Source organism: Equus przewalskii, chromosome 5 (genome assembly GCF_037783145.1).
Source record: "Equus przewalskii isolate Varuska chromosome 5, EquPr2, whole genome shotgun sequence".
Lineage (NCBI taxonomy): Eukaryota > Metazoa > Chordata > Mammalia > Perissodactyla > Equidae > Equus > Equus przewalskii.
Window position 1 is genome coordinate 10,464,379 of NC_091835.1, and position 288,358 is coordinate 10,752,736.

At 40.1% G+C, this 288,358-nt stretch overlaps 1 protein-coding gene and 2 long non-coding RNA genes across 4 annotated transcripts; 2 read left to right on the top strand and 1 right to left on the bottom strand.

The window, feature by feature from the left end:
• Positions 1–47,972: 47,972 nt before the first annotated feature.
• LOC139083242 (uncharacterized) lies at positions 47,973–52,718 on the top strand. The gene is made up of 2 exons (XR_011539799.1): positions 47,973–48,526; positions 48,891–52,718. It is a non-coding gene; the product is annotated as an uncharacterized lncRNA (long non-coding RNA).
• A 37,184-nt stretch (positions 52,719–89,902) lies between these two features.
• Positions 89,903–229,999, bottom strand: EPHA4 (EPH receptor A4). 2 transcript variants are annotated; one of them, XM_070618395.1, is made up of 18 exons: positions 228,450–229,999; positions 225,381–225,448; positions 220,620–221,283; positions 165,463–165,618; positions 148,740–149,078; positions 124,148–124,272; positions 123,004–123,163; positions 121,461–121,572; positions 114,465–114,523; positions 112,932–113,045; positions 112,495–112,680; positions 108,535–108,596; positions 107,875–108,084; positions 105,474–105,623; positions 101,749–101,942; positions 98,259–98,414; positions 97,011–97,926; positions 89,903–92,403 (listed from the first exon to the last, which is right to left on the bottom strand). In XM_070618395.1, exons 1-17 carry the CDS (start codon positions 228,538–228,540, stop codon positions 97,812–97,814), a joined length of 2,961 nt encoding a protein of 986 aa, XP_070474496.1. In that variant the 5' UTR covers positions 228,541–229,999; the 3' UTR covers positions 89,903–92,403; positions 97,011–97,811. The 2 variants fall into 2 exon arrangements, with proteins under 2 accessions (XP_070474496.1, XP_070474497.1); XM_070618396.1 differs by having other exon boundaries at positions 98,230–98,414; positions 228,450–228,618.
• Positions 230,000–236,471: 6,472 nt separating this feature from the next.
• On the top strand, positions 236,472–248,016 carry LOC139083244 (uncharacterized). Its single transcript, XR_011539800.1, has 2 exons — positions 236,472–236,626; positions 244,698–248,016. It is a non-coding gene; the product is annotated as an uncharacterized lncRNA (long non-coding RNA).
• The last annotated feature ends 40,342 nt before the right edge of the window (positions 248,017–288,358 follow it).

Consider the following 288,358-nt stretch of genomic DNA (forward strand, 5'->3'; position numbering starts at 1 on the left):
ACACCACACCAGGACTAATTCTCTCTTTTATTGGACTTTATTAGACAATGTGTGTCAGTGCCTTCTCCAATGTCCCTGAGGAATCCCACAATGACCCAGGAAGGGTCACTTTCTTAACCCACACCCTGTAGCACATTATTCTTTGTCTCTCCCGGTTCATACAAAGTTCATGCATAAAAATATCTGCCCAAACAGAGGTCAGCCAATCAACAAGGTAGCATTTGAACACTTAAACTTAAATCCAACTTGTATTTAATAAGAAATATATTATGGGCCTTCCATCAGCAACTAACTTTGACAGGGCGATTTATGTTGAGATTTACGCTTTTGAACATTGACCAAGGCTTCTTCTGTCTAGCTAAACTAAGCCTGAATTTGCCAACCTATAGGCCAAAGGTATGTGGGAAAAAGACTTCAATGGATTATAAATTGAAGAAAGAATGACAGTCAATGCTTCTTACGCAGCAAGAGAGTTTGAGGAAGTTTTGGCTCTCCATAGATTGAAAAGTTCTCTCCACTTTCCTTATATTGTGAGATAAAGTTTAGATTTTGATCTGTTATTGCCATCTGGATCTATAATACCTCCTTGTGGTCCAAGAAGTTGATAACAGAAACAGATCATCCCAGCCACCAAGTCATTCAAATATTTGATATTTACCACCACCTAATATACACTAACTGTGGTTGTAGGTATCAGGGATATGACGTGGAACAAGGCGTTACTCTCTTGGAGACTCCAGTCTGTCTCCCTGGCCCACTGATATAATTTACAGGGCATTGGCCAATCTTAGCCAGAGGCAGAAGGAGGAAAGTTTCCATCCTATAATTTCTAGTGCCCCTTGTCCTTACTTTAGAGGAGATTTTTTTTCTTTAATTACATTTATAGACCACTCATAGTTCACAATCTCCAAAGCTTTTTTCCCCTGGAATATAACAATGGCCACTAGAAAACCATTATATTACTTTAAGTATTTAATGTAGTTCTATTCATGGAAGAGAATGAAATTGTGCAAGTGTCACTTGGCTATAATAAAATCTGAGATCTAAGAGAAGAGGTACAGAAATTATTGTGCTCAGCTCTACCAACATAGATTCTTTCTTTCTACTGCTTCCTTTTAGTCGTGGTTGACAGCTCTCAGGAAATTAAATACTTGCATGTTTTCCCAAGAAACAAGATAAGCAAATACAGAATAACACATCGAAGCCAGAAGAGACTGTGTGAATCATCAATTCAAAACTTTCAATTTACATAGGAGGATATGCTCTTTGCCTATGCTGCTTCCACTCTTAGGACAGCCTTCCTCCCCTCCTTCACCTAAATCCTTGTCATCGGGCAGCACTCTCCCCCAGCATCACCTCCTCCAACTCTGAGGCTAATCCCCGGGCCCTTTGCTCTGTCCCCATTGGTCCTATGTGTGTCTCCATCAAAGCACAAACAATATTGGGCAGAAATTGTTTGCTCACCTATCTCCTTTGCTTCACTACACTGAAGTTTTCAGTGCAGAAACTGCATCTCCTTGTTCACCTCTGGGTCTCAGGCTGCAGCAGGAACTGATGCCTGGTGGGCCCCTCCAGTGTTTGTGAGTTGGTGGTATCTGCTCAAGTTTATATGGTGAATTAACAGCAGATCTGGGACCAAGACACAGTTCTCCTACCTCATGGCCTTGGGCTCTTTCTACAACACCCCAGAAAGGAGTATATGGGAGGAGAAAGGCTCATAAATTGAAAAGGGAAGGCTTTGAGCAGTTTTCTGTAGCCCCAACTAAGGAAAATGAATGGGCACTTTTGCTCCAGAGCCTATGCCACCCGCGTGATCCCATGACTAGTCTTGAGCTGCTTAAGATGAGCAGCCTCAGCTCCAATGGAAGAAAGGGAATGGAAATGAGAATTTGTTGAGCACCTGCGAAATGCCATATACTATCCCATTTAAAGCCAAGTTTCTGTGGAATTCTGTGTGCTGATTTGTTTTGCTTTCATTTTCCCTGGTGAGATTCTTTTTAAATAGTCACAAAGGGGAGAAGAGAAAGTATACCAAAAGGGTTTGGGAAACCCAAGTTCTCCCGGTAAGCAATAGAAGTGATAATAGCCTGATAATCTACTAGAGGATTAGGTAAAAGATAATGGAGCTGGGAGAGATGGAGATGGGAAACCCATCAAAATGTCAAGGACAGCCAGGTCAATCATGAGATATAGCCCCTCGAACTTCACCTGGCTTACAGGGCCTTAAATAAATAACAGGAAGACTCAAAGTGATTGTGCTAGTTCAGACAGCCTGCGTCTTCTTGGTTTTCTTGGCCTTTCCTTCTTGTTTATCTCTTCATGATTTCAATATGGCTGCCCTAGCACCAGGTGTCTCAATTCGTTCAAGATAGAAAGTGTAAAGAGGAAGTGCCAGTCACTTTTGTGCCTTTTATCAAGAAATATAAATTCTAGGACTGTACCCCCCCCCCCATTAGATTCTTCTCATATTTCATTGGTCAGAACAATGTCAGTCTATCACCTCTGGCTGCTTGGGAAACAGAAAAGACGAATCTTTCACAGTGGAAGATCGAGAGGGAAAAGGACATTGGGAATAGCTGTTGGGTTAGCCAACAAGCAGTATCTGACACAGGCTCCTAGAAGTGAACGGAGGTTGGAGATACTTAAGAAGACTGGAAGTTTCTGAAGGAGAACATTTGTGATATCTTTTTTACTGTGTCCTCAACACTGAGCAAGAGTTTAGTAAATGACGCATCAGTGATTGAATAGATGAAAAGAGCCCGGAACTCGGGAAAGTACAATATAGATGCTGAGAGAAATTGGGCTTGCAGTAGGAACAAAAGCGGGTTGAGGGCTGTTGCTGCTAATGGGAGGGACTCAGAGTTGTCAGGAGAGTGAAAAGTTCCTGAATCAAATTCTATCGTGACACAATTTTGCTGTGCCACCCATTTCCCGTGCCATCAGAAACCATCTCTGGCCTACACCAAAAGCAACAAAAAAGAAGATAAATATTAACATCCAAAACGCATGTTCTGTTCTTGGATCCCCTTCTCAGTGAAATTTGAATTCTTATTAGATGAGCTGTTGAAACAGCCAGCAGTTTCTAGAAAGTCTGAAGACACTTTTGTACATCACTGTTCCTCTTCTTTCCTCTCTCCAGCCCACACATACCCAGTGATTACGAGTTGGCACTTCTTTTTAATCTTGGTTCTCTTTATTCTGACTACATAGAAATGTGTTTAATTGGGCCTTTGTCACTTAGGGAGAGTGAACAGATGGAGGAAGGAAAATTATTAGCTACATTTTCCCACCTCATTGATTGAGGCCATCACAGAGAAAATTTTAAAAACTTGAGATTCCTTATGATGCTGCAGAATATGCTACTGTAAGCCACCAGGCAGTTTGAGGAATTCCTAAAACAAGGCTATTTAATTATCTTTATAATAAGCATGAAGCACATTTCCAGCTTGAGAAACAAAGACAATGAATCTTTTGCTTTATTTCCCCCAAATTTAGTTGCTCAACCCCCACCTTCCCCTCCACCCCCGTAAGTCTAGCACCTCTATATAGGTCTCCACTCACTACTTGAATAACCAAGAATCAGAAGGTTACTTTCTCAGTCCAATGGAGAGTCCTATCTCTAATGCTTCCAGGAGAGGGGACGGGAAGGTCCCGTAGATCTTGAAGTCAGAGATTCTCAATGTTTTCTTTTTAAAGAAATTCATTTTATTTGTGCTTTGCACCTTGATGCTTTCTATTATATTCTATTTCATCCAAAAAATATGCTGATTATAACCCACTAAAAGGATTTTACTGTATCACCTATTGCCCTTGGGGGGCAGGGAGCACAATTTTCAGCTGTTGCTGTCACACGGTGTTGGTACTGAAAACAAATCCAAAGCCTCCTCACCATCTACCACTTTCCAGACGTACTCAGACCATAGTGCTGTGCCACCCTTTGGACTCCCACTGTTAGAGCTCTTTGAGCACATTATCTCTGAAACATGAACCCCAAGCTGGGGTGAGGGGGTGCGGGGATTGGTGGGCACTGAGATAAGAGCCTGCCTTCCTGAGTCATGCATTGTGCAAAATACTAGCAGGTCCCTCACAGTACCCCAGACTCTCGGGTTAGATCTAAATCGCATCCCAGACTTGCCCTTCTTTCAGAATCAGTTCCCCCTTAAGGGACCCATAGGAGCTCTTTCATGATGACTGTAAAGCCAGAATAATATTGTACCTCTGATGAGTTCCAATGTTCCTTATATTTACATAACTGAAAGGAGATTGTTCAAAAATCACAGAATGACAGTCTGCTCCATTTACAGTCTTCACCAATAGAAAAAATGAGGCAGGCATCTTTTATGTAGCAACTTCACCAGATAAAATAATAAGAGGAGTGATATGTCACCCAACCAGGCCCCCTGCTTCACTACAGAGAACTAAAAGGGGAACGACGAAGACGCTAGTCAATCAGATAATTACTGAGCTATCTTTACTAATTCACGTTGGTCAAGTCTCTTCATCCTTCTGTATCACTCTTTCTCCACATTTCAGACAGAGGTGATCATATCTCCCCCCCAGCTTTGTTTACTAGAAAACTGATGAGATATCAGATGTTACAGTGGTGTAAAAATCTTTAAAAATTATCCCAATACAAATTTAATATGATTATCAGTGTGACCTTATAGCTCTCTCTAAGAAAACTCTTCTGCTAAAAAATTGAAATGAGCCTGGAAGAGGTCTTGTTTCCATAACACACTTTGCTTAAAGTAGGAAACCACCTTGCTAGCTCTGAGAACTCTAAGGATTTTATCATTATAATTTTTTTCCAGAATCAAAACTGCCGTCCCTACTCACCCCGGAAGCCACTTCAATAAAGCCTCTTCCTAGTGGGCACTCAGAGGAAGTCATTCGCTTGATGTATATATTTAATTTCATGTATATTTTTGTGCCTCATCTGCAAATCCCACTTTCTATATTTATCTTGAGATCCTCAAAGGCCCTGCTGATTAAACCTATTTCTTCCAAGCAAAAGAACCCATAGACCCAAAGGGAGTCTTTTCAAGAACCGGGATAAAGAGTAAATAAAAATCAAAGTCAAGGTCAAGATTTAATATCATCTTATTGCCTTTAAACCTGAACTTTATAGTCCAGGCGAAAGACTGGACTGATTTTCTTTCCTCCTTGATGACTTCATTGCTGGATTCAATGTATAACCTCTTTGCTTTGAAAGAATGCACGCTTTAGAACAAATTTTCTCCAAATCATTTCTCAAGATTTCCTGTTATTTCATCTAAAGCTGCTTTCCATTAACAATTCCTCAGTACAAAGCATCTAGACACACAGACACCATAATTAGGGGGACTCAATTACCTATGTGAGGAGGCAGGTAATTGACAATCTAATTAGTCTCATTTCAATTACCATTTTTCTCTTCATTAGAGCAGTTAGTTAGAGAATGGTGAAGATTTGTAAAACATTCCAAGACCACAGCATTTTCAAACTAGATTTACTAAAGGTTAAGGCTGGACCTTTCCAAGACCAAAGGAGCATAAACAATAGGAAGGCAGGGTCCAGGACAGCTGCTGTGTGCAAGAACCAGAGCAGCATATTGGGAGCTCATCAAGCAAGAATATGATTCAAACCCCTGGGGTTGAAGCTGGCAAGTGAATCAAGCAGGAGTCATTCATTGTCCAAAGGAAGGGTTCTTTGAAACATGCATTATTTGGTGAATTAATAATCACTCTCAGGGCCGGCCCAAGGCTGAGAGGTTAAGTTCATGTGCTCCTCTTCGGGGCCTGGGGTTTCACCCGTTCAGATCCTGGGTGTGGACCTAGCACTGCTTGTCAGGCCATGCTGGGGTGGCATCCCACATAGCAGAGCCAGAAGGACCTACAACTAGAATATTCAACTATGTACTGGGGGGCTTTGGGGAGAAGAAGAAGAAAAAAAAAGGAGGAATGGCAGCAAATGTTAGCTCAGGTGCCCATCTTTAAAAAATTTAAAAAATAAATAAATAACCACTCTCATTTATGGAATGCTTGCTATGGGTCAAACACCACATAAGCACCCAACATACAATATTTTCTCCTTTCCACACAAACATCAGCTCTCTGAGGTTAATATTATCAGCCGCATTTTACAGATGAGGAAACCAAATGGCAGAGATTATGCAATTTTCTGCATCCAGGCAAATATTCTGACCCCAGATCCCACGCTCTGAAATTTTGTGCTCATTTCCGGACTCATGGAGAACTTGGCTTTGGATTTCCACAGACCTGGGGGCAAATCCTAATTGCTTCATCTTCCAACTGCTATCTCCCCCAAAATATTAAGTTCCCTTTCATCCTTCTGAATAAAACCAATTTTCCTTTTTTGTGTGTGGGGGGAAGATTGGCCCTGAGCTAACCTCTGTGCCAATCTTCCACAGCATGGCTTGGCAAGCAGTACTAGGTCCACACTGGGGATCCAAACCTGCGGAGCCCTGGCTGCCAAAGCAGAGCATGTGAACTTAACCACTACGCCCCCAGGTCAGCCCCAAAGTTGCCTTTTTATTGCTAATAAATATAAGCAAGTGGGTATATAAATATAGATATGTGTATCTATAAAAATATCCACATGTATGTATAGAAGCTTAAAAGTACCTACAGGACAAAAAATAAAACTTCCTATGGACTTTGGGTTATAATGACACATCAGTGTAGGTTCATTGATTGTAACAAGTGTATCATTGGTGCTGGATGTTTGATAGTAGAGAAAGTTGTTCTTATATGGGGACAGAGACTATATGGGAATTCTCTGTACTTTCCATTCGATTTTGCTGAGAACCTAAAACTGCTCTAAAAAATAAAGTCTATTTAAAAAAAACAAAAACTTCAAAGCCAATGGTGATATGGAGCCTCTTCGTGGAAATTCCAAGATTAATCCAAACCTGTCCCATCTCTTCTCTGAGCTCTACTCCTCAATTAGGTACATCTTGCCCTCAATCATCTAGTGCCCTAAGTGTCCCCTGCCTCTCACGTCCTCAGCCTCTCTGTGCTTTGCAGCTCTTTTTCCCATCCCCATCAAGACTTTCCAGAATCTTCCATGACAACTTAAAACTTAAAGAAAAGTTGACACTTTCAAAGGTAATAGGTTTTTTATTCAATGTATATATCTGTCAAAAACATATTGGTTTACTTCCAGGAAATATTAATGGGTTAATCCAGAGGTCATGAGAACCCTTGATCGTAGATTATGAGAAGACAGTCTTAAAAACAGAGAAACTTTGGGTCCAGCCCTGTGGCTGAGTGGTTAAAGTTCTGCGGGTTTCACTTTGGCAGCCTAGGTTCACAGGTTTGGATCCTGGGTATGGACCTACCCCACTCATCAGCCATGCATTGGATGCATCCCACGTGCAAAATAGAGGAAGATTGGCATGGATTTGGCTCAAGGCTAGGGTTCCTCAAGCAAAAAAAGAGGAATATTGACAAAAATCAACCAACAACAAAAAAAGTAGGGAAACCAAGTCATCAAGTTTCTGGGCTAGTGCTGTGCAAAATATAACATGAGCCACAAATGCAAGCCATGTATATAAATTTAAAATTTCTAATAGCCACATTAAAAAAGTAAGAAGAAAAAGGTAAAATTAAATTTTAAAACACATCTTATTTAACCAGTATATCCAAAATATCATCATTTTGATGTGTGATCAATATAAACATCATTATTGAGATATTTTACATTCTTTTTCTTTGGATCAAGTCTTTGAAATTCAGTGTGTATTTTACAACTTCAGCATGTCTCGATTTGAACCAGCCACATTTCAAGCACTCTGTACCAGCTGAGGCTGGCGCCTATATCTTGGACAGCACATGTCTAGACTTCTCATGATATCTTATTCATTCTCCAGTCAGCCAGAGCCACTGGGAGTTTCCCTATCTACCCCAAGGACAGGGAGAGCTCCTCCAACACAGGGTGCAATTCCAGCTTGAGTGCAGGTAAGGAAGGCTTGAAAACAAGGCTGGCCATCTGTACCAAGCTCGGTTGCCTTTACAACGCTTTTACATGCTGTATTCCACTTGGTCCTCACAGCCACCCCACATTTTAGAATTCCCATTTGACAATTTAAACTTCCACTGACTGTTGATAGGTTCAAATACCATGTTCCAGCTATGTGATTTTTGGATAAATTACTTAACCTCTCTGAGACTCAATTTCATGCCTATATAATAAAGATAGTAATCCTTGTCATGGAAGGTGATTGAGAAGGTGAGAGAGAATATATATACAGTACCACAGAACAAATGTTCTAAAAGGGTAGTAAATATCCAAACTGTGCAGACTCCAAGTCACATATTCTTTGCCCTAGATCATGGTGTCTGAAGGAGCAGATAGGTCTGGAAGATTTCACAAAAAAGGCAGAAGCCCAGCACCTGGCAGAGCGATTTCGCATCCAGATGACGGTGTCTTTGATGCTGTAGCCATTGTTTTCTAAACAGCCTCAGTTCTCAACCTTTCTCCCTCCTTCCTGATGGAACTTTTTAGATTTTCTGGCTTGGATGGCTTGAACTGTAAAATATAGTCATGTTGAGGAACTCTCGTTTCGATGTTAAACTTGATGGCTCTGGATGGCTCGACTTTGTAAGTGTTCAATTCTCTTCCATTGGATGGACCGCTGGACACCTGGACTTTGTCCAAAAACCTAGAGCCCTGAATTTCTTGACCTTGCATCTGCCTAATGTCACTCAGCTGTCTCTAGGAATCAGAACTCTCCAGGGCACTGATCAGCTCAGAACAAGGAGTTACCAGGGTAACACTGTTCGGGTAGCAAAAAATGTTCTGTGGACTTGAAATACTGGCCCTATTGCTATTACCTCATGCAGGGACTGCTTAGTTTAACTACACATGAACTTGTTCTAGTTGTAATAAAAACTCTGGCCCCAGGTTTGAATCCCTCAAATTTCACCAGAAATAAAAATTTCTCCCTGGGTATTTATTTGTGCACGTAGTTCAGCACACTTCCATTCCGGAATCTTTGACAGTCTTTTCATTACTCCCACAGCAGAAATAGAGGCTAGGATAAAGTGAATTTTGAAATGTTTTATTTATAATTCTAAAATGCCATCCTGTTTATCATGACAGACTCATCATGGGTGGCAGCGGAATGAGAGTTGCTAGGGGGAGCTGGGGTAAGAATAGACTTTCAACACTGGGGGAGCTCTTAGAAGAGACAGGAGTATGGACAAAGTCAAGGTTTACAATAGACAAGATGAGGGTTAAGAAATCCATAGTACATACAGAAGGCAGAAATCCAGGTACTCAAGATGAAGGTTAAATAATATTGACTGTTCAGCTTCTCAAATGAACTTCCATCAGTTTTCTCTCTGTCTTATGCTACTGTTGCTTTTCAGATGCTCTAAATTCTTCTCAATAGACTCTACCTGTAAGGGGTATAACCATTCTTTACCAGGTTGCTCTTTGAATAACAGCGTATATCAGAAGTTATTCACTTGACTGAACAACCATGAGGACCATTATTTCTATTAATGTATTTTTGTGGCCCTGAAGATTCTGGATAATAATCCCAGAGTTCAGATAACGGGAGATCTCTGACCACCTTCTTAATTGAGAGAATCAAGATAAAGCTTGATAAAATTTACAGCTGCTTGCCGTCTCCATGCAGAGGCTAGAAGTCGGCTAGGATCAAGCTGTAACCTTGGCTGTAGAAGATCCCCAGACTTTCAAAGGATCAGCATCAATCTTCAACTACTGACCACGGCACAAGCTTGGACCATCTACTGATGAACTAGCATAGTTCCCTTCTGGAGTTACAGTCCTGGAACTCTTCCCTAGTGGGCATGAGATTTTCAATGTGCTTTTTTAGAATATGCTGTATATTATTTTAAAAATGTGATTGAGCTGGAGACTTTCTTCCCTTTAGAAATACTTCAAAAGGGGAAGAACAAAAAGAACAAATCCATCCCCACCAACAAAAAGACAATGTTCAGTTAACCTTGTTCCTTCAAATGCCCACGGCTTCTTTGGTTCACCAACTGTCATAAATTTGCTCCCTCCGAGCACAAAAGCCTTCTTTGAGGTTCAGAGGTTGAGTTTTATCTACCCCGAGGGATACAGGGTTGCTCTTCTCTGCTTTGGAGGCTCCGGAGTACTGTTGTTGGCCTCTTTTGAGACAGGCTTGGTTTTCTAATGAATGAGTTGTGAAATCAGTTCCGAGGCTCCCCAGGAGACAGATGAGGCTCCCTTGTCTCCCCCAACGTCGACAGCATGTGTCTATTGCATATCAAAGCAAAACCAACACCTAAGCGAATCAATCCATCAGTAGAACTTCTGTAAAACATTAACTCCCCAAAGCAAGGGAAGGAACAGGATGGTGGTGCGACTCACACTTCAGGTAAAGAAAAATAATGCTCAGTTTGCATCCTGTTAAGATTATTTTCAGATGGTGAATTCTTTCTATTGTTTGCTATAACTAGACCATTGGCTAAGATCAATTTTTGGTTAAGTTAAGGACTCAACATTTCAAAGGTATTCTCAGAATGGAGTATGATGGGAAAAATCAAATAAAAATATGTCATTTCCTATGTAGAATTCTGCACCATCAGGTGTCCTATTGCAAGGGGATTCATGTTCTCCAGTAATTTTTTTTTCTAAATTTAATTATAACAAGTCTATAGGACTATAGAGCTACTGACAGGGAACATCATATTGAGAATATAAACAGAAGAACACTTATGATGTTTCTTGAAGTTCAAGTTCATTTTGCAAGATTGGTTATTAAAAGTCATGGAAACTGGAAAAAAAATGGCAAACCATCAAGAAAAGAAAAGGGCCACTCACTTGCAGTTCCCGGTGGGGACTGGAAGAAATTTGAAAATTGAAACTTTGGGATGCTTTAATCTGGGTTGCAATCTTCTATTCCAAGCTATAGTTAATAGACTAGAACCACTGAGCTCAATACTAAAATTGTGTTTAACATTTCCCAGTCAAGTGCATTTTGGCCATAGTCATAGCTGCCAGCTCTGAAATAGACTAGATTGTTCTGTTCTGATCGCTGAAACAGCAGGAACCGAACATGAGTGATCAATACAGTTATTTTGGTCATTTCATCAACCATGTGATTCCTCAATTGTCCAGCTATTGCCAATTATCGAGCTGAAAGAAGACTGAAATCCCAATAGAATGGTTGCTTCCAAACCGTCGTGTAGCGCAAGTTCAATTTCTCTGTAGCTGCTTCTGTAAAATGGGAGGCATACGGCACTATGTTCCATTTCTGGGAGCACACTGAGGGTGCCTGCTCATCAAGCTTTCTAACAAAATTTTTCAGAGCTTGCCCAGGGCTTTATCCAGTTTGGCTTTCATTATATAGAAAAACTTCCATCAGTAGGGCAAAGATGATTAAATATCTTGTGCTTTTCCTTATGTGGAGTAAGCAGCATCCGTGTTATTATTTTTTTTATTTTCCATGTTTCACATCTCTCACTTCCAGTTTGCTTTGTAAACGTGGGGTCTGGCTAGCTTTTCTGCTAGATTTTACGTGCTAGGGAACCAAAATTACTTCTCACTTATCTCCTGTTGATCAGAGAGCCTGACACTGCACCTTGAACTCAAAGGGGAGTCCTATTTCTTTTGGATGATCGGAAGGATTTTCAACCTGGAATGATTTTCCCCAGAGAATTCCAACGAATTTAAAAAGTAAGAATGATGGTGTTTGGCTAACTGACTGACTGATTATCTGGGACGAATCGCTCTCCCCAAATGAAATGACATCAGAGACCTCTCATTTCCCATTTCCCATCAGAATACTGAGTAAGACGTCAAGGTACTCCAAACCACCGTGGCCTATGACATTTGTATTTATTAAAATATTGTGGGTACTCTTCCTCAGTTATTGGCTCTGTAAACTAGACGCTACTTTGGGAGGCCTTTTAATCAGGGATAGGAATTATTCTTAAAAGACTGTTTGGCTCCATCTCATTTTAAACCATGTAAAAATATTCAAGGGACTACAGTGGTAACAGATCTCCATGATTATATTATGCACAATCAATTGTATAAACTTCAAGGATACCAATGAAGAGAATACCAAACAAAGTCCCATAAACATTTATACAGCTGCCTGTGTTGATGAGGAATTCACCAGTTCCATTTTCTTATAAACTTTCATCTATGATTCTGCCCTGCAGTATCTAATACAAGCAGTTATAAACATTTTGGAATCTTGACATTATAATACATACAACATTTACCTAATCAAGCTATAAAATTAGCATATTAAAGGTTCTGATAATTCCTGCAGTTAAGAAAACTCTTTTCCTTGGGAACACTCAGTCCCCAAGTGTATTCAACTTAGACACCTTTCGTTTATTTTTATTGCATATTTTAGAAGTAGCAGTCATGAAGTATCATTCTAGAAATATTTTGTGTGTTGCCTATTCTATACCAAGCCCTGTGCTCTGTGCTGGTGTGGTGTGATTGCATATAAGATAGACAAGGTGACTACACTCGTGGGTCTTACATTCCAGCAGGGAGAAAGAGGCAATAAAAACACAAGAAGTCACTTTAAGATCAGTGCTACACAGAGCGAAATGAGAAGGAGTGAAGGGAGAGTAGGGGAGTAAGGACAATTGTCTCCCTTAGGAAAATCCTCTCTCAGGAAGCCACCTGCCATGGAACTGACTTTGGGATAGGCTGCCTTACAACCTACCTAAAAAAATGTTCCAGATACGTTTTTTAAAATAAAGTATAACCCTGGCTGCAAAGCCCTGTGAGTCAATGCAGGATAGAGAACGTTCCATATGAAGGGCATGCCAGGAGCCACACTGTTAGGAACTCTGTGTTGTGCATTAAATAGGGGGGTGTTCGAAGTTGACTTTCTTGAAGTTACCCTTACCCCAAGGCCTTATTTGAAATGGCTCTCCTCTGCCTTCCACCTACCCAAATGCTTTAAAACTTAGATGAGTTCCAACTCCCTTATGATTTTAAATTTTCCATAGCATTTATAATGCGTATTGCATCACTTAAGGATCAGATAGTCTTACACTGTAGCTGTTCTGTGTGTTACCTTCGCTTTTAAAACCAGTTTATAAACCTTTCCATAGATGTCTCTGCTGCATCTACTGGCAGGGTCAGCAAAATATTCTATAAAGGACCAAATAGTAAACATTTGGGTTTAGTGGGCCACATATGGTCTCTGCTGTATATTTATCTTCTTTTTTTTTTTTAACAGTCCTTTAAAGATGTAAAAACATCATTCTTAGCTCACAGCCCACACAAAAACAGTGTGTGGACTGGATTTAGCCCATGGCCATAGTTTCTTGACCACTGCCTACATTATTCTATAACAATCTCTGTGGTAGTCAGTTTTCTAAGAATAAGGCTTACTTAGGCACAAGATTCAAGACTCATACACTGACACAAAGTTGCTGACACATACACATATTTATACACTCACATACCTGTCATAGAAGAATTCAGTGGGAAGAAACAGATGCCACAGGGGTTCTCAGCCATGGCTATACATTAGAGTCATCTGAGAAGCTGCTTAAACACATCCATGCTCAGGCCCCATGACAAACCAGTTGAATCAGAATGTCTGCATGGGAGCGCAGGCATCTGTTTTTTAAGCTTTCCTGGTGATTCTATTTTGCAGCTGGCTTAAGAACCAATGTTTTATTAGAGTAGCAGTTCTCGAACATTCGTGTGCATCAGAATCCTCCTGGGGCTTCTTAAAACTCATTGATGCCCCACCCTTAGAGTCTGGATTCGGTAGTCCTGGGGTGGGGATCATGGAGTTTGGTTTTCCTAATGATTTCTCAAATAATGCTGGTGCTGCTGTTCTGGGGACCACACTTTGAGAACCATTGTCACAGACAATGCAAAAGAGATCCAGATGAGAGCTTTCCTCTAGGTGGGACTTTTTGCTTTGTTTTCTTGGTTGCTCGTTTAGTTGGTATTTTTGTTTTTTCCTTGACTTAGAAGTTTCTAGGCCTCAAGTAAAAGAAAGTTGAGAGAGCAACTTGAAGGCAGGAACCATGCCAAGATATAGAATAAATTCTTAACAAACATTTGTTTAATTTAGGACAAGGCGAGGGCTAACAGGAAAGGGCAAGGTAAATGGCTTTATTCTTTCCACGGAGAAAGAAGAAATTCTAAGCAAATAGCAAAGACATTTGAAAGACTGCTTTGAACGTATCTTCTAATAACACAGAGAATGCACACGTTAAAGAAAACCTACAAAGCCAACAATAGCAGTCAAAAATTTAGTTTGTTATATACTCTGGGCTCAGTATTTTGTGGAGACCCACCAAAGGAGATAATATATCAACCTTCAAGAAAGTCGACACCATGACAACTGGCAAAAGTGCATTCTCTGTTGAAATGTCCAGGTATGAGAGTCTTGCACTTGTGGCCTTTACTTAATAAGTAGAGAATCCCAGAAATGCTGAGATTTCAGATACTCGTCTCATCATCCCCGGGGAGAGAACCTGATAAAATCTTGCTACTCAAAGTGTGGTCCCTGGACCAACTGCATTGCTATCACCTAGAAGCTGGTTAAGAATAAGGCTTCATTATGACTTCAATGGGCCATAGGTGCTTTCGGCTTCGTGGGCCCTTCCTCCATAAAGAAAATTGGAAAGTATATTTTTATGCTTATGCTTATATCAAGACAGATATATTAATATTATATAGTAAAGCTTTTTCCTTAACCTAAAAGTTCAATCTTTTTCTTCATATTTTAAGAGAAATTAAAACATTGTCTTGGGCCCCCAAGAATGTGTCTAACGGACACCAGCCCTGATGAGACACAACCCGGAGTTACTGATTCAGAATCCACATTTTAACAAAATCCCCAAGAGACTCAAAAGCACATTAAAGTTTAAAGACTGTGTGAAAGGTCACTATAGCTTAACAAACAAACAAATGGAATGTGATTTTGACTTTTCCATGCTTTCTGAATGCTGAAAATATGCTACCAAGTTCTCTGCACTGCACAGTCAGCTGTGTGACTCCAGAATCCACATTGACCTAGGGGCTGTGCTCTGCAAAATTACACAGAGCTCTGTAGACATCAGGGTGGACACGGAGGATGCAATGGGAATTATATCAAGTTTCCTGAAAATCACTGAGCAGCTACAAAGGTATAGGACTCTAGCAGTTACGCAATATTTCTGACTCCCTAGAATAGTTCACAGAGATGACTTGGAATCCTGACATTATTTTCTCGTGATACCTGTGATTATGGACATTATTGCGTGATAATCCTGATGACTATAGACTTGAGTGTGGGTTGAAACACCCATTCCTCACTAGCCAAGGAATAGTCTAGGACTATAAAATAGATCTAAACATTTTCACTCTGTTTTCTCCAATGACATTCATGAACACAGTGAAAAAACTGTACCTTTGTGTTGAAATACAGCTTCACATCTAAGACAAAAAATAGCAACTCAATAGTATGGAATTTATCACCAGTATTTGGGACGGCTATTCTCCAGTTTCTCTACCTCAGTGATTCTCAAACCCTTGCAGTGGTGAAATTATTTTAAATTGAAACATTAGAAAATAAACTGAAATTAACTCAAAATGGATCATAGAACTAAATGTAAAACACAAAACTATAAAACTTGTAGAAGGTAGAATAGGATGAATCTAAGAGACTCCAGATTGGATGGTGTTTGAGATTCAACAGCAAGAAGCTGTGCATGAAAGAAAAAGCTGATAAGTTGGCCTTCATTAAAATTTAAAACTTCTCTGTGAAAGACACTGTTAAAGGGGTGAAAAGACAAGTCACAGATAGGGAGAAAATATTTGAAAACACATGTCTGATAAACGATTGCTATCTGAAATATACAAAGAACTCTTAAAACTCAACGATAAGAAAACAGTGAGCAAAATATCTGAACAGACACCTCACTGAAGAAGATATACAGATGGCAAATAAGCATATGAAAAGAAGCTCTGCATCATATGTCAATAGGAAATTGCAAATTAGAACAACAATGACGTACCACTATATACCTATTAGAATGACTAAAATCTAAACCACTAACAACATCAAATGCTGAGGAGGATGGAGAACGGCAAGAATTCTCATTCTTTGCTGGTGGAAATGCGAAATGATACATCCACTTTGTAAGACAGTTTGGCAGTCCCTTACAAAGCTAAACATAGTCTTACTATACGATCTAGTAACAGCACTCCTAGGTATTTATCTAAGTGAGTTGAAAACATGTCCACACAAAAACTTGCACAGGAATGTTCATAACAGCTTTATTCATAATTACCAAAAATTGGAAGGAATCGAGATGTCCTTCAACAGGTAAGTGGATAAACTGTGGTATATCTGTACTGTGGAATGTTGTTCAGTGATAAAAAGAAATAAGATATCAAGCCACACAAAGGCATGGAGGAACCTTAAATGCATGTCGCTAAGTGAAAAATGCCAATCTGAAAAGTCTGTATACTGTACGATTCGAACTATTTGACCTTCTGGAAAAGGTTTTCCTGATCAGTGAAAAATCAATAGTTGCCAGGGGCTGAAGGGGAGGACAGGAGGGAGGAACAGGTGGAACACAAGGAATTTTTAGAGCAGTGCAACTATTCTATATGAAACTGTGAAGGAATATGCGTTTCCATCCACCATGATAAATAATATTATATATTTGTCAAAGTCCTCAGAACCGTATAATATGAAGAATGCAGCTTAATATAAACTATAGACCTTAGTTAATAATAGTGTATTGATATTGGTTCATGAGTTTGTGACGAATGTACCAGACTAATGCTAATAATAGAGGAAGATGTTAATAATTTAAGGATGTTAATAATAGGGGAAACTCTATGCAGGAAGAGAGAGAGCTAGCGAAACTCTCTGTATGTTCTGCTCAATTTTCTAAAAGTTCAAAAGAACTCTAAAAAATAAAGTCTACTCATTAAAAAAATAAAATAAAACAGCACTACTCTATGTGACGTGGGAACAGAAGGATCAGAATCTTGCCCCAGATTCCTCACAGAAGCCGTCCCTCCCTGCAGGCTGCTGAACTCATCAAATTTTTTTATAGCAAAACAAAGTGAAAATGATCTTATCTGAATCCCAGACTTCATTCTTGACAACCTCTGGACTGGTGTCACTTATACGACTATTGTGCAAGAATACCTGGAAGAACACAGCAAGAGTAATCATAACTACTACATACTGGGAGACACATCAACTCTTTTGCATTATTTTATTTAATCTTCACAATAATCTGTGCCATGGGTTGTAATATAATCTTCTTATAGAAAAAAAAAAAAAACTCAGAGGGAGAATGTGATTTCCTCAAAGTTACATAGTCAATTATTGTGAGAGTCAAGTTTCAAACTCTGACCTACTGCATACCAGTTCTTATGCTCTTTCCATTATGCAACCTTTTTACTCAATTCTGAGGGAATTTGCTTTAGTCATAACCTCTGGGTTTCTTGTGTCTGATGTTTTACATTGGTACAATGTACTTAAAACATTTTTCCAGAAATATGTTTACATATCTTCTTCAAAAATTAACATTCTCAGCATGACTGGCTTGTTTGTTAGTAATACGTCCAAATGCTAACTTGTCAACTTCCAAACATGCCCCGCCTCCAATTGAACATAGCCTACATCTTGTTATTTTAGAGCATGGGCAGCACAGTTGTCATGAGAGCAAGATATGGTCAGGATTAAAACAAGACAAAGTTCTCTGTTGAGGATCCAAAACAGTAGCATACTTTCAAAGAAAGAAGTGGATAAGGAAATCAGGCAGTCATATCCAGAAGATAAGCACAAAATCAGGAATCAGAAATCCACCCATAGCATGGGATGAACAATCCAGAAATAGAGATAGAGCGAGATGAAGACAGAACTCAAACCAGAAGGGAGATCCACTGAGCTCCTCTGAGTTGCTGAGCTGTGCTGCCCCATCCCTGGAGCTTTTATATGCTTCCTGAGAAGAGCCGATTTACAGGTTAAAATATAGGGAACTCCCTGGACCACAGTGAACACGTGGAGGGGGTTACTTCTTAGGATATTCTTGTCTTTTCCTAGTAACAAGAACAATGATAGGGCTGGCCCCGTGGCTCAATGGTTAAGTTCATGCACTCCACTTGGGCAGCCCAGGGTTTCACCCTTTCGGATCCTAGCACCACTCATCAGCCATGCTGGGGCAGCGTCCCACATAGCACAACTAGAAGGACCTACAACCAGAATCTACAACTATGTACTGGGGGGCTTTGGGGAGAAGAAGAAAAAGAAACGATTGGCAACAGATGTTAGCTCAGGGCCAATTTTAAAAAAAAAAAAAACAACCGCTAAAAAAAACAACAAAGATATTTTTAAGATTTAAGCACTATGCCAAATTACAATACACGTTCTCATCTAGAGGTCAAAGAAACCTAATGAAAAAGACAGCATTATGTCCATTTTACAGATGAGAAAAGCGTGGCTCCAAAAGCTTAAACACCTGCTTGATAGTAAGTACGAGCAGGGGCTCAGATGCAAGTCTTGTTGATTCCAAAAGTGTTGATCCCAGCCACTACAACATGCTGCCTTGCTACTAAATATTGGGTGGTGATAAGCTTCTACTCTCTTACATTTTTTAAAGATCTGTTTCATTCATTTCGACAATATTAATAGCCATAGTGAAAATGAGATATCCCCATTCGGGGGTGAAGCTTTAAGCTGGTGGAAAGCACGGTAGAGTTGCACCAGCTTAGTCAAGACTTTATACGATGCAAGAGAGACCCTGTTGGCCTAGCCAACCACTCTAGCAGCACCAGAACCTCATCATGTTCCCCCAGCACCAAGTACCTTTACTGGAACTTGTAAGTGTTTAATAGATGCTTGATAAAGAAATGATAAAGGTATACTATTAGCATTATAGTTAAGAGAATGGCCTCGAAGTCAAGCATACTTGTGTTTGAATTCTAGTCCCACCTACCACTTATTCAACATAAGACACAATCTCACTGAGCCTCAATTTCTTTGTCCCTAGCATGGGCCATCATAATCTCTACTTCACATTATTGGAATAATTAAAATGAGATTAGACACCGCGCATAAAGTACAATGCCTGCTATATAGAAGGTAATAAACAGTATCTCCCCCATCGTCTTCCTTTCTACATAACCTGTTGTTTGAAAGATTTTTTAAAAAAAAAGAACTTTCCCATTAAATAGACTAGAGATTACAGTAGCTTTAACATTGAAACGTATTCTCTTATGGCTGATATTAATTCAGTTATCTTATTTAGGCTATTAACTTTGGAATATAGTAGATGATTTTCTCAATGAACGTTAAATTATTTAGGTAGCAAACGTTATCTTCTTTGCAAATTGGAATCCCTGTCTCACAAATCTGATATCTGTTTATCCTTTGAATTCCGTCAATCCTCAGTTCTTCAGCTTGTGGATGTTTTCCGAAAGTTACAGCAAAATAGGGCTCCGATTTGTCAGTTACACTTCATAGATATGAGGGCGCACAGATAAAATCTATTAGGCCAGCAGGGCACCCATTAATGTTCCAGTGGCAGTAATTAAATCCGGATGGAAAAATATCTACAAATATTTCTCCAAAACTGAACCAGATGTTTTGGCAACTGGATGAACGCACAAACCTGGGAAACTCCACATGCCATGGGCAAAGTCTCTTCAAAAGGGGACCTTCTGAGAGCCGTGGGCCGCACACTGTCTCAGCCTGCCGACAAAATTAAATAACAGCAAAAAGTCTCCCCACGTGTGTAACTGCGATCCATCCTAGCACACCAAGAAACAATTGGAAGAATTGTCAATTTGTTAAAAGTATCTCTAATAATGAAGCAAAGTGACTAATACCTTTATATTTCCACACGTGAGGTCACAATCCATTCACAATGGCCCTACAACTTAGTCATGCCCCATATATCACCCTTCTAGGTAGCTTACACAGATACAATTTCCTAATTAATAGGCAGTAAAAATATTAATTATCGCCATATTCATTTCGTGTTCAATTAACAAATGAAAATTTAAAATTCATTTTCATGGCTGGCTAAAGGTGACCTGGGGGACCCCTAAATAACTAGCATCCTTTTATTTTTTTATTTCTATCTTTTAGATTGTTGCTTTTTTTTTGTCACATCTTGCTTTCCCAAAGGCACCCACTCTGGCCTATTCCTCCTCGCAGCACATCATTTAAATATCTTGACAAAATGTTTTCCAGCGAGGCAGAGCTCACTCTTGTCCTGGCATGAATATCTATCATGAAGCTGTCATGATATCCTGTCCTGAAATGAGATGAGAAAAGTTATCTGATCCCTGGAGACTGAAATGAATAACGGTGCTGCTGGTTTCCATCAGCAGGGCCAGCAGCGGAGGCTGAGAGGGGCCCAGCTCAGCTGGTCTTTAATTCAGTGCAGAGCATCTTGGACATCGAGAAGGCAGCAATAAGAAGCTCGCCGGCCACTGTGTACACACAGGAGCATGGAGCATAATGGAGTGACACCGGCTACCCTCTCCTTAGGTTGGTGAATTTCATTCTGTCAAATCAATTACTACCCTGCTACCTATGTTATTAGCGTTAATTTATCTCCCATGTTAAGGAGGTCAACGACACTGTTATTTTCTCTGCTACTGAGCTTTACTGCGTGTCTGCAGGATGATATTCCGAGTCACCTCATCAGAGGAAGGAATCACAGAGAGGACCTACCTGCACGATAAAAAACCTTTAAAAATAATGTCTCCTTCTGAGAGAGGAAATAAAGCAGTATAACGTAAATTGTGAAGACTATGGAGGAAACATTTTTCATCTATCAAAAGAGACAGCATAATGGTTGCACATTCCTTAAAACACAATATCACACAAAACCCTACATAAAGGTCTGGAGCTATACTTTCACACAGTTCTTATCAGTTCACGCTGAAATTCACTAAGGTAAGAGTTACAGATATTTTCTAATTAGCCTTCATAATTCTTCTGGCTTTATTTTTTCTTTCAAAGACTCCTTCGTAGACCTGAGCCTCCCACGGTGAAGAAACAAGGGCGGGAGACACATGATCTTAATTCTCTTGGTAGCAATAAGCCATACATTCCAAATCGAAGAATTTCCTCAAGTGGCGATCGGCTGAATGACCCGGCCTCCCCTCCATCCACCCCACACCCCCTACCCCCAGCTCACGGGCTGTATTGTGATTCATTGATCTTATAACAGTTACCTTTCTAAAATGAATGTCTATAAGAGTCCACAGAATTATAAACACAATTTAGAATGTTAGTATAAAATTATCATCTAACATAAATAGCGAGACAGTTTGGGGTGCTCTGTGGTTCTGCAATTTGGTGATTCTCATTGAAAACACTACTCTTGAAATTCTTTGGAAGATAATAAGTTCATCGTTATATAGTCAGAATTCTCTTTTCCTTGTAAAACCCTGACCCCTTAGCGTTGTATTAAATTCCACTCACAAAGAGAAAGAAAAATCTGCTATTTGTGTACTTTTGCCAACCAACAAATTCCCAAGTACTACTCCTCAAATGATTCCCAGCATAAACTTCAGTGAAATGTGAATAAAAATTGTAAATGAGCTCTCAGCCTTTTAATATTCTCTCACTTGAGGAACAACGTTGGGCTGGCCGAAGCAGGTGCTGAAATATTTTCCTGTAGCCTAATATCTTACCCCCATGCAGAGTAAATTTGGAACTTCACCCTTTACAGGCGCAAGCCATGGCTGAGGTCAGATTCAACTCTTCTTTTTTTTTTCCTTAAAGATTGGCACCTGAGCTAACAACTGTTGTCAATCTTCTTTTTTTTTTTTTCTGCTTTTTCTCCCCCAAACTCCCCCAGTACATAGTTGTATATTTTTTAGTTGCGGGTCCTTCTAGTTGTGGCATGTGGGAAACCGCCTCACCATGGCCTGATGAGCGGTGCCATGTCGGCGCCTAGGATCCGAACCGGTGAAACCCTGGGCCGCCAAAGTGGAGCGCGCCAACTTAACCACTCGGCCACGGGGCCGGCCCCAGATTCAACTCTTTAAGATATGTGTTCTTTTAGGAAAAAACACATTTTTTTCTTGCATCCTTTCAATCTCTCTTGCCTTGTATTAACCTGTCCCTCTTGTATTTTGGAGATTCCCTTCCCACAAAGAAACTGTAATTCAATGACCTCCTAATTTTAAAATATATAGAAGAAATCAGTAGAAAAGAACAAAGAGGAACCGAAATGCTGATGCTGGGAAGTCCGCTGGGTTTACTCATTAGCTAAGTGATTTGCTCTTTTTCACCACCTCTGCAGAATACATTTCAAACCTGCATATGCTTTATCAAAACTAGAAATAGACTAGTCATGTCGTGGACCTCTGAGGTTACTCTTAAATAATCAAAATTATAAGCGTTAGTTCTAGCAATCCCAGTAGCCGCACACAGACACACATGTATATGTAACTTTCCCCCTGGCCTTTTGACAGACAACTTCTTGAGTGATCTATTCCTTTGTTATCTCCTGTGTGGACAATGGTTTCCACTGTATAGGGAAATTAATAGAAGTTGTAACAGAAGAGGAAAAGGCTTGGCCAACATTTATTCAATATCTATCAGGTGCTTTAGACTCATGAACTCTTTTTTTTCTTTTTGAGGAAGATTAACCCTGAGCCAACATCTGCTGCCAATCCTCCTTTTTTTGCCAAAGAAGACTGGCCCTGAGCTAACATCTGTGCCTGTCTTCCACCACTTTATATGTGGTACACCTCCCACCACATGGCTTGACAAGTGGTGCATTGGTCCGCACCCAGGATCCGAACCGACAAATCCTGGGACCCCAAAGCAGAACACATGAACTTAACCACTCTGCTGCTGGGCCAGCCCCTAGACTCATGAACTCTTATTAGAACTAGAAGAGTATATGGGCTTATCCCCAGTGAACACATGAGGATCCTGGAACCTAGAGAAACTGGGTAATTGTGGGGATCGCACAGCTGTTAATGCAGACGGAAATGACTTCAGAGCTTGTGTTCTTCCTATTGCATCTCTCTGCTTCCCAATTTTGTGCACCTTGTGTTGACATGCCCCACCCTGGGAAACAACCAACATCTCCAGGCTAAACATTAGTCCAGACTAACCAAGTATTTCATCCATTCTGACATTGGTCATTAACCACGAGCACTCAAAGGAATCTGTTTGGGTTGTGAATCACTGTGTTTTGAAAACCACCCACATGTCCTTGGTAAAAATGAGAGATATAAAGATTAATTTAATCCTTACCATTAGTACCATGGTTTGTATGGTAGATTTTTTCCTATTGTGCTATCACATAAATATGCTATTGGTTGCAAGCACAGACAACCACTTGAGTTAATTTAAGCTCTTAGGGATTTGGAAGGGTAACTGCTAAACAAATTGAAAGGAGAAGGTAAAGAATCAAGATCAGAAAGCAGGAAGGAGGCAAGGGAGGCTAGAGATGAGAAATAATCTGGAAAAAGCATTGTCACCACTGTTGCTGCACAGCTCTGCCACCACCAATGAATGCAGACTCCGAGGTGCCCAGCGCTTCCACTGGGCTACAGCATCTCAGTGCAGGATCACACCTTGATATTCAGAGTCCTGGGTGAGGGCAGTGGACTGGCTGAGCTAGGGAGCCAGCCCTTCCTCCCTTCTGGCCTGCATGGGATGGGAAGAAATTGGATAAATTCTGTAGTAGAGTAGTGACCCACACTCTCACTGAGAGCCATGATGTATAAACTCACCAAAGCCAGGAAGATGGTTCTTTTGTTGAACAGCCAAAAAAACCCAGAAGACGAGTGTCTGCTAAAAGTAGCCTTGAACACCTCTTCTAATGGTTCTATTCACCATAAATAATATTCATAGATATTTGTTTATTTGATTGAGAACATAGGGAGATGAATAGTCCTTTCTTTACTCCTGAGTCTATAAGCTGATTGGGTTTTGTTTGTTTTAAATACTTATTTAAATATGTATCAATACTTATTTTCATAGATTTGTCTTTGATATTACAACTCATGACCAGTGTGACATAAGAAAGAATCTCTCAGAGTTCAGTTTATACTTCTTGTCATTAGGACAACTCAAAAATAAAGAAAAATATTGCTCTTGAAAAAATTAGTACCAAGGGAGTTGTGACCTGATGGAACTAATATCAAGAGTCCTGCTTTCCAATTCATGTCCTACAATCTGCTCTCTCTGGACTCTGCTACTGGAATCTCTGCTCCAAGCCTGTCTCCCTCATTTCTGAACTAGGGCTAATAATGCCCTGGCGGGATGTCTCTGAGGGTGAAATGGTATAGGTAAAACGTTACCTCTGACGGTAAAAATGGTGATCCATAGAGGCTGGCAGATCATAAGCACTCAAGTTTTATTCAATCTAAATGTTTATGTTCATGCAGGATTGCATCCAGTGGTTATAAGCTATTAATCATCACAGATTCCTCCCATAACTACTTTGAGCTCATAAGGGCAACTTTATATCCTCAGTGCTTCTAAACTGGCAGTTCAGAGGAGGGTTGCCTTTATTGGGTTCTAAAACTCAAACCACAGCCATAAATCACACTCATCTCAAACATGTTCTCCTCCAACCTTTATAGGATTGAGATGCTCTCTGAATGAACTCATTTTGCCTGGGGAGCTTCATCAATGGATAAACCACGATGGCCAAGGTTCCTGCTATGTTCGAAGTATTTCAATAAGCTAATGGTGTAGAAGACGGGCGCAGAGAAGTGTAAAGCTCAAGTCCTACCCTCCTGGGAGTTTGCAGTTTAGTTAAGGAGCAGGAAACAAAGGCAGACATGTATATGCCCAAATGAACAGTAAATTAGTTACTCATTTGAGTAACTTACCCAACAAGGCAGTTTGAGCTCAAGGATAGAGTGATCGTAAGAATCTAGCATAAGCAGGGAAGAGCGAGATCAGAGTTCCTGTAGAATGTTTGCTGCTGTGAAAGGTTAAAGGAAGAATATAATTTGAACAGGAGAGGAGAGGAGAAGTTTAGCCAAGTAGCAGAGATAATATAAAGCAGGACGGAAGAGGAGTGCTTTAGTGCGCGCTAGAGAAAACTTTTTCAATATCCAGAGCTTTCAGTGAACCAGAGAAATCCACGGATTTCCCCATTTCCCACCTCTACAGTGAATTTCCCATCTTCTTCACCAGGCCACTTGAACATTAGTATCAATGTGCCATCAGGTCCCATAACATTCCCAGGAACTTCTCTCATCTTGAGTTTACATACTGGTCATAACCATCAAATTATTTTTGAATCATATTACCACACATTATATAAATTTTCTTTCCCAGTTTCATGAAGGCATGTCTCAAACTGTTCATTTAAAAAAAATATATTTCCCCAAAAATGGTTCTAGAATCGCTGGAGACCTTCTATGCATAGTTCCTCCAAGGCTTTTCTAAATCTCTGAGCTTTCTCAGGCATAGAGAGCAGAAGGGAGTATTCCAAAGGGACACTGCCATTTACAATGTGAATGACAGCTCAGGGACTTTCATTTAGATGACAAGAGGGTTCTTAACAAAAAGCATTTTGTGAGCCTCTGTTTGAAGTGTTATTTTTATGATGCCAGCCATGGTAATTGTCCATCCCAGAAGTATTAGAAGTAGGTGGTTAATTTTCACGGTGATTCAGGCCATCATTGTTAGACTAGGTGTTTATTGTCCTGACCTCATCAGATGACTGCTGAGTATTTTTCTCAGTAGAATCATAAATGTCTTTCCTCCTCTTGGTACAGTTTATTTTCCTCGCTTGGAATGTCTACTTATCTTTGGTCTCGTGGTACTTAGAGTCTACCTTTATCCTAAGTCCTGGTTATAGTCACGTTGAATGGGCTTGAGATGCCTGCGCATATTCACTGAGAGTGTTAATCCCAAGTCTCTCAACATTTCAGTCTTTAGCTTCTGAATTCATTTTCACACTCTTTGCATCTTTCCTCCTTTAAAAAGTCAGTTTTGTGGAGTAATTTTGCCAATACCATCCCATGGGTTAATGAAATTACGCAACTTTTATTCTAATGGATTTCAACAAGACTTCCTGGGCTTTGCTGCCACAGCAAGGGAGCTCTTAAGACAGCACAGACTTCCTCTCATAGTCAAAAAGAAAACGTATATACTACAGTTGTCGAAATGCTCTTAGACAAGACTAGACGCCCCCATCAAGGTTTACTGAGTTAATACTGGGAGAGGAGGCTGTGAGACTCAGACAGATGGCACTGTTCACTAACACTCTCATTTCATGAACCTAAGGAACCTGGAGAAAAAGATGTGTATTCACAGTTCAATTTGCCCATGGCCATCATTATACGTGGAACAATAATGAGTGAAACAAGAGCAAAATAGATGTCAGAGAGAGAAGAAAACAAAGAACACAAGAAAATGAATTGCTTCCATGTTAAATACCTTCCACAGAGTTCTCTGACCTTTCCATGTTTATGCTGAGGAGCTATTCTCCTCCCAATGCAAAGACTGGCCATTGCAATGGAAAATGGGAGAACGGAGGAAAAACTAGCCTCCCTTATAGTATTTTTTATTCCTTTTTTCACTTAGTAAACATAAATTGAAGGCTTACTGTGGTTCAATCAAGCCACATGCTGGCCTCCCCAATTTGTAGAAGAAAAAGATGAAAGAAGAGAAAGAGGGATTGAGTTTAGGGGAGAGGAGCAATGAGGTAAAAATGTTTGCATATCAACGCTCAGTCCCTTCGAATTTTGTTAAAATGACACCAGAGTAGCCCAGACGTATTAGCTATCTATAGCTATATAACAAATTACCCCCAAATTTAGTAGTGTCAAACAGCAAACATTTATTTATCTCCTAGTTCCTGAATGTCAGAAATACGGTGTGGTTTAGCTAGGTACCTCTGGCTCAAATTTTCTCAAGGGGTTGCAGTCAAACTGTTGGCTGAGGATTCTGTCTTATCTAAGGCTTGACTTGGGGAGAATCTGTTACCAAGCTCACTCAATGTTTGTTGACAGTTCTCACTTCCTTGCTAGTTGATGGACTGAGGGCCTCTGTTTCTTCCTGGTTTTTTGGCCAGAGACCTACCCCAGTTCCTTGTCATATGGGCCTGTCCATAGGCCATGTCATAACATGGCAACTGGCTTCCTTCAGAGCAAGCAAGCAAGAGAGAGTGTTTAAGATGAAAGCCATAATCTTTTCGTAACCTAATGTAGGAAATGACAGCCCATCACTTTTCCATATTCTGTTTGTTAGAAGCAAGTTAGTAGGTCCAGCCTACACTCAAGGGGTTAGAATTACATAAGGACATGAATGCTGGAAAGTGAGGATCCTTGGGGACTGTCTTAGAGGCCATCTCCCATGCCTATCTATAGTTTTGAAGATGTTGAGACCATTTGCTTTACTCTTGTCTTGTCAGTTAAGAGACACAAAGGCTGGAAATAAAGTTCCTGGCATGGTCAGTCTAGCTGAGGTGTCCATATGTCCTGGTTTTCCCAAGATGGTCATGGTTTAAACCTGTTGTCCTGGTGTGATTATGAATAATGTCACCTATTCACTTATGAGTGCCCAAATTTGAATGATATATTACATCAGAGCTGTCCAATAAAGCTTCCTGTGCTCACGGAAATGTTCTCTATCTGTGTTATTAAATATGGTAGCTACTAGAATTGTGTAGCTATTGAATACTTGAAGTACAGCTAGTGCGACAGAGCAAATGAATTTTAAAATTTTATTTTATTTTAATTAATTTAAATTTAAATAGCCACACGTGGCTAGTGACTACTGTATTAGATAATATAATATTATAAGATCAAGGATAGCCCTCTTCAGGGGGCTAGGAAATCTAAGATTGGAGCGTGTCCAGTTGGATCCCATTTTGCTCAAGGTGGTGATCTAGAACTCATCACTTTAACTCTCTGGGCATCAAATGAGAGACTCTCATCTCTAAAGGGAAGTCAAACTTCTCAGTGCTTTTCCAGCACCTCCAACTTCACTTTCTCTCTTGCCATTTCAATGACTCTACTCAGAATGCTATCCTCGGCTGCTACCTCTCCTCGAGCATGCTCTTGCTAAGGTCAGGAATGACCTCTAATTTGACAGATTCCATAGATGTTTTTAAATCTCATCTTTTAAAATTTCTGATGGTTCCTGATTCTTGAACGAGTTTTCTCACGCTATCTATGATAGTAATATCTGTCAGTTTTTCTCCCACCTCATTGGCTGATGTTTCTCAGCTTCCTTTGTTATCTCTTCCTTTTCTTCCTGTGCTCTAAATGCAGCAATCTTGATGGATCACGTCAATTCCAACCCCAAGGTACATCTCAAATCAATTCAATTCTTTCCATCTCTACTGCATTCAGCATAATCCAAGCCACCATCATCTTATCCATCATTATAGTCTCATAATGGAATTGATGGCTTCTGCTCTTGCTTTTCTCCGTTCAGCAGACAACAATCTTTATAAAATGCAAGTACAATCACTTCATGCCACTTCTTGAAATGATTCAAAATGGCCTACAAACCCTCCATGATCTACCTCCAGGCTCCCTAGAGTTTTATCTCATACCATTCATTTATTATAACTTAATTGTCTTATTCATTTATTATAACTTAATTGTCTTATTCATTTAATGTATGAACTTCTCTAGATTGTAAACTATATTACTCAAGCATTTTGTCTGTTTTGTACAAAATAGTACATACTAGATGCTCAATAAATATTTGTCAATTGAAAGTTTTCTTCTGTAATGTGGTGCACCATTTGGCATCTGCCTCAGCAACTATTTGAATTTTCTCTGAGGACAGTTAATGTTGAATGCTCTTTGACGATTCATCTGTGTGCTCTAGTCAAGCCCTTTCTCATCTATTCTTAATTTTGGCAGTTCTCATGTTTGGAGAGTTGATGAAGCTTCTCTGGCATCCAGGAGGATAAAAAGGACAGAGCAAAGGAATTCAACCTGGGTAATAATCAGACTGTGCCCATAGTTTTGTCCCTTTAAAACCTTGCTCCCAGCTCCAAGAGAATCACCAAGTAGCTGATAAGAATAATGTGCTGAGTAGCCGTTGAATTCTTAACTCAGCCTTGAAATCCATCTGTCTCTGGTTTCATCTCTGGTCATCCCAATCCAGGCTGGACTCTGTCCTCGCATTTCTTGGCTTCCTGAACAGTTTGATTGATCCAGTGGGATGCAGACCTTGCTCCTTTATATTTCAGATGTGACTACTTTGAACCTAGTAAAGGATCTACAGCCTACTTTGGCACAGTCCTAGGATCTCCCCCATCTCTGCCTCTCTCTCCACCCCTCCTTGCCCTCCTCCCAATACACCCCTAGCGTGTTGCCTTTGCAGACAGCCTTGATTTGTCCTGGTATGGCAAAGCCCTGCCTTCTCCTGCCTCTCAAAAGGTGACTTCAGCAATCCCTGCAGAATTCCTCCTCACTTACATAAGGCTTTTGGTTTCCTTGGTTCATAGGAAAAAACCACTGTAACCCTTCTGTAAAAGCTGAGTAATGACCCATCAATATTAGGAGAATTGGGAAGGAGACCGTTATTTCTAGAAGTTGATGGCACTTTCCAAAGAGTCTTTGCCTTCTATGTTTTCGGCATCCTCTGATCACTTTTAACCACCTGCTATAGTTCATGTCACATGGACTCAGTGTTTCACCATCCAGAAAGCCTCTGAGATCCTTTTCCTCTTAATCTTTCTGTCTACAGAGGTTGACTCAAGGGCTCTAGAAAAGCCCACCGCTTTGTTGTTATAATTTCTCGTTTTTGCTATAAAGAGCAAGATCTTGTTTGGAGAACGTTTCCAGAACAAATACTTCCTTCTCTTTTTATATTCTACTACTGTAAAATCATATTTCTATAAAAACATATCCATATGCATATTCATTAAATATTCCATTAATACAAAAGCATCTAACCAGCATGCATTCTCTATTACCCAATACTATTAATATGCTTTGCAATTCCCTGCACTGCTGAGGTCTCTGCCCTTTAGCTAATGCCACTGTGTTAAGATGTCAAATGTTCCAGTGTATGACTTTGAACAACTCACTTAAGCTTCCTGAATCTCAGTTTCTACATCTATAAGATGGACATAAATAGTACCAGCTGCCTCAGTGAGTTACGTTAACAGGATATGGCATAACTATGCCAGCCTCTCTTATGTCTAAGGATGGAGACCTAATCGCCTTGCAACAGATCTTCTTTATTCAAGGAAAAGTCTCTTAAATGTCTGACTTGTAGTTATACAAATGCAGGGTGAATAGATTCCCATTGTCTGGGACAAAAGAATGTAACAAAATCTTGTATGACTCAGTCAAGACTGCCTTTCCTTGAGACCTCTGATATGAAAAGCTGGGCATTGTGGAGAAGCAGATCAATTTGCAGAAGAAGTCCAGGGTTTGGGGGAGAAGATAATCCAAGACCCACAATCCCTACTCACAGTGATATGATGTCAAAGAGACTTGTTGGGATGGACCAGGGTAGCACTCGAGTCAATGTCAGGGAGAAGGGAGGATGTCAGGCTGGCATAGTGGTGGGCTTTGGGGCACAATAGCTAAGCAATGACATATGAGCTAAAGAGCTCCAGACTGGTACCCAAAGTGGGTTGCCACTGTATCCTGAGAAAGGACACAGAGAGCAAGTGTTTCCCAGCAGCAGTAAGCTTTATGTTTGGATGTGCACGATCAGCCTTCAAAAGAAAACCCTGGGGCTCCAAGGAGCACTCATAGAGGTAGACTGATCCAATTCTCTTTCCCTCTTCCCCTCCTCTTCTTCTTCCTCCTCTTCCTCCTTCTCTGCCTCCTACTCTCTTCAGCACTATAAGAGGTACCAAATCACTTTCAACTAAATAGGCCACAGTGTTCTTGGACAATTTTGAGATGGTAGACTCTATAAAGAAGGTACTAGATTTCACATGAATAGTTCAGGTAGGGATAGAAGCAAATAATTTAAAAGTAAATCAAGGTGACTATATACCTTGAGCTAGTAGAGAAGGCAAGACTTTTTACAATAATGCAAGAGTTTTGTAAATAACAACACTCTGTATAAGGCATGAGAGGTTTTTCCAGCCTTTGCCTGTGACATTTTCCTGAGGCCCAGTATACTCCCAAATTGTCCCAGGTTGTCTGAAGGGCTCTCAGAGATCAACCAAAATCTAGAATAAAAATGAACCTTCCAAGAAGCACTTAGAAGTACTCCTTAACTCTGAAATAAGATGATGTTAGGGGATGTTTGAGATAACTTTAGACCAGGGAATACCATAAACCAATCAGCTCTGAGGGTGCAAGGCAAAAGCTCTATCAAGGTCTTTGTAATAATTTTCCTGTTCCCCTGGAAATAGTAGGGGAAAATCCGGATATCACTGACCCCTGGGTCTTGTACCTCACCTCTGATGAGAAAGGGCTGCCCATTCCTGTGTGTCCAGGAAGGAGATTAAACTTTGAGATTTGGGAGTTTCCATTCTTAGCCAAATTTTTGGCCTTCAGCTAGCTCTCCAGCTCCCTTCCCAAAACTGTACCATGGAGACACCATCCTTGATACAAGGTCCTCTGGCCACACTGCAGACATGGCCTGTTCCTAAGGCATTCATTATCCAGCCCAGCCCAGCACCATTTCTCTCCCACACAGCAACAGAACTTATGTCTCCTTTTCATTTTCTGTTTTCATTGCTCTCTTTTCCTTACAAAACAATATAACAATCCAACAACTCTTTGCTTCTATTTTCCACATCCATGATCCTGTGTCATACCTACTCCCAAATTCCAATTTCTAAAACCAATTTCCTGTACCCTGCAAGATGTTCTGAAATAGTCACCATGGTCTTCTCACTATGGCCTATAGTAGTGCCTGGCTCCTATCATCTACTCTATAAATATTTTCTGAATTAACTATTTTTCTTAACGAACCCAGCATACAAGATAATTGAATTTTATTCAACTATTTAAGAATATTCAGCCATACTATGATATTGCTCATCTTCTTCAGAATCATTTGCTGCCTTCATCCTTCTGTCTTTCCAGCTGTACCTCATATTTCTATTGTTGTTATCAAAAATGATGATTTCTATATATTATTTGCTTATTGATTTATTTGTATGCCACCTGGCTATTTGCTCTACCGGAGACTTAAGATGACTTATCAGAAAACCTAAAAAGCAGCAATATTATATAAATTTAAAATGTGAGAGCCAGCCCTGATAGCCTAGAGGCTAAAGTTTGGCATGCTCCACTTCGGTAGCCCAAGTTCAGTTCGTGAGCATGGAACCACACCCCTTGTCTGTCAGTAGCCATGCTGTGGTGACAGCTCACATAGAAGAACTAGAAGGACTTACAACCAGAATATATAACTATGTACTGGGGCTTTGGAGAGAGAAAATAAAAGAGAGGAAGATTGGCAACAGATGTTAGCTCAGGGTGAATCTTTCCCAATAACAAAAAATAAATAAATAAGTGAAAAAAGTCAGGAAAAGAAGGGTACAGATATAAAATGGGTTTTGAAATAAAGCAAATGCAAAGCTTGTGCGCCCATACAGCTTCTCTGGATGGATTACTAATTTGGCTCTTAAGTTCCTAGCTACCAGCCTCCAAAGGTAAACCCAATCATTCTGACAATTTGTAGTGTTTTAAGAGAAAAAACAAAGAAGCCACTCAGAAGAAACAATAATTTGAGATGTTATGATCAGACAGGAATGTCTGCCACAGGAGCCATTGAAGAGTTCAGTGTCACACCGTGAGCCACACCCCCACAGCACACTTACAGGGACCATGCAGAAGTTTGTAGGATTATTTAAACAGTGTTCCCCACTGAAAGCTCATGGCGTCTTTCCCAAGGACAATGGGGTGTAAACATCTTGACAGGCTCCCAGTATGAATGACACAGTGCAGACACACAGATCTCCGGTGATCTGACTTAATCCAGAAGTAAATATAATCTAGAAGAACAGATGTAGTGCATAACTTTCAAGAAATCTTCCCTGGAGATTGCTTCTCTCAGCTGAGTTTTGATTTAAAATTGGGTGCCAACTGCTACCAATCAAGAAACCAGCCATTTGTCACACACTGTGTACATCAGCTGGGATCCTTAGATCAACCCACCTGGTGGATATTAGTGCTCATATTATGTTGATGAGGGAGCCAAGACTCTGAAGTTTAAATAACTGGTTCAAGGCCATCGTAGTGAGAAAAGAAGGTGATGGGGATTTGAAACCCAAGGCTTGCTTCCAAACTCATACTCACTTTTTTAATTATGAAAATTCTCAAATATTCAGAAGAACATAGATATTATTGTAACAAATGGCCATATACCCACCCTCCAGATTTGACAGATGTTACCATTTTCCCCTGCTCTAGTCTGTACATCCGGTTGCCTCTTAGTGCCGCCTTGGTGTCTAAGAGATGGAAATAGACTAACAAAGATCGGAAGATGGCTTTTTTCCAACCACACCAGCAGAGAAATTTCCTGGCTGTCTTCTTTCATAAATGTCTAACTGCCCAAAATGGCTTGGGCTGCATTATTTAAAACACATTGTGCCTTTTTTTTCCCCTTGGCTTGCAGGCAGGAACAATTGAAGACTAAAACCTTAATGCTGCCCTGGAGAAGAAAAGGCTCAGCTGTTGGTTGATCTGCCAACTTCTCATGAGGGGAAGTGCCAGTTACCCACCTCCAAGCACAAAGAATCCCTCATAACTCAAAACACAACGTGTGATTGGCTGGTTTTTTTTCTCAACTTGGCTGAACATGAATAAGACATGTTGGGAGAATATCTATTTCAAGGGTGCCATTTTCTAGGGAAGTGAATCTGTTCATCTAAGTTCAATGGTGAAATTTTTAATGAAAGAAGTTAAAGTGGATTCAAGATCTCATAATCATGGGTGTGTGTTGATTTGAAATACATTTTTCATCTTCTTCCACATCCTATTTAGCGTAGACTCTGGGCAGCCACAAAAAGTAAAGGAATTGTTTTTAAACCAAAGATGGCCTAAATTTCAGGAATAAGAATTAAAAAGCTTTAGCTTGTCTACCCCTTAATTTACCCTTTAATTAATGCTACAATGAGGGCTTGAGGATCTGGGGAAGACCAGTGGCAGACACTGACAAAAATGTATATAGAGAGAGAAACTCTTCAAATAATTGGTATGAAACTGGACAAGGTAGCCTATTTATTTATTACATTTAAATAAAAAATAGTATAGCTTAACTCTCCTAACTTTCATTTGGACTATTATGTTTAAATCACCATAAATTAAAGAACTTGAGACGGATAAAATTAACGTTTGAGCTAGCAGTCCTGAGTTCCAAATTTCCCACTATTGGCATCTAGACACTAACAAGAAATATTAACAATAACCCCCAAAGAAGTCAATTTGCTCATCAATGTTGTATGTACCAACCTGTCTCAACAAATATTTGAAGTTCTTTTCTTTCTTAGCCAAATTTTAAAGAATTGCACCTAGTTCAATTTTTTTAAAGATTTTTTTAAATCTCTCCCACAGTTTGCTTGTATGACCTGGAACAATTTTCTTTTAGACCCTGTTTCCTTCCCGGGCAGCAATAAATGATTAGACTTTGCACCTAGGCATGATATACAGTGGCAGCCAGACATAGCATGCCTACGTCTAGTGAACCAGAGACATAATACTATTATATGGATCATTGGGACAAAAACATCCACAATTTTTGTGTGATTGTGTGTTTCCTGAAAATGTCAATTTGGAATCATAAATATTTGCAATTAGGAAGTCCTTAGTGATTTTAATGATTGATTTTCCTTCATTTTTTAGAATTGTACACTGAGGCCAGAAAGTTTAAGTGGTTTGGCCCAAATCACAAGACATGCCCATGGCAGTCAGCACTTTAAACAAGGCCTTTGGCACTTTTCATCAAACACACACACACACAAAAAAACCTCTTCTCATCCACAAAGCCTACACTGGGTATCTAAATTTCCCAGACAATATTTCTGTCTGTTTTCTCCTTCTCCTTCTTGTTCTTCTTCTTTTAGATGTTTTACTTTACCCTATGTATGGAGACTGATTCAGCTCTGGTTTAACTTAAATTATAATAACTTTTTGTAGCGGTTCAAAAAAATGAATCTTCTATTTGTTTTCATTATCCCTCCAGCTGTCCAGAAGCAGCCACTGCCCTCCTCTCTTCTCTCACCTAATAAAAAGATAGCCAAACCAGGCCAAAGATTTTTAAAACCTTCCTCTACAAAAAAAGTACACACACATAAACATAAACACTTCCACTGGGGCAACAAAACCAATCACTAGAAAACAATACAACCAAAGAGACAAAGAGAGTCTTCTGACCATCCAGTAAAAGTCCTATTTCATCAGCAGTTTCACACTCCTGAACTCTGGTTGATCCTGCTCCAATATCCTTCTGTTACCATTTCTTAGTTCCCCAGCTCCAACTGGACATTGGATATGGAGCATGAATCTGCCCATTAAGGACACTGTGCCTGTAACCAAATACTAAGACAATATTATCTCAGAATGTACACAGGGTATCACTTTCTTGCTCTCCTTAAGTATTCATAGCTAAATGATTTATAGACACACAAATGGATATAATGTCCCATAATGTATAACAGGACTAATATTTAATGTGTTTCTTTTTTACTTTGTTTGAATAAAATCCCCAAAAATACTTTTAGCGAATGATCATTAATTATGTGCATTGTCAAACGCTCTCGGGTTCTAATAAGCTGGCCTCAGGATTTACAGTCCCCAGCTCTCTGCTAGTGCCCATAAATTCCATGTGGGTGACGGTACTCGATAAAACGGCCCCATCACCGGAACAGAAGCCTCAAATGGTTCATTTTTGGATACATCATGGATTTTTTCCAATGTCTATAACACGAAAAGAAAATACCCTTTCCGGAATGTTATTCTAACAAACGTCCTAGATTATCTGAAGTTGTTTCTTTAATAGAACTCTACGACCCACAAGGGCTAAGTTTGTCCTTAAGCTTGTGGGTTTTACCAACTGCATTTTTTGGATAGATAGACTATCTGGGAGAAAGATGAAAACCACAGTGGCTTCTTGGGGAATATTTATCAGCGAATATATTTTCAAAAAAATAAAGATTTTAAAGGAAAAATGTTTAAATAGAGTTGTGACTTCATAGTCAATTTACTTAATCTTCAACGTCTTTGCAAATCCATTATGCACTTGGGATGTCAGAGAGGTCTACAAATTACCCAGTTGTTTGAGGTTTGCTGCTTTCTGAAGTGGCTTTGGTCATTTATTTTCATAGAAATGTTATTTCTTCAACTTACAAGGTATGTAATAGCAAGGTCTTTTGAGACAACTGGCTGAATAGAAAATGATTATCCATGTTACTAAAGAAAGATGACTTGTTCTTTATATGAAGTCTTTCAAGGAGCATTTAGCATTTTAAGTATATGAAAAGACCAAACTTCAACTTTTGAAGTCTATAAGAAATGTCTATGCAAAAAGAGAAATGCAGAGAAAATAAATGGAAACATGGGCTGCTGTGATCTGAGGTAAGAGGAAAAAGAATGCAGTATATTTTAGTCTTGAATTCCTTTTTGTCTGAAGATCTCCAAATACTTTAGATCAAGAAAGAGTGATGTAAGAAAGTGTTATTGTCTCATGATTTGAATGCCAAACTGAGGATTGAAAAAATAGTTGGACGTTCAGTTTAAGATAGAATTAATGATTGAGTGCAGCAAATTAGATACTAGGGTGAGTGATGAACCATATCAAGATATTTTTTTCCTTTCTGGAAAATCTGTCTGATAGAGTTTTAAATTATCCAACTAAGAACAAGAAACTTCATACACTATCCTGCCTTTTGTATGTTTGGAAACTGCATAACAGAAAGTAACCAGTGAACATTGCCTCTAGAGGTTTTATCCAAAAGATAGACTTCTAGTCAACCTCCAACCCAAACTAACACAAAAAGCAACAACACAACAAAAGAGGGATACACATGAAATGCAGCAAAAAAAAACAAGAAAAAAGAAAAAAGGGAAATACCACCTCTCAAAAAAGTTTAAAGGAAACGAATGGAACTAAGAGTAAGAGAAACAAATATATAAGACCCCTAGATCCAAACATAACAATTTTCAGTTGGGGAAACTGTACCTATGGGGCACAGAACACAGATTTCTTGATTGTTGGCCAAAGATTTCTCCATTATGCAAGGCTAAACCTTTGTAGCGCTACATTGTACTGCAAACCACAAATTATCTTCGCCCTTATGTCAAGACTGCCAGACTCTGGCTAGGACCCAGCCTTCCAGCTTCTCTTTCCTGGTTTTGCTCAGGTATTGTTTTATGTGGTGGTATCAACTTCATCCTAAAAGAAGAGACCGTTATCCCTAAAACTGTGGAAGCTCATCTAACCAGCAAGATAACAGTTTATGCATATTTGCTTGAAAGACATGGAAAACCTCCCCCTAGTGTAACAAAGAAGGGCTATTTCTTCCACTCCAGGAAAGCAGTTAGCTCTGGTTTCCAGGACAGACGAAGCTTTTTCTTACAGCAGGCAGGGCTGTGTTAACATCACCTTCCCTCATCTTCAGAGGTCATTTGTTATTATCTGCTACTCCCCCCCGCTTTTTTTTTTTCTTGCTAGAGATCAAAATAAGGAATTTCCTGATTCCTTGAAATCCCATCTATTGTTCAGCCTTCTCTGTGCGCATTCAGGACAGCTCTTGGATCTTTTATGGAACCAGGTTTTAGAGTCTGTTGCTGTTAATCTGTCTGCATCGTGGTCTTAACATCTTGCTTCGTTTTGGAGGGCTGATGTAAAGTTATTCAGTACAGTAAGTTTTAAGGCACTGCCACCATTGTTTTTCAAAAGGCATTTTGTTTCTGAGTTCTTTGATGGGAGAAGTTATTTATTTGGGTTTGAGGCTGTCCTTTTAGAATGGGAAGAGAGGTGACAGGGGTCAGATGTCCCCATTAAGGAAGGAATTGGAACTTTAAACAAGAGCATCAGAGTAGGATTTATTATTTTCTGAGTGATTCATCCTTCAGGAAGGAAATATTTGCCTCTGCTGAGCAGAGAGAAATTGTTTCACAATGTTCACAAGCGAACCTAAGGTAGAGAAACAAGATTAAAACTAGACGTCTCTGAATTTAGACATAGAAACTAGAGTTTTCTTTTGATTCACACATTAATGATCAAGAGGTGTGTTGGAGCATAGGATGGGTTGGAGAGGGCATAAATAACTTCCGTAGGAAAACAGAGGGTAACTAATTGTGAAGGTGAGAAAGATGCTTTAAAATCAGGGTTTTATATACCCACCCATGAAACAGAGAGCCCTTCTGGTGTAAATTGCTCAAATAGTGATATCTACCTGCAAAGCTTGAAAATATTAATTGTTTAGAAGGATAAGATCAGAATGGTAACTCAAGCCCTATCTTGTGCATCTCTAAAGTAGGGACTCACTAACAAAAGCATATCAATATTTTGGCAAGTCGTCACACCTGGCAATTTCATTAACACACCAGATTTTCATGCGGAAATATATCCAGATGTTTCAGAAGAATTTGTACTGGATCTGAAAGAACCTGGATCCTTTTGGCAAAGTGCTATTTTGTAGACTGACATCAGACCCTTTAGCTCCATCTACATGAAAGGATTTCGATTTTGTTTCTATCTGATTTAAGCTCATTGGAAAGGCAAAGTGGTTTTGCAATGTGTGTGCTCCATTCTGATGGGTCTGGAGACCGTTGCTCAGCTGGCTCCTACAGAACACCCATAAAAAGAAAAAGAAGTGGCCATCCCTAGAGTTTAGTGCAGAGTTAAAACTTTTACTACTTTATCAGAGACTGTGACCTCACAAAAATTGTCTATTCCCCATTGAACTAAACGAAAAGAAACTTAGATGGATCAGAAAGGCCCAAGGAAGTGATCTATCACATCTCCCTTCTCACCTTTGGAACAGGTTATATTTACAACAACTCTAGCCAATAAAATATTCAACACTTTTAGAACCCCCTAGAGAAGAAGAGTCTATCATCATTATCATCAGTCCATCTAGTTCTTACAAGTCCTCAGTGAAAATGAAATTGTGTTTATTGGGAGTTACTGTGTATTAACAATCCACCCTCCCTATCCTATGGTTTCTGGGGTATTCAGGGAAGCAATAGAGGTTGTTATCTTGCTCATTCTCCATCTTTCCTGACCTTCAGGGCTATCTGGTCCTTCAGCTCAAGAAGTATGGCTATAACATCTGTCACTGAGTTAGTCTAATCCCATTGCTAACTAAACTCCTCTGCTACTTTTGGTGGCTAAGGCTCTGGATTCAAATCAGCTCCCTCATTTACAAGCCACGCAACTTTGATCAAATCATGTCATCAATCATTCAGTTTCTTCATCTAGAAAATGGTGGTTATAATAGTACATACTCGAAGGATTGTTTCAGGAAGCAAATGAGATTATTTATGTTGAGTCCTTACCATGGTAAGTGCTCAAAAATTGTTAGCTATGATTATGTGTGTGTTTAAATCTAATATTACTAATTCTTTCTTCATGCCTCACTCTACCTCCCTGTTCAAGTACCTCTCCCTCAGACCTTTAACACTTGACTACAAAACGGAGATTTCTGATAAAACCAATTTCGGAACAAATGATGCAATCCCAGAGCTGTCATGGGACTCTTGACATGACCCTATACCCAACCGCTTGCGGTTAACTTTTTATATTCCATAGATCACCCTAGTTCTCAGAACAACTCTATGATATATAAAGAACAAACACGATTATTCCTATACTACCAATGAGGCAATTGAAGCTCATGAGAAGTCGACAGTTTATCCAAGGCCACATAACAGATGGGTTCTTTCACGCTGATTTCATGTCTCCAAGCCTTCCAAGAAGCCTCGTGTCATCTTTCATCATTTCACATCGCCTAAAAATCATATCCGAAAATCCTGGTCTTCACACTAACTTGGAGGCCTTGCAAGCCTCAGAGAAGGAGGTCACAGAGGGGCAAGACTGGAAGGGGCAGGTGGCTCTCCCATGTTTTGGAGAAGCTTTGGGGTCTCTCATATCTCCCTCCCTTTACCAAAAAAATAAAATATGCTCTCCTGGTTTAACCTCAGCATATGCCAAAAGTTCCCTATTTCTTGGACTTTCCTCATTTGGGAAATAGAGCCCAATAGTAGTACTTCCCAATTTTGAGTGTGCATAGGAATCACTTAGGGAAATTTGATTCAATGGGTCAAGGACTGGGGCCCAAATGTTTGAATATTTAACCTACACTCCAGTACCTGTTGATGTATGTACTCCCATTTCCCCACCGGAACAGAGGTTGCTCAAGCCCTAGGACATTGCAAATTCCCTATTCCTAGTTACTCTGGGTGGTAACTACACTTTCATTCTCTTCTGCTGATTTTGTACCCACTCGAGATATTATTTTTTCACGTTAAATTTGCTGATCATGTAATATGTGTAGGAATCAAACATCCATATTATGTAGATCACTTTCCCGCGGTATAGCAAGACTGACACTATCATAGAATAAAATTAGAGGAGTCTGACAGGATTTAAGCAGCTACCAGTTATTTCTTAAGGTGATCTTAAACCAGATGCATTATCTATAGGGTATATTGGATGGGTCTTAAATTATTGCTATTGGTAATGAGGAGTTTTATTATTCCTAAGATATATTGCTCTGAAAATATAGTACAGAAGAAAGTAACAGACTTTATTCCTCTACAGCATCATATAGTTAGAGGGAAAATTAATTCAGTTCATACCCAAAACCCTTAGTGTTTTGAACGTGTCCGGTTACAGCCCTGACCATTGTGCCCATCTTTATAGAGTTGATTCTCATGAGCTTTCCTTTGAAATTCTCCAAGTGATGTGTAGGCTTGGAAGTCTGTGCAATCTGACATCTAATCTAAAATGCAAGTCCCTACAAGTCTGTGTAGATACCTCTTGTCGGTGGGTGGGGTGTGTGTGCATGTGTGCGTATATACAAAAGAAAAAATAGCACTAAAATGTAATCACAAAAATATCTGTAAAACTTTTAGGAGACTATTTCCTATGAGAAATTTAGATGGAACATCTACATGATGACATATATATGTGTGACATACACATATGTATATACATATTCATACATATATATGTGTGTGTGTGTATATGTATGTGTGATATGCAGGTGAGTGTTTAACTAGCTCTTTGAGGGGAAAAGCACTGGTTTGTAATGTTTGCCAATTTCCATGATGTACATACTCCCACACTGGCTGATTTAAAGCTACCTACCAACATGAATGAACACACACCATTTGCTTTCCTAAGCTGGTAGGCTCCAACGCACCACTGCTATATACCTCTCTCAATTTCTCTTTGCCAAAGAGGAGGATTTAGCTAGCTGACCTTGAAGGTGTTTCAACATTAACATTATGCTTTCTGTATTTACATATACACACTGTAATTAATTGATACAGCTTGAGTAAGAAAGTAGGTGGTCCACAGTGCCTTTAATCCCACCGAAAGTAAAGTGTCTCAAAGCAGAGATTTAAAGGCCATCACACAGATTTAGGGCTTTGAAACCCACTGCTTCACCCAGGGTTTCTAATCCCATATGTTCGCAGAAGCGTATTTTCAACAGGCCTACATATCGCTACAATCATTTCTTCCCATATGATCTGCATATTTTTACGTGTATCTTTTCCTTCAAATGATTGCCTTTGTTTCAGATGTTAAAATAAAGAATTTTATCCCATGCCCCACCAAAAAGAAAAGGGGGACAAAAGTTAATTGTATCTGCACTGAAGTGTAACCATGGCCCTGTTAAAGAGGTGTAGTTGTAGGCTATTGATCTCAGTGCACAGGAAAAGCTTGTCATGTAAAGTCAAGAGGTTAATGTAATTACAAAAATGGGCAGCAGGATCAGCTGTAGCCCAGAAGTGGCGAATAACTAAAAGCTGCTTTAGAGACGCATAACGTTGTCAAAGCATAAATAATTCATCCTAGCATTCGAGAAGAAATTACTCCTCTGTTCCAGCATATTATTCAGCCATTAAAATCTTGCCTTCTAAAGACTTTTGATGTAGTCATATTTTCAGTTCTAAGTCATTCTGAGGCCTGGCACCTCCGTTAAGCCTTATGTTGCGTAGTTTTCAAAGTATGAGAGAGGATGTGGAATAGATCCACAATTTGTTTAATAACCACGGTACAGTTCAGATAAGAGGGAAGAAACGGGAAGGATTTCTGCTGCATCTAACAGCTAAATAGGGATGAAGACTAAGCAACACACGGTGGAATTCTTAATTCTCAAGCTGGGTCAAGTTCCATTCACTTCGGTGCATCACTGGCACAAAATTCTTGCTGATTCAACCCCTGAAATGTTTCTGTAGTGCCATAGTAGAAGAGGCACGAGAATTACAGGCATGAGAAAAAGTCCCACACCTTTCTTGTAAATATTCTCCTGTCATCTGCTCACCAGCTCTAATAAAAGTACTCTAACAATGTAGTTTGGAATTTAATCTACTTTTTTGTGGTTGTTACTGTTTTTCTATCAATCTGTGCATTTAGAAACACAATTTTGCACATCTATGACAAATTGATAGCTGCAGGCCCCTCGGAACCAATAGCCAACTGCTATCTCTACAGTGATTACAACCATTATTTATATTGTGTTCTGCTCAACATTTAAAATGTGGTACATAAAAGAACTAATATAAGAATAGATATAAACATGAAATCATGGAACCAAAAGTGACCTTAGAGGGACAAATGTAGTTTCACTCCCAAATCCATTCTCTACCCTTCTCTGTCCTGTCTTTGTCCCAGGATGTTGAGCTGGGATCCTTGACTCTCTGACTTCTGTTTGGGGATCAGCCAATAAGAGACCCCAGTAGATAATCAAAGAGCAGACAGGTGGGACTATTTCTTTCCTGGTCCCTCTGTCCTGGGGTTCAGTTCTGGAGGTGGCTGTGACCTCTACAGCTTCTTTTGAATGACCCTCCTTTCACATCTCTGCTCTCATTCAAGTTTTGGTAGCACTTTACCGTCCCTTGCTCCTGTAGACCCACGAGATTTTACCATCATTGCAAGCCTCTGGAGTGTTTCAGCATCATTGGTTGGCTTTCTATCAATAGTCCCTTTATCGAAAGTCTTTAAAAACCCCAGCTCAATGTGCTATACATTTTCTCCAAGGATCCTGACTGATACATAGAACTAGGCAAGGGGTAGGGAGACAACTCCTCCTTTGTATATTCTCTAGAAGAAATTCCTCTTCTTAATTCTTACAGCACCATAACAGTTGCTAAAACCATGATGAAAAAGCCTTAAAGAAAGTCATGTCAAAACAAGACTGTGAAACACTCAGTTAGATACCCAGAGAAGGGTGGCATATTTTTGTATTCTAGGTCATACCACCGACCAATTGATTGTCCTCTAAACATTCCTAGGGAGGCCCTGACATCAGATCAGCTTCCTCCCACCCATGCTAGAACTGGGCTATGCCTCTGCTTAAATGTCAAGAAGCCTAATCTCTCCGTTTCTGGGCAAACTCCACTAGTGAGAGGCAACTCACTGTATATTTCAACTCATTGTGTACATCGTCTACTGTACATTTCAATCATTATAAGGATTTTCAGCTTTTAAACTGAAAACTATGCTCCTCTGGGTTGTTCCTGGTTTTGATTCACAATGAAATAATGTCATCTTCGTTAAAGGAAGGAACATAAAGCATTTATTCAGAATGTTTGAGACATTCCCGTTCAGGGAGCTAGCCAGCAGGGCTGTGACAGGCTGCCTTGGGCAGGACATGCTGCAGCAGTGACAGTGGGCTTCACGTCCAGCTCTGACTAGCTACCCTCCACAGCACTGGCAAATATTTCTATTTAGCATCAGCACCTAGCAATCATCTTTGATTGCATTTTTGTCTCACCACCAAGCCAAACCCATTAATCTGTTGGATCATCTCCATCTCAAAAATATATACTGAATCTCTGTCTATTTCTATCATTGTTAATACCTGGCACAACCGACCATCATCTCTCACCGGGATTAATATTAATATAATAACCTCACTGCTTCCATTCTTGCTTCCCAATAATCTCCTTTGTACACAGAGCAGCTAGTGTGATGATGTTTCTAAAATATAGATGAGATTATATCATCCCTCTCCATTACACCCTCCAATGGTTCCCCTGATCTATAAGGCCCTTATGTAAACTTACAGTTTCCTGTCCTTGTTCCCTTCACTCATGATACACTAGCCCACTGGCCTTCTTTCTGAATCTCAAACATGGCTCCTTCCCCCTTGTAGTCTTGTTCTTCTGCCCAGAACAATCAGACCCCCATCTTTACTTGGCTGCCTATGTCCTACCATTCAAATCTGAACTCAAATACCACGCTCTCCGGAAGAGCTTTCTGACGACAGTCTTGTGCCCCGCCCTCAAGCTGTGCTCCATCACATCTTACCATGCTGTTTTCTTCTAGTGTTTATCTCTATCTGAAATGCATCATTTATTTATTTATTGGTACTGCTTGTCTTCAGATTTGGAGTGAGAGCTCCATGAGATCAAGAATCTTGTCTGTACTGTTCACTCCTTTCTCTCCAGTCCCCAGAATCACACAGGACATAGTAGGGGCTCAGAAAGCATTTGCTGAATTTGATTCACCTGTCAACTGCAATAGAGTAGAGGGGGGCAAAATGGCGTGGCCTTGTGTTTACTGTTTTTCACCAAATACTGTCAATTTGCTCTTCACCTTATGCTCAAAGTATTTTGTCTCTGTTCAGTAGTAGAAAATGCTGGAATGTGTGCAATATGAAATTGTTCTCATTTTCAATGGATGTCTCACAAGTGATTTTTAAAAACTTGATTCTTGTATATAATACTAACCTATTTGTCAAATAAAGAACACAGAATTTAAAAATACAGAAATGGGATGAAATGAAGGAGAGGTGACAAGGACAAAAAGAAAACCCGAAATCCAAGTTGTTTCCAGGATGGGCAAATCCTCTTCACCCCAGGCCACTGAAGAGGAGCTGGGAGAGTGCTGCCTCTCTCTAAAAATTTCAAAAACAAAAGGTTACGGGGCTGGCCTGGTGGTGTAGTGGTTAAGTTCAAGCGCTCTGCTTCAGTGCGCCAGGGTTTGCAGGTTCAGATCCCAGGCATGGACCTACACACCACTCATCAAGCCATGCTGTGGCAGCATCTCACATATAAAATAGAGGAAGATTGGCACAGATATTAGTTCAGGGCCAATCTTCCTCACCAAAAAAAAAAAAAGATTCTAGCATAAGATTAGGGATTTTCTGATCTTGCTCTCTAATCAGATAAACTTTATCTTAATAGCCAATGGGGAAAGTTTGAAAAAAAGATTTAAGGAAAGTAACCACTGCCCAGAGGTCAGCTATTTAAGAAAGTGAAGCAGAAACAGGTGTAGGAAAATGCCAGGCAGGTTTGTCTGACAGGATGACAAAAGCCTGGGTGTAACAAGAGATGAGGTGAATTAACCTTGAGAGGAACCAAATGGTGGGAGGGCTTAAAACCCCAGGCTAGGAGAGTGTGACCGGGTCTAGAGGCAGACAAGAGTATGATGACAAGAATATTCAGAACCACGACAATCTTAGCACCCACCTTCTGCAGCAAGAGAAGACGTGTGCTCGTATTAAGGGGCAGTGAGAAACCCACTGCATTTCATCAAGTCAGGCCACATCTGGAGAACTGGGTTTTGTCTCAAGTGCCACACTTTTCAAAGGACATTGACTTGAAAGCACCCACAGGAGGGTGACCAGAGGAGAGGCGAGTGAAGAGCATATCAGGCAAGGGAGAATTGAAGGGTCTGGTTATAAGTAACCAAGAAATGGTTATAAGTTAACAAATGTGCTCTAACTTTCTTTTCTATTTGGGTTGATCTCAGCTGACTTCAAGAGACTAAAGAAAATTTAAGACTCAAGAGTCTCCACATGATTGAGAAGTCAGAGAGGTGTATGGGGAAGTCCTCTTGCCTGGAAGCCAGATAACCTGGATTCACTTCCAAGTTTACCCCTGACTTGTGAGTATGTTACTTACATTCCAAGTCCTTAGTTAATTCATATGCTTAAAAAAAAATCTGATTAAAGTAGAAAATCTCTAAAATGTTCACCTAACTAGCTGGTGGCAGAGATAGAAGAAGTTGTCTATTTACTTACGTCTAGTGGTTACTTAAATTACCAGAGATATTGATTAATTTTCCTGATCCTCATTTGGACTTACCTAAATGGATGCAAAACAGAGCAGCAGAAATGGGAGGAGTTTGTCAATAGCGGAAGTTAGGAAAAATAATAAACACTTCACAGCGTATTGGAATCCAGTTACCCAAGAGATCATACCAGAGCCACAGTTAAAAAACTCACTGAAAGTTTGGTTTTGAGGGAGGGTAAGTGGGAAGCCAGACAGGAAGAGGACATTCTCAAACTGCGTTCGACAGAATCGTTGTGTTATGGACTGAATGTTGGTGTCCCCCGTAAAATTCATGTCTCAAAGCTGTAACCCCTAATGTGATGGTATTTTGAGGAGGGGCTACTGGGAAGTACTTAGATTTAAATGAAGCCATGAGGATGAAATTAGTGTCCTTATCAGAGGAAGAGAGACTAGAGCTTTCTTTCTCTCTCTCAGCCTTGTGAAGACATGGCGAGAAGTTGGTCATCTACCAGCCAGGAAGAGAGCCCTCACCAAGAACCCAAGCATGCTGGTACCCTAATCTCAGCCTTCCAGCCTCCAGAACTGTGAGAAATAAACTTCTGTTGTTTAAGCGCCCCAGTCTATGGTATTTTGTTAGAGGTGCCCAAGCTGACTAAGACATCCAGTGATTCTGGATGTTAAACGTTATTGTTGCTCAAAAAAAAAAAAAAAAAAAGGTTCCATGGTAAAATTAATTTAGGCTCAACAAAATAAAAAAGCTTTCTTTACTGCAGGATTTCTCAGCACCTTTAATATGTTCAAGGGTTTTGTGATGCAGTAAAGACATTGTACAAAACAGTGTCTTTATTTTTTTTTAAACCACAGAGTTGATCTTCCTTCCCACAACACCCACTGCCTCCACTTGCAAGAGTTTTAGAGGGAGGAGTGTTTATCAAACTCTACTTTACAAAAACCCTAGAGAGCTCTGCCTCTCAGTTGGATGGTCCCAATAGGGACAATCAGAGTGCTCAACTCACCCTGTGGGAATAGATTAAGAATCTCTAAATCAATCTTTAAACACTAATTAAGCACCTACTATTTGTCAATTGCTGTAATGGATACAGAGACTAAAACCTATCATCCCCCTTTCTAGAAGTTTCCAAGATACTAAGAAAATAAAACTTGTACACATAAAAGGATAAATAACCATGTAAGACTCCCTTACTGATGTGGGCCATGAGCTCTGCGGGAGCCTGGAAAGCTCATCATGACGTTGGCAGTCAGGGGAGGTTTCTGCAACCGCAGGGTTTGTTTTGTGCTGTTCCTGAAAAGATGAGCAGGATCAGATGGGTTTTTAGGAAGAGTCAGGCATTTTAGTGGAAAGAGTAGTGTGATCAAAGGGGCAGACAAACCCCAGGGAGATGGGGGGACATTGAAGAGATGAGTCTGGAGCTGAAAGTTCTGGAACAGTGGAGGACAACGCTGGAAAACCGGGGTGGCGAGGGCTGATTAAAAAGAGAGTCAAATACCAAATGCAAGACATTCGAGCCCTGCCATACAGGCACTAGTGAGCTACTCAAGTATGATGTGAGCAGAACACTCAAGTCACCTTCAGCTTCATAGAAACAAACTGGAGGGGCCAACTACTCACTGGCCTCCATTTCAAGGCGAAGAACTTTTATTTCTGGAGCAAGGCATTCACTTAGTTCCAGAAGGAATTCAGGGAGAGGGGTGAAGGGAGAGTTTCTGTTTTCTCTCTTCTTCTGGTAAATAAACAATCCTTCTGGTGGAAGAAAGGGTTCAGTGGAGTATTTTTAGCCTCCTGCCAGTGTACCGTGGTGATAGGAGACACAGATGTGTTCTAATAAAAGATTCTGATAGCCTGCTCAGCCAGCTCTGCACACTGTTTAAGTAAACGTTCTAAAAATAATACAATAAACCTATGTAACCAGGAGAGACAAGCAGTGGACTGCAAAGTGAATTTAAAGTGTTTCCTCATTCATTTTGGAGATTTCTTTGGATTTCAGCCGAGAAACAGCCACCATGGTGTCTACGGGGAGGAGCCTCAAAAGAAGTTTAGAGAGACCTTCTTCCTGAGTATTGTTCCATGGACTGGATGGCAACGCTCAAGCCTTCCGTTGACCATCAGAATCCGCCTCTTAGTGAAGAGCAGAGCAAGGTGGCCAGGAGCAGTGTTTCACGGACCCTCTTCATTCATGTCACTCATGTCCATGCTCTGTCTGATCCCTTGAAGAATTCAGGTGACTTGTGAGTGACTCGTGAGTGACTCAAAGTTGAGGAATGGGGGTGGAAATGGAGCAGAGGAAGAAAGGTGTAGGGCAACTGGTCCTGCGTCATCCCTTCTCATCCTCCCCCAACACGGTCGGCCTCACCTCATCTGATCATTGACTCTGTAGGACCTTGAAGCAAGTAACCAAGCTCCCAGGAGCTCTCTCTGCCACAAAGGCTTTCTCAGGTGAGTGGATGGGGGCAAGGGGCTGCCTAGGATACCAGAGCCCTACTCATAGGGCTGGATTCCTTCTACTAGTTCTACTGTATTTGCAAGAGTTGCCTTAGACATCTAATTTTTCTCTATGAATATCCCTAAATATTATACATTGCTTCCAGTCAAAATACCATGCATCCATATTGGAATGGCTTCTCCTTTTCAAATTACATTTAATTTATGAAGGTCTGGACTCCCTTTATACTTTAATTAACCTAAGACTTACAAGATCGTTCCACTGGCAAGTATGGTTAGAAATAAAAGAAACAACAACAAACAAAGAACCGGCATGGCTAGAAAGTAAAATCTCAGACATTCCGAAATTGTTTTGCAGGCTTCTCTGCTGCCGTACTAGAAGACCTCTGGTTTCCATTGAACGCTAGCTAAAAACCACTGCTGCCGTGGCTTCCAACTGTTTCTTCCTATTTTTGTGGCCAGCCTCCCCACCCACAGAGGACAGCCATCCCAGCAAGTCCGTGTGCCCAGTATCATGAATGAATGCAACTGGACGGAACGACAAGCAAAAATGAAGTCCACATAGAACAGGCCATGAACTGAATGTTCAATTGTCACTCCCCCTTTTTAAACAAAACTGCCTTCAACTCTCCTCTTTTGAAGGAAAAGCCTGAAAGTCAAGCACTTCGCTTTCTCTGGGTTGTGCTTACTCTAAATAATGCCGTCAATCTAGCCCTGCCTTGAAAGAGAGTGTGGGGCCACAACATCCAATTCCATCACCAGTCCAGCCCGCTCTATCACATCAGAGCCTGATGCTCTCCTGAAAACTCATTTGTGGAAAAATACAATCAAGCTGGTCTCCGAGGGGCTGCCCCCCAGGGAACTTTGGTGTCATTGCCTTGAGGAGAAAGAAATTTACCTCGAACTGCAAGAAACTGACATTCTCTGCATGGTATTATCTGCCTGATTGAATGCAGTGAAAAACAAATTCAGCCGGCCCAGCATCTGCCCACTGATGGTTACGCTGGAGAAAGGAGGCAGGCAAGATGATGTTGTATCGTTACGACACATGGCATTCATCTTCCTAAGATGATGAATCAAGAGACACACTATTCACTCTGTTAGAAACAAGGATCTACAAACCAGAGAAGAAAAGCAGCAGTTCATTATCATTTCAAAACCACAAACTGAGCAGAGGTTTGAGCCAGGAATACGGGAAGCAGAGATGCAGTGCAAGGACACATGCCCCCTCTGTAAGGGCATGACAGAGTGAAATAAATCAGCCCCATTGAAGACGCATAGCAGCCCCCATGGGCAGGGGAGTGAGGGAGTGCATTTACTCTCCTTGAAGTTTCTGAAGCATCTCTGAGGCTAGTCAACTGTGGAAGAACCAGATGAAAGATGATCAAGATTGGAGTGGCTGCTAGAAACTGTGATGAGCCCTCCTCTCCGTGAGTGCAAGGCGCCAGCTGTGTGCCAAGTAGGGCAGGGCCATAGATACTGAGCCCACAGTGCTCTCTGACCACGGCTGGGCTCTCATCTAGCTCAAAGGAGGCTTCGCAGGGCAGATGATTCGGGAACCGGCAGGAGTCTGCCACCATCTGGGAGAGCCGATGTGTTTGAGCACAGATAGAAAGTCACAGAAAGTAAATGAGGAGGAAAGAGGGGATTGGAGGCTAGCAAACCAGCTTCCAGCCATATGGGACAGTTGTGGACAGAGTAACTGTGTGATTTATTGTCCACACAGGGACACTTGCTATGAATAATGATACAACTGGAGTAAACTGTGACTGCTCTGGCAAACCAAGATAGAGAGTCAGGCTGGTTATAGGCAATGTCAGGAGAGAAAATGGGAGTGACTTCATCTTAGCTCTTCTTTCCTTGAGGGATGTCTGTGCCTATTTCCCCATCCAACTCTGAAGTCTGAGAAAGGGGTAGAAGATGCTGCTCCAGTTGGGCAGCATTACAGGTCAAGGTCAGCTCTACAAGGAGGAAGCCTCCTCCACAAGTGGCATGACACCAAAGGTACTCCTAAGTAGAGACAGAAAGATTGTTATTAGGTCAGATGGACCTGGGTTTGAGTCCAGACTCTGACAGTTACTTAACGCTTTAAGCCCCACCCAGTTTTCTCACATATAAAATAAGAAGTAGACACCTCTATGCGGGGTAATTGGGAGAATTCAATAAGAGAATGTATGCTTATAAATACTATTGAAGCTTACCAAGCACCAGGCATTCTTCTTATCCTATACGTGATTTACCTGTGTTTATGCCTCATTTCTTTCAAGGCAGAGTGCCTGGCATAGAGAAAGTTTCCAAAATGTCCTAATTATTAGCTCATATGATTTTGTCCCTCCTATTTTCTTGGCTCCTAATTCGCGCTAGTATGGGAAGCATGAAGAATACAATCATGAACCCGATGCATTTGTTGTCAGCCCTCTAGAGGCCTCGTGATCAAATTATTTCACAATTCGATATACAAATACAAACTCTGAGAAGTGATATGGAGGCAAACAATGCAGAAGAGTCTGAGGGGGAATCAGAGGGGATCTATTTTGAATGTGGTGTTTGGAGAAGACCTCACGGAGGAGGTAGTACCCATGTGCTATGTCCTGAATGACAAGAGGCAGACAGCGCTCTGAGAGTGGGCTAAGGCCCTTGCAGGAAAAGGGCAACTGTGGGCGCAAAGCTCCTGACCAGGCAAGCACTTGGTACATTTGAGGACCTTGGGGGAAGGTGGGAGAGGAGAAAGGCAGAGGGCAAAAGACTACCCCAAAGACAAGCTCCAGCCCTGAGTAGTGGCCACTCCATGGAAGTTCTTGATAATCGTTCATTCAATCCATATTTATTGTGTGCCTACTGTATGTGCTCCTCTAGGCACCAGACATCTGAATTTAATAGAAGAGTAATGAAAAGCCATTGAAGAGTTTCAAGCTTGGAAGAAGCATGACTGTTTACATTCACAAAGCATCATTTGACCTCTGAGGGGAAGATCAGCGGGGAAGAGGAGAAAGAATTGAAGGGAGCAATCAGGAAGCTCCCACTATAATTCAGAGCAGAGCGAAGGGCGACTTACACTGGGGCCATCTTGATGGAACTGGAGAGAAGTGGCTGGACTGAGAATATATTTGGAGATGGTGCTGATAGGGCTTAGTGATCCTGGGTGTGGAGAAGAAGAAGGGAGGTATCAAGAATAATTCTACTCTGAGACTTGAAGCCCTGGATAAAGAATGAACGAGGACCAGGTTTGAGAAGAAAATTACAAGTGCTGTTTGGATATGTAAATTTTCAGATATTTTTCAGATAATGAAGGGGATAGCTTAAGTGAGCAGATGTACGTATGAATCTGAAGCCCAGAGAAGGTATATATAATTGGGAGTAGTAGGAATATATGTGATATATTTAAGGACAAGGATACATGCAATCATATGGAATACGTGTAAAAAGAGCAAAGGGCAAGACATGTTAAAAACATGGCAAGACACGTTAATTTCCCCATTCCCTCACTGACTCTAAGAATTATTTAAAAAATAAAAATAATAATAATTTTGATCTTCGACAAAAAGAAGCCATCTCATTATTAGCCACTTGATTTTTTATTGCCTGCCTATGTAAGTCCTTTCCCCATATTTCTTTTAGGATAGGCATATTTTTGATTCACGAATGCTCTTTATATATTGACAATTTATACTTTTACTACTTATGCTGCAAATAGTTTCTAATTTACCGTTTATCTCTTAAAATTCTTTATAAGATTGAGTTTATTTCAATCCTCTTTTCAGTAGTATAATTTTTTGGGGAGGGGAGAGAAATTTAGATTTTTCCTTCATGATTTTGCCTTCGGTATAATGTTTAGAAGGTCCTTGAACACTACCAAAGTTTTAGAACAAAAATACAGAAACTCAGAAGTTTATTACAGGATTGTTTATAACAATAATTTTTTTTAAAAAACTAGAAGTACTCTAAGAATATATCAAAAATTGATTTGCTAAATATGTGATTTTTATATAATAGAATGCTTTTCAGCCATTAAATATAAAACGTGCCTACATTTCCTGACATTCAACCATCTTTCCTATATACTTAGTGAAAGAAAGAATGTAAAATATCATTGTGCTTCCAAAGTTTCTGGAAAACTTTTTGTATTAAAAACTATGTTTCTACTGCTTTTTCTATAATAAAGGGGTAATCAGTTTATTTATGTTTATCTTATCTCTCAATTAATTCTTGAACTTCTATATTCTTTTTGTATGTTACCTCCTCAAAAAATTAATTAGTTAATTAAATTTATACACATTAATGAGATCATTTATGATTTTAAAAATTTATACTACTACTAATGATGGCTATCATTTATATAGCTTGTAATATGTGCCAGAATTTGACACATGCATACAACAGTTTAAAAGGGTAGAGAATTGGCAAGAAATATTTCAAGGCGCACATAATGTAGTTATCAAAGCCTTTCACCTAATTGGCAAGTCAGAAATTTGGCTGTTGACTGCCTTTCATAAAACTCTTCCAACTCTTTCCCTGGAGGCTGTTAGCCTGGGAGCTTCCCTCCTTTTCATGGCCAGGGGCAAACATTTCAAATAATCCAGTATTGACCTTGACAGCCTCCCACCTGTCTTTTTGCTCCACTCCGCACACCTCTGGAAACCCAGGCCCAGCAAGCGACCCTAAGCCTCCGATTCCGTTACCCACATAGACTTCCTGTCCCCTCCCTCCATGCAGAGCTCTCTCCGACAAACTCCCTCCCTACCTGCAGTGGTCTCATTTCCTTAGTACAGCTGGTCTTATCTAGGAAGTATGGGGAAAGCACTCTGATTCAATTAATTTATTCTGAAGTATTAATATCTGGCAGTCTTTTGATCTCCCAGAACTTATTTGCATTGAAAATAAAATGAAGATGTAAAAGGGAGGGAACTCGGTGACAAAAATGATTCTCATTGGTGGAATGTTAAGCAGTATGGCCAATTCAGGTGAAAAAAAATCCAAGCAAGATTTCTTTGGACGGTTCTGCTCTGGCTAAGGGTCAAGCTGGAGGTGAGGGCAAGAAGATGAGTTGGGGGGGGGTCTCTTCCTTCATGATGCTTTTGATTTTCACAATATCTTCCTTGTCCCCACTTTGAAACCCTTGTCTTGTCTTGTCTTGTCTTGTTTTTCATAGATTTTTTTCCACCACTTTGGCAGCAGTGAGATATCCAGCAAAGAGGGGGCCCAGCAAGGGAAGTGGGCTCCTTGTGCCTGATAGCACTCCCCATGGGGAAGGTCAAGGAGACCTTCATTTCACTTCATTTCAGCCATCTGCAGTCTACATCCAACCTCACATTTCCTGTCTCCGAAGAGTCTCACCAGATCCTAAGTTGGCCAGGCCTCGAGAAAACTGAGAAACCACACTGTCTTGGTCCAAAGAAATGGAGACACAGGGCCTACATTTTTCTCTTCCATTAACATTCAAGTATTTTAATGAACACCAGATTTTACTATTGGTTCCTAGGGGAGGATATTTGAGTTTTCTGTGGCTCACTTTATTTTTTAATATTTAAAAATCTTTTCCCTCAATGAGGCATAACCATAATTGCATTTGTAAGAAGTGGGCTGTATGTATTTGGTTATAAATGTGGTGGCAAGAATTAACTTCGTGTTCCTTTTGTAAGGTGCTTTTCTCTTTCTTTTCTTTCTTTTTTAATTTATCAAGACCGGAAGGTTTTTAAGTCAACCCAGATCTGTAATGAGTGAATACCACTTCACGATAACTTATAAGAAGCCATCTAAGCAGGTTTATATAAAGGAAAACTCCTCTGCAATAGAAAGGGTATTCAGATTGCTCCATCTAACCACAAAGAAGAGCCAATCATCCCCAAAGTATAAAGTGGTTTAAAAACAGGGAATTGAGAACTAAATTTGAAGCTGACATCTTGACAGTCTCATGACCTAGTTTTGGGCACAAAGCTATACAAGAGTGACAAATGAGGAAAAAAGAAGGAGAGGCAAATGGAAGGAGCCAGAGGAAAAGAAGAAAAAGAGAGAGGATGATGGTGGAGTGATGAGAAGAAAAGGCATCAAAAAACAATTAAGAATGAAATACTATAACAGAATATAGCCGACTGACCAACTTAAAGCTGTTGTTTGGTAAGTGATCAATACACAGAATAATATCATACATTTCAATATTAATAATATTTACGAATATAAATTTACACTTTTCAATACAAAAGTAATTAATGATGTCTACCAAAACAGCAGTGGAGTGAAAACCAAGGGAGGAAAGAGAAGTTTTATGGGAATTTTTCCAACTTCTTAGATAGTTAACACCAGGTACCGTAAATATCTGAAGAGTTTTTCAACTTCTGTGTTCATGTATAGTTACACATCACGTGGGAGAAGATCGTTTCCCAGGACCCTGATCCAAAGTTGATGGTCAGTGGACCTTAAATCTGTGCCTTTCTTTTGACAAGTAGATGATTTCCACACTTCCTTTTCACTCTCAATGTCTCTGGGTTTAGGAGACAACATCAGGGCCCCAAAATAAGCGGAGGAAAGAGAAAGCAGACTTGGCATTGACTGGGATTAGTAGCCAGTCTGCAGTTCAGTTTTGCAATAACGCTGGATCCCCGCTATTTTTAAATAACGGTTTATCAGAAAAGAGCTAATTTCAGTTTCACTTACCGTTATAGGCAATTTTCCTGTGTGTTGGTGAGCTGAAATCTACATGTCATCAACCAATTGGATTGGATGAAATCCAAAGAATGAACTATTAGGTGGGTATTTTTAAAACATTTAGACGCTTGTTGATATGTATCTGGTATTGCACTTCAATTTAAGATACTCCTCTTGGCAGGAATATTGCTAGAAGGAACGTTCCAAGATGGTCAATCTAAGGTCAGGAGAGACCCCTTAGAGACATAGCTGTAGAGTCAACTAAAGGATTGATTGCAAAGAATCACATATATATTGTAGAATTAATCACATGCAGTTTTCTAGCAAACATTCATATGTATAGAAAATTGCTAATAATGCATGGATATATTTACAGTATGATCTTGCTGTTTACCGGTACACTTTCTTACCAAGAGGTTCCTAGGTTCACTCCAGGTTGTTGGGGAACATGGTAGGAGATGGTATTTTTAGAATGTCCAGATGATTCTATTATGGATGGTCTAGGACCACATGTTGAAGTAGTCCTCAGCTCTAATAATTGCAAAGTTCAAAAGTAAACTTAGAGAGTTTTCTGGCCTTCACTACCTATACAGTTCAACAACAGCATTCTTTTTTTTTGCTTAGGAAGTTTCCTAAGGTCAATCTTCCTCTTTTTGTATGTGAGCTGCCACCACAGCTTGGCCACTAACAGATGAGTGGTATAGATCAACGTCCAGGGACCGGGCCCAGACTGCTGAAGCAGAGCACCCCAAACTTAACCACTAGGCTATGAGGGCTGGCTGGCCCTCAACAACAGCATTTTTGCTTCACTTGAGTGGAATAAGATATGGGGCTTAAATATGGTGATCAAAAGCAGCTCCGACCCCTAAAGAATCCATATGCATTTATTTATTTGTTCGTTTATTTATTAAAGATTGGCACCTGAGCTAACATCTGTTGCCAATCTTCTTTTTCTTCTTCTTCTTCTTCTCCCCAAAGCCCCCCAGTGCATAGGTGTATATTATAGTTGTGAGTGCCTCTGGTTGTTCCATTTGCATTTGAGGATTGGATTCTGATGACAGTAGAATCAGTTGGCTCCATCCTCCCAAGAATCTGCTTGCTTCTAATTTACCCAGGTGCAAAGGAGTCCCCCCTGGGAAAAAACAAGACTGCAATCTGCTCTCATTAGAGATTCAAATATGCATCGCTGATTTCTTAAAATAACCCTCACTGAGGCCAGATTATAGGAAAGACAAGAGAAGCCCTAGGAATACCTCCCCATGAGGGTGGGAGTCCATCCATCAGCCAGATGCAGCACCAAGGCCTGAGGATGATAGGAAGAGAGAAAAGAAATGTTCCTGGTACAGTGTGCAGGTAGTCCTGGAGCCCAGCCTGGCACAGCCACCCTAGTCGCATGTGCATCACAGGATGGAGGGGAGTGCATGAGCAGCTACCCTCCTATAAACCACAGGGTTGGGTCTCCCAAACATCACATACAGTGGCAGCAGCAACGGGATGGCAGAAAGTAAGTCTTGCCTCAATGAGCCAAGTTCACAGTACCATCCAGGCTTGGGCTGCAGGGAACTGGCACTGGGTGATGCAGCCTGGTGGGGCCGCAGTGCCCAGGACTGATGTACGGACTCCATAAACAAACCTGAGAAACCTCAGAAATGCTAAGGAAATGCGAGACTTAAACACACTGTGTCTCGTGACATCAATCAGGTGAGGTTTTAGAGCCTAGGAATCTCGGGTTTTAAAGTCAATATAATGCATTCATAATCCCAAATAGAGAAGGGTGGGCAAACGTGTTCCATTTGTATTGTTTTTTCCTGTTGGCTATTACACAAATCCACTCAATAAAGGAAATCCTGAACACTTAACTCCTCCGAGTGAGTAGTTCGAATGCCCCAAATTCCTTTTGTTAATAGTCTCCAATTTATGCCTCAGAGATAGAGGGTTGTTTTTTAAAAAATATGCTAGGATTTAGGTGAAAAAAAAAATATGTTTATACATATATATATCTTCCAGGTTAAGCATTGCCTAACGCTTTCCCTCATTACTCAAATGTCGATTCTTTTGGTTATGATTTTCCCGTCACTTTAGGAAGACTAGGCATGGCAGGAAGCTTTGACGTTTACCAATTTTGTAAATACTCATGTGGATTTTATCATGGAGACCCAGCCCTGGCTTCTCCTCATTCGGGCTTTGATAAGCAGCATTTCAATGGATTTGTCCAATGCTTAACTTCAAATTCCATTTGTCATAATAAAAATGAAGCACTGGCTAAGTTAAATGTTCTGTCAGGGGCTCAATGCACTTTTTCTGTAAAGAGCCAGATAGTAAATATTTTTGGCTTTGTGTACCATACAGTCTCTGTCACAACTACCCAATTCTACCATTGTCCCATGAAATATCCGATGATAAAGTGTAAACAAGTGAGTGTGGATATGTCCCAATAAAACTTTATTTATAAAAACAGGCAGCCAGCCCATATGGTGCAGTTGGTTGACTCCTGCTCTAGGCCCTTATATTCTGCCACAGATATCTTGTTTGGCTTTGTTGTGTTGTGTTTGTAACAATGGTAGCTCTCTTTAGAGGTCACCCATGATTAGAGAAGAGACAATAGATTTCAGAAGAGGGGGGTACAGCCATCAGAACACTGAAATGCCTAGCTTTACACAAAAGCATCAGATTGCTAAACAAATAGCAAATGAAGTTATTTTAGTAAACAAATACTCGTCCATGTTCAAAAAAATATCACAAAGGGGAAAATATATACTTAAGTAAACTCTTAGTATGAAGAATTTCAGATAAAGATCTGGTACATTTGTAGCCCAATTATAAAGCCACATCCATACATACAGTGAAAAGGGTGATGTTGTACAAAAAAAGTAAAGGAATTATCTTAGTATGTGGATTGATGAATATTTGAAATGCAAGCTACGTGAAGTCACATGTCGCCATGTAAGCAACAAAGCTGTGTCTCTTGGTTGCTGATTAAGCCCATAAATTCTCAGGAATGATTGTCATGATCAGCTAAAGCCAAAGAGAGAAACAAAAAAGGAAAAAAATGGAGCCTGTTTTACTTTGCTCTGCTCTCCATCCATGGCCATCACCCTCAACGCTATAAGAGGAAGGGAAAGAAATTTGCCTATTAAAGAAGCCGATAGTTTTTCATTAGCAAATGTCATTTCCAAAGATAATATGGTGCTTGAAACTTTCAACTTTCCTCATGAAATATTTTTTATAGGCCCACATTTTAGTAAAGCCTCTTTTGCAAGCAATGAATATGCAAAGGGGGAAAATGTGGCTTTTCTGTGGTTTCTATGATAATATAAACATAAATTCCTCATGTAATTCTCCATTTTGCAGATCACAAAACTAGGTTTATTCAGACTTGAAAAATAGAATGATAAATTCCTAGCAGCTTATCTGGTAGGTATTCAGCAGTTTCTGTGACATCTTGGTGCAGCCAGAAAGAAATCTTTTCAGCACTGGTTTCTTTTGTGGACGCGGTACTGAAGTTTTAAAAAAAAAGTAGTTTGTGTTACATATTCTTTTCTGCCCATCTTCTTACTTCTTTTTTAAAATTTAATTTTTAATTAATGTACAGTAAAATTGACTTTTTTGATATACAGTTCTGTGAAGTTTAACACGTGTAGATTCACATAAATACTACAGAAATCAGGATCTGAACAGTTCCAGCGCACCTCAAAATTCTGTCATGCAATCCCTTTACGGTCACCCCTTCATCTACTTCTACCCCTTCGCAACCTCTGATCTGTTCTTTATCAATATAGTTCTGTCTTTTTGAGACTTTTCTATAAAAAGAATCATGCAGTAGGTAATCTTTCAGAACTGTTTCCTTTTACTCATCGTAACGCCTTTGAGATACAGCCAAGCTGTTCTATGTGTCAATAGCTCATCTTTTTTTATTGCTGACTAGTTTTCCATTACAATAACGTACCATGAGTTGTTTATTCACCTATGGAAAGACATTTGTTTTTTTTCCAATTTTGAGCAATGATGGATAGAACGGTTGTAAACATTCATGTACAAGTTTTTGTATGAGCATAAATTTTAACTTCACTTGGGCAAATACCTAAGTATGGGATGCCAAATCACATGGTAAGTGTACCTTTAACTTTATAAGAAACTGCAAAACTGTCTTCCAAAGTGACTGTACCATGTTGCATTCCCACAGCAATGAGGAGAGTTCCAGTTGCTCCACATCCTCACCAGAATCTGATATTTTCAGTATATATATATATATATATATATATATATATTTACTTATTTTTAGTTGTAATAATTGGTGTGTAGTAGTATCTAGTCACCTCCCTTTTTTTTTACAAAAAGTAATGATTTTCTCTTTCTGGGTTTCCATTTTTTATCAAACGAAAAACTGTATCTTCTAACTCCCTATTCTGTTCTAAGGGCTAAAGGATCCATACCCTAAGGCAGATTACACTCACTCCTTCAACACCTTTCTTTCTTTTTTCCTCATTCTTGGTGGTTCCAAGCTAATTGTAGATCGGATTCCTGTTTCAGAAGGAACACACTCACAGGGTTAGGTTGTGCTGGTGAGTAAGTTGTTAACAGAGAGTGAATCACCCACTTTGGAGCAACACCCCTATTTACCAGGGATCAGCCATGTGGATTCAGGTGTGCGTGGTGTTTTTTAAGGAGCAGAACTGGGTTGTCCCCATAAGGTAATGTACCTACAAATCATCGCCCATACCCAGGCTTGCCATCTGAAGGAGATTCCTAACAAATACGATATATTTCCGTATATGTTGACAATCTACACTATCTTGACAATATACACTTCCGTATATGTTCCATAAGTAGCTAAACACTAGAAGGCCAAACTGGCTTTTGTATATATCATTTTGGAGTTGAACCTTCTGTGGGCTAATTAACAATGGAAATGATGAGAGGCTATAATTGGCGATTTCATGGCAAGGAGTCATTCTTGAAAATGGCCAAGGCAGAGAGGGTGGAGAGGAGAAGAGTAACAAGAGGGATGGTGCTGAGGGACCATCCAGGAAATGACTAAACCTGGCTCTGCATCCAGTTCCGTGGTTATCCATTATGTAAAGTGGGTAGCCTTGGTATAGCCTACAAACGGACACAGAGTAATGGGGAATCGATGAGCTCTACAGAAGGGTGGAGGCGAGAATGGGAAAACTGATGTTGTGAGAACACGCATGGGGGTGTTGTAAAGAAAGTGTTTGTGTTTTATTCATTGGAGGTTTTCAAGATTGTAAATAATATACAATTAAAAAATAGTTTTAAAGAGGGATAACTTGACAGCCTACGATAATGTGGAGAGGATAAAACAGAAAGAAACAAACTAGTGGAGGGGCTTTTGAAATAATCTTGACCTAAAACTCTTAACGTAGACTCTGCTTTTTCTCTCACTTCCAGTCAGTCTCAAACTCTTCTCTCTTCTTTTCTTCTTCTCTGTTCTTTTTCTTCTGTGTTCTTCTCTGTTCATTCCTACCTCAACTAGCCCCTCGACGCTTCAATCTCAGGTTGCTAACAGTTCCATATTTATTACGTTTTTCTCTCCTGGACAATGTTTGGAACCATTATCTCATGTAGACAGTATAGATATGGATAACATTTTTCTTAATGATATTTTCAGTGTAAACTTTTTGTTTTATACTTAACTATTTTTTCCCAGGAAAAGAGAGATCCAAGTTCAGTGTGATGTCGTCAGTGAAGCCCCTCAGCCACTCCTGCCACTGGGGAAGCAGGCTGCTGGTGGCCCAATATATTCTAGAAGATCCCCCAAACCCTTGGAATAGACTAAAGACCTTTCTCAGGGCAACTTTTTCTTAAGGGATTTCAGGAGAGGGAGCTGCTAGAATCTAGAACATTCCCAGGGTCAGGACCCCAAGAACTGCATAAACAAAGGCCATGAAAATGACAGGACTCAAAATTTGACAATTTAGCACAGGGCTGGTACATAGTAGTTGCTTAATGTGTACTTACTAAGATGAATTGGGTCTCACCATCTTATCTGCTGTAACATTTTTTTGGGCTCCCTTTTCATTCTTGCTAGAAAAACAAGTAAAAATGAGCAGTTAAAAGGAAAAGGGTTTTGAAAGAGAAAAACACTAGCCAACAAGATTTAGAAATTTAAAATAGCTGTAAAACTCTCTGCTTGTGGAAACACAATTGTCATGGAGCCCGATGATGAGGCGCTGCAAGATATGTGTTCGAAACTCCCCGGGTGGCAAAGGTCGATGCACCATCAACATTTTCTTTTTAGAGTTACCTTTTTTAGAGTTCAGAGGGAAATTTTCCATCAGAAATTCTTCTGATTGGCTGCCATTGTCAATTTTTCATTCACTCCTAATTTCTATCTCTAAGTAGCTAGACACAATACAGAACAAAGAAGCATTTGGGGGCAAATTCTTGCATCACCTTATCTTCATTAGGCCCTGCTTAATTACATACACTTGGTCAACAATTTACTAAGTTTTAGTCAAACTACCAGGAAATCAGAAAATTGTTAATGCTACCTTCTAAGCATTATTTGGCAGTACTAACCTTCACCCATTCAATGATTCCATCAGTCCATAATTCAATCATCCTACATTTTCTGAATGAATCTGCCCATCTAACTGATTAAAAACCAAGAAACCCAAATCAATGTGTTAGCATCTGATAAGAAATGTGTTAGCTGGGGGAGGTACCGAGCGAGGGGGCAGGCAAAATAGGTGAAGGGAATGAAAGGGCACAAACTTCCAGTTATAAAATAAATAAGTCACGGAGAAGTAATGTACAGCATAGGGAAAATAGTCAATAATACTGTAATAACTTTGTATGGCAACTAGAACCATCGTGGTGATCATTTTGTAATGTATGTAAGTATCGAATCACAATGATGTATATACCTGAAACTACTAGGATATTGTATGTCAATTATACTTCAAGAAAAAAAAATGTGTTAGCATGTTTTTTAAAAGTTATCTGAACGCAAAACTAATCTCATCATCTTGGAGGTAGGATAGCAGGCTTCACTTTATTTTTTTTTTAATTAAATAATGTAAGATAAGTGAGAGAGATATTACAGTCAGGAATATATTATGTACATCCTCAGTTCATCTCTTTATCTAGAGCAGATATCACGTGCAGGCTTCCATACAAGATAACCTAACCAGTAGCATATTGAACTGACCAACCCGCTTTGGTAATGATATCTACTTTTCCTACGTACAAGGGAGCATGTTTTTAATCGACCACATGTTTTAAAAGCTTCTACAAGACCAGTTCTATCATTTTCACTGTTATGGCTACAAAATTTTTTTAAATGCTCCTTTTTGGATAATCACAGCATTTCTCATTATGTTTCCCTTATCAGACTCTTGAGTTTGAAATTTCAGAAGAGTTGCAAAGAATTATACCAACCGCATTCATTGCCCCTTTTTCCTTATCCCATATGTCTCATAAAATCATATATCTGCATATAACTTATCAAAAGTTTATCAAAAGTAACCCTAGGAAAAGCCAGGATAAGTATACCTTCCCAAATATTTATAGGCTTTGTGTCTGAGGCTTTGAGTGTAGACATTTACCATTTTCATTTGTGCCAAGTTTTAGTACATCTGGATAATCAGATTCTAAAAGGAGAATTAAAGAGACATGGGTTCTAAGTGAGTTGGCTAACTCACTTGATATGTGACCCTAGGCAGAGCTCTTCCTGAATCCCAGTTTCTATTTCTATAAATGTCGAGGCGAGAGGGAGATAACTCTACGAGGTAATCTTCAATCCTCCTTCCACCAGCAGTAGTCTGACTACTTTTTGTTATCACCAATCACCCTATAATATTTACACGTTTAGCAAACAAGTCAAGACACTTACAAGCACACTTTCGTGGCTATATTCTTTCACTTGTGCTCCAGCTCCTGGTATCTCTGCACAATTTCCAAGCCTAGCTTGTCAACCATGTGATGGCTCCCTAGATGAAATCCCATGCTTAGCTCTTGGAGTTTGTTAAATTCATCCTTTTACTTCCCCTCTGCCTCCATTTCATAACCCCGAAAATAGCCAGGTGGCCTACTCTAAATCACGAGGGTTAATTAGTCACTGTTTATTTGTAAGCTTCAGTCCTCTCTGCTTCTAACATCTGCTTCTTGTATGCAATGTTTAGCATCTATCACTGCTCCTTGTTACCTTTGATGAGGTTGGTTGGTCACTGGTGCAAGGTTTCAGCCAAACTTTAAGTCAATTTTCTCCATGTTGGCACATTGAACAAATATTTGCTGAATAATGATTGAATTTGGTTAGGGAGAAAATATAGTCTCATGTCAAGTCCAAGGTTTCTACTAAATTTCATGTAAATTTTATCTGTTTGTGTTATTAACTACCATTATGTTGACGTAATGATGGTAAAGAAAGATTTTACAGTATTGCATAGAGTTCTTTTACTATCAGTTGCAATGAATGACTGCTGAATATTTGGGCCCTAACTCTTACCTTAGCATCTCCAGAAAGCCTTTGTAAACCTGAGTGAAAACTGTAAAATTGACCCTCAAAAGATTTCTATCCTGGGAGAACACACATCCCATCCCTCACCATGGAGTTTCTGAGTGGTCTGTGAAGCATCTTGACTGCATACTGGATGGGGGGATGTCTTGTCTAGTTTCCCAAGAGTGGTTTAGCTAATAAGTCCTCCAAGAGGCTCATCGAAGGATAATCCTCAAAAAATTTCAGTCCTGCCCATCAAAAATATGACTCAAAGTGGCAATCCAGAATATTTCACTCTCCACTCCCAAGAAACATGGGGCTGTAGTCCTTCCAAAAGGAGGGAGCAGGAGAGAGAAGAAATACTGTGAATGTATATTTCTAACACTAAATTTTTTTTAATTGATGACTGAATATCTGCCTTCCATCCACTACTCACAGAATTATAAAACCATTTTACCAAAAGTCGAAAGACTTACTATTTGTTCTGTGTCTTGAGTTATTAGAAAGAAGCTTTAGCTCCAAAGAATCAGGTCTGAAATAGCAGTCAATATCCACGCTTTCTTTCAGATAGCCTCAGCCTCGGCCACAGCCCAGGAATTCAAGCGCAAGTGGAAGTGGGAACTCAGCTTGTCTCAACGTCAATAAACATGTCTTTATAATGAAAGACAAGACTTGTTTGCCAGACGTATAAGGAAAACATATCTGTTTTGTGTACTGCAGAAAACTGGTCCATGGACAGTGTCACTAAATGAAGGCAGAGACTTTCATGGCGGAAAGACAGACCTAATGAGAACCGAGGTTACTGGCCATGTGAGGGTTGCCTGATTTTACCAAATGCTCTCAGACACTGCCTTCAAAAGATTAACTGTTTTTTATCCACCAGTGATTGTCCCTTCTTAGCTGGTCCTTAAACCTATTTAAACTGCCAGTCTCATTTCTGGGGACTGATACCAAATCAAGACAGGCTGATTGATGCTGATTTGGAGTTTATACAAAGCAGGAAGAATGCATAAGTTTTCCATATGATTTTTTACTGAAAAACATCTGACCCTGGGTATGTTCATTTATAAGTAAAATCTTGAGGTTTATTTATTTATGTTTCTCAGTTCCTTAAAGAGAAAGAAAGAAAGAGGAGAGAAAGAAGTTGATTGCCTTTGCAGCATAAATTTCATCAAACCGCTCTAAAATGGAGCCAAATGAGTTGTTTCAAAAAACCAAAATGTCTATGACCCTAAACTATCTCGATAAGTTTAGTTGGCTGGTATAAGAGAAAAATAATTTCATTAGGAGAAGAAACTAGGAAATTGCATTAATTTAGTGACTTTAGTATGAAAATTACGGTGAAGAAAACAAATGTACATCAGCCAGATGCATTTTTCTGTTCATAGAATATGCCATATTCTGGTTTTCCTTTTGGCATTCTGGAGAGTCCACAGGAAGCACCGATCTTACTTGAAGCGAGAGCCGAAGCCGTGTAGCCACCTTCAGCTTATTCTTCTTGCTCTCTTCCTTTAGATAGTCTCCACTTCAAAATTCATCTATTCTGTATTTCATCCCTCTTATCAGAGGCATAAAAACACACACCAAATTCTTGAACTTAAGATAGCAATTATTGGTATGTACCATCTTAAGAAATAAGTTGTTCCGCTTGGCTGGTGCAGTAGTGTAATGGTTGGACTGGAGGTCTTGGATGCACAAAACTCCAATTTAAATTCTGGCTCAGGCACTATTCTGTGGTCAAACTCTGGGAAAATGTTTTCAGCTACAAAATGAGAATAATCATTTCCATCTCAGAAGGCCACGGGGAGGAGTAACCAGAGCTGGATTTGGTCATTTGTAAGCTGTTCCATGGCACCTGGCACGTGTGCTGGGTTCTGAGTTTGGCAATGATGGTAGTGTAATATATAGTTCTATGTAATTTAAGTTAGGAAGAAGTCAGAAATTCTACTTTAATCCTCTCTTTTCCATAATACTCGCCTATAGATCTCGTGCTTCTCCTCCAGCCATTGTTTTAGAAGCAAACAGAGAAGGTTTGTTCCCTTAGTCATTAAAAAAATAAAAACTGTCATTGGTGGTGCCCAGGAGAAGAACAAGAACTTGGTAAATATAGCAGTGATTGAAATAGAATCAAAACTAGAATAATTTAAATTTTTCCTTTGTCCCGACTTAACGTGAAATAAATACCAGAAGCAGATTTCTCGTGGAGACAAAGATACTCAAGTTTCTGAGCCCTCGCTTCCTCGACCCTTCCTAAACCAATATTTACTTTCAGGCCTAATTTTGTATTATTATCCCTAGGGAGGGCTCTCGAAATTGTGTCAGCTTCAAGCTGCACGACGCCCGCGCCCATCCCTGTGAAACTTGTCTCTAGTTAATTTTCCTTATATTTTTCCCTCTTCACCATCTTGAACTTTTGATTTACATTTTGAATGTGAAATTTGGAATCTGGTGTGTGAAACAAACAAAAGAAAAGTGATCATCTGATTAATTGGCAAAACTTTCACACTCTTAAAACACTGAGCATCAGCATATGTTCACTCAGCAGCATAACAATACATCACGTTTGGGTATTTCTTGCTCAACTATAAAGCACCATTTTAAAGCATTTTAATTGTTGAATAGCAGATATACAAAAGAGGACACAAGCCATAAGTCAATAGCTGAGTGGATTATTAGAAATTGAAGACATCCTTGCAACAAGCCCCCATGTCTAAATATACGACATCACCAACTTCCCAGAAAGCCCCTTTAGTGCCCTGTCATTTGTTTATTTGAAAAACTTCAACCTCCAAAAAAAAATGATAATACAATAAACACCTGCCTATCTTTTAGCTGGATTCACCGATTACCATTTGGCCACATTTGCTCCTCTTGCGCCCTCCTCCCACTCTTTTCTTGTTTAACCATTTGAAAAGCATCATAATACCTCATTCCTAAAAATTTCATGTATTTCCTAAGAGCAGGACATCCTCCTATTTAACCACAATATCTTTATCACAATATATTAAATGCTCATTCAGTGACATCATCTCATATCAAGTCCATATTCGAATTTCCCCATTGTCCCCTAAATTTCCTTTATATTTTTCTCTCCATCCAGGATCCAATCAGTGTTTCTGTTTTACTTCTATTTCTTATGTCTCTCTAGTTTTCTTTACTCCACAACAGTTTCAGCGCCATTTTTGCCTTGAATTTTGCCACATCGAAAACACAAACAAAATGCCTTACAGAATGTCCCAGAGCCAAGCTCTGAAACTGAGGCTCTGACTTGGTTGTTGTTCATGTTTATATCTACTCCTGAGTGTGGCTACCTCAGAGGTCATGGGCAAAGCCAGCTACGTAATTTGTGGACCTGTGCAAAATGAAAATGCAGGACCTCTTGTTCAAAGAGTGGGAGGAAAATGCTGCTTAAGATATTGAAAATAAAGCTTTTATCTTTAAAAATATTTTATTACTATGAAATGTAATAGGAGTAGCAGTAATACATGAATAACAACATAAACTTAGAAATTACAAAATGAAGTTTCTTGTGTCATATTTTATACAATAAATAATAATGATGAAAAGTCAATACTTTATTAATGACAGATACTTATATCTTGACTGATCATAAGATTTTTCTGGCTCTTTCCTACTATTCATTTTTTAGATAAATCAAGTTCATACTTTTAACAGCTTCACTTTCGGTTGATACAATTGAAAGCAATCACCCTTCGTGAATGAAAGATGGCAAATGATTTTTCATGATTTTTAACTTTGAGATGGATCTTTTTGCTGATGTAACTCTTACTATAGCCATTAAGAGAATTTTCTAGGCTGTGACAATATTGGGATAAATTTTTCTTAAGTTATTTTGACATAAATTTTAGTAGGTAATGCCCTAATGATTCTTGAGCAACAACTTTTCTAAAAAGATTTAACTCTTCATACAAATCAGTTTTGTATAAGTCTTAATTTAATTTTTAGTGTAAATTTATACAGCAGCATTTTAATGTTTCCATTGGCATTTTATGTAACTTATAGAAGTTATACAAGAAACGCAAAGTGGCTTCATGCTTTGTATAGAATTCAAGTGTCTGTTTATGCATTATATTACTGTATCTTCAATTACAAGGAAACGCTAATCTTAAAATTGTTTGCTTGTTAATACTAAGTTAATCCAAAGCTTCATATGAAAATAGTATTCTTTTCCATTGAATGTGATCATCTTTAGATTTAATTTCTATTTCTAAAAGCCTGCGTATCTTTGCTTTGCAATGGTGCAGTGGTATTCAAACCCAGAGAGTCTAAACTCTTTGAAAAATTCTAATAACCCCTTGATATGCTTTATTGCAATATTATAGTTTTGTAGTAATTTACTGACTAAGTTTACTGCCTGAGTGTAGGTACTTCCTGTCCTGGTTGCATATACTCAAAATGCCTGTTTGTGCATTCCATTCCTCCCTTGGGGATGCGTGATGCCCTGGACTGCCCCAGGCATACACATGTGCATTGGGCAGCCAGGCCAACTGCACAGGATGCGTGCTGCTCGCTACTCCTCTGTGCCCATCAGCCCGAGCCCATTCTTGCTGCTGACTGGTGTATCTCCTTTGGTCACACACATGCTCCATTATACCATCACACTTCACTTACAAAACACAATTCAAACATGAAATTATTAAGAATTTCAAGAGCAGCAGAGCATTATACCAAACTCAGGCCTCTTCTAAGAGTTGGACCCTGTGACTACACGGGTCCCACATGGATGAAGCTGGCTAAGCTTCAGGGATTGACTAAGCAATTGTTTCCAATAAGATGAGAGGTATATGACTATGTGTACACACATCATTTTCACAACAAGGTCCACGGCGAGTTGGGACATCAAAGACTAGTTTGAAGATGTCTGCTTCCAAGGAGTTCCTGAAGATTGCTGCCATAGGGCAGAGGCTCTCACACTTGGCGTGCATCAGAATGACCTGGAGGGTGACAAAAATCCAAGTTGCTGGTCCTACTCTCAGAGTTTCTAACCTTGTAGGTCTGAGAGGGCCCATGAATTTGCATTCCTAACAAGCTTCTAGGTGATGCTGATGCTGATGCTGCTGACGTGGCAACCACATTTTGAGAACCACTGCCATAGCGTACCGTGTGACCAGTTTGCTTGATATTCTGTTTTTGTCAAGAGAGAGCAAAGACCCAGATCTTATGTGAAATCTTCCAATTTAAAAAAAATATTTATTTGAGAGTTTTCAAACACCAAACAAAACACATTTGTACGTTGAATTTGACCCAGGTGTTCTTGGTTTATAACTCTCCCACCAAGAAATGATGCTAAATTAGACGGAAATAACACTCAAAATCTTAAATTATTTTTTTTTAAGATTGGCACCTGAGCTAACATCTGTTGCCAACATCTTTTTTCTTCCCTTCTTCTCCCCAAAGTCCCCCAGTACATAGTTGTATGTTCTAGCTGTGGGTCCTTCTGGTTGTGCTATGTGGGACGCTACCTCAGCATGGCCTGATGAGCGGTGCCATGTCTGCGCCCCGGATCGGAACTGGCAAAACCCTGGGCCGCCAAAGCAGAGCATGTGAACTTAACCACTCGGCCACGGGGCCAGCCCCATAATGTTCATGTTTAAAAGTCTGGCAGAAATTGGGTCAGGGATACAATTTTTTAAAAGCCATACCAGTGGAAGTAGAACTGCATTATTTATTCTTTCAGATAAAACTGCTATTATTTTCCCCCAGACTGATGAGAAAAATGCATGGTTACCCTCAGACTTACAATATAAAATTAAAAGGAAAAATATACCTTGCAAATTAGGTAATGAATTTCCCACTGTGGGTAGGAGCTGCAAGACAAAATAGAGATATACTGTCTTGGCCTCGTTTTTGCCTGACATACGAAGTGCCTCTTTCACATTAAGCCATCTCTCTCCAACACCTTCATCTTCCTTTCCTTCCAATCCCCAAGCTTCCCTTTATCACAAATACCGCGCAATTGACTGCACAAATCCAATATTCAACAGTTATAATTAGGATAGGGAGAACGGAACGAAGGCCTCTTTTTCATAAAGTGAAAAAACTCCAGCTGAATTCATTTTACTTAGCGGCAATTAAAACACATTTGTGAATTTATAAATATTTTGTAGCATGGTTCTGCAAGTGTTTCTAATTTGAGCAATGACAGGTGTTTGTTGTTTAAAATAAATAGCGATCCTGGGGTCTTTTACTTAGGATTCAAAATATGTCACTGTGGAAGAACCAAATTGAATACCGGCTAAATTTTCTGTGGAAACAAGCTGTGATATCCCCTGCCTAGTTAGCTCTGATATGTGTCAGAGCAGCATGTGAAGAAGTGCCTACTATGTGCCAGTTGCTATTTCACCTACCTGCATTTAAGCTTCAGAACAATTCTAAGACCTGGGTCTTAGAAGCCCCACGTTATGGATGAGGAAACTGAGCTGAGAAAGGATAAATGACTTAGCCAAGACCATATTGCCAAAAAGTAGCAGAGAGGGAATTTCTAACACAAAGCCTGAATCTTACCCACCACGGTGGTTGCTGGTGACGATCCTGGCCTTGGCCGACCATAGCTCAGCTGAACACCTGCAGGAGCTGTCTACTGGACCGATGCCAGTCTCACCTGCTGCTTAGAGGAATGGGATCAGGGATGCAAATGTCTCCTGTATTTGTTATAGGAGACAATTGTAAGATTAAATCCTAGACTCTGAAGTCAGGCTGTTTGTTTTCAAATCCTCCCTCTGTCACTTAGTAGTAATGACCTTTTACAAGGTGCTTGGCTGCTTGAAGCCTTGATTTCCCCTTTTGGTAAGTTAAGGATGATAATATCACCTACCCACCAGGAATGCATTGAGGATAAAGTTAGGGGATGAGCATAACCCACTGAGCACCCTACCTAGAACATGGCAAACAGTCAACAAATCTTGAGTATTATGATGTTGCTTAATTTAAGGGGATCTTTGGAGGCACCTCCATCGCCAGATAGCTTATCTACCCAAGAGACTCATCCAGAGCCACAAGAGGTAAAATTAAGTCTTAGAGGTAACTAACTCCTACTCTTCTTTTTTTTAAAGTTGTATTTCATATTGTTTTATTTTTTTAAGTATAGTCTGTTTTTAATTTCATTTATTTTTTTATTGCAGTAACATTAGTTTATGACATTATATAAATTTCAAATTTACTCATTATGTTTCGCTTTCTGTGTAGATTACATCATGTTCACTATGCAAAGACTAATTACCATCCAGCACCACACACGTGCCTAATCACCCCTTTTCCCCTCCTCCCTCCCCCCTTCCCCCATGGTAACCACCAATCCAATCTCTGTCTCTGTGTGTTTTTTGTTTTTATCTTCTATTTATGAGTGAGATCATATCGTATTGGACTTTCTCCCTCTGACTTATTTCGCTTAGCATAATACCCTCAAGGTGCATCCATGTTGTCGCAAATGGCAGGATTTCATCTTTTTTCATGGCTAAGAAGCATTCCATTGTGTATATATACCACATCTTCTTTATCCATTAGTCCCTTGATGGCCAGCTACCTACTTGTCTTTAAGAGTCAGTTCAGGGGCCGGCCCCATGGCCAAGTGGTTAAATTTGCGCATTCTATTTCTGTGGCCCAGGGCTTCGCCAGTTCAGATCATAGGTGCAGACCAGCAGTGCTCATCAGGCCATGCTGAGGCGGCATTCCACATAGCAGAGCCAGAACGACCTACAACTAGAACACACAACTATGTACTGGGGGGCTTTGAGGAGAAGAAGAAGAAAAAAAGAGCCAGTTCAGATGTCATTTCTCCTGGGAAACTCTCAAACTTCTCATACACATTTGCCTAGCATTCTGCTTATCAGATTATACACCATATTAAAGTAAACTATATTATACTACATCACAATGTTTATTTGATTTTTGCCCTACTTAGACTGTGTGCTCCCTGAGAACAGAACTTCTTTCTGTCTTACCCACCTTCGGGGGTATTTAGGAGTGCTGGCTCTCGCCCCAACCTGCTGGCACAGGGTCCTGCCTCTGCAAAGCACTCCCTCTGCCTGCAAAGCATTTCTGAGAATCTCCAACAGTGCCACTCTGTCTGGCAGGCACCATGGCCTTGCCAAGGTCGTGGACACACCTGCCCCTCCCACTGGGTATCACTTCCTCTGTCCACCATGTTATCACCTGCCAGTCGCCACTGGCATGCTCTATGGAGCAAAATTGAGCAGTAATTTGTGAACAAGTGGGGAAGAATCTTCCTCTCGCTGTTGGCATTTTGCTTTATTCTAGGATTTCCCAAAGTAATAGTGAAGTAGGAATGGTGGGAAAACAAGATGAAGTCAGTACAGGGGTGCCTTGTCTGCAGAGAATTAAAAATAATAAAACCAACTAAAACTTGATCTGCTTTTTACTATCACTATGCACTGGCAATTTATGTTCATTATTAGCTTGGAGTATTGTCTTCCATCTCCTCACTCTGAGTCTGTGTTTGTCTTTGGGGCTGAGGTGTGTTTCCTGGAGGCAGCATATTGTTGGGTCTTGTTCTTTAATTCATCCTATGTGCTGGCAATTTAACAATGATAAACTCCTCCTTCCTGAAAAGCATCTTTAGTTCACCTAAGTTTTGAACAAGTGCTGTAGTTATTGTTGACTTTTACTAATACCAATAACAAGAAAACATTAGCAATAGTAATATAATCTTCAAATTATTGACTTGTTACTTACCCTTTAATAAACATGGTATCCTACATGAAAGTTAATTCAGAGAACTCCCAGTTAGTCAGTCTCAAACACAAAGGCTCAGCTACATAATTTTATTTGAAGAATAAGGAATTTTTTGCAATCAATTCAGCTCACTTTGGGTGCAGTGTGTGTCTTCAATTCCCCCTGAATTTTATCTATTCCTGCATTAAACAGTAGGTTCAAAATAATGACAGTATGGTGGCTGTCAAGATGAAGAGACAGAACTTGAGTTACTTCAACTCTGTCATTCCGTCTAATCACTTGGACTTTTTGTGTTTGAAACTTAAAAACAATGGAATAGAGACCCAGCCCTGATGGCCTAGTGGTTAAAGTTCAGTGTGCTCCTCTTCAGTGGCCCAGGTTCATTTCTCAGGTGTGGAATCACACCACTTGTCTGTGAGTAGCCATGCTTTGGTGGCGGCTCACATAGAACCAGAAGGACCTACAACTAGAATATACAACTGTGTACTGGGGCTTTGGGGAGGAAAAAAATGAAAGATTGGCAACAGATGTTAGCTCAGGACTAATCTTTAAAACAAAAACCAATGGAATAGAGTGCAAATTGCAAGTTCTGCTTGGTGGTGAAAATTTTAGTTCATATACTAAAGGTTTTATGGAATTTTAATAATATTGTTAATTTGAAAATTCTTTTTAAAATTTTTCAAGTAAATAATGAAACAGGAAAATAATGATTAGCATTATTATTATTACATAATTATTACTGAAAATAATTTTGTTGAGTTGAGGAGTATTGAAAAGTGGTCTGCTCCAGGTGTCAAATGCATTAGAAACACCATGAAAAGTAGTGCTCCTTGGGCCCTGATATCTTACAAAGAATGATCTTTCAGATATTACTGAAAACCAGAAATCCACATTACAGAATATATGTACAGAAATCCATCTTAGTGAATATATATATATGTTACTGAAACTTATTAGACAAAACGTATAATATTACTAAAATCGAGGCTGGAGGCAACAAAGTCTAAGCTGGAGACAGAGGACAAAACCCTTGTTTCTAGATCAAGCTTGTCCTGCTCCCCACCCTCCACCATTCCCAAGATTTCTCAGGCTCTAGTGCAAAGACTCCTGAGTAGCCTGCCCCACCAGCTCTCCCATGTCCAGATATGTGGGTACATGGCCATTCATGCACCTTAGGCTCCCACTGGGACCCCTCCACCTTTGTAACCAGACCAAGCATAGAGGCCAAACACAGCAGGTATGCAAGAAAGGTTAAATGGATAAAGGAGAGATTGAAATGCATGAAATTAAACCACACCAACGAGATTGCCTTTAATTAGATCTATTTGCCTCCTGACTGGATAGGAGAAAGGAAAGAAGGATGAGTGGGTGTCAGGGAGGTAGTGGAAGGGTCAAGGCTAATGCCAGGTGCCAGGGAACTTTAGCTCACTTCTCAGCCTGGCTGGGCTGGAGCAAGAGTGGGATCCTGTTTCAAGAGCTGTTCTGCCAAGTGCTGCAATTGAGCAACCAACGAGGAGAGAGGAGAGTCCCTTTATTGTTGCTTTTCTGTTTCCATAGCACATTTGGTTTCATGCTTTGCAACCATTAATTATTTTTTCCAAAAAACACTCCAGAGAGATTTTACAGACTAGGAAACACGTGCAACAAGATGGAGCACCTTGCCAGACCTACAGAACGCTTCAGCAAGAGAGAGGTTGATTTGTGCTCAGGTCCTCACAACCCTTCTATTGGCCTTTGCTGCTGGAGGAGAAGCAGCACCGTTTGGCTTCCAGAAGCCATTCAAAAAGTTGAATCCACTCACTTGTGTTTAATCGTAATTAAAGATTTCCAGGAAAGTGACTTTAACCATTTGAAACTAATTTAAGAGGAGACATGGAAATAGAAACAGTTAAGTACAAAATGTTAAGTCCTGACTCAGTTTTCCCTTCCTTATCACATGGTGACCGGGGGTGACGCGAGATTTTATTGACCCACCATTTTGAACCCTAAAGATATTTAGTACTTTGATCTATCAATAGAGCAGGCAGTTAGTACTCAGCAAACAAAAGTTCCATGGTGACTGCCAACAGTGGGCCTCCTTGTTTGGACTATGGCACCATCCACTGCCTCTGGAGTATCTCTTGCTACCCCTGCACCACCCTCGAGGGGATTCAGGGATGCCCATGAAGCTCCATGTGCTCCTGGCAAGATGGCCTGTGCTACAGCCACACTCCCACCCACCTTCCCGCTACACACTGACCAAGAACAATTCTAAGAAAAGGATATAAGCAGAGTTTATTATTCATCTTCGTCTAAAAGACTATCACAGCTTAGCCAATCATGCTTTAACATCTCTGTGCCTTAGCCACTTCCAGAAGTGCAGGACTTCCGGGTTCCCAGCATCACTTGGGTTTTTATCCTTCTATAGCCCTAAAGTCTCCCAATCAGACCCAGTTTCCCACCACTTCTCTGCCTCCCAAACCCTTCCACTCTTTCATCAGGAGTTTAGAGTCTATTATCAGCCAAATTTCCTTTAACCACAGCATTTCCTCCAGGCGGATCTCTTTCCTTCTTACATGAACTGCAATCTGGCTGTTGTCTGACAGTAATACTTCATCAAGAGCCTTCCACTCCACAACAATGAAAATGTTTTTCTACTGCTCCCGTGCACCCTAGGGCCTGGATGGGAGGTGGTATCTTCCTTGCTCCTCTTGACCACTTCTACACAATTTTTCATCCCTTCTTCCTCAAACGCTCAGGCTCCTTTGAGCCACATCTATCAGGAAGTATCATCAACCATCCCTCCTTGTTGTATGTCGTCTAATAAGTGTCCAATTAGGGCTCCATAGTCACTGAAAATGTTAGCACCCAGCTTACTGCCTTTCTTGTCAAAATTAATCCTGTCCCTGTTATCACTCTTGGCAGCTTCAACCTCTAACAAAATAACCCACTCATCACTCCAGCCTCTCACGTCCAACAATCTTTCCTTCAGTTCTCCTTAGCCATCAACTCTTATAGTCTTCACACCCTAGATCTCATATCCCATGCTCTAACTATATTACCTCCACTACCTTGATCTTAAGCATTGTACTCTCTGTCTTTCTAGCTTACATATTCTAACCCCCTTCTCATTCCGATAATTCTTTGATCTTCATTGGGACTTCCAATCTATTGACTTTAACACACCTATCATTCCCCCAACCGTCTCATATCCCTCCTTATTTAACCCAGATTCCATGAATCACACAATTTCTATGGATCAGAATCACAGAGAGAGGCTGAGTATTTCTGGTTCAGTCTCTGATGAAGTTGCAATCAAGATGCCAGCTAGGACCACGGTCATCTGAAGGCTTGACTGAGGCTAGAGGACCTGCTTCCAAGTTGGCTCAGTCACATGGCTGCTGGCAGGAGTCTTCACTTCCTCACCATGTGGAGCTTTTCACGGGGCTGCTTGAGTGTCCTCACAACATGGCAACTGACTTCTCTCAGAGGAAAGGGTCCAAGAGTGAGAGTAAGCAGGAAGCCACAATACCTTTTACAATCCAGTCTTAGAAGCCACACATTGCTACTTCCACCATATTCTGTTAGAAAACAAGTCACTAAGTCCAGTGTGCACTCAAAAGGAGGAAAATTATATTCCACCTTTTGAAGGGAGGACTATCAAAGAGTTTACATACATATTTTAGAACCATTATCCAATTTTACAGATGTGGAAATTCATGTGCATAGAGGAAAATAACTTGCCTGTGGTCACACAGTCTCAAACATGAAAGGATCCTATTTCTCACTCATGTAAAGTCCTTATCAGTGGGTGCTTCTCCAAGTGGTAACCCCAAGACCCAGTATCCTCTCATTTTGTGACTCAATCATCCTCAATACATGGTTTCCAAGGCTGACATTTTTATCGGCATTAAGCCCCAGAAGGGGAAAGAATAGGGAGAATCAAACATAAGAGGTTTTTATGGGTTAGTCTTAGGAGTGACTTAACGTCATTTCTCCTCACATTCCATTGACAAAAACTCAGTCACATGGTCACGACCACCTGCAAGGAACTTGTGAAATGTGATCTAGCAGTGCATTGAGGAAGAAGAGGAAATGGATTTGGTAAGAAGATAGCAGTCTCTGCCACATACAATTCCTGTGCTCATGCTTGTAGCCACTGTGATGTGACAATGTGCATATGTATGTGTTAGTAGGAAAGGTGGCAGATGGAGGAGCAGGTAAGATCCAGAGCTGCTTCCACAAATAGAAATTTTGTTGCTCTATAGGATAAAATGGCAAAACCACATTCCACACCTTCAAATTGTTTCCATGGTTTTGTTTTGGTTGTGTATTCAATTGTTTGTTGACTGAAACCACCACCTAATACAGACATCCATTCCATTGTACGTCTGAAGATAAGTTTTGTAGGCCATCCTACATATAAACATGTAGTTTCAGGCCAAACATGTCCTTTCATCTTCATAAAATGGATGTAAGGGTCATTTGGGACTTTATTTTGGCATTGTCTAGAAAATGGATCCTATCTCTCATTTCATTTATGGGACATCAATGTCCAAAGGCAATGATACAAATTAATCTGTAGCAATTCTCCTGCTTGCTCAGGAGTTGAAGACTCCTGAAATTCTTCTCCAGGTATTTCTTAGATTCCCTAGGGTAGTAGCATCTCATATGTGCTCAGCCACGAGTCTACTCCTGCTCCACAGCCCCAACATCTTACCCAGGCGCATGGCCACTGACTGTAGGCAAGAGACCTCTGGAGAAAGATTGTCTACCATGCTCGTATTGTTCTCCGCTGGTAGCTACTCTAAACCCTGAGAGTTCCAAAGCTACACTATGGTCTATGGTACCATTTGGACCCTGACACTCCCGAATATCTCATGGACACATGTCCTTTACCTTCTGCCTTTACCACTTGTGGTGAATTATAATATTGTTCAGGAAATATTAACTCACTTCCTCCTCCCTCGTGACAGCAGAATATGTCTCCATCCATTGATGTTGGTCTTAGCCATTGACTTGCTTTGACCTCATGGTGGGTGGAATGAACTTCCCCACCTCTTGATCTTGAGCTTGGCCGCGTAACTTATTTTTGCCAGAAGGATCTTAGTGTATATGACGTACATGGAAGCTTGAAATGTGTGTAGCATTTTAGGGTGGTTTGGATGCAGATTTTATGTGGCAATAGCTAATTTATATCCTCTTCTCTGTTCTCAAAATCAGTCGCTTAGGCTGAGCCTGTGGGGCAGACATCAATCCATCTATTCCAATGTTTTTTGACCCGCCCCGTCCCCTTCAGATACTCCAGGACCAAATCAATCAATATGAAACAAGGACCTGAATCCAGTTTGGGACTCAACTATCTTGGTACATTTGACAACACTGACCTGTCCATGTTCTTCATGAGTCAGAATGTAGAATTTCTTAAAAACAGCGTGTGGAAATAAAACTTCAGAACAAGTTTCACTACCACCTTAAAAATGCAGGGTTCACATTTCCTTTTATAGAGAAGTTTACTCCTATTCTCTCTATTTAATTAGGCTCTCATAAATCATAGGTCTTTCACATAAGCAAACTCACCCCGCAGGGTTAGTGGTATCTTTGCTGGCAAATATTTTACAAAGAAGGCATTTGTTTCAGAAATAAACATTTAATTTGGATGAATTTTAATGGCCACAGTGCTTGATTCTGATGAAAATGTTTACTAGCAGCATTTCTACTTTGCAATCATTTGTTTCTATTATTTTGACAGAAACAAAATTTGGTTGGTCGCTGTTTGGGATGTGAAATGGTTTTGTAAGCATTTCAGCTTGATGCCCAGGCAGGCAGTCATAATAATTCTTCTCCAAATAAATGAGGACTACTATTTTTTTATTCATTACTTCAATAAGAAAAGTTTAACCAGTGAAAGGATTTGCAAAACACTGCATCATAAAAATCCTAAAGTCAATCACAACAGAAGTTAGTGCACTGTAAATATTTTTGCAAAGGTTTGGACGATCTTTTCTTCCTATAAATACTTGTCTACCCAGTAAAGGAAATGAAAAGTCAAAAGAGAAAAATGTGTTGTCTCATTTATAGTTTGGAACAGCAAATATTATTGAATTCAGCAGAACTTTTATTGTGTGCTTTGTGAGTTATACATAAGGTGGAAAAGTGGAGTACATTTCAAGCCAACATATTAAGCAACATAGAAGTGACTTCTGTAATTAAATCATTTTTTAATCATCAAAATTGAAAATAAGAGAAAACAACTTCTGAAGTCCAGGGTCAATCAGCTAAATAAACTCAAGTCATTCAGTCAACTAGCATTGATTGGATTTCAGCAAGATGAAATCGACTTTGCTCCAACTCCACCCACTTCACAAACTAATTAAAAAAGTACATCAGCGACATCTTCAATCAGCTCAGGAAGATAAGTGGGCTTCAAAGCAATCAACTACAAAACTCTGTCAAGAATAGCAATAGATCCTCAAAGAACTTTGGGGAGCTTTCTCAAAGTTATTCACGTCAATCAGAAGAACAAAAACTCAGAGCCATGTGCTTGTAATTTTAGGGGACCTTTTTGGACAATGTGGCTGACTTATAAGAAAGAAAACCACACACCAGCAGGGCATATATTAGCATCCAAGATCTCACTCAACTTCAGTCCACCTAAATTCCCATCAAGCAAGAGTAACAACAATGCTTGGATCAGAAGGGCTTGAAGGGTCATTGGACAAATCATTTAAAATGTCTAGAAATGTACAAGCTCCTATGGTCCTCAAATGGAACAGAGGATTATTAGATTACCCTTTGCAAGGAACCCTGGCTGCAGATCAGTAAAAGGCTTTGCATTGTGAGTGTCTCATTCTCTTTACTGTCCAAAACACCGTAGAACATTTTGTTCATTTTTGAATAGAGGAATGAATAAAAGAAGCACTTTGAGTTCATTCAAGGACAAAGAAATTTTTTTATTCTTTCTATGTATTTCCATTCTCAAAGTCCTGGAAGTCTAATTTCTTAATGAAAGATATCCATCTATTCAAGGGTCTGCTTTACTGACAATCCTAGGTAAAAGATTCAGGAAAAAAACTGAAAATGAAAATTTCTTCCTTTAACTCTTGGATGACAAAAAAACGAGGAATAAGAAAGGAAGGAGGGAAAAAAGAAAGAAAAGACACTGAATAACACAGGAGACTATGCATGTCTAGTATGGCATTAAGTTTTCTGTTTGATCCTATTGGTCTTCAGTGATAACACCTCTTTCTCTCTCTCTCTCTCTCTCTCCCTCTCTCTCTCTCCCTCTCTTTTTCTTTTTCTAGTGTCTTTTTCATTTATGGCCCAAGTCTCTGTTCAGAATTATTGTTACTTTATATGTGTGAAAATATTTTTAAATCTTTCAAAAAGTAATAAACTTTCATGAAATATCTAAATTCCTTGACTCAGTGATTGTGGGGCTGCAGAGGGGGATAATTAGGGCAGCTGAAGTAACAGGAGCCACTTCTGAACAGAAGCCATGTACCGACTAGCATGGAAGTATTTAAATATTGTAACAACAGCTCCAGCCTTACCAGCGCGTATCTGCTAGAAATCAGGGCTGCCTTTCTTTCCTGTGTCTGTGCATAAACATTCTTGCATTCAGAAACTCATACCTAGGAACCGAGAAATTTAAAGTGTACATTGAATTTTAGAGCTGAGAGACATTAGAGATTAGGAAGCCCAAGTCCTGATTTTAGAGTAACGAGTCAAGAGTGACATACTCATGCTGACAAAGCTCTTTGTGGCAGAGTTAGGGCTACATCCAGTATCTTCTAAACTGTACAATATTCTTTTTCAACCACATCAAGCAGAGAGCGCCTATTACACTAAGTAGATTTTCTATCCCACTGGTCTACAGCTGGGAGAAAATCAATTTCAGGCCATCAACCAGAGAATTAAAAGTCTTACTTAAGATGTGAAATGTTACTGGTTCTCATGAAAACACAAATTTTTTCCCCTGCATTCCACTCCTCCGTCAAGACACTCGGACAGATAATGACCACGATGGGCTACTTATACCAAAAGAATTGCTGAAACAAACAGAAAGCAATAGTTTCACAAGTCTGCTTTGTGGAAATGCCTCAGGAAATTAACCAGTGAACCACCTTTCTCTCCAGTTCTATCTCACTCTTTCAAGAGGTGTGGTGGTGTTATAGCAAGAAGAGCATCCTTGGTGGCAGACAGACATGGTGCAAATCGTAGTGCAGCCATTTTATAAGTTAAAGCTTGAGAAAGTGCTTACTCTATTTAATTCTCAGTTTTATAGCCATAGCTGTAAAATAGGAGCAAAAATACTTACATCCCAGTTGTTGTGGGAATTAAGATAAGAAATTTATGTACAACTCATAAGTCACCAACCTCACCTGCTTGTAGCTACAAGATAATGTTGCATTTTCTTTTCACGTCCAGACTATTATGATCTGAGCTCTTTCCAGCCAACTCCTGGCAAATAGCATCCTCAAAGTTTTCTGAGCATTTCCCAGCATTCCGCCTCCCAGAACAAATCTGTCAGGTTCTTCCCCTTGTATCTTCTCCTGTGTTGCTGACAATCCTCATGATAGCACTCCTCTCTGGGCAGCTATTTTTCACTACTGGCTCCCACTGCCTCTTCCCCGGTTTTAACATGAACTTAGTGTTCCATCCAATTCCCCATATCATAACTGAGAGAGGATTAGGGAAGATGTGGTTTACCCCCAACTTGACTGAGGTTTAGGTATATGAGGAATAACTCACAATGCTACTATCCCATGTGCCCAACATCTACCTTAGATCTTATTGGTCAGCACCTATCCTACCTCCCAGCCTGCCTTCTTGTGCAGGGCCCCAGTAATTCTCACCACTGGAAATATTGCAAGCACTCCCCTGCCTACAGTCCAGGACCACCTTCCCTTCTCCACCTGAGGCCCCATAGGAGAAAAACATCAGCTCCACAAGTCCAAGGGTCAGCTTATGTCCAGTCCTAGAACTTCCTCCTTCTAGGATGATTGCCAGTGATTAACCGTCCATCCAGGGCAAAATGACCACCCATCACATGTGGTCTGGCCCCATGGCTCACATACGACATTCACAAGAGTCAATGGGATATTTTCCACAGTCTGGCACATTTAATCTTAAATATCACCTCACGTAGAACAGAGTTATTCAGCCAATTGGTTAAGACCAGCTCATTTTTTTAAAAGAATTTTTCAAAGTATTTCTTCCAAAATGAAATGCAAAAACCTGACTAAGTATACATTGCTCTTATCATTGTATGGTCTCACATTCTGATCTCCTGTGAGCAAGGCTCAGTGACACATATATGGGATCTGAGAAGAAAAATGGAATTGATCTGGAGACAAACGATAGCCTGACCCTAAAAATAAGAAACTACTTACAAACCCGTAAGTGATAGGTTTCAGCTTACAAAGGCTCCAGTTCCCCATAGGATATAATAATATTTGTGGCTACTGTTATTTATTATTACAATTAGGATTAGCAGGATGCAGTAGTAGTTTGTAATATTCAAACTAAGTAAAGGAAGATCAGATGCTAAATCATAGGTGATAGTCCTCAGAAAACAAAACAAAATATGGTTAAGGTTGTAGGGCATGAAGATAAAGAGTTACTATTTCCTAAGTGTCTGGTGCCATGCACCTGGCCATTCAACAGCTATTTACTTTCACACAACAACCTTAAAAGTTAGACATCATTCCCATTTTACATATGAAGAAAGCACACAATTTGTCTAAGATGACCCAGGCAATAAATAGTGGAACTAGAATTCACGTCCAGTCTATTTGATGCAAAAAGCAACAATCTTTTTACTACCCCTCAACACATTCTTCCATCTGCCCAATACTTGGGCAGATAATACATGATGATGAAGGATGGTGATACTGAAGATGAGAAAAATGAAGAAGGAAGAGGACAAGCAGTCTTGATGTCTTTATGATGATTCGCGTATTTAGTATACGAATATGTACTAAGGATAATGACAGGGTATTTCTTTTCTTGAATTTCAATGCAGTAAAAATAAATCACAAGGACTCATTCATTCATTCGTTCATTCAAATAATTCAGCCAGCATTGGTTGAGCAGCTACCATGTGGCAGCTGTGATACTAGGCATGAAGATGGAGACAAAAATAGAAGATAAAGGATTCCTAAGATTTCTCAGATTCTGTTGATCTTAGAGTCTAGTGAGAGGAACCAACAAGAAAATCAACAAGTAGTCTACATTGCTAAAAGCATTCTAAGCAAGGTAGGCACAGGGTAATGTGAGGGGTCACTCGGTTCAGACTAAGAAGATGAAGACGTCCGTGATGTACTGACTCAGGATCTTAAAGGATGAGTGGGTATCAACTAGGTGGACAAAGTCTATAACAAAGAAGAAACACCATAGGTAAGGCAGTACGGCTTGAAAAGACTTGGTGCATTTAGAAAACTGTGAGTAGTTATCTTTCAAATTTGGGTTAGTGACTTTTATACCCTAAGGCTTAGTTTCTTCGTGTGTGAATTAGAAATGATAAAAGTACCTTCTTTGTAGAGGTGGATGTTTTGTTTGAGCTAAAGTGAATTCACACTTAGCACAGTTCTTGGTCCTTAGTAAAGACTCTGTAAATATTAGCTTTTGTTATCATGGAGAACTTTGTAGGTCCTGGAGGATATGCTTTTGGTTAATAGTAACAGACCATCCAGCTCAAACTGACTTAAACAATAAAGGAGACTTCTGGGCTCTGATAGGAAAAGTGCAGGAGTAAGCCAAGCTTCAAACACTGTTCAATCAGAGCTACGGCCAGTGGAAAGTTAGTAAATGTTTAACAACCAGCTCTGGAGGTGAAGAGGAGGAAGAAGAAGAAAGAGGAGGGAAAGGAGAAGGGGGAAAAGCAGCAGCAGCTCTGAGTTTTAGTGTTTGCAGATTTCTGTGGTGTAAATTCTCCCATCATGGCCAATTTCAAGCTGCCAACATGATGTTAGCTGGCTCACAAGATTCCCCAAAATTTCACAATTGGTTCTCGTGAGCTGGTTGATACAAGAAGGCTCCAGCACACCACTGGGTCCAGCTCTCTTTGAGATTCTCTTCACCTCTGTGTGTCACCTTTATCCTGATGATGACTTTTGTCATGATCCCAAAGTGGCTGCCAGGGGAAATGGTGACTTTTGTTCACGTGAGGATGGGGCAGGATTCAAGGAAAATTGTTTCCCACACTGTGGAAAAGAATCTCAAGTTTTGCTCTGGTTGAACCTCCTCTGAACCCGTCACTGTGTCAAGGGTCTCCTCTGGTTCAGGTCCGTGAGTGTAACTATAGCTGGAGATGGGCTGGTCCCACTTGAATGACATAAAGAGAGAGCATGGATCCTCTATTAAAATCTGTTCCACGCTGTTAGGGAGAGAAGCAAAGGGGAGTAAATGCTGAGTCAGCTACCAGCAAAAGCCCAAGACACAGCCTGGGGATTTTGTAACTTATTATGAGGATGATGTAAAGATACTGGGGAGGCAAAGTATTGGAAAAGTTAGTCTCCCAACATTGGATACCAATCCTTATTTAAAAAGCAAGCACTGTTTCTAGGATCATGGCAGATCCCACCAGGGAAAAATGTGTATTATGTTAGCTCAGGTTTTAACTTCAGATATTTTATAAACAGCCAGGACGTAAGTTATAAAGAGGCAATTTACAAGGATCTTCTCATTTTACAAATGAGAATTTGTTTTGATTCTCTAAGTTCCTGGCCATGTTGAGGGAGAAAAAAAGATGAACTCAATTAAACCTTAACTGAATGGTGAATGAGGTGGTGATTCTATGATGTCACCCACAAGATAATGCATAAGCAAGAAGGACCTACAGGGCAATTAGCCCCTTGAGAGATTCTAATATTTCAGTAAGTCACAAATAAATTCTGAGCAATTTAAAGAATAAGAACTCTATTAATTGTAATGTTCTCTTGCCCGTATAAAAAATTATTGTGCCTGTGTGTCTTCTTGCCTTTTTCTATCAAGTATTTCTTGAACTTCTTTGCAACTTTTCAGCCCCTCACATTTGCCTCTGGCTGATTTTAAATTATGCTAATTGGGAGAGGGGAAAATGCTGGTAATGGAATAAAATGACACGCTATTTCTTATAGCATCTGGTGCAATCTGAGCCATTTAAAAGTGCATCTTATGGAATAGAGATCTGAATAAGCAATGCCAGTCTGATTACAAACAACATGGGTCTCATTAGCATATGTCAATCTGATTGCTAGGTAGTGATACACTGCAGATTAGGAGGCCATAAGTGCCTCTTACATATTATGTGTATAATATATAGTTTCTCTGGGTGTATGTTAAAGCCACTTTCTCTCATGGCTATCTTTTCCAGCTCTACACAAAGCAATGTCTATGTTCTACTAAGTTGATTTTAACAGGGTCTTTAGGCCCTAATTCTATTTTCTCCTAAGTATTCATCAAGTTTTCTACAGCAGTGCTGTAAACAAAGAATTATGTCCAGGGCAATTGCCAGAAACAAGATATGTCAGGCGTCTATTACCCATTCCACTGGAGCAGTCCATGGCTCAAGGCACTTCCTCCAACGGGAAAGAGTAAAATAACTGAGGCCAAAGCCCACAATATGGCCACAAGTCTTAATTAACTTGCTGATTTAAGGGGGTTGTGCATTTTTTCATTGTCAAAATCCATTTGGTTCTTTACTATGAGTAGAAGAATTCAGACATTGTAGTTCAGGTTATGACTTTGGCTCACACGGTTCAGTTCTTCATTGAAAACCTCCTATAGGGGCTCTGAAATCAGGACCTGACCTTCATACTTTCCAGCTGCCTAATCTCGCCAACCAGTGCTCCCCACCTCGCATGCTCCATCCCCAACCAGTACTGCAACCACTAGACCACAATGGAGAAAAAGCACATCTCTGCGCAGCTGCAAATCTAGAGAAGTATTTGGAATATGCCTTGGGGTCTGAAGGTAGATGCAGTGTGGGTTGGGAGTCAGGCAACTCGAGCTAAAATTTGTGCAACATAAGATGTGTCTGTTTGTGCCTCTTTTCTTCAATTTTCTCATCTGCAACCCCAAAGGATAGATGTCCAAAAGAACTTTCATTCCACGGAGATGTGCAAAAGATTTCATCTTCAAATACATTTGGAAAATGCTATGTTAAACTGGCAAAATTTGTTTCTTTATTACAGAACTTCTCAGAGCCTTTAAGTTCCCAGTGTGCTTTATGAATCTCCAAAAGGGGATAGTAGAATGCATCACTATTTTCCAATCTTACTTGGCCATAGCACCCCTCTGGCCCCAGCCTACCTCCCACTAAATAATGCTCATTAACATCTTATCAGTCTAATGTTTTGTCTAAATAATTACTCACTCTCTATTGTGTTACTTTTGGACAGCATCATTCATTCACATGGCCTGACTGGCCTGTGGAAACATCTGTGTTTGTAGCTACTGCTTTCCATAGAATTGAGTACATTAAATTTTCACAAGACCCCAACAACATAGGGAACACCTGCTCCTATTTTAAAGATGAGTAAACTGTGTTTCCGGGAGGTTAAGTGGTTTGCCCGAGTTCACGCAGGTAGTGAGCAGCCGAGGCAGAGTTCACACTAGGTTTGTGCACTTCTCTATTGTATCATGCTCAACTCTACTTTAGCTAATTTTTCTCTTGTCTTTGGATCCGTCTTTTGTTTCTATTTGGTTAATGACTAGACTCTCTTTGTCACAGGCCATCATCAGAGTGAAGAACGGTATTTGAGAGGTGCTGTCTGTGGCTTTAATGCTTAGAACACAAAAATGGTAATTAAAGCAAATCACTACTTCCTCCCCCACTGTCTATCAGAGGGCGGTATCTTAGTGATAATAGATTACATTCTGCTTTTAGTGAAAAGTAGACTTTGGAAATTAATTCTTATAAAACACAATGTGAAAAATGAACATGGTATTTAAGTTATATATTTTTTTCACTACAGCTTACCAAAAATAATTAACATGACAGTAGGTCAAAAATAAGCCACTGGGCAATGGAATAGGGAGGCAGTGTTTAAGGAAGAATGCACCGGGGTACATGTACCTGTTAACAATGGCGTGTAGCATCATCATCAAACTGGAAAATACCCACCTGGCAAATCATTTAATCAGATAGAAGGGTGCAACTTGATTTCATCATATGGTATGTTGGAGCAGTGTAGAGGTTGTGAGCAAATCTCTGGAGTCCAACTTCTTGCGTTTAAACCGTAAATTCCAGCCCTTATTAGCAAGATGGCCTTGGACTAATTATCTAACCATTTTTACCTTAGGATTTTATCTATGAAATGGGCAAAAGAGTATTCCTGTTATAGGCATAGTTTGTTGTGAGTATTTAAATAAACAAATCTTAGTATGTCTGGCATGGAGTTAAGTGTTTAAAAATGTTAAAAGGAATGAAATCCTTCAAGCCTGGGCTCCAGCTCCAATTCTTAGGATGCCTCAGAGCAGACTTAATAGTCTTGTCCATCTGATAGATATCAAGGGGCTAAGGTGGTGTGAATTTGCATGTTCTAGTTATTATCTTTATTCAGAGGAAAAATAACCCTAAATCTCTTGCCTGGGATTAGGGTTTATTCTATGCTCCCCATTCCCCTCCCTCGTTTTAGGCAGACTGAGTGGCTAAGGCAATTTAAATCCTAAAAGGCAGGCACTTTTGTGTATAAACAGAAGCTTGTCTCTAGAGAAAGTGTAGAGATCTGCAATGCAGAAAGGAAAATGCAATCTGTAAGCATCTGGATAGACAAGGATGGGAATGCAAATGTTACAGCAAGTCTGAACATTGCTTGAGCTTCTCAGAATCTCTAGGAAATGACTATTGGACACATTTATGGGAGCAGATCAAATAAAGCTTGTAGCTGTACTTGACTTCTACAGGAAGATTTCCCCGATTTTGCCTAGGTGCACGGTGCTCCTTTGTACTAGCAGAGACTGGCTAGCTGATCAACAGTTTTAGCTCTACTTCCTGTGCACACAAGAAGACTACATTTCCCAGCCTCTGAACAGTAGGTTAGTCCCATGTGATCTGGGTCTGGCCAATGAGATAAGGAAGGTAGAAATACAAGCTCTTTCCAAGCCTGGCCATAAAGCCTTCAACACAATTATCTACGTTCTCTTCCCCTTAGGTGCTGGCCTTGGACCCCACTTGTTGAACATGGCAACCTCACAGTGGGTAAGGAGCTTGGATCCCTGAATCGGTGATGGAAAGTTGCCAGAAAGATCCTCTGGGTTTTCATCAGGCTGTGATATGAGCTAGAGATAAAACTTCAGGGTTTGGGGCTGGCCCGATGGTGCAGAGGTTAAGTGCACATGTTCTGCTTTGGTGGCCCAGGGTTTGCTGGTTCGGATGCTAAGTGTGGACATGGCACTGCTTGGCAAGCCATGCTGTGGTAGGCATGCCACATATAAAGTAGAGGAAGATGGGCACGGATGTTAGCTCAGGGCCAGCCTCCCTCAGCAAAAAGAGGAGGATTGTTGGCAGATGTTAGCTCAGGGCTGATCTTCCTCAAAAAAAAAAAAACACTTCAGGGTTAAACACTGAGACTATGGAGTCTTTTATTACAGACGCTAGCATTCATTACCCTGAAAAATACAAAAATCCCATATTACACTACACTGAAATCACTTTCAAAATTATTGTTAAGATTGCACATGGCAATTTTGATGCTACCCTACCAGTTCATTCCTGAAAATGGCGGGGGGGGGGGGGATATTCGTTGATCTGATGGTTAATTCTGTGTCAACCTGACTGGCCACAGAGTGCCTAGATTAAACATTCTTGCTGGGTGTGTCTGTGAGGCATTTTCCAGAGGAGATTAGCTTTTGAAATGTTTTCAGTAGATTGCCGTCCCCGACATGAGTGGGCATCATTCAGTATGCTGAGGGCCTGAACAGAACAATAGGTGGAAGGAGGAATTCCCCCCTTTTGTTTCCCAGCTCTTTGTCTGAGCTGGGACATCTTATCTCCTCTTCTCTTGCCCTCAGACTGAGATTCCTACCATTGACTCGGAGGTTCTCGGGCCTCTGTACTTCGACTGATTTACGCCACCAAGTTTTCTGGGTCTCCAGCTTGCAGATAGCGGACTTCTCAGGCTCCATAATTGCGTGAGCCAATTCCTCATAAAAAATGTCTCTCTCTATATCTCCACAGAGATCCAGTTGTAGATATGCCTCCTATTGGTTCTGTTTCTCTGGGGAATCATCACTAATACAATTGACTTCCTATCTTGCCAAACAAGTAGGGGAAAAAATGCCAAGACTAGTCTCTTTCGAATCACAAATATGTTACCAACTACTCTCCAGATTAATATAGCTGATTCTAGGGAGGTGTTTAAGTAAGAAATAAACACAAAATAACCAGATGTAATGCAGATTCTTTTCATTTCAAGACCCATATTTTAAGATGTCGCTGGTAACACTAAATGGCATGCTCCCGCTCTCTGAAGCCAGCTGCTCTTAATGGCTTTAATTAATATATTTTGATAAGTCTTGAGCCTGATTTTCAATTAAGAGGGGCTTAGTCATTTGATAGTTTATTTAATGAAATAGTATCATGAGGAGAGCATTCATCCATAAAACGGTGGCCTTTAGTGTTTTTTTATTGCGCCAATTTAGAATTGGATGAAATTTATGAACTTTCTCCTCATCCAAAGATACATATACATATAACCATTAACATTTAAACCATGTTTTAAGGACATTCTTGGACCCCTTGGAGCTCCAATGCACCCTCATGGATCCATGGATCCTGGATTAAAAGTCCGTGGTAAGGATGGGTAGCTGGTCCCTTGGATCAGCAGCAAAGATGTTTGAGAGTGTGGAACTGGGATGGTTAGAGAAGACAGCCTATATCATCAAAAAGGCTCCTGAGAATAGCTACCATTTGTTGAGTTCTGGCTAGATGCTGGACATTGTGCTAACATTTTAGTATAGTTAGTCTTTATAAAAGCTCTTGGCACTGTAATCGCCATTCTACAAAGAAGGAAACAGGCATAGGGAAGTTAAGAAACTTCCGTAGGGTGCGGCCCTGTGGCACAGCGGTTAAGTTTGCACGTTCTGCTTTGGCAGCCTGGGGTTCGCTGGTTGGAATCCCGGGTGTGGACATGGCACCGCTTGGCATGCCATGCTGTGGTAGGTGTCCCACATAAAAAGTAGAGGAAGATGGGCACAGACGTTAGCTTAGGGCTAGTCTTCATCAGCAAAAAGAGGAGGATTGGCAGCAGACGTTAGCTCAGGGCTAATCTTCCTCAAAAAAAAAAAAAAAAGACAAAAAGAAACTTGACCTAGATTGCATGATCAATAAGAAGTGGAGCCTCAATTCCCCCCAAAGCTCATAGTCTTAATTACAATGGGATACAGGATCTTATAGAATCTAAGTCAGATTTGCCGATGCATCGCTCCCAAGGGCAAGGAGCATTTAGAAGTCAATGCTTTTTATCCTCTGAATAAGTACTCTCAACTAGAATTTAAGATATTTGTGTTTTAATCAAATGACAACCAAAAGTTAATTAATTTAGAAACACCATACCTATGGCAAAAATTATTGAAAAGAGACAACTAGATTCTAAGTTTGTATACGGCAACTACTTTATTATTTTCAAATGCAAACTCTTTGCATTTAGTTTGCTATTTTACAATTTTACAAACTAGGTATAAAAGACCATAAATAAATGACATAAGTTATGTGTACCTAAAGTTCATGAAGGGAAGAAAAATACCTTGACAAATTAAAACAAAATAGAAAATCTATGTCTAACTTAAGAGATTGCTCAAATCTCGGAACATGTATGAACCAAACAATGTTCTATTAATTTCTTTTTCAGTTATGAACTAAATTATAATATGCCTTATACATTCTAATTTTAACCACAGTCCTTGCATATTCCAACATACTTGGAGTGATACAAAAAATAAATGCACTCTTCAGTGTGTATCAATGCTTGATGTTGTTTGGAGAATGTTAAATAAGTGAAAATATTGCTTCTAGAACTTTCCTTTACTGGTCAGAATTTAAGTGTCTTCAGACAAATATTGAGGCTATACGCGTGTATGGATTAATACACATATCCTTCACAGATTGAATACAAGAGGTCTCAAAACACACACCAGCTGTGTCGTGAGCACAACCTTTCTTTAAAATAACATTTTAAAACACACCAGAACATTTCATTCTTAAGATTGTTAAAAATAATTTGGGGCCAGCGGACACATGGTGAAGCTATTTGATTTGGTGCAAGGGAACAGCTTAATGCTGCCTAATGGAAGATCTGAGCGAAATTTATCTTCTGAGCTCCCTAGGCCAGCACTCACTCACAGAGCTACATACAGCCCTTAACTTGGCCTCCTGCCCTTACCTCGGGGAAAGATGACCTGCTCAGAGAGTCAACCTCATTTCTTTATACATATTTTCCAGGCATCAATGCATAGGCACATCCCTTTAAAAATATATTAAAGTCCCCCAAAAGGGGTGAATTAACTTTGTCACTCTGGCATAGTTATGAGAATACAATGCCACACACCCTGTCAGAATGTAATAAATATTTATTGATCATTTTCTCTACTGGTTCAACAACTTAGGGTTCAGAATCTTTTTTCCCCCATTTTTCCCTGATTTGATGTTATAGCTTATATAAATGGCCACAGTTTCTGCAACCATAGCTTAGAATAAGCAAGGCAGCCACTCAGATTATGAAAAATGGCAGTATGTCAGCTGGAGTTTGGTATATGTGTCATATCAAAACTGAATCCTCACATAACGGACCTCCGATTCCAGAAGGCTGATGCACTTTTGAGGGCTGTAGGAATTAGCTGCATATTAATAACTGTAGAACTTTCTGTGTAAATTGGGAACCTGAAATTGCTTGAGGCCATTTAACCCCAACTATGCTAACCTCAAGAGTCACTGGCATGTACTTTTCTGTGACATCGGGAGACAAAGTATTAATCCAGGACACAGCATCTCAAAACTGACACACGTCTACGTTCATCTCCGAAAGTATATGAATTGCATATATTTGTTCTCATTCAACAAGTCCATTTATGCAGAAAAACAAAGGCTACTTGTATTCCATTTGGGGTTACCAGACAAATTCCATCCCCTTCTCTCTCGCCATCAAGGAAGTGGTGATTCGGATGAAGAGTTCGATCAGAATTCATGATTTCGATGATAAGTTGTCACCTGAATGGATTTATATTCTAAAATTACTCCACCACTAGGGTGAAAATGCCTCTGTCCCAAGCTGGAGAATCACTTATTAAGGTTAGTGTGGCAACTACAAAATACACTTAATAGATACAGGACATTTAACATTTCTGGGTTGTCTTTCTAAGGGGATGGGCATGGTCTCCTGGCCCACTCTCTCGTGTGGCTCTTCATCTCAGAGCTGGTGGAAAACCAGAACTCTCCAGGTGTAGCGTTCCACAACATTCACAGGCAGTTCTAAGCATGAGGTTATACACACACACGCACACCTACACTCGCGTACACACACTCACACCTATGTACACACATCAAAAGAGATAGTCAGCTCATATTTAGTCTAGGAAAAAAATATATTTATATCACTGCATGGCACACCCTGGGTAAAATGTTACTTCAGCAATGCATATCATAGGCAGCTCATGGGAACTGTCTTTGTTTTGCGTGGTGGCACCCGACCTGGTGTCCATAGTAAAACCTGTCGCCTTGCTGCCCTGCCAAGGCAGCAGTGACGTACAGGAATGAGATATGGAAATACATATAAATAAAACCGCAAGGAGTTTGGGAACAAAGGCTCTGCAGAGCTGGTGCTGCGAAACAGTCCATTCCTCAGCGCAAGCGGAGAACAGATGCTGAACCTGGAATGTTTGCTGTTTCTTTCACTGGGAAAGGGCATTTGAAAGTCACACTTTTATTCTTTTCAGGAACGGGTGTTGTTTCATCAGTGTCTTTGCTCCAGAACTGGCGTAGTAGAAGCAGAAGAAACACATTTGGAAGGAACTGAGGAGGGTGTGTTCTGTTTTCTTCTATGGGCTTTGTAAGCAACAGGAAGGGCTGTGAGTCCAAGATAGCAGAATCTGCTCCCTGTGGAGAAAAGAACAAGACTTTAGACAAAACATCAACCAACATCGCCAGCCAGTTGTCAACCAATAACGCGAGAAAGAACATAGGTGCATAGAAGTTGGTATGGCTCCATAAGAAGCAGTTCAAGAGGGACATCACGAGTTCTTACTCTCCTCCTCTGAAAAGTGACAACTCTAATAACAATAAAAAAAAATGTTTATTAGCATCTTAGTTATAACAACTCCAAGGAAGCTACTATTCTTATTCCTATTACACAGATGAGGACATGGCAGCGCAGAGAGGCTGGCAATCTGCTCCTGGTCGTACGTTCTGAAGCAGCAGAGCTAGGAGTAGAGCTCACACAGTCTGAGCCACAGCCAGGCTTTAACCACTACGTGAACAGCCTCTCTTTGAAATGAAAATTCCGACTTGTTACGGTTCAGTTGTGCAAGATGAGAAGGGCTTAGAAAGGATGTGAACGGCAAAGTGGCTTACTGCAAAAGCCGCAGATACCAGCATCCAGTCTTTCCAAAGGGGGAAACTGTCTATCTTGGAAACAAATCCGGATACATCATGATCCGCCAATATTCAACAATATGACTGAAAGAATACAATCTAAGAAATAAAAAGTATTGGCTGTTTTTCTTAAAAAGAAAGTAATGTCTAATGAATGGAGGTATCTAATTTGTAAAAGATCCATATAATCTACATATAACAGGCCGAGGGAAGGAACCTGGGGCCATATGCATTGTGAGAGGTTTGGCGCCAGTGAGCGAGGTCTTGGGGGCTCAAGCCCACTAAGAACTAATCAGCCACAGCCGCCCCATGAGTCTAGAATCAAACAAGGCTGGTGCAATTCAACTGAATCATTGTGGCTTCTTTTCATCCTCTCATTAGTCAAATAATCAACTCAAGCCAAAAGAAGCAATTTCTCTTCTTTCCTTTCTGACAACTGACCATCAAGATTGTTTCTTGGTCTCTCCCTATCTCCCATCATAATGGCCATGTTTGGCAGTTGGTGGCTTCAAGTGTAGAGCAAGGATTAAGACCAAAATACATCTTTACAGGCAATTTTACTTATTTTGTTAAATCAATTATTTATTTATTTGTTTTGTATATGTACATGTTTATTTATTGTGTGAGGGAGATAGATAAAATTTAGTTTGTTGGAGGTAAATGACCATTATTTAAACTTGTAGAAAACACTTTAGTCTATTTGGAAAGAGAGAAAGCTTTCTCATAGGATATTCAGATAGAAATTACTTCTTAAGCAGTTTAAAATTATAAATGTGGATAAGGGTATGCTATGAAGGTCTTCAAAAAGCCACTTGTCAACATCATTCATTTTCTCAATTATGCAAAAAATGAAAGAAGAGGAATTGGATCTATTTTTCCAACTGTTTCCTCTCTGGAACTCAGTAAGCCTAACAAATGTAGTTTTTGAAACCTGAATGTGCAGGGATTTCATCAGACAGGCATGCATTTATAGGAAGGACAAGGAGAACATGACTGTGACCTTAAGACTGATGGAGTACAACCAACACCATATGGATATGCAAGCTTTTGGAAGGTGTTTTTCTTTTGCTCCTAGAAATTCCATTCTTAGAAGATAAAGAGTGGTCTCAAAAACACGTTTGTCCCCTTTCAGTTTGCCAACCTCCTTCCTCACTAAACGCCTGGATATAAATATGTATTATATAAATATATTTGTAATATTAAGTGAGCTATTTCGGGACTCAGTGTGTATGTGAAAAGGATTGGATGTTTCGAGTGAGAAGTGTGGAATGTGAAGGCTTATATCTAGTTGATGCCAGAATAAGTAGAGAAAAATAAACCTTCTCTCCTTTGAATCCTTTTATCACAGGGCAAGGGGAATTGCTTGAACAGAGACCAGACAAAGCCTGTGGTCTATGTGGGATCACGAGTGAAAGACGCGACTTTCAGTGTGACTAAATAACCAAATCGTTGTTCCTTTGAGTCAGTCATGAAGACACCAAAGCATCTGTGCCATCCAGTTCTTCTCATTGCAAGGGGGTCTTATTGTGCATTTCACTCTTTCCAATTATAAAATAACAATTTTATGAATTTCAAGGCTAAATAATGCAGGAGGAATTTGATTTGATAGGTCTACCACCATTTGTATAGATCCATGTTCACCCCCAAACCCTCATAAAACCATTAAAAGTAAAGCTTTTCATCTGCATGGCTCCCTACCATTGAATTTCATTTCACTCCATCTAGCATTTGGGTTCACAAGTGAACGATGGATGAATAACACTTGGGAGACCTCGGAAGAAGGGTACATCTTTTTTTATGCGAAGTTCAGTATGTGCTATATAAGAGAACTTCATATACACTCACAACAGGACCATGCTGTAAGAAATATGTTGTTAGAAAAGTATCGTTATCTCTAATTTATAGGCAGAGGAACTGAGTTACAAAGAAATGTAGAATGAACTTCCCAGTGTCAACATCTCAATTGGCTTTAGAATCCAAAGCTATCTGGATTCCAGAACGTGGCCCCAGGCCGCAGGCAACAATGCAACAATCCTATAGTCCTTATATTTCTCTTCTAAAATGTGTAACTTCATGGAAGCAATGGAGTTAACACTGTTCCTGCTACTGGATATTACTTTAGACACTCAGAGAGTCCCCTTTTGATTTTCCATTGTCCTGGACTTTAACTCACACGTGTATTAAAATTAAGATTCAGAAGGCAACCTTTGAATGAAGTAAGATTTCATATTCTGCCTTTCTTTCAATCCTCACCTATTATTTCATTTACAGAAAGACCTGCTGAGGAAAACAACGCCAGCATAATATATAGCACTAACTTGTTAGGACATCTTAGGACTGACACACTCCTTTTTGAAATGTTCTGTTTTGAATATGCTCAATATTTAGAAAAATACTGCAAGTCAAGTTGTTGACTTTAAGAAAGCAATACTTTTAATTATGCAATGTACACAAGGTAACATTCTCTTTTTACTTATAAGATAATACCATAGTGCTATCTTATTTGGATTGGACTGTGGAGATTAAAAACAAAATACTCCACAGCTTTGCTGAAGGAAAAAGAAATTACAATTTTTTTAAAGAGCAAGCAAAAAAACCAACCTACATTTGTCAATTTTTAACACGAATATCCAGAACTCCTAGACTTCAGCAAAAGTGGTGATAAAACTAAAATTGCTGGAGTAGTTTTAAAAACAAATTTCACATTCCTTCTGAACAGAAAAGCTTTTACAACTAATGTTGCAAAAAGGGTTTTACTAAACTGTCATGATTTGACAGCATCAAATTTAACATTCTTTGCTCTATAAGAAATAGCTTTCAGGATGAAACCAAGGGGGAAATAAAGGTCATTAAAATCAGCCAAGCTCTTGTTTAAAAGTGATAAAGATGGAATAAGTAAAAAAGTTAAAATTTGTCCAGTCAAAAAAGTTAGATCCTTTGCTTTTTGGATTGAGCAAAGCCATGTAATTACCTGTTTCAAGAAGGAAATTCTAGGATTAAAAAAAGCATCTAAGGGGGCTGGCCCAGTGGTGTAGTGGTTAAGTTGGTGCACTCCACTTCGGCAGCCCAGGATTTGCAGGTCTGGATCCCTCATCAAGCCATGCTGTGGTGGCATCCCACATACAAAATAGAGGAAGACTGGCACAGATGTTAGTTCTGGGACAATCTTCCTCAAGCAAAAGAGGAAGATTGGCAACAGATATTAACCTAGGGCCAATCTTCCTCATCAAAAAAAAAAAAAAAAAAAGAAATCTAAGTCTAATGGGCTTTATGGATGAAAAGTGTGTATTTTAGTAGGTCATTTCCTGATGATGAGGTAGTAAGGTGAATTCCAAGTCTCACCATTGACATCTAGGTCAGTCCTCTCTGGCTGATCTTGTTTGGTATGCGGCTGCTGGAGCCAGACAGAAAATGAAACTGATGGAAAAGAGACCCTCCAGTACTTCTCAATGGGAGCAAAGACTCCAAAGGATGGGACACATACATGACCCAAAAAGGTTAGAGAGCAAGGCTCCTGAGTTACTGCCCGGAACCCAGAAGATCCTCAATAAGCACTTGTGGCATGAATGAATGGCACCAAAGAGCAAGAGGAACCCTGTATGAAGAAAAGCACTGCCAGCAGGAGTCTAGGTCCCGTCTTCCAGAACCTGACCTCATATAGTTCCTATTTCACTGCTTCCTGGAAGAACAGCAAGGAGGCCATAGTGGTTTTGGTGTCCTCTCCCATTGTCAAGAGATTACTGACATCTTGAAAGAAACCCAAACTACCCAATAGACATGCAAGAATATTTACCCCTTAGTGTTTTAAACAAGATCAAGTTTTTTAAAAAAGTTTTTATTATAGGGGCTGGCCCCGTGGCCGAGTGGTTAAGTTCGCGCGCTTCGCTGCAGGCGGCCCAGTGTTTCGTTGGTTCGAATCCTGGGCGCTGACATGGCACTGCTCATCAAACCACGCTGAGGCAGCGTCCCACATGCCACAACTAGAAGGACCCACAACGAAGAATATACAACTATGTACCGGGGGGCTTTGGGGAGAAAAAGGAAAAATAAAATCTTAAAAAAAAAAAAAGTTTTTATTATAGAAAGACTCATTGCTGGTTCTTTTGACTTACCTTGTATATTTTGGGTTACTTCTTTAAAGGAGGGAAATGTCAAAGTTCCCTATTAAAGATTGTCACAGTCCACTATCCATAAGGTAGTCACAATACGTTTGTAGCGTCCCAAAATAAGACTTTATATGGCACAGCCACAGGCCCAAAGAAACAGACCTTGTTTGTCCAGTTAGGGGGTACGATGCTTGGGTTTTATTATTACTTTTATTATTATTCTTAAATCCACTTTCCTTTTCTTTCCAGCCCCTCATGTCATCATAATCCACCAGGTGGCCTGAGCACTGAAGGAGAAACACTGATGAGCCATGTGGTTTTCACCTAGAGTTTTTTCCACGGTATGAACCAAGCCTGAGTCCTTCAAAAATGTTCCTAGGCATGGTCTTCATTCCAGTGAAAGAAAGATGACTGTCACTGATGCCACAAACAAAATATGACGGTTGTAATTCCAAATGTAGAGAGAATCAAGGATGTCTCAGAGAAACTCAGTGTCCGGCAGCAAATACGGCAGCCACACTCGGAGGCGATGTTCTATTTATATAGGTACATGTATTTTACAAACTGGTGATGGACCGAAGTACGTCTGAGAAACAATTTGTTCCAGATCTATTTCAAATGACAGATGTCATTTCTGTAAGCCCCACAGTTTCAGCAACCTGTACACCAAGCTACGCTGCAGATTTTTTTTTTTTTTCCTTTAATTTCGGAGGGCGAAGACGAAGTAAAAAAAAGTGCAGTCCTTCAATTAAAGTGCATGGATGAGGTAAACTAATTTCAAGAGTTTTGAGTTTATTCAGTACCGGCTCAGACAGGAACCATTCTGCCGTGTATCTGCTGCATTTGGGTTCTCATCGCCTGGACACTGCTCAAAATCTTATTCTGGTGTGTGACAGCGGTGATCCCAATTCTTGCCAGGTCACTGTAGACAGGGGGAGAAGAAAGAGGGAAAAGGAGAGTTACGAGGGCTGAGAACCTCTTTTCCGGGCTTCATGCAGACACACATTTGAATCAGCCACAATTAATACAGCACAACAAGGCAGGTGTATTAAAATGTTTAATTAAGCAATTTAATGCAACAATGTAGGTGCTTTATAGAGGCTGTGTAAAATTACACTCAATCAAAATGAAAAGCATTCCAGTTTTCTGTTTATTTTTTTTTAATGAGTAGGATGATTATGCAGCTCAAAGCGAAAAAGGAAAATACTATTAAATCTAGATTTACCCTTTCGTGTAAGATCGCTGAGTACTTACTCCTGGTTCACGTGCACTACAGCCTCTAGTGTGGTATAACCAGCAGCCGTGAAGTTATCCTTATACCGGTCCATTTTAATGGCCTGGAGCCAATCGCCCACCGATACTACGGCGGAGAATTCCGGGGAGCTCGGATCCAACAAGGCAGTGTTAGGTCTGGAAATGGAATGAGAAAGTGTAGACAGACAAGAACCATCAGTGAGACCGCAAGACTCCGAAGTCAGATTGCCCAAGATAGGAAAGGGACATTGAAATGCCAAGAGCAGGTTTTCCATGGAACATTCGCCATCAAATGTCACCATGTGATTTTTGCCCCTAATTTCACTAGGCTGTGGAAGCATCTATCAATCACCCGATTTGTTCTTAATTCCATTTCCCACATTTCTTTTATAGGGACTTCTTCATGCATTAATGATCATAGCAGGTCTTTTAACATCCCAGCCTGAGTAAAGATCAGGGGAGCCCATGTGGCTGGAACCTGTTCAGTTTTTGCAGAAAGAGTCCTGTCCTTGCCAGCACCAAATATTGTAGACTTTCGTTCCGCAACTATGGAAACCCTAGTGAAGTATGAGTAAGGAAAACTGCAAGCTTGCAACCTGCCAGACTCGATGGAAGCAGAGAAAACAGCAAGAGTTCAAGTCCAGCATGCTTCCAGCCAGGTTTGCAGGCAGGCTCAGGGCATTCAAACAAACTGGGGACAGCAGGGAGTTAATCCCCTCTTTAATCAACCCATGCCTGACCAGCACGTGTGCCAAGACTGGCAGGAAGAATGGCCACTTTGATCACTGTTTGCATTGTGGAATGTGCTTCTCGTATTCCCTTGCTGGGGCTCCTGAATAATCATTTCAACAAAATCTGAGCACTTCTTATGAACTTATTTATTAGTTTATGCATTTCTCAGGCCAGGTGTTTTATATTAGGTCATTGTCAAGAATGACTATAGTTCAAGGCAAGAATTACGCCACTCTTCACGATATTGATATATGATAAATCACCTATTAATGGAAAGTATTTATTAAAAGAATTATAGTCATCTTCATCATCAAACTACCTAATAATCATAGGTAGACCTTCTCAGCGTACTTATTACTTTATTTTATTACAGGGTACATTACTTTATTACAATTACCTGTGTAGCAACACTGCTGCTTGCTAAGTTATATTTTCTTGAATTTCCTTTTTCCCTAGAAATTACAGAATGTGGTCGATCCTAACATTTTTGACCTGATTTTCATCCTCAGACTATGTTGCTTGAATATAAACATTTAAATCAGAATTATATCATCACTACTGAATTTTCAACCAAAAAAATGCTTTTCTTGTAAAAACAAAATTAAGTCAGTATAATGGCTTGATTAATTTTCTACATAGCAGAATTAATCCAATTCTGTTTTTTCATCATAATTTTTACCTAAAATTATTTTGATTTGCATTACTTCCCTTTTATATAAATATTTTTTAAATGACTTGTTTTGTCAAAAGGTTTTCTGTCTGAACAATAGCTTGCCTTTGTGAGCTTGCTTTCAATTAAATCCAATTTTCTGAGTAAAATTCTGCATTTTTACACCAAGAATAGTCAAGATTTAATTCTCTTCCAAATTTTGAGTCAATAACAAATATTACCACATAGAATTTTAGACATTAGTGTGGAATGTTTACTGATAATATCTGTTATTAGACAAAGACCAATTATTTGCATTTACTTCCAACTTTAAGCCAAGAACATTAACAGGGCAGCAAGGAAGGCTCTAGGTACGTGACAAGGTCGAAATGACCTTAGGATGAAAATCTCCTCACTCGGGTATCAGTTAACTCTAAGGGTGATTCTCAAGCTTGTTCTGGAAGTCTTTGTGCTCTCTGGGGAACACCATGACATTTGCTTAACTTGTGCTGAATCACATGCCACATTATACTACATCCCATTATCAGCAAGCAGTAATAAGTATCAAAGCTATTTAAGTACCATCAGTGAGAAGAACTTAGAATTGAGGAAAGGGTATCCAATAGTTCAATTTGTTCTGCACTTTGGTGCTAAGAGCACAGTATACAATATTAGTAGCCGATGAGTTTATGCCAGCAGGAGAAGCCCCAAGTACCAAAGAAATGGCCTTAGGACCCTCAGACTAAATACACAGGGATCTAGAGCTGGAGATCTCAAAGCTAGAGAAGGTTTATCTTGGAATAGAAGAAGCTAGCTACCCAGAAAGGAGGCCTTACCGCTAGCTATTTACACCCTTACAGTGAATAAAAAAACAAAAACTAGTTCAGAAATGTTAGGTTGGTTTTTCTTAGGTCACATAGCTACCAAGTGGCAGGAGTAATATGTGAATCAGGCCAATCCTATTTCAGAAGAGCGTGATCGTTAAGCTCTGTGTAGTGGCCAATGCTAAAGAGAATGGAAGGTTCCTCTGCTGTTTGCTCCAAGTTGTTTTCCTCATGTTTTGTAATATTAAGTATATTCCTTCTCGTCTACAATCTTTAGGTTAAGCTTTTAGGAGAAAGACTGGTGGACAACATCATTGTGCCGGCCAAGCCTGGCAGGGCTTGGATATCGTGGGAGAAAAAGTCCTCCTGTTTTTAACTCAGGGCCATGATGAAAGAGAAGCCTTTAAGAAGTACATATTTGGAGAAGGGTAGATGCCTCACCTCAGGCAAGTCTGAATCACTCGGTCTTATTGTACCTGTCTTCTTAGATAATTCAGCTGATAAGGACGGGCTACACCCTTTCAGATGGAACTGGTATCCAGGCATCCTGCCTCTTCTGCTAGTAAAGCTCAGTCTCCATGCAGGAAAGTTCCTACTGAATTACAGGACTTGCAGTGTCTTTCTCTTCCTTCCGCATGAATACGCTTCTTCATTTTGCTCTTTCCAATGAAATAACTGCCCCTTTTACAGGTGGTTTCATCATTTTAGTTTTGAAAACCCTTCTCAAACGCTCATCTGCATGCTTTTTAACTTGGTCAGTTTCTATCTTGGTCCTGTTTCCTTCTATTCTTGAAAGACTCAGAAAACAGAAACTTTAAGAACTGAAAACTAATGAATCTGTTGTGACAATTAACACTCGATAAGTCAACTTAAAAATTGCACTGCATAAAGGTCTGTCCTCTAATCTTTATTTTTCCCAAAGTCAATGTTTCTTTCCCTTTTCAAAATAAAGCATCTAGGAACTGAACATCTTTCAAAAGTACATTTCCTCTTTCTTCCTAAATTTTCAGGTCCAGCATCATAAGGTAAGCACTTTAGTTATTTCCTTGTTGTTGCTTTTAATTTGTTTTTCTTACTACTGTTTGAGGCCTGCCAGGCATGAGGCTCTCCAAAATGGTGACCAGAACTACAATGAATACTTCACTAATTGAGAAAGAAGCCACCCAGGTTGCAGAGAGCTGTGAAGTGGCTTCTGACTAAAAGGCAGGAATTAAAGTGAGTCACTGCTTGCCTGCCATCTCTAATGTAGTCTTTCATACATCACTATTAAGTAAGCGTGGCTGACCTGGAGCTCTCAGTCCCCGTCCTCTTCAAGCTGTTGGGGTTGCGGATGAGTTTGTCCAACATGTTGACAATCTGCCCAAATTTGGGCCTGTCACTTCTCTCCTTCTGCCAGCAGTCTAGCATCAGCTGGTGGAGGGCAATGGGGCAGTCCATTGGAGGGGGTAGTCGATAGCCTTCCTCAATGGCTTTAATCACCTATCAAAGAAAACAGAATGGTATGTTAAGCTGCCAGGCAAGCTGTCGTTAGACGTTCACCCTTCTGATCGGCTTGTCCCCTGTACATTAAGCTGCCGGCAAGCTTGAGCACGGGAACAGCTCCAACTCCTTCACAGCAGCCAAAGCTGGACCTGAGTATTGCTGGCAACCAGGCAGGGAAGCCAGCTGTTGCTATGAGGTGTTCTCCAATGGCAGGCAATGCCAATTGGAAACTCTAAAGTGAAGATGCGTCAATGTTCCAAAGTGGTTAGAACCCAATCACATCAACAACATGGTGTAGGCCCAGCCCTCAGAGATCACATGGTGATGACCCTCCCCATTCTGCTATCTAGCATCAGCTAAACGCTCTTAGCAAAAGAGATTCTCACTAGCGTTAAAGACCTTCCTTGGGAAGCAGTTAATAGCTGCCTCCAAAATGAAGTCCCTTTGCATCATTTTAAGCCTTGGTCCTCTTGCTCAGACAGCTACTGGGTCAATACCAAGCCCAGCTTCCGGCTCTCCCAATCCTGAAGACACTGCCTTTCTCAGAAACAGCACATTCCTTCCCCCCCTCCAGATGCCTAGCCATTTTGACTTTTGGAAGACTATCCCCTCAGATATCCAATTCTCTATCTCTTTCTTGGTCTCAGGTGGCTGTCAATTGACCTTGTTAAAGGTGTCAGTAAGTAGATTTTTTTTTTGAAAAAGAAAAAGGGTGGCAAAAACTCCACCTTTTTATAAGGTATTTGCATTTTAAAGGGGACCCTTATACATCAAAGGAAAGAAGTTATAACGGTAGATGAAAATTGTCTTATTGCCCAATGTGGTCTCCCAGCCTAACAAGATACAAATAATTATTCAACAGTCTTTCTTCAAATTCTGATTTTTCTAATCGGTCTTCTCAGATATTACAGTATTTGTCTTATTGGCTTTTCTCTAAACCCTCCTTTTCAAGGCGTGAATCCCAGTAATGTAATATGGTACGACTATGCCAAATTTAAAGAGAGGAATTGCTTCATAATTTTTCACTACTCATAAGCTTTGTTTAAGAGTATCCTATGAGATTCTGGAGGTGCTTCTGTTTGTTTTGGGATTTTAAAAAGTTTTACTTGTTTTAAATCAGTCTTTTTTTTTTCCTACCAAAACAACAGCTGCTAGTGAAACAGCCAGTCATTGCACCCACCTCAGTGACCACATCGGATTCATCCTGCCATGGGGTCCATTTGCTGCTCAAGACTTGGACCTCACCAGAAAAGAGTCCATTCAGTTGGCTGTAGTTTCTGTGTAGTAGTGTGAGTGTTGTCTTTTTAACCAGCACGTCACTTCAGTTTAATGATCATCTTGTGATTGATTAAGCCCTCTGAGACTCTTTCTCCCATGTATTTTTGCCAACATCCTGTTGTATTAGTATTATCTACTTCTCCTTCTACTGTAGACTTCTATTTGCTATCTTATTGAACATTATTTTATTTATTTCTGGCAATTACATTAGGTCAGTCTGACCCTCTGACTTTCTTTTATCTTTCCAGGTGGATGGTGTTGACTCCAGACTTGATGAAAACATTTTACATTGAATTGATGAGAATACAAACAACATTGGGCTGATGCCAGGTTAACACAACTTGTTATAACTCCTCAGACTGCTTAATATTCTTTCATTAGCCCTCTATCCACTGCCAGCTTGGAAGATGGCTTGTGGGTTAACAAAGCATATTTTCTCAGTTTACTGCGGAATGTTCTGGGGGGTAGAGGATTAAACCAAACAAAAAACTTGATAAGTCTGACAAATTTTCCCCAGTTACTTTGACTCCATTCACCATACGCCAAATGAATTGTACTCATAAGAGTAAGTCTCTAGTTACATTTCCTATTGATTCCTGTTCTACATAGAATCTAACACAGAGACAAATAGATGTGAATGATAGATCAATATTACTTGTGGGAGAGAAATGGTTTCAGATGCTTTTCCCATGGATAAAGCCAGGCAACTAAAAGCCAAAAACAACAAATTGTTTTATTAACATATAGAAACTGTCAAAACTACAGGTCTGAAAAGATTTAGGGCAGGAAAACTCATGACATCTTTAGATACTCTGCCCTTATGAGCATTTGGCCATGGCTCTCAACTGAAATAAAGGAAAGTTTAAAGATCAAATAATGAAATAAGTAAAGGCATGCACTACTGGCTCATGGAGGTTGTTCGTCTTTATCCTTCTGAAAGTCTCTAAGCCAAAACTAAATGATGCTACAAGAAAGGTACTTGAAGGTGTCTGTGTACCAGAATCACATCAAACAATAGATTACATGCCTTCCACCTCTACGGTCTTTTTCCAGCCTGTAATTAGCTATCAGGTATGCTGCAGTCTTTCTTCCTATCTGCTATGAACCTTCCTTTATAATTTACAGATAATACAATGTCAACACTACCATTCCTCTTAATCTGATTAGAGAATTCCTTTTGCCCCAGTAGACATGGAGTGCATTAGCTTTTCTATTGCTCTGAACACTCTTCTATTGATAAGGCGACCAGCATCCTATTTCTTAAGTGCACCTGGTTCACCGCTTAATCGTCTTTGCAACTTCCAGTTGTTTCAGGACGACAAGGCAGATGGTCATAAAACATTCCACCTCAGAGAGAATTTAAAAAAGAGACTTTTTCTAAAATAGAATTTTTTATTGATAAATTGAATACCATGCATTGTAAACACTCCATGCTAATATTTTACCTCATACATATAAAAACTAGGAAAGTTCAAAAACTGGCCATTTTATTTTGATCTGATTTCCACTCTTCTATAAGTAATTAAAACCTTTCCAGAACTAGCTTGTAAGTTTCTAGGAAGACCCTCTGGTCTAGGTTTTTTTTTCCCCTGACTGGAGATGTTTGTAATTAAATTCTATTACTCTGGAATCTTATTAGTGTCATTATTGAAGGCTTTTCTGAAATTGCCGGCATTGTGGATACTCCCTTATGAAGCGGTCCAGATGGTACATTTAAAGGGATGTGCATAATTTACAAAGGGTCATTCAATGCAGCTTTATTTCAGAGTCCTCAAGGGTGAGCTCTAATTACAATTATGCCAGCTTTAAAATAGTCACTAGTTTTCTTCCAATAAACCTTTCATATCAATTTGATCACACGTGAAATTTATGTTTTTCAGATATCCTTGCATTTTCTTAAAATTCAACGTTTAATTTTGTTTCAGTATGGGTTTGAAAGTCAACCAAGTAAAAATACTGTTCCATATCACTAATATATCAATCTGTGCATCTATCTATCTAATCAAGCTCTCTCTCATAGTATACCACTTAGACTATGTAATTTTGGTCCTTGAAATTCCTGAGCATAAGGTTTAGCTAGATTACTTGACACATTTATATTAAGAATCTTGAGTTTAATGTATAATTTCAAGCTCTACGCTCACTCCATCATACACTAATGCAAAACTTCCCGAATCTCAACGCAAAGACATATATTTTGGAATGCAAATCTATACAAAAAGACATATATTTCAGAACATAAAGACTCACATCTTGATTGGACATATCCCAATAAGGTCTCTCTCCATACGACATCACTTCCCACATAACGATTCCATAGCTCCATACATCACTTGCTGATGTGAATTTACGATAGGCAATTGCTTCTGGCGCAGTCCACCGGATAGGAATCTTGCCACCCTATGAACATTCGAACCATAAGTTATTCCTTAAGTACATTAGTGACGTGCCATTTTAGTTTCTGAACGTTGTTCCTATTTGCCATGCAGGCCTACAGCATTCCGGAGCTAGCTCTCCAAACAATAACAAGGGACTTGTTTATTTTAACTAAAGTCTTCCAGGCTGAGACAGTTCTTTCTCATATGTTTTCTTTAGTCACAGGGACGTGAACAAGTAATCTGTTTAATTATTTTTAAAAAGCCCACCTGTTATCTGAGGTCTGCTTAAGGCAATATTGTAGAAGAAAGGGAATCTCAGGTTTTACAAAATACGTATGTTATCCGTGGTGGATCAATAGATGTGCAGCTCATATTCATTTTACTTCTTGTTGGACTCTCTCACCCAGCAGCACAAAGACAACACTCAAAATTGCTTCTAAACTCATGAACTAAGGAAGTCAATATGAAAATTTCTATCCATCACACTATCATCCTACTCTTTTTTTGGGGGGGTGGGGGGAAGACTAGCCCTGAGCTAACATCTGCCAATCCTCCTTTTTTTGCTGAGAAAGACTGGCCCTGAGCTACCATCCATGCCCATCTTCCTCTACCCTGTATGTGGGACGCCAACCACAGCATGGCTTGCCAAGCAGTGCCATGTCTGCACCCGGGATCTGAACCGGTGAACCCCGGGCTGCTGAAGAGGAACGTGTGCACTTAACCGCTGTGCCACCGGGTCAGCTCCCATCCTACTCTTACGTAGCATGAGAAACATGCCCAGCATAGCTAGAAGGTAATACACTCAATAGGCTGTTAAAGTAAGCCAAATAATACCAGACGTTAGAGCCATTATTGATTTAATGGAGTGAGGGTAGGATTTTGGTTATCATTTAGTTAATAAAAAAACACCTGCAAAAATGGTAAAGCAATTGAATATTACTCAGGAAAAGTTTAAAGTATGCTTTGTTTTTGTTTTTTTCCCCTTGACAGTCTCATTTGATTATGCTTATATGCAAGGTGTTTTTAATCAAGTTTCAAACTTCCTCGGGTTCCATCCAGGGAAATTAATTCAACTTGAATTCAGATCCTTAAGCTGTTCAAGAGGACATCATTTAAAAGTTTTCTCTGCTTTATAAGGGCTTCTAAACAGGACAATATATTGTACTGGAAACTGCATTGATCCACATCAGTTTACTCTGAAACCCAGGGTATTACACTTATATTTGCTACATACAGAAGGACACTTGTGCTGCCTCCCACCTTCCTTAAATATTTGGCTAAGGTTTTATCTATGTAAATGTATCATTCAAGAAGCCTCCTTTAGCTTTCCTCTCTCCAACTACTGGGAAAAAACAAAAGATCTTTAGCATTCACAAAGATGTATTCTTTCCTAAATGAACGGATTTGGAATTCAAAAAAGATCTGTGTAAGAACCAAAACGAGAGCCAAAGAAACTGAGTACTAAAGAAAAAAAAAAGAAAGAAACTCACCCAACCAACCAAATGAAACACCCCAATGTTTAGGATTGCAGATGCAAAATGGTGAGCATTACAGGACGAAGATGGTTGGTAACTGTCTGCTGCATGTTGATTTTAACGGTGTCAGCCCTAATGGCCAATAACTTTTATGAATCTGTGTTTATTCCATTACTATCTTATATTCAGATTGTCCAGCTAAGATAGGGTAGCCATTAACTGTCTACTGATAACTCTTAACTGTGCCCTAATCCCGGCTTATCTACCAGAAGGAAAATGAAGGCCATTAGATACTGGAAAACCCTCACAGTGTAAATGTTTTATAAATCCTGTATATGCATTCTCAGATTTGGTAGACAACCAACTAGAAACATTGCTCTGTCTTGTTTAAAGTAAGAAATTTTTTTTAAATGATAGGTAAGAACCAAACAGAAGATCTAGAGCAAACACGAGAAAGAAAAGAAAGAAAGAGAGAGGAAGTGAGAGAGACAGAAAAGGAAAAAAGGAAGGAAGGAAGGAAGAGAAAGAGAAAGAGAAAAAGAAAGAAAAGGAAAATTTAAGTGTAAAAAAATACAATAATAAGTGAAGCTGTGTTTTGTGGCTTTGTAAAGCGGTCACACATCTAGGAGCTGTTTCAAAATCCCTCTCTTGGGAAGATGGTTGAAACACGGATGCATGGATATGAAGACACTCTGAAGGATGAGGAAACATAAAATCATAAAGGGCTTAAACATCAAAGTGAGAAGAGAGGTACAGTTTCATCAGAGTCAAAACCCAGAGGTCACAAATCCTCCTTACCCTGGTGGTATAAGCTGCTTCCGGGTCATCCTCAAGCACTCGCGACATGCCAAAATCAGACACTTTGCAGACCAAGTTGCTATTCACCAGAATGTTCCGTGCAGCCAGATCTCGATGCACATAGCTCATATCAGATAAATACTTCATCCCAGACCCAATGCCACGAAGCATGCCCACCAGCTGAATGACTGTAAATCTGCCGTCATTCTTCTGCATGGGAAAGGCATGAGGAACAATCTCATTAGCATTAGGCCAGATTAATTTCCACCAAGCATTTACTACTTGGATCTTTTTTGATATCTGTATCCGGTATGCAATGAAACTCAACATTATTTCTGGGCCTTTCTCACCAAAGTCACTAATTCACTTGTAGACTATATCCTAAGAGCTGCATTTGCTTCCTCTGATAAATGGAAATTAGCCAACTGTAATGAATCTATGGCTCAAAGAGCCCACGATACAAGAATAAATCAAAGACTACCTTCATTGAACATGGACTATTTACTAGCCTTTAAAAATCAGATCATTCTCTGTTTTCCTCTTCTTCCTTTACCCCATTAAAAAAATCCCTGAATACAACCAAATGGAAAGGATACAAGGAGTCTGTGAGAGTTTTCTAAATACCAACATTCTTGGGTTTAATATAAAGTAGCCACGTACCCTGAGGAATGCATCCAAGGAGCCATTCTCCATGTACTCTGTTATGATCATTACCGGTTTACCTAGAGTTTTCAGAAAGAAAAACACAAACCCTTGATGAGCACTGTAGTTAATGAGATAAAAATGGGCTGTGCACAATTTTACTGCCAAGACACCTGTCTTGTGTGATCTAATTTAATTAAAACAAGCCAGGCTTATGCCTCAGCTGCGGGGAGCTAGGAATGAAATATTAAAAGGACGAGTAGGTTTAAATTCCATCTGGAAGATTAACCCTTTGGGTGGCTTGTTGACAAGGTCTTTAACTAAAGTGGCCTCTGGTATCGAGGGAGCACAGGAATGGCTAATTGCTCTCTCAAGTAAAAGGGGGCGAAGATAAATGGGCAGGCCTGTTTAAAGGTGAAAAAATCTTTAGGATAATTAATTTATTTTGTCCCCAGAAAAGCCACTTGTGCGATGCTAAAGGAGTCAATGGACAGAGAAACTTTTTTACTTATTTAGAGAAACCCAGGTTTCAGGGGGCACTAATTATGTCGGGTACCTCATTACTCAGAGAAAACTTAAAGCTCAAACATGCACAATATTAACTTCTTTCCTCCTATCTTGCTCAGATCAGGGGCTGTATCTTTTTTTTTTCTCTTTTCCTATCTATGAATAAATTTATTCTATTTGCTTCCTTAAGCTGCCAACCTCAGCAACAACAAAAATCACAGAAAAGGTGAATTAAATTGTTTCATCCGAGACAGCGATTTTAATTCAATACTAGAACATTCTTGCAAATGTCCCACCTCTTTTTTTTCAGCAAAGAAATCAAAATGATTTTAAGGTTTGGGGAAGTGGGGGAAATATTTTCATTTCACTTTAGTTTTCTTTCTGAGGACCTTAGGAAATAAGAACCATTCTTTAGTTTCTTAATCGCTGGCAATGGACTCAAGATCTGAAATTCCTTCTTTCTAAACGGTATTTGCAGGAGGGGTGAGGGTGGGGTGTAAATCCTCAATACATTACGAAGGCAAGGGTTAAAGCAAAGAGAACATAAAAGATGCCCTCGGGGGAAGGGAAATAAAAGGTTAGTTTGACGATCAAAAATATTCACGCTTTCATTGCTGTACTTGTGGACTGTTTGGACTTGAGACGTTCAATCAGGGAAAATGGGCTGGGATATGTCACTGCTGAAAAACACCCCATAATTATTCTTAACCAATACATTTCCTACCCAGAGCTCCTATCAGAATAGACTCCCTTCTGGGTGTGGGGAAAGGAAAATGTCTCATTTCAGAGGCAAAAAGTTGGAAAAGCAGGAGTTTTTAACTTCAATACAGTCCGATTTATCAATTTCTGATTGAGCTTTTGGTGTCGTATCTAAGAAATCCTACTGAAGCAAAAATTTTGGATTAGAAAACAGTACCGTGGAGATTTTATTTTCAGGTGATGAATGAAAGCCGACCAAAAAAGGAAGAATCTTGGTGTAGACCGAAGGATGAATAAAACCACTTCCAGTCTTTCTCCCTGGCTGGAGGGGGTGGTCCCTATGCACCTTTCCATTCTCGATCAACATCAATAGGAAGCTGTTAGTCCTCAGATTCATTTATCCTCCACATCTGTGACCACAGAGTTCCGAGAGAACAAATGCATCTAAATGAGTTTTAATTAACCTGCCTCAGTCAAAAGATACTTTGTCAACTAATGAGAAGGGGTGACTCTCTTGGCAGTGTATTAACACCTACTTCCATTTCACCAGATCCCTCAAGAGGTGAGAAGAGAGTAGAAGATCCAAAAGAGAGGGGGGTGGTGGAGAGAATTTATAGTCTCCCTGTCAATTTCAAAGGTTCCCCGGGGAACTGCTGGGAATGAATTGACATTCTTCCACTTCCACCTTTTCACCTTCACATCTTCCTAGTCTGCCTGTTGGCACTATCTTCAGAAATCTTCTATATTCCTTATCCTGTTTATTGAAAGGATGCATTTGTCAGAATCTTTATGAGCTCTATAAGAGAACGTGAATTTCTCCACAAACAGAGGGGCTGATAAAATGGGCCCGGGTTGGGCTCATGGAAGGAGGGGGTTCCTTGCCTGGAACAGGCAGGGATGCAGCGGGGAGGGGAAAGGTAGGGAAAGGGGACAGCTCCTTTGGTGGAAATTTTAAATCATTTTAATTCAGTGACAACTGCATTATTCAAATGCGCCCAGTCTTTTATAAGAGTTACAGCTGTAATAGCTATGAGTTTTAGAGGCGCGGTGGGACTTCAATACAAAGATCCCGCTTCTCCTCTCTTCTGCAGAGGTGCTATGAAAATCACTGTCGGTGGCAGGAAAAACACCCCTTCCCAAGCCGAACAGGGCCTCCTTTTGAGAAAATGGACCTGCAGAAGTATTTAAAACGGAAAGTTATCTTTTAATTAAAGTAGTGAAGGCCTCTGGGCAGCCCCGAAGTCCACAGGCAACAGAAAAATATCCTGTCTGTAAAACTAATCTTAAAAAGTAAATAGAGCTATTCCATGCTAATTACAGCCTTCGCCTAAGGTGGAAAATTATATATCCTTAGCACCAAGGTTCCTTTCTGGAAGGAGTCTGAAGATGGGGAAAGACAGACTTCTTAAGACATAATAACACCAGTCAACACTTAGAGTGGTGTTGTCTTTTCTTTTAACTTGCCAAGTATTATGCTAAACACGCTAAATAATTCGTCCAAAGTGACCTAGGAAGGCAAGTTCTATTTTTATCTCTATTTTGCAGATGAGGAAACTGAAAGATTGAGCAACTAACTAGTGAATGCCTCATGCTTCACTAGCTGTGGAGCTGGTGTGTAAGTCTTTGGTCACTCGGTCGAATGTTCGCCAAGCGTGGTCCTGGGAACGGCAGCTTTGGCTTACCTTTGACATCTAGAAATTCAAACTCCCAGACTTCACCCCACCTGCTGAACCAAACCTCTGAGGATGAGGTCCAGGAAACTGTTTTCGCGAATTCTGATGTATGTTTAATTTTGAGGATCTCTGAATTAGTGTAGACTTTCTCTCTGTTTAGCGACCTTCTTATTTTCTCTTCTTAAAAATTTGGTACCTTTGTGTCCTACTTCCCCCTCTGCCCCAGGCCTGATGTCCAAAGTTTACTCTTTAACCTACCCCCTACTGGCGCAGCCACTCTGCACACGTTGATCGAGGATGCTTTTCACAGGCACCTTGAATCAAATAAGAGGCACCTTGCCTTTCTGGAGACATAGCCTCAGGCTTACAAGATCCTTGACTTGTAGTAACTGTAGTAGGTACTACGGCTTCTGGAACAGAGCCACCTTCAATAGTAACCTCTTCAGCCACACTGTCCATGTGGTGCTTTATAAGTTGGTCTTAGAGATATATTCAGGGTTTGCTTTGCAAAACACATCTGTTGAGCTGTGTCGTATTTTAACCGAAGCATGGTTCACGGGCTCAGCGAATGCTAATGGACTAAGAAGGGAAGGTACAACCAGGTGTTACTGTATATAATAGGTGCTGAACTGCAACAGCCATAAATCAGGCAGAGCAGAAAGCAAATCCCCCAATATAATAAAGATTCCCAAGATTCATTCTCTGCATCTGGAACTGAAGCGTCAAGCACAAGGTGTGGCGAGGTTTTGTTGTGTTTTATATGAAAAGTACTTAAAATTTATTTTGCTTACCATCTGCTTGTGCCTACCCTGTGACAATCAGTTTGGTCTAGCAAAGATTTGAAAGATGGCGAGGCATACCAAAAATCTGCAATATTAATTCCCTACAATCTCACACAAGCTGCCTTGGAGAGAGGGTATCAGCCTAAACCATAGACCCATTTAGAGCTGACTACAAGATTAATGACTTGTCCTGCACTGATTTCCTCCTATTAGCAATCAGTGGGTCTGCTCCATCTGTCATTTCCCTGGAAAGAAAATGTGTGTTTAATTTGCCAGTAACTTCTAACTTGGCTTTAGAAAGGCAGCGACCCACGTACATTTGGTGACGACGCCTTCCAGGTGAATTATATTCGGGTGGTCAAACTGTCCCATGATGCTGGCCTCGCTCAGGAAGTCTCTCCTCTGTTTGTCTGTATAACCAGCTTTCAGTGTCTTGATGGCCACACAGATCTCTCTCTTGCCAGGCACTTTGAGACGCCCACTGCATACTTCGCCAAATTCACCTTTTGGAGAGAAAAAGAATCTACTATGGACCAGAAACACATTCAAGATGAGAGAGTAAAAGTTAACATCTGTTGAGTACTTATGACATGCCAGGCACTAGGCTAGTGTTTCACAAAGATCAAGGAAACTTCAGGTACACAGATATTTACATGTATATACAATACATTCATATGGATTCATATAATCCACATATGTATATTTAATATCCACAAAGGAAACAGGCATATTAGACAGACTCTCAGACGCTTACCAACTCCTATGACTTTTTCAATCTTAATGCAAGATGCGTCGATTTCTTTGGCAAATTCTCGAACTGCTTGGTTGGGATCTTCGTATGTAAAAGGATCCACGTAAGTTCTAACACCTAAGTAACAAACACGTGATAGGTTGGCTGAGCACGTCTCAGAAACTGCTAATAAACTTAAGTTGTCTGGGCTTAAAAATATTTAGCGTAGGAAAAGTTTTCTTAGCATGTGAAAAATACTGAGCACAGACATACGAAAATGTTGAAATTCTTGCTCTGGTTTTCATTAGCAGGTAAACAAAGAATTGTGAGGGGCTTAAGAGGCTGCAGATCTACTGACTTCCTGGAATATCTTCACACTTTAAGGACAAAATTTTAAAAACAACCCATCCCATGAAGGAAGAGAGAGTCTCTACAAGGAAGTTTGGGATGTATTAGTTGAATGCTGTTGTGTCAATCAGTTACTCATGTCCTTCTCACCATCCCCAGCTATCCTTCCTTATAGGAACTTCCCTTCTCAACTGGCCATGCCTACATGGTCCCATCTTCTGCCCAATATCTGGACCGATTAAATATGTGACAATTAACAAACTAAGATTAGACCTAGGTTAAAAATGGACAAGACGGGTAATGGCAGGTAGTTGATTTGAGAATATAGACTTTGTATTGGATCTCCACTTTTATTATGTTTTGGAAGGAAAGTGCAATAAGATAAGTCATTGAAGTCCACTAGATGCTTCAGCTGGAAAAAATGCTGCAGCCTAATTGTGAATGGTTTGAACGCCAGGAAATGTAATTAAGCAATAACCCACAGTCGCTTGCAAACTAAATTCAGAATATGAGCTCTGAGGCAGCGTGGAGACGTCTGGGACAAGATGCATTAGTAATTCCTGGCTACTTTCTTTGGGCATTCGTACCTCTCCTCTCCCTACTGGTGCAGATATAGAATATCACCATCTCTGAAAAAGTTTTACGGGACAGTGCTCCTGCAGAGTCATCAACCACTGTCCATTTAAGAGTCTTCTGTCCCGCTCAAGTCATTCTAGAGCCAATTCTTTGAATTTATTCTTTGACCCCCTTTGGAACATCAAAATAACTATAACCCACTAAAAGAAATTGATAGTTCTGAATTCTATAGCACATATACTTTGGGGTGTACCAATTACCCTTAAATTCCTTATTCTTTTCTTCTCCAAAAATTTGACCTTATAATATGAGAGAAATTGTTACCTGTTACATCTTGCCACCCAGCTACAAAAATGGGCCAGCTAGACCCACACCTTTTCAGGATGGAAAATAAAATAAAGAAAAACAACAATCTAAGGGAATTTCTCCAAACCCCATCTTTAATCTCACTTTAAACAATCCCAAATCATCAATTTCTGTTTGATACTCTTGAAGTACATTATTTGGAAAATTCCATGAAAGGACTATGTAATATAATATTAAAAGCCACATGATCATTATTTAGACATTTCTAAAATGAAAATATGACACATGCCCTAAAAATAAAGTTATTTTTAATTCAACATTTTATACCTTGATTCAAATGTTTCTCTTCATCTGCTTCTTGTTTTGCTTTACTGTATTTACTCCGTCTATTAAAAAAAATTTGAGAAAATGAAAATTATTTTCAAAAGCTGTAACACAAGCCACAAAACAAGTTCTTTGCTACCATAATATAAGTCAGACAGATATGCTATGCCCATTTCACAGACGAGAAAACTAAGGCTTATGAGAGATGAGTAACTTGTCACCTTGGTAGTGAATAATGGTTTCAAGCACAAGCAGTCAGAGTCCAGAGTCTTTGCTCTTAACCAAAATATTAAACTAAGGGGATAAAGCAAGTATTTTACAACATAATTATAATTTCAAATCCAAATTTAATTTGAAATTATAATTTCAAATTTCAGAAGAAATTTGTCTTACTGAAGATACAATATAAGTATATTGGCTAATTTCTCCAAATATATTCAGAGTTGAAATGAGTTTCCATGGGTGTATTCTGCATAAATCAAATGGCAATAATGTTCAGAATGTGATAGGTAATTCTAAGTCCTTTTGCTATAACCACAAAAACCACGACCTCAAAAAACCTCATTATCATATTATACCCTATTCTTAAAACAATAGCTTTGTGGTTATTGGTTTCAGCTGTTGCATACAAATTCCTAAGTTATTAATGAAAATTTAAAAGGTAAATATTTGCTTTGTACTGGATTACATTCCTTAAGAGTTTGTAGAAAACTTGCAAGAGTAAAAATGAGAAGTTTCCATTTGTAGCCGAATTCTCTTTCCAAAAAGTGGTGTCTGAGACTTGGCATTCTGCTCTAGATGTCCTATAAGAGTGACATCTGGCTTTCTTATAAGTCTTGGGGATCAGAAATCTTAAATATATATAGATCTTGAATCCATCTTGATACTCTCTCTCTCTCTCTCTCTATATACACATATCTCACTTAAATGAATCATAAAATCAATTCAGTTGCTATTATAGCTCTCTAAATTTTGTGAAGTAGAAACCAAATTACTGAAAAAAATGTGGACATTTATGTCTCTGTCAAAAAAGTAAAATTTACATTGGAATTTGTAATCATCTTGTATTTTTTTAGAGCTTAAAGACGAGGTAAGTCAAGACTCTTACGGAGGAGGAAACTGAGGCTCAGAGGGGACTCCCTGAAGGCCACAGCGCGTCTTGGCAGTGTGGTCCTGTCGGAATCTGGTAACCTGAACCCCTGAGCTTTGAACAAGTAGAGAAGGCCGGGATGAGCATGTAAGATAGCAGCAGGGAGAAGCTAAAGGGGCTGAGCTGTGCAAGCAGAGAGGGGGCCCTCATGGTCACATGTTCTCACCCACGTTCCTCTCCTGACTGTCAGCAAGGCAGGAGCCAGCCCCACAATCAGAGGCTCACAGCCTGCAGATGTCCTCCGTGTGTACAATTCCCTGGCAAATAATAATACCTTGCACTTTTCCACTGCATTTAACTTTTCAAAGTGCTCTCATCACATGTATTATTTCCTCCCCCAACTGTTTGCAAAGCAGGAACCAGCTTAGTAAACAGAGGCCCCAGTTACTAGAGTCAACTGCGAAGTACACGTCATTCGGTCCCAAATAATAGCTTGCATTTTCACTTGCATTTAACTTTTTAAAGAGCCCTCATGTCTATTATTTAATTGCATCCTCACAATAACCCTGAAAGCAATCGAGCAGACAGACACACACTCAGTTCCATTGCACAGATGAGAACATGGGAGCAAGGGCCCAAAGATTTGCCCATGACTCTCTTAGCAAGTACAGGAGTGTGTCTGCCCTCACCAGGCTCACTACTTCACGTGCCTCACACAGTGGAGAAGTTATATGATGATATCTGATGAGAGTTCATTATGAGTTCAATATTACGTTTTATATCAGTAAGCCCACTTCAATTGGATTCCACTGCTCTCAAAATCCATTGCTTCTTGGGGCTGGCCCCGTGGCCGAGTGGTTAAGTTCACGCGCTTCGCTGCAGGCGGCCCAGTGTTTCGTTAGTTCGAATCCTGGGCGCGGACATGGCACTGCTCATCAGACCACGCTGAGGCAGCGTCCCACATGCCACAACTAGAAGAACCCACAACGAAGAATACACAACTATGTACCGGGGGGCTTTGGGGAGAAAATGGAAAAAATAAAATCTTTAAAAAAAAAAAAAAAAAAGTTTAAAAAAAAAAAATCCATTGCTTCTTCAAAGCAGCTAAACACGTTTAAACATCCTGAAACCAAACATTTGTGTGAAAGTTGTGGTCCCCTTGAATCCCCCGCCTTCCCCTTTTAAAGGAAATGTAAGAGTGTTAGGTCAGGAACTACAAAAACAACATTTCATGTCAGGGAAACACGTGGCTAGGTCCCCAGGGCGAGATAGGGTCCTGCCAGCCAAAGAGATTGCATCTTATCAGAGCTCCTAAAAGCATTATCTAAAATTACAAGGATATCTTTTAAACCACTTTAGATCTCAAATACTGATTTGAATTTCTTTCCTTTAAAGAAGGAAAAAAATGCGTAGAGCGCAAGAGCTTTGCTACCAACTTTAAATTGTCAGTGAGTTTGTCAAAAACCCTGGGATATACCAATAGAAACAAGCAGCCTCAAGCTGCCCAGGAGTGCAATTATCCGTTTTACGTTGAACACACTCATTAAATATGTGCAAAGCCAGAGGAAATGCAAAATGGCAGGGATCATTAATTATAAGGCTGACCCGCCCATCCCTTCCCCAGACTTCTAAACGTAGAAGGAGGAATTAAATTAGTGAAGGTGTATTTTTAAAGAAACTTCTTTACTTGGAGCTTTGCTTGGAGGAGTACTCACTAAAAGCACATGGAATGCCCAAAAAGAAATGCCAGGATTACTGTTCAAAGGCTAATTGTAGCCTATTAGCTTCTTAATAATACCTTGAAAATGAAAATGCCTGAGTCCTGCTCTATCTTTGTCACCTGATGACCCTTTATCCTTGGCTCCTGGGTAGGACAATGTGTCCGTTATTGTCCCAAGAAAGAAAGCCCATTGAAGCTGATTATTTGGTCAGCCAGCCTGGAGGAAAGTACACAGCCTAGAAAGTGCTAACTCTGAATTGACATCCGACGCAGATCACCTGCATGGCAGAAGGAAACCTTTGTTGAAGATTTTCTAATTATAGAGACGTGGGCCAGCTGATTAAAAAAGGGAAGGAGGGGGAGTGGTTGGTTAGTGAATGCTCCAGAAGGAAGCGTGGCACCTTTCAACTGCAGGAGTTGGAGAAAAGGGCCTCCTTTGCAGGTGAAACTTTGAAAGAGTATGAGCTGAGCCCTGCCCGCTGTCAAAGGGAGGCGTACTAAGGGTATTAAGGGACATTGTTGATGAACAGCATGAGCCCCAAGCTCTGCCCTCCCAACCAATGTGTTGTTCCTGGCACCTTGACTATTCAATACAACAAACAAAATGGTGGAAGGGGAGCCTGGCAGGGGCCCAGCAGAAACCCCGCTCTTATTAAAATACTAACTTCCCTGATCAAGTGGACAGATTTGATTGATGTGGTTCACTGTTCCAAAACTAATTAGTAAAAGGTAAGTAATTTATTCAGTTAAAGTGCAGATTAAAGAAGATAAAGCAAAGTAATAACTAGCCCAGCTTCAAGAGGCCCTTTCCAGCGTTTAATGGCATCACCCATGAAGATTCATAGAAGCCATCCTTCGTTTTCCCCTTCCTTAAGCTGTCATTGTTCTTGCATCAAATGATGTCTAAATGTTCTTCATGAGCAACATTTTGAAATGGGTGGAATTGAACCGTACAATTGCATGCAAGTTGTTTAGAAATGTTCTTGCAGTACCATCTGCCCCCTAATTGTATGAATTTACATGACTTCATCAGAGCCAATTTAGGCTAACATTTAAGTGTATTCATTCTTATGTGATCATAATATTCCAATTAGGACACCAGAGAAGACGGATATAGACTGAATGGTAACTGTTTGAGCATTCCTGGAGCTGTTAGCTCCAAAGTAGAAAATCTTAACCTTCATAAGAAGACAAAACCAATTTGTAATGGACCACTTTATATTGTCCATTAGACTTGCACATTAATTCACAGATTACAAATGTTATCAAAATCACTGAGGAAACTTGAAATTTGGGTTCAACAGAACTGTCAATGTTAGCTTTTAATGTGGGTCAAATTTTCAGTTCAAAAGACATTAAAATAATCTATCTATGCCAGTACTGGAAGTCAGGAGAAGGATGCCTGTCCTTATCAGGCAACCGACTAGCTGTGTGACCTCGGTTTAGTTAATTGTTTAACCTCCTCTCCAGGCCTCAAGTTCCTAATACACAAGAGGCCAGTGTTTGAATTGAAATTCCATTTGGGGGAAACACTCTAGCTTAAATCAACCGAAATTACTACTTTTTGGGATGCTTCTGGAGGCAATCCAATGAAATCATTAATATAAAAGGGGGGAGGGGATCAGAGAAATTTAACACATTCGCTCATTAGTCCTGGAGGTTATGACCTTATCGTTGTGTTTTATGATGTCATTGTTAACAGTCCTTTCAAAAATCACTTCAAAAAGGCAATAAAGTAGTTACACTGTGGAGCTCACGAATGTGTACCTAGAGGAGAACAGAGGAAATGGTGCCGTGCTGCCAAGAGAATGTGCACATGTGGTTTGGGGATAAAATTTCTAGGAACAGCATCACATGGGTATAAGTGCTGGCCCTTATACAACCCAGACAGCAAGTACAGTTATGGGCTCTGCAAAGCTGTCAGAATCCTTAAAATATAACTCAAGTGATGACGAAGACACTGATCAAAGAAGCCTATAAAAAACATGTTAATTCGCTTAACATCACATCGGTGGTAAAAACATACACTATATCTAAGTCAATGTATTCTGTATAATATTAATTTTAAATATATAAAGTTTATAAACTTAGCATAGTTTGATTCTTTCACAGAGATCCATTAGTGTTCACACATGCAAGTTGGCCAAAAAAAAAAAAAGATCTTCTCATTGAAAAATAGAGTAGAAAATACTCTACTCTGGCTTACCTAAAGCATGAGCTTCTCAGTATGAAGGGAATATATTGAAATAAATGAAACAATTGCTATAAAAAAATTCTAGCAAGATACCAGCTGTGAGCCTGAGGCCGTTTCCTCTTTCTTAAATGACAAATTAGCACCTGACAGACTTTCTCTTGGAGGTGATCAGAAGGACTGAATCATTTCTCACTGTGTGGGTCCCGGCCCATCTACCTCTTAAGAAATCTCATAGGCTACCAGCAGTGTGGAACCCGGTTGGAGAGGACACACCCTAGAAGGGATCTGTCTCTAGCATCCATTCTGGCATCAACATTCTGTGGCTCCATGACGAAGAGATGCAGCCCCATCACACCTTCCAGGCTAGGGTGTTTGATCTGTTGCTTTCCCAGCCTGCTGGCTGAAGTGTGGCAAGATTATTCTGGAGGGTACCATTTACCACCTTTCATTTCACTAACCCTGAGCTAGACTTTTGTCCGCACTACCCATCTCCTCTCTCTTCACCTGTTCTTGTCCCATTTAAACATTTGCAGTCCAACATGACAGAGCACAACAGCCTGCGTGCAGAGAAGAATCAGCTGAGTGTGCATCGGCCGTGGCAAAGCCTGTCAGCTACCTGGCTCCAGGCAGCCTTTCCCATGACAGTTTTATGGCCGACACTAAAGAAGAATCAATAGGAGGGCAAGGGGTTGACATTTCATTTTCTAAAAAGTGATCCATTGAGGACCAATCACCACGCACTGTTTATCAGCCTTGGGAAGTGACATTTTTTTTTTTAATGGGGGAGAAGGAACAGGAATCATCACTGGGTTACTCGACAGGCTCAATTCTCCAAGGTGGGGACGCATAATTGGAAATCCGATGCATCCTGCCATCAATCCTGCCTTCAATAATAAAGTGATCAATAAAAGCAGAAAGGAAATTAAGTCATCAAGCTTGCGACGCTATTTTCTATAGCGACAGCTTTTAATAAACTTGTCTTCCCGAATCACATTTTCCTGGGCTCTCCCTTTCTTTTTGTCAACATAGAACATCCGAAAGAAACTTATAATGAGGTGACATTTCTGATGACTCTGGTTTGACTGCTGTATTTAGGACAACTTAAAATGAAAAAAAAAAAAGAAAATCTCAAGGAAAGCTGGCCTATAACTCGAGAAGACTTCCACCCACCATCAGAGAAAAGTTGGAGACACAAGAGGAGACCAGCTTTCTGCAAGGCACTGGTTCAAAAGAATATGCTGTCAAGCCTTTTTATTTCTCTCTCTCTTTTATAGATTGTTTTTCAAGTACCAAGTTTGTAAACTCTCATAGAACAAGGGAGCTGCTGTTTTACATTCATTTCTGAGAACAATGCCATGCCCACAGTGGGCTCAATGGGTATTCTCTGGAAATGTTGATGGCTTTTCCAGAGAGAAGATGGAGCCTTATGCCCATTTCTTTGCTTCCATTGCCATTTTTATTAGCCAATACTATGTTGAAGCACCTACTGTGTGTCAGATTCTCTCTTTTGGCTATCAAAATTCTCCTGTCAATAGCTCTTCGAGGCAGCAATTATTATCTCTATTTCATTAACAAGAAACAAAGACTCAAAGAGGTTAAATAATATAGCTGACCAATGGCAGAGCTCAAATCTGGGGCCCAAGTTTTGTATGGCTTTTTTTGTCTTTGGCAGTAAGTCCAAGCTTAAGAGACGTATAAATGTAACACCTTATGACTTAGAGTATCTAGAAATCTCCCATTGGCTTGCTTTTCGGCTTGGTTTCCTGGAATTAGTTGGGTCTTTCCAGGACTCTCAGCTGTGAGGACTGCCACCAGGGTACAGGCCCAAGCTCCAGAGGGGGATGGGGAGATCAAAGCAAAGAGGAGGGAGCTTGCGATGCAAACGCCGTGTTTATGATGCTAATCAAAAGCCTCAGCTTTGTGTGGAGCAGACAAAAAGCTCCCTCATAAAAACTAGGAAGGTGGGGGAGGGCAGTGAGTGGCTTAAGTGCTTACCTCCTACTGATGACAAAGGCTGCGATGAGAATGACCACCAGTACCACACTGCCTGAGACGGAGACCAGAAGGACAGTGGAGTTGGCCCCATCTCCGATGATCCGGGAAGGCACTGGCAAGACAATTACACAACAGTCACCTTTGGGAAGGTCCTTAAGAGCTAGAACTTCTGACTGGATCACAAGTTTCAACTTTCTGAAGGCTTCTGGAATGCTCACAACCTCTTTTGCCCTTCGTTAAGTATTCATGCAACAGCATTTTCTAAGACAGCCTTAATGAGACAAAGGCATTCTTTCTATAATTGGATGGAGAGCTTCAACCAGAAGACTCTTATTAAACCCTGTGGTAAACGTTACCACTCACTGCTTTCTCTTCTTTTTCATTCTGCTCTCAGCCCTAACTCTTACATAATGATCTGATGCATTCCTCAGCGAGAGAGACACTTGGAAATTTCAGAGAGGACAAGCAATTTCCCACGTCCCACCCCAACCCCGAAATCTATCAAAAACCTACCTATTAGTACCCAGCTCAAAAGCCATTTTCTCCTTGAAGCCTTCCAGGATAATCCCAAAGGATGTCAAACCCCTCCAGATTCAATACTAGAGTATTTTCTCTTCTGCTTTTTTCATTCTTATTTTATTTAACAATTTGTGAATAAAATTACTTTCTAGAACTGAAGTCAAACATTCTACCCCACCATTTCCTTATCAAGTAGGCTCAATTTTGGTCTCTTAATTACGGAGGGGGAAATATCTTATGTAAACTGCTCACTCATGGGTACACCTTCTGTTAACATTTTTGATTCAATCAACCACTTGACCCAACTCACAATATTGAAGGACTTGATATATCTGTCCAAAGGGGCTTTTTTTTCTTTTAGGAAGATTAGCCCTGAGCTAACATCTGCTGCCAATCCTCCTCTTTTTGCTGAGGAAGACTGGTCCTGAGCTAACATCCGTGCCCATCTTCCTCTACTTCATGTGGGATACCTCCCACAGCATGGCTTGCCAAGCGGTGCCATATCCTCACCCAGGATCTGAACTGGCGAACCCTGGGATACTGAAGCGGAACGTGTGAATTTAACTGCTGCACCATGCCATGGGGCCGGCCTCAAAGAGGCTTTTTCAAAAACTGATCTGACTTGATTTAAATAGATTCTTAGAAAAAAATAGGAAAGAAAAACTTTTTGGTCTCTTCTTTAACCTTTCCAGGGAGAAAACTTCCTACCTTAATGTAAGATAGCTTTGCAACTCTCAATTAGTCATTTAAGCAATCCCATTTTTCATGGTTTATAGAAGGTTCAAAACAAGAGAAAAGTAGACAGCATTCTTCAATCTTATGAAAAGACAAGTCAAATACTATTATGAAAAATGCTCTTCTCTAAATAGCATGAGGTTTCTAAGTTAAAGACATTAGCTATCTAATTTCAAGCAATGTTCATTGCAACAAAACGTTTGCCTAACCAAAAATTATGTACAGCTCCTTGAATTTCACTCTAATGGGATTTGCCCTGGATTGTAAAAAGAACCTCAGAACTTGTCACCTGTGTTGGTTGTGACCTCCAGGGGCTCGCTGAAGTCTCCATAGCCAGCTGCTGTCCTGGCCCGGACATGAAAGACGTAGGAAGTCAGAGGGTTCAGGCCCTTGATGTCCGTGTTCCTGGCAGCCGTCCGCACGATCCGATAGCTTCGCTCATTCTGATCCTACATTGTGGGAAGATAAAATTGAGGAAGGCGGCCAAAGAAATCCTCCACTTACTCTTGGCACAATATTATAGGAGCTAAGCCAGTCTACTCAGGAGTTGAAAGTACATGGAGATTGATAAACTCTCTAAATCCTATATTCTCTTCAATGTTAGAAGTATTACTGATACTTCTTAGATGTTGAAAAAAATGCGGAGTTCAGGTATGATTTGCTGTTGACCTTGACCACATCCAGATCTTGACTCATAATCTCTTTTGAAAAGAACATGAGATGATGGTTGGTGGCTTTTCTCAGTCCACACCCAGCAATTTAACAGAAATAACTGTAAGAAACTCCCTTGTCTTTTTCTATTTTCCGTCTAGAAAATGTCAAAAATGTTGTAATCTGGTTTCAATGGAAAATTTCCTGTCCCTTTTCTCCTTTTAAAAAGGAAGCCAATACAAGATTATCTTCCAAAAGAAAGAGAAGACAATTGTTCATTTTCTAGACAACCTTGAATGCAAATAGTTCTCTTCACAATTCTGTCCTTTAAGAGAGACAAGTTATTTGTAAAAATAATGTCTTTCTACAACCCAAAGAGGCTGAAGAATGTAATTTTCCTTCCCTGATTTTCTATTAAAAGTCACCCAAACCCACACCTTGATACTGAATAACAATGATCTACTTAAACAGATCATTATTTCAACTTTTATGAGTCATTCTCCCTGATGGAAGGTTTATAGATCAGAACTTCTGAGCTATCATGGTTTCCATGACTAGATAGGAAAAAAATACAGTTACTTTAGAATGTAACGTCTTTTTCCTATTTTTCAAGATAACCAACTTAACATTCATACATAAAGTTCATAATTGAATTTGATTGGGAAGCAAAATGTATTTGGTTTAGAGATTCACTGGTCTTCCAGCATTTACTACTGGCCAAAAACTATAGAGACAAAAGAAGGAAGGGAGGAAGGAAAGAAGCTTGTTCATTCAAGTAGTACCTTCTCATAATACTTGACTTCATACTCCAGGATCACCCCATTGGGCCGATCTGGTTCCAGCCAAGCCAGAGCAACACTGTATCTTGTAACTTCTTTAGCCTGCACCAAAGCAATGGATGATGGTGCTATTGGGAAAAACAAAAAAACAAAAGACATCTTACTTTAAGCGGAAGAAGAAACTGGTGGTATCAGTCAATAATTTCATCTTCTTTAAGATGTCTTCCTCCCGATCCCCATTTCATTCTTCCCCAGTACAAAAGCGCACCCTTTTACGGTTCTCTCCAATACTGCTTTGTATATGATTTGTCTTAGAAAGATAATCTCTGAAGGAAAAGCCTGGTAGGTACACAAGCCTACAGCATCACCTCTACAGCACCTGGAGCCATTCCTCCTAAAAGGCTGAAGGTATAGAGAACGCTATCTGCTTTTTTAGTTTTTGCAAGCCATGAAAGCCTTTTGAAGATCTCCTTTTAAGCTCAGCAAAACTGCATCTCATCCTACCTCCAAAGTGTTATGAGTTTCACATACTGGCCTTTAATTTTGTACAAGGAAGAGAATTTGCAACTCTTCCAGGGGTACCGTAGGGGATGCCAGAAGGCAAACAATTTACATACTTTCCAATATAAATAAAAGTATTGCTTAATTACAGTAGGAGTTTCTAGTTTGAACACAACCAGGCAACTAATGAAGAACACCAATAAGGCACTGATGGTCTCTCTGGACATAGATGGCATTTTGCAACTATTTTATAAGTGTTGAAATACTGTTTTTGCCTGCTGAGTAACAAACCTTCTTTCACTGAGAAAGAACAAAGGCAGTTCCCCACTGGGTGCATTATCAGGGGTGGGGAGGAGGAGAATATCTGAGATTTATAAAACCAGGCTGCCTGATGCTTGCTTCTCCGCTGCGGTGGTCACATCTCTAGCCAGCTGTTATCAAGCTCGGCTGTGACTGACAATGGTACAAATGTGCCATCTCCAGGGAGAAGAGGGAGCATTCATGCAAACTGTAATCTTATCTAACAAAGCTGGTCTGTAGAACCAGAGATTAGAGGTCTTCCTAAACTGAATGTATCTTCTTGTTTGTTCCCCAGTTGTGGAGAGACGTGAAAACACTCCTCAAAAAATAGCCACAGAGGAACAACGGCATAGTGCCAGGTTCTCCTCCTGCTCTTCCTCAACACACATGCACACACACATGACTGCCGAACTGTAACTCGGAGGAAAGCAGAGGAAAAGTAAAATAAATTATCGCTAAAAATGGAATGGAGATGGCTTCAAACGCATCTGACCATATCTGACAGGTATACGGATGTCAAGGAAAACACAGACACACCATAGTCACACAAGGAAGCTTCCAGCTGAAGCCAATCCAGCAAGGAGCATGTCTTGGAGGTGGCCATTTGACAGCCTGGCATCTCCGTTAAGGGTGCCTCGAGATGGTAACACACACGCACACACACATACACACACACTTTCCTATTTCATTCTCTCTCTCTCTCTCCCCCAAAGCTATTCCAGATTAGATCTCAGGCATAAACGCAAGTGAAAGATACAGTGGATACACATGTCGCCTATCAAAGGCAACCCTAAGGTCAGGAATACCAAACTGGAGGAACAGAGCTGCACGCAGCAGACATATGGAAGCCACTGAACATCTGAAGAAAATGAAATGCGGAAATGTGCTCATTAGCTGTGTTAAGGCTCTCCTCCCCCAACACATTCACACACACACACACAAACACACATTTTCTCTCTCTTTACTGGTCGACACGGAGCCATTGTCCAGCAAAATTCAAGGAGTGACTTTCTTAAACATAGAGGTACCAAGGAGCCTAAGAAGGCTGCCCGGCTGTGAAAAGCCATTTCACTCCAGGTAATAAATATATTGCCTAACAGAACACTTTAGCATACACTCCATAAAAAGGGGCTCTTTAAATTCTGATATTCAGAATCGGAAAATGAAATAGAAAAGTGAGGCTTTTAGAAAGAAAGCGGGAGGGAGGAAAATCATAAAGTTATAAAATGAACTTTCTCTCAGCCATGGTCTGGGTCAGATCCTGATAATCGACAGATTTCTCAGGAAAGAATTGCCTGGCTGCCCTTGGAGTGCACTGATTAACTAAGATAGTCTCTCTCTGGCTGGTTTATCACTGAACTGCTGCATGTGGGAAATGAATCTGATTTCTATTTTAGAAGCTGGAGCAGAAGTATTCCTGCGCCCATTCAAAGGGAATATGAGCTCAACCAAAGCGCTCAAAAAAATCTCAGGCAGGGAGTTAACAATATAATGGTGGTAACTAATAGAATATTTCTAACGCAGCCCTCCTTGGAAAATTCATATGCACAAATGTGAAAATCAATCAACAGAGTGTATGCTGACTCAACTGTCGTAAAAATGGAGGAAAATGAGATTAAAGAGGAAAGTAGAATAAACAGTTCTAATTCACAAAAAGTATTATGTTGTACGGCTGTAAAGTTGGAATTCTTTCTGAACAGATGTTTTTCAGGAGAGCATTGTTATGAGGCCACGGTGACAAAAGCAATCCAGAACCAAGCGAGACTGAGAAACATACCTAAAACATGCAATTGCATTGCAGAAAATATGGCAGCCACCCTTCCTCCGGGAGGAGAGCTTCTTAACTTCTCTAGTAAGAAGGACACCAATTTGGGAAAAGTTGGGCTTTGCCACACTGCCACTTTGGAGGCAAGAGGCGGCTTGGATGTCCGCTACATTATAAGCTGCATAAGGGGTTTTCCCTCATCTTTCCTACCCTGCTTCCAAGACAGCCTCCAACTCTACATCTGGAAGCCATCACTCTGCCTGTGTGCCTGCCCGTGGCTCATTTCCCTAGAGGAGGCATTTGGCAATGGCATTTCTCAATCATTTCCCTACCCCAGCAATTCCCAAGAATCAGTCTTCTCATGCCACCCATGTAATTGCTGCCACATCCCTCTGCAACTTGTACTACGATTTAAGTAATGTTTTTCTTAAATCAACACACGCTATTATTTTGAGAGGAAACTTCTCATTACTGTTATCACTTGCAATTAATGGCAGGTAAGCATAAACATGAAAATAATATGTAAAAAATAAATGCAATCTATGTTTGCTGGATGCTCTTGCCTCTCCACACTTTGCCAAAAAGAGAGATTAGTCAGTATTAGAGAAGGATTAAGGGTAATCCTGGCACCAATTTGAGATTCCAACCTCAATGTAATCAGAAGAACTGAGAGAGAGAATTGAAAAGAAAAACCCTAACTTTCACACAATGCAATTCAGTATTATGTAACTTTTCATGGGTCTTCTCTAAAATCATCTTTGATGTCACCATTGGTATGTTTCCACACTTTGGTAAACACTGCCAAACCCTACTCAATATAGAAATGTTTTGGATTCTGAGTCCCAGTACCCTAGGGCTCTGCCCTTTGCTAACAGAATTAGAAGAGGAGATAATAGACTAATAAAATAACAGACTGAACACTCATCCCAAATCTATGCTTCACTAGGAGGTTTGACAAATCAATGCCTTAAGTTTAAAAGATGGCTTCTAGTCATAGTGGGAATTTTGGTCAACAGAAAAAGACCAAGCAGAAAAAACATCTTGTTGCCTCTCAGTTCTCTGATTTACATTCTGACACCTTATAGAGACGTGGTTCTTTCTCAGTACTGACTCATCCACTAAGCACATACTTAATGAGCACCAGTGGAACAAAGCAAAGATGGGAAGGGCAAAGAAAATGGAATCAAATACAATCCTTGGTATCAAATTAAGTACCATCTTATCAATTAGCCTCTTCTTAATTAGAAACAAGATGGGGAAATTTTTCTAATAGGTCTTATAGAGAAGACACTCTCTAATGTCAACTTAGAGGACCCATCTTCTAGAACTCAAGAGGAGACCATTCCTGCTAACCCTCTTCTTCTCCAAGTTCTCTCACGGCTACGGGGACAAGAAGTGGGCGTTTCATCATCATACAGTATCTTTAGACACGCAATACTCAGCTGACGAGTCAGAGGAGAAGCTGAGGGCTGATGTCAGTATCCTCACGAAAACAAAGAGATACCTCTTAGATGGAGAAACATTCCTATCAACTCACAGACTTCCTTCATAAAAGGAACGTTTGCTTTAAGGAAAGTTTTGTGCCCCTGGACATAAGCAGACATTTTTTAATGGCTGGCATCTTGACACAACACACAACACGGAGAGCTGGTCATGCTAGTTGACAGCCATCTGCTTAGAGAAAGATGACTGCTGGATGTAAAAATCACAAAGGCAAGAGCTACTAAAGGGTAGTTTTTAAAGAAAGCTTTGTGATTCAATTCAATTAAGTCCTTCATTTTCAAAGTTTTGAAGCAGAATTTCCAAAGACCAATGGACGTCTATTTTCCTGTTCTGAGATGCCAGTATCTGAGGCCACCTATTCCTATTACTCTCAAGGGGATTTCAATAGTTTTGAATCCAAAACATGTCCTCCATTTCCTCTTCTTTTTACTTACGAATCCTGCTGACACATCCATTCAATCATTCGACAAATGTCCTTTAAGCCTTTGCTTGAGGAACTTAAAATCCAAAGCAGAGCTAAACAGCCGTTTATATTTAAAAAGTTAAACAATACTTGGCTGAATGAAGATAGTGACTGAGCCCAGAAGCTAGAATAGCGAGGAGTGCATTGCGGACCACAGAAAGAAGCATGGAAGGATTTGGAGTAGGGCTGGGGAAGTATGGTCAAGATTTGCAGGGACGAACAGGAGGCAAAAAGGGGAAAGGGTGGCTGAGCCAAGTGCACTACTGCAAACATGATGGAATCTTCAAGAAATCACGAGCTCCCTGGTTATGTGAGGGTGGAGGGCTCATCCGGGACATGTGAAATGCAGTAAAGATGAAAATGTATTTGATCCACACACTTAAAGTATTCTTCACATTACTAATTTGGTGGGAAAGTCAATAAATTTAAAAAGAATTTTGGATACAATTCCAGGTTTGAAATTTACTGCTGCCATCCTGGGCAAATGACTCAAATTTTGTCACCTCAGTTCTCCCATTCTTCCCTCCCGATACAAGCATGTAAGCCATTAGAATGTACACACCATTAGGGTCGGGCTCTTCCTGGTTCATCTCTAATCCCCCCTATCCGAGCTCATCTCTGGCACACAGCAGGTGCTCAGTAAATTTGTCGAATGAATAAAAGTGAACTAAATGTTCAAATAGATCTAAAAACATCTTTGAAGATGGTAAACTATTGTCTAAATATAAAGTACCAGAAGTTAAGTCATCCTTAAACAATTTTTTTTTTTAAAGATTTTTATTTTTTTTTCCTTTTTCTCCCCAAAGCCCCCCGGTACATAGTTGTGTATTCTTCGTTGTGGGTTCTTCTAGCTGTGGCATGTGGGATGCTGCCTCAGCGTGGTCTGATGAGCAGTGCCATGTCCGCGCCCAGGATTCGAACCAACGAAACACTGGGCCGCCTGCAGCGGAGCGCACGAACTTAACCACTCAGCCACGGGGCCAGCCCCATCCTTAAACAATTTTTTATCTGCACCTGTTTCGGATGACTTTCTGTGGGTTTCATTTTGCTATTTAGGTTAACTAAGATCTTGACAATGAGACGTGAAGCAAATGACAATTCTAATTATAAGTGAAGTCTCTCTTTTTCTAAGGGATAAGTGACACTCCTGAACTTTTTTCAAACACACAGGCTGTAAAATGTCATTCAAATATAAGTTAACATTAAAACCAGTTTTCGCTGCACCTGTTATGGCCAGCATTTTGAAGGAGTGCTCTTTTGCTTGATGGAGGCGTTGACAATCGGCTCAGTGTTTTTCCTCTGTATCTGGAGGGCATATGCAACCATTTCTTCTGACTTCCTAACCACTAAGGTGTAGTGGTGTTGAGATTCCCCCAAGTCATAATCCTAAATCCAGAAAGAGCTCTAAGTATCTGCCTTGTTTTTTAAGACCAGAGTTATCTCCAACATGCACTAGCATCAATAGTCACTGCCCGGAGAAGCCATTAGCTCCTGCATACATCCCTGAAGTCCCACCAAAAGGACATCCTAGTTGACGTGTCAAGGGCCCAGAGTGGAGAGCCCTCTGCAGTCAGGGTAAGGCAGCAAGATCAAACATGTGGAACAGACTCAGTCTTTCCACGCACCCGTTGGAAACAAGTAAAATATCAGTTTTTAAACATTGAATAAAAACCAGAGGATAAAAGGCAAAATTCACCAAAGCTTGGAGGTTGGATGATCTGAGCTTTTTACAAGAAAGTCAAGATAAATTCTCCCCCCCTCAAACAATTCTGTATTCAAAATTCCACCTACCCTCGAGAAACTGAGAAAACTTTCTGAATAGAATCCTCATTTGCTACGGCCCTGTGGTCCTATCTGGTTTGAGAGTAGACCACAATGCATCGAGAAGGCACATGTGGGTTTCATCTCTGCGTGTGTTTTTGAGAAACAGAAACAGCACAGATGAGGGCCTCTATCCTGACTCTAACAGTGGTGTGTTTCACAACGAAGAATTACAGGAGATGCTTTGATGTCAAACAGAGGTGGCTCCTTTTAAGAAAACGGCAAATTTAACTTTCTTTGGTTCAAAGCTCAGCAGTTCCCCCTGCTCCCCACTGACGCGAATGCTGCAATTTTCTTTTATTCACTTCCTCAATGACTTGCCATTAAACACCTACAAGTCATTTTACTGCAGCAGTTCAGTACTTATGACACCCAAATAGGATGGAAAAGAGAAAAAGAGGTTGGAGAAAAGCAAGGGAGGAAGGAGTCATGCAAACTTTCATTTGTGAGCTATAAAATGTTTTCTTGGGTTCAGCATCAAAAGCAATGAATTAAAAACACTTTGGGGGAACTTGGTGGAGGGAGGGGAGGTGAAACAGATAAACTGCATTTCCCTACTGGCTCAAATTAGGGAGGCGGAGGGAGTAAAGCAAGAAATAAACAGATGCAATGAAAGGTCGGTCTCCAGCCTGTGGTCAAGGAGATGTAAAAACAGCCCTATCTATACGAAAGTCAAGAAACCTAAGCCTTGGATGTCAGTGGTACCCAATGCTCACTGTTTGGAGGGAAGATGACTTCTTAACTACAGCAGGGTAGCGTTTCCCTCTCCAGGATCTGAATTCAGAGATGGTGTTTACTCAAGGGATCTTTCTTGGACAGGAAAAATAAACCCGCAGTTTATACATATCTCTGTTCAATGCAAATCGCGTATTTAAATTTAATTACTTGGAGCTTAAGGTGTTTTGTTCCCTCTTTCTTTCTCATCTCAATGCCACAGCTCTGATTTGCTCTTTATCAAAGGTTTGTGCATTTTAAAATGCTGTCAAGCATCAAAATTAAATGCTTCAGAGCACTAATGATATCCTTGTGATTAAGGGTTTTGCCATCGCAGTGATGCAAAGAACTCCGGTGTTAATATTAATTGCTTTCTTCCACAACCCACCGAAGGGAGGGAAGAATTTCTTCTCAGAGCTTCACACCACCTATGGTACCACACACCACTGAGTAAATTTGTTCTTTACTATTGTCACGTTATAGTTCTCAACAGCACACTTGTGCTTTCATATACACAAGACCTCCTCGGCCCTACATTCAAGCAGCGGGGTTAGCCCTCTGCTATTTTTTAGGGAAGAATCATTAAAAGACTCAATGCCCATCTACTCTCCCTGGATACTTCACCAGTGTTGTAAGAAATTGGCTTTGTACCCACAGCTTTTAGCTGCTTATCATTAATCCACATAGGCACATTTTCTCATAATCAACATGGGAAATTGTTTTCAAAACAAACAAACAAAAGGTATAGAAAAACTTGATTTTTCCAAAATTGATATGGAATTATTTTCCTAGTTAACAAAAAGGCATAGAACCAAATTCTCAATTAAAGCCTTTAGAAGACTCTGAATTAAACGAAGTTCATTTATATTTAAATATGGAATTACTAATATTAATTAAGCTTATACTTAAAATGTATGAGGGATGCATTTTTTTCATGAAGTGATTTCCAAGGTCAGTAGAGAGCCTGTTTTAAATGAATACTATAAAATAAAGTAGGGCACTGTAACACTTAATGAAGGACACAACAGACCCCTGTTTCCAGCGATTTTCCGAATCTGATTTTGGGACACTAACAATGCTTTAACTAAGTGATCCAAGAATTAGAATTTACAAAGCATTTAACTCAGACTTTACTTATTTTTCCAGAGAAATGGGTGGCAGGTTATTTTAGACAACTCCTTTACAGAGAGCTATTCTCCACATTTTAATGGCTTTTTCTTTTTCTTTTTTTTTTTTTTGCCAGGGAAGATTTGCTCTAAGCTAACATCTATTGCCAATCTTCCTCCTTCCAAGACCCCCACCCCAAAGCTCCAGTACATAGTTGTGTATAGTTGTAAATTCTTCTGGTTCTTCTACGTGAGCTGCTGCCACAGCACGGCTACTGACAGATGAGGGGTGTGGTCCTGCAGCCAGGAACTGAACCTGGGCCACTGAAGTGGAGTGTGCCAAACTTTAATCACTAGGCCATCAGGGCTGGCTCCGCACATTTTAAATAACGGAATATGATGTTATTCTCAGCCTTCATGTTAAGTGGTTCGTATAAGGAAGTTGAAGGTGTCAGATTGGTCTCTGTGGCTAACAGTCCAAAGACGTGTGCTCCCTTCTCATAAATAACTGTTTCTGTGATGGAGCTGCACGAAGTCTATGTTCTAGATCCCTTTGCACGTGGGCTGGTTCATGTGACTGAGTTCTTGGCACTGGAATGTGGGTTGAAGTGATTACTCTTCTTCTGGACCAGATGCATAAATAGCTCCTTTAGGACCCTCCATCGTCTCTAACCCACAATCTTCCAGCTGCATGTTGGTGCCCAGGCCCATCTTGGATTGGAAGCCCTCCACTGACCCTCCCCTCATCACCACCAACTGGATGCAACTTATGCAAGAAATAATTTTCTATTGCGTTAACCTACTAACTGAGATTTGGAGTTTCAGCAGGTACCCAGTCAGGCAAAGTGCAGCCATTCAGCAAAGAAGAGGCATTTTCACTTAAGAACATTTTCATATAATAACTAACTAAAATAAAGTGTAGTAGGATTGTGGCCAACAGAAGATTGTGCCGTGGTTTAAAGGTGCGTGGATGGCCTTCGGGCTCCCTCTTAAAAACTCCAGCTCCCAGGCATGCACCACGAGCAGATACCCACTCACTTGTGAGAGACTGGGGAGGGCAGGCCTAAGGTCAGCCATGCCAGGCACACGCTGTGCAGCTACGCGGGGACACAATCACAGCCACAGGTCTTCCAACAGTGAATGAACTCCGCAGAATCACAAAGTACTGAGCTAAAAGATTCCACTGGGCTTGTTTTAATACTAAATGGGAAAAAACAGTGGGGTTCTTAAAATGGCTCGGTTGAGTTCTTTTTAGAAAAGAGTTAGTTTAGTCTTCATTGCATAGTTAGCTAACATAGTTGAAGACTTGGGCCATGTAAATCAGAGCTAAACAGAGAAAAATGGTTAAACGAGCAATAAGATGCTCTTGGCCCCCTCTGCAAGACACTTTCACACACTTGACATCATTTAATCCTATAACTCTCTGAAGTAGTTGCAATTAGCACCTTTGATTTCATATTTGAAACTCGTGCAGCACAAAGAAATTAAATAATTTGACTGAAGCTGTAACATGAGATTTTAAACCCACGTCTGCCTGACTCAAAAGTATGTGATCCTCCCACCATATCACGTCTGTACAAACACACACACGGAACTAGCCTTTATTGAGTAACTACTATGTGCCAAGTATTATTTTAAATCTCTTACATGAATTAATTCATATAATCCTCACAAAACCCCTATGAAGCAGGTGCTAGTATTATTCGCATTTTATAGGTTAGGAAAATAAGCTACAGAGGGTTTTGAATTACAAGGTTGAATTCAGAAGTCAGGTGCGAGAGAGACCACATTTTCAACCACGGATCTATAAAAAGCCTCTGATCTCTCCTTCATTCACTGGTAAGAAATTAGAGATTTGAGGGTTAAACGGTTTGCTCTCCCACAGCATCAGCAGCATCAGTGACAGAGCAAATCTCAGGGCTGCTGTTCGCTAGGTACAGAGCTACTCAGGTATATTTTTGGTTGCCAGAAATCCAGAGGTAAATTAGACACGACCCCTGTTCACAGACAAACCTTAAAGTTTTTGGTGATGAATCACTTCATAGTAGAACTTCCTGAAGAGCCTAAAAGAGAATCACCTAAAACCTAAAATTGCAAATACAAAACAAAATAATAGTATTTGGAGCTAGAGGAGTGGTAGGGGGCACAAGGCAAGCTTCTGGAAGGTCGGCAATGTTCTATTCTTTGACCTGGCTGATGCTCATACAAGTGTTTGCTTTGGGATAGTTCATTGACTATACTCTCGAGTTGTGTCCACTTTTCTGTATGTGTATATATTTCACAATAAAAAGGTTAGAAAACAAAGAAAACTATGAATTAAGAGTATTAAAGATGGAATACTAAAATTTATATTAGAAAGACCATTCACAATTTTTAATTAACCCTCTGGGTAAAGATCTAAAGGTATCATGAAAGAGCTAAGTTTTTCCAAATGAGGGCTGTTATAACTATTTAATCGTTATGCTTAATACCCGAGCTTTACAGATTCGAAACTCTCTGTAGCAAAGAAAATGCATTACTTCAATGCCTGTTTCACTTCTCAAAATAACTACTATCTTGAACTGGCGTTACTACAGGTATAGCCGTACCATTAGTTGCAGAATTGCAAGTGAGGGACGGCTCACCTTGAAACCAAGGCCCACGTCCCCCGGAATTAACTGGGGACGGCTTACGGGGCACCCGAGTGTCTCCAATGCAGTTCAAGTGTGTCTTCTGTTTCGTCTGAGAGTTGCTTGTTTTACTTTCTATTTGCTTACTAAGAAATTTGTTGGCAGGTTCTGACAAGGATAGACCAACACTTGCCAACAGAAACATGGCAGGCTTCAGTGCATATTTCCTGTTAAATAAGAATGCCAGTTTGAGGCAAACAGGAATGCAAGTCTCTCCACTGGAAGGCAATTTATAAGAATTTGCCTGAGCAAGACAACTGTTTTAAGAGAAGAGAACAGGGTGAACGCTAGCAACAATAGAAAAAGTAAGCAAATCTTCTTTTTCTCTGAGTGCCTCTAGGTAAATGCATCTTCTCATTGTGCCTCGGTATGTTGAAAAGTATCTAGTATAAATGCTTAGTTGAAATTATTTTATATGTGTCTTGGTTTGACAGGACAAAGAGCTCTGGGCAGAGTGAGCCCCTCCATCACCCACAATGCCCCCCAAAAGTAATCTGGAATATGGAGGATGGTGTAAAGGAAAGATTCTCTTCTATTGAGCAGAAATACAGTATAGAGAGCAGAAAAGGATTAGCTGCTGTGAGCCAAGGCTTCAGTTCCTTTAGCTGTCAGCTCCACTGAAGAGCTTCAGGCATTCCAAATCTGGAAAATAAAAGCTGTGCTGGGGACTTCAGTTTCTCTTTGTTGCTCAGACAGCTGCTAATCGTCCTGCTGTGTTAGGAACCAATGAGACAATGCTGGAACATTTAGCTTTCTGACATCTGAAGCATCTAGATCCGTCCCCAATTAAAGATGTATTAATCACAGAGACTCTAAAAGCCAGGATGATAGATGCACCCAGTAAATCTCTGCTCTTGCCTTTTACTTTCCAAGCTCAGGTTTCTTCATTTATAAGCAGAAATGCTTAAAAGCCTACTCCAGAAACTGACCAATAAATACCCTTGTTCATTATTTTATATCAGATGCTTGACGATTTCCTACCCCTGAGAAGCCTCTCAGAAAGAGGTAAGACATTGATCATTCTGCTAAAAGAGCCTGTCTGCTTCAATAAATAGATCCACTGTGGCTGTTGTCATCTTGACTTTTTAAATGTGATAACTAATTCGGGAGTATGGCATTGCCATTTGCTACAGCGACATCCAAATCATCTATGTAGCTAAAAAAAAATGCTATTAGATAAACCTAGGAAACTTCAGGGGACAAATATTCATAATACTAACACTGATAATACTAATAGTCTCCTCCAAGACAGGCCAGATCACCCTCAGGTCATGGCCCTGAGTAAGAGTGAATAAATGGTAGCTTATTCTGGATTCCGATACCTGGAACAACAGAAAAGAGTATGCATTGGATGAAGCCCCTTGAATTCCATGCTTTGAAATTTACATTTCTTCCTTATATACAAGGATGTCTTCATAGAGGCATCTCATCACTATAATACTAAATGAAAAGCTTCAACACATGAGGCTCATGTAACCTCAGAAAAGAAGCATTAGCTATTCTGAGTTATTGGAAATCTTTTGAAATTAGATTCTTATTTTTTATTGCTGAGGCTAACGGAACTCATGAGAGACAAGTGCAATATTTGCAAGATGCCAGGTTGGTGCCAGCTCAAGGCACTGAATTCCTTGGCTTTCAATGGAGCCTGAATATATCATGAATAACTCCTTTCCCATCACCGTCACACTGACGGTCCACTGTCTTCCAAGTTGAAAGACTAAGAAGTCAATTAGTGTCACTTATCATGTGAACACCTGTCGACTAAGACCTGGACTGAGACCAATTCTATTACCATAGCACTCAATGGCTGCCAGATGGTCAGGCCTTGGACCACTTATGATGTAGTCCAGATTCAAGGAGGTGACCTAAAGACAGAAAGGTCCAGAGTCCCATTAGTCATCTTCTGAGCCATCCAATTCCCCATCATATATACTTGGAACGGGATACTTATTTTTCCTAATGGTCATTTAAAAGACCACATGAGCTGCTCAAAAAAAAGTCACGGTGACCAGAAATTGAGGATATGAGTCCCATAAATGGTAAGCATGCTCACTGACCACTGTCATTTTTATCTCTGAAACTACTTTTTAGTAGTTCATTTTTCTTTCTCTTATTGTATTTTGAAACACGTAGGCAGAATAGAGAAAAAAAACTGAAATAAAAAATATCTGACAAAGAATAAACTGGAGCATGAAATTACAGGCTACAGATTATCATTGACAGAGTGAGAAGGGCAGAGGAAATATTTCAATACAGTTTTAGTGGCAAATCTATGTGTTATATGCTCCTCAGTCCAAATGTTGCTTGGCTTAAAGAGAAGTGATGGCAAAGGATAATAAAGTAGAACATTATGAGTGAAAAAAAAGAGAGAGAGAGAGAAATAAGAAGACCAACCAGTGAAGTACTGAGACGCTCCAATTTATTCCCAGTTTGGTTTCACTGCATGGAAGTCTCGGGAAAATTCTGAACACAGGGCATCAAAATATTCAGAGGACAATAAGCATAAACCATAGAATGTTGAGAAGCTGGTTTTCAGTACTACCTCAGGAAGCCTTCCTTTCACTTGTAGCCAAATCTTTCCCATTCAGTTTCTTGCTTGCTATGTAGACAAGCAGAAAGAAGTGACTGGTTAAGTGGAGGGAAGAGAAGTAGAGAGCTTTGGGTTCAATTACAACCAGCACATTTTGAAAACGCTTCAAATACAAATGGTCACCACATGCTATGTTCTCAAAAAATGTGGCCACTAAATGATATTCCTGTAGCCGTCATATTTGAAACTCTATCTTTTTGGCAATTCTCTTAAAAGCTATGATAGAGGTTAGGAAAAGGAGCACAATTTATGAGATGGGATTTCAAACTTGGGAATTTGCAACCGTAGAATTAATTTTTTTTATTTTATTTTGGGGTATCTGCCAGAAACTAAATTGTATGTGCCAGATAGTTTAAACTCCTACAGGCATTGTAAGACCCAGGCTGAAACAACTGAGCCATTAAATTTTAAAATAGCATTAAGGCCAATAGATGTCTCCAACTGGATCTGTGCTTAAGAACTCAAGATGACTTTTGTAGTCATAAAAAATAACAAAGAATGTATTAGGAAAGCTGTAGCTGTTTTAGGACTTGACTTCTTTTCTTTTCTTTTCTTAACTAGGAGGTTCCCAGCATCTCACTGGGGCCTCTCTTTAACACAACTTGCTGAAGTGTGAAATTCAGTATTACTGGCTCCACCCAGGAGTCAATCTGTAAATACCGGAAGGATCTCATTAGAAAAACATCACACCTCAAAATAGTCCCACAGCATGATCTCTAAGAAAGACATTGGAGCAGGACTCCAGCACACTATGGGCAGTTTTATGAAAGTGATTTCGTGTGTGTTCTGAAATAAGAAGGGAGAAAGACGTGGAGAGAAAGAGGAAAAAAAAGCCATCATCCAAAGTAGACATACAGTCGAGGTTACACCCTCGAAGAGTAACAGTGAGATTTAAAGGGCAAGAATTCTCATCCATCATTCTCCACAAACAATACTTTTATATTATATAAAGATTCCTTAAAAATATTACCAGCCTCTTAGAGCCACATCTGAATTAGCTGACTGCTCAGCATTGGTATCTACAATGAGGGCTGTGAACACAACTTAGGCTTTTAAAATTCTATGAGCCCTGTTCCCGGTTACAAGAAGACACTTAATTTCACAGGATGCGATTCTGCTATATTTGGACTCCTCACTTTCAGTGGAAAACAAAGCAACAGGAACCCCTATACATACTGCAATGACAACCCCACCCTATTTTAAATGGGGAGAAATGAGATGATGTTAGCTCCAAGGATTCCCAAGACTCACAAAGCATCCTCCAAGAGTTTCCTAAAATCGTGCTCTCCGAGAGCCCTGTGGGATCAGGATCAGATTCAGCTGGTTTCAACGCAAGCAAAGGCTCCACGAGAAACTCTTAGGATCATCCGCAAATTTCAGAGGAAAAAACAAAAGTCCTTGATTATCTTGGTGGGTGGAAGGAACACATGATTAACTTTTCAGCTAGTTTCATATTCAAAATCTTTGGCCTGTTTATACGTGTGCCCCTGCCTTTGATAAAAGAAAATGGAGGAAACTGTGCTCTCATCCACCTTCACACTCATTATGCTCAAAATACACACTTACTATGCAAAAAAAAAAAAAAAAAAAAAAATAGGGTTGATTTGGACGGCTGATTTACAGCTTGGAATATGCTATCTAGACAGCACCAAGTCTCCCGGGAGCCATTGTGAGCCTGCTTCCTTCAGTGTTTGTTCTAATGGATGGATGTTACCCAGGCTTGTTACACACCGTGAACCTGTTGGTGCTAGGGCCCCATTTAGCACCCACTGAGAAGCTGAAGCTACATATTTAAGTCTTGTTTGTACGCACATTTCACCAACAAAAGTTTCCTACATAAGAATTTTTTTAAATTATCTACCCCACAGCTTTCATCAAAGAGGCATTTTTTTGATGGAGGACCAAAGCGCCCAAGAAATCCATGTACGTAGATTGTCCTTTGGAAGATGCCGGGCAAAAAGGAGTAGCCATGCTTCCTCTTCTTCTCTCCCTTTTTCCCTTCCAAGAGCAGTAGCAAAATAGGACAACTATTTCGAATCACTGTCATTTGACTCATAAGAGATTTTAGATAGATTGCGTTTTAGAAAGTAGCCCTTGTGCTTTGTCATAACAAAAACCAAAAGTTGTTGCAGGAGATCCACAATAGAGTTCCTTTAGGGTGGGCTGACCGATTTATCAGAATAGAGAAAGAAAGTTTAATATAAGAGTTGTCTCTTCAGCCAGGTGCCTATATTGGCAGCCATTTTGCTGACTGTTCAGCCAGATTCCCATAGAACTCTGGGTATGGACTTTTCACACGTGGGATCAAATCATTAGTGACATTTCCCAGTGAAAGCCATGGTGTTCACTAGGCAAGTGACCACACTGACGTCTGGCACCATCTCTCTTTTTCTGTTATTGCAGTGTTGGGGGAACCCTTGGAAACTTTTTCTTTCTTCTGGTACAGGCAAGGGAGGAAAAAGCTTGTGTGTGTGCATGCACGTGTGTATGTGCGTTAGGGATGAAAGGTGGACACTGGGGAAGACATTAAATAAAGGAGATATTTTTAATACTGATGGATAGAGCCGAGGCTTGCTTATCTTGATAGATTAAAATGTAAAACCTAAAAGAACCCTCACAAATCTTTACCTCAAGACAACATATGGAATGCTCTCCTATTGCACACCCACGTGAAAACAGCACACCAACACTGAGATTCAGAGAGGTCTCTGTATATTGGGGTGACATGGACAGGCATTTTAATTAGTTCCTGTAGATTTAAGATCTCTCAATGCAGGATTAGTCCTGCAACATGGCTCTTTGGTTTTCCCCATGTTTAAAGGAAAAAACTCTTTAAAGACATCAGCAGGTGGTTAACGGAAGATTTGATAAAGTTTCTCTCGATATTTTTATTGATGCTGAATTGCAAACTGGACTCCTCTGAGGAGACAGTAATTAATTTAGCCAGTTGGAGTGACAACTAGACAATTTAGACACCCATCTAAAACCTTTGCTAGCGCTGCACTGTTCATTTCTCATCTCAGACAGACGCTTATTTTTCAAATCTCTTGATGGCTTCTCCAGAGGGTGTAAAAGTTGGCACTAGTGTTTGAAGTAACAAGCACAACACTGAGCAATGAGAACCGAAGCAGCATTGGACTGGCAAGTACCGAGGGTGAGTGCTGGTGAATGGATTTCCCTTTTCACAAATGAACATGTGCATATTTATGTAGGAGTAAAAGGAAGGGAATCAGGAAAAATAGTATGCTCAGTCCTGGGTCTATAAATAAAACTTTCATTTTCTTAGAGTGAAATATTCACATCTTAAAAAAAAAATGCCACCCAGTTTTCACTTAGATGCAATAATTACCTCTAGGCTCTATAGACATTCTGTTTGTCTACGCTGCTCAGTCAACCTTGAAGCTGGATAATTTAGTAGGTTCTTTTGGAAGGCGTTGAGTTTTTTCTCCTCACCAGGACTTGTGGCACCCACCCTGAATACAAATTCATAGACCCCGGTGCCACGCACAAGAGGCTATACCATTGTATATCTACTGGTTTATTTTATTCTTAATTACGATCATAATTAGTGAGTATGCTCAATAATTATAGAGGTGGCAATATTCATAGAAATGAAATTATTTTCAGTATAAAGTTAGAATAAAGAAACTGTTCCCCTTTTTTTAAAAAAAAATTATACTTCATGTTTTAAAGTGTATATTTCCTAGGCATTATGAACTAAACCGGGAGCCCATGGCTGGATGGCTGTTAATGAGAAAACCACGGCTTGGCTTCTCTGAAACCCATTGTGTGCTTATTCGGGCCTCTAATTACTCAGGCACAGAAAGGACTCTCCAACCAGCTTCCATTCTAGAGGCCCTAACGATTACACACCAACAGCTGAGGATGTGCAAACAAGCTTTCAGCCAAATAGCCCAATGGATTGCTTTACAATTTGTCTGAAGGATTTATAAATGTGTCTTCAGAAAGATTTCTGACTTACAGATTCCACTAGTTTCATTACATGTTTTTCCTTTAAATTTCTTAGGAGTGAAAAAAAAGTAAAATGATTTACTAGAGATCAAAGGCAAAAAGAAAATCAGTTTGGTGAGGGGACAATGGAAAAGAGCAGAGCATATGATTACTTAAAAAGAAAACTGCTGCCAGCATCTAGAAACCACACAACAGTGCTAGGAATGCATGCTTTTCAGAGAACGGGAATACTGCCTTCTCAGGATAGTCAAGTATGGTCGACATTACACATTGAAACCTGAGTGCCATTGGGAAAAGATTTGCGGTACAAGAAAGCAAAGGCATGTTTGAAATCTTAATTATTTTCGTGAAATCTTGTTTACATGGTCAAAACCCTTAAAAAAGAAGGGATCTTGCCAAATATCAAAACTGTTTCAAATGTGAGATTAACCTAAGTGTTAATCTACTACATCCTTTGCTGGGGCAGTTTGCAACAAATCACACCAGCATTTCAGCATCTTCTCAACCTCCTTTCTTTTTTAAAAAAAAAAATTTTTTAAAGATTGGCACCTGAGCTAACAACTGTTGCCAACCTTTTTTTTTTCTGCTTTTTCTCCCAAAATCTCCCCAGTACATAGTTGTATATTTTAGTTGTGGGTCCTTCTAGTTGTGGCATGTGGGACACCACCTTAGCATGGCCTGATGAGGGGTGCCATGTCCACACCCAGGATCTGAACCAGCAAAACCCTGGGCCGCCAAAGTGGAACACTCGAACTTAACCACCGGGCCACAGGGCTGGCCCCTCAACCTCCTTTCTGACTGGTCCTCCCGCTTAATTTAGTTCGCCAGAGCAGGGATTGGCAAACTTTTTCTGTAAAGAGTGAGATGGATAACATGTTCGCTGTGTAGACCATTCAGTCTGTTGAAGCCACTCAACTCTGTGTTGCTCCGTGAAAGCAGTCTAGACAATACAGGAACAAACGAGCAGGACTTCTTGCAATAAAACTTCTTTATGGACACTGAAATTTGCAATTTACATAATTTCCAAATGTCACAAAATATCATTCTCCCTTTGTTTATCATCATGCCCTGGATAATGACATTTTGGACAATGATGGACCACATATATGATGGTGGTCCCATAAGATTAGTACCATATAGCCTAGGTGTGTAGTAGGCTATACCATCTAAGTTTGTGTAAGCACACTCTATGGTGTTCACACAATGATGAACTTGCCTAATGATGGATTTTTCTGAAAATATCTCAGTTGTTAAGCTATGCATGACTGTATTTTCAACTCTTTCAAAATGGAGAAGCCATTCTTAGTGGGCTGTACAACACCAGGTGGAGGATCAAGATTTGGTTCCTGGGCCATGGTTTGCCAACCTCTGCTCCAGGGTACTAACAGAAGCCAGATATTCATGCCTCAAAAATATCATGAGAGCTTCTTTTTTCCCCCTTCCTTTTCAAGCTTACAGAAAAGCCTTGGTCCTGGTCACATCTCATCTGAGTTTAGTATTCCATTATCATTCTCAAAATCAGGAGAGTGCTCTTTTCTTGTTAATTTGATCTCGAACCTCACTTCAGGCCTGCTCCAGCGCTGTCCCTTACACCTATCTATGGGCCAGAACCATTCCAGTGTGACCCTGCACTTCAGTGCCTTTCATATCAGGCCAAGCTGGACTGGACTTCCTGATAGCTCTCCTTGCTTCCTATTCATTTCCACTCTTAGGCATAATTACCCAATAGTCCCCTTACCTGACAACTACATTGATTTCAATCTAATCAGAGGCAGAACTTTATACACTGAAGCTAAAGAAGGTTGCATGGGCCCCTTCCAAAGCTCTGTTCATTTGATATTTGTAATTTTGTAAGGTTCTTTTTTGAAATCACACAAAAATCATCTAAGCTTCGGACCCCACAAAACCTGGCGCCACCATGCCTAGCGCACATTATCTAACTCAATTGCTCTAAGATGTTTCCCTTTCTCCCACCAGCTCCTTGAAGCTTTCCTTTTGCTATCTAGAAGACAGGTAGCAATTATACCCAGTGGGGATGAGAATTCCCACTGTTCTCCATTATCCCACTCAAATAACATAATATGTCTAATTAAAAGATGGCAGAGAAAGAGAGAATGGGAACTTACCAGTTGAGTAATAAAAGACAGTATGCCTCTTGCACTTAGTTATTTTCTTTTCTCTACTCATTATTTTGGTTTTATTAACTTTATCACTATTTGACAAAGAGAGTTCACTGGCTGTTTTTACTGTAAATAAATGTGTTAATCAATAAACCAGTATTAAATATCTACTATGTGCTGTGCAGTGGCATTACAATGAGGTGTCCTGTGACTTTATCGCTGGTGTGGTGTTTTCTTGTGGTTTTCTTAATTGTCCTTCCTAGAGAACAAGGCCAGTCTAACAAGCAGCAACGGGGATTCTTCGCAAGGGGCCCCAGACAGCCTTTTATGATGGCTTGTCCTCCGAGAACAGTGCTGGGGGCATCATGTTCCCAGCATGGAGCAGGGGAACCAAGCAAAGATAGTTGGTGATGGAACTCTTAGGAGATGGACATTGCTCTGAAGTCACAGACCTGTTTTTTAAGTATATCACTAGAGCAGAATTTCTCAATCTTGGTGCCATGGACGGACATTTTGGACCAGGTAATTCTTTGCTGTGGGACACTGTCCTGAGTATCATAGGATGTTTAGCAGCATCCCTGGCCTTTGCCCACTGCATGCAATAGCACTTCCCCTCCTCCCAGTTACAACAACCAAAAACATCTCCAGACAAATGTCGGGGGAGGGGCATGGGACAACTATACAAGGGGGACAGCTAGTTTACTGTTTTGTCCTTTAAAGTGAATATCTTGGAGAGGTGGAGAGGTGGCAGGATTCAGACTCATTCTGATAATTCTGCTGAAGCAGTTTTTGGAATTTTTTCCTCTCGTGGAATTGCCTTTAGAGCCAGTTTCAGAACATCCTGGGGAAATAAGTGCTACTTCTTCATGCTCATGGCTCATGGCTATATTCTTGGCATCACAGAATTTTAAAACTGGCCATCTTAGAGATTAGCTAGGTTCAAATAATTACTTGATCCAGGGAATATGTGAACTCCTCCAAACTCAGTGTTGAAGATTTTTGTCACTGGGATGCTATAGCTGTGATAAAGAGAGGCTGGCACGTGTATTTCATTGTAAAGCATCTAGAAGAGCATCACATGCAAAATAAAATAAAAAGTGATATCATCACCCCAGGCTTAGTAGAGAATAACACACAAAAGAGTTCATAATGATTTAAAAAAAAGAGCCTAGAGTATGGTCCAGCCCCATAGCCTGAAGCCAGGGGTGAGAGGTTTGGGGGGTGTACAGCGAAAACTGGCTCAGTGATATTAAGATCTACTGCTGGCTGCCATCGCAGCATTTTTAGCAAAAGTGTTCACAGTTCCGTTGCTTGGCCGGGAAAACCTTGTTTCATTTATACAGCATTTCTCTCTCCTGTGACACATCCTGTATTCATTTGCCTGAGATGGTCCACTTAAGTAAAAGTGATCCGAAGGAAAGCCATCTAGTAAACAAACCAGCTGGCAGTCTGCTTATTCATTTTTCATAAACATCAGAACCATCTCCTCCAAAACAAAGGCCAGAACAGTTGCGAGAGGATGGAAGATGGAGGACGGGACACAGCAGTTTTCGAGAGAAGCGCATTTTGTTCCCTTTGGACTGCAAGGTAGCAAAGTCACTGTAAGGAGAAGTTCCATTTTCCTTGTCTGATGCTCTCCTACGGGGCCACTTCAGTTGGAGCTCCTCACCCACCCCGTCTTCCCACCTCTCCTTCGTTGCCCTTGGCTTAGGGGTAGGGGTGACATCTCATGCAGAGAATTCGGGAGAAGTACTATGTCCTTGGCTCAACTCTCTGTGCTGTCTCGTACCTGTCTACCTGCACAGAGCATCATTTGGGCAACTTTAGCAGCTCACACTTTACCCTTGTGGGAAGCCTACAGTCAGCCAGCTGCGCTATATTGTCTCTGGGTGACACTGTGCAAGTGTCCTTAGAACCAGTCCTTTTGGCTACACATATAACGCTCACATCCTTCCACCAGCTGATCAGCAATAAAGCTGACACCCTGAGTTCCCTTTGTCTTGTCTTCTGTGTCAATTGGGTTTAAACTCAGGAGGAGAGGCAAAGGGTGTTATCAGCCCCTAAAGAAGCCAAGAGTAAGATCTGGGCTAAAACGGTTTAAATGACCATGTGAGAACACTGGCCCATTCACACCACATTCCACAACTAAGCCCAGTTAAACTTTCCCCTCCATGTCCAGATCCTCACAGTGTCTGCTCTCAGAGATGGGCAGAAGGCCGAACTGAACGTATACATAAATGCTACCAATTATCTAATAATTTTATATGAAAGCAACTTTGTCCTTTCAAGACCAGAGCTCTCCCTGGTTTCAAGTCCTGGCTGACATTGGCTTGAGTGAGTCATTTTCCTCTCCTAGAGGTGTTCAACCGTGAAAGGCTCAGAGGCAGCGACGAAAAGACCAGGAATTCCAGGAGGTTTTGTGTTAGTTTGTTTTTAAATATATTATCGATGAGAGAAAGAACCCCACGAAAACAAAGCAAAACTGACGAGCCAGGAAACTTTGTGGCCTCCAGGTGGTAAATGCTAATATTCATCCTTTCTGTGTATTCCTTATAGAGTGAGACTTCATGGCCTATAGAGGTCCCTTAGGAATTTAATTTAATGAAATGATAGGAATGGCTGCAATTAGGACATAATTGTGTATACGTAAATATGCTTAGGGGAGCTTTGATAGTTTCTGGTTGCTACATTCACCCAGAATTTTGGCCTACATTATTAATTTGCACTACTATGAAGAAAAGGTTTGTTAATCAAAGATAAACTACCCCGATGATTTTGAATTAGTGAGCTCCAAATTATGGTAGGATAATGAGGCTGCGCCGTGCACACATACAACTCTCTGCTAAGCAAAAGCTTTCTGGCTGGCCACATAGGAGGTCTCCTTATTGAAAGATTTATTTTTAATTTGAACAGCTTCCCAGCATTACCCTTCATGAAAATTAAAACAAGGAGCTGGAATTTTGTCCCATTCAACAAATCTCCTGGCAGGTCTGCTTGCCGTGGCAGAGAAAACCTCACTGTGTCAGAGGAATTCCCTGTCCACCATTTTCCTGGATCTGAAAGAATTCCACCTACATTTTTAATAAAACTTTGACTTTTTCCCTCCCTCTCTCCTAATGTTTTTGCACATTTTCCTCTTTTGGAGGATTGTTAGCCTATCTTCTTTGCACTTCTTGTTCCTTCTGTCTGGGTAGGGGTTGACATAATCCCTTGGCTTGAATCCCTAAGTTTACAGAGTCATAGAATTCTCTGCCACAGAAGTCTGGGGGAGCCAAGCCTGTCCTCAGCATGTCTCCCAGAGACAAGTCTCCACCAAAGAGAATGACTTCACCTTGTACAGCTGAGGCCTCGAAAGCTCCATTTCCAGTTTTAATTGAGTTAAGAACACAAAGTAGTGATGTGTTTGAGGACAGCCAAGAAGGTACAACGAGGCTGAACCTAAGAATATTGATGGGATTGTAAACCAGATTCTCCAGGGCGTGCAGAGGTTGCTCTTGTTGGCTCCTCCTAACTCAGAAACAACAGTGGCACCAATGTGTTTCCCTGGATCTTTGTGCAATGGTTCCACTGCATTCTTCCAAACGAGACTAATAAAAAGCTGGCAATCAGAGAGTACTTGTGATGCTTTCAAAACCTCCTAAATCATACTAGTCTTCGTAGAAAACTAAAACTGAATACCCCTAACAGTGTGCACAACCTAAAAGTGCAGAAACAAAAGACAAAAGCATAACCAGATGATCTGTTCACACTACATATTTTAAAAGACTGGTCACATTTGTACAAGTGAAGTTGCTTTCCAGTAGGATTTGCCATTCTAGCTCCAGTTCAAAATCTTTCCCAAGTCTTAACTTTTTATTTATTCTAGAGAGTTCAGGGGAAAGTGGAAAAATAATAGCTTTGATTGGGACGGTGGAATAGTTCTCACTATAGGATCAATTAGCACAGATATATTTTACTTAACTATTGAGCGCACTTACTGAAACATTCATTTAAGAGAAAAGTGCAGTAAGAGGTTAGATAGGATTGTTGGCAATTTATAATCCTTTTCCGATGAAGTTTGTTGTTCTTAAAAGCCTCACAAAAGGATAAACCACAGTCCTTTTTTCCTGCTCCCCTTTAACTCTCCAGAAATAAATAACAGGGAGCCGGCAATGTGAAACATGTGGTGGAAATCCAGAATGGAAAATTAGCGTGGAAATTTTTTCAGGGGCGGAACAGGAATGAGTGGGCCAGGAGCTGGAGCCTAGAAATCTAGATTCTGACTTGCACTTTAAAATGTCTGATATTTAGGATTTTGTGACAATTCTGCAATTAACTTCCCAGAAGCACTTCATGAACAGAACATGTTTTCTGGTCATCCGAATTAGAAGAGAAAAATGATGTAGGAAATGGGGTAAATTAACTCTCCTCCCCCACAGGTCAATTGTGGATTCAATTATGAAAGTGGTTACAAACGTAGTATGCGTTTTGAGGAAAATTTTGTCCGTCGCACAGTTAAAGCTGCCTTTGTAAAGCAATCCTTGTTCACAGATTTACATGATGATTCTATACAGATCTACATCAATTATTTTTACAATTTTGAAGTAAAAAACAAGATTAAAACTATAACTGCTAATGCTTTTGTTGGAAAGGACAGTAAATACTCATATAGCACTCCGTATTGGTAAAAATCAATTTTATAATCCTAAATGATCTGTAAATGCTCTGATGTCCAACCGAGGACTTTATGACTAACACGGCTGATATGAATGCCTTACAAGAGAAGTCCAGCATGGAGTGACCCAGCTCAGTAAACTATTATCTTCTTTCAATCAGACATTGTCTCAGTCTTCGTTTTTCTCCACCACCTAATATAGGGTGTACCATGCAGTTGATGTCCAAGAAAATATTTGCTGATTGAATAAACGTCCTTCTAAGTGTCTTTTGCATTATAACACAGCTCACAGGTTAATTAGACCCATATGATTCTACCTCAATTGTAGAATTGAACTTTAATATCATTCATGGACATCAAGATGAGCCCTTTCTTTATGTACATTTAGATCATATAATAAATGGATCTGATCCCTACCTGCTTGGTTAGTTGTCACGGTGACGGACACTGATTGGTCCGGGCTGGGGTTATACTTGGACACTCCATTCACTGCCCAGATTTCAAATGTGTAATTGGTATGAGCCAGGAGGTCGGTGATGGAGACTTTGGTGGTCTTCAGGCCATTCTGCTGTGGGGTATAGTGGACTCCACTTCCGCAGGGCCGGCACTTGCTGGAATCGCCGGCTCCACATTTCTTGCATACCACGTTGTAGGAGATGTCCTGGCGGCCACCCGTGTTCTGCGGACTGCTCCATTCCAAGTTCACCGAAGTCTCATTGACATTTGAAATCAAGTTGAGGGGAGCAGACGGTGGGCCTAGAGAAAGAAAAAAACATATTGTCATACTGAGAACTAAAACTATCCTCTTGCAGCTATAGAAAATAAGGTGGGCCTATTCGGCAAAGAAAGTAAAAAGTGAATCAAGCCAACAAAAAGATCTTTGAAAACAACAATATGATAGAAGGCTGTATATGTTAGTGTCATTCTCACTCCTGTGCAAAGAAACGCAGCATCGATTGCCACGCTGAGATGTGAAACATCTTTACAGCAAATGGGCTCCAAGCCCAGTCTTTCTCTCTGAAGTGGCAGGAAAATATCATAATTTACCTAGTCTTAATCTTATCATCTGAAAAATGGGTATACAAATGTGTTTCTAGTTCCCAGGGCTGTTGTGGGCCTCTGGTAAATTAATAGTTGTATACCACTTTTGAAGATAAATGACGACTCCTAAGTACAGTGTGTCATCAATATGGAATAAGATTAACTGAATTCTATAGATACGCCTCTTCAGTTCAGCATGGCAGTTGAGGGGTAAGCTGTGTATGGCTAATTAGTAGGAACTGGTTTAACCGGGTTGCAGACATGTCAAAAGGACAGCTGTTGAGAGATTTCAGCTCAAGGCAGGGGTTGTACAAAGGCTCCCAGGATCCCAGGCCCCACGTCTTGCCCTTCAACTGACCAGGGCCGCATCAGGTCCTTTTTAAGCACGCTCATCCCCACTGACATCAAAGAGTTTCAAGATATGAATGGTGGTGGTGGCTGTCTTGAAACAGAACAGCTGCTCACAAACAACATAGTGGTTGGTTTAAAAATAATAATAATAAATAAGACTATAGAACCATAATGAACTTTCTTGCTTCTTGCTGTAGGTTTGTCTTTATATGCCAAGAAGTTGGGACACAAACTGCCATGGCAGGGGAAGAATCAAAGTGGGAGACACGGGGTGGGGGCAGGGGTAGAATTTCCTGGTCTGAGCTGGTTCCCAAGGTTTAAAAGACACCTGCCCAAAAATAACCAAAACAAAAAGTGATAAATGTTGGAGAGGTTGTAGAGAAAAAGGAACCCTCATACACTGTCGGTGGGAATGCAAACTAGTGCAGCCACTATGGAAAACAGTATGGAGATTTCTCAAAAAATTAAAAATAGAAATACCCTATGACCCAGCCATCCCACTACTGGGTATCTATCCAAAGAACTTGAAATCAGCAATTCCAAAAGTCCCATGCAGCCTTATGTTTATCGCAGCATTATTTACAATAGCCAAGATGTGGAAGCAACCTAAGTTCCCATCAACTGATGACTGGATAAAGAAGGTATGGTATATATATACAATGGAATACTACTCAGCCATAAAAAAGGATAAAACCCTCCCATTCACAACAACATGGATGGACCTTCAGGGTATTATGTTAAGTAAAATAAGACAGATAGAGAAAAACGAACTCTGTATGACTCCACTCATAGGTGGAAGTTAAACATAGAGACAAAGAGAACTGATTGGTGGCTACCAGGGGAAAAGGGGGGTGAGGGGAGGGCACAAAGGGTGAAGTGGTGCACCTACAACATGACTGACAATAATGTACAACTGAAATTTCACAAGGTTGTAAACTATCATAATCTTAATAAAAAGTAAAAAAAAAAAAAAGACGCCTGCCACAGTTTAATGAAAAATATTTACTCAGTGTGACACTTAGAAAGCTCTCTCTTTTCCTTCCTCTTTCCCATGTCAGTCTTCCAAGAAAAGAGCCAAAGTGAGTTTTAATGAAAATTTGAAGTTTCTTGCTCATCATAGCTATTCTACTTCTAATTTATTTGTAATGATGGCTTTGAAGGAAATTTGTTCATGTTCCTGAGGAAAAGGAAGTTAGCTGGAGGCTTCCACGGGCTTGGGAGCAGCTTGATCTAGTCAATCATGATGGAATGTACTATTCCAAAGTAGCCATTGAGAGAGAATTAGAAGAGAAAACCTACAGATAAGGAGTCATATTGAAAATTTATGACTTAGTTCATGCTGATGAATGTCTATAGGATTTTGGTGGTAATTTTGAAAAGGAGTAATTCACTTTCCTTTTCTCTTTATACAGCTTAATTGAAGACTTTATTTTAACAAGGTAAACAGGTCCTCCCAATCTCCTCTTGAGACTAATTACCGACAACCTCTTTTAGTGTGAAGAACTTCCCCATGCTGTGAACCCTAAAGCAGAAATTGTTGTGAAATTTGTGTTACAGGTAAGATTACCCCACAGAAGTCCCCAGAAGGAAAATATAAATTTCTTCCTTGTTTAGATTTCAAATTTGTATTTATGAACATTAGCACAGTGACTGGAAAATAATTGGGTCAAATAAGTGGTTTTTGAATAAATGAATAGAACCATTTAAAATCGCAGACTCCTAGAACCAGAGAGGATGTTAAAGATCATTTGGTCAAACTGCCTCATTTTAGAGATGAGAAAATTGAGATCCAGAAAGTGGGTCTGGTAATACTGAAAGTTCGTGCAATCTAGGGACAGAATTTAAAGTCCATATGTACTTAGTCCCACTCTTGGGTTATTTCTGCCCTACCATGTGGTCCCCATTAAAAGTATAATAACAACAAAACCAGTCATTTTCATCAAAGTTTGAGAGGTAAAGGTAGGAAGAAGGAGTGTGTATCCTCACTCCTATTTAAATTCTGCAGGTGCTCGCCACCATGGGGAAATCATTACTAGTCTGCATCTAAGGCTGACCATAGCTTGGTTTATAAAATGGGTCAGCCACCAGTTCTTGTTTTGCTGTGACTTCCAGGGTTAAATAAGAGTGACTCTTAAATCCATTAACCTCCTTGCCAACGTTCCCGGTCCTCTTTCACATGGGAAAATGTGACACAATGAATCAAGCACTGCAGAAGCAAAAAGTCAGTAATTAGTATGTGGGACGGGACATGGCAGTGTCCAAACAGAGAAGAAATGGAGCAGAAAACTAAATGGTCACAGGGCTCAGAGATATAACACTGCCATGTGAAAAAAAAAAAAAAGCTCAAAGATGCTTGAGGATTTCAAAATGGAGGGCTGGCCTGAAAACAAGTGGTAGCCCAGAAGAGCCTTCTTCCTTTGGGCAGTGAGACTTAAAGAGGACTCGGGCAGATGCTCAAGGGAAGACAGAGAACTGGGCAAGTTCAAGTTGTTGCCTCCATGAATGGTTGGCTGAATTGAACTGCATATGTTTTATGTTATGCTGCCATGGGGAGTGATGGTTATATGGGGCACAGTAGCAGCTTAGAAATTGGACTGTGACAGAGTATTAAGAGAGGGAAGAAAATATAGAAATATCCACCCAGTATGATTATAATGTTGACCTGCATAAGCCTGGGAAAGAACGCACGTTTGACAAATTGAAATCATAATGGTGGTTATATTGTGTTTGTGGGATTGTGGTTTTCCTTTTTTTTAACTCTTGCCGGTTAAAAGGTGATGAATATATCAAAGAGTGCTTTCGTTTATAGGAAGGCACCATCTCTTCCTCAGAAAAAAAAGTATTCCCTTCTTAAGACAATGAGAATAAAGTGTGGACCTTAATACAGACAAAAGTCAACCTGAGCCCAACAGCCACACTCAACAGCAGTAATTAAAACAATTATCTGCAGAGGGGCCAAAACGAAAACAGTATTCTAACACAAGGTCTCTCAATAAGTACAAGGCATCCAAAAGAAAAAAAACTTAACTCTTGGATTCCATCTTCCCTTCTGCTTAAGTAAGTATCGTATCTGGATATTTAGGAACAATCAAATTTCTGACGAGTGATTGCCTTTCTCATCAGAAATATGTCCACCTGCAAATAAGTCTCCAATTACAAACAGGAGATTTACAACCAAGAGGGATAATGGCACAGTTTGTTTTAATTTTCTAGTCTCCATACACCACCTTTAGGTAGCTTGGAGGTCATTGTGAATGGCAGGGTTTTATGCTTTCCAAAACTACCCACTACCAGCCTGAATATAGGATAGGCGGCAATCCCGCTAGAGGTTTTGTTCCACATTTCAAGTCTTTATTTCTGTCTCTTTGTTTGGAACACGTAATAGGGTCTTGCTAATCAGACACACACTGCATAGCTGTTTCTATCACCAGCCTACGTGCTCCTCAAGAGAAGAACTGACATCTTCACCATTTCCCAGGGTCTACCATGACTTCTAGTTGAGAGCAAGCTCCGTAAACGTTTGATGAGTAAATGAATGAGTGACTGTATGGAAAACTAGCAAAATCCTCTAATGCATCTTATGCCCACCTGCCCACAATGTCATTTTAAGTGTGTGAATTAATACAGCCATCTCTGAGCTAAAGCTATACTAGTTAGCTTTTCATATACAAATTAATTAGCATTCAGCCCTTAGACGAGCATGTCAATGTAACTAGCTTACTTCAAACTCCTTCTTTCTATAGTTTAAAAATATTTCGGACAAAGTAGACAGAGCTAGGGCTATACATCATACATGAGTGGTTACTTCTGTTGGGGAGGATGGTGCAGTCATTGAACTATTCAACAAATATTTACTGAGTGTCCATTATTTTTCACCTGCTCTACAAGAGGTGGGCATAGAAGAGAGAGAAAAAAATACTCTGATTCCTTTTGATACTTCCCTGGATAGTTGAAGGAAGGGGCAAGGACTAAAGGGAAAAGGAAAAGAGTCGAGGAAGCTAAATACAGAAGACTGCAAGTGCAAGAACTACCCTCTCTTGTTTTATTAGCTCTGTAACCAGCCAGTAGGGCTGGGAATTCAAACTGCAGGCTCTATCCATTAAAGTTGAGTTAATTTGGGATTGGTTGTCATGACTTTTATTTCTCCATCTTGATTTCAGGCGATGATTTATTCAGGCATGAAGCTATAGAAAACTTAATCTCTGAAGGAAGTTAATTTTAACATTTCAAAGATAGGTTCGCATTTTCCTTATCAGCCTTTATAGAGCTACAGTTTTCCTTTAAATTTTATCATCAAAATCAAGACATTTTTAAACACAAATTAATCAAATACCAAAGTATACTTAAGGGAAAAATAGATATCCTTTCTTTACATTTTCGGTTTTATTTGTAAAACTACTTGGGATTCACATATAAGTTAAAAATTCTCTCCCTGCATCCAAGAATGGGGCTAGCAGGTTGAACTATTTTAAAGTTCTCATATTTAGAAGGCCCTCCCCATTGTTAACATAATTTTGTGGCGCAGATAACTGCTGTATTACCAAGAGTCAAATGAAGTAATCCTTAACTGATGGAATCCTTTAGAGCAGTCTTCAACAAACTTTCTCCATAAAGGGCCGGATAAATAGTCAATATTTTAGGCTCCATGGGCCAATGGTCTTTGTAGCAACTACTCCACTCTGCACTGTACCTCGAAAGCAGCCATAGACAATACCTAAACAAATGGACGTGAATGTGTTCCAAGAAAATTTTATCTGCAAATACAGGGGGCAGCTGAATTTGGCCTTTGGGGCCTAGTGTGCCAATCCCTGCCATAGAGAATTTGATGGGAGCAATGCACCCTCTTCCCAGAAAGACGCTCATGGGAATCCTCATAATTTTCCACATGATTCTAGGGACTTCAAGCACATCCTGAACGCATCCAGGAAGCTGAGTCCAAGAGCTCCTAATTTACTCATTTATACAGCCCAGGCAACAACTCTGGCTTCTCAAGCCCAGGTTACACCTACCTTCATTCACTAAGGAAGGAATAAAATATGTAAAATATTGTGACGTGTTTCTGCAGTTTCTCATTGCTCTGAAAGAAATGGGCACTGCATTTCCTGCCACTGTGGATAAATTTAATGAGCATCCATTCACTTCATTGGTGTGCAATACTTCCTGTATTGCACAGCAGGTACTGGTGAAAGGTGCTACAATGGATAATTATTATTTTCTAGTGGAATGTCAACCTCCATTCAGTTGACAGGAGTTTGACAGTATGAGGTCCCAAAGAAACTATAGCCAAATTGCAGCAGAAGCAAAGGACTATAATATCATATCATAAAATATCCTATCCTATCATGTTATCTCATAAAAGAAATCCTGATAAAAGAAATCCTGATCTTCCTTAACCGATCACGTGCTCTCCTCTGGGAAAAGACAAGCTTCCAGAAACGGACCACACATTATCTAGAGAAATTAAGTGAAGGTGACATTTAAGAAGGGCGATATTCCAAGCATAAAAGAAAATTCCAGTAATTCCACAAATCTTAATTCTTCCTTCCCACGTATGAGCCTAAAACAGAATATCTGAGTAGTTTAGAGAACACACTTGCTGGCTTACGTCAGGATTTCAAGCAGCCCCATTTAGGACAACTTAATGTTTATACATCCACATGAAATCTGTGTGAGCCTTAATAAGGTCATTCAAAAAGGATCAGTCAACACTGAACCTAAGGTCATAAATGCTTCCAGGTTGAAGGAGGAGTTGCGTATGAACCATTTCTTGGAAAGTCTAGGTCAGAATAACTGACCCCTGTGTATGCCTTCTACCTCCATCAGTCAAGAAAAAGGCGCTTCTTTATTCGTATAGGAGGCAACTGGAACTTCAGCAAAAGATAGAGACCTGCTATGCTAATCGCATTTAGAAGCAGGTTCCGCCAAAGGATATCAATCCATATGGACGCATGGTGTAATGTGCCATATAAACCTGTAATTTCTATTTCTTCTAACAACTGGAATTAAAGCGCTAACAGACTCCGGGACCAAGGGGAAAAACATAAGTCAAGCTTAAAACTCACATAGCTAGCAACACTTTAAACATGCAACTCAAGTACCTGAAACTTGGTGGCTCTGGCTGGAATCTCCCCCTTGGCTCTTTTAACAGCTGCCTCCTTACCCATCTGGTCTCAGTTCAAATCTCACCGTCACATTCTAGACTATTCTCTGCAATGCGAAGTCCTCCCCTTTCCTCCATTTTACCCTATCACATCATCTTTTGCTTTTCTCTTCTTGTGAGAATTTTAAATTATCTTGTTTATTATTCATATTGCCATTAGGGCAAGAACAAGAATCTTTTCTGTTTCCTGGTATATTAGGGTATCGCCAGCCCTTAGAAACATACCAAATATACAGTAGATGCTCATGAAGCATCTGCTGAATAAATAATCAATGAATAACGATTCTTCAGCCCAGTCCAGCTCGCTCCTCAGAAGCATCCCCACCACAGCACATGTATATCACAAAAGCTGATTCAAAAAAAAAAAAAAAAGGCAATCACATGCTAAAAGTTTGAAAAAAAATTCAGTTTGCGACCAAGCAAGGCTAGAACATAGTTGATAGGAAACCAAAAGAGCCAGGCTCATGGATATAGTCGTTTCTAAAGCTTCACAGACTTTTAATACTTAACTGATTTTTAATCACCCTTTCAAAATTCAATGCCTGAGCCATGAAATTAATTCTGGATGTGGAAAGAAACATTCCCCAAGAGCATGGACAGAAACGTAATTCTTAAATGATCCATTTCTTTGAGCTCCACTGTCACCTTCTTAAAATGCCCAGGCAACCAGTACAAGACATAGCTTCTGAGGAAGAGGCACCTTCGGTCTCGAGCTCCATTTCATAGAGCTTCATTAATCATCTACAACTTTTGGACTGTCAATAATACTTCAGTGCCTTAGCGGTAAAACCCTCCAACACTTCACCATAAGCCTTTGTTAATCTCACTCCAGCCGAAAGACATGTTTTAAGGCAGAGTAAACCGGGGTGGTGTGTAAATTTTGACTCGGAAATAAAGCTCATGCTTTCCCCCTGACAGTTGTATATGCTGCCACCACTAATTGCTTTCTCTCAGCCCTTGCTTCTATGGGTTAGTTTACATAAAGACTGCCGTTCAGGGACACCTCTTCCAAGATATATGAATAGAGCATAACCTTTTATCACAGCAGCTTATGTGTTTTAACAATGAATAGAGCCAAAGCAGAAGTACCCATTATTAAAAAACAGAGCCATTTGGACGCATCAATCACTTACGGCTGTCATGAAACATTCCCGGCTTCCTTTAGAGGCAGCTTCTTGCTCAAATTTTGCCACCACCTATCTTTCTGGCATATCTGTTTTCCCATTCTCCCCAGGAACGCTTGTCTTTTCTTTACTGGCTTAATCGCGTTTTGGTTTCTTCATTTTAAGATGACTGGTTTATGGCTGATCTACTTTATAAAAGTAAACTCTGTTATTCACGTGGAAGCTACAATCTGAAAGACTGAGAAAAGCACTATTTCTTAAAAAAAAAAACACTATGAGTATTTTGCTTCGGAATTAGCTAGCCTGTGAATTAATTTACTTTCTTTTTCCCCAAAAGATTGGCACCTGAGCTAACAACTGTTATCAATCTTTTTTTTTCTTTCTTTCTTTCTGCTTTTTCTCCCCAAGTCCCCCCAGTACATAGCTGTATATTTTTTTAAATTGTGGGTCCTTCTAGTTGTGGTATGTGGGATGCCGCCTCAGTGTGGCCTGATGAGTGGTGCCATGTCCGTGCCCAGGATCTGAACCAGTGAAACCCAGGGCCTCTGCAGCAGAGCGCACGAACTTAACCACTCAGCCATGGGGCCAGCCCCAATTTACACTTTTTTACGTAGAACTTTTCCATACTTTATCTCTTTCATCCCCATAATAAAATCTGACACAAAAGTATTTATTTCCCACAACAATCTGATGACCAAAAACTAAGATAAAGAAAAGTTAAGCAACTTGTCCCAATTGACACAATCAATATGTGCAAAGCTATGATCAGAAACCCTGATTCCAAGGCTAAAATTAACCCCTTCACAGAGATAAACACAAATCAAAGAAAACAATGAAGCATAAGGGCTGGTCCTTGTGGCCTAGTGGTTGAGTTTGGTGCACTCTGCTTTGGCAGCCCGGGTTTGCACATTCAGATCATGGGTGCAGACCTACACCACCACTCATCAGCCATGATGTGGCAGTAACCCACATATAAAATAGAGGAAGACTGGCACAGATATTAGCTCAGGGCTAATCTTCCTTAGCAAAAAAAAAAAGAAGAAGAAGAAGAAAAAGAAAGAAGCATAATGATGAATTCTTTGTGGAACAAGCTGGAATGTTCTCTACTTTCTCAATTCACTCCCAAGTCACATTTCTCCTAGATTCCTGGTCCTTCTTGCTGAAGATAGCCGACATTACTTCCTGGATGGTTCTCTTGTCTTACCTGAGCTATCCTCTCTGTATGATTCCTAACTTCCAGAAAAGAGTGCACTTAAGAGTTTCTGTTAAAGGTTCTTTCCCTCGGTGGAAGGTCATGGGTTGGAGGGGAGCAATTATATCTATGCAATAGGACTCTGCTCTCAGTTCATCTTCAGCTGAGCTGCAGACGGCATGCAGAATAAGAGTCAACTATGAGAAGGGAATCAAAATGCTGATAGCAAAGAAGGTATCCACTTCTCACCCCAGGGCACCTCAGGAAAATGTATAATTGACCTTGTTTCATAGAAGCATGCTGTGCACAACCACTGTATGACTTCCACGAATAGTGTCAAAAATGCAATCCAGAAATGACAGGGCTCGGTTGATAACAAGCCACTCTTAATTATTCATGGCTGTAGAAAGATTCTAATAACCTGGCTAAATGGCATTGGCAGATTATTCAAGCCTTTCACTTAGGCATACATTAGTTTTCCTCAAATCTATACATTTTCCAGTTGAATCCACATTATACTGTTAATCCGTATGAAATGCCTACAGTGGACTGTTAAAATGAGAAGTAAGTTGGAGAGTAAGCGAGAGGCTAAAATAGCATTGTTTTAAAAACCAATTCAATGAGATGATACCTGATATTAATTAAATATCCTGAAGCTTTTTAAAATTTTACAAACAACCAATTGGCAAGTCAACAGCCTGGGGTCCATCTAGTACCTTCCATTAAGCACACCTGGTAATCTTTTCCCCTATATCCTTATTGGCTATGGACAAGAATTGTACACATAGGTTCTCCAGAGGTACTTTATCCTATTAGTAGTCAAAATGCTGAAAGGCAATCAAAAAGGAAGAGACAAGGATATGGCTTACTCACTAGCTGATGTCAGACCTTGTACTATTGAGATCTAATGAAAGAAGCAGCCTAGAAATGGAATGCGTCAAAGGCTGCCTCTGAATCATCAAAATATCTTTGGTTGCTTTGATCACTTTGTACGGTCCAGGGGACAAGCACGTTAGTCAGCTTATCAACCAGCTAACTGGCAGCAGGACCATATGTTCTGAACTAAAAACCATGTCCCGTAATCTAGCAATGGGGGAGCTGGTGTCTCAGCTCGAGTTTTCGTCCTATGACAAATGGAACGGAGTAGAAAAGTACACTCTTACATTGCCGATTTGATAAATGACATGAAATAACAAATTCCCCCTAGAAATCTTAGATTCAAGAATTTTCATAACAAATACGTTCACAAAAATGATGGATTGTACGGGTGATAAAATGTGAAATGGTTAGAGATCAACCAACGGATCTTCCAAAACACTTTCATTAACAAAACTTTGGCCTCGTTTTCACTCTGCTAATAACTAGTCTTTCATTAGAGCTAACTACCCTCTCATTGATCAATTTCATAGAATGTCCTTCCCCCCCCCCATCATTGTGTTATTAGTTACTTGCAGCTGTAAAGTAAAAAAAAAATATATGTTTCCAGTGGGAAAAAAACGCAGTTTACTTGAAACTGAAGGCTGCCTTTTATCCTATGGTTTATACATCAAAGCCTCATGCTAGTCCCAAACCCCTTAGCCAGACTGTTAAGTATGTAAATCTTTGGGGTAGAGAATTGAACTGAACATCAGTGACACCTTCAAGGGCTTGTTTGAAAACGGATGTGCGATTTCCAAAATTAAAGCATTAAAAAAAAAAAGACTCTCTCTCTTCTCCTGACCTTGGAAACAAGTAAGGACGATGTTATTTTAATTTGCATTCAAATTTTAACAACATAGTCACACAGCACCACTGGGATCCACACTGGGTTTCCACTGAAGATTGCTCATCATTTCATTATGGTTCATTATGTTGATAACTGTCAGAAAGCATTAGAAGTGAGGGCTTTGAGTAATAGAACTGAAATGGTAATTTTAAAACAATACACTTTCTGGAGGAAATACAGTGGCGCGCTAAATTCAATTAGAAAAGGCAAATGTACGGACGATGTAAGCGATGTTTGCTGTTTGGAGTTAGGTTATTTCAATTTCTTGATAACCTAAACCTGCAGAAAGCTTTTTCGAATCAGGACCTTTCGTCACAGATCTTGGTAAATTTGCCCTCATTAGCTCTAAGCAACTCCGGTATAAATTGTCTTAAAAGCTGCAATTGTGGAATATTTTAGGCCATGTCTAAGTATCAATCAATCACTCTTTGTTTGTTTGGCACAGCTGACTGAATTATTCAAGGCCGTTTACTTGGAGACAGATTTGTGAAGGCCCTTCAAGTTGGCAATCTAAAATAATAATCTCTTATTTACAGAGCGCCCCCAATCACAAGGGTCTAATAAGTTTCATCAAACAAGTTAAGTGAAGAGTCCCGAAAAGCTCAAGAACAGATTTCCAATTGAAAAATACAGAAAACCACTCTGGTAATGCTGCTCAGAAGGAAAAGTGGCAAAATAACAAAGAAGCTATTTCTTTCTAGATCTACAAAGCCAACTGACTTCTTCTGCAAGGCATTTTTTTCTAGTACATTTTGAAACAAAATAAAGGGTTGGAAAGTTCCCTTAAAAGTAATATTAGTTCAGCCTCCCAGTGGGGGAAAAGAAGACCTTTCTCACTATAATCAGTGAACAAGCATCTAAATGACTAAGGCAATCAAGGGCTTCCTGCATAGACATGCAGTTGACTTCTCCCAACACTGCTGATTGCCAGACCGCATTCCTGACTCCAGGGAAAGGTAAAGGGAAGGTGAAAGAGATCTGGAGGAGGAGGGGTGGTTATCTGCAGAGTTAAAGGACATTAACACATTAATAAAAATCACTTGAAATTCCTCCTAAGAAATGATTCATGAAAGCAAAATTCCTTCATCAGCTTAAATGGCATCCTTGGGTGGATAGAGGTCTCAGTGTCTGCCCTGCTGGCAATGTCACAGAAACCACTGTTGCCCTTCTTGACTGATACATGCGTGCGAGGTGAACATTTACATTTCCACTATCTGGTAGTAACTTAGTGGGAATTCCGGAAGAAAATAAAAACAAAGAAAGCCCTACAGCGAGTGTATCTGATTAGGCAACTCTGAACCAGGTCATAGTTTCTTCATTTGGGGGACAAATGAAGTATTCAGTTTCCATTAAGGGAGAATGTTCAGAACCACTGAAATATCTTCGTAGAATCACCACTGAGCTGAAGAACAGCCCTGAGTAACAGCCATGGAAGAAAGGCTCTCCCGTCTCCTGCCACTCATCAGGGAAGATCCAAATCCTTACTACCTAAAGGGGGTCCAAAGACCAGCAATGTCAGCAGCATCTGGGAACTTGCTAGAAATGCAGAACGTCTGGCCTGACCTTTCCTACCAATCTCTAGATGGCCTTCATGTGATTTCTATGCACATTAATGCTTAAAAGCATTGTTCCAAATGATATGGATTATTTTCTTGAAAATATGCATACAATGCTTCCATTGGGACACTGCCTATCTCACAGGCAGCCATTTATGTTAACCTAACCACAGGTTCCATCAAAAGTCTTCCTCAAGATTAACTTTATTTACTATTCAATTCTCTGAAGTTCTCAAGCAATGTAGATGGTGTGAAGAACTTCTTAGGCATGAAGAACTTCTTAGGCGTTGCCTTCTAAATTAGCCAATGCTGCTTGTATTCACCTGGTCTAATCGTTCTCCAAGTGAACAAAAACCTGATTTTACAAGCCAGTGGAGCAGAGTCTCTCTTTGGCTAGAGGAATGAGTCTCAGATAGTGTGTTTTATTTCTTCATTAGTGTGCCGTCACAGTGAGCGATCACTAAATGCAAGGCTGCATAAGAATGCTAGGGTTAAAGACAGCATAATGAACAGAGAAGGTGCCTGATTATCATGGCTGTCAGCACAAGGGAATTGGGTTTGTCACCTGGCTTAACCAACTGGGAAGAACTGATTAGGCTGGAAGCAGTTTGAAAGGATCCCTGATGTTTACGTTCCTTCCCATCCTCACATCTTGTCAAAAGAATCTGCTAAAGCTGGGGGTGGGGCGAGGGGGCAGGACTTCATTCTGTGGGCTATCGGAACACGAGGTTCTTTAAGAAACTCCCACTGTCTTCCCTATTGAAATGTCTACTACAGGGCTGTCCAACAGAACTTTCTGCGATGACAGAAATATTCGATAGCACTGCTGTCCAGCACAGCCACATGTGGCTATTAAGCCCTTGAAATGTGGCAAGTGTATATTAGAAACTGAATTTTCAACTTAATGCTGATGACTATGAATTTAAATAGCCACATGCACCTAGTGGCTACTGAATTGCAGAGTGCAGCTCCACTATATTCAACAAGAAGGGAGTAATTTAGAGAGAGAGCCGTAGGCTAGAATAGATTCTAATTCTGCTGCTTAATGTGCTAGTGTACCTATTAGCAAAATCTGGTCACCTCCTTGATTATTCCTGTCTCAAAAGTCTTAAGCATCTCATATAGTTAATGTTTATTAAATTTAAAAAAAGAACTTCAAAATTCAACTCTGTAGAGAAGTGGTCTTAACCTATCTGCACAGTAGAATCAAGGGGGCAACTTTTGAAAATACTGATGCCTGAGTGCTACCCCAAGAGACACTGGAGCATTGTGCAGCCATTGGGTAATTTCATTGTGCAGTCAAGTGAGAACATCAGCTTGGGGAGGCAGTGTGTTGCATTGGCAATCTGCCACGGTGGTAGTTTGGGAGAGGAAATGGCCAGCTCAGGCTAAAAAAAAGAGAAGAACCATTTGTTAGATTCCTACCATGTGCGAGACCTTTGCAAATATTTTTCTATGTAATTCTTGAAACTACCCTACAGGTAGATAATGAGAATCCCATTTTACAGATGAGTAAACTTTGTGGTATTAACATCAGTACTGTGTTTCCTCCTAACTCATGTCAGAGGGATGCCAAAAACATTAGAATGATGTGAAGATTATTATTGAGTTAGTGAAGTGTAGGAGGACTTCCCAGAGGATGGACCAGGAGCAGAAGGATCACACATTGCTTCGGTATTTCCGTGAACCATTTACTGATGACACAAAAAGCTACTAGTCTTCCTCTCTTATTGCTGAAAACAAATTTCTGAAAAATGCAAAAGTTGCTTTAGTTTTTAAACTTTTTTGGTCCACGCATCTGCTAAAATCAATATTTTCTTTTTCTCAGTTGCACCGTCAAGGTAAAGCTAGCAATTAATTCCTACAGAAACATAAAATTCCAAGGGCTCAGCTACCACATTTACACATACAGCAAACATTCCAGTAACTCGGGCATGTGGCAACCTTTGGGGTCTCCTAAACTCCCACATAAGAAGCTGCAGTAATTAAATGATTGGCCCACGGTACCCTAGAGTGCTAGACAACCGATGAAAATCAGGAGACTAAAAATATCCAGGAGAAAGAGCCAGGCGACTTGCCATCAAAGGTGAGTTTTATGAAGTTCATAACACAATCAAATCCCAATCTTGAGAAGGCTTTATCTGTATGGAAAGTAGGTGGTGGGTTGCGAGATGCAAATTAAGGGCAATTATCACACTGTCAGCCCACAATATTTCCCTTTGAGTTTGCTATCCTGCCCCCAAATGCCACAACTGGAGAATCATTGGTAGTGGGTGTGGATAAATGAGGAGTGTGCATCTTTAAACTAATCCTGCACAATGGAACATAGGAGAAGAAGATTTAGACTGGAAAAGAAGAAGGCTAGGACTGGAGCATGTCAGATGTATGTGGTCATCCAAAGAAAGTACTACAGAAAAAGAAGACAATAAGGAAATTTTGGCCGGTTTACACTACTCCTAAGGCTGGTCCTAGTATCTTCTTTCCTTCTGGAAATTTGTGGTTGACCTGGGGGCTCGGGCAAGACGGCCTCCCAGCAAATAGGAACTATATGAGTCTTCTGGTTGTGCTGCTCTATCATCAAGCTGGGGTAGAGTCTTGGGCATGTTCCTTAACATCTCTGGTAAGGACTGCCTTAAAATATGAGCCCTGTGATAAGGTTTATCGAAAGTGCCTAATACATTACCTGGGTATGATTATAAAATGCTTATTGTTATTATTATTATTTTTATTATCTCTGTTTATGAAAGAAACTCTGAAGGGTATAACCATTTCAGTACAAATTTGGGATGGACCCGAAATCTCTCTCCCACTCCTTTTAAAGGCGGTACTTGACTGGGCTTGACAATGGTCTCAGAGTTGGCCCAATGGCCCCCAAACCAGAAAATACTTCTATTTGCAGAGATGTTGCCTCTAGGTCAGCCAAGATGAAGTTAACAGTAGTTAGAAAACAAAATGATAATGGTCCTAATGACAGTAGAAGTTAAAATATCTCCAGTAGCATCCTTTTATGCATTTTATATAGTATGAAAGCAACATGAGGGTATTGAATACCAACAACCACGAGGCAGGTCATGTTATTAACTCCATTCCACAGATAAGGAGACTGAGACATAAGAAGCTAACAGTCACTCACTTACTAAATGGTGGGCTGAGAAACAAGCCAACACGTGTGGCAAGCCTGTGTCCCTGGCCACTAGACTCTGCCCCTCCATACACAGACTCACCCAACGGAAACACAGGGGGAATACCTGGGCCCACCACTCCCTCTTCTAATCAAGGTCACAGCCATGTCAGAGTCTCCGGAGCCCAGAGTGTACATGAAAGGAATGGCAACCCCCAGGAGCACTGCCCATGCAAAGTGTGAGTAAAGATTTCTCTACTCCCCTGCATACTAAGGTGCCAACTGCATCCATTCATTAACCCAGCATTTATTGAGTGTCTATCATTAAACAAGCATTTATTAGGATCTAGGCCTAAACGTTATGAACACAAAACTATGATGAAAGAAGGAAGGCAGATAATGACCATGCCAGCTATGACATCAGTGCACAGAACTGAAACTACTTGCCTACACGGGATCCCAACCTCGGAACTCTGACCTATACCTCTCTCCCCGCAGCTGTCAAGCTTCCCCAAGAGTCCTCGAGGAAACGGGAAAGCCATTTATAAATTCCAATCTGAGCTCTAATTACACTGTCAGACAACCCTGAATGCTCAGTCTCTGCTCCACAAAGTGGTCTGTTGGCAGCTGTGCAGTTTGAAGGCAACCAGAACAGGAAGAAAGAGCCTTTCTTTTCAAAAGCATTTCCCCTTCTATGGTTGAGAAAAGATATGTGTTTGATCTAATTTACCCCCCGCATGGTTATCCTGGGGGAAGACCTGGCAGCGCCCTGCTAGGTGGTAAGGAAAGCTGTTGACATCAAAGAAACGAGAGACAAGCAGACAACTTACGGGTGCAGGGCATAGAGGCAGCATCATTGTCGGCTCTGAAAAAGCCGCGGTCACAGGTGCACGATGTGGCTCCTTCCCAGACGGAGTAGCTGTGGGGTGGGCACTTGGCACAGGTGGCATCCGTGGAGAGAGCCTTGTAATATCCAATTTTGCAGGCTAAAGGAAAGAAGACAAACAAACCAATATAAACCACCACTAATATAACAAAGCAAAATGTCAACTCTTTGATTTAGACGAAGGGGGACATTTTTGCTCATCACCAGTGATCACCTGGCTTGAGATATAGGTAAAGCAACCAAAAACATTAATTGATGACAGTCACTTTTTAAGGGTGATTAACAATCCTAGTCAGATGGCAAAAAGCCCTATGGAAAAAATTTTCTTAAAACCAGTGGTATCAATAAAATCACAGCTGAAATTTATTCAGTCCTTCCTCCATGCCAGATACCCTGCTTAGGTTCACGATGTTGTTTAATCCTTAGGCAACCTTTTCCTCCTTTTCCATAGGCACCCTTATTAGCCTTACCTTGGAAATGAGGAATACCAGCTTTGAGCAGTAAACTGTTGGTACCAGACCACGCATCTGGTAAATGTCAGGGACCAGCTTTGACCTCAAGTGTTGGGCCCCCAAAGCCTGGACTCTTGGCCACATGCTTGGAATCTGAGAGCGTGGTCTTGAACCAAGCAATTGGAAGTCTATCCAAGTGCTAACCAAAACTTGGTTGGTGATTATTTCCTAATTACAGCTACAGAGACAACCAGGAGAAGACCAACAAAAGCGACCATAACATAAAAGAAAAGAATTGGTAAGATGTAGTCACAATTTCAGGGGAAAGTACTATAAACTACCAACTGTAGATTCTGGAACATATTACGCTAAGATTTTTTTTTTAGATTAACTGATACTTGGTGTTTATTTTCAAATTAATAAAACCTTCCTGATTTTTGCTCTCTCCATTTTTTCAACACCTCCCTCCCTCCCTTTGCATACGTCCCCCCCACCAAGTGGCTGGTACAGAGAACATGGGCCATATAGTTCTTTATACACCTGACCTGCTTTCCATGACTTCATCTTTACAAACACCACGCTGACACTGAGGACTGCTTGTACTAATGTGGAAAAACTCCATAATTCTTTGAAACCTCATAATAAAAAATAATTAATAGGGCCTTGCTCCGCCTTTTTTCTCCCCTACGCCCTTCACGATCACCTCCCAAATCTGTCTCAACCTGAAATAAAAATTGACCAACACCATCAGTATTAAACCCACAGTGACAAGGTCATTAAAAATAAAGTTAGTTCATAAGACCAGAGGTATAAAAAATAAGTGACGGTTATCCACAATCTTTCCAGTATGATTCATTCTTAATTCTCTCCATTTATCACATCCTTGAGATGTTTCCGTAGTACCAAAAATATCAGCTGAGACAAAGACCCATCAGCCTGACCACCAAGAGACCAACCATGCCGGCAACCCAGCAGGTCTTACTCAACTGAGTAACTTAAAAAATACCCACAAAACTGCTTGATTCTCTAAAAAGATATGGCCACAATCCCTCTGCTGTTACTCATCCATTAAGCATCCGTATGGCTTCCAGTGAAAGTCTGTTCCTCCCTCTTGCACATCCTGTTGGCATTTTCTTAATCATGCTCTTGTAATAGCAAGCGGAAAGGGAGTTTAGCAGAAGCTCCAGAAAGGCACACAGTAACTTCACTATTCTTAACTAAAGTTGTTTATGGAATTTCCTTTAACGAGCCAAAACTTTATGATGTGTGGAACACCGACAATAAAAGCGCTCGGAGATCAATCTCTCCCTTATTTGCTTTCGTCTTTCACTGGACCGGAGCATCTTAGAAAAACAAGTTGCTCCAATGACTGAGATTTATGTGTCTCAAGTTTACACACATCACATAATTAGATAAGGTTCAACATGCAGGGTGCTTTTTGGTCATGCTTAAAATGGCCCAAGGGTTTCCATTAAAATCAGAAACCCTGGCTTTGGCAGGAAGAAGCACTGGGGCTCCAGCTTGTCCTTCCCACATCAAACACAATGAGGGCCAAACGGGGACAAAAACCCACTGGGTCCCACCTGTCACTCAGTCAGTCACAGTCAACAAAGGCAACTTGTGTTAACCTGGTCACTCGGAGCTAGTACTGCCAGGAAGGCACGAACTGGTTTTATTTTTTCCCATCCAAATGTTGGAGGAAAACAGTCCATGGTCCTGATGGATCCTTGTGCACCTCCATTTAATCAGCCATCAAAATCTAAAATCTCACAGCGCAAGTAGAAGATGGACAACAAAAACTGGCCTATAACCGGTTCATTGCAATATGAAAACGGTGTGCATTCAAAAGCTTGTAAGAAAAAAAGGGCATTGCTCTCTCCTCAACTTCTACTCTAACGAGACTACTTCTAGTTAAAAAATTAAATTCATAGTTCACAAAAATCAAATTGGAAGGTGTCTTGAATTCCTTAAAGTTCAAAATTTATTTGTATATGATAATTTAAGGCAACGTCTATGACATGATACATGTATATGATATGATAAATGTGATGATATGATACAATATGATATGATATACATGATATCATACCATGTGTATATGATAATTTAAGGGGAAAAATGAATTTGCCACTTGATATTTTTTCTACTTTTCCTTGAAGCTAGTTTTAATATGTTACCAAGAATAAGTACATATGAAGTCGTTTGGAGAATACAGACTTTTATACCTATTTGGAAAATAAAGGCTGTTGTTCTTAAACACACTGACTATTTTTACTCTCTTTTCCTCTTGCTTTTATGAGCACAAGCAGAAAATACAAAATTATCATTGTGTTATTCTCGGCAACCCTTGCTACCCTTAACACATTCTTTTGTCTTCAACTACATTAAGACCATGTTATTAATATTTCAGGATTCTTAGAAAGGATCTCTCAAAATATAGTAGTAATTTTTCATGCACACAGCCATTTTGCTGGCTACATTCAGAATGACCTACTAAATGGATGGTTCAGTATATTTCTTCACTCTGCGTGGCTCACAGCCTTCCAGCATTTGGTGCATGAATGTGTAAGTACATCCCACATTTATTCACCACTTATTTGCATCTTAAAATTTTCACCACATCTTTCATTCTGAACAAAATCCCCATGCAAGGTGTATTTGGTAAAGCAAGCCTTGACGCGTGTCGTGATTTTCCATCGTTCCCTTTCAAAGAACTGTTACACTGTATTTTTGCGTGGTAATGACTTGGTGAGTCAGTTTGCAGAGAACCAAAGTGCACACTCAAGAGATATCTTCCCCCTGTCCCCCTTCTGGTGAAGGTTCATTAGATGGGGTACAGTATCAAGGAGCTCCTTATGTGGCCTTTCAAATATGCCACTGTGGGAAGATTAGTTCATGTGTGCAATGCAAACTCTGAATTCATTTCTTTTAGCTTTGCCTTAATTAGTTCTTTCTGCTGACTTTAAATAAAAGAAGAAGATAAATGAGCACAAGGAGTGAAAAGAAAAACCTCTTTTCTTTCATTGGCTTACCCACTATCATAATGAAGTTACATTTCAGGAGAGAGTTTTCTGTAAAGTTTCTTTGTAGAATGCTTGCATAATCACTTTTGGTTAAAAACAGAAACAAAAAAAATTTTAGGTAATGTGCTATCTTCAGGATTTCTTGGTGTAATGCCCAATTTAAGGAGCTGGTTAAACCTCCTCTTTAAAAATATCCTGTATAGATTGTCAACGTCATTTTTCTCCTTTTTGGAGAAATATACAAAGATCGATAGTACCTGATTGTCTTTATAGTTCATTTGAAAGTAATTCAGTTTGTAAAAATATTTAATAATAATAGCAATTGTGATGACATGTCAAGCATTCATTGAGCATTTATGGTGTTGACTCGCATTATTTCATTTAATCTTCACCATCCTGTGAGCTTGAGGCATTATTATTCTTGTTTTGCAAATGAAGAAACTGAGGGTTTTAAGTAACTTGCCCAAGGTCACATAGTTAAGTGGGAGTCAGCATCGAACTCCAGCTCACGTTCTCCTAAAAGTTTTTATGTAGTTATAAAAGGTTAAGATTGACCTTCAGCAAAAATGTGACGTTGATATAATCCAGCAGTGGGGAGAGAGGGCGGTCCCAACTTCCATTTATCCTCCCAGCCCATCCCACTGCTGGCGCACTTTGCATCAGCCCCACTTCACTATCTGCAACTCACTTTCCAGCTTGAGGCCCTTCAAAGCCGCACTGATTAATAAGGTAACCACTCGCCATCTGCGGCTTCTGAGCACTTGAGATGCGACTGGTCCAAATTGAGACAGATTGTCTAAGAGTAAAATTCACACTCGATTTCAAAGATTAGGTACCCCCAAAAAGGGAAAATTGTGTTGTTAATAATCTTTATATCGATTATATATTGAAGCAATAATATTTTGGATATGTGAGTTAAATAAAATATATCATTTAATTTCACTCTTTTCATTTTACCTTTTTTAACGTGGCTACTAAAAAACTTAAAATTATCTATGTGGCTTGCACTATATTTCTATTGGACAATGCTACTCTTGAGTCTGGAGTATTAAGCCTCTGTGTGTGTGTGTGCTCATGTGTGTGCGCACACGCGGGTGCACAGGCACTCTTGCAAATGTTGGGTGCTGACAGTGGTGGGAGATGTACCATAATGACCCAAGGACCTTTTATCAAAACTCACCCTGAGCCCAGCTCAGGGAATCTGATTCACTTCTATTAAATGCCACTTTCAGCCAGCTAGTTAATTTGAAAAACCTAATTTGAGCTAAAGTACTAACAAATAGACATTAATGAGTTAAAAATTACCTTTCTAGGTACCAAATTTGCATTTTAATATGGAGTCTTCTGAGGGTCAAAGCTCTCTTGGGGGAATTTGAACACTTTTAACAAACTGGTCCCCAGGGAACATTTGGCTCTGAGAAGCCTACAGGTCTCTCCAACCTCATCACGTGGGCATGATATTAGGGACTCACATCCAAACGGGTTCTATGGGGCATTCTGATTTCTGTGTACTGCCTACATAGTATATTCAGTATGCTTAGGAATCTTTTTTAGAAATATCAACGTCATGGAAAGGCCGTTATCAAACTAACTCTCTGTTTACTTGCTAAACTAGTCATTATATAAATAATTTAAGAAAAGTGGATGGGAAAGGAAGACAATCCGTCAAAGAAGGTTTCTGCTTTGAGGTTTTTATAAAAACATGCAAGCCCCAGCCATATTTGGGGAAGCTGTGAACATAATCAAATAGATTCCCCATAGTACAGATGGGAAAACTGAGGCAGAGAGGTTAAACATTTGCCCAAGGCAGGGGTGGTTTTCTAACCCAGGTAGTGTGGCTTGAACGCCTATGCTTATGAACCTCTTCTCTTGCTTTTGAAATCTACAGGGTGAATTGAAGATGGACAGTTGTTACAGGGAAATGGGGCTCTGCTTTTGGGCCCATCTGACTCTATTCCACTCCCAAATAGCAAAACGTGGGCAAACACCGGCAAATCCACACTGTCCAACTCATCTGCATTCTACAACTGGTTTTACTGATATGTGTCAATAATAATTGAAAATTGGGCTTTTGAAGGGACCTTAAAAATCATCTAGTCCAGGAGTTGACAAACACTTCTATAAAGAGCCAGATAGTAAATAATACAGGCGTTGCAGGCCAAGAGGAAGACCAAAGATATTCAGAAGGTACTTACATAACAGGATAGAATTGACAAATTTCTACAAATTTTTTTATTGATGGAATTTAAACTATAATACTAATAATTAAGTATGTTTTTTGTAATGCAGATTTACCAATGAGAAGAATAAAATTCTTATCTGGAGAGATAACTTTTCACTTAGGTCAGGTTCAAAGAAGTGTTCCCTCTTATTAAATCGATTGCAAATGTTGTCTATAACAAACATTCTTAGGTCTCAAATCATACGAAAGCAGGTGGCAGGCCTGGTTCAGAGGATACTGTGGGGACACTTGATCTAGTCCAACGTATTCATTTTCGAGATGAATGACTTGCCCATAGTTGCTTCTGGAGCATTCCAGGGTCAAGTCTGGAATTCAAGGTTCAGTGCTTGATCACTGTTACTCTGCAACGTCTCTCAGAGCTTTGAATGACAAAGTTTAATAAAGAGTACCTTCTTACCATTCTGCAAAAGAATAAACTTTCCATCAACCATCTTACTGGAAAACCGATTTGACTCAGTACTACTCCAAGTAAATCCACATTTAAGTTAATTTCCCTGATTAAAGGATGTGTCCTGATTTGGGGGATATTCCTCCTCCATTTTGGGGGCAATTTCTCTTAGGCACTTCAATTTCCGCAATTATACATTATGGTTAATTTTAACTTTACATTGTTGTAGGGGTTTTCCTTCCTGCGATTTCTGAGACGGAATTGTTTTCACCCATAACATAAATAAAAGATCGACACTGATTTTTGGTTTCTGAGCTACTAAGATCTTGAAACAAGTAAAACAGCATTCAAAATGCATTTGTGACTCATGTGGATGAATGTTGCCTTAACTTTCAGCCAGCGGAGATGGGTTTACTCTCAACCCCAACTCAAGAATGTGCATCGACAGAAGTATTCAACTGCTTTGAAAGATATAACTGATCTCTTTGGTCATTCTTCAGCAGCCTAAGCTCCAGCTCAGGACATTAGTTGGCTAAAGAGCCATTAGTGTGAAGATGACCTGGATCCAAATTCAGCTAGGATGCCAAGCTTCTATTCTCAGTAGCTGTCATTCTCCGGCTTTAGCATCCATCAGAATGACTTGGAGGACTTGTTGAAAGACCAGTTGCTGAGGCCGAATCCAAGTTTATGATTGTCTCATGGGGCCTGAGAATTTGCATTTCTTACAAATTTCCAAGGTTGATGACAATGCTGTTGGTCCCAGGCAGCATACTTTGAGAACCACTGCCCAAGAGCAAACAGACCCCTCTGTAAGTAAAAACATCAAACTGCAATTCATCTCAAATTAGGTGGGGCCGGCTCCGTGGTCAAGTGGTTAAGTTTGCGCGCTCCATTGCGGCGGCCCAGGGTTCGGATCCTGGGCGCAGACATGGCACTGCCCGTCAGGCCACGTTGAGGCGGCATCCCACATCCGACAACTAGAAGGACCTGCAACTAAGATATACAACTGGGGTTGGGGAGATAAAGCAGGAAAAAAAAAAAAAAAAAAAGATTGGCAACAGTTGTTAGCCCAGGTGCCAATCTTAAAAAAAAAAAAAAAAAAAAAAATTAGGTAAAACCATCTCATCCTTTTTCTGATACCCAAATCCCAGAGGAAATTAAAGCTAGGCCTAATTATTATCAGGGGAAGAGTAATTAGTTTCAGAGTTGGTAGGGAGTATGCTGGAAATTTGGAATTTTTGAAATATAAAGAATGAATGACTTCCTCATAAAATCTGTTATTCTTCAAACCAATATCATTACACTGCGTAATAACCCCTAACACCATAGAACAGATCCTGTCGTAGAACGTGCTTATAAACACGGATTAATCCAAAAGAAAAAGGGCAGAGACAAAGCACACAAAACTCTGTCAAGGTGAAGTTTAATTACTAAGCTTAAAGGAAACTTGCTAAACGGGCACTGTCTCAAATAAGTAGATGTCTTCTGATAGCAATACTATGCATGACCACTGCTGTCTTTTGCTACTATGATTCACAACTATTATACGACACAAATAATTCTTATTTATTTGATTTGAAAACACTTTTTCTGTCATCTACATGGTAGTAAGTTCATGATGGTAAAACCAGGTTTTCAAAAATTATCAAATAATAAAACAATTATCTGGGGACCTTTGATGCACTCTGGAGAAAATATTTTCCAAAAGACAACTGTAAAACTAGAAAATCAAGTTTATTCCATTCTTGCCAAGATATGCTTCCTCTAATAAACAGCTGACTAATGCATAAAAGATGTCCGGAGCTGTTTTATATGCTCTGACCTGGGGCCAGTCACTTTCAGGCTTCAGTATCCTCAGGATATTGTTTTGAAATGGCTTTAGGGGAGATGGTGGGGACAAAAGATTCAGATAAAACTGAAATATTTCATTTCGGCTACCTTAATCAAGTTTATAAAGAAATCTCCTGGACATCCATTTAGAAAAGTTAAGATATTTAGGACAGAGATATTTCATAATCAACAACTGCAAGAATGTAAGGAAAAGCAAAGAATGACAAAAGTAAAAAAAAAAGCCTAGAAACAAATCTCTGTTTATTTTTTTATCTAACATTTATTACACTCACTGTCGGATTTCTTTTTACACTGCGTAATAATTTATAGCAGGGGTAGCAGAGGAGCATAAAGAAAAAGGTCCAGCGTCAGACAGACCTGAATTTGGTTCCTAGCCCTGACATTTATTAGACGTGTGAAATAGCACAAACTGTTTACTCTAACAATCTTCTGTTCTGCAGGGCTGATGTGATGATTAAATAAGATAACACACGTGAGGATGAAGCGCAGCACTTGGCCTGTATTAACTACTTACGAAAAGGATAACTTGTTATTACTACGCTGTGATGCAGCTGGCCGCAAGAGATGAGGGTGTGGATAATCCACACATTAAAAAAAAAACTCAAGTTTTTGTTTTGTTTTTGAATAGAACTGGATATAATTTATAAAACACCATGAGCTAACTTAACTATTATTATTTTATTTCCTCTGTTACCATGATAGAGAAAATCTTGGGTTGAATGCTGGCTCATAGCATCTGCAGCTTATTTAGTTGACCTTAGGGAAGATAGGTATCAGGTAACACATTTATTTTTATTAAAAAATATATGCCAACCCATTTTTTAAGTTAAATAAATTATGGGGTTGAGTTTTTGAGGTTTTCTTCTTTCCACCAATAGTTTATGATCCAGACAATCTCCTTCAGCAAGCCCCAATTCTATCCTCTTCTCTACACTCTATCTCCTCTCATTGTTCCCACTCTTGCTTTGGAGCTAGCTTTCACAAAAACAGACAAAGAAAAAAATGACAGAAAAGTCTATGCCAAAAATTGACTTGCTCTTTCAAGAAGAGAATGTAGTTTAATCCCATAAATAGGTGGGTAATTCTAAAATGTCAGATGTAGACGGTTTTCACATAATATGCAGTAAATCCTCTAGAAGCAAGTTCACATAAAACCTGCTAAATTTAAATTAACTCCATAAAAATCATTGAACACAAATAAAACGAATGCAATGGAGAAAGAACTTATTCTTTTCCCTGCTGCCTTGAAAACAGACAATCTAATTATTTGAGGAGCTATTTCTCTTGGGTGAGTTTGGAGGGAGTCAACTTGAACAGCAGAAGTTCCAAAGTAGACAAAGTTCAACTAAACAGGGAAGAGAAGCAAATTAATTAGTGGACTCAGCATATTGACAAGTCCTAATTCCACTGTCAGAAACTCTGTTTGAAAGCGGCCCTCCTCGTACACGCGTAAAAGTACTGATGGTAATGAAGGTTGTTAGCTCCAATCTCTGTGCCTCCCATCTTTGGCCGGTAGGCCTGGGGTTCTCTCTCATGGGAGAATTTTTAAGAGCTCAACAAAGGCAATTAGGCTTCCAAATTTAGATGTAAGTGACTTGCCTGATAGGACAAGGGAACAGCTTCAGCATTTCTGAAAAAGACATAATCCTTTCTGACCTAAAGCCCAGACGTTGTTACCAGATTTGACCGCAGTGTAGCTGGAAACTTGAACTTAGTTCGTTCATCACAATTTTCTCTAAGATGGGAGTGAATACGGACTTGTAATGAACCACAAGCAGAACACTGTTAGAAGCAAATAAGTTATTTTAAAACAGTAAGGGGTGACAACTTTAAAAGAGTAGGCAGCACACCAAACTGTAATCACAATAATTTTTTAAAAATCTGTAGTTTGTTAAATAAAGATTCCTTAGTCCTGTTCTATTGGTCTTATTCTCCCACTTAGGACGTTAAAAATTTGCTATATAAAACAACAAATCATGGACGTCAATATTGCCTTGAAAAACACTTAATTCAAGGAAACAATCTAATCCCCACAGTTCTACAAATTTTGTGGGTATTTTTTCCCTTTATCTTATGCCTGAATTTCACATATCAAGAACCATGACTTTCGTTGGTAAACTTTGAAATTAAAAAATGTTAGTTTGATTTTTTTTCAGCTTATTGATCCTATTGAAGATATAAATTCGAGTAGATTGAGCAGAACTTAATTGAATGACTTATAATAATGTTTTTAAGGTGGTCACACAATTTAACCTTATCTGCTTTCCTAATATGTTAAAGTTTATATTAGGAAAGAAAACAAATAGAAGCTAAAAAAATCATAAATGACCACAATACAGAGAAAAAACAATAAAAACAAATACTTTAATATGAGCTAAATGCCAAAAGTGTTTAATCATGTTTTTAAAAACCCCTACTCCCTGACTTGAATTTGAATATAAAATTACTGAAAATACACATAAATACTTTTCAAAGATTTCAGTAAATGCTGCCTTATCAACTATCAATCCTCACAGTGGATGGTCCATCCATCACAGCCTGGCAGGCGAATCTGCAACCATTAGCATTGAACTTGATTACCCCTGACATTTCAGAGAGAGGCAGGGTTTTTGATGAGTTTCTATTGTCTTCTTCACCCTTTGATATTTGGGGTACATCAAGACTGGTGGTTCATGACACAACCACTGATGACAAATAAGAGGTTGGAGCACTAAATAAAGGAAGCAGCTAGCTGTTCTTTTCTTCCTCCATGCCTCACAGCACCGCATCTGAATTTAATACTTGAGTTTCTGCGCTCAGCATCATTATGTAAAGGGTTCATCCATTAGGAGGTATGTGCATTCATTCATTCATTCATTCAGCCATTCACATTTTAGCAAATATTCATGAAGGCTTTACATAATAATAGTAGTAATAATAATGATCGCAAGGGTTTATTGAGCACATACTAAGTACTACGAGGCTGAGAAATGTGAAGCTGTTGCCTTCAGGAAGAGAGCAGACCATTGCTCACTCTCCCATCTTAAGGAGTGCTCTTTGGCAGAGGTGTCTGCAGCCTTTTGCGGGGACTTTCCTATGCACCTAATCCAAGACTATCTGCTTATAGAAGGAATTGAGTAGAAAAATGGTATCTGAAAGAATAGGTGACCCCTGAGTGGAACGTTCTGGAAGAAAGAGTTTGGCCAGGAAGCCAGGAAGCTGGTTCCACCCAGAAGTTAAAGTAACAGTTAGTGATTGCCAACCAGGAGCAAATCACTGTGGTGGGCACTTTGGGTGTTTACCAGGCTGATTTAGACAAAGATCCTCTTTTAGGGAGATCCACAGCCCTCTTGGAGGTTGTCTCGTTAACTCTACGTACATCCTATACTTGCTCAGTTTCTCCATTTAAAAGTAAGGATTGTAAAGAAGACTGAGGAAGAATGAAATATGTCCTGAAGTCAGGGCCAGATCAAGAGAAACACGTGTTAAATAATTATTTGATTAACTCTGGCAGCATTGCTAGTCATTGTCATCCGAACGACTTTACAGCCTGAGTTGTCACAAATCATGATTTATGTGGCTGAAATGACTGTAGTTATAACTGTTCAGTGCCCCCTCTTCCTTTTTTGTTATGTTGGTGGAGCCTGAGGATATTAAAAAAAAGAATAAGAAAAGAAAAATAAAGAACCTTTAAAAATCTGACTTCCCCAAAGTTACGATTATTAGCAATGCATTACAATTCTCTGCCGAGGTTTTTGGTCATGGGTCTCTCCACTGTGTACCTTTTGACTATTGCTGCTTTGAGAATTTTTTGAAAGAAAATTTTAACATTCTGAGTACTCATGATAAAAAAAGTGATTTATGTTTAACTGATATGATCAGGTTAAACATGTGTTTTTTCCTATTGCATGTAATGGATTAATGATTTTATGTAACTATCTGCCAGCACTTAATATTATATGTTTGACTATTCCAACACTGCCTATGTCTGAGGAGAACAAAATAAAAATTCCCGAGGAGCTCCCTGAAGAGTCCTAGTCTAGACTGAAAGAAATTTATGGGGAATTTGCCCTGTCTGTTTTTGGTGCAGTGTAGATGCAATCTGAGAGATCAGAACAAGAACTGGCAAACCAAACACTTGAGATAACATTGATGACTGTGCTATTATGCAAAATAGGGCTGGTATCAACTCACCCTCTCCCAGTGACTCAGTTAACACTTCTGCAAGCGGTGGGGGGGATTTGATCATTTATTTAATGCATTCTGAAGGCACTGGGTTGACAGATCGTTGTTCCAAGAAATCCATTCGTGTTGCTAGCAGGAATACGCAACACCTGCACCCCCCTTGCCAAGGATGACCTAGAAACTTGTTAGGGCGTACCTGTGAATATCCTACAGGACACATGGACACAAGGGAAGTGAGCGGAGATGGCCACTCACAGATCTGAACTCCACAGCACTAGGACAATTTCCTTCTTCCACTTGATCTCCTCCTGCAACACACAAAGGGCCAGTCTCTAGATTCTCCCTACAGTGTGGCGGCTGGGCTGGTCCCACCCTCAGGGGCTCTGGGAGGTTCTCCTGCGGATAGTGCTTTGGCAGCCTCAGCTTTCTCTGTCATCAGTTTGAATTCATGGGAAAGGGCAAGATGCCAAAAGCGCTTGCAGGTGAATTCTTCGTCCCTTTCAAGTGCATCTGACTTACACTGATGACTTATAAGCGTGTTTATCTTTTGTTGGGAAGGATTATCAGTTAGGTCAGTAAATCTTTTCCAGGTATAAATTATAAATGACAAACAGGGATGCCAGGGGAAATATCAAGTCACAATCTGCTCATTTTGTCTGTATCTCATTCTCAAATACCGAACGTGAGCAATCATGATGAAAATTGGTATTAATAAAAACAAAAACAAGACCGTGTTGCTGACATGTTCCCACAGTGTTGGGTCACAAAGGAAGAAAAAGTGGAAGAACTCCCTTTTGTAACGTATGGATGAGATGGAAGTGAGAGCCGATCCCTTTAGAGAAAACAGGTGAACAAATCCGGCTTATTATCACATACAAAAGATTCGCATACCACTAACATAACCTAAATTCACCTCAGATGTAAACAAATCTTTACTTATCCAAAACAAACCTCTGGACCAACCTTCAAAAATCACTATAAACCTCATAGGAAATTGCAAACTTTTTCTAGGAGTCTATTTACAAGATACAGCCTAACTGGATTTAGGAAAACGGTCTGAGCTCTTTACTAATTACTCTTCCTTTCTATATATCACAAAGCAGTTGAAAATCATTAAAAAGTCCTTCCAATCAGCCATCAAAAGTAGATCACTTTTGTGCCTTGAAAGCTGAGATCATGAGAAAACATGCGTTTTATTTATGAGAATAGGCTACTTTTTTTCCTAGCCCTGAGGCATGATCATTCTGAAAGAGGCTAGGATTTGAAGGAAAAAAAAAATGATGAAGTCGTAAATCCTCCTTCCCCCCAAAAAATGGCATTAAAAAAATTTGGCAGGTGGATGATCATCTCCAAGAGCAAAATGAAGCTTTTTTCCTCAAGGCTACGTCAAGGTTACACTTGCTATGTCAATAACACAACCAAGAGTCCATTCCACGCGTACCTCCAAGTGCAGGAAGTGAATCCAGACCAGAGGACTGTCAGGACGCCAGGCTCTATGAGGAGTGGACCTGGATTTCAGTCCCAGTATTTATCAACTTACAGTCTTGGGTCTTCAGTTTGCTCTGAGGACACCAGACTAAATAATTTATAAGATGTCTTTTTAAACTTCTAAAATTCTATGTCTAAGCTCATCCTATGATCTGATAGACTCAATGATTCTGAAATAGCCAAAGATGTTTTAATAAGTGCAAACATCATTTACTATTTGGTTCAAAGGCTCTTCAGCAGATTAATCCAGTGTGTTTATCTTCCTTTCCAGGCCTGGTGTGGGCTCATCCATGGAACTCAGGATCTAAGCTCTGCCACTTACCAGCTGTGGAGCCACGAGCAAGGGACTGAATTATGGGCTTACACAAACAGCTTTTTTTCCCCAATAAATTAGTGACTTCAAATTCTTTATCAAAATTTCTCTTACTTGTCTTAGCGGAGATTTCAGAGTGTTCCTATGCTCTTTTTGTCACTTACTAAAATCAGAAAAGAAAACGAAGGAAAGAAATGTCTTTTCTCTATGGAGTCAAGGTTCACTCATTCCAGACATGTTGTTGAGCACCTACATATGTGTGGCACAAGGAGGGGATGACTGACAACGTCTGTGCTTTCAAAGAGCACACGCTCAGTGGCGGGGATGTAATTTAACAGAACAAAACTGGTGATGGGAAAGAGATTGGCGAAGGGGCTTGGGGAAGGGACTTACAGCAGGTACTCAGGAAAAGCCTTTTATAGGTGATACATGAGTTGGGCCCTGAGCTAAGAAAGGGCCAGCAAAGGTGAAGATTTACGTGGGAAAAGCATTCCAGAGAAAAGAGAATGTTGCAAAGGCCCTGAGGTTAGCATGTCTTAGAGGACAGAAAGAATTGTGCTGTCTCTAGGGAATGCTTCAAGAGCAATGCCAAGATTGAGCTCAAAGAGGCCAGCAGGGTCCACATTATAGGACCTAAACTCAGTCAACAGTTCAGATTTTATTCTCAGTATGGCAATGTGATCGGCTAGAGATTTTTCAAACCATCTTTTTTTGGCTGCTGATGGAACACGGATGGTATAAGTACTAACAGAGAAGCAGGGCCACCAGTTAGAAGGCTGATGAGAGAGTCCAGGGAGAGATGATGGTCACCTGGACCAGGGTGGAGGCAGTGAAGCTGGGATCAGTGGTTGGGTTCCAAGTAAGTGACAGACGGGATTAACTTTGTTCTTCCCCATGGTCACAAGATGTTCCTTTAAGTGGACTTAAGATACCAAACAAGTGACATAAAGGGAAAATTTTGATTTTCCCCTTGGCTCCGTCCTTCTAAATGAGTCATGTCTAGATCTACCTGAGTAGACTGGGCCAAAACTTCCACCACTAATTACAGAGCACCTCCTGCATTTGTTATGCTTTTAAGAGGCTGGTACCCAGGCCCCAGATTCTGACCACTTACTGTGGGCCACACCTTGATAGCAGCTGCATGACAGCACCCACTGACTCCAAGGAGCCTGTGGAGGGCCAGATTCCTGAGTGTGATTCAAACCAGAACAAAGCCGACAAGAACTTGTCAACAGCAACATAAGTAAATGAAGAGTTCTTAGGTTTCCAGTTGACATTAGGTAGCTGTTGGTGTGGGCAGTGTTGTTCTTCAAGTGAGATCTTCTCTCTTTCCTCACAGAGCCAACTTTGACCTAATTGGGAAACTGCAAGTAGCTAGCTGGTTTCCAAGAAAACCGAGAAATGAAAGTAGATTTTTCAGATCTGGTCTCATTCATGCCCCTTTTTCCTGATAGCCCCTGTGGTCAGAGAGCTGAATCCTTAGCCTCCAGTGCAAAATGGTCCTCATCTCCAGCTTGTAAGAAATGAGGAAACTTCCCTGACACCTGTACCAGCTGGGAGGAAGTCTCTCTTAGACTCTCTTTACCCCCTCCTTCTGCACAACTGTAATTCAGCAACGAACTGTGTGTTTAGAGGTTTATTGTCCATCTCCCCCTGTAGAACACATTCTTAGCTCAACAGCAGCAGCAAATGTGGCTATCTTGTTTACTATGAAATCCCTAACATTGAGTGAATATATGGTGAGCTCATACAATAAAGCCTAGGAAACCAATGGATATTACAGCTCAAACTATTCATATAGTATCTTGTAACGGTAGCCACTCATGACATATTTGCAGGCTAAACAAATAGATGAATGAATGTTGACATTTACCACCTAAACCTTGATGACCATCTCTAGAACTCTGGACACAGGAGGCAACTCAGACCATCTTTGGCTGTGAACCAAGCTTTACAAAGATCATTTCCGGTTCCCTTTCCTGTTCCTAAGTTTCTTGGCTATTGGAACTTGGATTTTCCTTCAAACAGCCTCACAACATTACAGGCTCTGCTCAAAGTTGCCAAAAGGGAAATAGGACAATCCTAACACAGGCAGACAAGAAGGCCTGCTGATAATGCTTAAAGGGCGGGGAGAGTAGAGAGGCAGAATTTTAATGCTCTTGTTTGTAAGTACCTGTCAAAGGAGTAGGAAACCCATGGTTCAGATCACCCAACAGAAACTGAATCTAGAGAGCAGATTCGTTTTGAAAAGCTAAAACATTTAGACATGAATAATTTGGAGAAGAAAGAGAGCAGTAAAGGTTGGAGGGAGCGGGGCTGGTGGGAGAAAAAATAAGCCATATCAAAGGCAGCCTTGAGAGCTCAGGCAGATAGGATAAGAGATAAGTCCCTTTGCTAAATTAGTCACACCCTCCCACATACAATTCTCTTGGCAAGTGTTCCTTTACTGAGCAAGCGGGTGCAAGTTTTAAACAAAACAGTGCAATGTAATTGCTAGGGTGCCTATAAATGTGGTTTTGAATTTTTTAAAAAAGCATTAAAGACGGTGAAATATAACAAAACGATCCATGGTTTGAGAGTGCTAGAATACTGAGATGACTAGGATCAAATGGCCACAAAGGAAACCCACATTTCCTCATCGTACATTAAATGATACACAGTTTCTGAAAAGGGGTGTTTCAGACCTTGAGTCGCAGACAACAGGGCTGACATTAATCCCAATGCACTGTGAGATGGAAAGCAGATGGTGATTTAAAACAAGAATCTGAGGAAAAGAGAGAGGTGGAGAAGAAAGGACAACAGACTCAAGAAAACTCATTTCTTTTCCTTCAGATCTCCAGGCTAACCCAACAGAACTTCTTTCTTCTGCTCCACCTATGAAGACATCCTACATAGAGACTCTGGTCCCAGGTGGCATTAATGCTGCTGGCATTGCCACTGAAAGTTAATCCTGCACCTAACCATCCCCTAGTAAGGGAGCCTCTCAGGGTTTAAGAATAAAGGAACATTAAAAAACTTGTGCGTAGTGGTAGGACAACAAAACTAGGCCTTCAAATGTAAGACAAACATAACTTTCTAAACTCACAGCCCAAATAAACAAAAGTAGGTTACCTCCAACACAACCTAGAGCTCCAGCCATGCTCTTTCTATCTCTTGGACCAAGATCTTTTTTATTCCTCTGTAGTTTCTCTGTCTCTCTCCTTTCCTCTTGTTTCTGCTCCCACTACCTTTACTGGTCATGACCTTGATTTAAGGTTAATTTTTAAATGCCTATTTTGTATAATAAGGAAAACATAACGTTCATGTTGATTGTGCCACGCCTGTGCTTAACATCTTTCAAGGGTCCCCGTCGTGTATAACATAAAATTCAAACAGAGGAGTAGAGAAATTCAAGGGCCCCATATTCAGCCGCAATTTCTCCCTCAAATATCCTACACTTCGTCAAACTAGACTGTACCATTTGTTCTCACTTGGATTGTTGACATGTTCTCAGTCACTTCAGAACAATAAAATTTTAACCCTTCTTCAAAGCCTAAAATTAACTACCACCTCTTCTATCAAGCATTACTACATTCAGGAATCGGAACTCAAACTTATTTTTGTGTACACAGCATATAGACCTTTATGCTTATTTGCACACGTATTTATTTCTCTTATTATCCAGCAAGCAACTGGTAAACCCAGAGGACAAGACTCACCCTAGAGACACGCGCACACACACACACACACACTCCGTCTATTATCTTATCTTGAATATAACAGATGTAGAAGCGGGAGCTCGAAACTTACTAGTCAAATATTTCAAGATTTTCAACTCCAATTTCCCTCCCTAAAAATCTTATTCTGAAAGCTCATACAATCTGAATTTGTTTTCCTATGCGTTGGTGACTCTGAACAAATGAAAGAAACTCAATCATCCTTGAAATCCAGGTTTCATAATATGACATCATGGCATTTTGACGAAACCCCCTTTGACAGCTGCACTTTCAGTGTGCATTATTTGAAAAATTATACAATGGCAAAAGGCAACTGCACATTTGATAACTCCTTAAAATCTATTTGCATTTTATTAACCATAGTAGCATCTGCATGTATTAGAAAGAGATTGTAAGAGACTGGTTATTCCATATACGACAAGGTCTATCCTGGTCCATACAGTGTTAACGCGTCCCTATTTTCAACCCCTCAGATTGTGATCTACTATTGTGAATGTCAGTCAAGTAGCCATTGCTTGGCCTGACTTCAAGCAGCCAACTTTACCTCCAAACTTGCCCCTGATGAGGAAAGGAAAAAAGCTCTATCCACGACCAAACCACCAGTGGTATCTCACTTCTGATTAGATGTTGCAGGATATTCAAAAGTGGAACTGAAACTGGCCTTAAGGTTTCCCGACCAAATGCCTGAGAGAGTAGAGATACTATAACCAACGGAGGGACTGGAGGAAGGGGAGTCAGTTTTGGAAGGAAGGGCGCGAGGCCGGTTAGGCAGTCATTGAGTCTGAGATGTCTGAGTTGAGATGTTCAGGAAGCAACTGGAAATACAAGTCTAGAGGTCAGCAGGACCAGAGACAGAGATCTGGAAAACAAGTCACAGGAGGAGATGAGCTGTAGATTAAAAAAAATGCTCAGGAAAGAGTCTTGCAAATAGAGTCACGCATCACATAACAACAGGATATGTTCTGAGAAATGTCTCATTGATGATTTCGTTGTCGTGCAAACATCATAGAGTGTACTTATACAAACCTAGATGGTATACACACCTATACGGCTATACACATATAGCCTACACACCTAGGCTATACGGTACTAATGTTATGGGACCACCATCATATATGTAGTCCATCATTGACCAAAAAGTCATTATGCCGCACAAGATGTACCATATTTCAAAAGGAATTGGAGAAAAATAAATTTAAAAAGCAGGATAGATAGAAGAACAGAGTAAGAAGGGATCTAGCATTTACTGACCACCACCAGGAAGTAGGTAAGGCACTTTAAACATGTGAGCTCACTTAATCCTCACCATTTGCTCTTGACGTGGGCATTGCTAGTTATGCTCACTGTGCATGGTAGGCACCTGAGAATTTCAGTGTCCAACGCCACAGATCAAATGCTCTATTCATCATGGAAGAACCAGGAGAGCACACGAAGAAAGCCAAAGGAGATCAGAATTTCAAACAGTCAAGGAGGGTATCAAAAAGGATGAGGGCTAAGAAGAGACCTGGGTAGTCAATGTCAAAGGGGTCTGTAATGGTTGAGAACAGCACCAGGGGAGCCGTGTGGGTGGAAGCTAAGCTGTTGGATTGGTTCAGTCAATAAATCAAAATGAATGAAAAAGTTGGCTAACAATACCTATGTAATGACTGATCTAGAAATTATATAAAGACAATAGATTGTCGTTACAACAAAGCTCATTATTACACATCAATAAACACCACTCCAGAACATGGGTCCAGCAGGGTCTCTGCCACACTTCATTTACTTGTGTCCCATTTTCAGATTTACCTTCTGAGATTTCAATCATGTTCCCAATATCTTAACTCAAAAGCCATTATCCCTTGCCATAAATTGAAGGTGATAACAATAAAAAAATTTTAATTATTAATTTTTTTAAAACTGTTACCACCTAGAATTTGAGAACCTGGCAGACAGCTTGGGTAATATGAACAGCAAGGAGTTATTGAGGTTTTCTATGTGCACGTCTATTATTTTTAACTGATTCTCCCAACAACTCTAAGAAGTAGGGGCTATTATTAACTGATTAATTTCCACAACAAATATTTTTGAGCACCTAGTGTGTGTGAGTCAGTGTTCTGGGTGCTAGGGATAAATCAAACTTTTGTTAGATTTGTAAGGGAAGGGGGAGCAAAGAGAAACCAAAAACCAAATATATAGAAAATGCCAGGAGGTTAGAAGTGTTTTGAAGGGAAGATAAAAAATAAGAAGACGTATTTCAATTGAGAAAACAGGCACCCAAACAATGTTTGACTTGCAGAGGGCAAAGAAATGTTTATTAAGTGGCGGACTGGAGATCAGGTGCAGAGAGAACGGCTCCAGAGCAAAGGCTTCCAGCCACTCTGGTGTGCGGGCTCCTGCCAGGTGCTAACCTCACTCCTCAGCACCGGTCCTCTACAATAGATAAGTATTAAGCCCATCAGATTCTGCCTGAGTTCACTTTAATGTTGGGCTTCTGGATGAAAGAAAGAAAAGAAAACTTGAGAAACAATAATCACGACATACAGTCAACAAGGCAAGTGCTAAGCTAAATTATTATTCCTCCAGTGTTTGCCTGCTTTGTAGGTATTTTTGCTAAAATGAGAATGGGAATACAGAGCAATGGTTAGTCCATGTTAAATCTCAGTATGTCTATAATTCAGTATGACCCACCAAGTTATATAACCTTATAATCAGTATCATATGAGGATGAATGCTCCCTGGGAAGTACAGCTGTCATTTCCTAATGAAGCCTGTGTCAAATAAAAAAGCCAACTAGAAAAGATAGGTAAGTCCAGTCCTACATAGTGACCTTTCAGAATTTCCCAAATGCTTAACCATTTACATAAATTTTAAATATATCTCAATGGCTTTACTTACGCCGGGAAGATACAACATATAAGAAATTTGTACTTGGATTTCTCAATGCTTTCAACATCTCAAGTGTCAGTTCAGATTACTAAACACAACTGTGGAAGAGCTGCCACATGGCAGATGTTTATTACCATCCAAAACCCAGATTGGATTGGATCATATTTGATGGCTATTGCCAATGAATTAAAACAAATATGCTCATAATTAAGGGATGTGCTTCCCCAACTCAGAGATTTAAAATGAAGTTTTTCAAATAATGATCATATTTTTTATAACTCTTCAAGTTCCCCAAATTGTCCTATTTTTACCTGGGATAAATGCTAAGAGAGAAAAAAAGGGGGAGCAGACTTCCTAAGTCTATAAATATGTAATTTTTATAGCCTTCTGAAAGAGCTTACTATTTTCAATACTCACCAAATTACATGCCCATGATAGAAATTTTTATTTCATAAAAGAATGTGATAAAAATTGATGATGTAAACTAGACCAATCTGTCAAGTAACCTGGCATTCACAATGGCCTCAAGGCAGAGCAGCTGCAAGCCATCGGCCCCTGCAATGCGTACTCAGAGAGGACATCCATTATGCTGCGTGAAACTTACCATTTAGGCGGATGAAAACAGGCGGTAGACTCAATGTACAACGCATATATTAAGTTAAAAGGTTAATTTTCTGACTCCTGGTCTGGATATTAGAGCTGTGAAAGAAAACAAGCCACCCTAGGCTTCCTAAATTACCTTTCAGTGAAACAAGATAACGGGGAATAGGCATATGGCCTTTATTTAGCGCCATCAGTTCCGGCAGCGCGGATGCTCAGGCTCACGTCTTACCCACGTTGCCTCAGCGGAGGCAGAGCGGCTCTGTGGCTAGGCACACAAGCAGAAGTCAGACAGGCTTGAACGGAATGATGGAGCTGCCACTTAGTGAGAAGTGTGACTTAACTCTCAGCTGTGGTGTCCTCAAACAGAATCAACATTATCTGAGGAATCACAAGAAATGGTCCACAAAGTATTTGGCACAGCTCTCAAAATATATTGCCACCAGGCTGCACCGAAGTCCCTTCCAGGAAATAGAAACTGGGAGCCTACATCCTCTATATGCAAGTGTCTCTTCCTAAAATTGAGATTCCCTGAAAGAAGCGTTGCCAAGAAAAGAAGCTAGGAATGGACAAGGAAGAAACCCATGAGTAATCTTACGCACTGTGGCCCCACAGCCCTAGATACAGTACGTGATCCTCTTTCGGACTCAGAAGTACATACTGTTTTTCCCATTTTATTTTCTAGATGAGAAAATGGTGGTTCAGCTAGTTAAATGTTCCAACTAGTTAAATGGGTAAAGTGGGAGTCAAATTGAGGTTTGCCACATTCTAAAAATAATTATAACTACTGTTTATTGAATGATTATGGCTCAGCACTTTGCATACACAATCTTACTAAATCCTTAACATGATCTTATGAATAAGGAAACACATTATCTCTGTTTTAAACTAAGGAAACTGAGGCATGTAGAGTTAAGCAACTGCGTGAGTGCCCATGGCTAACAAGTTTCAAGGTCAGTATTTGAACCAAGGTTGTATAGTTCCAGAACCATGCATGCCTCAAAAGCTTCTATCTTTCGTCTATGTGCTCAGGGAATAGAGGATCCAGAGTCAAGAAAAATTCACGCAACACACACACAAACACACACGCACGTGTTTAAAATGAGAAAAAGGACTAAAGTCCCAGTCTACTGATTTGTCTCAGAACAATACAAGAGAATAAACTAGAATGGGGTGGAAATCAGGTAAATTCAACATTCCCCATCTTCTCTTGGTTCAGAAGATTCCTATAAATAAGCATGTTCTATTCTTCAGTGAGGAGTGTCTCTGATTAACGTCCATGTGCACACGCCCACCTGCCCAGTCTCTCCTTGGAAAACACTGAGAGGAAAGGAACAGAAAAGGAGCAATACAAAACTATGACCCTAGGAAGAGGTAACTGAAAGGAACAGACATATTCCTCAAAAGACGCCATGGACAGACTTTCACAATCTCCAGATTTAGAACAATGACTCAGTCCCAAAGGACAGAAGGGTTGCGGCCCGAGGTGAAGCCCTGACAGTCCACCCTCATTCACACCTAAGCATTACAGCCCAGTATCATGGCCCCAGCCCCAAGAAGGGAGGTCCACATGGGTCTGCTCAACACTCACGTATGTTCAGAGTCTTTCTCAGGATCACCCTCTCAAATCCTTCATAAGGATTCAGCACAAAGTTGGCATAGAGCAATCCTAAAGATATAAATGGCTTACATTTATCCAACAACAGCCCCCTGAGGTAGACACTATTACTACCGTTTTACCCAAGAAGACATTGAAGCACAAAACGATGAAGTGACTTGCCCGGCACGTAACTGAGTAATTGGTGGGGCAGGGTTTAGACGGATGCATTCTGGCTCCAGAACTCACCATGCCGCCCTGCAAACCCCTTCTTTTCACATTCCCTCAATTTCTGAGGCTCATGAGCAGAGACAAAGAAATTCTTTCACATATCAAAGGTGTTTATACATCTTTCTCAGGCCCCACCCCCACCCAGCTACTCTCCGTTTCCCCTCCTCTCCCCTCCCCTCTGCACACACACAACACAAACCTTATCTGTTGTTTAAAACACAGAGCTATGCCTGTCCTGTTCGCTTTTGTGCAAACGCAGCCAGATTCCCGATATGGAGGCCTGTAATCCCTAGTAAAAGCCTGATAAGAGTCTCTGAGGTGAGAGAGCAAACATATTAGCTTTACAGGAGAATGTCCTCATTGAGTTAAAAATACACAGACCAAAGAAGAAAGAGTGACGAGCACAAAATAGCAAGTGAAATGATCCTAATTCCAGGCTGGATAAGCACCTTAACAGAAAGTACACATAAACCACTATGCATGAACAACCACCACAAAATCAAAGAGCCAATTAAACCTTTCACCTGCTCCTCCACCTACAACTCCCAGCCACCTTTGCTCAGGTGATCCGTACTCCTTTTGAATCACCTTAGCCAAGACTGAAGATGCTTTTTCATTATAATACCATTATCTGATTTTTGCAGTGCTTGCTTGCAAATTATTTGCATAAATAGTTCCTCCTATAATGAATTGAATCATCAATGAAACCTAGAAAAATTGGAGTTCTCTTATTTGCCAGATTAGGAAATTGAGCCTTGGGGAGGTGACCTAGCCAGCAGAACAGGAGCTTGATCTTCTGATTCTAAATCCTGCGCTGCTCCCATTCCACTATTTTCGGTCCCTCTGAGGGCCATCCTCCACACCCTTCCCTTTCTATCCTGCCCTCGGGTCCTTTGCTTATCTGGGCCATCACCAAATGAGCTGCACCTTGGAATTTAAAATAGTTTTCAAATGCTCACACAACTAAACGCATGCTCTTAGCCTCTGCCAGATATGCCCCTCTGATACAACCAGGTAAAGAATCAAATTAGTTGCCACAACCAGAAGGACCCACAACTAAAATATACAACTATGTACTGCGGGGATTTGGGGAGAAAAAGCAGAAAAAAAAAAAGAGAGAATCAAATTAGCATTTGCAGTCTTAAGTAAATAAAAGCAGAGAGGATTAAAAAAGTTCTATCGATATGCCAAAAAACAAAAAGAAAAAAAAGACCTCAAGAATAACACAATAGAGTAATAGTGTTTCTCTGAATCATAGGACTGTGGGTAATTTTCTTCACTGCAATACTCTGTACTTTCTAAATTTTCTATAATTATATTATTATACTGTTTGACATCCAGAAAAAAAAATGATTTAAAAAATGTTAAGCGATGAAAACACAGAAATGTTGAGTCTCTTGAGGAAGGAAGGAAAGGGACTTTGGCCACCGGGGACTTACTCTGCTGGGTCCTAAGGTAGGGGGAGGTGTTGGGAGGTGGGGCCAGAGCTGACAGCTCTCTCTCCACCAGGAACCTTGGTGGAACTGTGACATCTGGGAAACACCCACCCATCCCTAAGATCTGCCAACTCTTCCCACATCCAAACACACTGATTTGGGGGACCAGCCCAGTGGTGCAGCAATTAAATGCACACATTCCGCTTTGGCGGCCCGGGGCTCGCCGGTTTGGATCCCGGGTGCGGACATGGCACTGCTTGGCAAGCCATGCTGTGGCAGGCATCCCACATATAAAGTAGAAGAAGATGGGCACGGAGGTTAGCTCAGTGCCAGTCTTCCTCAGCAAAAAGAGAAGGATTGGCAGCAGATGTTAGCTCAGGGCTAATATTCCTCAAAAAAAAAAAAAAAAAAAAAAAATTTAAACACACTGACTTGTACCCACAGAGAATGCCTATCCTCTAAAACAAGTTTAAAGATTGTTTGGATCTGGATAGACAGGGAGTTGATTATTTTGCAGGCTGAGCTAAATGTTTTGCCCTAAATCCTTGAGATCCCCGTGGTATCAAATCTCTGACTCAAAATCATCTCCGAGGTCATCACACATTGTCTTTAAGACTAGATTTGAAAGCAAAGTTTGAGATGGTGCCGAAGAGCACAACCTCTAACCTTTCATAGTTCTATAGTAACATCACTGACTGTGGCAGATGAAACCTGGGTCATTAACCGAAAGGTTTCTAGGCATGACACATGGAGCTTTTAGATCCAAATCAAACAACCTTTTTTTCCTCCATTTGGGCAAACCCATGAGTATATTTTCCTCAATGCGAAGACGGAACACTGGAAACAGAAAAGGTATTTTAATATGAGTGTTGTTTTCATATGAGGAAATCCACCTCCCACAAAATCACTCAGGAAAATGGAGAGAAAGAGATTCAGAAAGTGAAATGGTTTCAGGTGTTATGTTAACCGAATATCAAAATAATAAACACCGAAAGCAAACAAGCCAGTAGGGGCAGGTAATAAATCAAAATACTTGCAGGAATCAGACCTCATTAGGTTTGAAAAAAGGAATACTGTTGCACAAACTGGATTAGCGCAAGGTTCTCTCTCCCTCCGTCTTTTTTCACCTCTTTAAAAAAAAAAAAATTGGGACAAAGCCCATATCTTTTAATACATAATTTTTTTCCTTTTTGTACATGTCTCAGCAAGTCACCGTCAGCTGTTATTTGTTATTAAGGATCTGTGTAAACATTCAGGCGACGAGGCTGACTCACACACCAGAACAGGAAGAGAAAGGATGTGATCACACTGTTACTTTCAACCGCCGTCATGTTCAGCATCATCCACTACAGAGGAGACGGCAGTTAACATTCTCTAACACGAAGCATTTGAGCACAGTCAGAAGCAAATTCTAGAAAGGAACAACTCAGCAGCGGGTAACTATTGCGGGTTGATGGACTCGGGGATAGGCGAGTACCTATGCCCCGGCATGGGACTAGAGGGGGCCTCTGCCACACAGCAGGACCCTGCCAGGGTACCAGGGACACATGGACCCCTGGGCGTCTTTCGCAGGAGCAGAGTAACTGCCGAAAGCTGCTATGCTAGGAATCCTTAAATCTGTTGACTGAGGGCTTGGTGTGTTTGATTTGGGAACGGGGCACAGAGGAAATTCTGTTCTCCAGCTCCAATGGGTGTGTTCGCGGCCATGTGGGAGCCTGGAAGGGAAGAGTTACAGCAAGACATTGCGGTCTGCAGGAACTCAGGCTGTTTTATGGTCCAAATAGCCCAGATTCCCCTACTGCATGGTGTTGTGGGTAAATGAGATTCTTTGAGCACCCCAGAACCCACATCCCCATGTACCCTGGAAGTCCTTGAAACACCAGCTCTAAGTGGCTGCAGACGGAGTTGACACCTCAAAGGCCTGGGAATTAACTTACAAAGGCTAATGTAGTGTCACATGACCAGCCCAGGGTACCCAGCTACAATCAAGTTAAGAAAAAAATCGGTTAGGATGTAATTGCTCCAATTACAGCAAATGAATATCTTCTGAGACCACTCAAGAAAGCAAGGCCAAGCAAGAATTATTACTAGAAAAGTCCAAGAAGGGCTCCTAATAGTGCTTAGCATTGAAACTGCAAAGTTCAAAAAGAAGCTTAAACTTCCTGAGATAAGCTTAGAACACCAAAATCTACTTAGAAAATGTTTATACTGGTGGGTTTATTACACTAATATTCATAGATCAATAGATTAACCACGTCAATGCCTCTGAAATTCTGAGCATTTCTTACATTCTTCAAAGCATCAGACCTGTTTCTGCTTGCAAAAGCCATGTGTACTTTTTGAGCTTAAACAGTCAGCGTGCCTGGAACTCAAAATTCTCTTTCACAGAACTTTTGCTTTGTATAATTTTTACAAAATTCCTGGCTGTCCTCAGGCAGGAATTTCACAGTAATCACCAATGGAAGTAGAAAAACAAAAGATATTCTAATTCAAGACTGAACCATGACAGAAAGGAAAAATACGCAATTAGAATTCCTATACAAATAAGCACACTTGCCTTCCCAATTCAGGGCTGCTTCTGGAAGATTTCCTTTTTCTTCACTGATATATGTGAAAAGCAATTTTTTTGGGGGGGGGGGGTGGCGAAGAATAGCCCTGAGCTAACACCTGCCGCCAATCCTCCTCTTTTTGCTGAGGAAGACTGGCCCCGAGCTAACGTCCATGCCCATCCTCTTCTACTTTATATGTGGGATGCCACCACAGCATGGCTTGAGAAGCGGTGCATAGGTCCACACCTGGGATCCGAAAAGGTGAACCCCGGGCCGTTGAAGTGGAACGTGCGAACTCAACCACTGCACCACCAGGCCTGCCCCAAAAAGCAATATTTTTTTAAAGAACAAAACCAATATAAAGAGGATAACAGTCATATCCATCTATCTGTGTCATACCTATATCTGGTCGATCTAGATATAGATGAAAACATCTTATCTAGATGTCTATTTTATTTTTATTTTTTACATTACAATGATTCAAACTCAAATAGGATTTTGTCTTTGTGCAAAGGCCACGGTTGATTTTCGTCTCAGAGAAGCAGAGACTTTGAAGACAAATGTTTGCTGGATGAAGGGAGGAATGAAAGAGGCGATGGCATGTGCTCAACTTCCCAATGGAAATGTGTCAGGAGCAAGGACCTCCAGCTGCATTATTGACCCTTTGCCTTTATCAAGGTAGCGGCCGGTGCTCTCTCGAAGGGGGACAAGTTGAGGGAAACCAAACACATTGGCGTGTTTGCAAAGGAAATTTCAAACATCGATCAATTGTCACAGAGATATTTAAATGTATCCTACGGAAAGATGAGAATAACTGACCAGTTGAGATTTAACAATCTAGTTCCACTTCTTGGCCGCTTTAATTTAAGTAGGCACATGAGCTAAGCAAATTCCTTCTCATTATAAGGGCAGATGATTAACTTCCAGTTCCTGCTCAAGGAATCAACATCTCTGAGCCAGTTTATTAGCTTCCGGGAGAGACACCAGTATGAAAGTCAAAGTAGTCATGTCAAAATTGCCGATTACATTTCATTTGAGCCACACAAACGGCAGTGGCATGGAAACAATGAGAAAGTTATATTTGACAATGTGCATGCATTATAATAAACCCACCATTTTTCCTATCATGTGGCAACTCTACATCTCCAAACACTGGCATTTTTTTTTTTTTTGAGGAAGATTAACCCTGAGTTAACATCCACTGCCAATCCTCCTCTTTTTGCTGAGGAAGACTGGCCCTGAGCTAACATCTGTACCCATCTTCCTCTATTTTATATGTGGGATGCCTGCCACAGCAGGCTTGATGAGTGGTGCATAGGTCTGCGCTCGGAATCTGAACCAGCGAACCCTGGGCTGTAGAAATGGAGTGCGCAAACTCAACCGCTATGCCACTGCACCAGCCCCCAAACAGTGGGATTTTTTATTCAAAATATGTTACTACAAATCATAAGCACAGTCTGCCTTCTTTTGACTTGCTTTCTCTATTCTCTATTCTGTGACCTTCTGCTAATATTTGAAGGCAGAAATGGAGGCAGTGGGGGTAACTGCCCTCTTCCCCTGCCCCCATGTGTGTCAATAAAGGACACAGACAGGCATTTGACTAAGAGGATTAATGACTCTGAGAAAGGAGGTAAGCTGATGTGTTCAAAGCATAAATTCACAGGTGTGTCTCTGAAAGCAAAATGTTGAAACCCTCTTCTACACCCATCTGTGACTCCTAAAGTCAACACATCTTCCAGACACACAGATCACAGCACAGCGAATGAGTTCCAGTTTACAGAGCTTCAGAAAACATGTCATACTGATGGTACTGGGTCTATGCCTCTTCCGAGGGAATCAGTATGATTCCAAATGCATCTAGACTTTCAGTTTTGTGATCGTTCTGTCAAAAACACACCTGTCGGGTAGGACGGGGGTTGTAAAGTTGGAGAGAGAGTCTCTCCTCTATGAAAATCAGAGCGGCCCTCTACAGGGCTACCACACTCACTTTCCTACACTTGGCCAACTTGGGAGTGGTACCCTAAGAGAGCCAGCAGAGCCACACCAGAAGACGTGGGGCCAAAGCCCTTTATGGGACCACCTTTCCCCACATCTCTGCAGCACCGCATGTGTTCCATACCTAAGTAACTAAAATAGATATAAGAACAGCCCTACTTAGGGCACTGCTTACTGATGATTCTTTAGTCTGCCTAATTGGGATAAGCAGAGACTCACAAATATCAATCCAGCTACTTCTCTTGAAGGACATCAGCAGGCACCATTTTAACTGATGATTTTTAAGGATAACTAACTAAAAGGACCATTTGAGAATGGCCCACGAGGAGAGTCAACTCTATCCTGTTTATTAAAGAATGATTTTGTGCAGAAACAGACCTCTGATTAATAAACAGATTTGTTTATTATTCAATTATTAATTGTTGATGTTCCAGTTACCCACAAGTGGTTCTGGAAAATTTCTCTGCCCTGGTCCTAGGTCCCATGCTGGCTCTGATTCTATTTCCGTTGGTTGGTCTTCTTGGCTAATCCACAGCCAGTCCTGCTCAAAACAAGTTTTCCTTTGAACTGGAATACAAGGCTAACTCCAGAAGATTCTGAGACTCCTTTATCTGCAAATGCTCCAAGGTCTAACACTGACACCTAGGAAAGCTCTCCATCCCAGAAAAACGGAGTCTTACAGATGCCCGACAGCCTGCAATGGCCTTCTTCTGGTCTGGTTGAAGTGGGTGGAATTGTGTAATTTCCCTACCTTTTAGAAAAAAGAGAACAAACAATCTGCAGGCTGTGATTATCCCTCGAACCCATGGCCAATTTGTTGGCTCTGTCTGAAGTCTCAAGAGTTGCTAATTTTTTGATAGGTTCTTCTTTGTTCTACTAGGGCTGCCACATTTAGTACATTATTTAGTTAGTTAGTTAGCTTTTGAGGAAGATTAGCCCTGAGCTAACAACTGCCAGTCCTCCTCTTTTTGCTGAGGAAGGCTGGTCCTGAGCTGACATCCGTGCCCATCTTCCTCTACTTTATACATGGGACGCCTGCCACAACATGGTATGCCAAGCGGTGCCATGTCTGCACCCGGGGTCCAAACCGGCGAACCCCAGGACCCCGAAGCAGAACGTGCGAACTTAACCGCTGCGCCACTGGGCTGGCCCCTAGGTAATTTATTTTTATGCCTACAACCAAACTGAACAGGCTTTCACTTCTGTGTGGTTGTAATCCAATACTTTTTCCCCCAAGAAACAGTTTCCGCAGAAAAAAGGTAAATAACTCACACCTCTCCAGCAGACAGAACTGCTCTTCACCTGAGCATCCACATGATTTAATTTATTAATCAGAAAGAATATTATTCCAGCATCCAATCTAAACATATATGGTATTGGCTAATTTCTAGCACGATGGGATTGACCTCACCAGCCCACGCGGGTGCTGGCTCTGCACTTTCCTAGATCCGCAGGCCCTTCTGTTCCTGCCAGGTCAAAAAGAAACGAGCAGCACTGTTATCGCTCTTTGATTTCATACTTCACAAGGGGACCAGCAACTCACTTTCAGCTCTGTGTCAACCAGAGTCAGTCTTAGCAGTGTGGGCAGTAAACAAATTCATGAGTGGCATCCAAATGGTATTCCTCAGCCGAAATTAACCAGAACCACCTGAGAGCTTGTTAAAAATTCAGATCACAAACTCAAAACTCTTGGGATGTGACCTTCAAAATGTATATTTGGGGGCTCGCCTTGTGACTGAGTGGTTAATTTCACACACTCTGCTTTAGTGGCCCAGGATTTCACAGGTTCAGATCCTGGGCGGGGATATGGCACCATTCATCAGGCCATGCTGAGGTGGCATCCCACATGCCACATCAAGAAGGACCCACAACTAGAAAATACACGACTATGTAATGAGGGGCTTTGGGGACAAGAGGGAAAAATTTAAAAAACTAAAAAGTATACTGCAGCAAACACCCCGAATGTCTCTAATGTACAAAACTCATCTTTGGAACCTATTTTGGAGTTCATCATCAGAGAGAAAAGCCCAGAAAACAATCACTTTCCACCAACTTATCTTATGTCCTTCTTATACCTACAAAAGGTAACAACCATGTGTCGACCTTCAAACAGTTCCAAATTCCAAATCTAAGTAAATAGCATTTGTTTACTACCCAAAACTACCCAGCTACAAGGTAATAAAGCATCAATCATGCCAAATCAAGGGCACCTTATTTTTTTGTTGTTGTTCTTCAAACAACTGATTCCTTATTTTCTCCTTCTGTTTAAATAAAGCCAGTCATCCTTTAAATATAACCTTTAGTCAACTTTACTCTGAGGCTTCCTTATCTTTCTTTTGCATGCCTAAAGTGGCAGAACAAAGATTTTGGTGAACATTACAAATCTTCATATCAATGGCACATTCCCTTGGGTTGGATGAAATATCTAGAATCTTCCAAGATCAGTGGCTCTCAAGGGCCAGAAAATAGCAGGCAATCAATGACTATCTGAAGAATGAGCCAGAGGAAGAGACCAGAGGCCTCCTCTGCCTTTCAAAGTCTTCCAAAATTCCAGTCTCCTGAGCCCCAGGGCCAGACAGCTAACTCCATGTTCTTGGCTCAAAGGATGCTCATTTCTCTCCCACCATCTTTATCTATCTACATTTTATCAAGTCCTCTCCTCCAAGTGGAAGCCTTTCCAGATAACTCCAGTCAACATCCAGTCAATCTTTCTCATCTCCAAGGAAACAGCACTTATTACGTTATCACACATTTGACACTTAAGAGCTAGAAAGCCTCCCATAAATGACCTATTGCAGCTAATTATTTTCCAGATGAGGAAATTGATGTGGGAAAGCTAAGGAACTTGTCTCTGATCAGATAATTACATACTTGCAGCACAGAGTTTAGAAGCTCAGTCTTTCCACCTTAAAGAACTCTTTCTTCTCAAGAAAGATTGTAGGCTTTGGGGGAGCTTGGGTTTAGATGAGAAGTGATTTTAAATAAATGTACTAGCAGCCTGTCCTTTCACTCAAAGCTGACCACCAGGTTACCTGCCCTAGGATGCTCTGCAGGAGACCCTTGACATTCTCAAAAGATATTGCCCCAAACCCCCATTAGTTCCTAAACTAGAAAATCCCTCTATACAACATAATTCGGTGAATTCTCCTATCTCTGAAAGGGGGTTATTATATTCCTAGTTTAGGATAATTGAAAGGATAATATGAGAACATACATCAAATCAGAAAACCAAAGATGCCCTGAAAGGAAGCACAGAATCTTGGTTAAGAGTGTGAGATGTGAGTCAGTGGCCAGACTTCTCAGGTTCAATCCAGATTCCTCAGTTACTAGCTGTGTGACTTTGGGCAAGTGGCTTCACTTCTCTGGGCCTTAGCTTCCTCATCTATGAAAAAGAGATAATGACAGTTGCTCCTTCACCAAGTTGTTGAGGTGCTACAGTGAAATACGGAAAGTAAAATGCTTAGCACAGAGACAAATTCTCACCAGGTAAGTGCACAGCAACCTCAACACAAATGATTTAAATTAAAACCAGGTAAAAAAAAAAAAAGATACACTGCTGTACCGTTTGCCATGAGCCTTTGAGTGCATTTGTGAACTGCTGTGAACATTCATTCGTGCGTGCATTCACTCATTTCCATAGCAACCATGTGTCAGGCTCGGTTCTAGGCTCTGAGGGATTCAGCAGGAACTAACTAGGCCCCGCCTTCATGGAAATTGCACTGTGATTGACAGCTAAAGGCAAGAAGGCTGGAGACCCACCAATATCCTGATTCCACTTCGGTCACCCATGCTCCAAATACTTCTTTTGAAGCTGCATTCAAATCAAGTTAAAAGTTACTCACGAAAAGAGTTTGTCAACTGTTAAGGTGACCACGTTCAAGGACTCATTTCCATGAAAGTCTCTGTATTTGCTCTTTGGGAAAAAATGACAGTGGACTTCAGCGTTACAGACTTCTGTGTCAGTATATTGCTCAGCAAAACTGAGTGCTGGGCGTGCAGCAAGCACACAATGAGTAATTTATTGAATTGAAGTAGGAGCCTAAAACATACTGGAATGAAATAGATGTGTGAGTAGGGTTATAAGTCTTCTCTTCTAAGACACACATGAAAATCTCCTTAGGGATACAGTTCCACCTGTAATTTATTTCTACATTATTCTTGTGTGTAATATTATTTTTGGCATGTTAATGTATTGTCAAAGAATTCCAATCTGGTGACATGACAAAAGCTGTATTTCATTTTGGAATGTAAAAAGTGTGAAAATCAACTGAATTATATATCAATGACATGCAATAAAGATAACCAGTATATTCTGGGTAATGTCACTTTTCCGAAATGATTAGCAGTCTAGAGCTATTAGATTAATTATTAGAGTTTTCTTCTTACTATTATAATCAGTTGGATCTGCTAAAGGGAGATAAAGACTCAAAGCTCTTTTTTGTTTTCCCCCAAAAAGAAAGACTGATTTGCCAGAAACCACATAATTCAGATGATTAACTTCTTTCCTTGGCACTTGACTAAAGCCATGAGTTTATGCTGGCAAATAAAATAAGCTGGAAGTTGAAGTCACTCTTTGATCTAGTAAATAAACCCACAGAAAATCAGCCTCAATTACACTCTTTAAATTTATGACATATCCAGTATTGTAACAAGATGGTGACAAATACTGGTTTCTTACTGAAAATACATGATACATTCTAGGAGTGTGTTGCAAAAATCAATGGGCCGCTTGCAAATAAACAAAACTGAGGTGACATTTCTCTTTTTCCATTTGTTTATTCATCATTTCAACAACCACATAGGGAGTGCCAGCACAGAATAGGACTCTGTGCGCTATATTGTTTTAGGTACCACAGGCAATGCAAAGATAAATAGAATACAGACTTAGCTCTTGGAAGAGCATAGATTCTGGTACTGAACTGCCACATACAGTTGTATAGGTTGTTCACTGAATAAGAGTATCCAATAGAAGGGGAAAGTTGGGTCTAAATGCAGCTTCAACCCCTCTTACCAAGCTCAAGGCCCTGACAGAGGGCCACAACAACCCAGGAGTAGTAAGAACTAATATTTACTGAGCAATTACTATGTGCCAGGCATGGCTTGGGCGCTTTAAAAGTATTTACATGTCTAACGCACACAATAACCTAACAGAGTCGGTATTTTTACTATCTACATTTGATACACGAGTAAACAGAGCACTGAGAAGATAATGGCCTTGCCAAAAGTCAAACAGCTAATACGTAGTAGGGAGTTTACTAAGCAATACTCTGAAATGTAAGAATGTCAATAGAAAGTAGAAGCGACATTAAGGAGAGCAATCAAAACACTCACCGCTTGAGTAGGGCTTGAAGAATATATGCACAACTGTGATGGGCAGGAAGGCATGGGGGCAGGGCAAACTGTGTGACAAAATCCAGCAGCTGGATACTTGGAGCAGAGAAGGGGCATTGAAGAAAGAGCTGGGATGACCTTTTCCTGCAGGCTCATATGGCAAAGCCAGCGCTGGTTTCAGAGTGGGAGTGTCACATGACCAACGCTCAGGTTTAGGAAGATCTATGATCCCAGCCCAAATATGTATATACCCTCCTCTAATTATATAATCCAGCCTATATAGTGCAGGCTGGACGGTTTGCAGGAGGGGAGCGGACAGAAGAGGGGAGATTTGTCATTACGCCCAGTTACTACTTCGCTTATCAGCACTTGTCCATTTCTACAAGACAATTTTCTTAATTAGTTCAATGCATTCTCTCACTTGAAAGCAAAACACCCAGCTGTTGCTCTTGTGATGACTCACGTTTCCATGTGCAAAACAAAACAAAACAAACAAACATACAACCAGTGATACCCTGGAGCCAGTGGGCCAAGTCATCTTCCTCAGTTGTCTTAACATCTGACAGAAGTAAGCGGGATCGATATGTAATGGGAATAATTTGGCAGATACAGTTTCAATTACCAAACAGCCCTTTTGGATCAAATTATTATTTTTCCTCTTCTTGCACTGACATGACCTTTTTGAAATTTGGTTTTACGTTCGATGGGCATAAAATAACCATCCTGTGCCAACTAGCGCTCTCAGCACAGGACTGAGGAAATAGTAAGTGGGAGAATTTCTACTGAATCTTGACCAGGAGAGGCAATTACTGTTAAATTACAATAACCTTAAAATTATAAGGGGCCGGAGCAGTTATTCCATCCTTCTTTCCAGCGAGGGATACCTGCTGAAGCTTTTCTTACTAAAGACTCTCTCTAGCTTCCGCTTCAACACTTCCCCAGCATGGAGCTTACTGCTCATCTTTGATGAGTTGGCTGTCCAGGCAAGTAGGGACCTCACTGACACCGACAACAGGGGGAGACGGGAAGTAACTGGAATTTGTTGGGGGTCCAGATCTGAAGAAACGGATGTAGGGCCAAATTAGTGTCTAAAATGCTGTGGAGAACTAAGTATCTATTTGGGACCACATCAAATACTCAGGACTTCCAGCTAGAGGGCAGACAGCAGAAGCAGCTTGGGGGTCCTCAGAAGGTGCCATATTAGAAGTCAGGTGGGCAACCCACATTCAAGTTCCTGATGATTCAGAACAAGATTGTGTGGGATTGAGAAATAGGGAGCAGCACCCCAGGGGAAGGGAGCAGCAAGCTCATTCAGAGAGGATTTTGGGGTTACTGCCAAAGATGCTGGTCCCAGTGGGGAGCTGGAATGCTAAGCTGGAAAGAGAGACAAGAGTAGTTGTAGTTTCTGGGCTAATAAAGTGTGTGGGAAGCTGTAACACCACGGCAGGACAGGAATGCAGTCTACAACAGCAAAACGAATCCCTACCCAGCAAGTGGGTGATTCTGAGGTTTCCAGTCAACCACTTCCTTGATCTGCACGGAAAAAGGCAAGTTTCACCACGCAGACAGAGAAAACCACTCCATACTTAGTCATGTACAGCCAGGAGCCAGAGGATAGGTACCAGAATGTTCCCAAATGTGACTTCAGGTTTACTTTGTGTGGGAAAGTGTCTCTTTCTCTGCATTCTACAAATATTCTATAGGGAATAGTATTAGTTTCATGAATAAAATGTGGTAATTCATTTAATAGGAAAAAAATCAAGAAATAACATGGTTTTATGTTTGATATTGCTAAGAGACGAGTTGCAGAAAGCAGAATGAATGTTCTAGGTTTGAGGAAATGCATCCATGGTTTCACTGTTCTTGGATGCCTTACCCTATTTCTGAACAAGGTCTTCCAGAGTACAGCCAGTGTGTGCAGGATTCTTTCACTGAGAAAGAAGGAGGCAAATGAGTGGGGGAGGGTGGAAAAGAAAGGATGAAGCATTTTTCCATACTCCGTCCATGCAATTAGAAAAATAACCTGTAAGATGTCTCATTTGTTTTAAAAAGTAGAAGGTGCAAGACTGAACTGAATAATTAAGAATCCATGGAGAAAAAGTGGGTCCTGAGAGATAAGTGCAGGGAATGCTAGTATAGACACTCAGACGACCTGGTTTGAAGGCGTTAAAGCTCTGATGTGTAACAAGATGGATTTTAAGGTCACAGAAACAATTGATTACACGGCCATCAATGCATTCAACTCATAAAGGAGAATTAGCCGATCCTATAGGGATTTCAACTCCTGGTTTCTGTGCGTGTGTTTTAAAGTCTGGGCATAGTCCATGAAGTCATTTTCCTCTTCAGTTGGTGAAACCTTGAAGGCATTCTGTAAAACTGTAAGACAACAGGGTCTGAGTGATTATATAAAAACAATCAGCCTCATCAAGCTCGCTTTAGCCATGTGTTTCTGCAAGGCAGTGTTTCTCTGAGTTTTAAGAGCAACGGTGATCATGAGACAGTGGGAGGGAAAACTTACAGCAGATTTAGAAGCAATAATTTATATCAAGGCACTAAACTATATAATCCTTTTTATCCTTTATATTATATTAAAAAGGAGCTACCCATGGCTGTCACAGGTACCCAATGACTCCTAGATGTTGTTTAAAACAAGCTTAAAAGTTAATTGGTTCTTTAGAATGAAAAGAAAGGCTTTGTAGGCAAAAACCTTTGATAAGCTAAAACCTTAAAAGAAGTTTTCTCACATGCAAGTGGTAATGAATGAAAATACCTCCACTTTGGAGTTCATTTCATTAATGAGCATTGTATGGAAATGAAGATGTGATGTCACTAGACATGTGCTACTTCTCATTGGTTGTTTCAAGCTCAAGTCAGCTTGTATCTCAAAACTGGACCCTTTTCAATATGTATCAAAGCTTGTAAAAATTGCATAATTTTTGAACCAATAATTATTAGAAAATAATTAAGGCTGTATTCTAAGATTTTATTCAGGGCAACATTATTAAAAGCGCCAAAATTGAAAGTAAATTAAATGTTCAACAGTCGAGGAGAGCCAAAGAAATTGTGGTACATCCAAGCAATGGAAAACTCTCCAGCCATTTAAAATGATGTTACAAAGTTGTAATTATTGATCTAGGAAGATTTTATGATCATGCTGTATGGTCACTAACTCTGTGTGTGTGTGTGTGAGATAATGATAAACATTTTTCATTATGTGGTGACATTATAGATGATTCTGCCTGACATTTCACTTGCCTATATTACCACATTTTTCTACAAACAACATGAATTTGTGATTTTTTTTCTTAACCCAATAAGCTTGTGATTCATCAGTTCCCTTGAATGTGGCTTAAAACCATATTAGGTACCCCAAAAGTGAGGTTTTCCATGCTATACTTAGCAGCTTTGCACATAATAAAAGCAGAGTACAATTAATGAGAAACCTGTTTTTGTCTAGTAAAGTATTAATCAGCTGAAATTTAACAAATAAATGAAATATTAAACTATCTTCTTTAACCAAAGACACAATAAACGTAACATGTATACGAATCATAGGAATAATGCCGCAAAACTAAAAGTAAATAATAGCATCTCCATTTGACGGATGAGGAATACAAAGGCTTAGAGGGACTGAGCACTTTGTACGAGATCCACACTCCTAGGAGAGCCCTGGTCCCCAGGCCACCCAGACACACTGTCTTCATCAGAAAGCCGCACAGGCATAGAAAGATAAATGAAACACGCTCTGAGACATGAAGACGGAAACCTTGATGCAAAGGCTAAGTCTTAATGATCTGCCAAATGTTCACATGTCTTTATAAAACAAAGAGAAAGGCATTTTTCATCTCCTGTGATGGAGTGAGTTGTGCCCCTCTCAAAATTTATAGGTTGAAGCCCAAAGCCCCAATGTGACTATATTAGGAGATAAGGTCTTTAGGGAGGTAATTAAGGCTAAATGAGGTCATGAGGGTGAGGCCCTAACCCCATAGGACAGGTGTCCTTATAAGACACATGCAGAGAGGAAAGGCCATGAGAGGACACAGTGAGAAGGCGACAGCCTACAAGCCAGGAAGAGAACCTTCACCAGAAACCAACCCTGAAGGCACCTTGATCTCAGACTTCTCGCCTCTAGAACTGTGAGAAATAAATTTCTGTTGTTTCAGCCACCGAGTCTGTGGTATTCTGTTATGGCAGCCCAAATAGACAAAGATATTTTCCAAAGAGTATCAAACAAAAACCTCTCAAAGGTTGTTTTTCTACAAAATCAAATTCAGCATGGAAAACCAAATAAAAATATGATCATCCTCCTTTCCTGGACCAGTGTCCTCATCCATTCATATATTCTACATTTAACAAGTATAAACTAAGCTAATCTTCCATCCTGCCATGCCAAACCCCCACCCCTTAAAAATTGCCTCATCCTCTAGGATTTCCTCAGTCTAAGAATGGAATCATCAAGCACTGATGGAACAAACCTAAAACTTACAAGTTATTCAAAACTTTCCCAGAGGAGAATGGGCACGGATGCTAGCTCGGGGCCAGTCTTCTTCAGCAAAAAGAGGAGGATTGGCAGCAGATGTTGGCTCAGGGCTGATCTTCCTCAAAAACAAACCAAAAAACCCCAAAACTTTCCCTTTCACACAGCCCCTAGATCCTATTAGCCACTGCACTCACTGGTGGGTTTCATGTCATATGCATTTTTGCCTCCCCATTGACTGGGCACAGCAGATGCTTAAGAAATGTTTACAGCTAAAATCAGCTGCTGTTCAATACTTGAATTTTCCGAAAACCTTCCTCCTCACCTCATCTCCAACAGGACTCTGCATTTCTGTCCTCCAGGTCTTCAGCTGAGCTTACATCGCTTATCACATATTACAAACATTTTTACAAAGGCGACCTGCTCCCCTAGGCTGCGAACTCTTTTGCAAAGGCGACAGTGCATAGAAAGGCATGGAGACTTCAGAATACAATGATGTGAACAGAAAGAGTCACAATACATCCAGGGATTCAAGCCTGGAGGAGGGGAACAAGCAGTCTACTGAAACCCCAGTGATTGCAATCAAGGGCCAAATTTGATCTCATGTCAGAAGGCTTAAACCGGGGAGGAGGCTTGGGTAGGTAAACTGGGGAGTAAGCTGGGGTATGCGGGACTTAGTTCCCTAAGGCCAGCTTCAAAGACATGCAGATGCTACTTGCCTTGGTTGCCCACATCTTTTCCGGGCTATCCTCCCTTTAGCACAATCAAGAAGTCAGGACGCTAAAATTCCAGACATCAGGAGCCAGTCCTTTTCAATTTATTAGATACTTTAGTAATTTGAGCCTCACTTTTCTCACCTGTAAGATGAGAAGCCTAATAAATAAAGGATTTCTAAGGTCCTTCCAGCTTGAACACTCTCCAACTCTTAAGAGAGCCGTCCCACTTGACTAAGCCACAGTATACAAAGAGGGTTTCCCTCTGCCTCTGTCAGCAACAGAACCACACAAGTCCATTTTGCCATCAGGCTGAGAAGGAAGGATAATGAGCTATCCAAGATGTTTCCATTGTTTATAGAACTATAAAGAAAGCTTTTGGAAGAGTAACTACTCAGCCTGGGCAAACACCTTATGTTTCTTATGTCTAACATTTGGGTATAGAAAACTAGTTTGCATGTTAAAGTAATTGCCATGTTAAAGTAATGACCTCCTTTATTAATTAGAGTTGTCTTGTAAGCAACAGAAAACTTGATTCTAAATGGTTTAGGCTAAAAAAAAATTTTTTTTTCAACTTACGTAATTTAATAATTCAGGATGTAACTGGTTTTAGGTGCTGAAAAGTGAGCCATTTTCACTGAAGCCACAAGGTAGCAACACAATGGAGGAAGGGGAGAACGGATGTGTGGATGCTAAAGCAATGGACACACACCACCATTTGCAATTCTTTACTCCATCTTTTTCCTGCCCCACTCATTACATGAATGAATTTCCTTCCAAATGGTTTCATGCCATTTCTTTCTTTTTTTTTTCCGTACACATTTGCAAATAAATATTCTACCTGAATCAGCTTAAAAGCACGTGCCCAACATTTAGACTATTAAAAGTTCACCCTCTTTTTTAGACTGATTTTCCTTCTAAACATCACTGAATTTATTGTACAGCATGTGAGAAACCAAAAAGTTGTCATTTGGTTAGGCTGTCCCCCTGTTAAGATGAGCTGACGCTCTGTCCTTTGTAACCTTGGGTCTATGCTTATGACCTCCCTCTCTGCTGTGATCCAGAGTCAAAATAAGAATAATTTGCTCAGTAACACACTCTATGACAAGGTCTTCAGCCTTAATAATTGCAAAGGCACACTTTGCTCGTTGCAAGGTCATTTGAAATAATACAAAGGACACCCAATGGCAGATGAGTGTTTGACAAATCTTGGAGTAAAATACAGGGCACTATTTACATAAGTCTATGACTCAGGCATTTTAAATATTCTTCTTACCTTGTAAGAATACAAGTCGGATGCCGAACTGCTAGTTGATTTGGGGAGAGTTTTCTCTCTTTCTAACAGTTCTTAGCCAGGAAAAGCATGGTCAAGAGTTGGCAGCTGTGGAGGCTGGAGTTAGTCTATCCAGTTTGAAATCTTCCTGCTAAGTCTTCCTGGCCTTAGGCACCTTTCCGTGCCTCAGCTTTCCAAACTGTAAAATGGGGATAATAACAGTCCCTGCCTCATAAGGCTGTTTTAGAGCTAAATAAATTAAAGCCAGGAGAGCACTTGGTTGATGGTCATTGTTACAGATGCTTTTATAAAATGCTAGTTGTTTCTTCAAAAACACATCCCCCATCTCCTTTACTTGGTGCCTATCAGGGAAACACAGGATATCAATTTTGAGATGCTATGGTGAACACACAGATTTAAGGAAAATAAAAATAGAGAGGTTGATAGCTGGGACTGTCTGAAGAGCTTCCCATCTTTCCTATGCTACAAGATTCTAGACGTAGATTACCTACCTGTGAGAAATAGGAAATATTTAGAACAGGGTACCAAATGCCCTACTATCTTAGGATCTTAGAGTTGTAAGGAAATCTTAGTTTGTCTCGTCTAGCAGTTAACAATTGAGATGAGTATTCACACCTGGCTGACCTGTCAGTGACTGGAGGAAGCCACAGGCATTTAGTGCCCGGGAACTACTCAGGACGCTAAATGCCTTGCAATGTGCATGCCCACCGTTCACAGGACAGACAGACAATGCATGGCAGAGTATTACTCAAGGAAGAATTGTCCTGCCAATACGACAATGATGCCCCTTTTGAGAAATACAGGGTCTCCAATCTCTTCCTGCAGGGAGATGGTTAGGTGCCCTGGGGTCATCCAGCCAGTGTGAACACCAGCTCCAAAGATGTGGGCTCATCATCTCAAGAGGCATCCCACTTCTACTCTTCTCTAGTTTAAAGTATTAGACAGTTCTTCCTCATATTGAGGCAATATCTGTCCTCTGTTCTTCATTCTGCCTGCTGTGGGTTACAGAATAATTTGAAATGAAAAATGAAACTTGCTGATCCTCAAAACCAATATAAAATATTTACAAATTATTATGTCAAAGTTGCTCTCTAAGGAGCACCAGATGTTTCTATAACAGTGGATCTGTCATTTCATGTTCTCTCTTTCTCTCCCAATAAAAAAGGAGAGCAAAGCATTTCAGCTCCGAGGGGCTGCAGGCATCCACATTCACTCTGCAGTGACATGCAGCTTTCCCTAATGGGATATTAAATACTTTCTCAACCAGATTCTCATTAACAACCAGACTCCTGATTAATGAGTAGCCCAATCATGACTATGCACTAACTCCAGGTTTAACGATCCTGCTACCTTTAGCTTATATGTCTAAGATCTACACAAGTAATGAGAAATCTCAATAACGTAATCATGGATGAGAACAATGTGGCATCTTTGCTTTTTACTCTAAAGTCAGCAGAGGCTAGAATTGCCCAAATCAAGGTTAGAGAACTTATCTAGTATGTTGGGCTTGAAAAGCCACTTATGTGATTTGAAAAGCAACTGAACAAGGTTCCAGAGCCAATTACTTTCTACAATGTTATTTAAAAAATGGAAAAATAAGCACCAGCCGGGTGGCGCAGTGGTTAAGTTCACACATTCCGCTTCTCGGCGGCCTGGGGTTCGCCCGTTCAGATCCCGGGTGCGGACATGGCACCGCTTGGCAAAAGCCATGCTGTGGTAGGCATCCCACGTATAAAGCAGAGGAAGATGGGCACGGATGTTAGCTCAGGGCCAGTCTTCCTCAGCAAAAAGGGGAGGATTGGCAGTAGTTAGCTCAGGGCTAATCTTCCTCAAAAAAAGAAAAGGAAAACATATCATAACTAATTTTAGAAATAGACTATAATATGAACACCTGCTAAGAATAGGAGAAGAGAAAGAGGAAAGGGATAGAGTTAGAAAGAGAGAAAAAAAGAGAGTATATAGGCTCACATCACTTAGATACTTATTAAAGATTCAAAATAAAATAAAAATTTCTACTTCTTACTGAGCGCTGAATAGATGCCACTTCCTAGGTGAGACTTACATACACTGTCTTATTTAATCCTAAGTATATGCATTACTCCCATATTACGGAGAGAAAACCAAAGCACTAAAGGTAAGCAACCAGCCCATAGTCACATTGTAAGTGACAAAGCCGAGATTAAAATGCAGTTCTTATTCCAAGACTCCAGCTCTTAATCACTATTTTCAATCAAGAAAGAGAATTCAAGAGACTATGTATCAAAATCCACTGCCACTGAATAGAGATTTTTTCCATAAATGCAAAGAGATCTTACAGTTTATTATCAAAAAAATCTACTAACATATTCAACCTCAAAAATACAAGTGAAAGAGGTCACATAACTACAAGAGATATTTGATTTAACAAAATTCATTCTATCTGAGTAATGTTCAAAAATTGGAAATATGATATTAAGAAAATATATCTCATAGCATACTTACATCATGCTCATTAAAATTGGGCATAAAGTAAAGATGCTCATAATCTATACTATTATTTATTACTGAAAATTCTGATGAATGTAAGAGAAAAATCAGAAATAAGAGGTCTAACTTTCGGAAAGAGGAAAAAATATATAATTGTTTGCGGTCAAAACTATTAGTTCTCTAGAAAACCATGGAGAATTAACTGAAAAGCTATTAGTATCCGTAAGACAGTTCAATAAAGAGATTAGATACAAGGTAAACATACAAAAATCAATAGCTTTCCTGTAGGCCAGTGATAGCCAGCTAGAAGATGTAATGGAAAATATTGGAAAAACTCAAAAGGTTTGTGTTTTTCAATCATTATCTGTAGTAGAAGCCAACAATGCTTTTTCAGGGGAGGGGTTCTTTTTAGTATATCTATTTTTTCAAGTTACAAAAATAGGTGTGATTTTTATACGGTCAGACATTACTTTTCTTAAATAAATGGCTTTATGTTTCTCTAGGAGAAGAAAAGAAAAGATGCGACAAGGAACTGAAAAGAAATTTCAGTACAACTGCTGAAATCATAGTGCTGGATTCTGGCCATGTCAAGTACCCATCTAAAAATTACAGAAATAGTTATAGCTACAACATTTTGTGAATGAGGATCCCAGAATCCTCCATGAGGGTTAAATTATGTTCTCGGGTTCATTTTAGCTAAGTAGGGTAGCTATTTTTGCCCTGTGGAGGATAACTTCCTAAAAGTAAGACCATCTGAGACCCTCAGGAGTTGTGTGTTTCAAATCTTTTTATAAATGCTTTTCATTTCATTCATGCAAAGATACGATTCTTGCTTTTCCATGAACATGAGTTCCTTTCCTAAAAAACCAAACAAAACACAACTTTCACATTGTTTTAATGTAGTTCTGCATTTGCCCTAATTTTAAACTCTAGGATACAGAGAGGCAGTTCCCAAAGAAAATGCTGTAAAAGGAAACCTGAATGTTCAAATATTACTTTCAGCTGCACTTCTTTGCTGGCACCTCATTAGAGACACAGGGTAACGAAATCTCAATTTTTCCCATTAGTTAATTAGCACCTTTGCATCTTAAGTACTGGAAGTATTACACTGTTAATTACCTACAAAGTCTGCTCTCAAAAATCTGTGGCTGCTTATACATTTTTTCTTATGCATAGGTTTACACAACACTTAAAGAAACAAATCTATAAAGTATTCTTCTCTATGCACAGGCAAAATGCGACCAAGTGGAGTGCTGGAATAGCTAAAGCTGAGTTCAGACAACTAGTGCCCTTGTATTGATCTCTTATTTCTCCCAACACTTTTCTTCTAATCCTCTCCATAATTACATGAACTGCTAGAGCTTTCCTGAAGCTGTCAATTCCTCTTGCATCCATTTTCAGATGGCCAGTGGAGAAGCCGTCTGGGCACTGGATCAAGCTGTCAATGTTCCACACTCAGAGCAAGCCTCTTTAAGTCTCCTGGTACATCTGTCAAGGACCTCCTGGGGTTCTTCAAAACTCTCCCCCTTGGAAGACAGCAAGAAGGGTGGAGGAGCCAGAAAGGTATTGATCCCTTCTTTTAACATGTTAATTTGCCTGGGGGCTGCTTCAGTCATTGCCAAGCTAGACACTTCAAAAGGAAACTGTGTTTCAAAGTGGAGATGTCTTTCTCAAACACTTAAAACGGAAAACAAATGAATCTAAGTATCAAGTTCACAGTGCAATGTGAAGGAGGTTGGCCAAACAGAAATGGGATAGCTAATGTATAGAATAAAGAAGCCTAAAACGAATTGATGGTGACGAGATGTTTGAAAGTTTGAAAGATAACTTTAAACTTCTAAAGCCTATATGTGCATCATAACCAATGAGGCAGTAGTCCATGGAGTTACATTAGTCTTGGGAGAAAAATTAAGACTGATATAATTAAACCGATGGAAAACATTAACAACATTTATATTGATGAATGCTTGGACATCTTCATAAATTATGAAAATGGAAAATCAAATTGATTGTTCGTTTAATTATACCTCTAACTGACTAGACACCATGAAGGCTAGATGGAAAAAAAAAAGCAACCGGAGGTAACAGCATCATTGTTAAAGTATCTTTGTCTATTGCCTTTGTTATCAGTTTATTATTTTATCGATGAAACATACAGTACAGATAAGACTACAAGACATAATTAAGGGCACAAAGATTACAAAGTATTATCACATTAAGTTTGTAAAATTAATTCATCAAAAGCGAAGCTTTGTTCATAGTTTTCAGGTCATGTATTTCTGGAGATATATTGTGAGTTGTCAATGTCGTTAACGGAAAGCCATATGAAAGAGACGGCTGTGCTCATAATGAAGGATCCACTGTGGAAAGCAGGAGCTGGAAACTTGGCGTCTTAAATCAGGGAAGTTCTTAAGGACAAAAGCCCATGAGAAAAGAATTCCTAACTGAGCTATGTCTTAACTGATCATGAGGTTGGCCCATATTTACCTGCCATGGTATTATGGGAGGAAATCAGCATTCTGTTAACCTCTGACCCCTCGGATCTGAAGCAGACAAAGGACCAATCTGGAGCCCTGGGAGAACATAGCCAAATGTCAAACAGCAGGGAAGCGATTGTTCCGGAAACATTTGGCCTGGGTGCAGCCAGCTTCATTGGGGTAAACTGCTATTCACAAAAACAAGCCATGAAGAGATAACGCCATAAAATATGAACAAAATAGAACCTTTTCTGCCTTGCTTCTAAATTGTTAGCTTTATGGGACTTCATGCTGAACGGTATGAAAAAAAATCCAATTTGCTTTGAAGCGCATTAGTCTGTCTAACATCCTAATTATTGTTTACATTGCCATTTGCCTTCTATTAAGAATTGAATAATTACCCAGCACTTCATAGTTTAAAAATACAAGCAAACAGGATTATCTGGGTAATTAAGAAACTGTACCATAGCTTTGTACTGCTGTGGAAAATATCTGTACACGTAGGGGAAATGATAATTATCAATCAACTTACTTCAAATGGTATTTTAAGGATTTTGAGCAATTTGAGATCTGTAACTTATTAAGAGAGGTTAGTAAGATCACCTTTGAGAAGTGTGGGTCTGTTTAAATCCATCCTTAGAAACAAGAGCCAGACAAGCAGCTGAATTTTCTCATCCACTAATGACACTAGCGAACACACCAAGTACAGAGCCTTCTGCTGTTCTTTAATCCTAATAATCCATCCCAAATGGACTTTGAACAGCATCATCAAACTTTGTCAGACCATTTGCTAAACCAAAGTCTTCCACATTTAGATGCTGTTTTAGCTGACCCTGCCTCCATTCAATTAGACTGCAAAGTCTGGCGATGCTGGTTTTCTGCCCTGTGAAATTAGCTTGAACTCAGAACTAATTGAACTTCAAAAACATTTCATGCCAAGTCCTCTTCTTCCAGTTTATGGAATACATATGATCATGGCCTTCTGAAGAATGTGCTGTTTTCAAGCAGAGAGTGAAGTTTTTTGGGTTAAATATGCAGCGTGCATGCATTTCCATTCTAGAGGAATCAAGCAAAGGTTAAAGTAAATTTGGAGACACTGGGTGAAATGGGAAGACAGGAATTCAAAGGGTGAATATGCATACAGAATAAGAAACAGAATTACAATCAATACACCTTTTAAAGAAATTTCTGTGGGATATAAGTGACAGTAGGGGACTTTGTGATTCTAGATATGAAGACTGATATATTCATTCACAGATGTAGAAACACAAATGAAAATACCAATGATTACTTGTCCATCATACGCTTGCAGTATCTACTTTTTGAAGGAATGAATGGATTCCAGCCCACGAATGACCTAAGGCCTATTTTCAGAACTTCCTGAAGTCTGACAATTCTTTCACAAAGAATTTTATCTTTTTACTTTACGATTTTTTAAGCCCTTTGTTGGGACACTTCTAAACATTCCTAGCATAATCTGAATAGTGCCATCTCCTCCCACCTCAGAAAGGACAGCAAGATTCCAGCTGAAGCTGTCACTAAACACACAGGCCAAGGGATTTACCAAAGCTAGGTCCCTTCCAAAGGTCAAAATAAAATGAGCAGCGGGAGCTTGGGTTGGTCTGCACGGGGCAGGGGCCCAGGAGTGACAACCAGCCACACTGGGGCGGGGGGAGTACACAAAAAGGGCCCTGTGCAGATAGTCCACTCTCTGCCTCCCACCTCCCATCTCTGGAAGCATTCAAATCAAAACCGAATTAATTTGCATGGTTTCTAAATCATTGGGTTCTGCATAAACAGAAGGAGATTTTGGCTGGAGTTTCCAAAGGAAGCCCTCATCGCCTGTGTGAAGGGGGGAAATGGGTGTGCTGTTTTGCATGAGGGCGCATACAGAATATGCAAATGAAGAATCTGCTGCCTGGAAAAGCAACCCTAGGCAGACAGCTGACGACCCGCATTCACCCACAAAACACTGGGTGCCTCCAAAGGGAGTTGTAAGCGGTACCAACAGGATTGTTTCCCAGGAAGCCGAATTAGACCCTGAATATTCATAAAATGTCCACTTAGTCATGGGACTATTTAATTACCCTCCAGATCTCGGAACCCAGTGACCTCACTTGCCCTTCTCCCCAAAACAGGGCAGGGGTACCAGCTGTAAGGAGATACAATGGGAAAGGTTTGATGCCCTAAGAGAAAAAGACAATCTCTCAGGGTCCAGGGGACAGCTGAGGCCTTCTTTAATCATTCCTTCTCACAAGCACAATAAAACTAAAAAGGGCACTGAGCCGTGTTATTGGACACAGATAAACAGTTTTTAAAAGGCCAAGAGCTATAAATTGCTGCCTAATTTTATAGAAACATCTAAAGGGTTGAATAAATAAAACGCCATTCTTCTAAGCTACCTATATCTCCCAGATTCTGGAACAGTTTTCAGAGCCTCTTAATTCATTTTAATTTTTCAAATGTCTGCAGCAGGCAGAAGCAAATTCAAAGTGCCTGCCAGGGAAACTCAAAGGCGCATAGACTGGTGCAAAGGTTCTCAAACTTTTGGTTTCGGAACCCCTTTACATTCTTAAAAATACTGAGGATGCTGGAGTGCTTCTGTTTATTCATGAGTTAAAGCTATCAATATTTACCATTGGAAGTTGAAACTGAGAAATTTTTAAAGTATTTATTTATTAATTCGTTTTAAAAATTCAATAATAGATCCATTATATGTTAACACAAATAACATAGTTTAATGAAAAAATATATTTCCCAAACAAAAGAAAATCTGTGAGAAGAGTACTGTATTTTATTTAATCAACTAATTAATTATTTTTGTAAATCTCTTTAATGCCTGGCTTAAGAGAGGACAGCTAGCTTCTTTGTATTCTTTTATATTCAATTTGATGAGATATCACATATCAGGTAGCTTCCAGAAAACTCCATTCATGATAAAAAGAGAGGGAAAGGGCAAATGACATCTCAGTATTACTAAGAAACTTTTGACCTTGTAGACCACATGAAAGGGTCTTGGGGAAGCCAGCTGGAACACACTTTGAGAACCACTGCACTAGTGCAATAACTTGGGGAACAGAGGATTTGATCAATGCAGACAAGACCAGCTATTTCATGCCGTCCCCTACCCCTGCTTCTGTGTCAGCATTGTCCCCCTCTAAAAACGAAAACTGAAACCCCTCTACCCTGGGCCTAAAGGAACTGCGTTCACTGTTGAACAGACACTAATCAAATAGCCCACCTTGTCACCATATTTCCATCTAACAACAATAAAATTAACAATAACCATTTCCATTTACTAAGCCCTTAATGATTCTAGGCACTACCCTAAACCCTTTGTTCTATACATACATGCTTATATATGTGTAGCATACATAGTAACATACTACTGACAACAATTTACAAGTGTGAACTGAGGTAAGGGAGGTTAAGTTAGCGCCCACGATCACACATCTGGTTAAGTAGCACAACTAGTAACTAAACTCCAGAGGCAAATTCCAAAGGCAGGCCTTAGTCATTGTGTACTAACAACCCTATGTTGTCTCATGTGCTACAGAGGTTTTTGAACATTCAGGCACAAAGATGATTCATAAACATGATGAAAATAGTTAAGACCCAACTGAAGTAGGGATTATAAACATGGACCCCATTAATACGTTAGTCATATGCAAAGATTTTGATATCTCATGTTGACTCCATGAAACATAACTTTGCCACATAAACGTTTAATATGAAACAGGCCACAATTCCTTATGCATTTATCTATTCATCCAATGAACATTTAATAAGACACCACTATGTTCCATAATCATTGCTGGCGTTGCTTGTCTGGTTATAATGGGATACACTCCTTTACTTACTTTCTCATGATAAAGAAGTTTTATTAAATTCCCTTGTCCAAGATAAGCCAGAAAAATAACAAAGCAATGTTAATCATTCAACTTTTAAACAAAAATGTACAAATACATTTACAAATTAGTGTTTATTTAAAAATATTACCAGGAAAAAGTAAGACAACCTTAAATATCTACCAATGAGGGAAAAATTAAATGAAGTTTGACATAGTCATACTGCAGAATAGTAATCATCAATTATGAAGAATGAAGAAAAGTTCTCTTTCTCTAATATGGAATGACGTCCATGGTAAATAGTCAAGCATCATAAAAACAAGATGACAGTTAAGAGGATGATTCTATTTCTGTTATTTTTTTTAAATACACGTATAAGATGCATTTACGTTACCTGCCAAACTGTAAAGAGTGGTAACTCATAAAATGTTGGAGTAAGACTTTGAAGCATGTAGTTTGTTGGTAATGTTAAATTCATCAATTAAAGGTCAAAAAAAACCCACTTAAGTAGTAAAGTTCAATGACGTGAAAGTCAAACTTATATCACGACCACCTCTGCACGGTAGTAACTGCAAAGCCACTTAATCAGTCTTTTTCCTAAAGACTTAAGTCTTAACAGAATAATTACATCTTAATTCAGTTTTGAAAGGTACAAGGAAACTCAGCTAGACTGAAAAAAGTCATCAAATCTTAAACACCATATTCAAAAATCCCTAACTGAGATAATTCCTATGTGATGCTTAGGTGAACCCAAAATAGAGACCATTGCATGATTCATACTCACAAAAGAAGCCCGGTCACACGAAGAAGGAGAAATAAAAAAGTATAACAGAAAAAGGACAATAATTAAAGCCCACTCTTCCCGTACATAAAGAAGTGTGTCTTTCAATGATCACAGCCACGCTTCAAAGCCGGAGATAAAAGCAGCCATGTGATTCAAGCAATTGATTCTTAAAGATATGATTCAAAGGCAGAAGAAAAATTTCAAAAGTGGAAAGGATATGAAGCAGCATCTCTCTGAACTAGATTTTAAATGCTTCCTTTCCAACATTTCTTTCTCCTGAGGTCCCTCTATAGTATACTAGGAAAACATAGTCACCTTTTCTTTTTTTTTTTCTTTTTAACACAGCTCTCTCCTTTTCAGAGCACACATTTGAAATATTTCTATTTTACAGCTATCAAAGCATCTCTATCTTGTTCTTTCTCAAAGGAGCTTTTAATAAGACACCTTTTGCTGACATGAAGGCGTCATATATGCAACTGTATATAATACAAGTCCTAGTCATATATGACCCCAATTTATAGCAAAACTGTATATTTCAGCAAGACTTGACACCACCTAGCTAAATTTTGTCACAGTTGTGATTGTTTGACTTTGAGTGACTCCATAAGAATATTTTCTTTTTACTAGTATTATTTTAAGATACACTCTCTGAAAACGTTGCTTATTAATATTTCACAAAGAGTAAATTTGTGACTTTCCTTTCATTTTTCACCTTTTTAATTAAGCAAAAAATAAGTTAATAATGAATCTTTTCCTCTCTTTCTTCTGCTTAATATTTCTGAGGTAATGAAAACAACCCTGTAAGACATCTGGAACGTTCCCTCCCTGGAGGGTATGTATGTATGTGTGTGGGGGGGTGGGGTCTGAGTTGGATTTGTTTCCTTTTTCATACAGTCCGAGCAGACCTCGTAACTAGACTAACCAGAACAGTTAGTCATCCTCAGCACCCAATCACTAGGCAAGGTCAAGCTGCTGCTCACGCCGGCCACACATGCCCCTGGAGAAGACGGAGTGGCTAACACTGTATCGTCCTGCCAAGCCTGAGCCAAATCATTTCAGAAAACGCTATTCAAGAGCAGAATGAACTTGCAGCTGCCTCAGAGGGCAAGCCTGCCGTCACCCTGCGCTCTTGACACTTTCGACGCAGCTCTTCAGCCTTCGCCTCCATTAGCATGTACCGCTTGGAGGTAAGAACTCCAAGAGGAAGTGTAGCTCTGTCCCCAAGGTCCCTTGAGGACTCCTGCAGATGACCAGGGTTAGATTCAAACAATAGCACAGCCCAGGCCCCCACCCGCCTTGGCCATTTTTGTCCAAGGATCCTTTGTCAAACGTTTAAGATCTTCATCAATCTTTGCCCTGACCTCCCAGACCCTAAGGAAGATGGATGAGGAAGTAGGTGACCTTTCACCTGTTCTTCTATTTGTCCTGCCACAGTCGACCCATTGAAAAGACAATTGGGGAGGAACCTGCTGCCAGCGTTCTGAAAACTTGCCAGTTTGCCTTTACAGCCCTCTCAAGTTTTCTTTACACCCTGGTCTTTCTTGTCCCACTCCCAAATCACTTTTCTCTCACTCAAAGGAAAGTTCTCTTTCCTACAGCGGACAAAGAAAAACGACACTCTCCAAATACCGTTTTCAATATGAAGTGCAAAATTGGACATTATTCTTTTTTAGGGCAAGGGCAATGTTCCCTATCTTTAGCCTTGACTTCCAAGAGTGGCAAGGAGATGGGCTTCCCTCTTACTGTTTCAATTCAACACTTTTTTTTTTTTTTTGAGGAAAATTAGCCCTGAGCTAACATCTGCTGCCAATCCTTCTCTTTCTGCTGAGGAAGACTGGGCTTCAGCTAACATCTGTGCCCATCTTCCTCTACTTTGTATGCGGGACGCCTACCACAGCATGGCTTGCCAAGTGGTGCCATGTCTGCGTCCGGGATCGAACCGGCGAACCCTGGCCTCCAAAGCGGAACATGCGGTGCACTTAACCACTGCGCCACCAAGCCAGCTCCTGTCAATTCAACACTCTTAAATGTCAACAGCTATGACCTTGGGAAGAGCAGAATGATAAAAGAAATGCTAGCATTAACATTGGCTTAATGCTCTACAATCTGCAAGGTGACTTTTACCCATCTCGCATCAGTGTTCTAAGTCTGTAAGCCAAGTACAATTATTATCAATCCATGTTATAGATGGATAGACCAAGGCACAGAGGACTTAAGAAACAAGTTCAAGGTCACACAGCTAAGTGACTAAATTGAGACACATTTCGTTGTCTTGATGTTTTTTCTGCTCTACTGGATGCTTCTCTGATACCCCAGGAATGATGTCAAGGATGGAGACAACCATTTTTGTTACTCCTAAGATTTGTACAGTCTTGAGTCATCTTTAAAAAATCTCACTCAAGTTTGGAATTTAAGGATCTTTTGTCATTCAAGTTGTTCCTTCCCCCCTAAATTCATCAGAAATTCTGACCTGTCGTATCAAAAACAAACAAGTACAGTGAAAGGTTTTGTGTACAAAGTGTCTTCTTGAAAGAGTTAATCATTTTACGAGTACCAAATGGAATACCTGGGTAGCAGGTGTAAAAACACTGAAGATTCTCTAAAATGACTCAATCGACCTTCTCCTTCCACTAAATATCTGGCCTTGTGTTGGGAACAGTTTGCTCAGAAATGGACTGGACCTAAAACATTGAGCCCCTCCCCTTCCATCAGCCACATGATTAACTGAATCCCCAAGATTATTTCCATAAAGCAAACCACTAAAATGTTCAATGGCCTTTACATTCACTTCCCCTTCCATCTTTTTCTCTTTTCCTTCTAATTTGGGTTGTAAAAATGTCAAGGAGTTTCACAGTGCAGCAATGAATGAGTTAGTGGGCTCTGTGACAATTGAAAATCAATGACATTAGATATAGAGAGATGTCCTAATGCCAGATGTGGGAAAATTTGAGCAGGAAATGGAAGACAATGGTGGGTTTTTAAAAAAATATATATGAGAACCTTGACATGTGAAGATGTGCAAGTCCTGTCTTACAAAAATCGAAAAAGCAGAATAATTTACTCTAAAATGTGATGCGGTGTCATTGCCCTGTTCATTTCACTGTTCCTGCTATGATTATTGTAATTTAGGTGCCAATAACAGTGCACTCAAACACTTTCTAATATTAATATCAGAATATCCTTCGAGGTTTCAGTTTAGTAGAGTTTGTCTAGCAGTTGCTAAGTCAAGACAAACAAAATGGCAAGAAAGGAATCTTTATAAAAAAATTTAAATTCCAACTTTTAAATCTTCAAATTTATACGTTTACCTTTTGACTCTAGGTCAACAGAAAAGGTTGCCAGCCTTTATTCTGTTTTATTTACAATGAAATTAAAAGACATTCACTGTTAGCTACTTCTAGAAGTAATTACAGCAAATCAAGAGTGGCACTTCAGAAAAGTATAAACTACGAAAGAAGAAATGCATAACTCTATGACACCCAATTATCAAAAATGCAATTTTCTTTAGGTTACAACTGTTGATTTCCAGTCAGTCAAGTGGATTGCCCCATGGTTAATCCCACCCTGTCATTAACATGGTTGAAATGCCAGACAAATTGTTTGGCAGTCAGTTATTTCAGGCTCTTTAATCACCAAATCAGGTGAACCATGGACCATCCAGTCTACAACTCAACAACCACCCTGAGAAAAACATTATTCTGCTCTGTTCCATAGATCGCACCAGAGTTACACTGTTTAGTAGTAATCATAATAAGATTGCTGGCAGCAGACTATTGACAACCACTAAAAATAAATACCAAGCAAAATAGAAACCTTGAACAACTGATTTTTTTTAAGCCTTAATCCACTCATGACATGAGCAATCCATATAAATATGGATTACTCTCATCCTTTACTCAGAAACAAAGCTGTTCTAAGAAAAAAATTTTACAAACTCCCCAGTATTCTGAAAGAAAGGGGACAGCAGGGAAAAAGGAATTGCATACACTGAACTTGAGGTGAGAAAAAGTCATCTTAATAATATGACAAACAGTAATTAACATGATAAAAAATATCTAGATCTCTTCCAAAACTCAATAACAAAAATGGATCACAATTTACTATTCCCTCTGACCACAGATCAAATAAGAAGACTCTTACTAACTCTTTGTCACCTCCTCAGGGAAATAAAGAGGTCTTTCATCAAGATTAATTTCACTTAGAGACGCTATCAATGGGTGCTTAGTGGAACAGAATGGACTCAAAACACTGTCATTCCACTTTGTTGAGTCATGTCTACACTGGTCCACCAGGCAGGGAAAACTGAACTGTCCTCACACAGCTCGATTTTAATCAGCTGGAGGGAACTGGAACAGCGCAATCCTAATTTCACATTTAAATCACTCACATACATATACATATGAGGAGAGATTTACCGTCCTTGCCATTTCACCAAGTCTATAGAGGGGAAAACTATGGTTTGAAAATGTGTGCGCTCTCTGTAAGCGAGGATCAATCAAGCCCAGTTCTTCAGCTTGTTCATTTACATTTGAGAGGACGCATCAAGCCAGTTCACATCTAAGTGCCTGTTAGCAAATGTGTTTGGCCTTCTGCTGATTACAGCAGCATCATTTATTTCGTTGGTGTTAGAAAAGTCTTAGCCTTGCCACCTGGAGCTATAGCACTTACTCATTAGACCCCTCTGTCCCACCACATCCCACAGGGGCTGCTAATTACTGGCTTTACTCCATTTAGTCTCATCTCTGATTTAATTACGTGCACTAAGCCCTAATGAAAAGTACAATATGGCTCCTCTTACCTTGGCATTCTCCATTCCGCTCTTCATGCCCAGCATTGCACAGGCAGTTGCCAATGGGTACCAGCCATTCACCATCTGCCCCACAGTACATTTTTGGCACATCCTTCTCTTCTGAGTTGTTGACACAGGAGCCTCGGACTTCCACCAGGGAAGACGTATCGGCCCCTGTGATGGTGTCTGGAAACTGGGCCAGATTGCGAACCGTGAGCGGGCACTTCTTATAGAAAACGCGGACCGATACCAGGGCAATGCAGGCCCCCACATCCTGAAAAGCCAGATAAAACCCCTTTTTGCTCAGCGGCCCTACATCCCGGATCTCCGTGTTCAGCTTCATGATTCTGTCGCCAATGTCCACTTGGGTGAAGCTCTCGTCGGCAGCGATGGTGTCAATCTTGGCAAACTGGCTCTCTCGGATGAAACGCTCTTTGTCGTTGTCTGATTCATAATAATACAGGTTAAACGTCTCCTTGCAGGTCCCCATGACGCCCGGAAGACTATTGCAGTCCCTCAAGGTGAACTTAATCTCAATGTACACCCTCTGAGCCCCTTCTCGGGTGATCCAGTCAGTTCGTAGCCAGTTATTCTGGCTGGGTTCCATCACGTTGCACACTTGGTAGGTTCGGATTGGCGTATTTTTTTCATCCATAATACTCACTTCCTCCCACTGCAAAGAGCCAAAGGAAATGTATCAATCACGAGATTTCGTCATACAGTGATTTGTCAAGCCTATTTTGCTCTCATAGGACACCAGTGATTTTTAGTTTCAATAAGAAAGGAAACTACCGGGCACCAGCCCTCACTGATAAAGCATCTTATGTGAGATAAAACAATATTTTATTGGGAAGTGTTTTTTTTTTTTTTTTTTTAATGTTTCATCCTTTTGCCTAAAATCCAAAGGCATTGGTGGATTTATTGCTTATGAGCTCTCAGCAGTTCTTTGCGGTGGTCTAACAACCTCAAATTCACCTCTTACAACAGCTACAATTTCAAGTGGCAACAGTTCAAATTTACTCATAAATGAAAAACTTGTATGTGTACTGTTTCAACAACTGAGCAGAGACCTGCAAATTAAGAGCAGGAAGAGTAGCGCTTGCCAAAGGAAGACAATTATCAGTTAATTAGTGGTGCTCCTGTCAGAACTTTGCTCTCTAATACCTAAAAAAATGTCAGTCGATTTTTTTTGGCACCATCACTACCTTTTAAAGGAAAATGAAAATCTCACCATTCTGGTTTCAGTAATCCTGGGAAGATAGAGCGTAAATTTTACAGTTGGGTTTCTCAAGTACACTGAATTTATAATGGTGGAACACTTTTCAAAAGCATGTATTCATTTAAAAAGCTTGTACCTTGTTCTTATTTTTAAACCATAGATACATAAGTAGACATGAATGCATACATGCTTTGCTTCTAAGCAAAGTGGTATTTATCATCGAAAGCCCAAGAAAATTAAAGGAGGATGGTAGAGTTTTTTTGCAATCTACTTTCTGACATAAAGATTTTAAGGGTGAGACAATCAGAGTTCAGCACAATTTACTGTAACTACAGGTGTGGTTCCACTCTCGCCATACTCTTTCAAGTAATCCTAAAAGCAGCAAGACGGTTTGGGGGCTCCCTATGAGGTTGCCAGTGAGCCTCCAATTCTTCATTAATACCTGCAGTAGTGCATTTATATAGATCTGGTGTCAACAAGCCTCAGTATCTGACACATGAATATAATTAAAAGAAAAAAGCATAGTTTAAAAAAATTTGTATTCTATAATAGCTCAGCTTAAAGCTTCATTCAATCCAATGAAGTACATAGAATCATAACGTATCTTTTAACGGGTTTTCCGTCTGTGCATTGGAAAACTATTAATGGATGGAAATGTGACTATGTGGAAGACCATAATGCATAAAATTCCGCATCCCTTTTATCTGCCACCATTATGAAAGTTGGAACTGGGAGGGATAAGTGCCCTGTGGTGATTAAAATTTCTTTTCATCCACTAAGCAATAAATCACCAGTAATTTACGTATTTGGGGAAATTCATGTAAATCCAAAAATAGATCCCCACCTTCAAAAAACCCCTACTCAGCATGCTTCTCATCTCAGAACAAAGAGTATGGAAAATCACATTTATCAATGTAAATGAAAGCACATAGGGATATCTCCACAGGGTTCATACAGGGTAATTCAGGTCTGAAGTGAATTTTCCAGCCTGAACGTAATTGTCTACACACATTGATCAATTCGCCAGAACAATGGCAAGTCTCCCCTTAGTTTTGTATTTCACCATCAGTGTCAGAAACTCAATATACTCCTCTAAAGGAACACTGCTAAGAAACTGGGCTTTTGCTACAATGTTGCCATCAGGCGTCATCACTTTCCATTATTTTCATGTTCTGCTTACTTGTTCTGACGGAAAAAAAGAGAACAGCGAGTTGTCTCTGACTATATTTCATTTTGCCTCGGTGGTATTGTCAAAAGTTTCTTTTTCTTTTTAAAAATAACAACAAATAAATGTCATTATTGGACAAAACTGTAATTCCAAGTTTCCAGCCAAAAAAGAGGGGAACCGTTCTAAGTAGAGATTTCAGAATAATCAAAAGACTTAGATATGCTTTTTCTCTCAGCTGGAAGGAACTTTTTAAAGCCAATTCATTTCTCCTTGGTAGATACGCAATTCATCGCTTCATTCTAAGCCTGAAAAAGTCTTCTTCAGTTTCATCACCTAGAGATTAATTAAACTTTATGATTTGGCACATAATTTCTCAATGGCTACTATGTATTTTTTGGAATGACAAATTCTATTATACACAAATAAAATTTCATTTCTAACCCCTCCCAATAATACTTAAAATGTTACACATGTAATATGTAAGAAAAGGAACAAACAACATTCTACATTCAGAAGTCTACATTCAGCCAGCAAAAAGTTCTGGGCTGTATACAACCAGCTATGCAGAGAATGTTTTTAAGAGACTTTGAGACAGCCAAAAGAAGTTCTGTGTCTACAAAAAGGAACCAGGCGCTCTTTCAGCAGTTGTGGGAAGGCAGGGGGAAAGATGTCTGCAGGATATTAAATTGCAATAAAAGCTTTCCAGAAACTAGATAGACCATAGACTATACTAAAAAATGTGTCACTCCTTGCTTTTAAATAGGTCACATGGATATTTAGTGTAACAAGTCAGGTGCAAAATCATACTAGATGCATTCTCTCTTCAAACTTGAGAGCAGCCAGTAAGAAAAATCAGACATTAAATTTTTTAATGCAAGTACTGATACCTTCTATCCTCAATTTTGCTCGCAGTTCTAATACATTCAACCCACAGAGCAATAGCCCTGGTGTAGCATGGGAATGCTTCCCTGAATCAGTGACCTTTCCAGGGTATAGGATTAACAAGAGTCTGACTCTCACAAGATAAAGCTGTACCTTTCTTCGCATTCAAAGGATGAGGGCAATTGCCTGCAATCAGTGGTGAATACAGCCTGTCTACACAGCCAGAGGCCTGCCAATCACTCTCCCTCCTTTTAAAAAAATGGTTTTGAGGGCAGACTAGAATTTTTCAGCAGGGACTCAACCAACTGCATTCAAGTTCAGGCTGAAAACAGAAAGGCAGGGCAATCTCTGTTTTATTTCCAATAGATTATAGAACCTGCTTTGGAAAAAGCCTAAAATTCTCCATTTTCATGACTGCTTCCTTGCCTTGTCTTAAATTTGAAACTAGTCTTCTGTAACAGTTTCTATGAATCTTTAGTTTTTAATCCTTTATTGTTTATGCAACAGACCATACTGGGAGCTGGCAGTACAATTTTTGCCTGGGAAAAGACTCCTGATTTTTCATCCCGTTGTTTTTAATCAATTGACTCAGTGATAGATTATGAAGCAAAGGTAGGATGATATGCTTAATTTTTAAAGGATTTGAGAGTGATTCCAATTTGGCAGAAATCAAAGTTACATGTTGTACTGATTTCTTTCCCAAACTGATTCATTCTGACCTGTTATTAAGAGGGGGAGGGTGGGGTAGCCAAATGGGGCCATTGACCTAAATCTACTCTCTGAATCTCTGATGGAGGCAGCGATGGAAAATTCGAGAAGAAATGAAAAGCGATGAGCTCTCTCATACTTTATAATCCAGTCTCCCGGATCCCCAAAGAACCAAGATTCCAAATACTTAAACTTTTCCCATTGAGCACCAACAATACTCAAGCTTGGGGGACTTTCTGCATATATCGTGCGCCTGGCACAAGTTCCTATAAGGCTTTCACTCAGCATGCATGAGAACCGCAGGTGATTTAAGGTTGTCCTGAGCCCGCACTTCTTATACACAGAACCAAACCTGTGCCTGTTGCAATTAGAAATGTTTCTTCCCTAGTATCTCTATTTATTCATTTACCTCATCTGGAAACAGAACAATTGCTCTGAAATTAACCCTGTCAGGACTTCAATGGCCCTCACAGTAATAGGCATAAATTCTAATTTGGGCCCCAGCTCATATTTCCTGTCGGTATTTTAGTTTTTTAATAGGCATTGAGTCTATGCCTCCACCAATCTCCTAATTTTGAAACCCCTCTCTGCCCTTTTGGTTTCTAGTTCTTCCATGGCACAGCTATCCAAAGGGAGTATAGGATTTCTCCAACAAAGCGTAATTCACTTCCTAGGCCATGGCGGGAATCTGACCCCTTCACCACAATCAACAAGAATCAAGCCATTAGGACTCTCAGAAAGTTGCTAATCACTCCATTTTACCCTTTGGATCAGAAAGCGACTCGGAACTTACCCCTCCTTCCAGAGGGCTTGCAATCCACCCAAGTTCTCCCTGAACGGATCTGGAATCCAACAAGGTAACTACAAGAAAACAAAGAAAAATAGATTAATTTCCAATTGCAAAAAGCCAATAGTACGAAAACCATTTGCCTGAGCGTTTCCATATGTGCCCAGGGTGCGCATATCCAACTCTGATCAGAAACTAAACTTGGTCTCACTTATGTAAATAATCATTACTCACTTGATCTTCTCCCCTCTTTAAATCTGCAGGTTCTTATTTATTTAACTTGCTTAGCATTTAAAATTCCATCCCAGGGCTCAGTTGATTCATTTTCTAAAAGGGACGACTAAGGAATCTCAAGTACAATTCAGAAAAATAAATAGATCTATGGTAGAGTAGTTACACTCCAGAGCAAAATCTGCATTCATCTCTGTCTGCTATCTCCTAGAGTTATTTGTTTTTGCAAGTTTCAGATGACCACATAACTCATCATCATGGTGACAGAGCCACAAGTGAATTCTAGCAGAGAGGACTCAGAGTCATGAAAAGCCTCCCCCCTCCCACATTTTTTCCCCCTCCGCCAGCAAAGAAATAGGCCCTGGATGTGGTATGAGCTGCTTTTTTAAATATCAAAGTTTCAGAAACCGAGAATGGCAGACGCCTAGACTTAGGTACAAATGGACTGAAGTATTCTCTTTCCCAGGTCTTTTTGAGGACAATCGGAGACCCGTCCTCCGCCCAGGAGGAAATCACTCGTTTGAATTTCAGGTATGGAGTGCTGGTTGAGACTGCTAGCATGCTTCTGCCCCACCTAAGAGTACGCGTCCAAGCTTAGGGGGACTCGGAGGGCGGCGACAGAGCTGCTTATCCCGCCCAGGCAGCAACAGTCCTAGGCACGGGGACATTGAAAAGCACGCAGTGAATTCCTAACCTCTCGTATTCGCTTTCCCACAGAGATCTGCAGGTCTGAGGGTCGAAAGGCCCATCTCAAAGGAACCACTGGGTTATTAATTTGATCAGCGAGGCTGGCTCTTCAGCGGGGGGAGGGGTGGGAATGGGAGGCCTTCATCTTTGCTCCTGCGCACCCCAACCCTCAATGTCACCCCCAGACCCCTGAATTCTGCCCACTTCCCCTCATTTCACCCCGAAGTCAAAGGAGTTCAAACCAGGCTCTTGCTCCTGGTTTTACCGAGAAGCCTGAATTCCTGGGGTCTGTTAATTATTTTAAAATGTGGACTCTTCCCGGGGTCTCTCCCGCCCGGAGTTGCGTCCCCTCCCCATTCTCTCTTCTCGGTCCCTAGAGAAAAGCCCGCTACATCCATTTGGATTTATGTAAGGTGGATTAGGGACACAAAGGGAACAATAAGACCCAATTTACAAAAAAAGGGAGGGAGTAGAAAGGGAGGGTAAAAGGGAGAAAAGGCAACGTGATGGGAATAAAAAGCAACAAAATGAATTAATTTTTAAGGGGGAGGAGGGGTCGGAGAGGGGGGCAGACTCCCCCTCCCCCACTTTCCACATCAGCCTACGGCTCCATCAGCACCTTTTTGTGCCTGGGGCTCCCAAGTTTCGGTTGCCAAAAAAAAAAAAAACGCAAGGAAAGGGTAGAAAGAAAGAAACCTCCTCTGTGTCTGGTGCGAGAAGTCTTGGGGGCGTCCTAATTAAGTGTGCGAAGCAGTCAGGAGAACGCGGGGGCCACGACTCCGCGCAGAGAAATGACCCTATGGACTGAGGGGCGGCAGGGGCCGAGATAGCACCAGAAGCTACGTCGGAAGGAGGGAGGAGACGGAGAGGGTAAGAGCGCGCCCCTTTTTTCCCAAGCAGTGTCGGCTGGCAGGTGTGTGACTCTCTCGGAGCCTCCGTCTGGCGAGCTCTGGGTACCGGCTGACCAGCCAAGGCTAAGTTGGTTTTTGGCTCCCTCCTTCGGAACAGGGAAAATGATAGATTGCACAAGGATGGATGGACGGATCCTGGAGAGACGGACGGATGAATAGATGGATGGATGGATGGATGGGGGAGGGGGCGTGTGAAAAAGTCGGAGAGACGGATGCAAGGCTAGATGCAGGCGGGCTCGAGCACGAGCATTCGCCGGAATGTACGCGCACACGATCAGGGCACTCACGCACAGGCACACAATCGTCCGCGCCCACGCGGGCACCCGCGCACCCACATACACGCATTTGCGCGCGCGCGCATACGCACACAGACCCACACGCACACATACACACGCACACACTCAACTCGCCTTTCTCTGTGATCATCAGCAACTAAATGATCAACCCCCACCTCCCCGACACAGACACACACACAACCCTTCTAGAACGTCCAAACAGGCGCGCAGAAAACTGAGCACTGAGACGAGTCCAGTCGGTCCCTCTCGTTCCTTGCAAACTAGCAAAGCTCGAGTATGTTCAACTTGCCGGCGGGCTCCCCAGGTCTGCGGGGTGATCTGAGGAGCCTGGGTCCCCTAGGCCGGGGATCGCACCCCCGGGACGCGGAGCCCGGCGGGGAGAAAGGTGTCTGACGCCGAGTGCTAGAAATCAGGTCACTGGCGAGCGGCGCCACAACCGCTGCGCCACGGAGGCCCCGCAGCGGGTCCGGGGAAGCGCAGTGCTCGGGAAACTTTGCAGAAACCAGAGCTCGCAAGGCTTTCGCAAGAGCCCGGGAGCAAAAGCCCTCATCGCGCTCCAGGCTTCCGTTTCCCCCTCGACCGGGGCTGGGTGGGGGATTGGTGGTAGGGAGGACCAGGTCCACAGAATTTTTCGGTTTTAATCCTGGCGCTGATCCCGTGCATCCCCTCGGGGCGCCTCGAGCTGGCCTCGCCGGCGGATGCTGATAAACTTTGTCCTTTCGCTGCAAACTTGGGCAACCCCGCAGCCCGCACGGGTCATCGCCCCAAGGCAGACTGGCCAGCCGCTCCCCGCCTCCCCTTTGCTGACCCCCTCGGCCCTGCCCCTTTCTCGGGGCGCACCGCTCACGCCGGGATCCCCCCACATCTGCTGGCCTCGCGTTCCCGGGGAACAGTCAGTCGCGGATCGTCCGCTCTCTGTCCCCGACCGCAGAAAGGCCCCCCGCTCCTACCTTCATTCGCGGGGTACACCCTGGAACCGGTGACAGCGTCGCAAATCCCAAAGAGAAACGAAAAGAGGAGGAAATAGAAAATCCCAGCCATGATTCGCCGGTGCCAACGCTGCTCCTGCCGCTTCTATCCCAGTGGAATAAATGCTTAAGTTAGGAGTGCAGCAGGCTGAAGACATTGCCAAGGGGGTGGGCCCAGCCAGTGACGTGCACCCGCCAGTCTGGGGCATGCAGCCAATGGTGGCTCACACGGGGCGGCCCGGCCCCGCCCCTAGCAAGCGGAGCCCGCCTTGAGGCCCCGCCCCCTCCGGGCCCCACGGGGCGCGAGGTCTCCCGGGGTTTGAAGGGGCGAGCTCTGCAGGGTCCCAGCCCCCGCCAGACCGAGGCAGCGAGGTCCCCAGACGCCACCTCAGGGGTCCAGCCCCCGGGCGGTGGAGGGAGCTTCGAAAGACTGAGTTGATTGCGAGGGAGCCCGAGGAAAGATTGGCAGCACCCTCTTCCCCCCATGGGCGGTTTGAGATGGAGGAAAAGGCTCTTTTATCGCAATAAAATAAGTATAAAGTTAACCTGCTTCTTAGCTGTTGCTTTTTGCTGAGGTTCGCGTCGCGCGCGCTCCCCGGCTGGGGCTGCACCCTCACTCCTGCGCGCGGCCTCAGCCCCCCACAGCTACCTTGCCCTGTTTGGTGTCTTTGTGGCGCATCTCCACATGAAATGTTCTTTGGGGGGAGTTTTGTGGCTTGGTTACTCTTTTCTTCCCAGGCTCTCCAACTGCCTGGAGAGCGAGGACCTCATCGGTCCCCGACGTCGAGTGCAGCGCCTGGCCGGAAGCAGGGGCTCAGTCTCTGTCCCCAGAGACTGAACGAATGACTTTCCAGCAATCGAGAAGCCCCCTCTGAGCTCATCCCGGCGCTCACGCCGTGGGTCTCGTCCCAGCCCCAGCACAGTACTCCCCACTGCGGCGAGACGCCCCGAGATGGCCTTGGCTGCGGGGAAGCAACTGTGTCTTTCCCGGGGGGAATCCCTGGAACCGGGCCCAGCAAGTCCAGGCTCGGGGGGAGAAGCGAAGAGCTCAAGTGCGAGTGCGGGGACCTGCGGCTGCACAGACATCACCGTGGGACCTCGGAGGCGCCGGGAGCGGTTGCTGCAGCTCTGCGCTCCGACCGCTCCCCTGCGCGGGTCCCCACAGCTCTCGCCGCCCCCGGAGATGGTGGTGGGAGACAGGACCCCCAGGAATCCTCGCAGCTGCCTCTGCCGAGGCGCCGCGGGTGTCCCTGCCGACCTCCTGGGGACGCAGGCACCACTGGTCTGTCCCCCGATGCCCCGGCCGCCGGTGCAGCCACCTGAGCGCCGGCCGGCGACGGCAACGCAGCCGACAGCCCGGGGGACCGGCCCCTGACGCATCCCGGTACATTTCTCCGGAAGTTTGAAGGGGCCCCGATTGCTGACGAGGCCTCCCACCTGTCCTCCTCCCAGGCTGCCAGGCTGCCCCTCCTCTGTCTCCCTCCAGGGTAGGGCCGGGTTTTTCTCCCGAGCCTGGGTCCCAGCGGGAGGGCGACAGCGAGGAGGTGGAAGCTCCCTTCCCGCTCCGGCAGTGGCTCTTCGTGAACCAACCGCGCCACCTGCCGGCCAGAGGCGGCAGCGCGCGGCCCCCGCGGAAAGGCGAGCGGACAAAGACAGCCGGGAGCGACCCGCAGGGAGGAGGTGTGTCCGTGGGTGTCTTTCCATCCACCTGCCTGCGTCCGGCGCACCCACGCCACCCCCGCGGCGTGGCGGCGGGAGGCGGTGGAGAGGACCCGGGAGTCTTGTTGCGCTTCTCGCCGGCTGGATTACGGAAGACGGGATCGGAAAGCGTTTCAAGGAGAAACTCAGAGTCAACCATCCCAGGGGCTGCCTGAGAGCTGCTGTCCCTGATAAAGGCATGCTAGATAAAGCCGGAGGGGTGTAGGGAGGAGTGGAGGAGAGAGCAGATCGCGGCCACGGTTTCAGGTCATTGGCCCCCTCGGCACATCGTGTCTCTTCCACGACTCGGAGCTGCAAACTCAGACCCGGCCTCCTAAGATGGGCAACTTTTACTTGAATGAGGCTGGCGAGGCGCTGGGCAGTAGCTGTGGGAGTCGGTGGCCTGGAGGAACAGATTGTGCGACTCCAGGCATTTTGGCTTCTCAGTCAAAGACCTGCTGAAATGTCACGGTCTGAGGAAGTGGGTTTCAGCTACTGTAGCTACTGATTTCACACAAGTAAAAAGGGAGAGGGGGTGAACAGGAGGGATACATATGTATGTGTGTGTATAAATTATTTAAAATAACTGCACGAAGTCCCGTTAAGGAATGCGTTTCTAGGTTCTTTCATGTGTCTTCCTGAGTTTTATAGGCAAAGAAGATGCATATTGGTCCCTGTCATTTGGCACGCAGACTCCACAGAGAAAAGAGCAATCTGAATTTTTTTTTAAAGCATTTTAAAAAGATAGTTGCTAGTTGCCTGTCTGCAAAAGCTTGCGTTTGCATGTACTGTGGTTGAAATGGGAAATTGACTGCCTGCCTCCTTAAAAACAGTAAAATTTCTAAAACGTAGGCCATTTTTCTCCCCTGGGGTGTGCACACTGAAGAGTAAAGAATCTCTGAAAGCAAGGCTGTGTTTGCTAGGGTACGTTCGGTGACTTCTCCTGTTTTCTTCCCATTTTCCCTTTTCAGGCCCCAAGGCAGCCCAATAATCTGAAAATCCAGGAGGCAGGAAATGCTCAACTGAACTATTATTTCCTCTTTAAAGCATTTCTGGGCTGAAGATCAGACACGAGCTGCTGAAAATGCTGCTGTCCATTGTGACAACCTAGAGGAACAGAGTTCTAATCGGACAGACATGATTTCTCCTAAAAACAAGGCAAAAATGAAAAGATGATGATGGCCTGGTCCACCCTCTCTGCAGAATCCCCCACTTTATTGGAAGGCACTCCTGAGTTTCCGAACATTTGAGAGTATTCACAACCAGTCAACTCCCCAGTATAGTCATAAGCATTCAATAGAATACTATACTTTCAAAAAGTGCCTAAAATCACCTACTTTTAAAATAAATTACCTCGACTCTTGAGTCAAACAAACCCCCAACTGCTGTAAGAATTCATGGGTATTTTTAATCCATTAAGAGACACGTCAAAATATATATGCTTATAAGCTTAATGGAAATAGTAATTAAATAATTTGAAATTTTTGAAATACTGTTTCCCTTTTGTACAGTGCCCACCACAAAGGCTTGAGCTACAAAGTACATTTTAAATGCTAAGTTGAATTAAGGTTGAATTTCAAATGTATTTCTAATTTGTAAAGACATTTTTTTTAAACTTATTTTTCCTTTTTCTCTCCAAAGCCCCATGGTACATAGTTGTGTATTTTCAGTTGTGGGTCCTTCTCCTAGTTGTGGCATGTGGGATGCCGCCTCAGCATGGCTTGATGAGCGGTGCCTTGTCCTTGCCCAGGATCTGAACCGGCAAAACCCTGGGCTTTCTAAGCGGAGCATGGAAACTTAAGCACTCGGCCACGGGGCCAGCCCCATGTAAAGACATTTTAAAATAGCACCAAGTATCCCAGAGTTTCCACCTCTGAGTGGAGGGCCAATTTCATCAAAGTAACAAGAAAAGGGCCTTGGACCCACGGACAAATAAGCGACATTAAAGAGAGTGCATGGGAGACTAGAGAAAGGGTAAGAATGAGAAGATGAATCCAGTCTGCCTTTTGCTAGACTCTCTGCCAGATTTTCTAGTTAGTTTAGCTGGACTTCGCTGGATGTCAGTCTTTTTATCAATAAATGGGGCCTCCAACAGTGCTCCAGTGACTCCCTGCCCTTGCCAGGACCAGGGTTTTCAAGACAGACATCCCTGGTTTAACATTCTAGCTGCTCTTTTACTAGCTGTGTGTCTTTGAGTAAGTTACTTAACCTCTCTGAGATATGATTTCCTTATCTGTGAACTGCTGATAGTTATATTATGTGATTCTTCTAAATATTGAATGAATTTGGAGAGCACATGGTATCTGGCACATGGTAGGTAGCTATTATTACTCTCAAATAACATACTACTTAATTAATAACTATTAATAATGTAAAATGGGAAATCTATTGTTCAGCTTAAATCTTCCCTGCCATGAGGAAACCAGGCACTGCCACTTTTTGCGTTCCAGAAGAGGACAATGCTTTATCTCACTGACTCCTGGAGGAGTGAGGGGCAATAAATTCTAAATTCTTTCGTTGTGGATCTATGACAATTCACACTCAATTCATATTCCTCTATGATTCAACTGGATTTGAACCTGAGGACCGTACCTGTCTTCAAATATAGTAGGATCAAAAGAATTAAATAAACAGGATGTAAGGAATCAGAAGTCCCACAGCCACATCAGGAGATTGGTGATAACGAATAACTGAAGTTCTACCTAATGAAATAGGTACCTTGTCAGAAGAGCGCTCCCAACCATGAGCTACCACCTGAAATATAGTGACCTGAAACAACCCTGGGTGGGCTTCCTAAGCCCCCGGGAAACCCTACTGGAGATTTCATCTTTTAATGTCAAGGTTTGATGCATTTCTCATGCAAATAAGCAGGAGGACTCTTGTTAGCTCTTTTTTTTTTTTTTTTGAGGGAGATTAGCCCTGAGCTAACATCTGCCAATCCTCCTCTTTTTGCTGAGGAAGACTGGCCCTGAGCTGACATCTGTGCCCATCTTCCTCTCCTTTATATCTGGGACAACTGCCGCTGCATGGCTTGACATGTGGTGCGTAGGTCCACACCTGGGATCCGAACTAGCGAACCCCACGCCACCGAAGTGGGAAGTGGGAACTTAACCGCTGCACCACTGGGCTGGCCCCCTCATGTTAGCTCTCTACTGGTGAGTGGGAAAGACGGCCAGAGAGCTCAAGTCTTGACGAATCAGAGGATGCGATAGCAAGACACAGGAGGTCTTCAGAGTCACTGAGATGGAAAAGGACAAGAAAGAAATGTTGGGGTCCCCAACGAGGAAGACTTTTCTGGAACTTTGTTTGGTGCTGTCCCTGAATTTTAGTTCACTTCTAACAAACACTTCTCAAACGCCTATGCGTGCCAAACACCACGTGTTTAAGTTGTCAGAGGCTTCTTCTCAGGCCTGACTGTGCACAACACCCATCAGGGGCGTGTGGGAGCTGCATAGAAAGGATCGGGAAACTTCGATTCTCCTGTGGCCTCTGAGAAGGAGGCGGAGAGAAAGGAAGACCCTCAGTTCCACCACGCAACAACTCTAGGCCCCTGGAACTAAGCATTTTGTAGAGACAATGAACTTTTCTTCAGGAGAATTCAAAGAAGATCGTTTTGCATCTGCTTTGGGTTGCATTGGAAACCTGAGTTAAACATCAAAACTGTTTTATTTTTTAGCCATGAAGGAAAGCCCCCAAAGAAACATAAAATGCTTCTACTTGGAACCCTTCACGGCAACACCTATAAAATGATATTCGCTCATTCTAACTCAAAATGCCCACATGAAGCAGCAAGATACAGCCATTAAATATTTCAGATATTAAATACTTTCATATTAATAGCTATGTTGATTTATGATTATTAAAAGAGCTTTTGGAATTACAGTTGTTTTATAATGAAAAATTAATGATAATATATATGTGAATGACATAAACTGGTACAATTTTTTTAGCCATTTTTAAAATATAATTATCTGGTTAGAGAACTAATTTATGAAAACATTGCAACAGCTGCTCTTTTCTTTCTTTCTGAAAAGCAATATGTAATTGCAATGAAATGCTATAAGTAAGAAAAATAATATGACCATGAACATAATTTATGATTTACTAAATAATGAGAAGGTAAATTTGGAAATGTAACTTTTCTTTCCCCATCATAGTCTAACGCATTTACAGAGTACTTATGTCCCAGACATTTATTTTGTAATTTCAAAAGATCTCTGAATATTCTAAAGTCTAAAATGACAGATAATGTATTTCTTTACATGCAATAGAAATCCTTTAAATGCTTGTTTGGATAACAGAACTTTATAAGCATTCTTATAGAGGAAATGTTACTTTTGAAATGATATTTATATTTCATTTCTTTAACCTAATTATTTATGCTAATTAGTAAATAGAAAAAGCCTTTCCGTTGCCAAAAAATTATGCCTCTTGACCATTTATTCAAAAGTACGCAAGAGGAAACTCAGTCAAAACTCCAAGAAACAGCATATAAGCTTCTTCCTGAATTGTATACTAATTGGGCTCCACTGCAAATTAATGAAACCTTATTAAAATCAATTGAACACAAATAAACTCCCTATAAAGAAATACAAAAGTGAGGTTCCTAAAGATGGTTTGGTTAGAACTGGCATTATTTTGGGACTTTCTGGATATATAATGCTCAAAAACAATGAAGAATTCATATAACATAAATACTAACTCAGGAATTTAAGCACATACGTACATCATCCAACCTTAAAATGTGCTAAGCAGTCCTCTTCCACTCAGTTAAAGGTGGACTCACTTTTTCTTAGACCTTGACTATATCTACACAAATAAACTGGCTTAAATTCAGGCAAACAATGAGTTACTTGAAGTAGGGAAGTAAAAAGAAATTCAGTTAGTAACGGATCATTTGACTCAAACTGACATTTAAAGTCTATCAGTTGGACCATTTATTTTTCTTCTTATTCATTCTATGTGTATGCACCTCAAGTTTTTTTTTGTTTTTGTTTTTGTTTTTTTTGCTGGATAATGAGAGAGGGAGTTAAAAATTAGGTATTAAAATACAGAGAATGGTATGCCCATGAGGTTTATTAGTTAAATTTAGGATTCTGTATGAAAGTAGCCTTTTAAGAAGAATGCCCTTAACCATCTTTAGCTGGATTGGAGATTGAGTTGTTCCAGTTTGGGATAAATCTTTTTTCTAAATAGAATGTTTGGACATTATCAATATTTATTCTAGGATTTATATCCTGAGATTTGATGCTCCACTCTGACTTTCAGGATTCACAAGCAGGATGACATATATGGCATCACTTTCAAGTTTCTATCACCTTTATCTTCTGCAGCTCTAAATTAAAACAAATTTGGACCAAAACACGCACAGGTGATTGTGAGAGAGATTCCAACATACATTCACTTTAAGCATGAGGTCCCATCGCTGCAACTACAGCCTGCCTATTTATATTTCATTAGACACCTATCAGGGGTAATTGAACATCGGCAGGAAATTCATCAAGTCTATTCCATTAAATGGTCAGTTTACTGCCTCTCAGTAAAGCTGGGCCCCATTTCCTCTGTGTGTCTCATTATGTTCTCATGTGGAACTTTTATAGTTTTCACTTGGATTGCTATCATTTAAAATACTTTGATAAATGCCTCTTGCACCCGTACTGTTTAGCAGGCTACCCTGGTAAGTTACTCGGCGAGCTAAATTGGCAGAGCAGAATCACTGCAAAGGTTATAAGGGAATTCAGGATACTTTGGTCTCTCTGTGTATAGCCTTCTGTAGCAATAGACTTCTTGTGCCACTTTACAATATGAGTTTCTGTGTTATAGATATCCATCTATTTATAAACATGGGTACTTGTTTTAAAAACCTGACTTCGATTAAAAATAAGATTAGCTGGCTTTAAAGCTCCTAAAGCCTTCCACGTCTGGAAGGGTCTGTGATTAAGAACCTTCCTCTTGCTGTATTCTGATTTAATCTGCTCAGCTCTCTGTTTTTTCCATGTCCACCTACACACAGCTGTCAATCTCCCTACAACCTTTCTGCTGTCAGTCAAGTGACAGCCTTGGATGCGAGCTTTGTGTACCAAGGCCTCCTGAGGCCCAGCACTACATTGAGATGGAAAAGGGTAAGGGGGACATAACCGATTCTTCTTCGAAAGCTGGGGGTGGGAGATTACTGGTGGGAGGGTTTTGCTCCACAGCCCTTTGGAAACTGCTTTCTCAAGCACATGCAAAAAACGCAGGCACATATACCAGGCCCCCACATCTGCAGCCCAGCACCAATGTAATGTAAAATTATCCTGGAAGGCAAGCATTCCAAGGTTTGTTGATGCAAAGAATAAAGCACCCTTGCTGAATTTCACTGGGTGTTGACGGCTAAGAATAGTCCTTGTTTCTCTCCTAATGTGAGTGATTATATGCCTCTAGCTTCCCCTTTCTTGGATTGACTGACTCTTAGCTGACCTGTAAGTACTAACGTCTCTTCATAAAATTACTCGGGAGTATTTGTTTTTGTTAATTGGAGAGTAGCTGGAGAAACGTTCTGCTTACGACTTTGTCCAGATTGCGTCCTGTATAATTTAATGTCTTCATGTTGGAAGGAGGTTGCATCCTGCAACATGAAGCCACACTATTGAGATCTTTCTGTTTGTACAGTAGATTACTTCCCCGAAAAGTCAGATAGGTCATTAGCACAAATGGAAATTTTGATCTCTGGAAAGAGGGCCTGAATTAAGACATAGACCTCATTTTAATTACTTTGTTTTTATTTGGTGCCATCTGCATTCTATTAGGAGTCTCTTAAATTTGACATCATATTCTTGATCAGCTAACATTGCAGGATCTTTAAACAAAATGTTCCAAGTTTATGCTAAAATCACTGGAAGCCCTGATATTCCTAAAAATAAACATTAATTTTCACTTTGTCGCAGGAAATGACTTTTATTTGCCTCTGTTTCGATGAAGGTAGATGTCGCCTAAAATATTTAATGCATGATAACATAGCAATGTATTATACTTTACTTTTTGCTTTTTGCATTAGTTATGTTCGAATTTTATCTTTTTGTGTGTTTCTATTTTTATTTTTGTCTTATTGGAGAGAAGAAGATAAAAAAGTAAAAATTGTGAATGATACAAATTTGAATGTTTATCGTCCTACATGAATTGTCGGTCTGGCTGTCTCTCTGGGGAGCGCTGTGGTTTGTAACAGTTGGGTTTCTCGTCTACCAGGCACAAGGCGAGCAGCAGTTGTTGAGGGTCAAGAGACTAACCAATAAACCTGAGCAAATAACTTTATAACCCAGGAGCTTATCTGGGATGTTAACACAGATGCTCGGCAAATCCATGGGGAATGTTTGGTAAATGTCTGATTCCCCAATGCCTTAAACCTGTTGAGTGTAAAGCTAATAATTACCAAGAAAATAATTTTGTGATTCTTTTTTTTCTGAACACAGTTAACCTTCAAAAACAGTAATCCTTTTGGTACTTAGTATAAAAAATAGAACAGGTCTAAATGTAAAGAATTCTGGGAAATTACACACACACACAACTGAAGAAAAGCAGAGAGTAAAGACTTTTACTTTTAAAATTAAAGCCATATTATTGATTATTCTTATACAGATTCATAGTTTACACAGATTCTTCTTCAGAGATAATTTATTTATTTATAATTCTGTAATATGTTTTGCTCTTCATGTTCTGATAAAACACACATGCATAATTTAAATCTAATATCACTTAGAGTTCAACTTTTTTGACAGTTGATTAACTTTCAAAATGATGAAATTGGTGAGAACAAATGAAGTAGTCCTCGGAATTAATATTTTAAAGGTCTGGAAACCCCCAGTAAACTATGCTTGGCTGTGGATAGAAACAGACTTTTAGTAAATTGTCTTCTTGGTAAGATTATGCCAAGAATAATACTGGTCTTTAGAATTCAATTTGGGTTCTTTTGGTGTATTTCAATTCAAAGTGTACCTGGAGATTATCCGTATAAATAACAGACACACACATAGGCACACACATAGGCAGAAACTCACACAAACCGAGAAACAGCCTTGTTAAGCTGCTGAGCTTTCTCATCGCTAAAGAATATGCCTTCAAGCAATACCATCTTGTCTTCTAATTCAGAATAAAAGCCATTTATATGGGAGGAGAGGGAAGGATGGTTGATTGTTAAAGAAAAAAATAAACTCCTTAAAACCAGCATCTGTATAAAATTGCCTCCTTAAACCTCAAAATAAGTTATTGATTTTCTCTTTCATGTCCATATTATTGAATTTCTCCTTAATTCTTTCTTCATCATAGAAAACACACAGTTTTTCATTTTTGTTCAGTATATTTAATTTGGGAAATAATAACCATAAAAAATGAATTTCAGTGGGCAAACTATGCATGCAGGGGTGTTTTCCTGTAAGTGTATTAATAAATGAATCAGGTTGTAATTAATCTATGCATTAAAATTGAACTAGCTGATGGTGAAAATTTTCCCAAAACTTTGAAAGGTTTCCTTCTTTTCTGTGACCACATGGAATTTGCGCTGACTCTCTTTATGGGGCCCATTCATTACAGCCGTTTGGGGAATAAATGTAGATTTTCACACAATTACTTTCTTGCTGCCAAACCAAAATGAATGGCCTTGTGTCGTACCATATTGGACAAACGTGCCCACTTCTGTAAACAGAGTATCTAATTACATTTTCCATTGTCTCTGCCGTCAACTTTTGATTTCAGGAGCTTGAAAATTGTCCCCCAAAGCCACCAATATTGGCTTCTTTTTCTGGCTGATTATTTGCCCCCAACAAAAAAGAGGAATAAGACCCAAAACAAATACAAATAGCTTAGCTAGTTAGCAATTGTGCTTAAAAGTTAGATGGTTTGGAAGATTCAAATTGGTAATTCAAATGAGATTTCGAGAAACCAATGCTTTTAAATTTTTTCCCTTGTTTTCACTTTTTTCAGGAATCACAGATAATTTGGAATTGACTGACCTTTTAAAAATATTGTCAAAATTAAGCATCATATAAAAATTGATTTGTTTATGGATATGGCATCGTGGACACATACAGATTCAACGTTGAAGGTTTTGACTGTTTGAGAATAACTTTGATTGCCTATGATATGTGATTTTTAACCTTATTGAGACTCACATTCAAATTATGCACTTTATGGCTAAAGCAGAAGAGGGAGTCATTTAGTCAAAGGACGCTACCTGTCCATCCAGTATTCAACCTCATCTCAACTCTTAGGTTTTCTGCTCTTTATCTCACACACCATAATTCTCTTTACTTTGATCACATTCTAAGAGGGAAACGTATGCCTTGGTGAGAGTTGCAGTTTTCATCTGTAAAGTGGGACTAATCATAGTGCCTACATCAGGATTGTTGTGGGAATTAAATGAGATCCACCACATACAGCTATAAACAGAGTGCCTGGCACAAAATAATTGTTCATTGCTAATACTATTGTACCTTAATTTAGTGAGGCGGTAAGCCATTTTTAAAAATTGGACCATACAGTTCTATTATTTAACATAATTGTCTGAAAGACGTTTTTAAAGAGTCTCGCAAGTATTTTTCTGCCAGAGAGTACTGTTTCCGTTTGTCGTTAGTCTTAAATTCAGAGGTGGACTTACCGTTTAGTCCATTGGGAATTGTCTTCCTTCCATGTACTAACTCTTGCAGAGATTAATCTGTTTTTATATTTGGATATTTTATATGTTAGTTTTCATCTGTTGCAAAATTGTGTGTGTGTGTGTGTGTTTGTATGTGCATGCATACAACTCCCTTGTTGTTTGGCTAGCACAAAGTGTGAGCCATAACTTCTTTCTTATACCTGAAATTTACATTGAAATAGCAGGTATTAGTCAAAATTGTTCACTCCTGAGCACAGACGACAAAATCTTAATTAATGGAATGTAGATTCTGTTTGCAACATGACAAAACAGAACATGGAAATCACACAATTTAGCTCAGGGTGCTACAGAAACATGCTAAATAGTGGAAGGAAAGTCCTATTAGCAAGCTAGAGTCCTGGATCCTGGATTGTTTGCTGTTGGACAAGTAGTCACATCTCTTTAAGCCTCAGTTTGCAATCTAGATCATTTTGATAGTTCCTTTCAACTCTCAAATAATACAAGCCCTCATTTCTAGCAATTTCCACACTTTTTCCTTGGGGAAGAATAAAGCTTCATATTCAGTCACTTCAAAGTAATTATAAACTATTCATAAACAAAAAAACAATCATCGAATGGGTGGTATTCAACTTGATGTTTTTGTATGTAAATCCTCTTAGCTTCTGTAAAAATTCTGTAAGGAAGATAGTTAAAACCTATTTGCATTTTATACATAAAAAATTCTGTCTTCTAAAATTACGTGTTTAAAAACCTCAAACCTATTAAAGAAACACATGAAATGCTCTGTATATTTAACTTTTATTATAACGTTAACCTTTATTGTGTTTATGAGCGCAAGCTTATGAATTCATAACTCTCACAGAGGGTCTTCATAAATAAAACAACCCACTTGGATCTGCATGTTTCAAATAGCAAGGCAGCAAGCAACCAACAGATGGATGCATTTTTAATTAGTCAATCCATTGCTATCTTTTGGTTAGAAAATTTTCTTGCAGGTTGTAACAAAATCTTTCATTGGGTGCAAAAATAAAGACAATCTCAGAATCACAGGTTTCCTAAAAGAATTATATATTTCAATACTTTGATAACCTATTCAGATTTTGTATAGTGATAAATTGAACTAAATTATTGGTGGAAAACAAACAAAATAATTTGACATTGTTGTAAATCTGAGACATGAATAAAATTAGCATCAGAATCTACTTTCTTTTATGTTTACTGGTTTTAATTGAGTTAAGTAAGCCAGTATGATCCAATTCAGTTCAAGGCTGTTTTTGCAATGTTGTAAGGAACGAATCTATAATATTATGCTTTAATTTTTAATTTGCATTATACTGACAAATAACTTTAGAAAAAGATGCTCCTTGTTTTGGAAGAATTGCTCTAAAAATGAGAAGATAATATTTATCAAAAGAAGCCAGATGCAAAATTATGAAAGGTCTTCAGAGATCATATTGGGTGGTTCCCAATTTTAAATGCTGTCTTTTTCTAAAAAGAAAAAAATAGTTATCAGATTATCGCTTCATATGCACAGAGTAAAAGGAATGGAGAAGTGAAGTAATTATTTCCATAATTCAGGCACTTAAAACTTTCTTCTAAAATATCCAAATGATTGATATGATAATTTTGACTGAATTAGTCAAATTACTCTTTCACAGTTTGCCTTCTCATTACATGCGTAGATACAATCTAAGTGTGGATGTAACATTTATAAATGCAGAACACTAAACTCATAGCTTACAGTACCTTTCAAGATTCATCCAATTATATATAATCACTTACCTTTTGGCAACATAGAGGGTAACAATTTATCATCCTCTTCTTCAAAAGCACCTATTTAGAACTTTTCCTCTGGGACCCTGTAGCATTGCTCTACAAAAAATTTCACTGTATGACACTAGACCATTATAACCATACAACTATTGCCAACCGCTGTGGCATATACATACATGAACTATAGGTAACAGTGCAAACATTGCGCTTGAAATTAAATGAGTAATGACTTTAACAATATTTTATCAGTCTATTTAATAAAGTGTGTTAATGTCAAGATATTATATGCTTTTGCAGAAGCTACAAAAAAAAAAAAAAATGGATCAGTCCTAAATTGGAGATTCAATGGATGGTTTCTATAGAAAATCTGATGACAATTTGTATAAATTTTTTATTTTAATTGACAAGTTTATATCTTTATGAGTTAGAAACATAGTATAGAGGGGGAAAAATAAGTATGCAAAAACTCCAAATGATCTACTAGCAAACCAAAGAATAGAAACAAAGAGAGCCTCCTGGAATCTGGTCTCATTATCTCGATGAAAATTCTGTATATAAAAGTAGGTATACCTTTTGCCTTCAGAAAATGAATAAGGAACAGATTTGTTGATCATGCTTGTGGAAAGATGCTTTAATATTAATAATAAAGGAGAGAAGGCAGAAGACCCATTTAGTTTAATTTTCCTTCTTTTTCACTGAGATGAAGAGATAGGCTTTCAAACTGGAAAAGAAGGAAAAAAAGATTGGAAATTCAAGCAGTCAACAATCAGGCTTTGTGTTAGATGCCAGGCTACAGTGGTAACAAGGCCAGTACAGTGTCCCCAGGATAGGGGAAAAGAAAGAAGAGAAGAGAGAACAACTTTAAATAACTATAAATCTCCAAGTACAGTTCAACTCTTTCCCAGGGAAAGGAAACAACTTACAGGCGTGCTTGTGGAATCATGGTTGATAATCTTTAAGACACCCTGAGAATGAAAGGGATGTGAAAAAATTGGAAGGGCTATGAACAGTGGTCTGTTATTTGAAAAGTGCAAAAGTCGGACTACAGAAATTATAAACCAGTAAAATTAATACCGCTTGCCGGCAAAATGTCTTAACAGTTCTAACAGACAAGTTGTTGGGGACACACAGAGAAAGAAAAGGTGATCACTAGGCATCAGAATTGTTCACCAAATTCAAGTCCTACCTGAGTGTCTAGAGAATTTCTGGCACACAGGAGGCGCATAATAAATAGTTGCTGAATGCTATTCTTTCTGGTAGAACAGTTAGATCAGATAACACCAGAGTGTATCTTGATTTTAGAAAGACAGTTGACAAAGTCTCTCATATCTTAACGGACAAGATGGCTCTGTCTGGTTCAACACATTTATCAGTGATTAAGATGACATCAAAAACAAGCTTATCATGTCTTTGGTACACAACTGAGAAGAATAGTTAATTTACTGAGTAAGAACCAGACTTAAAATTATCTCCGTGCACTGGAACAGTGGAATAAAGCCCAAACATGAAATTTTACTGAGATAAACATAGAGTCTTGGGTTTTGATTCTAAAATGATCAATTATATAGGTCTGGGATAAAGAAGCTCTGACTTCATATCAGTTTATATGAAAAAAGATCTGTTGGGCTTAGTGAATGAAAAGCTCAACACGTGTCAACAATAGGAGAGAGAAGATGACAAAACAAATATAGTCTTAAGCTAAATAAACCAAACTCTAGCATCCAGATAAAGAGATGAAAGTCTTACCATCTTCTGCACAGTGGGTGCCACATCTGGAGTTGGATGTCCTTTCTGGGACTCCACTTTTTTACAGGGACATTGACAAATGACAAAGATCCGGAGGAGGGCAACAAGGATGATTGAGCCTTGAGGCCACGACTTATGAGAAATTGTTGAGGGGAGCGGGTAATGGTTAACAAAGAGAAGCTTAGCTTAGCAGATCATGACAGCTGTCTTCAAGTAAATGGGGGGTTGTCATGTGAAAGAGAAGCACCCTTATTCTATTTTGTTCCAAGAGCAGAACTAGGATCAGAAGGGAGCTTTTATTAAAAAACAAATTTCTTGTTAATGTAAGGAAAAACTCTCATGATTTGAGTTCTCTCTCTGCTATTTCTGTAAAGTAGTGGCCCCCAAGAGAAGACCCAAGCAGAACCTGGTTAACCATCTATCAGCCTTGCTTTAAGAGGGAATTCCTGTATTGACGGGAAAATTGAATTCCTTAACTTCTAAGAGTATTTATGAAATGATGACTAAAACAAGCAAATTGCTAGGCAATCCAGAAAGAATTGTGTGGAAGTTCTGCATAGGATGACAGCTATTGTAAATGTCTGTGAGGACGAAGAGGGCAGATTTAGAAGAGGAATCCATCACCTAGGACAGTGCTGGCTGTAAGAACATAATATGGAACATATATCTGAGCCACATGTAATTTCATATGTTTTAGTAGCCATGTTTAAAAAATAAAAACGGCTAGGTGAGGGAGCTGGCCCAGTGGCCGAGTGGCTAATTTCACGTACTCGGCCTCAGCGGCCCTGAGTTTCACCGGTTTGGATCCTGGGTGTGGACCTAGCACTGCTCACTAAGCCATGCTGAGGCGGCGTGCCACATAGCAGAACCAGAAGGACCTACAACTAGAATATACAACTATGTACTGGGGGCTTTGGGGAGAAGAAGAAGGAAAAAAAGAAGATTGGCAACAGATATTAGCTCAGGTGCCAATCTTTTCTTTTTTTTTTTTGAGGAAGACTAGCCCTGAGCTAACTACTGCCAGTCCTCCTCTTTTTGCTGAGGAAGCCTGGCCCCAAGCTAACATCAGTGCCCATCTTCCTCTACTTTATATGTGGGATGCTTACCACAGCATGGCTGGCCAAGCAGTGCCATGTCCACACCCAGGATCCGAACCAGCGAACCCCAGGCCGCTGAGAAGTGGAACGTGTGAACTTAACCGCTGCACCACCGGGCCGGCCCAAGGTGCCAATCTTTAAAAAAAGAAACAGCTAGGTGAAATTAACTTTAATAATATATTTTATTTAACCTCATTTATCTGAAATATTACTATTTCAACGTATACTCAAAATTAAGAAATTTATTGAGATAATTTATGCTCTTCTTTTCATACTTTGTCTTTGAAGATCTTACGCTTACAGCACATCTCCATTCCAACTGATCCTGTTTCAAGGCCTCACAGCCACACGTGGTGAGCGGCTACTGTATTGGACAGCACAGACTAAGAAGCTGGAGTCCCCGAGCGTGCCTAGTTGGAATCAAAGGAGTTATTAGTAAAATCAGAACTGTGCGGGTTACCAAGAAGTTCCAGAGACACAGCCAAAATAAAGAGGGTGAAGCTGCGGAATGTTTTCATTCTGGCAACCACAGGAGCGACAAGAGCCAGGAATACAGGTGGAGTTTGACCAAACAGAGCTGAGAATCCATTTGAGGCTGAACTGCACCTGCCCCACTCCTGGTTGCTCTGGCAACCAGACTCCCTCCCCATGCTAATGACATTATAATGAGAACATCCACATGCAAATGAATTAAGCAGTAATTACAGGCAGATTCTCACTTGTTCTACTAGCTCCACTTAAGGGGGTGGTGGTGGAGAGAGGACTTGGGGAGAGTTTGAGACTGCACAGAGGAGATGGCGAAAGGAAAGAATTGGAGTTACGAAATAAAAGGGTTATCTGGAGGCTGTACACCAGGCAATAAAGTCCTGTAGTTACACACTCACGTTGTTCCATCTGTTCGGCTTTCTCTGCTCTGACCATCACTCAGTGGGAGAGAGACCACCCAGGGGAAAGGGAGCCAAGAATAGGGAGACAACAGCGACTTTGCAAAGAAGGCACAGGTTTAGGGAGCAATGCCGACCCCCCACCCCCCACCAGTTTCAAAATAAATTACTTATGAATTGTTCCACCTCCCAAGCCACCCATGGGGAGCTACCGTGAAAAACACTGAAACTCTGGGAAAAGATAAAAAGGAGAAAGAAAGACTGTCCTTTATTCATGGGTTTGATTTGCTCTTAATTGCTTTTTACAGTTGCCCCAAGTAGATCAGAGGCACATATTAATTAATAGTGAACAAGTTGAATACAGAACTTCAGAAACTTGATAACTGGCAATAAGCAGAACTTGGCTGATGTGGGAATAGTGTGTAGACTGAGGTTCCGCATCTTGTAGGAATTTTTAGGTTTCCAGAGCCTCTCAGGAAAAAAAGTATATATATATAAAGAAAAATCTGGTTGGTGATATGATAAGAAAAATATTCAGCAACTGATCAAACAATTACGCATGCATTGGAGGGTGCCTTGCTTTGGCTACCACGCCAATAGGCACAATAACATTATTAACACTATTATCAGTTATGGCCTTGAAATGTGGTTTTATAAAGGAAATGATATAGTAATCTTTTCTTTTGGAATAATAGAAAATAATTATGTAGTGTTCATTAGATGCCAGGAACTATTCTAAATTACACAGCAACCCTATGAGGTAAGCATTAAAGTTAATTCTTTTCAGAGGTGGGGAAATACAGTAGTTTGCCTAAGCTAAGTGGCGGAGACAAGTCCTGTTTCCAGTTAGCTCAGCTCCATTACACGATGTCTAGGGTAGAAACTCCAAAAAGATGAACCAATTTTTGTTAACGGTTAACTAATCAACTATTTCTCTATCTAATAGAACGACTAATATAGTGGAATTATTTAATGGTTATCACATTTAGAACAAAACATGGAATAATGAGAAGGCCAGTTTGGCTGGAATGGAAGATTTATATAGGGCTTAGAGGAAGGTGGTTGTAGGGGCCCAGCTGACAAGGAATGCTAAAATAGGGAGGCTCTAGAAAGATGCCATTGACCATTTTTGATGTGAGGCAAACAGTATTTGAAGAAATTTAGTTTGGTAGTAGAGTGTAAAGACAAGAGGGGAAAGAGACTTGAGCTACTGAGACCAGTGAAACTATAATTTTTTACCCAAGTGCATGCATGTAATGATGGTGGTAATAGCGATGAAGAAGATAATCAATGAGCAGAAATTTTCAGGGAAAAAACCCAAGTGAAACTCTGGATAGTGAATGGAGTGGAAAACATGAGGAAAACAGAAAAAAGGATAACAGCTTAGGATTAAATCCAGGACTTTCTGCCAAAGTGATTAGAAGAGAGAAATGGGGAAGTTTAAGTAGATGAGGGTACAGTTTCAGCCTGGACACTATTGATATTTTGGGGCCAGATAACTCTTTGTTGTGAGGGCTCTCCTGTGCACTGCAGGAGGTTCAGCATCACTCTTGACCTCCACCCACTGGATGCCCATTGCACCCCTCCCCAGTGTGACAATGTCTCCAGACATTGCTAATGTCCCCAGAGAGGGAGGGACGCAGGCAGCAGCAAAATCACCCTCAGTTGAGAACTTCTGTTTAGGGACACAGAGAGTGAGTTTGGTAGACTTTTAGGGAGTAATAGGATTGTCAGGTGAAAATATCCAAGAGGCCTGGAAGCGCGTAATTGAAATTCCAGAGAGAGATAAGAGGGGAAAGCCTGCGGTTCCAGGAGTGACTGGCCTGCCAGTGTGGAAGGAACAGTTGGTTAAGACAATGAGTAGGTCTTGGTGATCCTGGAAAGAGACATTACATTAAAGTCAGTGTGTGTAGAGGGCATGGGTGGTGGCAGTGATGGTGTAGAAATTAGGTTTCACAAAGTTAAGGAGTGAGTGGAGGGTGATGAAGAGATGGTGGCAATGAGTCTGGATTATTCTTTGAAGAATTTTGGCACTGACAACTACAGGAAAACTAGGGCACTGTTGCAAATGGCTAGGTCGATGGAAGAATTTTCCTTTTCGGGAAATGAAATAGTAGAGAAAGTTTTCAGGCAGGCGGACAGACAGGCAGAAGCCAATGAGAAACACTGGAGAGGCCAGGGTATTGCAGAAAGAGCAAAAGCTTCAGTTTGATCCTTCAATCAAGAAGGCAGAACTTCTGGGATGAATATCACTCTATACACCTATTCCTAGAAACTCCCAAGAGGAAAGTGTAGAACAGAAAAAAAAAAGATGCAAATTTACTTCATGGTGAAACTGGGAAACCAACTCCAAAAACTTTATGAGGGAAGGTGGCTTTTCACTGTATGCCTTTTGTACTTTTCTTTTCTTGTTTTTTGGTGAGGAAGATTGCCACTGAGCTAACATCTGTGCCAATCTTCCTCTACTTGTATGTGGGAACTGCTCCAGCATGGCTTGATGAGCGCTGTGTAAGTCTGCCCCCGGGATCCAAACCCGAGAACCCCAGGCCACCAAAGCAGAGCACGTGAACTTAACCACTATGCCCCCAGGGCGACCCCCTGCCTTTCATACTGTTTGATGTTTGACTCATGTAAATGTATATTAATTTTTATAAAAGTTAAATCATTTTGTTTAAAGAAGGCTCAGAGCTGGAAAATAAAATATCATGATTTTTTTTGTCTTCTCTCAGAGAGAATTCTAGAATAACATTGTGTACAATTTCTAAGACACATCTGTAGGGGTGGGACTCTATAAGTTAGTCTTTTGCCAACTGTCTGAGTCTGTTCTTTGGGATGTTGAAGACAGACAACTATGGTAGTGATAAGTACGTGAAGTTAAAGGGGAATATTTCAGTCAATTGGTAAGAAAAGTAGATTTTTAAGTTTTTGGAATCATCCACTTTTTTTCAGTTTGTCCAAAGTATCATCTCAAGCCCCTTAGGGGGAAGGTTTTCAACAACTAAAATCTCTCATGAAATTTACATTCCCTTTTTACCAACATTTCCATGCGTCTATGCATTGAAAGCTAACTAGAATTAGAGGTGCTTACCACAGACAAAAAATTTAACAGTTTTTAATTTATTATATTATTCTAAATTATACACATTCACTGAAACTTTTAAAATAGGGTATGTGTTGTTCTCTGTGATCAAGAAAATCTCCTCATTCATCAATGTAGTTGCTTACCATCAGCAAATCTAATGGAGGCATAGATAATGCATCCTTTTTGGCAAACATAAACATTATATGAAATTTAGAAAATCTAAGTATTGGATACAACATGCTGAACTTGGTTTCATTTAATTGATTTTACGGGCTTTTATTTCTCGAGTCATGGAAGAATGTCTTGAGGATTTCAGAAATTTTAATCAGAAAGCTTTATTATGTTTTATCTATAAACTTCTTTCGCACTCCCTTTTCAGGTGCCCTGTGGAAAGGTGCCTATTGAAAATGATTTACCGGAAAAGATTTTTTTGTGCAATGTATACTAAAATACTCTGTGTAAAGCACTTAATTTGAATGAAATATTTTACATTGCAACTGACATTATAATACCTTAATTACACACGTGCAAAGCTACCTTGATGCTCTTCTTCTGTCTGTTTCCAAAAGAACACGTGTATTTCATATATGTTCAAACATTCACACATATTTTTTGAGTGCCGGGTACTTTGTGAAGTGCTAGAAATGCTGTGGGAATAAAAGCAGCAAAGACTCTGTTCTCCTAGAGGTAATCTTCTAAGGTGGGGGTAGGGAGAATAAAGCAAATGAGCAAATCACATAACAAAATAAATGATAAAGGCAACTGCACCTGAGAGTGGAGAGTTGATGCTACAGGAATAAGATGTCACAGAAGGCCACGCAGATGAGGTGGTATAGCCATATATGGGCTATGTTCTCTGGTATGTCCTCAGTGTTTACACATGTAATGTGTAAATTACATATTCATATATGTCTTTATGCTGAGTTGAAACAAACCTTTACTCATCAAAGTTAGAATGTCAGTCTCCAAGTGCCTGATAAAAAGGAACAGATGTTTAAAATACTAACTAATTGATTTGAGCATAATCTCTTACTTGCATTTAATCTAGTTATTTAAATTATAGTTTAATTCTAATGAGAAAACATTGTTTATGGGAAACGTATATTGAATAAATTCTTATTGTCCTTAGGTTCATATTTTTTGCGTGACTTGGAGTTTAAGAACAGGGTTAGATACACTATCTTTATCATGTCATAAATAACATCAATTTCTTCTTAATAATTCCTAACGCTAATTTGCTTGATTTTGTTCTGTTACCTCTCCCAACCCACATTTTGGTCCACAATTTATAAATTGAAACTAAATGTGAAGTTTTCATCCAACAGAGTAAGAATTTGTCATTTCCAACAGGTCATCTCTACCATTAGTATCCATGATAAATATTGAATATTTTTATTGGATCAATGTCCAAAACAAAAGTTGTTTCAGGATGCGATACAATATTAAAATTGTACCAACTTATGGAACTCAAACAAGAGCATATATTCAGGAATGGATACAGTAACTTGACAACAGTATAAATTAACTCTTTGTGTGTGTGTATGATTAAGATTCAAAAAATATTAGAAGAAACGAGAATAATTAAGATCTAGGAAGAAGTAATTAACATGGACACATACAAAAGATACTGGAATAGAGATGAAAACAGCACACTATGACTAGATTACATGGATTTTCCCAGATAAACTTGAAGCGCCAGCTTCAGGATAAACTTGTTTTTTTTTTGTAGGGTTGTTTCCAAACCCTCCAACTCATTCAGTTAGCAAGAGTCCCACTTATTTTGCACTCAAACAGGTTACCGCTCTGGAGAAGTGTCCTTTATTTGTAGTTTTTATGGCTTCTTACAAGTTAGTAACAAGTACACCTAGACACACTTGCAAGTTGATTATTTATACTGTGGTATAAACAAGCCTGGAACACGAAGTCTTGGCACAATTTTTAGAATATTAACCTAGAAAATCATTCTGAACAAGCATAGAAATTTCAGGCTACTAATACCCTCAATTCGAGTAATAAAATTCAACTATTTAGCCCTATATTTCTTTAATATGGTCCAAGTCAATAATTTCCAACCTTGGTTTTTTTCACTCTGCGTGTTGTTTCAGTTTTCTTATAAGAACTTTGGAAGTATATATATATATATATATATATATACATAAAATCTTTTAAAACCAGCAAATTAGTCACCAAGCAACTAGTATGTGTTTACTATTTAATTAGGCCTTGTGGGGGCCAAAGGGGAACCACTACCCACGGTCCCCACCTGGAAAGCTTGTAATTTTGTTGGAAAGATGAGCTAAAAAACAAACAGTATACAGAAATTAAAGTAAGGAAATATAATACAAATGTAATTAGAACTCATTCTAATGTTAAATGTGGGTGTGTGCGTCTATATGCCATGTGGTGCTTTGAAATTAAGCGAACATCCCTTGGATTTAAGCGACAGGTTGCTATCATACAGTGATATGAAAGCATAGCTTACATATTTTTCTTGTTCATCTTAACCCAATCTGTATTTTATATTTTGAGATAATTACTTAAAAGTAAGACCTGTCAGGAAAACTGAAAAGAAGTGGATGGAAACCTTGGCCTCATCTCTGTGTCCCTGAACAGCTGTCCGCACCGGAGCTTCAGAGAGGCTGTGTGTCCTCGTGGGGCCCACATTGTTCTGACCGTCTTGGAACAGCGTGGTTGTGCTAACCCAATTTATGAGATCCAGCAACATCTGGTGGCATTGGCATCCCTGTTTAGCTCTGATTGTCACTCCTTGTCAGCAGATGAATGTGTCCTGAGTGTCTGCTGGGCTGTGTGATAATGGAGGCTGCATGAGCAAACGTTGGGGTGGGCGTGGGCAGAGGCATTCTTGGGGCTCCCCATGCAGTGCAAAGTGGGCAACAAAGGGGAGGTGGCAGGGTGCACAAAAGTGCTGATGCCAGAAGGCCTGACACGCCGCAGGCGGTATGTGACATCTCGTGGCTTTTGGCTGTTGTTGGGTGTGATGCGTGTCACGGTCATGATGGATGACTTTCAGATCTTTCCCATTCTATCATATCGGTAAGAAATTCCCTCTTCCTCAAATGCCCTTTTGTTCCGCCATCTCTGAGCTGCAGATGGCACCTACCCACGCATTCCCATTATGTGAGGCCTACAGAGAACGTCGCCATTCTTCAGGGATCCTGCTCATGGTTGAATTGCTGGCATTCAATTAAGACTTGAAATTATGGCTTTGGGCGGTTTAACCTCTTTTAACACAGAGTAATGGTAGCTACTGGGGTCATTTAAGAATTTCCAGAGGTGCCACTGATCTATTTCATTAAGATCTGAAAGGATAGAATCAGTGGAGAAAATTAAAGCAATTGTACTCTCTACCCACTTCAGAATTAAATTATTCTTTATAAAGAAAAAAATATTCTCTTTGAGAATAAAGCCATTTGTATACACATATGAATTGCTAACAAAATGTGACGTGATCTCTCAATTGCAAAATTCAGCCTAATATAATAATTCCTATTAAGTACGGAGGTGAAACATACATGAGTTGAGGGTAGGCCAAAGTAATAGCTTCTTCTTTCTCTCTCTCTTTAGCTCAGTGACATAAATTTTACATAGCTGATCTGTGCAGCAAATATTTTTTACTTAGGAAAGGCTGCAATAATGAGTAATGTAGAAAGGAGCAGATTTATTATACATAGCTTTCCCTGTTCCTTTCTTATGATAGTTCCAAGCATGATGCTAAAAGAGAATACAAGATGTAAGTATGGATAAGTCAGTGAATGGGCACAGGGATTTCTTCTGAATTGTAGAAAAAGGCAATACGTCATCCAGGGGCTCCCAGGTTCAACATATGTTCCATGATAAGTGCAATGTGTGAGTGGTTGAAGCCACTCAAATGGAACACTCCAAACTGATGTTTAAATATTTGCGGATTCAAGTAACACTAGTTGTAGAGGATGAAAGCCTCACAAATTCCTGGAAACCTCAGATTAATTTTAAATAATCAGCCTCAGACTCCAGGTTACAGGTAAATTGGGTTTCGAGGGTAGGATCAAGGTGCATACTTGATGGTTATCAATGGAATGTTGGAATTCCCAGGAAGGGCTCCCCGTGTGCACAGATAAAGAAAAAATACTCTTGGAAAAGTCATTATCAGGAGGAACACTTGGTTAAAAGGAGAGATAAGAAAGCAACCAAAATGGGAGAGTTAATGAAAAAGAGACAGGAATTTGGCCAAAGACCTGAGTAAAAAGACGAAAGGAGTCACGGATGTAATAAACACAAGGCTCTGGGCCATTGACTGAGAAGGCTAATGGCTTTTGAAGGCCGACCTAGTAAAATATAACCCTTATCTACATTGAGTATGACAAGGGACAACAATAACACTTATTAAGAGCTTACTATGTGCCAGATACTTTTCTAAATGCTCTGTGTGTATGAAACAACCTTTTGAAGGATAGATACCCAATCAATTAATAGTTTAATACGGTGTGTGTTGTGTTCTCTATACACGTGCATTCTCCAAAGACATGGTTTCCCAAATTACCAAATCATATGACCCCTTGGGTGCTATTTAAAAATGCAGATTCTTAGGGCCCTCCCACAGAGGTCTTAGTCAAGCTAAGAGCCCTTTCTTTTAGTAAGTACTATAATCCACATAATTCTTATGCTCAGGACATTTTGGAAACACTGACTTCAGGAAAAATAAATTTTCCTAGATTTTTTTCTTTTACTTTTTAAGATCATACTTCACCTTTAGAAGTAAACAGAGCCAAAGTTTACACTTCATATCTATTAGGCAGTGGACATTCAATACATATCTTTAAACGATCATATGAAAAACTTGAATTGCAGGATATTGCTAAAGAAATGTAGCCTAAGTTCAAGGGTAGCTTGACAATGGATAAAAGGGATTTTCAAGTAAAAGTCTTGCCTCATCTGTTTTAATTTGAATTGCTAGAAGTAAATGACTTGTAATGAGTACATTGCATGTTATTAAATGATGTTATGACGTACTGTACAGTGGATCCTAACACAGTGCGTGGATCAAGGTCGGTTTCCAAGACCGTGATGGTGTCTAATACATTTCTTTACTGACCAATGAAACATCTAAAAGAGGGTGTTGAATTCTAATGCAATATTCAGTTGTGTAGGCAAGCTTAAAGTCTCCTCTATTAACTCCAAATCATCTAGGATTCTGACAAACTAGCAGGACTCTGTGAGTCAAAAAGACTAGAAAAGAAGATACTATTTTCTGGAAATTTTTACCATAGCAAGCCTCTTATTCAAAAAAGTTATTTGAGCTTTCTGAGAAAATTGCCAGAAGTCCACCTTTGTGTTACAGGAGAAAATGGAGTACAAAGGTGGTTGAAAATCACTTCTTTTTTGTAAAGGCCATAATTTGTAAAAATCGAATCATTTCCAAGGTAAAAATGTTATCTGTAGCATGCCTGGCTTTCAAAAAGTCCCGACACAAAGACAAATATAGAAGCATGGTCTGTAGAGATGCCAAGCCATTTCTGGGCATCGGCCCCCTAATCACAAGAGGGCTGCACAAGTGAAACAGCTGCGTGGAGAATCACTTCATCCCAACAAAAGGTTTGGGCTTAAGACCAGTTGCTAAGTTATGAATCCGCAAATCAAGCTGAATATTTACAAAACTTTAAATTTGCATTACATGAATTTGACTCATCGTAAGCATCACCACTGTAAGTGGATTATGAATATGTGCTTGTTACCTAAGAAAAGTTGTGATTTGATTATCCTGAAAGAAAATAAAAACTTCATCTCTTGTAAAAAGGCTCCTATGAAATCAAAGGATAAGTGGAGAGAAAAGCGAAGGGACGGTCTAATGCAGGGTCTCCCGATTTTAGCACTGTTGACATTTTGGGTGGAATCATTGTTTCTTGGGAGGGGAGTCTGTCCTGTGCATTGTAGGGTGTTGAGCATCATCCCTGGTCTCTATCTACTAGATGCCAGTAGCACTCCCCACCCAGTTATGACAATCAAAAATGTCTCCAGCATTGCCACATGTTCCCTGGACGGAGAGGAAGGATTACCTCAAGAACCACTGCTCTAATGTGAGCATTGCCCAGAGAAATGCTATTCCATTTTACTGGAGCATTTTACTGGGTTGTCAAGAAAATGGTCCGAGTGGTGTTTGTGATCAATGGTAGCCCACCACTGTTTGTTTTGCCTATGGGACAGTATCCATTTTTTTCCTTATCCTGACATTTCTCAAGTCCTTGAAAATGGAGTCAATAGAAACCTCCAAAGCAGGCTGCCCACAGCAATGTTAACATGAATAGATGGATTGGGGAAAAGAGCACTTCCTTTAGAAACTCAAGATGTGGGCCGGCCCACTGGAGCAGCGGTTAAGTTCACACCGTCCGCTTTGGTGGCCTGGGGTTCACTGGTTCAGATCTCAGGTGTGGACATGGTGCCTCTTGTCAAGCCATGCTGTGGTAGGCATCCCACGTATAAAGTAGAAGAAGATGGGCATGGATGTGAGCTCAGGGCCAGTCTTCCTCAGCAAAAAGAGGAGGATTGGCAGCAGATGTTAGCTCGGGCTAACCTTCCTCTAAATAAATAAGTAAATAAAAATAAATAAATTTAAAAAAAAGAAACTCAAGATGCTGCAGGATGTGGACTCACTTCTTCAATGGTTTATGCTCATTCTTACAACAAATAGTATAAGAATATTTGCTACTGGGAAGTGATGTCCCTTCTTTGGATAAACTTTTGTTTGTTTCACCATACTTAGGGCTAAAGAGACGTAAACCCCAGTGTCTCTCTGGGTTTATTTATAACACCTTGTATTCCCCTCCCACATATAGCCCCTTGTGTATTATTCTAGATGTAACAGTAGTTGTCTACTTTTACACTGCAGTGGAAATCACTGTGGTAAGGAGTCCTGTGTCTTTGAATAGTGCTTTGTTTTATGCAGGTGAAGCTTGCATTTTGCTTTCAGGTGAAGTGAGCCCAGAAAATTAGCATTAAACATGTAAAGACCCTTGGTCAGAATAAAAGTCAGATAATACCCAAGCTCTAGAATAATATGAAAATACTGCTCTCCATAAGGATGCTACAATATAAGAAATAGTCTTAAAATGAATTCAGGTACATTAGCCTCATAGAAATAGATTGCCCCAAATTCATATTAATTTTCAAAAAAGAGTACTCGCAATTATTATATCTATATTCTAAAGTTACCTATTAAGGTACATATCAAAGGCTAAATATCATTAGGAAATGCACTGCTGCCAAAATGTTTTTTGCTTCAAAGCATCAAGTTCTGAAAATTTACTTTCAGTGCTGACATATCTGATCAAACTTTATCTTGAATCATAAATTTACCTTCTCCCTAGTAGGCTAAATAGAATCATGGATTATTAATTTGCTATTTCTCCTCTTTCTGCAGGTATGTACTTGCGTTTCTGATAGCCACGTGCTCTCATGTGTTCTCTCTCCTGTTTCATGCTCCCTCTCTCTCCTCCACTGTGTTAGCGAGAGTGGTAGAAAAGAGTTAGATTCATTGACTTGAATGAGATGAAAGTTCTGTACGGTCAGAGACTGAGACACATTTTTAAAAGACTGAATTGCTTAAAATTAAGTGCATGCAGTAAGATACTTTAAAAGAGCAGCCTCTAAAATTCCCAAGAACTTTTTTCCAAGAAATCAACAATCGTTATTTAGTGTAGAGTACTACTTAATATTCACTTCAATCAACGTCCCATCTCTAATGATTGCTTCTGAGTGGCATCCACCCAGGGCTCCAGTGATAAATATTTAATAAAGGGAACTCCCTCTACCTTTTTTTTGCTGTTTCCCATATGCATTAAATTAATTACTTCACTTTAACAAGCAGAACTGCTCTCTCAAATGCTACCACCTCGATGCTCCACACTCTTGAAATCTCTCTCCGCACCAGGTTGATTTACAGCGAAATAGTCCCAAAGACTGAAGTTTTGGGAATAAATTTTGGCAGCAATAAAACACGAAAGAAGCTTTGCCCACAAAATAGAAAGGTTCCACTGTGGTTCTTCTCTCCTTCAGACTTGGTGAATATTGCCCCGTATTTGGTCATTTCAATGGAACGGCATAGAAATTTTGCTTACTGAAAGGGGAAAATGAAGACATTTTACTTGCTTTGTGAAGGGCTTGATTTCCCAGAGACTTTTTTTTCTCCTTTTCTTCTTTTCCTTTTTTTTGGTAGAATTCTCTGTGTGCTGAAGACATTCTGTTCTGGTGAGCTCTGCACTTCTTACTCATGGCAATTACGTTCACATCTTTGATCTTGGGAGAGATCTCTTGTGCATATTTTGTTCTATTTATGTCTTTGATCTGGTTCCTTGTGATATTTTTAAGGTTGTGTTTTTACTAGAAAGACATTCAGCCTACAATATTTAAAAAGGAGAGAAAGGTGAAATTTAGTTTATCCATATGACATTGTCTTTTTAGGCATATGGGCAAATTAGATGTCTCTGTACCTCTCAGTTCCTTCTTCCAACATACTGATAATTTGTGCTTTTCAGCTGTCATAATAGTGGAAATCTCAACAATCAGATGGATTGCCACATGGTCGAGCAAACTCAGCTCAATAGCTTTGCAATCTTGTTATACCATTTGTCGTAAAAGAACCAAATGGGTCTTCCAATGATTCGGTTGGTGATATAGCTAGAGAATAGTAACCGAGTAAATTCATAGAGCTCCTACATATGAATGGTTTAAGGAGTCTTATTTATTTGTTATTACCATTATCCCTTTATTTAATATGAATTTATTTTCTTGTTTATGTAATGTATCATTTATAGCCAGGTTTCAGGAATTCACCCAGGCAGCTTGAAGGTGATATGTATTACTGAGGGGAGATTAGATAATAACATAACAGCTAGCGGTCGCTGTAGCAGTGGCAAAGTGCTATGAATAAGGGGGCCGCCCGGGACCTAGGAATGTACATGACAAAAATTGGTCACCATGGCAACATCTGAGCAGTAGGAGACAGGAGCTGAACTGAACAACACAGAATTGCAGCGGCCTGATTGAAAAGAACTGCCTATAATTTAGCTTGACAGACTCGTTATGTAATATGTTTTCTGTACTATGCAAATGACTATAGAAATGTGAGAACCCAAAACAGTCTATAAATTTAGACTGCAATAAAAAACATACACCTTTCTTTGGGGATAAGATTAGGAATTCCAATTTGTAGCATGCCAGAGGGTTCTTTGTTCGTAATAATCTTCGACTCTGGGCATTATCACAGGTCTTTCTCTATAAAGCCATGTCTATAAACAAGATTTCCACATTTTAGAGGCCTATTTATGCAAACACTAAACAACATTTTATAAAAGCAAGTAAAACCAGAGTTAGAAGGCATAGCAAGGTGGCACCAATATAAGAAAACACTAAGTTGAACAGCTCCGTGGTGAACTTCATCATAGTAAATATAATTCAATCAAGTTTTCCTTTGAATTCATTTCTAGTTAAGTGTTTGCTCTTTGAATTATGTGGATACTTGTCCTCGTTTTCCTTTGCAATTGGTTTGTGTGGCATAGAGTCAGAGACATAAGGGACCTCAAACAACTGTATGATCTGGTAAACAAAGGTTAAATGGTATTTTTCACTTTTATAATTGCAGAGAGGGAGAGGGGACCTTTCAAGGGCACTCGCAACATGTGTGTGGATAAAGACAACCAGAATATAACCTATTAAAAGACTATTAAAACATAAAAAAACCCTATTAAAAGTGTTTTAAGATCAATGATACCTCAGTCAATAAAACTTCTAAACACAAAATCTCTTCCTAAGATTCAGTAATGTTAAGCATACAAGTACTTTATATATCATGTAAAACAGAATCGTATAGCTTAATGGCAATATCCTTGCTACGCTGTGCATGTGTTACTATTAATAACAAAATTATTAGTAATTGTGGAATTAATTAGACCTTAAATTTACTGAGCATTGTGTATGTGCTGGGTTGCCCCATTTAATTCTCCCCAAATCGCTGTGAGGCAGAAACAAACATGCTCCCTTTCTGCAAATAAAGGCTTAGAGAGGTAAAGTAATTTGCCCAAGGTTACATAGATAGTAAATTACCCTGATTAGAGCCATCTAGCTCCAAAGCCTAGTTTTCTAAGCGTAGTTTTTTCCCACCATGTATTCAGATTACTTCTTTCTATTTAAAAATTTGCACCTGAGCTAACATCAGTTGCCAATCTTCTTTTTTTTTCCTTCTTCTTCTCCCCAAAGCCCCCCAGTACATAGTTGCATATTCTGGTTGTGAGTGCCTCTGGCTGTGCTATGTGGGACACCGCCTCAGCATGGCCTGATGAGCGGTGCCATGTCCACACCCAGGATCCAAACTGGAGAAAACCCTGGGCCACCGAAGCAGAGGGCGCGAATTGAACCACTCGACCACGTGGCCGGCCCCGTATTACTTCTTAATAAGACCTGTCTTCTCTATTCCTATTACTAACACTTTTCTCTGCCCAGATCATCTCTTATTAATCAATTGCAGCCCTCCTTTGATAAGCCTCAGCTTCCAGTCATGCACCCGGACACTGCAAATTTACCTTCTTTGCTTTGTAATCTGAAACTCACCAACTTGCCTCTTGTAAATTTTCCAATTGTAAACTTTTCTTCCCTTACAATAATGTGTCGCTTAGCCTTTCCTTCTATTTTATTTGGCTAAGCTAGATTAGGCAGAAGAATTTGTCTTTGTTGAAGTCTTGAATGTCCTCATTCAAGGACTGTTTGCGTGTTGATACTATGAAGGGATCAGGAAGCAAAAGAGAAGAACTGGCTGGAATTTTCTAGAATCCAGAATTCTCTTAGGCTGGAAGGGATACGTCAGGGAGTTTCTCTACTCTTGCGTCTGGCTTCTGTCACTCAACATTATATTTGTGATCTTCATCCACGTTGCTTTGTGTAACAGGAGCTTGTTCAGTGTCGTCTCTGTATGGTATTCCATTGTATGACCGTTCCATAATTTATTCATCTATACTATTGTTGGTAGACATTTGAATTTTTCCAGTTTGTGGCTCCCATGAATAATGTTGTTATGAACATTCTAGAATGCATCTTTTGGGAAATATATGCAAACATTTCTTTAGGTGTTGCAATTAGTGGAACATAGGGGCTGCATACAATCAACTCTTGGCAGTAAACACTGCCAGAAAGTTTTCAAATGTGATTGTACCACTTACCTTCCCACCAGCAAACAACATAGGAAAGTTACAGTTGCTTCACGTCTTTAGCAACGCTTGGTGTTATCAATGGTTTCAATTTTAGCCGTTCCAGATGTTGTGAGGTGGTATCGTTTTTGGTAACTAATAAGACTGAGCATCCTTTCATGTGTTTGTGGTCCAAATGGATATCTTCTTTCATGAAGCACCTTTTCAAGTATCTTGCCCATTTTTCTATTTGGTCATCTGTCTTTCCCTTATTGATTTGTAGAAAAGTGTTGATTTTAAGTGATAAATCAATGCATTGATAAATCATATACATGAGAAACTTTTCACTCCTTTCCAGATCTTTATCTATTTTCTTCTGTCACAACATTTGAGTATTAATTCAGATATAATATAGTCTACTATAATAAGAATTCCAAAATACAGTGGTTGAAATAAAGTAGAAATCACGTCTTTCTCGTGTAACAGTTTAAATAGCCCAGGTTGTCGAGCAGCTCAGTTGTGCTGGGGACCAAGGCTCTTTCCATCTTAATATCTGATATCCTAAAGGTATTGCTCTTGTCCTTAAGGTAGGCTCATCACCATTTACACAGTCAGACTCGGGGGTAAAAGGAAGAGGAGCAGGCTTTTTCTCCTTTATGTATATGGCTCGAACGTTGTATACTTCAACTCGTATCTCATTAGCCAGAACCTAGCTTTGTGGCCAAAAGTCCCTTACTAGGATGGAGGCTGGGAAATATACTCTTAATTTGGTACTTGTTTTACTTATCCAAACCCTCTCTATATGGTAGGAGAAGGGGAGAAATAATATTGTTGATGGACTGCAGTCTTTGCCTTCACTAGAAGTGTCAGATCTCTAATCCCTGAATTTAGAGATTAGAAAGATTTTTCAGATAGGTACCTCTAGAGCATTCCTTTCAGATTACAAGACTTGGATCTGAAAAGTACTTGATATCCCTGCCAGGTCACAGTCCCCACCAGAGCTAGCACTTCAAAAGTTTTTCCCTAATGGATTAAGAGTTTGCCTAAAATTTTTACATGAAACAAAGTTAGACATATTTAGATTACCAATTAGGGTCACATCATTTATAAACTAGTGACAGTGTCTGGTGGCATTGTTTTAGTTTTTTAGGGCTGCTATAAGAAATACCACAGATTAAGTGACTTAAACCACAGAAATTTATTTTCCCACAATTCTGGAGGGTAGATGTCTGGAGTTGTTTTCTTCTGAGGCCTCTATTTTTGGCTTGTAGATAGTCATCTTCTCCCTGTGTCTTCACATGGTCTTTTCTCTATATGCATTTGTGTCATAATCTCCTTTTCTTATAAGGAAAGAAGTCATATGGGACTAGAGCTCACCTTGGTGACCTCATTTTAACTTAATTACCTCTTTAAAGACTCTGTCTCTAAATACAGTCACATTCTGAGGTACTGAGTGTTGGGATTTCAACATATGAATTTGGATGGGGATACAATTTAGCCCATAACAGGTATAGAAGGCAGATTAGTTAACTGTGATGGTGTAAGTATCTACACAAATGAACCTCAACCAAAGAAAAAGGAAGTTTTGTGAGAAATTTCAGGCTAGCAGTTTTCAACTGAGTTATTTATTTTTGACAACTTCAAAAGGTTCCAAAAAGTGACATGAGCAAGATGACTGAATAAGGCATCTCTCACTCATATTCACCCCTCCCAGCAATTTGGCATCCATCCATGGAAAAGGTGTCTTTGTGGGAGCTAGGAAATTTGGGTAGGGGATTGTGAAACCCAGAACAGCCTAAGAATTAGACGAGTTGTTTTGAGAAGACAGATCCACACCCAGGTGTTTGACTTACCAACTGTAGTCCCAGCTATAGACCTGGAAACAGCTCTGTACCTCTAAGGACTTGAATACAGCTTCATTTGGCTTTAGTTCGATCACCAGCGCCATACTCCAAGGGGCGCATAAGGAGTCTCGCCCACCCGTGCATCGAGTAATAGGCATACAGACCATACGCCTGGCTGTGGATCCAGAAGTGCCCCGTGAACTGGCTGCAGCCCCTCTTGGCCATGGTCTGGAAGTTTCTGGAGAACGCTGTCTTAGACAATCATCCACAGATGAGAGAGCCTTTGTGGAAGTCCGGGAGTCCAGCAGAGAAATTTCAGCACACTGTCAGAGAAAAAAAAATCGAGATGGGATGGATTAAAGAAGGTGAGAGGATCAGTTTGACTTTACCTGCATCACGCTTCCCACAAGGCAGTAAAGCTCAGTGACAAGAGAACCTTTTGAGGCCCATGATTTCTCCTTCTTGGGAAAGTGGGAGTGTGTGAGTGAGCACCTGTCTTCCTTGGCCAAAATGTTGGACATGCCAAAGAGGCCCATTTCTCTCTTGCCACATCCAGAGTACTGAGTTGTGAGCTGCATGACTGGGGAGCATGAGCAAGTGGGAGAACAGAAACAAGGGCCTCGAATGGAACATATTAAAGGATGGGGGTTCTCCTAACTGCACCAGGGACCCATTTGGGAGGCATATCCAAGAGCCACTGGGGATGCTTCACCTACAGATCTCCCAGTTGCCTGTTGGAACCCACAGCACTCCATGTGCCTTGTCCACATTCCCCACCTCCACCCCAGGGTAGACTCCCTGTGCATGTTCCAGATAGTGATAAGAGTGAGTTTTTTAGGATAGCTAGTAAGCATGTACAGAGAGCCAGCCCAAATCTGCAGGCCTGGCAGAGACCGCCCTTGGGAAAGCAGAAGAGAAGTTGTCAGCACACAGCCTAGCTCTACATGACCTAGAGAAGGCATGCAAGCTTAAAAATTCTGTGACAAGAGGGAGCAAGAAGTGTGGAGCTGGTGTATCTGTAGAAGGTCTGAGAAAGTCTCAGAACACCTAACAGGGCTGAAGAAAGGTATTTTTCTCCCAAAGCCAGTCAGTAAAGACTTAGAAGAGGTGACTGCTCTTCATATGTGAAGACAGCAGTGCAAGATTTCAAGGAACATAAAAAAATCAAAGAAACAGAACACTATGAAAGGAACACAATAATTTTCTAGCAACTGACCCTAATGACGTGGAGATCTGTGATTTATCCATTAAAGAATTCAAAATAACTGTTTTAAGGAAGCTCAATGAGCTAGAACACAACACAGCAAGACAATTCAACGAAATCAGAAAAACAATACATGAACGAAATTAGAAGTTTTACAAAGAGATAGAAATAGTAATAAGAACTAAATAGAAATTCTGAAGTTGAAGAATACAATAAATGAAATGAAAAATACAATAGAGAGCATCGATATCAGAATGAATCAAGCAGAAGAGAGAATCTGTGAATTAGAAGACAGGATCTTTAAAACTATCCAGTCAGAGGAAAACAAAGAAAAGAGAATGAAGAGGAGAGGAGAAAGCCTATGTGGTCTATGGATTACTATTAAAAGAAACAGTCTTCAAGTATTGGAATCCCAGAAAGAGAAGAGAGGGAAAAGGGGTCAGAAAGCTTATTTAAAGAAATAACAGCTGAGAATTTCCCAAATCTAGAGAGAATTTGGACCTCTAAGCTCATGAAGCTCATAAGTTCACAAACTCAACTTAAAGATATCTTTTCCAAGACATATTACAATAAAACTATCAAAAATCAAAGACAAAGAGGGAATCTTAAAAGCAACATGAGAAAAGAAGCTTGTAAGTTAAAAAGGAACCTCCATAAAGCTATCAGCAAATTTCGCAGCAGAAACTACAGGCCAGGAGGGAGTAGGATGATATGTTCAAAGTGCTGGAAAAAAAATTGCCAACAAAAAGTATTCTATGCAGCAAAGTTGGCCTTCTGAAATAAGGAAAGAGAAAGACTTTCCCGGGCAAACAAAAGCTGAGGGAGTTCATCATGTCTAGACCTGACTTAAAAGAAATGTTGAAAGGAGTTCTTCAAGCTGAAATAAAAGGACACTGATTAGTAACACGAAAGCATATGAAAGCAGGAAAGGTAAGTACATAGTCTAATTCAGAATACTTTAATACTGTAATACAATTTTGTGCTAACCACTTAACTTTAGTATAAAGTTAAAGGGCAAAAATATTAAAAATAAGTATGGCTACAATAATTTTTTACTGAATACATGATATATAAAGAAGAAAATTTTGACATAAAATACATAAAAGGGGGAGTGAAAAGGTCGACTCTTTTTTGTATATGATCAAAGTTGTTATCAGCATCAAATAGGTAGCTATATCTATAAGAGGTTTTCTGTAAGCCTCGTGGGTTCCCTCAAAGCCTCAAAGCATTCCATGATGGAAAATATCAATTCACAAAGGAAGACAGTAGGACAAGAAGAAAAGAACATGGGCCAGAAAACAATAAATAAGATGGGATTAGTAAGTCCTTACCTATCAAAAACTACTCTAAGTGTAAATGGTTTAAGTTCTCCAATCAAAAGGCATAGAGTGGCCCAATGGGTAAAAATTAAGACCTGACTGTATGCTGCCTATGGGAGACTCACTTTAGTTTCAAAGACACATGTAGACTTGAGGTAAGGGACGGAAAATGATATTTCATGCAAGTGCAAACCAAAAAAGACGTAGTGGTAGCTATGCTTATAGCAGATAAAATAGACTTTAACTTAAATCTGTAACAAGATATAGAGAAAATCATTATACAATGGTTAAGGAGCTAACTCATCAGGAGGTTATAGTGATCATAAATATATGTACACTCAACATCAGAGCACCAAAGTATATTAAGGAAATAGTAACAGATCTGTAGGGAAAAATAGACAAAAATACAACAATAGTAGGAGACTTCAATACCCCACTTTCACAATGGGTGGATCTTCCAGGCAGAAAAATCAACAAGGGAACATTGGTCTTGAAGTATTCCTTAGACCAAATGGACCCAACAGATGTTTACAGAACATTTTATCCAACAGCAGCAGAATACACATTCTTCTCAAGTGTACACATAACATTCCCCAGGATAGATCATTTGTTAGGTCACAAAACAAGTGTTAGCAAATTTAAGTCATACCAAATATCTTTTCTGACCGTAGTGGTATAAAAGTAGAACTCAATAATAGGAGGGAAACTGGAAATTTCACAATATGTGGAAATTAAACAATACACTCCTGAACAACCAATGGATCAAAGAACATAAATCAAAAGGTAAGTCAAAAAATATCTTGAAACAAAAGAAAATGGAAACAGAGCATACCAAAACTTATGAGATGCAGGAAAAGCAGTTCTAAGAGGAAAGTTCATAGTGTTAAACACCTGCATTATGAATATTATTCAGCTATGAAAAAGAGGGAAATTTTGCAACTTGAAACAACAGCTAAATGAAAATACTGTGTGATCTTACTTATATGTGGAATCTGAAAAAGCCAAACTCACAGAGAGTCAAATGGTGTTGCCAGGGCTGGGTCGCAGGGGAAAGGAAGAGATGTTGGTCAAAGGGGTCAAACTTCAAGTTATAAGATGGCTAAGTTCTGAGGATGTAATGACAGCACATTGATTATAGTTAATATTACTGTATTATACACTTGAAAGTTGCTAAGAAAGCAGACCTTAAGTATTCTCACTACACACACACATGCACACACACACACAAAGTAATTATGGTGATGGGTTTGATGAAGGTGTTAACTAACACTATTGTGGTAGTAATTTCAAAGTAGATATGTGTGTCAAATCATCACATGTACACCTTAAATTTAGACAATGTTATATGTCAATTATATCTTAATAAAGCTGAAGGGGGGGGGGGGAGTTTCCAACAGTTGCAAAGATTTTTCCTTCCCTCCTGAACTTGGTGAGTGAGTGTTTGTGGGAATTTTCTCCCCTTTCCCCATTTTACTTTCTCTTTTGTCATATGGTACTGAACATTCCAATCACCAAGCATAACAACGTTCCTGTGGGGAAGTGCATTGCTAGAGACAGCATGAGGACCCAGAACACACCTACTCTTAACTGCAGGCTTACAAGTGAAACCAGAGGTTTCTTCTCATACTATTCAACCTGCTTGTGTTGGTATTAGGCTTGAAGCTACTGGTGGGCTTTCCTATGGTCAGACAAAGATGATCCAGAGCTGGGATAAGAGCTCCTTCTGATCTGAGTATAGAAACCAGGGTAGGAGCTCTGAAATGAGGCTTGTAATGAGGAGCGTGCTGGGACATTGGGACTGGTGCAGGGGAGATAGCAGGGGAGCAGGGCCTGGGATGAAGAGCTGCAGTGCTGGAGAGGGAGGGCCAGGAAGGAGAGAGTGGATCATGGCCATGACGGTGCTAACAGGGCAGCATATGTTCCTCCCTTGCCTTGGTCATTCTACCTCACCTCGCCTGTCTCACTGACACGGTGATAAGAAGGGTATTTGAAGCAGCGGAGGGGATATAAGGGCTGGGAAGGAAAGATAATTGTCAGGTGTACAGTAGTTGGAGGAAAGAGAAGCTGACATAGAAGTGGGGATAACTGAGCGTTTCTGTAGCAATGCAGCTGGAATTGTCTTCCCACATGGACCTAAATGCGAGTTTCAGTTCTCCTGCTCACCATAGTCAGTGCAAGCAACTTTTAATCATTATGCTTTTGTGTTTTGTTTTTTCACCAGGAACCACGGCAACGTGGCCATTCTTTTTCCAACTGAAAAAGAAATAAATGATATGACAAATAAGAGCTGAACTAGTTTAATTAAATTTAAATTTATTTAGAAGTTGAGATGAAGCTTTTTTTGGAAATTCCATATCTTATATTTGATTGAAGTAAAGCACATCCATTAATTTGGTATAAAAACAATAAGTTACAGAAACGGATGCATAAGTTTTTCTGTGAATACTTTTCACATGCTAGATGTTACAAGAAAAGAGCAGGAAGTCATTAAGATATAAAAGTATTGAGTTCTCTCTATGCACATACGTCCTTTGCCTTTGCATCTCTTTGTATACTTATGGCATATGTTGTCCTCCTGTGCACAGGGTCACATTCTCACTAGAGCCTTTACCTACATATGGCAATGACATAATTCTAAACAAATAAGTAAGCCATTGCCTAATTTCTCTTTTGTTTCCTCATTTCTATTGTCTATCAGTATCTCTGCACTGAGCACTTACTGGGAGAAAAGCACCATACTAGCTGCAATGAGGTTTTACCTGGTTCAAAGAAATGCTTTCCCCCCTTCAGCAATTTAGGAACTAAGTGGGGTGACAGCCATCTCAATTCCCAGCCCATATGTCAGGGGACAGGACCGTCATATGGCTACGGAATGATGATCCCTCTGTCAAGGCTCTCTCCTCTGTAGGCACAGAACACTGTGGCCTTTTCAGACTCTACATATATTAGATTTGCTGTCTGGAAGATATGTGCCATCTGGGACTTGGTGGGATGGGCCAAGAGGACCACTTGTGGTATAGTTCCTGCGATTTTTCAGCCAGCTGGGCAGCAATGCTGTGTGGGCTGGAAGGAGTCCCTTGTTACAAGGCTCTAAATGCATATGGAAGTTGGAGATGGGAGAAGAACTCCCCTCTAATCTGGGAAGACTTCAGAGGGAAGGTGAGATGAAGCCCATGGAACAGGAGACACAGTGCAGGGGAGGGGAAGGGAAAGAAATATTTTTATCAATTAGCCATCGTTTGTACATATTTACAATATAGATTTAAGGGAGGAGAAAGAGGAAGTAATGGTAAATCTGTTTCTTGTTCATATGCTTTGGAAGTAATTCATTTGGGAAAGACTTATGGAGTGCCTGATGTGTACCAGGCACTGTCCTATATCCTGGAAAGAAAACCGTAAAGAAAACAAACAAATGCCCTGCATTTGTGGAGGTTATGTTTTAATGGAGGGAGATACAAAGCAAGAAAAATACATAAGCAATGTTGTATATTATCTTAGAAGGTGACAGGTGCTGTGGGAAAACATAAAGCAGGCTTAAGAGAATGGAGGGCTGTGGGAAAGAATGGCATCTGAGCAGAGACTTGAAAGAAAAGAGGAGGTAAGCCACAGGTGTAACAGGACAGAAGAAACAAGAAGTGCAAAGGCCCTGAGGTGCAGCAAGGTTAATGTTGAGAAGGCCAGTGTGCCCAGAGCAGAGTGAGGAGAGAGGTGAGCAGAGGGATGGCAGTCAGAAAGGAAATGGGAGCCAGATCATGTTGGCAATTTTAGGCCCTAGACAGGACTTTGGCTTTTACTCTGAGGCAAGAGGGCAGCCATTGGGGCATTTCGAGCCATAGAATAGACTCAGGCATTTAAATACTCAATGAGCCTGTGTTTCAGACCCAAGTTGTGTCAAGTGTCAAGTTCAGGAATGTTCCAGAATCTCAATTTTCCTTTAGGTTTTCATTCTCATTGGCATTTTCTTTGGAATTCCCTTTTGGAAATAACTTGGTATTGTAAGTCAGTATTATTGTCCTGCACATTTGGCTATTTTAGGGCCAGAAAAAAAAAAAAAAAAAAAAGGAGAGAGAGAGTAAGGGAGATTCTATCTTATTTCTCCTTTTCATTTGTTAAGGGAGAAAATGTCTAAATATTTGATGCATTCCATTTGCCAGGAGTTGGCAAACATTTTCTGTAAAAGAGCCAATAGTAAATATTTTAGGCTTTGCAGGCCATACATTTTCCACCGTAGCTACTCAAGTCTGCTGTTGTAGCGCAAAAGCCGCCATAATGTAAATGAATGAGTGTGGCTGTGTTCCAATAAAACTTTATTTACAAAAATAGACAGTGGGCCGGATTTGGCCCACAAGCCATACTTGGCCAATTCCTGCATTATATTACCATCTTTAAAATCTATCTCTCTTGAAGATTCTTTTAATTGCAACTATTTGCAGTTGAGCTGACGTGATTCACTTTCATTGCTATTCTACATCATATTTTACACCCAAATCTAATGATTTTAAAGCAGAACTTTTGAAAGTTAAAACTTTCCATGTTTTTTCTTTTTTTCAAATTTTGGTCGTCTATGGACTTTTAGGATGGATACAGGCAGTGATAAAGGTTTTAATTGTCCACTTTCTTTTCCCTGAAAGAAATAACATTCATAATTTTTGTGTCACTTTTATGCTACAGTAGCTATCTCATCAGTAGTTTTCCATTGCAAATGTAATAAAAAAGTGAAAATTAATTTTCTATCATTTGAATCCAAGTGTCCCAATGCCTCGATATCGTGCTAAAATAAAACTGTAAAGTTAATGGAATATTATAATCTGCAAGATGCTCTTTTGTTGAAGAAGGAAAATTGGCACATCCTCCATGGTTTGAAAGGTTTATAGCAACAGGACCCACTAAATCAGCAATTAACAGTGAAAACACCAGATAAAAATGCATTGGTTCCATCCTCTCTTTACCAAGAGACTAGAAATTCCTATTGAAATACTCAAAGGCTCTTTCTGTTTCATTTTTAATGCTTAGGCAAACAAATGATTTTGCTTCTAAATCTTGCAGTGGAAAAAAAAAAAGTTAGCAGTGTTAAAAAAGAGCAGCATTTATTCTTTGCCTGCACAGGAGTGATTAAAATGTTGACAGCAGAGCAGCATCCCTGCGCTTCGTGACAGCTGCCATTGGTGTCGAGCACAGCCCTCCAGCCGGCGTGGGAATGATTGGTAAACGGCTCTGCTGGGCCACCGATGCTCTCCCTCCACTTCACCCCGGCATCTGTTGTCGTATTTTAAAGCTTTATTCCACAAACTTTGACAAAGGCAAAGATTCCATAGCATATGCCTTTGCTCCTCCAACAGAGCGGCTTCAGTCAGTTTTCCAGGATTGAGATCACAAGCTTTTGTTCCTGGAAACTGATGCTGCGTTTTGCCCCCATTTTGTTAATAGCAAAAACATCTTCACTTCTTGTACAATCTATGGTTAGGAAATGGAGATTACGCTGAGTTAGGTTTTTCCTTTTTGGCAGGAGAGAGAGGGAACATTTCTGTCAAGCCTCACCAAATAGGACTTGCGGCATCTTGTAGGCGTTTTCAGTTTGTCTCAGTTTGTGGAGACAGCCCTGGTCCCACGTCATCCTAGGATGACAACAGCCTCAAATGTGGCCGGACCAAAGCTACGGAGATAGCCTTTTAAAAAGAGAAGCATGTAAAATCCAGATTTGAAATTCAATAAGGAATTCAGAGAAAAGTCTAGCTTTCAGGCCATCTCCTAGCTAAATGAATAGGCAAACTACTACATACCAAAAAAAAATTTAGAAGGCAACCAAAGGAAGCCTTGCTCACTAATGTCTGAAAATAGCCCAGTCTGGAAAGGTATGCTTTTAGACTAAGAAAGCAGAAAATACTAATTAGACAAGAAGCAACCGTGAACAAACATGTTAGCAGAATCAATAACTGGAACTGATCAGCTATTTCTTTAATTGTGCCAGCTGGGCGTCCGTGATGTGCTTAGCAGAGCGTAATTACCAGTTTCTATCCCATAGCACAGATCTTTTCTTTTCTTTTCTTTTTGCTTCTTTTTACATAAATAGCTGGGCATATGCCATTTAATAATAATAATAATATTTTTTAAAAACTGAAAAATTAGTGGAAAATGAGACAGCTCATGTAAGACGATAGTTTATGAATAATTAGAAGGACGCCAAGTAAGTATGTCAATTGTGCTAATATGAATGCAAGCTATCAAGGAAATGTAACTAATTTCTTAATTTAAAGGCCATTATGGGCTCCGTGTGCGGGGCTGTATTATTAAACGCAGGGACAATTTGCTTTGGTCTTTTAGCCTGAGTTCCATAGTTAGTTCTCGTTTGTAGAGCTATGATTGATTTGATCCCAAAACATTGAGCCCACTGCAACTTGAAGGACCATGCAATACAGTTGTCTGGAACCATTAGGAGGAGTTTAGACAGACTACGAGGGGTGTAAGTAAAAGGAAAGGAGAAGAGAAAGGTTTCACTAGTTAATTCAAAGAAAAAAAAAAATCCTGGCCCAATTGATTTGTACACTTTTTTCTCTCAAGTGACAGCAAAACAAAGGTTTGTAAGCATGGAATAGACTGGAAAGACCAGTGTTTAAAAGTCCGAGTTTAGCTGTGTGTAACCAGAAAAAGCTTATCGTTTCTGACACATTGCTGTGGGAAACTGGCCTCTTTAGGGCAGTTGTCACCTGGAAAAGTGACACATTAAAGGGACTATGTACATAGGGAGTGAAGGGCAAACTGGAAGTTACTGCAAGATTCTGATAAAAGTAAAGATTTCTGATGCTTATGCAAAGAGAAAAAAGGGAAATAAATTTTTAAGTAACAAAGGGTCCTAAGTCCATTTTTGTTTTCCAAGTTCCGTTGTTACACATGAAATTCGAAAGAGGACTGCTTTAGTCAGCAGGCATGACTCACATGGAAAGACCATAGCTACATTGGAGCTGTTGACAGCTGGGCTCCACCGGCCCCAGAGAATGCGTTCTGTTTCTTCCATGATGTTCAGGATGGAGCACCCCTCCATTCTCTCCCTTCATTACCAACAGTTCTGTTCAATTCAGTTGAATTTGGTTCAGTTCAGTTCAACTCAACAAATCTTTATCGTGCAACTACTATGTACCAGCCTATTGTGAGGCACTTGTCTTCAGAGAGACCCATCACCTTTTAGTCCCAGAGGTAATCACATGTTCATGTGTTTCCTTTTTCCCAGGCTCTCTAAAGGCAGAGTGAAACCGGGCTAGTCCCACCTGGCAACAAAGAAGAAATAAGTTCCCGGCTCTAGGAGCTTTCTACCTTGGGGTTGCTAGCTAATTTGGCTTGAACCAGAATGAAAGCCCATTTCTCACATCAGCAATTTGCTTTATGACTTTGCAGAGGTTATCTGACTTCTCCAGAGGCTCATGGGTCTCATCTGTAAATTGAAGATTACAATATTTATTTATCTCATAATATTTCTTTTTTGGAGGGAAAATTTTCAAATTACAACAAATATATACAACAAACACCTAGGTCCCTAATATCAGAATTCACAATAGTTTATGTTTTGTAATAGTTGCTTTCCATATATTATTTTAATGTTAAAAAAAATGAGTAATGTGTGTGTAAACACCTGCTAGAACATGGAAGAACAGGTATTCTAGTTTATCAGGCTCTTTCAGGCTGAAAGTAAGAGACACTTCAGGTTACCAGATGATGAGACTTTATCCTAAAATGCGGGAAATGGGAAGCTTAGATGCCACACAGCTTCTCTATGTCCCCAAGCTCAGGTGTCTTCACGGAGAAATGGCCGTTGTAATAAAATCTTGCCGATGCTGCAGAGCTAATTTCATTAGTCCACATGGTGAGGAATAGAAAGGAGTAGGAGGTTCAGATTTTGCCTTCTCGGGAACGCCACGTGATGGAAATGGTCTATATTCTAGCCTGTCCAAAAGGGTAAGACGTGAGCCACATGTGGCTATTGAGCACTTGAAATGTAGCCAGCGCAACCAAGGAGCTGAATTTTTAATTTTATGTAATGTTAACTAATTTAAATTTGAATTAAAAAGCTCCATGTAGCTTGTGGCTACCATACTGGGCAGCGCAGCTCTAAGCCAGCCATTCGGCCTCAGTTTGAACACCAGGTCTACCACTTGAAGTTTGACTTGGAGCAAGTTACATAATCTCTCCATTACTCTGTTCCTTTTCTGTAACACAGGAGTTTTTCATAATTTAATGAGTGAAGATAAGGTACTTAGAATGGTGCTTGGCATGTAATAGAAATGCTTTTTGAGTGTTTTTATTATTTTTATTGAAGGTAAGAATTGTTTTTTTTGAGGAAGATTAGCCCTGAGCTAACATCTGCCACCAATCCTCCTCTTTTTGCTGAGGAAGACTGGCCCTAAGCTAACATCCATGCCCATCTTCCTCTACTTTATATTAGGATACCTACCACAGCATAGCTGATGAGCGGTGCCGTGTTCACACCCAGGATCCGAACCAGCGAACCCTGGGCCACTGAAGCGGAGCGTGTGCATTTAACCACTGCACCACCGGGCCAGCCCCAAAGGGAGGAATATTTTTATGTTTATTTGGCTATTTAGATTTCTTCTTCTGTGATTTCTTGCACATAACCTCTGTCCATTTCACTTTCTGGTCATTTGTCTTTATTTTACTGATTCATTCCAAGTTAAATTGATTTTAAGAAACTATCTGATTAAAAATTTTAAAGTGACCATATTTAAGATGCTCAAAAAGAGAAGCAAAGGAACTATTTCCCAAAAAAGCACAGTATTTTCTAGGATACCTCCAAAAACAACTTCAAAAGAAGAAAATGTGGAGGGATAAAATAAGAACTGAGAACTTTCCAAAATTAAAAAGAGAAAGAAATCTCAGAACAAAAGAATAGTTTGAATATCAAGCAGGATAAATGAGGATAAATCCACACCTAGAAGCATGGTAATGAAACTGAAAAACAACAAGGAAAAAAACTCAAATCTACCGATCTCCTGGTTTTTGTTTTCTACACCTATTTACTGGGTTAAATTTTTTTTCTTGCTGAAATAAATCATAATTTACTAATAATTGCTTTGGCAAGGATCTTTAGGAGGTAAATTCTGGTAACCTTTGTATGTTGAAAAGTATTCCTTTCTCTCTCTTTTTTTCTCTCTTGAATGATAATGTTGCAGAATATGAAATTCTAAGTTGGCCATTTCTTCCCCTTGACACTATGGAGATATGAATTAATGAACTTCTGTTGTCTATTATGGCTCACCAGAAGTCTTTGTCAATCTAATGGCCACTCACTTAACGTAAAGCATACAACAGTAATAATTAATTTAAAATACTATTTTTAAATTTTCATTCACAATAGTAACAAAAACTATAAGGTATCTAAAAGTATTATAAAAGATGTGTAAGACTTTCATGGGGAAAATTACAAAATGTTTACCAAAAGACCCGAATAGCCTCATAGATCTAGTCTATGTTCATGGACATACATATCCACAAATATTTGAAATAAAGATATAAATTCTTTCTAAATTCCATTCAATTCCAATAAATATTCCAACCTTTTTTTTTTTTTTGGTTAGGATGATTGGCCCTGAGCTAACATCTGTTGCCAATCTTCCTCTTTTTGCTTAAGGAAGATTGTCCCTGAGCTAACATCTGTACCAATATGCTTCCATTTTTGTATGCGGGATGCTGCCACAGCATGGCTCGATGAGCAGTGTGTACGTCCACTCTCGGGATCCGAACCCATGAACCCTGGGTTGCTGAAGCAGAGCATGTGAAGCTAACCACTATGCCATTGGGCTGGAGCCTCCAGCAGTCTTTTGATAGAATGTGGCAAGCATATCTTATAATTATGGTAGAAGAGCTAAGGGTCAAAAATAAGACAATTTTGAAGAACAATAAAGGATTGAAAACTTTTCCTATACAGCAAAAATTGTATGGTAAAGCATGTAATTAAGAGAACATGATACTGGCAAAGGGATAGACTGAGAAACTCATGAACAGAATCAGAAACCTATGTTAATGTTATTGTCTGCCTTTTTTAGTATTAGCTTCATCTTAGGTTTGAAAGTTTGCTTTGTAGATTCATTCTGAGGGAAGTATCAGTTTCTGTTTTATTTTTGTTTTTCTGTTTTGTTTTTCTTTTGAAGTTTTGTAATTTTGTGCTTCATCCACTGAGATCCAACTTAGAAACAGGTCTTAAAATGCGATTTGGGGGTACCTGCTCTGCAGTGACATCAAGGATCTTGCAGAGCCACTGCAGTGAGCTGCTTGATTCCTGGTCACACTGACGTCAGGACACAGCTTCCTCTAAAGCCCTAATTCCACAACTCAGTTGGGCAGACTTTTTTCTCAGTTTCTCTTTCCAAGCCAGCAAGCCTTACCCAGCTCTTATCTTCAGGCATTGAGTTCCAATCCTCCATTTTGTAACTTTAGTCCCCATTACCCTTCATAAATTGGACTCAACCACTACTGCTGGTTTCTGGCAATAGAACTCATCAGGCCAGTGGGTCCGGGTCTACTCATTGCCACCTCCAACCTTCCTTTCTGCTTTTCATTAGTCTTTGCAAAGTGTTTGGAGCAGAGAGGGTGGAGGGGTATTTCAAATTACGAATTTACGGGGCCATCTTGAGAAGAAGTCTCTTGGATTACCTTTAATTCTTTCCAGAGTTTACTCCCAATGGACTAAGAGAGCATGAATTCATGTCTGAGCTACAAAAACCACCTAATTTAAATAGGAATAAGGTAAATGCCTAAGTGATCATCTAAGTTGAATTCTAAGCAAATTCAACAAATTCTGCTCTTGGCATCTTTGCATATGAAAGTATTCAATGAAAATAAAAGGTGCAAACTCATGAAGCCATAAAAAATGGAGTGTCTGGCCACTCTCAGCTCCTGCCTAACCAATAACCAGGGAAACTAGTAACTGTCCTTGACCTATAGCAGTGGTTTTCAGACTGTGTTCTGTAATGTCCAAAGAGGCCAAGTTGGGGAGCTTGGTCTTTTTACTTTATTCTTTGGAGTTCCATGTAACATTTCATTTTAGAGAAAGTTCCATTGCTATAAATGTGTTTGAAAATTCATGGTCTATGGTAGGATCAATCTATAAATTGCTAACTACAGTAGAATTTTGATATTCTCCAAAATTATATCTTGAGAACTTTACAATTCTCAAAGTAGTATTTGCAAATAACCACTACGCAGTTAGCATTCTTAGTTTTCTCATCTGCGAAGTGGCCTTAATAACAATTATATCACAGGTTGTTGTGGGAGTTAGATGAGATCATATGTTCAAAAAAAGAGAGCACAAGCTGCCTTGAGATGAAAGCTGGCTGATGAGCAAGTCTCTCTCTAGCTAAGTGATTTTCTCTCATACACCAGACTCAGAACATACGCGATTCTAGTGCATGCTACAAGGGAAAAAGATTATTATAAACTGTGGAATTTGCCTTATCAATAGATAATCAGAACCACTTGATTGTGGAAAGGGCCCTTGAAATTAGAGGGTCTCGAAGCACTAGGAACTCCTTGGCCTGAGATCTCTTCACCTTTCTAGGAGATATCTTAATGCAATACCAGCAAACTGCCCCAGGTAAACACATCTCAAAGGGACACTTCATTTTTAGTAAAAAAACAATCTATAGAGTCTAATTAACTCAAAGAACAATAAGGATCAATGAAGAAGTCAGTACATAAGTATGTACTGCGCACAGTGATGGGTTTGTACCCTCCCGAAGAAATTTAGAGAGGGAGATTTACAGCATACATCCAAAATGTTATTTAAAGAGACAAGAATCCTAAATGGAGATCTGGAGGAGTAGATAAATGCTATAGGAGTTCTGTGGTAGGAGAGCTCACAATGGTGGCTCAGGGTGAGCCAACGATGCTTCACAGAAGCCATGAGATCTAAGTAGTTCCCTTTGGTGGCAAAGAATGCTGACGGAGGTGACACAAAGGCAGCATAGCTTGGGGGTTAATGGCTTGGGATCTGGATCTATGCATCCTGAGTATAAATTCCCATCCCACTTTCCTTATTTCTGTGACCTTGGGCAAATTACTTAACCTCTCTGTGTCTTTGTTTTCTCATCTGTAAAACGGATTTTAATAATAGTACCTGCCCTAATAGGGCTGTTGTGAAGTTACATATTTTAATTTTTCAAGTGCTCAGAACAGTTCCGGGCATCTAAGTAAGCACTGGGCCAGTGTTTCTTAAATAAAATAAATGAGGATCTGAGAGTGCCTGACTTGACCCAAATGAACCTGCTTTTTCAAAGCTCTATTCAAAGCGCTCAGGGATGGCAAAGGGGAGCTTTTTCGAGTCTCCAAAACAGATGGGCTGATTTCTTCTCCTGCTAAGATTGTTGGACTATTTCTAGACACATATGAAAACTGTGAACTAAAGAATGGTCTTGAAATTCATGTTGCTTGCTCTGTGGTTCATGTGAGTTAAATTCATGTAGGTGGAACCGAAAGCAAATTTAGATTAAATGCAGTATTCTAAAAAGCCCAGTTCCTTTCCATGAGTCTGATTCTACGTGGAGTGAGCTAAGCGCTCTGGTCCCTGATAATAATTGCTCCTTCTGGTGAGATGAATTAGCTTCTCCAGAGTGCCAGGGTGTTACTGAATATGTTACCTTTTCCAATTAGAAGCTCTAAAAGAAGTTGTATTTTTTGGATTCTATGATTTAAAACGTTCTGCTCCCTTGTACCAAACGTAATTTGGCATAAGTAGAATTAGACGAGCTACCTTGTCTGCCTAAGTTGCTATCACCCAAGTGCTGATTTGAAATAGCACCTAAAGAGATACAGAACATAAATTTGCTGCATGTGTGCGAGCACCAAGGCTCGGCGGTGGGGCAACTGAAAACCATGTAATTGTCAGCTGAGACGACAAAGCTCTTCGAAGGGTGTCTCTCTGGCACCAAATTACAGTCTGTCCAAAGAGAGAAAATTAAATTAGACTGCTTATAAATTAAACCTCTTCCACTAGCGAGATTGTGCTGCCTTAAAGGAAGTGTTGCTCTTGAGCAATAAGCAGCTTCAATAGCATGACAGCTGGATCTGCCACAGAATTTATAAAGCTACTCAAAAAGGTCGTCCTCTTCTCTCTCCTCAGCTCCTGCCTCACTCAGAGAGAATGAAACTGGCCCCAGCAGGCTGTTTGGAATTCTAGTTGGTGCAGACCCATCTGGGTATCAGATAGCTGGCATGTTCATCCTTTTATGGGAGTCTTTACAACTTTGATCTCCCATATTTGCAGGAGGCCACATTCATGTTATGGTGTTAGGAACAACACCCAAAGATTGTTAGGCTCCAAAACGTCTTGCCCACTGCTCTTCCATAAGGTCTGAAATGCTCTCTTGTGAGGGAGATTATCTATTCTGATTATCTATTGATAAGGCAAATTCCACAGTTTATAGGGAAGGGGTCGGCAAACATTTGCTGCAAAGGGCCAGGTAGTCAATATTTTAGGTTTTGTGGGCCATATGGTCCCTGTTACAACTGTTCAACTGTGCCATTGTAGCATGTGAAAGCAGTCATAGGCAATATGTAAATGAATGGCCGTGGCTATATCTCAATAAAACCTTATTTACAGAAAGAAGCAACTGGCCAGATTTGGCCCTCTTTGTAGACAGGAAAACAAAATTCATTGCTCACATGAAAAAGAAAATCAGAGAGTATCCGATTTCTCTTTTATAAACCTGGAAGCTAAGAAGACAGTGGAGTAATGTGCACACAATTGTAAATGCCAAGATTTCTGTAACCAGTGAGCCTATCATTCACCTGTTGGGAAAAGGAAACAGTTTTAGATATGCGGAACTTCAAAAAGTATACCACCAAAGAATTCTTGCTCAAGACCTGAGGAATTATTTTAGCCAAATGAAAATTAAATCAGATCAAGAACTCAAGATAGCAGAAGACAATGTTGGGAGCAATGAGAATAGTGACGTCTAAAATGTAGAGTAAAATTTAAGTAAACAGTTATAATAAATTCTATGTGTTAAAGATGAATTTTTGTAAAAGACTAGCTAAACTTTAACAGAAAACTTAATAATATTCTGGATTAAAAGCACCTATAATCAAAAGAGTTTTGATACTGGCAGATTATTAGCAAAATATAGCATTGAAATCTAGATATTGTTGGATATCATTGAAATCTAAGGTACAGAAAGAAAGGCAAGCTCATATGGAGACGTACCTGATCAACGTAGCCCTACAGGCCAATGGTAAAATGATGGATTATTCAATATAGCGCTGGAACAACTGGCTAGCCAGCTGAGAAGACTAATGAAAGACTTCTATCTCATAAGGTACAGTCATGCACCACATAGCAACATTTTGGTCAATGACAGACTGAATATATATGGTGTATCTATGATGGTGGTCCCATAAGACTAGCACCATCTAGCCTAGGTGTGTATGTAGTAGGCTATACCATCTAGGTTTCTGTAAGTACAGACTATGATGTTTGCACAATGATGAAATGGCCTAACGACGCATTTCTCAGAATGTATCCCTGTCATTAAGCAATACATGACTGTATACAAAAATAACTTGCAGAAGGGTTGAATAGGCATGTAAATTTAAAATATAAGCAAATATTTGTTAAACTTTGAGGTGAAGGGGGCCCTTATAAACAAGGCAAGAAGTTCAGTATTTTCTCACTAAAATATCCACAAGTTTGAGTCTATAAAAACATAAAGGGGGCCAGCCAGGTGGCGCAGCAGTTAAGTTCGCACATTCTGCTTCTCAGCAGCCTGGGGTTCGCTGGTTCGGATCCCGGGTGTGGACATGGCACCGCTTGGCAAAAGCCATGCTGTGGTAGGCGTCCCACATATAAAATAGAGGAAGATTGGCATGGATGTTAGCTCAGGGCCATCTTCCTCAGCAAAAAGAGGAAGATTGGCAGTAGTTAGCTCAGGACTAATCTTCCTCAAAAAAAATAAAAATAAATAAAATAAATAAAAATATAAAAGTTATGCGTAAACAGTGTAGATAAAAGCTAGGGTGAGAAAAAATACGCAGAAGAGTGTCCCAAATGACCTTAGAATGCAAGAAAAAAACATGAGGAAAAAAATTATTTTAGAAGGTCCTGAGGGGTCTGCCTCTGACTGCAGCACCATTTAATCCTTCCACCGTAACTCGAACTCTGATTCAGGGAAGTGATTGCTCACATAAACAAACAAAAAGATGCAATAACAGATGACAACACATACTACAAATGTAAATGTTCCCTTTTCCCGTAACTGGGCACAATCAGCATTCTTATAGGGTCTTATAGGATCTATGAAAAAAGCATCTAAGCTCCCGGAATTGGACATATAAAGACATCTGCCCCCATCCACGCTAGTTATACACATTCACAGTTTCTACCATCCATAAATTAAGAATATAGAAAAAACATCACAAGACATCTCAAAAGACTCTGAAGGACTATTTTGACCCTCAGGACCAATCTGAGGAATGAGATTAAATGCCTCTATATGAAACCAACTTATAAGAAACAAAGAGCAAAATTTAGAAATTATCAAATGTATATTATCAATATAATTCCTTAGGATATTGAGTAATAAAAGGGGAAAGAAATAAGATCAGAGATGCCTGGATCTCCATTAAAGTTTAATTTTAAAGTGAAGTGGAGGCAGTGAGCAGCAGATTGGCTACCACAGAAAACCAACTCAAGTATTAGAAGACCAAATCAAGAAATTCTCCTATTCTGAGACAAGCAAGCACTCAGAAAATATAGCACCAATGTATCCTTCCTAATTAAATTATATGAAGAATACTATAGCTAATAAGTTAATCAAAATAATGCAACTAAAAAATAATAAAGATATCTAAAATAATGATGAATAAAATCCGTAAATCATAATTTAAATATAAATAATGCGAGGAAAAAAGTTGTAAAACTGAATGAAAGCATTAAAATTCTTGGAATTTTACATGTCCTTGAAATTCTTGAGCAAGGAGGAATAAAATGTCTATTTCCCTGTAACGATCTGTTTATTCCTATAAAGATCTGGTTGGTAGGTTGAGGAGATAGAGAAATTAAAATTTTTCTGAACGTATGAGCCTCTATGAAAAGCATTAGAAGATGCTATTTCTCATCTATTAGAGAAACGTAGTTTGTTTTTAACTTTAAAAAGTGACTAGGAGAAAAATGGAATGTATTCTTCCAAGTCAGAGAATGCATTATTTCCAGATAAAACTTGACTGATATAACAAATGAGATTAAAAGGAAGAAAACAATCAAGGATGAATAGAAATCAACAAAGCAGGTAGGTAGAAAACAGGGGTGGGAGAGATGGATGAATTGGTTTTGATTTGCTTTCTTAGTTTAAATAAATTAACTTATTTAAAACATAAATTAAAACAAGAAAATACTACGTATTTGGTTATTAAAATGAACGTGAATAGACTGAACTTTCTTACTAAAAAAAACAATTCAGATTTGCTTAAGATGCATACCTAAAATAAAATGGCTTATAAACATAAAAACGATGGGCAAACATGTTAGGTTAGAAAGAAACCAGAATTTGTCTACAATGTTTCTCTTTTATCATTACAAAAACTATAGTTCCAATTTCCAAGCAACATGGTGTCCAGCTACAAGGGATGGGCTCAATAATTTCTGGCACATTCTTGTGGTGGAATGCTAAATCTTAGTATTGAAGATTCAGTGTCAAGTTAATAAAGCATATTATAAAACAATGTTATCCTGATACCAATGTGAATGACATTTTAAAAATACACATCCTCCTTAGAGTCTGTACATCAGTGAAGAGTGGCCCGAATTAGTTCTTTGCTTCATAAATTGCCTGGTAGGAGTGAAACCAGTCACACCACTCTCTCTGCAGCTGATTGAAGGCCGCAATATGCTCCACGCAAGAGCACAAGGTAAATATATATGTATAGGCTGGGTATGAAAGAAGACAGCAGCTTTGGAGGGAGGCTGAATGAGCTCTCTATAAAGGTAATATAGAAATATTCCATATGCAAGGTAGCAAACCAACCCAACCGAATCTCTTTCAGGAAGTAAAAACGCTCAAAGCATTTGATGAACTAGGATTAGATGTACAAAGAGAAGGTGCAATCTGCTTCTCCATTTGGTCTAGCCAAATCCTTGCCTTGGGAGCACTTAGATCTGGAATGACTGACTATACTGTTGATGGAACAGCTCCCTTAGTTACTCCATCTCCCTATGTACCCCTGAAACAAACCCTCGTTATCAGTAGTAATCCATGATGTTTCTTCTTTGAGACCTTATAGAGCTTGATACACCTATGCACAGTATGATCCCATTGTTAATATGCATAAAGAAATATCTTGAAATCTATGAAATAAGATGTGTTGTTAACTCTGAATACTGGAATTTCTCATGATTTTTATTTCCTTCTTGTTACATATCCACATTGCCTAGTTTTTCTGTAAAGACTATGTATTATTTCTGCAACAGGAAAACAATAAAAGGTACTTCAAAATTTGATTTAAAAGCAAATTAATTTTATAGATGAACAACAATGCTTTCTAAGCAATTGGTAACATGCATATGTAAGCTTTAAAATTGTTCATATTCTTTGACCCAGTCATTCTACTTCTGGGAATCTATCTTAAGAAAATTATCTTTGATACAGAAAAAGCTTTATGTACAAAGTTGCTTATCATAGCATTATTTACAATAATTCAGAATTGGAAGCAATCTAAATATTCACTATATAAAGTTTAGAAATGCCGCTTAATGGAATATTATGGAGTAAAAGGTAATACCAAGGATTTATAATTACATGGAAAACTGCTTATGAAAGAGTGAAGAATCACAAGTGGGGGTAAGTACTGTTGTTATAAAAAATTATATAAACTACATATTCAAAAAATACAAATAAAGGAAAGTAGAAGCAAAGAGCATCAAAGCTTTCTTTTTCTCCTTGCTGGAATTTGACAATTGCTCTCTTCCCCAATGGTGAGATCAGATAAACCTTGAGCTACTTAATAACACACTCATGTTCAAGTGTCTACACTGAGACACAAATCCTCCGGACCAACCACCAACCCTTGCAATGCCAAGTTTAGCCATTTTTGATTAGTGGATGCTATTTGTAGATGTCCATTTGGGAATGGGAAAGAGAATGATGGGAAAGAGGGAAGTAAAACCCCCTAGCGATGGGAAGCACTTTGTCATCTGTCTCACTCAAGGGTGAGAGCAGAGTATACCAAGCCTGGGAGGGCAAAACTCTGATACCTCTCCTTGACTCTGAGTCTGTCCCAGTGCACCATCTTGCCCCAAGGCCCAAGAATGTCACCTGGAGAGGAGGTTTGGCCCACCTGGAGTGAAGAAAGTGGTAGGAGCTTGTTCAACCAGTCTTTGGGACTTGCTCCCCAGGTATCCTTGAGCCCCTGTGTCCAGTTCAGTTCATAAATATTTATTAAGGAACAATTCATTCATCCAGTTACTTGTTCAGCAATATTTGAATATCTACTATGTGGCATGCATTGTGCTGGGATGATTGTCCCTGTCCTCAATATGATGGGAAGTCAAAACTAAATCAAAATCTTCTACAATATTTGAACAGTGACAAGATATTCGATAATTTTAAGAAACACTAATTTTTGGCAGTGTGAGTGTGAAAATATTTTGTGGGGTTTTTTTAAGAAAGAGTTTTCATTTTCTACAGATACAGACTAAGGTATTTAAAATTTGATATTTAGGGAGGAAGTAAGGCAGTATAAAAGACACAAAAGATAAAAGATCCATATGTTTTCATTGTTGAGGCTGGGAGAAGGAAACAGGAGTTCATTATATTCTCTCTACTTTGTGCATGCTTGAAAATTTCCATAATAAAATTTTTTTTAATGAACACAAAGAAAATTAGATGCCATTAAACAAAAAATTGCCCAGAAACGTTAAACATTATGAACTGAGATGTGATTTTTGCAGGAAAGGAACATAGAACTAGGAAAATGAATAGCAGGGAACTTGACCTAGGTGGAGGCATCAAAGAGGCTTGAACTAGTGATTCTTGGACTGACGTGAGAAGGAGAAACTGTTAATCCAGTGAAATAATAAAGGAGAAAACATTGTAAGCAGTGGGACCCACTTGTGTCCAGACCCTTACATGGGGGAACTGCATGGAATATTCTAGAACTGAAAGAAGGCTGGAATATGAAAAACAACAGTGTAAGTTGAGTGAGATTAGCTGTAGAGGTCAGATAGGGCCAGATCCTACAGGGGGCTTTAGACCAACCTAAGGATATGAGTTCTTGTCCTAAGAACAATAAGAAGCCCTTAAAGCTTGGGGATGTGATCTTATTTACATTTTGAAAAGGTCACCATGGCTACAATGAAAAGAACAAATGAGGGTGGTAGGCTGGGGGCTGTGTGAGTGGACATAGGAAGGCCCTGTAAGAAGCTACTGTGCCTGTCTAGGTAAGAGATAATAATAGCTTTGTGGTTTGAGTGGAGATAGCGAGAGGTAAACAGTGTTAAAAGATGTTTGGGGGTAATGTTCACATGATTTAGTGATGAATTAGTTATGAGGGACTAGGGAGAGGGAGAGTTGTAACCCTTCATACTACAAAGATGAGTAGCAAAAGACCCCACCTTTAGAGAGTTTAGAGTCAAGAAGTGGGGGGAGATATGTCGTTTTGACCTAATATGGTAAGTGCTAAGATAAAGTAAGCCTACGGGAGCACAGAGGATATGAATAAACTTATACCAACCTGAGGAACAGGGAATGCGTCCCTGGAAATGCACAGTTAAGCCAAATCTAAAATACGTGAATGAGAATTGGAAGGAAAAGAAAGATGGAAATGGCGTTCCAGCAAAGGCAACAGTATGAGCCAAAGAGTGGAAGATATAAAACAGCACGAAGTGCAAGGTGGAGACCAGCGTAAGGCAAGTGAGATGCTTAGGGCACAACATCTAAGGAGGCACACATTCTCATGTGTACCTGTACGATCCCAAGTCAGTACCTCCTTGAAGTTTTCACCCTACACACCTTGCTTGCTCCATCCTAATCCCTCCCCTGATGATGTGTCTACTTCTGGTGCATGAGTCTGAGGCAGAGAGCTGTAGGAGATGAGGTAGCCGGGGCAACGTAATGCAAGGTCTTGTTTTGTGCACTAAGAAGCTTAGAGTCTATTGCACAGGAAGAGGAACACATTGAAGGGCATCATGCATGGGAATTAAAGGTCAGTTTTACATTTTTGATAAATCTTTCTGATGTAGAATAGACAAGGAGAGAAGACTGAGAGAAGATAGAGAGACCTGTTAAGACGCTATCGCTTCATAATCCAGATGGTGATGGCTTGGCTAGGATGACAGGATGATAGAGAAGGAGAGAAGTTTACGTATTCAAGGGATATTTAGGAAAATTGGGAAAAAGATGAGTCAAAGATAACTTGCAGATTTCGCAGCTGGGTAACGGAGTAGATGATAATGCCATTTATTGAGACTTCTTATCCATGTATGTACACACACTCACACAGCCATATGCTCAGAAAGCCACTGTACTATTTACTGTATCCATCCACCATATTTCCTAATTATACTGCTCTCCTTTGAGGAAAAAAACACAAAAACCCCAAACTCAGCACCTTGTCTAGTTTCTACACCATAGCTTTGTTCCTGAAGTGCTATGACCATGAATGTTTTTCAAGACTTGAGTTTAACTTTAAAAACAGTAGATGGTGGAGGGTAATGACTTGCCATATGGAAGAATTCTTTTCCTTTTTAACAAGAATGATGGCTCCATGATGATAAGCTCTGTGAGATCAGGCAACATGTCCATCGTATTTACTATCATATCCCCAGCAGGTAACACACTTCCCGGTATGGAGTAGGAACTCGTATTTATGGAATGAAAGAACAGTATTTTAAGTTGAAGGATCAGTTAGGTTTTCTGTGAAACAAGCTGGCCTCAAATTCAGTGGTTAACACCAACCTTGAAGGGACTCTGCGGTTGCCATTTTATTATTCCTGGCAGTAGCTAGCACGGGGCACGCAGAAGCATTCAACTGATGTTGGTTGAATTGCTCTGTGCCTTACTGATATGAACCCATATCTGTAACCCTGATAAAAGAGTCAGACAAACCTCAGATTGGATCCAGACTCTGTCCCTCATAGTCGTGTGACCTTGAGCAAGCTACTTAACTTCCATGAGATTTAGCTTCCTTGTCTGTAAAATCTAGGCTATCACATCCGTTTCATGGAGTTATCGTAAGATTTAAAGGAAATATTGTGTAAAGTACCCGGCACAATTTGTGATACAAAGTAAGTATTCAAGCAATGAGAGTTGTTACTATAGTAACGATGACACTGAGGACGTTGATGATGTTAGCTTAATCCTAACGACTGGAAGAAATAATAAAAAAGCTGTAAAACAAATCAGCAATAATGATTGGGGGAAGACATTTTCAAAAATAAGTATTTTTCACTGAACAGCAAAATCAATTTTATTTTATCTAGTAAACAGGGTAAAACTGATGTCTGCTATAAGTCCACTAAGAGATACTAACTTAAGCAGCAAAATCATCAGTATTCTCTTTCCTAAATCTAAGTATTAAATGGAAATCCCAAGTCTTACTCGTATTTCCTAAGTTAATTATGAATCAGACATAATCAATGATGTTATAGGGAAAACACTAAAAATAAAACAAATGTGTCTGGAGGAAAGGCTTTAAACAGAGCTGTGAGAAATGGAGACCACTAGAGTCGTTTTTCTTTGTCCATTCTGGTGACAGCATTCTAACAAGATGCTTTTTGCCAAGGCTTATCATTATGGAGGAATGATAATATGAAAAATCTTCTCTCAGGCCTAGAGTATCTAATGAAAATGTCCAACTTTCTGTTCTCAGGACAGCGAGGACATCTGTGGCCCATGTCCTGGAAAAGAATGGTTCTTTGCCACCCTTTCTATCTGTTCAGCCTGAGAGAACATCACAAGTACCCCTATTCTATCACTGAGGGCCACGCTCTCCACGTTACCCAGCTCTGTTCAGTCTTTAATTTGAAACCTTCCTTTCTGAAGTGGCTCAAGTCTGTGAATCCACTGTCACAGCAGTGCAGGCCTCACGATGACTTCACGCATATCTTTAAGCTCCATGTTTCCTAATAATTTAGGGCCATTTTCCTGATAGCAAGAGCTGTCACTGCATCTGCCTGCTCTTGAAAGTGACCGTCCACTGAGGAGAAATTCGCAAATCCCTCTTCAACCCCCAGGATGAAATAGCATAGGATGTTCCCAATGAGACAAATTCATGGGTCTTAATGAAGGCCAAACATGGCCTATTGGGGAAACGTAGGTGGCCATAAACAGCACTTATTTTCCCACCTGAATTCTGAACCAAGTAGGAGGTTTATTGCATGCCTCAGGTATGGAGAAACCATGGGCTTCCCAATGCTGAACCACCAAATTAGCCAGACACACTTGCTCAGGTTCAGGCTGGGTGGACCCTCCTCAGGCCTCCCTGGAACCTGAACTGTAAAGTTTGTGGTGTGGAGGAGTAGAGTGGAAGTCTGCGGGCTGCTCATTCTCAAAAAGAAAGGAATGAGGAAAGGACTGGTCTTCCCATTCCCAGATTTTCAGTCAGGTCTCAACATCCAAGGGATCATCACCCTTCTGTATGTGGGAGGAGAGCGATGCCACACGTGTTAAGCTGGTGGAGACACCTCCAATGGAAAGAAAATCCAAAGACTGAGGGACACCTTTTGCCCTTGAATAGCCCCTGATAACCTGTGCCAGGGTTTCTCAACCTCAGCACTATTGACAATTTGGACCAGAAACGTCTTTGCTGTGGGTCCGTCCTGCACGTTGTAGGATATTTAGCAGCATCCCTGGTCTCTACTCACTAGATACTAACAGTATACAGCTCTCCACTCCAATCTGTGACAACTAAAAATGTCTTCAAACATTGTCAAATGACCCCTTGGGGGTGGGGCAAAATTGCCCTCGGTTGAGAGCCACTGGCCTAGATTCTAGTTCTATTTGCTATAAATTGGCTCATTCTGAACACTTCTGTTGAGCATGTTCTATGTGCCAGGCTGGGGGGAAAAGGCAAAGAAGATCTAGTTCTGGCCTTAAATTGCTTGTGTCTAGTGGACTCACAGAGATGTGTCCAAGGAGACTTTTGATGGTGCACACAAATGTCTGGTTGCTCCTCAGCAATGGCCTTGAATCAGGAAAACTCAGTGTGACCATGTGGACATTGATCTGTCATTCCTTCCATGACAAACTGCCCCTTAGGGAAATAGACGTTTCTCTGCAGGTCCTTTGATTTTTGCTTCGAGAATGACTACTGTATCCAGGCTTGACATTCAGAATGGATGCCTGCAGCCCATGAAATTTGTTTTCTCTCTGAGTAATGGGGCTCTTCCACCCCGTGTCTCCACGGCATCTGTGAGATCAAAGCCATTTATTTCACAACAAATATCAAGGCTCAAGCAACTTCATCGTGACAGAAGGCAGAATCTCTAGAGAAAATACAGGGGGTTTAAACAAAAATAACTCACTAATGCCCTCATCCCAGTACTTCCGAATTTTATATCTAAAATATATCGAACCATTCCCTGATCTGATTGTTATACTTAGTATATCACGTCGAGTAGCATTTTTAAGGAAGTAACTTTCCATTTCTATGCTTAAATTTTATGGCAAATGATGGTGGCTTCAATGTAAAACCTACAGGGAAGGGTTTTATGTGGTGCCTTTTCCACAAAGGGGTCAGATATCTCGGGGACAAAGGATAAGGACATTTGGACCTGGCTTTGTAAAAAATAATATTAGAGGAATAGGAAGAAAATAATGTCTTTTTAAAATAGTAGCTCTCACATTTTCTAGGGGGCAATCCATTTTCATGCAAGATTCCTTTTGAGCCTTCCTACTTTCTAATACATGGAAGCATTACCAGGAAAAATGGGAATATGGCTCTTATTTTTAACAGAATGTTGACCTGGGGAGAGGGGAGGATAAGAAATTCGACAGGGGTCAAGACGGGGGTCAAGACACCTGAGCTCTATACCCAGATCTGCTTCTGTCTGTGGATGATTTTTTAAGTGATTTCTCCATTATGATTAAGGCTTAGAAACAAGATTCTCTCTCTAAGTTTGAGTTTCCTTGATTTAAAATAAAAGGTTTGGGCAAGAGAAAGTTCTCTTGAAGTTCTGAAATTCCGTGAGTCTAAGGAAATAACATTTAAAAATATCATTACTAATTTTGAATAACTTTTTTCGTTCAATGACATTTATTGATGGTCTTGCTCAAATTCGGGCGCTGGGCCCACAACCAAAGGGAATTGCTAATTTAGGCAAGAAGATACATGTAGATACTTTCTCATGGCAAATATCAAGGCTTAAAAAGACTACTTTGAAGAACCTCATGACGGTGGCTGCATTATTTTTTAATAATCCTCATATTTAATGGAAAGTTTAGGAACTTATCCA

What these genes read in the sequence shown, in the direction of transcription:
- EPHA4 (XM_070618395.1), bottom strand. Translation starts at nt 228,540, where the DNA reads ATGGCTGGGATTTTCTATTTCCTCCTCTTTTCGTTTCTCTTTGGGATT. An exon ending in GCGGAATGGAGAATGCCAAG is followed by an intron (nt 165,619 to 220,619) that starts GTAAGAGGAGCC and finishes TCTTTCCTTTAG; the next exon opens with CCTGCAAAATTGGATATTAC. An exon ending in GTAGTGCACGTGAACCAGGA is followed by an intron (nt 97,927 to 98,258) that starts GTAAGTACTCAG and finishes CCCTGTCTACAG; the next exon opens with TGACCTGGCAAGAATTGGGA.